The 288358-nt window shown below is 40.8% G+C and overlaps 1 protein-coding gene across 1 annotated transcript; it reads left to right on the top strand.

The window, feature by feature from the left end:
• The first annotated feature begins 137875 nt into the window (after positions 1 to 137875).
• On the top strand, positions 137876 to 267821 carry LOC129133650 (nipped-B-like protein). Its single transcript, XM_054653276.1, has 46 exons — positions 137876 to 137939; positions 139601 to 139766; positions 140855 to 140985; positions 148997 to 149096; positions 150029 to 150180; positions 151253 to 151413; positions 157958 to 158051; positions 180641 to 181273; positions 201899 to 203401; positions 220333 to 220515; positions 223255 to 223452; positions 223599 to 223670; positions 223755 to 223844; positions 225807 to 225910; positions 227422 to 227508; positions 229698 to 229929; positions 230217 to 230368; positions 230718 to 230798; positions 231857 to 231957; positions 234990 to 235128; positions 235333 to 235415; positions 236456 to 236588; positions 238377 to 238520; positions 241977 to 242066; positions 242311 to 242525; positions 242622 to 242724; positions 243488 to 243586; positions 243693 to 243839; positions 245587 to 245721; positions 247140 to 247238; positions 248447 to 248500; positions 248796 to 248904; positions 249444 to 249580; positions 250892 to 251032; positions 251357 to 251450; positions 251558 to 251712; positions 251978 to 252068; positions 255141 to 255314; positions 255851 to 256041; positions 258141 to 258248; positions 262382 to 262582; positions 262901 to 263047; positions 264927 to 265222; positions 265547 to 265721; positions 266368 to 266553; positions 267116 to 267821. The coding sequence occupies exons 1-46, from the start codon at positions 137876 to 137878 to the stop codon at positions 267479 to 267481; spliced, it is 8316 nt and encodes a 2771-aa protein (XP_054509251.1). The 3' UTR covers positions 267482 to 267821.
• The last annotated feature ends 20537 nt before the right edge of the window (positions 267822 to 288358 follow it).

Here is a 288358-nt window from a genome sequence, read left to right as displayed (position 1 = left end):
TGCTACAGCCCTATCAACCACCTGCCTCCAGTTGTCCTTAAAAACTTTTAATTGTACAGGTTGGAACAATATTTCAGCTATATGTTTAATATCAAATGGAGAAAGCAGGTCAATGTTTAACACTCTGATAATTTGCATAACTTGTGAAGAACCAAGCCCATATTTTGCTACCTTATCTTGCAAATCTTGCACGACTTGCCATGCTATGACACCATGCTTGTCGACTTGTCCTGTGTTTGAGGCAGCTTTACACACAGGTAAGGCTTGGACTCCCCCTTGCGATGGAACATTGCCTCCCTGATCCACCTGTGTTCCCTCCTCAGATGCTGGATTAACTACTTGACTGTCCCCTGTGGCCCCTTCCTCCGCATTTATTGCGTTGATGAATCCTCCCCCGGGCATTCCCACCTTCTCTAACAGGTCCCAATACCCATTCTCCAGAGCCCACAATTTAACCAATTCCCAAAAACGGCGAGGATTCGTCGGTCGCACGGTCACCCGACAAAGGGGCAGCATCCAGAGATGATTCTGGGATGGTGTCGCTGCTCGACGGTGCCGGCGTTCCCCTGCCAGGCCATGCTCCCGGTGGGGGCCAGGTTGCCGCTCTTCGTTGCTGTCACTGTCCGGGTCCTGAGGTTGGGGGCAGGCGTGACAGCCTGAGGGAGGTGGACGATTGTTGTATTGCACTGAGTAGTTTATTTAGTCATTATTTTGCACTGGGTGGTTTGTTTTGTATCACATGGTTTGTTCCGTACCCCCCTCCAAGTCCTGTGGTGTTGGTTTCCCCCGGGTTGGTTCCTCCCTTCGCCCCTCCCATCAGTTGTATCCCATTGGCTGTAGTTCCTTACCTCCGCCTCCCCTCCCCCCGGGTTTAAAATCTCCCAGCAGGAGGTACCCGACCTTTTTCCTCTCCTGGACTTGTTCTACATTAAAGCTGTGAGACTTTGGTCCCGAGAAGAAACACTGCCTCTAGTCTTTTGCTGTTGTCCTTGTCAGTGTCGCCGGAGTCTAGAGCTAGCCAAACTGATCCCCCCTGAGGCGGAAAACCGACAGAGGACGGCAGGCAAGCTGGAGGCACCGAAGTGGTGGTGCCGGCTGCAAGCCCCAAGGCAGGGAAGTCAGCAGCAGGCGGCGGGGTGGGGGACCTGGCCATGGCAGGTGGCTCGGGCTGTGGTGATGAAGCTGCAAGAGGCATGATGCCCACTGATCCGGATGCAGCAGAGGGAGAAGGAGGAGGAGGCACAGGCAGTTGCGCCATTTCTGCAGATGTAAGCGGAGGGGCGGAAGAGAACATGGCTCCAGTCACATCATTTGTCGACAGTGAAGGCGCTGCCGCTGCCACTTGTCCTTGCCCTGCGGGGGAGGGGGAGACAGGCAGGGAGAATGAAGTCGGCAGGAACAAAGGTGCACCAACGAGCGCTGGCAATGCAGGGGGGGGTGGTGCATACACTTGCGCTGGCTCTGCAAATGGGAACTGAGGATCCGAAGGGACCACAGCTCCTGCCGCACCACCTGCCTGGAGTGGAACTGCCCCTGCTGCCGGTGGCGGCGGAAAAGAAGGAGGGGCCGGCGGGGGGAAAGGCGCTGGCTATGGTGGAGGCACTCTGGCCGCTGATGGCGGTGAAGGCGGTTGCGCCACTGCCTGCAGTGCAGGGGAAGAAGGAACCGGCGGCAGGGGCAGGGAAGCCGGCTGGCCGTACAAGAGCTGTACCCCGGCCAGTTGCGGTGCAGGGAGGGCTGGAAATGCTGGCTGTGGCAGGGGCACTCCGGCTGCCGCTGGTGGAGCAAGGAAAGCTGGTACCGCGGGGTGGAGCGGAACCAATTGCAGACGGCCTCTTGAGGTGTAGGGGGAGCTGGAATTACCAGCTGTGGCAGGGACACCCCAGCTGCCGCCTGCGGTGCTGGGGGAACCGAAGACAGCGTGAATGGAGGAGGACGCTCTGACAGGTCCAATCAGGACGCAACCAAAGTCGTCGGGGGCGGCGTCACAGGAGAAGGATATTTTGACTTTATATAATCCCGGGGGGAAGGATATTTCGGCGGAACATAGTGCCTGGGTGAGGGGTAGATTCTGCGGGGAATCCCCATGTCTCTTGGGGGTCCGGGCAGAGCCAAGAAAGAGCCGTAAGCCTCCCGCCCGGCCCCCTCTCCCCTTGGAGTCTCTGAGTCCACAGAGAAAGCATCTTCGCTTTCTGAGTTCCCCATCTTCATTTCATTTCCCCTTGGGGTCCAACGTTGCAAAGCTCTTGAAGGGAATCCCCACGCGACTGCTAACTGAGGTGCAGTGTTATCTCCGTTGATGACCTCTTCCCACAGGCAGTTGCCTAGTAGCTGCCAAGTCTCTGGATTAAATATGGTGTCCACGTCTACTGAAAAGTCATGGGACCTTGCCCAAACAAGTAAGGCATGCAGGGAATGATCTGACAGAGGAACCCCCATACACAGCAAAGCGTCCTTCAATGCAGAAAGTTGGTTCCCCATGTTAAAGGAAAGCCTTCCTAGCAACCCACAGGAAGCAGTAATCTACCCCAGGATGTAGACAATTTAGCTATGCTGGGGAAAGCCATTCCACCCTAGCTCTTTGGCCCTGAGCTACTACCTGTGGTCTGGAAAAGACCAGCCGTCTCAAGGAGGGTGTGGGGAAAATCACTGTTACCTCTTTTAAATGGAGGACAGAGGGCATCCAGTCCGGCCTGCGAGGACCAGCAGGGCCACCGCAGCATCTCTGGATGGGGTAGATCCGAAGAGACCTATTCGTCCTGCGGTTTCTGGAGGGGTCACCAGATGTCGACGTTGAGTTAGGAACGGCTGAATAAAGGTGACATTGACTCCATGCTCAGAAGGCATAAACCAAGCTTTATTAGGAACTTCACATATTTTATAGACACGTTCTTTCACCCAGAACCTGATTGGTTCTTAACAATAGCCCTCAAACCATTGGTTAATTAGGAACAATACCTTCTGGGAAAATAACTTTCCATAAACATCACATACAAACATTCCACATGTTCACAAACACCAGTTGCAGAGATTAGGATCAGAATTGTTTTAATTCTTTCTCTGAGCATTCTCACAACTTCCCTAGGACAGTGCCTGGGAAAGTTAACTGTTTCTCTCTCTGACTAAACTGTTGCATCCACATGCCACCACCTACATTAAGGACTGCCCTTGCAGTTCCAAGTGCCTCCTGCAAACTGACATCAGGAAACTGGAGTGGTGAGTTTTGTTTCCCATGGAAAAAGGATGGTGTTTGTGTCCAGGGGCCCTGCGTCCATCCCAGGGGCCTGTGGCCCCTAGTGGGCTGCTGCCTCCTAAAATTCCAAACGGTGCTGGATATCTCCCAGAGGCAACCTGCCACCATCCACACCTCAGGCTGCCCTGGCAGTGCCAAGCACCTCCTGCAAGCTGACATCAGTGTGGAAAATGAGGTTCACTCTTCTGTAAAAATTGAATAGTTTTATAAAGGACAATAGGAGACAAAGACAATAAAGCAAAGATTTACGGCCGGGTGCTTGCCATTCTGCAAAGAGCACACCTGCTTTTTCAGAGACGCCCTTTAAATACCTTTCCTCTTACATCAGCCTATTGAATATTCATAAACAATTATGCATAGTTAAATTTTTCTCCAAACTAGCTTACATGTCATAAGAACTATTTAGCATGGGTCCTCCATGGGTCCATCTTTTTAGAGCACGTGTATTTCTTGGCTGTGGTTTTGGTCCATTCTTGTTATCACCCCCAGTTTGGGCTTTGGTCCATATTTTCTGCAGATGGTGGGTGCTGATAATTGGCATGTCAGTAGCAGGGGTCTCCATCACATGTTTACTGAATGTTATCCCAACCAAGCAGGCATTTTAACACAAGCATGCTATATCAGCCATTTCACTACTATGTCTAAGTTTAGTTAACAAAAGATATAAAATAAAAACTATATCTTTATAGCAAAGTTACTTTAACATTATACATATAGCCTCCATTAATATTTGTGAAAAGCCAATACTATAATATGCATTTATAACAATCTCCCCCTCTTCTTTTTTATAAATCACTTTTCTTGAGCAGTAATTCTTGTTTTCTAACCTGTGTTATTCACTCATTTTTTTCACAAATCAATTTTGCTTCTTCAAAGGGGTCTTTCATATTATTTTGTTTCTTTAGCATCATGATCTTTTGTGCCGTTCCAGATGTAGCCAATTTTGGGTCCATAGGCATTGTTACCACTTGCATGCCTTGGACTATGCTGGTGATTAGTGGAATAAAACAGGGGATCAAGCAAGGAAGAAATATGAAACGAGCTGTAGCACATAAAAGGAAGAAGCGTAGTTTCTTTCACCATTCTATCCCAAATACATTATCCCACCAGCTAGTTTTTAACATTGATTCCCACTTTTGGACCAGTGCATGGGCTATTTTTCTGATATTCTTGGCTATATCCAGGACGGCATCCCCGTTGTCATCTATTTTCAAACAACAATCTGAAGTATTAAATTTTCCACAAACACCCCCTTCTTCAGCTAATAAATAGTCTAAAGCCAACCTATTCTGAAACACTGCATCTCATGTTTGTGTTTGTTGCCTTGATATTAATTCCATTGCCCGAGCAGTTCTGTTTGTTATTATCTCTACAACTGCTTGGAGTCTTATAATACAATTCAGCATATAAATTGGGGTTCGATATCCCCAACTCCCAGCTTGTGCCCAGGTGGCTGGCCCATGTGTTTCCACTATGCATTCAGGGGGCCATTCCTCATCTTCCCATTTTTGAAATCCTCCAATCAATTCTCTTTTCTTTCTTTTTAGATCCTCATATATTGGCACTCCTAATTGATCTCCATCTGGTCCTGGTAAAAGAAAAAATTCTGGCTGTATGATTCCCAGAGTACAACTCCCTTTCCACTGGGAGGGGAGTCTGGGGTATGATCTTTTCCCACATATCCAAAATAAACCATCTGGTGCTTTCCAATAATCATTTTTCTGTTGATTTATATTCTCCCAAAATTTGGATATTTCTGGGATTCCAAAATAAGTATTCTTACCTGTATCATTACATTAGAAAAGTCTGATTTCGTTATTATACTTACAATTTTTTTCTTTTGTTTTTCTCTGAGTCCAATACAGAGTTGGTTCCTCTGGGATCCACCATGTAAGAGTTCCATTAATAACTGTATATCTCTTACAGGGAGTATTTCCTACTTCGCTAAGAAAATTTTTCCAGTGCGCCAGACACATTCTTCTCCTATCACTGCTGAACTAAAAATCCATCTTTCTGGTCGGTTTTCCCCCTTTATATTTGTCCGGTTCCACTTAAAGAGTTCAACCAGGCCTAAGCTACTGCCTTTCCATGGCCATTCCTCTGTCATCAAAGCCACTCCACAGACCCAACAGTTGGTTATGTTAAGTTCCTTACTCATTCTTTCCCTCAATTCCACAAACAAGTTTTTCCCAAATCTCAAGATGTGGAAATCAGAAAAACAGAAACGTCCAGAGACACTGAAGGATTTCATCTGCAGCCTTAGAAGAAGCTTAGGCTGATGTAAAAATACAATACACAGCTGCTTAATAGCAGAAAAATCATAAACTTTTATTTCTATAGTTGCAGGTGAGAATATGCCTTAAGTAAATGAGAAACTAGTGATAAGATGGTGAAGAGTTTATAATGTAAAAGTGTGATTGAATGGAATAAGCTAAGAGTTTAGAAGTTATAATAGAAGCATGTGTGTGCCTGTGAGTTAGAAGCCCATTAAATAAAAGTATCTGCAGTGCAACAGAAGTAAGTCAATAGAAGTAAGCAAAGGTGATAGGTTAGAAAAGCAGAATAAATTCTGTGGCAACTGCCTATTGGTTTAGAAAGTTATATATTGCCTTGTAACAAAGAAAATTGTGACTACTCTTGAGCTCTGGCCGAATGCTTCCTCCTCTAAAATCTCACGGCCTCTGAGGGTGATATTTATCTAAGCAATAAATCATTCTTAGCTTGAAAATAGTCCCATCCCATCATTGCTTGCAGCGGCAATGATATCGAGATATCTATTTCCTCTTCTAATTGCTGTTTATGTTTTGTATACAAATCTTGATGCAGGGTTGATACAGATTTAGATTGCTGTGCTGGCTTTGCATTTTTGTTTACTAATTGTTCTTTTACAAGATCTTGGACTCTACCCCTAAGGACGAATGTGAAACAAACCCATCACTCCCCTTCTGGACATTCAATTCCCAACCTATTGCCATTTGTTCCTAAGTGTTCCACAATCCAGTATTTTTTTCCATTTTGCATACAGGTACTTAATTTGGATGGGTTATAACAGTGACTGTTGACATAGGTGTGTGTAATAAAAGCGGAACCTTGGGTTTTTCCACGTAAAGCATTCGGTAGCATTTGTGACATTATTTTGCTGGTATCCCGAAAGGGAAAAGACAAAAATTGAGCGACAGGAAAAGGAATAACAGAGGTCTGGTATGGCTTATACCCCCACCTCCCATTCCTATGGAGTTGCTACCCATAGCAGGTGTATATGATATTCTTGGTGGCGAGTACAGCGGCCAACCCGGTCTTGCCCTCTATTTCCTCATCACTTCCTTTTTGCTAATTTCCAGGCAAATTATTTTTCTCACTTCTTAACTGTAGTTTCCCAGTGTTCCTCAGGCATCTCCCATCCAACAGGCACTAGTAATTACCATCCACAAAACAAAGTTATTATTTCAGTTGTTCTGAGTTCTACCTGGATAGGGAATAGATTTGGTGCTCGACACTTCATGCAACAAAAGCGTCGATTTTGTGAACTACAGTACCAATTTTTTTCCACAATTTAAACATTTACATTTAACCCAGCTAGTATGTCCAGTATTGGGATGAATCAGACAGAGTATATGGTATGGTACTGATGGAAGTTGTAATTCCTCCTCTTTGTATAAGTCACAGACTAAGGTCAGAATACGAAAGCTCTCTGTCCAAAACAGTCCTGATCCTTCTGTTTGAAGTGGAAGTATTCCTGCCCAAGGGGGGTGTTGGAGGTGTCTCAGGACTTGTCCAGGCAGCACTTGAAACCACTGATATAGACTTGGCCTTATTTGCCAAGTAGGTGTGATTCATTGATACATTCCTTGGATCATTTGGGTCTTCCCAGTTCATTACCATCCTGTCCCTGCTTAAGAGTCAATTTGGTATCACCTGGTTTAGATGTTATAGTCCACTCCTCAGGTTCCTTCACAGGTCCTTTGATTCTGCTGGTGTGGTTCTACCCTCTTTCTCTGGTTCGGATTGCTGCCTCAGTCGTTAGTAGTACCTGAAAAGGACCTTCCCATTGTGGGATTAAAGATTGTTCTTTCCATGTTTTCACTAGTACCCATTTCCCTGGATGGATATTATGGATTTTAAATTCTAAAGGTGTGATTTTAGGGATTATCCCTTTCAACTGCAAATTTTCAAGAGTTTTTGCAATTGTGGTGGCATATTTTTTAACACTTATTTCCCCTACTTCATAAATAGCAGTTTCATGTTGGGTGGTCAGAAAGGGAAATCTGAACATCATCTCATAGGGTGACACTCCCAGGTCTGACCTGGGTTGTTTTCAGACCCTCAAGAGAGCCAAAGGTAAACATTTTACCCTTGACATTTGGGTTTCAATCATTAATTTGGTTAAAGTTCTCTTTAAAGTCTGGTTCATCCTCTCTACCAGTCCCAAACTCTGTGGATGCCATGGGGTATGTAATTCCCATTTTATTCCCAAGGCTTGAGTTACTTGCTGTAAGACTCTTGACATAAAATGTGTTTATCTGTCCGAGTCTATCCTATTACCCATTCCATACCTGTGAATAATTTGTTCCAAAAGGGTTCTACATACCACATTGGCTGTGGCTCTAACAGCAGGAATAGATTCTACCCAATGTTAGATGGTCTATTATTACTTATAAAAATGTGCATCTCTGTACTTGGGGAATTTCAGTAAAGTCAACTTGGATACTTTGGAATGGTCAAAGAGCTAATTCACAGCCTCTAAATGTTGTTTTCCTCATTACCTTTTTATTTACCTTTTGACAAATTATGCACTTCTCAGTTATTTGCTTTGCCAATCCAAAAATTCCAATGCACCCATAATTCTTGAAAAAGTGATCATACAGAGCTTGAGTTGTTGCCTTCTTGTGAAGGCCGCGATGACCTGGTTTCAGAGTCCAGCATGGCGATCTCCTCCTTGGGATCCTTCGGGGCCAATAACGGACGCTAACACCAATGTGGTGGACGGTTAAAGGCGTTTATTGAGGGGTCTCAAGGGTATTTATGGACTAAGGGGTTTCTCTACGTCAGACAGGGGTTTGGCTATACTTTCTAGGGTTAGTATGGAGTGGAAAGTTACTGGCATCCATAGGTTAGGGGGGCTACCTGTTTGGCTACATTCCAAGGGTGATCTTTATCTATGGGGAGGGGGGCAGAAGGATTCCTGTAATTTTCCGTCACAGCCCGAAATCTTCCGAACGCCTGTCCCTTACTACTACATTGAGTACCCCAATGAGTTTTTTGATGCATGTCTTCTAATATTTTCCTAGTAAGTGGCTTATTAAGCAACTGCCTCCCATCGGGAAGTTTCCATTTCCGAGACTGATCTTGCTCTCCCCCTAACCTACTTAGTTCCCTCTCTTCTATGTCACTGAACTTTGGATCTTCCAGTTTTTCCTTATCTGGGGTCAAAATTAACATAACCCTTTTGGTCCCATTTTCTCCTGCATCTCTAGCCTCTTGATCTGCCAAATTATTCCCTCTTCTTTCTGAGGTCATTCCCCTTTGGTGTCCTTTAACATGTACTACAGCTATTTCTTCAGGCAATTTTAATGCCTCTAAAACATCCAAAATGAGTCCCTCATGTATCAGTCCCTTGCATTTTGAGTTTAGTAACCCTCTTTCTTCCCAAATTTTTCCAAAGGTGTGTCCTACTCCGAAAGCATACTTTGAATCGGTATATATAGTTCCTTTCTTGTGTGCCAAATATTCCAATGCTCTTTTTAGAGCATATAATTCACAAGATTGAGCTGACTAATTTGAAGGTAATTTTCCTTTTTCGATGGACTGCATCTTTTGCCCATCAACTGATGCATATCCTGTCATTCTTTTTCCTTGTATGCTTCTGGATGAACAATCAACATCTATTCTTTCCCCTTCTGGGTGGGCCTGTTCTGTTAGATCTTTCTGAACTTTAGTTTGGTATTGGATAAGTTCTAAACAATTATGTGTTAAATTACTTTTTGGTTCCCCATATCAAAATTGTGCTGGATTCAAACCTTTGTTTACCTCTAGTGTCAAGTCATCACTGTCTTTCAAAATAGTTTCATATTTTAATATCCTAGAATCTGTTAACCATTTTTCAGCTTATTGTTTTAACACATTTCGGGCTGCATGGGATGTACACACAATTAGTTAACTTCCAAAAGTAAGTTTATGGCTCTCTTCCACCAAAATAACAGTAGCTGCTATAGCCTGAATAGAAACTGGTCAGCCATGTCTCACTGGATCCAACAATTTTGATAAATAAGCTATTGGTCTTTTTATTCTCTCCCATTCTTGGACTAAAACTCCATGAGCTACTCCGCCTTCCACATTCACATACAGAAGAAAGGGCTTTTCTAGTGAAGGTAGACTCAAAACTGGTATCGAAGCCATCTTTTAACTTCAATTCCTCTAATTTATTGTCACCTTCCCTAGTCCAATTTATATAATCTCCCTCTGTCAATTTTTCATATAAAAATTTTACTGCCTGTGTATAACCTTCTATTCATAATCTACAGTATCCCAATAATCTGAGCAGCCTTCTAAGTTCCTTCTTTGAAGAGGGAGGGGGAAGAAATAAAATACATGCAATCCTCTCAGGATTTAGCTTTCGGCTCTCTTTGCTTATTAAGTGACCAAGATATTTCACTTCTGGTTCTAGAAATTGTAATTTTGCTTTTGATACTCTTAATCCCTTTTTCCCTAGAAAACTCAAAAATTATGTAGTAGCCTCCCTTACTTCAACTTCTCCTGATAGTAAAAGATCATCCACATATTGGATAATTTGTGTTCCAGGAGGACTGGGGAAAGTTTGTAATATTTCTTCTAAAGCTTGTACAAATAGCTTTGGAGACTCAGTAAATCCCTGTGGTAACTTTGTCCATCTTAGTTGCTGTTTTATCCCAGTATTCGGATCTTCCCATTCAAAAGCAAAAATATTTCAGCTTTCCTTTGCTCATGGGCAAGCCCAAAAAGCATCTTTAAGATCCACCACACTAAACCACTGATGCTGGGGTGGGACTTTACTTAAAAGAGTATAGGGATTATGTACCACTGGGTAACGGGACCAAGTTCTCTTGTTAAATTCCCTTAGGTCTTGTACTAATCTATAACTCCAATCAGATTTTTTTACTAGGAGAATAGGAGTATTATGAGGAGACATACAAGGTTCCAATGTCCCATCCTTTATCAATTCTTCTATTACTTGCTTTAAGCCTTCTCTTCCTTCTAAGAATACAGGGTATGGACACACACGTATGGGACATTCTTCTCTCTCAGTCATGACCCTTATGGGGTCAATATTCAGCCACACCCATTTCCTTCCCCAGCCCAAACCTATTTGTTTATCTTTTCCTCATCTTCTTGGCCAAGTTTTAACACTTTAGCTGTCATCTTTTCTTTTTGTATAACCCCTATTCCTAATTGTACCTATAAGTCTCTCCCCAATAAGTTGCTGCCTGCTCCAGGAACTAATAAGACATCTCCTGTGGTAGCAGGCCCCCAGCCAGGTAATAATTAGCATTGACTCCATGATCCAGAAGGCATGAAAGACACTTTATTATTAAAAATCTACAGTTCTTATAGAAACAATGGTGGACCTAAGACCTGATTGGTCTCAAAGTGAAAAACTCTCACACACTATTGGTGGCTATCAGTAACACACTCTAGAGAACCATATCTATAAACAATGGCTGCAGAAAGAGACATAATAATTGTTTGAATTATTTTCCTCATAGTTTCCCACAGCTTCTATACAGCTTCCCAGAATTTTTCTGGGATAGTCTGTGCCTGCTCTCTGTGGCCAGGCAACTACTGCCAGAATCTCCCATCCCTAATCTGGTTTTCCCTTCAATTACTACATTTTTAATGACCGAGATGTTAAACCCCTCTTGTTTTGCTCCTGTTACTGTCACAGTATCATTACTCACATCACATCCCCTTGGAATATTTTCTATACAAATTCTCTCTGCACCAATATAAAATATAAATTCTAATACCTCCTCTTGGGGGCCTACTTTTTAAGATATCAAACTCTCTAGGTGGTATTTATCCCCCAGAAAATAGAGCCCATGACCTCCCTATTCCTCTTTTGGGTGTATCTCTTGGAATATTTTCAGGTTCTTTTTTAGGTGAGGGCATTCCCTCTTATAGTGTCCCTCGTCCCCACGATAGAAACAGGCATTTTTAGTTTGCTCCTGAGATTTTGATTGGGTTGGGGTTCTCTTTCTTCCCTTTTCCCTTGCGGTAACCGTGACTTTAAAAATCCCGCCTGCGCCGCAGTTCCCGCCTGCCAGCCGACAGAGCGGGAGAAATTCGCAGTTTCGCGGCTCGGCGAGCGGGAGCCGCTCTGTCATCAGGGACGTGCCGGATCGGCTGTCAGCTCTGCCAGAGGCAGATAAAAAGGCACGGCACCAACAGACAGGGATGGGAGAGCGTCCCTCCGACCAGGGCCAGTCCAGGTTTTATTCCAGAACGCGGAGTAACACCCAGGGGAAACCGCCGGATCGAAGGGCGGCGGGGGGAGGGAATATACGTGTTATATAGGAGAAACGGGAGGGGGAGAGCTCAGACAGGCAGCGAATGGGAGCCCACCGTGAGCACGGGCTTTTCAGAGAGACAGGACAGGTGGCCAACCGAGAGAGCTCAAAGGTGGGACCCTGGTCCCCCGCCCAATAACCTCATGTATAGCACCGAAGATTCTGGATAAAAGGGGGGCATTTTGGGGGTGACAGAAAGGGCGCGAGTTTCCAAGGTAACTGGTGATTGACAGATAACTGGGAAAGAGGGGGAATTCCAGACAGAACCATTATACAGAAAAAGGGGGTAACAGAACATTCCAGCTTAAACCAGGGGAGCATAATAACACAACACAACATCTCCGCGTTTTTTGTTTAAAAAGAAAAAAACAACAAAAAACTTAAAATGAGATGAACTGAGTCTGTTTAAGGTAGCTTGAGTCCGGGATGGAATCTCCGAATCAGGGGTGGCTGAAAGGTGCAGAAGCCCATTGGTCGTCATCCACAGCTGAGGAGGCCTCCGATCGATCAGATTCCAAAGCTTCTGCTTCGCTGTACGGTCCCGGAGCCACCACCTGGTTTACCTCGAGGGTAGGAACAATCCTACCCAGCAGTCTCTTCATCAGACTCCAATTTATAGAATAAGCAACTAAAACTACAACTAAAATAAAAAAGAACCAACAGAACAGTTTTTAGAATTGACCTCATCCAGGCTGAAAAGCCCCATCCTGAAAAGATGTCCCCCAGCCAGTCTGATGTTTATTGGCTTTGGGCTGAGGGACAATCCAGGTGCCTGAAGGTGGAAAGTGGGACCCGAATGCTGTCACCAGCAGCAGGATGGTAGATGGAGAAAAGGCCATTTGAATGGGTGTCACTGCAACATCAAAGAAAACAGGGTGAAAAGGTGAACTTAAAATTTTGGTTCTGCCCAGAGGGAAACTTAGAGGACATCAAGGTCAAGGGAAAAGGGTTTCCGCCTCCTCCTCCAACAAGCCTCCTCAACCTGTGCCACGCCTCCAACCTTTGGTGCCTTTTTCGGAAGGAAGGGCCTGACCCACTTAGATGGTACCCACTTAAGCCCTGAGGGAGTGGACACACAAGCGTATCCCCTCCCCCAGGTGACCAGGTCGAAAGGCCCTTCTGTTTTCCAGGTCTCTGGGTCCTTAACTAGGACCGGAGGCCTGGGTTTCAGCTGCAGCTGGTTGTGTTGCCCGAGGTGTCGTACTATTGGAGGATTTAAATTCTCAAAGGAACAGTTTAGAAAATTGATGGTAAAAAGTGCTTTTGCGAGATGGACATGGGGAGATTCCACCTTCACAGCCATATGTTGTTGCTCTAAAACCCTCTTAAGGCTCTGGTGGGTCCTCTCCACCACGGCTTGGCCTGTTGGGGAATAGGGGATGCCTGTTTTGTGCTCTATTCCCCATTGCTGCAGGAAACTTTGCAGTTCCCTGGACTTGTATGCTGGGCCGTTGTCAGTTTTGATGACCTTGGGGATGCCCAGGACAGCAAACGCCTGCACAAGATGTTTTTCGGCGTCAGCTGCCTTCTCACCCGTATGGGCAGAGGCATAGACTGCACTGGAGAAAGTGTCCACTGAAACGTGTACGTAACTCAACCGGCCAAAAGAAGGGATATGTGTAACATCCATTTGCCACACCTCGCAGCTAGAAAGACCTCGGGGGTTAGCTCCGGAGCTGAGTGATGGGAGCTGATGGGACTGGCACTGGGGACATGTAGCCACGATCGCCTTGGCCTGTTCGCGTGTGAGCTGGAACTGACGAACCAGACCAGGGGCGTTCTGATGGAACTGCTGGTGGCTGATCTTAGCTTGACCAAACAGATCTGGGAGCGGGGCCATCTGAACGGGAGCAGCCAGGGCATCCGCTCTTCGACTGCCCTCTGCAATGAACCCCGGCAGATCAGTGTGTGACCTGACATGCATCACAAAGAAAGGTTGCTCTCGGTGGGAGATCAGTTTTACCAATTTTGAGAGCAAGGTAAATAGGGGAATGCTGGACACCTCTTGAAGAACTGCTTCTTCAGCTCTGGACACTACACCAGCGATATATGCTGAATAGTTCAGAAAACTGTAGTAAACCCCATAGATTTAGGAAAAGCACCATGGAGAATATGAACAATAGGAATGCTGAAACAGCAAAAGAAAATTCCTGTTTCCCTGTCCTCTGCCCTTAACCTATCTCTGTAACCCTATAAGGCAATGTCATGTTAACCCCATACCCATTGGTCAAGATTGGATCCTTTCCAACCCTATAAAAGAAGCATACTGTACCCCATTAGAGGAGAAAGAAGAGCAGAGACCCTTCACGGACCTCCCCAAATAAAGCCATCTCCGTGGAACAGCCTGCGCCTTCTTCTCCTCTCTCTCCGTCTGCTGCAGCCTCAAGCCCAGGGCACCACTACCTAGCAAGCAAAGCTGAAATCCTAAGAGCTTGCAATCACTATAGAGCTGATAATCACCATGCTTGCTAGATGGTAGCCCTGCGGCCTTGGCATGAGCGAGCTAGCTTTGGGCACCCGGTCCCTACTCAGGGACTGAGCTCCTGAGCCCTATTGCTCTGCTTTATGATAACCCCAATGAGGCTTTATTAGAGAACCTCTCGAAGGCCCTGACGACAGCGTCCAACTCAGCTACTTGTGGAGAACCTTCCACCTTGGCAACATCGGCCTCCCACCGCTGAGTTTGAGGATCCTTCCAAGTCAGTACTGACTTGTGGGATGCTCCAGACGTGTCGGTAAACACAGTCAGTGCCTCCAAAGGGGTTCGGCTCTGAATTCTTTTTAATGATAATGAAAATTCTTGATTAAACAATTTGTGGGCCAGCCGATCAACTGCAATTTGGCCGGTGTAACTGTCCAGCGCAAATTGCAACATTTCATTAATCTCGAGCAGTTTATCAAAGGTTTTCTTTTTGAATTGGCCCGACTCTAATTTGATTGGAATGTGGATGCATTCAAAGTCACACCCCGCCAACTCCCTGATCCGCGATCTTGCTTTTCTGATCAATTCTGCAATCTGCTCTGATGGCCGTGTCATCCTTTTGGACCTGTGGTGGCTGAGGAAAACCCACTCTATGATCAAGAGGCGGTCCTCCGAGCCTTGGTCCTTGCCTTTGATAGAATCGTCCCATTGAAAAATCACCCCATGGAGGTGTGGCAATTTCCCTAAGATGATAAATTTGAACGGCAGACCCGTTTGGTATCTGTGGGCCTGCCTGGCCGAAATGGATTACTGGATTTTTTCCAGTGCTGCCTGAGCCTCTGGAGTAAGGGCCCTAGGAGAACTAAGCTCCTCTCCCCCTTTCAATAAATTGAAAAGAGGGGCTAGGACATCAGTAGGAATGCCCAGCCAAGGCCTTACCCAGTTCAAAGACCCACACAGCTCATGGGCATCTGCCAAGGTCTTGATATTTGTGCGAATAACCAATTTTTGCGGAACAATGGTCCGCTTATTTATCTCCAAACCCAGATACTTCCAGGGTGGCATCCTTTGAATCTTGTCCTGCTGAAGCTCGAACCCTGCAGCAATCAATGCATTGATTGTCAAGTCAAGCACGTGTGTGAGTATATCGTCGGTCGGAGCACAAACGAGGATGTCATCCATATAATGATATATTATTGCATCCTCGGCGGCTCCACGAATGGGGGACAGCAAGGAAGCGACATACCACTGGCAAATCACAGGGCTGTTCTTCATCCCCTGAGGAAGAACACGCCAATGGTAGCACTTGCTTGGGGCCTCACAGTTGATGGCAGGAACCGTGAACGCAAAACGCGGAGCGTCGTCCGGGTAAAGTGGAATATGGAAAAAACAATCTTTGATATCTATAATTGCCAGATTCCAATTTGGAGGGAGCATCGTCGGGGACGGCATCCCTGGTTGGAGGGGACCCATATCTTCAATAATATTATTAATTTGTCGGAGGTCGTGAAGGAGCCGCCACTTATCTTTGTTTGGCTTTTTGATGACAAACACTGGGGAGTTCCACTCTGACATGGTCTCCACCAGGTTGCCTTTAAGTAACTGCTCCTTGACGAGCTCATTGAGCGCCTTCAATTTTTGTTTATTGAGCGGCCACTTCACTACCTGTACTGGTTTGTCCGATTTCCAATTCAGTTTCCAGGTAGAGCGCTCAGCAGCGACCGCTAATTGAACAACTTGAGGAGCCACTGGAAGGTCAATTTAGGCTCCCCACTGGGCAAGGAGGTCCCTCCCCCACAGGGGTTCCGTATAATCCAAAACAAATGGGCGTATAGACGCCAATTGCCCATCTGGCCCCTTAATCTGCACAGTGCTCTTTGATTGTTTGGCCAATTGAAGACCCCCAACACCACGGACATGACCAGCCACGTCCTGCAATTCCCAATGCGCTGGCCATTCCCGAGAAGGAATGATCGTCACATCTGCCCCTGTGTCCAAAAGACCCTTAAGGGGTATTTGGTCTCCTCCCCTCGAGAGTTGACAAGTAATTTTTGGTTTCTCCCGCCCAAGGATCTGAGCCCAGGCCACCGTAGGATGTTTGTCTTGAGGTGGTGTAGAGGGTGGTCCTGGAACCCAGATTAGCTCAGGCACGGGAATGGCCTGAGCAATAATCTGTCCCTTGGGCAGGAAGAGGGGAGGGCGGACACAGTACAGCCCCAGTGAGAATTGCCCTGGGTCTGATGTCAAGAGACCCGGGACAATGTTTACCTCTGATGGTGTGAATTTTGTGTCTCCGACAACTACATACCCACAGTTGATCCGTCCCCAGTTACCTGGGCACTCGGGGCACACAGTCACAAGATGAAAATCGGAGTCCTTCAGATGGAGTGGCTCCGTCAGCTGCAGCCTGAAAGGTTTAATTTTGGAAAAGGTGGTTACAATAGGCATAGGTCAGAGGCATGATAAGCATGACAAGTCTGGTAAGAAAAAGTCACATTTGGTTGAGGTGGCAGGCGGTTTTCCCTTTTTCCCCTCCCTGCATAATGATGTTGAACCCGCCTTATTTATTTCTGCATGCAAGGGGGAACTGAGCTCAGCTCCTAGTTTTTTGGCGGGGGGTTCCCCCGAAGTCCCTGCCCCCTCTTAAACTCATAAAACTGCTTCCGCAGGGGGCAGTCAGGCATCCAATGCCCTAACTGTCCACACAGATGGCAGGGGGAAGTCCTCCTGCGGACCGGCCCCGGGGTACTGGATGGCGGTGGATGGCTCATCTGGGAAGCAGGAGCAGGGTCAACTGGAGTGGCATCCCAGGTATCAGCAGCAGCGACGCGTCTGGGCGGTGGTCGGGCCCTTGGGTAAAGGTCCCCGGAAGCCAAGGAGACTTTGCGGGCGCAGATCTCCAGCATCCGCTGCGGGGTTGGAGGAGGGTCCAGTGGCAGGCTCAAGATAGCATCCCTGCAGGCTGGATTGGCATTGGTGGAGGCCACTTCCTTTAGGAGTTCTTTCCTGGTCTCCTCCCCCTGCACCTGCGATTCAATGGCTTTCCGGAGACGCTCAACAAAAAGAATGAATGGCTCGTCAGCTTGCTGCATAATCTTTGAATAGGGAATTTGGGACACCCCCGATGGCAACCTTAAAAAAGCCCTCTCTGCTGCTCTCCGGCTCTCCCTTAATACTTCAGGCGGGATGATTCTGGCCTGGAACTGCCCGTCAGCAAAAACTCCCTCCCCACACAGGTGTTCGACCGAGATGCTTCCACCATTACGATCATGCCCCGTGGGGGTTCACCCACAAAGAGGGAAGGATCCCCACCACCTCCCTTCTCCATGCCGCCTCCCACATCTCATATTCAGTGGGGTTGAGGAGGCATGAGAAAAGGTTTTGGAGGTCATAGGGAGTGACTTCCGTTCCTGCCAAAGTGGCCCTTAGAATCCCCCAGAAGTATTCACTGTCCCAGGAGAAATCCTTTTGGGCCTTGCAGAGTTCTCTAATTTGGTGGTGGGGAAAGGGAGTCCATTGGGCTTGTGTTCCCCCTGCCCCCTCAGGGTGGTATGAGACCGGAGCCACTGATGGGATGGAAACCGACTCCGGATCCCTTCCCTCCCTCCCCCCGGCTGCCGAAGCGTGGGAACCGGAAGGGGGAGCATGGGAACCGGAATGGGGGAGGGGGAGTGGCTGGAGGACTTGTAGGAGGACTGGGCGGGGGCATCAGATGAAGAAGGTGCCGCCCCAAGGGAAGAGTCGGTGGGCGTGGTTTGCTGGTAGAGAGGGGGAGGAGAAAGGGGAGGTGCTGATGGAGGGGGGGGGAAGGGAAGTTGGGAGGAGTCTGGAGACTGAAAAGGATTGTCGGGAGAAGATGGAAAAAGGGCGGGAAAAGCCATGTGGCGCCCTCCATCTTGTGCTCCACAGGAGCCATCTTGGGAGGTGAGCTGAAAACGAACTTGAGAGGTTTTAACTGGGGATTTGGGAACCGGGAGAAGGAAAAGATCCCCTAAGAGTCTGTCCAGGACTCCTAGGGCGGGGGGATTGGGATTTCTGAGAAGAGCCAGGGGAAAGATGACCACCCTGCGCCCTGCTGGAGCAAGCTGCTCTTCTCAGAATCCCAGTATTAGGACAGGCAGGGGAGGGAAAAGGGCTAGGATCAGGGTTAGAGGGAGAACTGAGTTGCAAACTCGAAGAAGATGACTGTTTTCTCAATTTAGAACCTGATTATAACAATGTTTTAACTTGGGAGGACCAAAAGCTGATTTTTCCCAGTTTTGTCTCTCCATTTTTTACAGACTCGTGTAATTTCTTAGTTATAAGATCCCAAAAACTATAATTATCTAATTGGTCAGTGGAAACTTCAGGAAATTGAGAAAACAGCCACTTTATTAATTTATTTGACTCCTTTTTTGGAATATGAAACCCTCCCCCAACAAGGATATCCCCAACTTGGATAAAGGCTCTCCTTTGAGCTGCTGACTGCTTTGCACCCATTGCAGAGATGTTAAGAGCAGCTCAAATCACCCACCACTTCAGGAAAAGGAAAAAGAAATCAAGAAAAGCTCCCCGCTGGCCCCTGTCTGAAAAGGGAGTGGCTGCGCAGCCGAGGAAAGAAGAAAATTGCCTCTGCCCGCCCAGGGCAACGAGGAATAAGTGTTTAAAGGACAGGGGGGAGAAAAAGACTCACGGAATTCCAGCGAGGGTGAAAAGAAACGTCTGAAGTGGTGTCCTGTCCCGGGATGACTCCGGAGGTGCTTCAGGACTGCCGTCCTGTCCCCGGGGCGTACAGCGTGCTAAAACGCCGCCGAATTCGCCCCCGGGGGGATTTCGCGACCAATTGAGACTGTTTGTCTCGGAACGCGGGTCCCGCAGTTCTCCTCGGCGAGGCACTCACCAGCGCCGCGAGTGCTGAGAGAATACACGCGTGCCTCACGTTGGGCGCCAAAATATGCGGTAACTGTGACTTTAAAAATCCCGCCTGCGCGACGACGGAGCGGGAGGAATTCACGGTTTCGCGGCTCGGCGAGCGGGAGCCGCTCTGTCATCAGGGACGTGCCGGATCGGCTGTCAGCTCTGCCAGAGGCGGATAAAAAGGCACGGCACCAACAGACAGGGATGGGAGAGCGTCCCTCTGACCAGGGCCAGTCCAGGTTTTATTCCAGAACGCGGAGTAACACCCAGGGGAAACCGCCGGATCGAAGGGCGGTGGGGGGAGGGAATATACGTGTTATATAGGAGAAACGGGAGGGGGAGAGCTCAGACAGGCAGCGAATGGGAGCCCACCGTGAGCGCGGGCTTTTCAGAGAGACAGGACGGGTGGCAAACCGAGAGAGCTCAAAGGTGGGACCCCGGTCCCCCGCCCAATAACCTCTTGTATAACACCGAAGATTCTGGATAAAAGGGGGGCATTTTGGGGGTGACAGAAAGGGCGCGAGTTTCCAAGGTAACTGGTGATTGACAGATAACTGGGAAAGAGGGGGAATTCCAGACAGAACCATTATACAGAAAAAGGGGGTAACAGAACATTCCAGCTTAAACCGGGGGAGCATAATAACACAACACAACATTCCCTGTCTCTAAAAACTGAATATTTGGGAGTTGTGAAAAGTGCCTATTATATGGCTCTACGCAGATATTTACCATCTGTATTTCGATGTATTGATTAGTAGTGATGAATATGTATTTTGATGTATTGATTGGTAGGGCTGTATTAACATTTTAATAATAAATGTGGTTTTGCAATTGGAAGGTAACTTTGGTAGTTGAAATAAGAACTATGTTAGTGTTTTTCTAAGAAAGGAATGGGGCACTCGCGCCGGATGGCAGCCACAGAACACCTGAATCTTTCAGGGAAGGGAGTTTGTTGCCTTCTTGTCGGAGGGGGCGAGCTTCTTCCCGCCTTGAGGGCGCTGTTGGGATTGGAAGGAAGAAGTTGAAGATGACCAGACAGAATCCTGTATTTGAATGGAATTTATGCATCATGTACGAAGTGTATGAATATGCAATGGGCCATTGTTCTTAAGGGTTAATCCTTTGTTAGCAGGGGTCCTTTTTCGGGCTCGTGCTGCCCAGAAAAAGGTACCCGGACGTCCGTAACTCTTTGTCTTTATTGTCTCATATTGTCCTAATTCAGTTTGTCCAAATTATTATTACTCTAATTGTATTACTATTTTTATAACCATTTTATTACTATTAAACTTTTAAAATTTTGGAAACAAGTGATTGGCGTTTTTAACAATTTGGTAGCAGAGGATGGTCAACACCTCGCTGCCGGTGCTTTAGGAGAGTCAGAGTGGGGAAGGCGCGCCCTGCCCTATTTGGCAGCCTCGCTCTGTCTCCTCTGAAGTGACCGACAGACGCAGGTTACAATCTGTGGACAAAAGGAAGCAATAAAACAAAGAGAAGGGAAAAAGGCTCCCTACAACCGCGGTAATTGGCCCCCTAAGATTAGTAGTGCCCACGAAGAACCCGGGAAGGAAAAGGGATTGGTAAGTATTTCTCGGGGGGGGCAGGTACGGGGGGGATGAATGTGTGTGAATGAGAGGTGGGCTGGTTGTCCCAGACCTGCCAAGTGAGTGCTGGATTCTCCCATGCTGCGTTTCCGACTTTCTGCGAGGGAAGCAGCCAGTAAAGAGACGAAGCGAGTGGTAAGAGGAGTGAAAGAATCCCCCGGGGTTACTGGGACTGGGTCTCAGGGAGGGGTTGGACCCCTCGGAGGTAGGGAGCAAGGTTTCCTAGCCCAATCCCCTAGGAAACAGGACAGGAGGGGCCCCTAAAACCTGCTGGGTTGAGGGATTTGTATTTCAAGAGCATCCAAGAGCAGGGTTGAGCAGAATTCTGTCAGAGTGAGGATATGCCCGAGAACACTCAGGGTGGGACAACACAGCTGGGTTGAGGGATATCCAATAGCACCGGGACTGGCCAGTAACACCTAAACTTGTAATAGGTGATGTGAAAGTAAAAGGTACCTTATTGTTGTTTTGTTGTGTGTGTGAGGGTGAGTCACACACAAAGTCAGCCTCAACTTCCCGGGCGGGTGGGAAGGGGGAGGCAGTGGAAAGAAGAGTGAGTGACCCGCGCACCAGGCTACTGTTCCCGGGTAGGTGGGAACTTTTGGGCCAAAGAGAGTGAGTGACCTGCAAACCAAGCTAGTGTTCCCCAGGCGTGTGAGTGGGCCATAGCTGAAGAGTGTGAGTGACACGCAGGCAGCCTCAAAGGTGAACGGGCGCCGGAGGCAACCAGAGTCAGGGCCTTTCCAGGAGGCCCGGAGATACTGAGACCTGGTGGCCACCCCAAGGCGAGGAGGGGGCCCACAGGGACCTGTGGTTTTCTGGCGACAGGGATCCACTTTGTGTTTTGAAAGTGTGAAGGAATGTGTGAAAGTGAATGAGAAATAAAAGTGAGTGAATGTAGACGAATGAAAGTATAGGTAACGTGGATTGGGCATTTCAAGCCTTACCATATATCCTTGGAGAGAGGTGTATTGTATTGAAAAGCAGTGTAAGAAAGAAGATTTTTTGGTGTAAGTAGTTGAGAGAAAGTGGTATTTAAGTTGTTGGTAAAAAAAAAAAAAAAGGGTGAAAAACAGCAGCAGGGAATAAATAGAGAGAATATTGAGAAATGAGGCAGAAATCCAGTAAGGTGGATACAGGAAAGAAAAGCAGGAGAAAAAAATCACCAACAGAAATACCCCCAGAGAGCCCTCTGGGAATTATGTTAGCTAACTGGGAAAAAAAACCCTGTACAAGGAAAAAGGACAAAGTAAAGATGATACAATTCTGTATGCTCGAATGGCCAACAAAGGAAATAAGACCTGACCACGTTTATTGGCCTAGATACGGCTCTTTTGAAAAATGGATCTGTCAGGCTTTAAATGAATTTATAAATTCAAAGGAACCGTGTAATTTAGAAGAAAGAGAATATGCCATGTGTTGGACAGGGGATTTTAGGAAAATAAAAATCTTTAAAGTATCAGAAACTCCCGAAGTAAGACAAGAGAAGGAAAAGGGAAAAGAAAAGGGAGGGGAACAAGAGAGGAAAACAGAAAAAGCGTGGGACTCTTTGCAAGCCTTGCCCCCTCCGTTCACGACTGAGGAGCCGGATCCGCCTCCTGGCACGCCGCCTGTTTCAGCTCCGCCGGTCCAGGTTCCGGGTCCCAGTTCGCTGCCGGCTGTAATTCCGTACCCCTCGGGTCCCGTCCCAAGTGCGAGCGCGCTGCCTGCGGCAGCCCCGCCTGCCCCTGCCTACACTTCAGCCTCAGAGGTGACTTTGCCTGCCCCGGTTCTGGCCGCCTGGTCCGCGGCTGCCCTAATGGCCAGACCTGGGGTCCCTTCTGCCCCATGGTCTATGAGCACTGCCCCGATTGTGCCACGGGTCATCATCGTTCTCAGACATCCCATCCTCGACTGTCCCTCCCCCAGCTCCTTCTGCGGCTGCCTTGCCCGTGCCGACTCCACTGGGTGCCGCCGCCGCTGTTTTACCTCTGCCGGGAGCTGCTGACCGAGCTGCCATTAACCACGTGCAGGCTGTCCGCGCTCCCACCTGGTATCCCCCAGAAACGCTCCCACCTCTGGCGGTTCCGGCCGCGGACCACGCCTATGTCCCCCCCTTGGAGGCCCAAGCTTCGGTGGGACACCCCTCCCCCCCCCCCCCCCCAGTCCTCCTCCTTCCCTGAGCTCCGTTCCCTTGGTAACCACAGCTCCGGCTGATCAGAGAAAATCTCTCTTCCTAGAGGAAGCACCATATCGAAACACTAGGAGCTCAGTTAAGAGGCAGCCCTCTCCAGACTCTTCCTCCAACCGCAGGGAGAAGACTATAGAGAAAAAAAGGGGAAAGATTTAGATGAAGGGATTGGTCTATTTCCGCTAAGAGAGGTTCCCATGGGAGGGGGCGGAACGGGGTTTGTGAATGCTCCCCTGACTTCCTCTGAGGTCAGAAATTTTAAGAAAGAGATTAAAGGGATTTTGGAGGATCCCATAGGTACAGCTGAACAATTAGACCAATTCTTAGGACCAAATATTTATACCTGGGAAGAAATGCAATCCATAATGAGAATATTATTTTCTCAGGAAGAGAGACAATTAATCAGGGCAGCTGGAATAAACGCTTGGGAAAAGGATAATCCGCAGGGGCCTCCCGGAGAAGACAAAATGCCAACTGCACCTCCTAAGTGGGGTCAAAATAATGAGGAGGGGAGAAAACACAGGAATGAATATCGTAATTTAATAATCAGGGGAATAAAAGGGGCAGCACCCCGAGGGCAAAATGCTAAAAAGGCTTTTGAGGCACAACAGGAGAAGGAAGAGACTCCAACCGAATGGTTAGACAGACTTAGGAGAAACATGAAACAATATTCTGGGATAGACCCTGAAGACGATATGGGAAAAGCATTGTTAAGAATCAACTTTGTTACTAAGGCTTGGCCAGATATTAGAAAGAAACTAGAAAAAATTGAGGATTGGCATAGTAAGTCATTAGATGATTTATTAAAGGAAGCTCAGAAAGTTTATGTCCGGAGAGATGAAGAAAAGGCTAAACTGAAAGCAAAATTTATGGTAGCCACCATGCGAGAAAACAATTCCCAGAAAAAGCCAAACCGTACAGGAATTAATCCAAGACATGAAGGTGGTGGAGATAGGGGAAGGGAAAGGAATAGAATCCCAACACAAATCAGGTTTCAGGAGCATCCCGGAATTGTCTGTCATTACTGTGGGGGAAAAGGGCATTATAAGAAACATTGTATTAAGCAGGTGCAAGATCTGAAAATCTTTAAAGAAATAGACCCAGAGGAGGAATAGGGATGTCATAGGCTCCATTTTTTAGGGGACAAATACCATCTGGAGTCTGTGATAACTTTAAAAGTAAGTCCCCAAGAAGAAGAGTTGGAATTTGTTGTAGACACAGGGGCAGAAAGAACCTGCCTGTTAGATATTCCAAGAGGATATAGTGTGAGTAAACAAACGGCGAAAGTAACAGGGGCAAAAGGTGAAAGTTTTATAGTTCCAGTCATTAAGGATGTGGTAATTGAAGGGGAAACTAAAATTTGGATGGGTGATGTCTTACTGATCCCAGCAGCAGGTAGCAACTTATTGGGGAGGGACTTACAAGTGCAATTAGGAATAGGGGTTATCCCAGAAGATGGGAAAATGACAGCTAGAGTTTTAAAATTAGACCAAGAGGATGAAGAAAAAATCAATGAGGAAGTTTGGGCTGAGGAAGGAAATAGGGGAGGATTGAATATTGACCCCATAAGGGTTACAATTGAGAGAGAAGATTGTCCTATACGTGTACGCCAGTATCCTATATCTTTAGAAGGGCGGGAAGGTTTGAAGCCAGTAATAGAAGGACTAATAAAAGATGGGACATTTAGAACCTTGTATGTCTCCTCACAATACTCCTATCCTCCCAGTAAAGAAGTCTGACGGGAGTTATAGACTAGTACAAGATCTAAGGGAGGTTAATAAAAGGACCCGGACTCGCTATCCAGTGGTACCAAATCCGTATACTCTTTTAAGTCCCACCCCAGCATCAGTGGTTTAGTGTGGTAGATCTTAAAGATGCATTTTGGGCTTGCCCCTTGGCTGAGGAGAGCCGAGATATTTTTGCCTTTGAGTGGGAGGATCCAAAAACTGGGAGGAAACAACAATTACGATGGACAAAATTACCACAGGGATTTACGGAATCCCCAAACTTATTTGGGCAAGCTTTAGAAACAGTATTACAAGATTTCCCTACTCCTCCTGGAATACAAATTATCCAATATGTGGATGATCTTTTACTATCTGGGGAAGTTGAAGTGAGAGAAGCTACTATACGACTTTTAAATTTTCTTGGGGAAAAAGGATTAAGGGTATCAAAAGGGAAGTTGCAATTTGTGGAACCAGAGGTAAAATATCTTGGACATTTGATCAGTAAGGGCAGTCGGAAACTCAACTCAGAAAGAATAGTAGGGATTTTATCCCTTTCCCTTCCCTCTACAAAGAGGGAAATCAGAAAGCTATTAGGATTACTGGGATACTGTAGATTATGGATTGAGGGATACACACAGGCTGTCAAATTTTTGTATGAGAAATTGACAGAGGGGGATGATATTAAATGGACTAAGGAAGATGATGTTAAATTAGGAGAGCTGAAGTCAAAGCTGGCTTCAATCCCAGCTTTAAGTTTACCCTCACTAGAAAAACCCTTTCATCTATACGTGAATGTAGAAAAGGGGGTAGCTCATGGAGTTCTGGCTCAGGAGTGGGGAGGAGTAGAGAGACCAGTAGCCTATTTGTCAAAAATGTTGGACCCAGTGAGTCATGGCTGGCCAGTATGTCTTCAGGCTGTTGCAGCTACTGCAATCCTAGTAGAAGAAAGTCGTAAGCTTACTTTTGGGGGTAAACTAATTGTGTGCACACCTCATGCAGTTAGGAATGTGTTAAATCAGAAAGCTGAAAAATGGTTGACAGACTCCAAGATGTTAAAATATGAAGCAATCCTAATAGACAGCAATGACCTGACATTAGAAATAAACAGAAGTCTAAATCCAGCTCAATTCCTATATGGGGAACCAACAGATGACCTAATACACAATTGTCTAGAAATTATTGAATACCAAACAAAGGTTAGAGAAGATCTTGAAGAGCAAGCGCTTTTAGAAGGGGAAATAATTTATGTAGATGGGTCTTCCAGATGCCTACAAGGGAAGAGAATGTCAGGGTACGCAGTAATTGATGGGAAGAACATGCAAACTATTGAAAAGGGAAAATTACCTTCAAACTGGTCAGCTCAAACTTGTGAATTATATGCTCTAAAAAGAGCACTGGAATCTTTAGCACACAAAAAAGGAACCATATATACGGATTCAAGGTATGCCTTTGGAGTAGTACATACCTTTGGGAAAATTTGGGAAGAAAGAGGATTACTTAATTCAAGAGGAAAAGGATTGGTACATGAAGGGCTCATTTTAGAGGTTCTAGAGGCACTAAAATTACCTGAAGAGATAGCTATAGTACACATCAAGGGACACCAAAAGGGAGTGACCCCGGAAATAAGAGGGAATAATTTGGCAGATCAAGAAGCTAGGGATGCAGCAGAGAATGGAACTGAAAGAGTTAATATTAACTCCAAATGAGGAAAAATTAGAAATTCCAAAGTTTAGTGAAGCAGAGGAAAGAGATTTAAAAAAAATTGGAGGTGAACAAGATGAATCAGGGAAATGGAAACTCCCTGACGGAAGACAATTACTTAATAAAGTGATTACCAGGAAGATATTAGAGGATATGCATCAGAAAACCCATTGGGGTACCCAGGCCTTGTGTGATCATTTTTTAAGGAATTATGGGTGCATTGGGGTTTTTGGAGTAGCAAAACAAGTAACTGAAAGATGTATAATTTGCCAAAAGATCAATAAAAAGGTAATGAGAAAAACTACATTAGGACGTCGTGAGTTATCTCTTCAACCCTTTCAAGGTATCCAGGTAGATTTCACTGAACTCCCTCAGGTACAAAGATGGAAGTATTTGTTAGTAATGACAGACCATTTAACTCATTGGGTGGAGGCAGTTCCCACTGCCAAAGCTACAGCCAATATGGTAAAGTAAAACCCTCCTGGAACAGATAATCCCCAGATATGGAATGGTTAATAGGATAGATTCAGACAGAGGAACACATTTTACGTCAAAGGTGTTACAAACAATAATTCATGACTTGGGGATAAAATGGGAGTTACATACCCCATAGCATCCACAGAGTTCTGGCCGTGTAGAAAGGATGAACCAGACTTTAAAGAGAACTTTAAGCAAATTGATGATTGAGACCCGAATGTCATGGGTACAATGCTTACCTTTAGCCTTATTAAGGATCCGAACACAACCCAGGTCAGATCTGGGAGTGTCGCCTTATGAAATGATGTTTGGGTTACCTTTTCTAACCACCCAACATGAAAATGCTACCTATGAGGTGGGAGAGATGAGAGTCAGGGGATATGTTAACACAATTGCTAAAACTCTTGAAAATTTACGGCTAAAAGGAATAAACCCTCAAACCACACCGTTAGATTTTAAGATCCATAACGTCCATCAAGGGGAGTGGGTGTTAGTAAAAACATGGAAGGAACAATCTTTAACTCCACAATGGGAAGGTCCTTTTCAGGTATTGCTGACAACTGAGGCTGCGATCCGGACCAAGGAACGAGAGTGGATCCACGCCAGCAGAATCAAAGGACCCGTGGAAGGACCTAAAGAATGGACCATAACATCTGAACCGGGTGATACAAAACTGACTTTTAAACGGGGAATGGGTGGCAATGAACCAGGAAGACCCAAATTATCTAAGAAATATACACAGGATCACATCTAATGGGGAAATAAGACAGAGCTTATACCAGTGGTTTCAAGTACCGTCAGGACAAACTTTGAGACGTCTCCGGTACTCTCCTTGGGGAGGAATACTTCCAGTCCAAACAGGAGGATCAGGACTATATCAAACCGAGAACTCTTGTGTTCAGGCCTTAGCCTGTGATTTATACAAAGAGGAGGAGGAGTTGCAACTCCCACTAGTGTCATCCCAAATACCCTGTTTGATTCACCCACATACCGGGCATGCTAGCTGGGTTAAATATAAATGTTTAAGTTGTGGGAAGAATTAGTATTGTAGTTCACATAATCGACGCTCTCATTGCAGAAAGTGTCAAGTGCCAAGTTGATCTCCTGTCCAGGGAGAACTTGAAGGAACTGAGATAGTAAGTTTGTTGTGTGGATGGGAATTATTAGTGCCTGTTACGTGGGAGATACCTGAGGAACAGTGGGGAACCACAGTGAAGGAGTGTCAAAAGCGATTTGCCTAGAAATTAGCTAAGAGAAAGTGACAAAGAGATAGAGGGCAAGACCAGATTGGCCTCTGTATTCGCCACCAAGAAAATCCAGTACACCTGCTGTGGGTTGCAACCCCATAGGCATGGGAGGTGGGAGTATAAGCCATACTGGACCTCTGTTACTCCTTTTAACATCACTCATTTTTTGTTGTTTCCCTTTCAGGATATCGACAAGACCATGCTATAGGTATTACCGTAAGCTATATATGGAAAGACACCGAAGTTCCTTTTTTATTTCTCACACTCATGTCGACAGTCACTGTTATAACCCATCCAAGTTAGGCAAGTGCATGCACAATGGGAAGAAGTACTGGATTGTAGAGAACTTAGGAACAAGTGGTAACAGAATGGGAAGTCAATGTCCAAAAGGGGAGAAATGGGTTTGCTTCACCTACATGATTGGAAACAAAGCACAAGATTTGGTAAAAGAGCAATTGGTAAGCACGAATGCTAAGCCAGTAAAACCACATAAACCTGTGCCAATCTCAATTGATGATTTGTATACGAAACTTGAGCAGCAATTAGAAAAAGAAATAGATATTTCAAGAGTGGGTAAAAATCAGTTTGTGGAATTGGGGGAAAGAATAAGCAGAGAACTGAATATAACCAATTGTTAGGTCTGTGGAGGGGCTTTAATGTCAGAAGAATGGCCATGGAAAGGCAGCAGCTTAAGCCCAATTGAGCTCCTTAAGTGGAACCAAACAAGTATAAGTGGGGAGGATCGACCGGAGGGGTGGATTTTGAGTTCAATAGTCATAGGCGAGGAATATCTCTGGTGCACTGGGAAAAGGTTCATTCATGAAGTAGGAAAAACTCCCTGCAAAAGATACAAGGTTAGTAACGGAACTTCTGTATGGTGGGTCCCAGAAGAACCAACTATGTACTGGAAAAAAAGAAAGAAAAAGAAAAAGAAAAAGAAAAAGAAAAAGAAAAAGAAAGAAAGAAAGAAAGAAAGAAAGAAAGAAAGAAAGAAAGAAAGAAAGAAAGAAAGAAAGAAAGAAAGAAAGAAAGAAAGAAAGAAAGAAAGAAAGAGAAAGAAAGAAAGAAAGAAAGAAAGAAAGAAAGAAAGAAAGAAAGAAAGAAAGAAAGAAAGAAAGAAAGAAAGAAAGAAAGAAAGAAAGAAAGAAAGAAAGAAAGAAAGAAAGTGAGTTGTAAGTATGATAATAAAATTGGGCTTTTTCAATGCGATGATACAGGAAAAAATCCGTACTCTGGCATCCCAGAAATTTCCAAGTTCTGGGAGGATATAGATCAGCAAAGATTTGATTATTGGAAAGCTCCAGATGGCTTATTTTGGATATGCGGAAAAAGGGCATATCCAAAACTCCCCTCTCAGTAGAAAGGGAGCTGCACTCTGGGGATCATACAGCCAGGATTTTTTCTTTTGCCAGGACCTGATGGGGATCAATTAGGGATACCAGTGTATGAGGATCTAAAGAGGGATAAAAGAGATTTGATTGGAAGATTCCAAAAATGGGGAGATGAGGACTGGCCCCCTGAACGCATATTAGAGACATATGGGCCAGCCACCTGGGCACAGGATGGAAGCTGGGGATATCAGACCCCAATTTATATGTTAAATCGTATTATAAGACTCCAAGCCGCTGTAGAAATAATAACGAACAAAACTGGTCGGGCAGTAGAACTAATATCAAGACAACAAACCCAAACGAGAGCGGCCGTGTATCAGAATACGTTGGCTTTAGACTATCTATTGGCTGAAGAAGGGGGTGTCTGTGGGAAATTTAATACATCAGATTGTTGCTTAAAAATAGATGACAATGGAAATGCTGTCTTGGATATAGTCAACGATATCAGAAAAATCACCCATGTGCCAGTTCAAAAATGGGAATCAATGTTAAACACTAGCTGGTGAGATAATGTGCTAAGAATAGAATGGTGGAAAAAATTAGGCTTCTTCCTGCTGTGCGCTACAGCCGGTCTGATATTTCTTCCTTGTTTGATCCCGTTTCATTCGGCTCATCACCAGTGTGGTCCAAGGCATGCAATTAGTGACCATGCCCATGGACCAAAAGCTGGCTACAACAAAACCAGCACAATGGATTATGGTCTTAAAGAAACAAAACAATTTGGAAGACCCCTTCAGAGAAGCGAGACAGATTTGTAAGGAAAATGAGCGGCTGATGAAGGCTCGAAAGCCGTAAATACTGCTCGAGCCAAATTAATAACCAAAAGAAAGAGGGAGAATTGTGAAAAGTGCCTATTATATGGCTCTACGCAGATATTTACCATCTGTATTTCGATGTATTGATTAGTAGTGATGAATATGTATTTTGATGTATTGATTGGTAGGGCTGTATTAACATTTTAATAATAAATGTGGTTTTGCAATTGGAAGGTAACTTTGGTAGTTGAAATAAGAACTATGTTAGTGTTTTTCTAAGAAAGGAATGGGGCACTCGCACCGGATGGCAGCCACAGAACACCTGAATCTTTCAGGGAAGGGAGTTTGTTGCCTTCTTGTCGGAGGGGGCGAGCTTCTTCCCGCCTTGAGGGCGCTGTTGGGATTGGAAGGAAGAAGTTGAAGATGACCAGACAGAATCCTGTATTTGAATGGAATTTATGCATCATGTACGAAGTGTATGAATATGCAATGGGCCATTGTTCTTAAGGGTTAATCCTTTGTTAGCAGGGGTCCTTTTTCGGGCTCGTGCTGCCCAGAAAAAGGTACCCGGACGTCCGTAACTCTTTGTCTTTATTGTCTCATATTGTCCTAATTCAGTTTGTCCAAATTATTATTACTCTAATTGTATTACTATTTTTATAACCATTTTATTACTATTAAACTTTTAAAATTTTGGAAACAAGTGATTGGCGTTTTTAACAGGAGTGGTACCTGGGGGCTTCAGATTCCTCTGGAAGTTACTCTCTCGTATAGTAGCTATCATAATTTTTGCTTCTGCTTTGTCTTTTTCTTCATCTCTCCATACATAAACCCTTTGAGATTCTTTTAATAAATCATTTAGGGGTTTATCGTGCCAGTCCTCCATTTTTTTCCCAGATTTTTTCTAATATCTGGCCAGGCATGAGTGAAAAAATTAACTCACAATAGGGCTTGCCCTGCTGTGGTTTCAGGGTCTATTCCAGAGTATTGTTTCATATCCTTTTGGAGCCTCTCTAACCACTCACTTGGGGTCTCTTCTTTTCCCTGTTGTCCCTCAAAGACCCTTTTAACATTTTGCCCTTGAGGTGCTGCCTCTTTTATTCCACTGATTATCAGATTACAGTAATCATTCATATGTCCTTGCCCCCCCTCCCCCTTCATTTTGGTTCCAGTTAGGAGATGCTATTGGCATTTTCTGGCCCCCTGGTAGACCTTGTTAATTCTCCCTTTCCCAAATTCTCGTTCCAGAAGCTCTAATCATCTGCCTCTCCTCTTGGAAAAATAATATTTCATTTTTGACTGCATTTCTTCTCGAGTAAAGATGTTGGGACCTAAGAATTTATCTAATTGTTCAGTTGTACCTATGGCATCTTTAATCTCTTTTTTTTTTAATTTCTGACTTCTGAAGAGGTCAGGGGGACATTTACAAATCCTGTCCCCCCTTGGACTCCACCCATTGGTACTTCTCGTTATGGAAATAAACTAACCTATTGATCCCAACCCTTTTGTTCTTCATTCTTTATAACTTTTCCCCCTTGTTTTGGGGAAGTGTCAGGGGAAAGATTATTAAGCTGCTTTTTAACTGAGCTTCTTGTATTTTGGTATGGTGCTCCTCCTTAAAGGAGAAAGTTCTCTTGATCAGCAGGAGCAGTCGTTACCAAGGGAACGGCGGCCAGGGCGGGGATTGATGGGGCTACCAGAGAAAGGGGGTTGGGGACGGCAGTCAGCACAGAGGCTGAGTCCTCCAAAAGCGGGGGGGGGCGGGGGAAGCCAGAGACTGTTGCTGGAACTACCAAAGGGGCAGAGCCTGCCGGCAGAAACCAAACCGGGGCGCGGACAGTTTGCACGATGTCCATGGCGGCCAGAGCAGCAGTGCCCAGCGCGGCTGGTGTCGGCTTGGACGGAACAGCTGGGGTTGGGACGGCTGGAATAGTCACAAAAGAAGCGACCAGGGGTGGGACGGCCGAAGTGGCCAGGGCCGGCGGCAGGCAGGAATGCTGGCGAGGCCGGGGGGGCTGGAAAAACAGGGTCAACCTGAGCCGCTGGAAAAAGCGGCACGGCCAGCGCACACGGGAGTCCTGGCGCAGCCAGAGGGGCTGGAGGAACCATAGCAGTCTGGGTGGCCAAGGCGGCCGGGGCTGGGGTGGATGGAGCGGCCACAAGTGGGGCGGCAGAAGCTGATGCAAGCGGGAATTCTGGCGTGGCTGGGGAGGACGGAGCTGCTCCAAGCGAGGTGGCAGGAGCCGGCGCAGGTGGGAAACTCTGGCGTGGCTGGGGCTGGGGTGGGCGGAAAATCCTGAGCTGCCAGGGGAACTAGCAGGAGCGGGGGAGGCAACATTTCCAGGGGGTCCCAGCCCTTTTCTTCCTTTTTTATTCTTCTTGCTCTGCTTTTTGGGGTTTCTGCTATTTAAAAAAGTTTTATCCCCAGGGGTTCCGTGTCTCCTGTCCAGCACGCAGCGTATTCTCCCTCTTCCGGATTAAATAGTTCTTTAGAATTTAGAAATGTGTTTAAGGCTTGGCAAATCCAACTTTTAAAAGAACCATATCTAGGCCAATAAACGTGGTCGGGTCTTATTTCCTTTTTTGTCCATTCTATCATACAATACTGAATAATTTTTACTTTATCCTTTTTTTCTTGTACAAGGATCAACATCCCAGTTAGCTAACATCATTCCCAGGGGACTATCTTGGGGTATATCTACTGGCACCCTTTTACTCCCTCTTTTCCCTAAGCCCGACTTACTTGTTTTTTGTCCCATTTCTCAGGATTTTATCTATTTGTCCCTGGCCCCTGTTTCCCACTTCCCCAACCACTTGAATATCACCCACTCCCTACAACACAAAAAACCACCTACTCCCTATAACACCGAAAATCCTTTCTCTCAACAACACAAGACACCTCCTTCCAGAAAATAAAGTTAAACCCAAAATCAACAATATACATTACATATACTTTCCTCCATTCACACTCACTCACTTTTATCTCTTTACTATGTCTGTCTCGCTAATTCTCACTCACAGCAGGCCAACACAAAAATAAGGTACCTTTGTTCTCAAATCACTTGTTCCACCCATGGGTATTATAAAATCAAATCTGGATGCTCTTGGGCATATTATCCCTCAATCCAGCAGAATTTTTTAGGGGCCCTCTCCACTTCTTATCCCGCTTTCCCAGTGGATTGTGCCAGGAAAACCCACGGCTCCCTCTCTCCAAGGGATCCTACCCCTTCCCTGAGACCCAGTCCCAGTTACCCCGGGGGATTATCTTACTCCTTTTATCTTTCACTTTGTCTCTTTACTGGCTTTTTTTCTCGCGAAAGAACATCCGCAGTGTGGGAGATGCATCACTCACTTAGCAGGTCTGGGACATCCAGCCTGCCTCTCATTCACACACATTCATCCCCCTTGTTTGCCCCCCCAAAAGAATACTTACCAATCCTCTTTTCTTCTTCAGTTCTTCATGCACAAGAATGTGTGGGGCTACCACAGTTTAGGGAGCCTTTTCCCTTTACTTTGCTTTATGTGACTCCTTTTGTCCACTGGGTGGAAACCTGCAACCATGGATCCACACCAGAAGTAGTGAGCGAGGCCGCCGAACTCGGGTGGGGCGCACCCCCCGGTCTGCATCCCCTGGGGTTTTGGAAGCAAGGTGTTAATCCCGGGTCAGGTCCCCAAATTGTGAAAAACACGTTCACCCTCCTGTGAAAATGTAAAAAATTTAATAAAAGACAATAGGAGACAAAGACAGTAAAGCAAAGATTATGGCAGGGTGCGTCTTGGCATTCAGCCAAGAGCACACCTTCACCTTTGGGGATACCCCTTAAATACCTTTTCCATTACATCAGACTGTTGCATATTCATAGACCCTTATGCATATCCATAAACTAGTTTACATATTCTAGGAACTATTTTACATGGCCCCTCCTTGGGTCCGCCTTTTTAGAGCATGCATGTTTCTTGGCTGTGGTTTTGGTGCCTTCGCTTTATCACTTCCAGGCTTGGGCCTTGGTCCATACTTTCTTCAGCCGGCAGATGCTGATAGTTGGGATATCAACAGCAGGGTACTCATTACATGTTCACTGGATGTTATCTCAATCAAACAGACAGTTAACTCATAACTATATCAGCTACCATTACTAGTATGTCTAAGTTTTTGTTAATAGCAGAAATAAAAGCAAAGCTATATTAACATTATATATATAACATTCATCCTAATATTTGCGAAAAGCCAACAATATAATATGTACTTATAATAGCAAGGAAAGTGAATTTTTATAAATACATATTATGATATTGGCTTTTTGCAAATATTAAAAATGGATTCTATATGTATAATGTTGAAGTAACTTTGCTATAAAGATATAGTTTTTATTTCTGCTATTAATAAACTTAGACATAGTAGGGAACTAGCTGATATAGTTATGCTTATGGTAATTGAACTGCCTGCTTGGTTGGGATAACATCCAATGAACATATGATGAAGACCCCTGCTACTATCAGCACCTAGCGTCTGTAGAAAGTATGGACCAAAGCCCAAACTGGAGGTTATAGTAAGAAAGGACTAAAACCATAGCCAAGAAATGTGCAAGCTCTAAAAAGGCGGACCTGAGGAGGAGCCATGCTAAACAGCTCTTGGAACATGTAAACTAGTTTAAGGAAAAGTTTAAATATGCATAATTGTTAATGAATATGCTGATGTAATAGAAAAAGTATGTAAAGGTTGTCTCCCAAATAGCAGGTGTGCTCTTGGCTGAATGCCAAGCACCCAGCTGATGGCTATTGACGAAAGAGATGTGGACTCCATGGTTTGCACACATGAAGCCATTTATTGATTCACTAAAGCTGAGCTTATATACCTTTTCAGCAGTTACTAAAAATAGCACAACTATAACATTTATGTAACTAGGTAACATTGCTTAATTCAAAGCCTCGTACAGACCAGTGCAGGTATATGTTATCTTATATGAGTTCTGCTGACCCAAGCACATCGTACCAAGCACACTGTTATCTTCTGCATTCCTTCTACGGGGTTCTGCTTTCTCTTGCCAAGACTTGTGGCCTACTAATGCTAACATATCCACTTCTGTCATGAGCTGGACAGTGTTCCCAGCTCAGCTTTCTAGCTGTATTCCTACATCTCCCCCTTTCTTTTCCACCATTAAAATTTTCTTTGTGGATTTATCAGTTTCTGAACACATTGCAATACACATGGCAAGCAGATCATCATAAGCAATAATATGGCTAAAATATAAATTCCTCTTTTAGCTTAATGTTTAAGCCAGCCAATAAGCCCCCAGCCACCAAGTATATGTCCAAGCCAGTCACTATCATCTACTACTCTTAATTTGGTTACTCTATCTCGAAGGGCCTGTATCTTAGCATGAATTGCCAAGGAGTTGTCAGAAAGGTTCATGCAGCATAAACCTTCAAAGTCTATGCAACCATGTCCATGTGCCAAAAGCAAAAATTCTATTGCAGCCCTATTCTGCAGCGTAGTATGTCTCACACTATCAACATCAGTTAATAAGCCTGTTAAAACCGAGCTAGTAGCATTAGTTTGTTTTCCAAGCCAACAGCCAAGGTTATTTAAAGTTTTTATTGCATGTGCCCTGCCTATGGATGGAATAATTGAGGCAAACGCTCAGGCTCCAAGGTTCCAGGATTTGACATTATCATTGCAATCTGGGCTAAACATGTGTGCTACACTTTGCTTGTACCAATCTGTGTAAAGATGGTAAGTCTTCCAGAAAGAGTGAAACATGGTTAGTCACCCAAAAGTGCAAAGGCCTCCTACAGCCCTTCCTGGTATTCCTTTCCAGGCTCTATTTCTACATATCAAGAATATATTGTCTATTAACCCAATAGAAACCATCCCAGGTAAAAGTGACTGAGGCAGGGTATGATTATACCAGGCAGAAGCATTGGCATAAATTCCTGTGCCTGAAACATCAAGGTCGAATCTTTAATCAGCAAAGGTTCCGCTAGTGTGATTTAGAAAGAAACACACAAAAGACTGCGTGGATCCAAAAATGTCTAATTCTTGAGGCGGTAGGGAAAGACTAAAAAAGTTAGAAACTTTATTTACCCCTAATCCTCTGTCATTAGCAAAATACCATCCAGCTGGTCTATTAGCCTTTTTTCGATACTTATCATTGTACCACCACATTGGCTCAATTCAACCTGGGGTGGCACAATCCCTGTGCATTGTCTCATATAAAGCATCGCTATTAGGCAAGTCTGGAAAGGATTACCGGGGGAGGTCATGGATAGGCAAAACGTAGATTCATTCAAAGCTTAAGCTAGCATAAGCCACACATTACATTCTGGGAGGGATGGCATTGTGACCACGTCTCCTTTGTCGAGAAGGAGTCCTACCGGAAGGACCAGCATGAGAAAGCAGATCTGGCTCCCAAAAATACTGATGTGAAAGCCAGCCATGCTCCTTCCTACAAACCAATTTTAAAATTACACAATCACCAAAAGAATAGTGCTAATGATCACACTGTAGGCAATCCTGATGTCAGTATTCTGATTCACAATACCACTTCTTCTGGCACTTATGACACAATGTCCACGCTTGGTGGGAATAGTCTTTGCAAATAAAACAAGGAATAGGGTTATTTTCATATGTAAGTCCAAGCCTCCTTTCACTCTGTCTCTGCTGTTTTCCCTGGAGGAAGACTTGTTCTTCAATTAGAACTTCTACTATTTCTGGAATGAGTCAACTGTGCAGCATGCAAAGTGGTGACAGGTTGATGAGTCCCCTCGGGTCAGGTAGGAGCTGGTTCAGATGGTTGTGAGCTCTCGGTGGATCTGGACACAGTGGTCTGAGAAAGAGAAGCTGGGGTGGAGGGGGGAGGGTGAAAGTGCCAGGGTGATCAGGATCCTCAGGAGAGGTATGCAGGGAGTCTCTGAAGGGTCTGACATTCTTGGCTGGAATCCACCTCAGGCTGTTTTCTGTAGCAATACAAGCAAAACCTCTTCCCCATGTGACAAGGGGCTAAGGTCCCATGATTTTACCTATTTCTGGGTCCTTAATAAGGACTGGGGCTTTCTGTTTGACTTCTAACTAAGAGTTATTGCCAAAATGTCTTACAATTGGAGAGTTAGGATCCATGAGGGAACAATTTAAAATGTTTAAAACATACAATGTCTTCTGTAATCGCTCTGCCGGGGTAGCATTCCCCATTCCCCCCTTCTGTTGCAACAAAAGACGCTTCAGTGAAGCATGGGCCCCTTCAATTATGGCTTGAGCCATTGAGGAATGAGGAATCCCCATTTTGTATGTTACCCCCCAGAGGGCAAAGAAGTTTTCCACCCTCTGGGAAATATACACTGGGCCATTATCAGTTTTGATTTGTGAGGGGATTCCCAGGACTACAAAGGCACTCATGAAGTGACAGTAAACTTCTTTTGCTGATTCTCCTGTATGACAGGATGCAAACAAAGTACCTGAAAAGGTGTCAATATAGGAATGAATGTACTTAAGTCTGCCAAAATAGGGAAAATGAGTCCTGAGTTGACTATATGATGTTTTTATCCCCAATCGTCTTGTTCTGTTTATGCTGAATAATAAATTTTGCACCTTTAAAACTTGTTCCAGAGAGTGAAGGGGGGAGAGAAGAAATGCGCAGTTTTCAGACACTGCACTCACTCCTCCACATTCCTGCTCCTGGACTGTTGTTGTCTGCGGATGGAGAGACAGTGGGACAGAGCTCTCCTTTGCTTTTAGTTAGTTTTAGCTAGTTGAGGCAGAGAAGTTCCCTGGACTGTGGGGTTTTTTCCCTTTTCTGTGGTCCTGTTTAAACCTGCTCTGGACTGAACACCCAGAAGAGCACCAACAGTTCGCACCTGTGGCCGACCGGGCCAGGCCTGGACAGCAGCATTTCCAGCGCTGAAGGGACTGATAAGAGACTGAGTGAGCCGAGCTGCAACCCAGGGAGGGGACTTTTCTGAGTTTGTCATCTCTTTTGGAGCAGCAAGAGGTTTTATTGTTTAATATTGTTTAGGTTTTATTGTTTAATAAACAGTTTTTCCCCACTTTTCTCTAAGGAGGTATTTTCTCCCAAACCGGTTGGGGGGAGGGACCAATTGAATCTGTTTTTCTAGAGGAACTCCTTTGGGGGTTCTCTCCCAAAATTGCCCTGAACCAGGACAATCTGTTTGCCAAATTTGAAGGCTTTCGAGTCCTCTAGGGTTAACACATCCTGCAACAGAGGGGAAGGAGTGTCTTTGACAGTCTGGGCACACAGCCACAATACTAGCAGCTTGGTGTGTGGTCAATTTAAAGGCACAGGTGAGTGCAGCAGCATTCTGGTGAAAAAATGAGTGACTGAGTTTTGCCTGGGCAAAGCAGTCTGGCAGTTGAACAGGTAATGCAAGTAAATCTGCTTGTCAGTTCCCTTCTGCAATAAAACCGGGTAAAGTTGTGTGAGACCTGACATGCATGACAAAGTAGGGGTGCTGCCTCATATCTAAAAGGAAAACAAGTCCCTGTAAACACTGAAACAATTTCTTGTTGAGCAAATCCTTTAGTACAGCAGCTTCAGTTCTTTCCACAAATCCTGCAACGTAAGCAGAATCTGTTATTAAGTCAAGAGGCGTGACAAATTACTGAAAGGCCTGCACAACAGATTCAAAATCAGCAATCTGGGGGGAACCTGAAACAGTAGTGACATCCGAATCCCATCAGCTGAGATCAGTGTTCCACCAAAGCAGTACCGACTTGTGGGTGCATCCAGGTCCATCTGTAAAGACAGTCAAAGCTTGTAATGGGACCTCGCTTCTCTTGGGTCACGTTAGGGGATTAAAGCTGGTTGCCACAAGCTTGTGCTTTGGAGGATGTGTAGAAAGCTGTCCAGAGAAGTCACTGAGTGCCATTTGAAAAACTTCAGATTGCTTCAACAGCCACTGTAAATAGACAGTAGTAATAGGCAAAAAAATCAAACAAAAATCCACACATGCAAGTGTAGTGAGCCTCTGTCTAGCTTTTACAATGAGCAAAGCAAACATCTCATGTTGTGTGGTTACAGTTTTCGACATCTGGTGTGGTAAAAAAAATCCACTCTGATCAGCAAGGGGTTAGGTGCATTAGGATCCCACTGAAATATCAAAGCATGGGGTTGCCTAGCCAGATTCAGAATTATTAAGGAAAAGGGCAACTTGGGGGCCCATCAGGCTGTTTGCTGATTCAAAATAGCATCAGCTACCAGTTGTAGTGCCTGGCAGGCCTCTGGTGTGAGCTGTCAAGGTGACAGGAGATCTGGTTCCCCTTTCAGCAGATCAAACAAAGGGTTCAGGTCAGCATTTGATATTCCTAGCAAGGAACGAACCAAATTAATTGAACCCAAAAGCTTTTGAGCATCATGCAAGGTGTGAGTGCTTGTTTGAATCTGTAAAGGCTGAGGAGAAATACTCTGGGTCCTAATGCACCAGCCCAGGTATTTCCAAGGGGGTTGATGCTGGATTTTTTCAGAAGAAACACAAAGCCCTGCTTGGGTTACAGCAGCAATGACAAGGGCTAAGGCCTCCTCCATGAGTTCCTGCTTCTCTGCTGCAATACGAATGTCATCCATGAAATGATATAATAAGGCAGTAGGCATCTTTTGGCGAATGGGGCTGAGGACCCTCGCAGTAAACCACTGGTAAATAGTGATACTGCATTTCATTCCTTGAGGAAGGACAACCCAGTGTTATCTTTGCAAGGGTGCTTGCATGTTAATGCTTGGAACAGAAAAAGCAAATTTAGGAGCATCATCAGTATTAAATATTAAGCCCCGAATGTTTCGGGGTGTGTCCTGCCTGGCTTCGTCTGGCCTCGCTGCTGGACCAAAGGCGGCAGCTGTGGCGTTTTTCACCCCAGAGAAGCCTTTGGCTGGCTAGTTGCTGCAGCTGGGCGCTCAGAACAAGTCCAGGCAAAATAGGAACTCAGTTTACCTTTGGTGGAAAAGGTTCAGGCAACAGTGAAGAGAGCTTAGATCCAGAGTTTTATTGTAGAATGGTAGATTTCTGAATCTGGCAACAGCTCCAGACAGACAGACCCCTGGCCTCATGGTCTCGTGTTCTTTTAAGCCCCGGGGACAGGGGGAGGGGAGGGACAGGTGAGGGCCAACCAGGTGTGAGCAGGGGAAGGGTCAGGGGATGTGGACGCTAGGACAAACCAATGAGCCCAGGCCTGGGGGGCATCTGCCAATCACATGACACCTTGCTGGAAGGTGCCAGGCAGGAGGACAAAGGGGGAGGGGGAAAGGTTGGCATACCTGAGGGGGATGGGATAGGTGAGACAGGAAATGGCGACACACTGCAACACATCAGGATGCAAAGGAATATAAAAAAAGCAGTTTCTTAAGTGCATAACTGTTAAGTGCCAATCTCAAGGGATCATGGTAGGGGATGGGAGACCAGGATCTAGGGCTCCCATGTCCTCCATGGCATCATTAATTTTGCGGAGGTCTTGGAGCAAGCGCCACTTGCCAGTTTGTTTTTTAACTGCAAACACAGGAGAATTCCAGGGACTGGTAGAGGGGACTATATGCCCCTTCTGAAGTTGTTATTGGACAAGGTCAGTGAGTGCGCATAATTTAGGTAGTGGGAGGGGCCATTGATCCACCGGAGAGGTGTTTCTGTTTTCCAGGTTAATTTCAGGGTATCACGCACCACAATGGCCCCTATTAAAAATCAGACTGAATTTTAAGACCCCATTGAGTATGTACATCTCGCCCCCATAATACCATGGGTACAGGCAGAACAAATGGTTTTACAGAGGCTATGTGACCTTCAGGTCCCATCACCTGAATTAGATGGTGACTTTGGTAACTGCCACTGCTCCTCCCAATCCCAGTGAGAGTTTGGGGTATCTCTGTGAGGGGCCAAGTGGGGGGCCACTTGGCTTGAGAGGTAACAGTGACATCTGCTCCAGTATCTAAAATACCACTGAGTTTCCCCCTGTGATGACAGGGTACATTTGCAAGTGGGACCTTCATCAGAAATCATCTGCGCCCATAATATTTGTGGGGCTCCTGTATAGCCAAATCCTCCCATCCTAGTATTGCATTCTGTTAAAGGGGATGACAAACTGTGTGAAGAAGGAATCGATTACCCAATACGTGTACCTTGAGAGACAGTACAGGGTGGTAAGGGAATCCAAGCCATGATTTTAATTTCCCCAGCAGAGTCTGAGTCTATAACCCCGGGGAGAACAAAAAGACATAAAAGGGTAGTTGAAGACCCCCTCCCCCCCCACCAGCAAAGAACTTTTCTGGGGTCCTGGTGGGCCAAAAATTCCTGTAGGGAGTAAATGAACAGAAGAGTCAAGCAACGTTACTGTGATTGAGGTTGCCAGGTCCAGTCCACCACAGTTGCTGGACGAAGACTTGAGGCGATCCTTCATTCAGTAGTCTCGGTGGCTGTGCTTGCGGAAGTGGCATCTGTGGCGGCAGCTGAGGGGTTGTTGTCGGCTGAGGCATTTGTGTTTGAGAGCGGTGCCAGCTCATGCTGTGGTTCCAGTTTCCCTGGATCGGGCGACCTTCAGAATCATACTTAAAGCGACATTGGTTAGCAAAATTACTACCTTTATGACACTGTGGACATACATCAGGGTTTTTTTGCTTAGCTCCTTTCTGAGCAAAGCAGTCTTTTTAAGGTGGCCAGGCTTGCCACAGCTGTAACAAAGTGCTGAAGTTCCAGAGGCACCTTTGACGGCCGCAAAAGCTGCAGCCATAGCTTCATATTGATGGTGTATTGTCCCAACGCAGTTGAACACTTCAACCATTTCAGTAAGAGTTGGTTCTTGGTTAGGCAGGGACTTAAAGAGCTTTTTACAGTCTATGTTTGTATTTTCAACAGCAAGCTTTAAAAGCAACATTTCACAAGTGTCTGCATTATCTATTTGATGTTCGAGTGCTTGCTTAAATCAGTCAATAAACTCAATGTAGGGCTCCCGAGGCCCCTAGACAATGGTTGTGAATGCTTTCTGAGGTGTTTTTGAATTGAGGACCTTAAGAAAGGTGTTGTATTGCACTAAATAGTTATTTAGTTATTTGCACTGGGTGTTTGGTAATTTGCACTGTTTACATGATTTGTATCCTATCACCACATGGTCTTCCCCTTTCCCCCCCTCTAAGTGCCAGTCTTGGTGGTCTCTTCCTGGTTTACCCCTCCCCTCGCCCCCTCCTCACTTGTATCCCATTGGCTGTGGTCCTCTTCCTCCGCCCTCCCATTTCCCCGGGTTTAAAAGTCTCCCACCTTGAGGCATCGCTCTCTTTTTCTTCACCTGGGGGGTCACCTGGATGATCTGGTGTCTCCTATCAAGGAAATAAATTTAGGACTTTTGTCCCCACGTGGAGAAGAGTGCTTCTCGTCTTTTGCCTTTTGTCCTATGTAAGATCATGTAGACTGGGGTTCATAGCTAGCTGGATTGGACCCGAACAGTCCGCCATGCATGGATTCTTACAGAAAGGCTTGGCGAGCTGCATCCCGGGCTCCATCAAGGTCTTCCCTTGGGCAGTCTCACACCTGGGCAGCAGGATCTGTGTACGGTCCTGTTCCCATAAGCTGCCTGATTGTGAGGGCTGCCAGGGTCTCATTAGCCTGACCCAAATAAGTTATAAGAAGTCTTTGCAGACCCTTCTCCCACAAGCCATATTGAATGGGAGATAGCAGCAGCTGAGAGAGAGTTTTTAAATTGTGCGGGGTCATTGTGTGAGCAGCAAACACAGAATCTAGCATGTTTGTAAAATACAGTGAGCCGATACCATGCTCTGTAACTGCCCATTGGAGCTCTTTCATTTCTGGGAAAGACAGCTGTTACCAATGAGCAGTCTGTTTTCGGGTTCCCAAATATATTACTGGTGCCACAATTCTTTCAGCAATGTCAAACTCTCCCTCCCTAATGCTTGTTGTTTTAAGCATACCCAGTTGTCATGAGGGTCAGGGGGATAGAAATCAGGTTCTTAGTCAGGATCAATGTATCCGGGGTCAAAGGGATCCTCCTCAGGACTCTTCTGTTTGCTTTCCTCACTGTTTTCTGGACCCCAGCCAGCAGCGAAAGCCCCTACAGAGTGTGAGGGGCCCCCCTCCCTTCCCCTCGTAAGAGATGATGTGGAGGCTGAAGGTCGCGTTCACCGTGGTGTGGGAGATGGAGATACAGTCTCTTCAGAATGTATGGAATTCTGAGACTCTGCTGTGAAGGAGGGGCAAAAAACTTTAGCAGCAGTCTCTTCAGATTTTAAAGAGCATTGAGCTTCTTCCGTAGAGGAAGAGTAGGCATTCCTTGCAGCCTGGGAGTTTTCTTGAGCCTTTAAGGTCTCAAAAATCACTCACCAGGAAGGCATCATTTCTGCAGCTGCTTTACTTCCCTCGGTGACAGAATCCCATAGCTTAATTCCCACTTTGTCCCACAGATCTGTTGTAAAGACCATGGATTTGGTGATTCCTGGGATCTCAGCAGCTGCCCATTGTAACAGGAATTTTAAGTCATGTGAGGTTACAGTTTTGCCATGCTGTCACAACAGCTTAGACATCAGTTCAAAAACATCTCTTTCCTGGGCAGATATTCCCTGACCCATTGTCCCCTGCAGCAGCTAACCTCCTATATCCCGGAGGGGGTACCTCACCTCCTTTATCCTGAAGGGGTTCATTACTGGTCAGCTCTCCTGCTTCCTCTTAGCAGCATTTAGTTCTGCAGGGCTCGTCGTCAGTCACTCGGCTAGGTGATTTCTGCTTCCTCACAACGATGGCACCATTTGACAGCGATTGATGAAAGAGACGTGGACTCCATGGCTTGCACACATGAAGCCATTTATCAATTAGCAAAGCTGAGCTTATATACCTTTTCAGCAGTTACTAAAAATAGCACAACTATAACATTTATGTAACCGAAGCACAGACAGAATGACTCTCCAACTAGTTAAAGTTGAAAAGAAGGGTATTTATTATAGTGCCGGATGCATGTAGAATATTTTCCAAAGACATGCATGAGGAGTTGGAGACTCCTGCTCTCTATTTATACAGAAAAGGTTTTACATATTCACGTGGTTTCTAAGGACGCATAATACATAATCATTACCTGCCTGCTTTGTATTATAAGCAGCTGAATATCCATTATGGCTGCGCAATTTTCCTCTTTAATTGGGTCGGTGGGCTTCTGGGGAGGAAGTAAGATGTCTTCCTCATGGTAAACTCTTCACCCATGTCAAGTTGGCAGGGCTCCTTGACTTGCTGGTCACAGTCCAAACCTCGTCTCATTCTTAGAAGTCAGTAGTATTTATTGCTCCTGCACTCTTACAATACTTCATATATCACCTGTCATTCCCACCCTTGTTTCAGTTATCCCCACCTGGCATCGATTGATTTTCTTGTTAAGCTCTAATCACAGTATATGATCTTTGCTAACTACATTTTTAACTTAACCCCTTGACTCATAACTAGGTAACATTGCTTAATTCAAAGCCTCGTACAGAGTAGCGCAAGTATGTGTTATCTTATATGAGTTCTGCTTACCAAGCACATTGTACCAAGCATGCTGCTAACTTCTGCATTCCTTCTTCAGGGTTCTGCTTTCTCTTGCCAAGGCTTGTGGCCTACTAATGCTAACATATCCACTTCTGTCATGAGCTGGACAGTGCTCCCAGCTTGGCTTTCTAGCTGTATTCCTACACTCAGCTGTTAAACTTTGCCTTATTATCTTTGTATCCTATTGTCCTTTATTAAAATTTTAAATTTTACCAGGAGAGTGAACCTTGTTTTTCACAATTGGGAGCTTTGTCCGGGATGTAACACCTTGCCTGCGAGACTCCAGGAGATCCCGAGCAGGGAAGGCGTGCCCCATTGAGTTTGGTGGCCCGCTCCATTTCTTCTGGCAGGAATAGGCGGTTGCAGGTTGACACCCCATGGACAAGAAAGAGACAAATAAAGCAAAGGAAAGGGAAAAGGTTCCCAAAGAAACCGCAGTAGCTAGCCCCACAATTCTTGTGCACAAGGACCCGGAGAAGAAAGAGGATTCTAAGTATTTTTCTGGGGAGGCGGACACGGGGGATGAAAGGTGTGTGTGAGATGTGGGCTGGCTATTCTGGACCTATGAAGTGATAGTAGGGCCTTCGAGGGCTGCGATTCCATTTTTCATGAGAAACACAGCCAGTGAGGAGACGAAGCAAGAGATAAAAGGAGTGAGAAATTCCCCTGGGGTAACTGGGACTGGCCTTCAGGAAGGGGTTGGACCCCCTGGAGGAAGGGAGCCAAGGGTTTCTGAGCACAATCCACTAGGAAATGGGACAAAAGTGAGGGCCCCCTAAAAGTTCTCAGATTGAGGGATTGGAACACACAAGAGGCTACGGGAAGTGTGGGATACAATACCCAAGAGCCTCTGGGGTTTGCCAACAGCATGTGAGATTTTACAATGCCTGTGGGTGGATATTAACAAGTGACTTGAAAGTAAAGGTACCTTATTATTGTGTTGTCCTGTTGTGAGTGAGAATGAGTGAGACAGACATATTAAAGAAATAAAAGTGAGTATGAATGAATGAAAGTATACATAATACAGATTGTTGATTTGAAGTTTAACTTTATTTTCTGGAGGGACGTGGATTGTATTATATTATTGGAGAGGAAAGATTTTCTGTGCTGTGAAGGGTGGGTCGTGTTCAAGCTGTCAGAGGAGTGGGTTAGAGCAGGGGAAAAGAGGCCAGGGATGAACAGGTAAAATCCTGGGGAAATGGGACAAAGAACCAGTAAGTCGCATTCAAGGAAAAAAGGGAGTAAAAAGGTGCCAGCAGATATAACCCAAGAGAGTCCCCTGGGAATTAAGTTAGCTAACTGGTTCCTTGTACAAAGGAAAAGGATAAAGTAAAGATGATTCAGTATTATATGATAGAATGGACAAAAAAGGAAATAAGACCCAACCACATCTATTGGCCTAGGTACGGGTCTTTTGAAGCTTGGATTTGCCAGGCTTTAAATATATTTGTAAATTCAAAAGAACCATTTGATCTGGAAGAAAAAGAATATGCCTCTTGTTGGACAGGAGACAAAGAATCCCTGGGGGTAAAAGTTTTTAAGATATCAGAAACCCCAGAGACAGAGAAAGCTGAGGAAAAGAAAGAAAAGGGCTGGGACCCCCTGGAAATATTGCTTCCCCTGCCTATGCCAGGAGTTCCAGCTCCCCCGCCCATACCAGGAACTCCAGCTCCCCCACCTGTGCCAGGAGCTCCATCTCCCCCGCCCATACTGGGTGCCCCCTCTCCTGCCCCTGACATGGTCTTGCTTCTACTGCATGACCCTACCTCTCTCCGCTTGGCAGTTCCGGCTTCACTGCCGACTTCCACCCTTTCCTCCATCCCCTTGGTGATTCCAGCTCCCACTGTCCAAGTGAACCCCCTTCCTAGTGGAGGGGCACCATACCAAAATACTAGGAGCTCAGATAAATACCAAAAGCAGCTCGATAATCCCTCCCCTACCACTACTCCAAAACAGGGGAAAAGGGTTATAAAGATTGAAGAACAAAAAGGTTGGGATCAAGAAGTTTGTATATTCCCATTACAAGAAGTACCTATGGGAGGGATTCAGGTGGGGAGAGGAATTGTAAATTCTCCTTTGACCTCTTCAGAAGTCAGAAATTTAAAAAAAGAGATTAAAGGTTTATTGGAAGATGCCATAGGTACAGCTGAACAATTAGATAAATTCTTAGGTCCCAACATTTTTACTTGGGAAGAAATTCAGACAGTAATGAAAATATTATTTTCCCAAGAGGAGAGGCAGATGATTAGAACTGCTAGAATGAGAAGTTGGCAAAGAGAGCATCAACAAGGTCCACCGAGGACCAGAAAATGCCAGTAGCATCTCCTAACTGGAACCAAAATGAAGAGGCAGGGCAAGAACATATGAATGATTATCGTAATCTGATAATCAGAGGAATAAAAGAGGCAGCACCCCAAGGGCAAAACGTCAGAAAACTTTCGGGGGACAGCAAGGAAAGGAAGAAACTCCAACTGAGTGGTTAGAGAGGCTCCAAAAGAATATGAAACAATACTCTGGAATAAACCCTGAGACCATAGCAGGGCAAGCCCTATTGTGAGTTAATTTTTTCACTCATACCTGGCCAGATATTAGAAAAAATCTGGGAAAAAAATGGAGGACTGGCACGATAAACCCCTAAATGATTTATTAAAAGAATCTCAAAGGGTTTATGTATGGAGAGATGAAGAAAAAGACAAAGCAGAAGCAAAAATTATGATAGCCACTATACGAGAGAGTAACTTCCAGAGGAATCTGAAGCCCCCAGGTACCACTCCCAAATATTCAGTTTTTAGAGACAGGGAAAAGGGAAGAAAGAGAACCCCAGCCCAATCAAAATCTCAGGAGCAAACTAAAAATGCCTGTTTCTATCGTGGGGACGAGGGACACTATAAGAGGGAATGCCCTCACCTAAAAAAGAACCTGAAAATATTCCAAGAGATACACCCAAAAGAGGAATAGGAAGGTCATGGGCTCTATTTTCTGGGGGATAAATACCACCTAGAGAGTTTGATATCTTAAAAAGTAGGCCCCCAAGAGGAGGTATTAGAATTTATATTTTATATTGGTGCAGAGAGAATTTGTATAGAAAATATTCCAAGGGGATGTGATGTGAGTAATTGTCGAAATTCAGGACATCCCTCTGGCTGTCCTGGACTGCCAAGACCCCTGCCAGGGAGCTCAGAGACCCTGGCACAGAGCCCTAGACGCCTGTGGTTTTGATTATGACCCATGGAGCAAATTACCAACCTTATATGAAGATCTGCAATCCACGACAGTTTAAGTAGAATGATAGTGAATTTATCATGGGGTGAAAAATAGATTTTTGGGGTTTTTAGAATGGGGGTTCAGGGGGCAAGATGGAGGGATCTGGGCATGTCCTGCCTTTCTCCTTCTTGACCTCCATCTTCTGCTGTGATGTTGGCACTTTGAGATTGGTTTAGAGTAGAAGCTCACTGTCTAACATAGGTGATAGGTATTGGAAAGTAATTGTAAATATTGTACACGTAGTTTTTGGTATAAAAAGATAACACCGCCTCTGAGGCGGGGAGAGTACCTCTGACTGTCTTGCTGAGTGGACCTCGGCCGGACAGGAGAAAAAATTTTATAGATAAGATACAATAAAGAACCTTGAGACTGAGAACTGAAGAGCTCTGACTCCTTCTTCAAGCACTGGGCTGGGAAAAGAGACTTTCTAACGTATCTTGCGGTCATTCTGACCAGCTAGAGATCCCGAGAAGTAATGACACTGTGAAGGTAACAGAAGCAAAAGGAGAAGAGTTTAAATTTCCTATCATTAAAAATGTAGTAATTGAAGGGGAAACCAGAATAGGGATGGAAGATATCTTATTAGTTCTTGGAGCAGGCAGCAACTTATTGGGGAGAGACATACAGGTACAATTAGGAATAGGGGTTATACAAAAAGAAAAGATGGCAGTTAAAGTGTTAAAACTCGGCCAAGAAGATGAGGAAAAGATAAACAAATAGGTTTGGGCTGGGGAAGGAAATGGGTGTGGCTGAATATTGACCCCATAAGGGTCATGACTGAGAGAGAAGAATGTCCCATACATGTGTGTCCATACCCTGTATTCTTAGAAGGAAGAGAAGGCTTAAAGCAGGTAATAGAAGAATTGATAAAGGATGGGACATTGGAACCTTGTATGTCTCCTCATAATACTCCTATTCTCCCAGTAAAAAAATCTGATTGGAGTTATAGATTAGTACAAGACCTAAGGGAATTTAACAAGAGAACTTGGTCCCGTTACCCAGTGGTACATAATCCCTATACTCTTTTAAGTAAAGTCCCACCCCAGCATCAGTGGTTTAGTGTGGTGGATCTTAAAGATGCTTTTTGGGCTTGCCCATGAGCAAAGGAAAGCTGAAATATTTTTGCTTTTGAATGGGAAGATCCGAATACTGGGATAAAACAGCAACTAAGATGGACAAAGTTACCACAGGGATTTATGGAATCTCCAAACCTATTTGTACAAGCTTTAGAAGAAATATTACAAACTTTCCCCAGTCTTCCTGTGTAGGAATGTTCCCCCTGTTGACAGAGTAACCAAATTATCCTTTGTCTCCTTAAAAAGGAAAAAGGCCCAGAAGTTTCTCTCCTCAATTTGGTAAAAAGACACCTCATAAGACCTTTGGGACTTCACCTCAAACCTAGGGCTGCCCAATTGGACTGAAGCCAAAAGGTCCCACCTAGGTAATTCACTAGAAAAAGAAGAGAACAAAGGAAATAATTGCTTTTGTGGGGTGTTTTTAGCAGGAGCAAGAACCTCTTGCCCCTGGCTCGGTTTTTCTCTAAGAGTTCTGATATTTTGCCTTTTAGTAAAACTTTCTGTTTCCAACACTACCTCAGAAGCCATCCCGCTAATTTTATGCCTTTTGAGATAGCTGGGCTATCTCAGGTGTTATAGGTTATCTGAGAGCTCATAACATCTGGCTCAAGGAGAAAACCCATCCCTCCTGGAATACAAATTACCCAGTACGTGGATGATTTTTTATTATCGGGGAAGCTGAAGTAAAAGAGGCTACTATACAACTTTTGAATTTTCTTGGGGAAAAAGGATTAAGAGTATCAGAAAGGAAACTACAATTTGTGGAATCAGAAGTAAAATATCTTGGTCACTTAATAAGCAAAGAGAGCCGAAAGCTAAATCCTGAGAGGATTGCAGGGATTTATCTCTTCCTCCACCCTCTTCAAAGAAGGAACTTAGAAGGCTGCTCGGATTATTGAGATATTGTAGACTTTGGATAGAAGGGTATACACAGGCAGTAAAATTTTTATATGAAAAATTGACAGAGGGAGACGATATAAATTGGACCAGGGAAGATCATAAGAAATTAGAAGAATTGATGTTGAAACTAGCCTCAGTACCAGCTTTGAGCTCAATCTTGTGAATTAAATGTGCTAAAAAGAGCACTGGAATATTTGGCACACAAGAAAGGAACTATATATACCGATTCAAAGTATGCTTTCGGAGTAGGACACACCTTTGGAAAAATTTGGGAAGAAAGAGGGTTACTAAACTCAAAATGCAAGGGACTGATACATGAGGGACTCATTTTGGATGTTTTAGAGGCATTAAAATTGCCTGAAGAAATAGCTGTAGTACATGTTAAAGGACACCAAAGGGGAATGACCTCAGAAAGAAGAGGGAATAATTTGGCAGATCAAGAGGCTAGAGATGCAGGAGAAAATGGGACCAAAAGGGTTATGTTAATTTTGACCCCAGATAAGGAAAAACTGGAAGATCCAAAGTTCAGTGACATAGAAGAGAGGGAACTAAGTAGGTTAGGGGGAGAGCAAGATCAGTCTCGGAAATGGAAACTTCCCGATGGGAGGCAGTTGCTTAATAAGCCACTTACTAGGAAAATATTAGAAGACATGCATCAAAAAACTCATTGGGGTACTCAAGCTCTGTATGATCACTTTTTCAAGAATTATGGGTGCATTGGAATTTTTGGATTGGCAAAGCAAATAACTGAGAAGTGCATAATTTGTCAAAAGGTAAATAAAAAGGTAATGAGGAAAACAACATTTAGAGGCTGTGAATTAGCTCTTTGACCATTCCAAAGTATCCAAGTTGACTTTACTGAAATTCCCCAAGTACAGAGATGCACATTTTTATAAGTAATAATAGACCATCTAACATTGGGTAGAATCTATTCCTGCTGTTAGAGCCACAGCCAATGTGGTATGTAGAACCCTTTTGGAACAAATTATTCACAGGTATGGAATGGGTAATAGGATAGACTCGGACAGATAAACACATTTTATGTCAAGAGTCTTACAGCAAGTAACTCAAGCCTTGGGAATAAAATGGGAATTACATACCCCATGGCATCCACAGAGTTTGGGACTGGTAGAGAGGATGAACCAGACTTTAAAGAGAACTTTAACCAAATTAATGATTGAAACCCAAATGTCAAGGGTAAAATGTTTACCTTTGGCTCTCTTGAGGGTCTGAAAACAACCCAGGTCAGACCTGGGAGTGTCACCCTATGAGATGATGTTCAGATTTCCCTTTCTGACCACCCAACATGAAACTGCTATTTATGAAGTAGGGGAAATAAGTGTTAAAAAATATGCCACCACAATTGCAAAAACTCTTGAAAATTTGCAGTTGAAAGGGATAATCCCTAAAATCACACCTTTAGAATTTAAAATCCATAATATCCATCCAGGGAAATGGGTACTAGTGAAAACATGGAAAGAACAATCTTTAATCCCACAATGGGAAGGTCCTTTTCAGGTACTACTAACGACTGAGGCAGCAATCCGAACCAGAGAAAGAGGGTAGAACCACACCAGCAGAATCAAAGGACCTGTGAAGGAACCTGAGGAGTGGACTATAACATCTAAACCAGGTGATACCAAATTGACTCTTAAGCAGGGACAGGATGGTAATGAACTGGGAAGACCCAAATGATCCAAGGAATGTATCAATGAATCACACCTACTTGGCAAATAAGGCCAAGTCTATATCAGTGGTTTCAAGTGCTGCCTGGACAAGTCCTGAGACACCTCCAACACCCCCCTTGGGCAGGAATACTTCCACTTCAAACAGAAGGATCAGGACTGTTTTGGACAGAGAGCTTTCGTATTCTGACCTTAGTCTGTGACTTATACAAAGAGGAGGAATTACAACTTCCATCAGTACCATACCATATACTCTGTCTGATTCATCCCAATACTGGACATACTAGCTGGGTTAAATGTAAATGTTTAAATTGTGGAAAAAAATTGGTACTGTAGTTCACAAAATCGACGCTTTTGTTGCATGAAGTGTCAAGCACCAAATCTATTCCCTATCCAGGTAGAACTCAGAACAACTGAAATAATAACTTTGTTTTGTGGATGGTAATTACTAGTGCCTGTTGGATGGGAGATGCCTGAGGAACACTGGGAAACTACAGTTAAGAAGTGAGAAAAATAATTTGCCTGGAAATTAGCAAAAAGGAAGTGATGAGGAAATAGAGGGCAAGACCGGGTTGGCCGCTGTACTCGCCACCAAGAATATCATATACACCTGCTATGGGTAGCAACTCCATAGGAATGGGAGGTGGGGGTATAAGCCATACCAGACCTCTGTTATTCCTTTTCCTGTCGCTCAATTTTTGTCTTTTCCCTTTCGGGATACCAGCAAAATAATGTCACAAATGCTACCGAATGCTTTACGTGGAAAAACCCAAGGTTCCGCTTTTATTACACACACCTATGTCAACAGTCACTGTTATAACCCATCCAAATTAAGTACTTGTATGCAAAATGGGAAAAAATACTGGATTGTGGAAAACTTAGGAACAAATGGTAACAGGTTTGGGAGAGATGGGTTTGTTTCACTTTTGCTACTGGGAGTCAAGTCCAATATTTGGTTAAAGAACACCTGGTAAGCAGAAAGGTAAATCCAGTACAGCAATCAAAATCTGTGCCAATTTCACTTCAAGATTTATATCAAAAACTTGATCAGCAATTAGAAAAGGATATCTTGAGACTGGGGAAAAATCTCTTTGTGGAATCAAGGGAAAGAATAAGTAAGGAACGTAACATAACCAACTGTTGGGTTTTTGTGGGAGTTTTGGTGTCAGAGGAATGGCCATGGAAAGGCAGTAGCCTCGACCCAGTTGAACTCCTTAGTGGAACCAGACAAATACAAGGGGGGAAAACCAACCAGAAAGATGGATTTTAAGCTCAACAGTGATAGGAGAAGAGTGTCTCTGGCGCACTGGGAAAAATTGTCATAATGAAGTAGGAAATACTACCTGTAAGAGATATAAAGTTAGCAATGGAACTTTTATATGGTGGATCCCAGAGGAACCAACTCAGTATTGGACTCGAGGAGAAATGAAAAAGAGAAATTGTAAATATAATAACAAAATTGGACTTTTTCAATGTAATGATACAGGCAAAAATCCTTATTCTGGGATCCCAGAAATATCCAAATTTTGGGAAAATATAAATCAACAAAAAAATTATCATTGGAAAGCACCAGATGGCTTATTTTAGATATGTGGAAAGAGAGCATACCCAAGACTCCCCTCCAGTTGGAAAGGGAGTTGCACTTTAGGAATTATACAACCAGGATTCATTCTTCTACCAGGACCAAGTGAAGATAAATTAGTAGTACCAGTTTATGAGGATCTAAAAATAAATAAAAGGGACTTGATTGGGGGATCCCAAAAATGGGGAAATGAGGAATGGACCCTGAATGCATAGTGGAAACATATGGGCCAGTCACCTGGGCACAAGATGAGAGTTGGGGATATCGGACCCCAATTGATATGTTGAATCGTATTATATGACTCCAAGCAGTTGTAGAGATAATAACAAACAGTACTGGTTTGTCGTTGCAGGTCCCCAGCTGGGTAATAATTATAATTTACTCCATGATTCACAGAAGGCTGATCTATCTCTTTATTATATATTATCATTATTAAGAAACCCATTGCTTTTTGTAGACAGTTACGATACACCTGGACCTAATTGGTCCTCCAATCCAAACACCATCACCATTGGCTAATTAAGAAACCACCCTTTGGTAAACAAATCTCCATAACACATTCCACATGTTCACAATAACAGGTGCAGCAAGCTAAGATAATAATTGTTTCTCATTCTTTTCTCTGATCTTCTCACAGACTTTTCCTCAGGACACTGCCTGGGAAAATTGTTTCTCTCTGAGGCCAGAGAGCTGCTGCCACATCTCACCCTTTTGTGTTTAAAGAGGAAGTCGGCATTTGTAGTCCTCTGCAGGGCCTTTTGCAGGAAGGAGAACAAACACAGCTCGAGGGTTCCCTTAGCAATTTGCTGGTTGTCAATCAGAACCTCAATCAGATGCTGACTTAGAATGGTCAGGGAGATTCTCTACCTGTAGAATATCAATCTCTATCATATCATTGAGACAGGGTTTACAGTATAAGAAAACCAAATAACAATGTCTCTTTGGTGAATACGATAAATGATCATTGTTTTAAAGTCCAAACAGCTGAATTTCAGGAGAAGGTCCATTAGCTGGAGATGTTGATCTTTGACATCCCTGAATGTCCTTCTTGGTTCTGAAACAGAGAACAGCTGAATCCTGAAAGAGAGAACAGCTGAAGAAGGTTAATAGGGACATCATACTATGATGATGACAAAGCTTTGCTGACAAATTGCTTCTATATGTTTCCAGAAACAGGTGTGTCTTGGTTATGAGCATGAGGAAATGTCAGAGGAAAGCCAATGCATGCAATGAAGAAGAAATTGGCAACAAGTAGGAATCAATCAATAATGCATGTGACATTATATAATTATCAGGCACTATAGCACTGATTGCCATCCCAGAGTCTGCAACAGCTGATAAATCTCAAACCAGCAGAGAATTGGAATCATGTCCAGATCATGGTTTTCCAAACTCCCTTTGAAAGTAGGCTCAACTGTCATATATATGATCAGATTGCCAAGCCAAAATGACTTGAATCCTTTGGATGCAGAAAACATCTGGGTTGATTGTCAGTCATCCCATCCAGGTAACGTCAGGGCCTGGCCACAGCCCAAGCTCTAATTGGAGGGTTTGCAGGATTACCTTTTCTGTGTAAAACTTATCAAATTCGGAGGTACTGAGAAAATTGCTGGAATGCCATGGCCACAGCCTTCAATTCAACCAATTGGGCCGAGCCTGACTCATGGCCTTCCAGTACTTTGAGCTGTCAGTGAAGATGGTAGCTCTTTCCCTTTTTTTTTTTCTTTCTTTCCCCCCCCCCAGAAAGCCAGCAGCAGCGGCGGCGGGCCCAGGGACCCAGCCCCGGTGGGCGGGGCGGGGGACCCGGCCCCGGCGGGTGGGCCGAGGGACCCACCGCCGCCAAGCCCAGATTCATTTGGCTTGTTCCCTTCCCCCAGCTTTTCACTGGTATCATTTGGGGCCCCTGGGACAGCCCGTGCCCGTTCCAGGACAAGCAATTCACTCCCGCCTTCTCCTTCACCGCCTGCCCCCACCAAGCAGCCCATGTTTCGGCCATCCCCCTGGCTTTCTGCCCTTCCCCTGCCCCTCCCGGGCATGGACCAAGCCACAGCCTCTTGGGACCCTGCTCCTCCCGCCCCGCGAATAAGAGCGGAACACACAGGGTGCTCCAAGGCATGGCAGGAACCCCACAGAGCAAGGGGGGCCCCATCCCAGGGGAATGTTGATCTTCAGATTTCGCAGCGCGGTCGGGCCGGCCCCCAGCTGCGAGGGCACGCCCCCACTGAAGGACAGGGTGTTGGTGTTCGCTGCTGTCCCTGTCCATGTTCCTTGGTAACTTGAAGGGAGCAGCGGGAGGCGGGCTGGGGATCTTCTCCAGCACCACAGCTCGCGTCCCGGATGGGAGCCGGGCCGGCTGGAAGCGGCGGAGCCGGCAGGGGGGGCATCTCCGGCCGGCACTGCGGAAGCCGCTGCCAATGAACCAGCTGCGGGGCAGAGGGAGGATACCCAGCAGTGGGGCGGAGGAGCTCCTGGCTCCCCCCGCTCCATCCGCCTGAAGTGGGGCCGATCCACACGCCGCATGGGGGGAAGGAGGAGGAGGCAATTGTCCTGTTTGCACTGGTGAAGACAAAGGGGCAGGAGCGACCGCGGCTCCAGTTGGGGTATCTGCTGACAGTGGAAGTGGAGCCGCTGAAGGCGTCGGTCCTTCCTGCGCGTGCACCAGGAAGCCGGGAGAGAGCTGCTCTGGGTGCTCTGTGGGCGATGCGTCCCCGCAGCCGCGGTGCGAGGGGGGAAGGAACCAGCAGTGCCTGTCCGTAAACGGATCATTCCCCGGCTGGCCGCGGCGGAGAGGGGAGTGGGGGGGCATGCAAGGCCAACCGGCTTGTGGAACAGGGAATGCCGGCCCCGGCCATCAGGGCAGTGCCAACTGTGGCACTCGCCAACACTGCCAACTCGCCAGCTGATATGTGCCACCTGCGTGGGAGGAGGCGCTCCTCCAAGTTCGATTGGGATGTGCCTACTGGGCACATCGCTTTCCCTTGGGGTCCAGCCCCTTACTGCTTTGTAAAGGATCCCCCAAATCGGTAGTAGTGAAGGCACACTCACATCTCCCCTCGTGAGTGCCTCACACAGACAAAAACCCGGTGAGGCCCAGGCCCGCGGATCCAGTGAGGTTTGCACATCCACGGGGAAACCATGAATTTTGGCCAAACTTAAAAGCCTGTAAAGAGCGTATTCTGACACAGGAAGTCCCTTATGACAAATCATGTGTCCCCACACTGTAAGGGTTACATGTTCTGGCATAGAAAGTTGGATGCCCATTTTGCAGGCACCTTTTCCAAACCGCAAGCCCACCCCAGATTGCAGGCAGTATTATGTTGGGAAAACTGTTCCCCACCCCAGCTCCTAGGCTATGAGGGCAAAAACGTGGTCCCGAGGGACAGATCTTCTCCAGGAAGACACGGGGAAAGGTCACGTTACCTTTCTGGGGAAACAGAAAGCCCTGCGCGGGGCTCCAGGGCCCTAACAAGGGTCCAACAGAGTCCTGGTGGATTCCCAGCAAGGTCCCAAGGCGTCTCCACCCATCCTGTGAGTCCATGAAGAGGTGATCAATGTAACACAAGGCGTGGTCACCAATTGTTGTCACAGGTGCCCAGCCAGGTAATAATTAGCAGTGACTCTATGATTCACAGAAGGCTGATCTATCTCTTTATTATATATTATCATTATTAAGAAACCCATTGCTTTTTGTAGACAGTTACGATACACCTGGACCTAATTGGTCCTCCAATCCAAACACCATCACCATTGGCTAATTAAGAAACCACCCTTTGGTAAACAAATCTCCATAACACATTCCACATGTTCACAATAACAGGTGCAGCAAGCTAAGATAATAATTGTTTCTCATTCTTTTCTCTGATCTTCTCACAGACTTTTCCTCAGGACACTGCCTGGGAAAATTGTTTCTCTCTGAGGCCAGAGAGCTGCTGCCACAGAGGTTGGGCAATGAAATTAATATCAAGGCAACAAACACAAACATGAGATGCAGTGTATCAGAATAGGTTGGCCTTAGAGTATTTATTAGCTGAAGAAGGGGGTGTTTGTGGAAAATTTAATACATCAGATTGTTGATTGAAAATAGATGACAATGGAGATGCTGTCCTAGATCAATGATATCAGAATGATATCAGAAAAATAGCCCATGTATCAGTCCAAAATTGGGAATCAATGCTAAAAACTAGCTGGTGGGATAACGTATTGGGAATAGAATGGTGGAAGAAACTAGGCTTTTTCCTTTTATGTGCTCCAGCTGGTTTGATATTTCTTCCTTGCCTGATCCCCTGCTTTATTTGGCTAATCACCAGCATAGTCCAGGGCATGCAAGTGGTAACAATGCCTATAGACCCAAAATTGACTACATCTGGGACTGCACAAAAGATTATGGTGTTAAAGAAACAAAATTATATGGAAGACCCGTAGGAAGAAGCAAAAATGATTTATGAAAAAAAAATAAGCAAATAATGGAGGATGGAAAACAAGAAATATTGCTCAAGCCAAATGATTTATAAAAAGGGAAGAAGAGGGATTGTTATAAATACATATTATATTGTTGGCCTTTTGCAAATATTAGGATGAATGGTATATGTATAATGTTAAAAATACTTTGCTTTTATTTCTGCTATTAACAAAAACTTAGACATACTAGTAATGGTAGCTGATATAGTTATGAGTTAACTGTCTGGTCGGGATAACATCTAGCGAACATGTAATGTGGACCCTGCTATTGATATGCCAACTATCAGCATCTGCTGTCTGAAGACATTGTGGACCAAGGCCCAAGCCTGGAAGGGATAAAGACAAGGAGCCAAAACCACAGCCAAGAAACATGCATGCTTTCAAATGGCAGACCCAAGGAGGGGCCATGTAAAATAGTTCCTAGAATATGTAAACTAGTTTATGGATATGCATAAAGATCTATGAATATGCAACAGTCTGATGTACTGGAAAAGGTATTTAAGGGGTATCCCCAAAGGTGAAGGTGTGCTCTTCGCTGAGTGCCAAGACGCACCTGGCCATAATCTTTGCTTTACTGTCTTTGTCTTCTATTGTCCTTTATTAAACTTTTTACATTTTCACAGGAGAGTGAACGTGTTTCTCACACTTGATTTCAGCCTTTGTGCCAGAAAACTGAAGGTCCTTTTGATCACACTTTGAGGCAAACTTTGATAAATCTATTTCCTTCTGCTTCACCACTGTTAAGATGCCTTTTTCTGCAGCCCCTTTTACTATTTCATCACCAAAACGCTTCTTTAATTCATGAGTTGTTTTCCCGTTTTGCTGAGCTTTACAATGCATAAAAGCTGCTTCTCTATGTTCTCTACATTCCCAAATACTCTGTAGCAGTGCATGGGTCTGTTCAATGTGTTCAATTACATTAACTTGACTAGTTGCCAGTCCTCTTTCCTTCCAGATGACTTTGCTAAGTTCTAGATCTTTCATTGATGTAATCATTTCAGCTTTTAGTGATGATACATTTGATGGCAAGGCCTTTTCCCTGGTTACCTGCTTCATGATTGTCACTGCATACCCTGTCATCTGTTTGCCATCTCACATGAAGCTGCTCTTGTCTGTATACAGTTCCCAGTCTGGCACATTCTTCAGGTCTGGTCAGCTGGAATAGGCTTCTTCCATGGTCTGCAAACAGTCATACTCAGATAGATTATCAGTTAGTGTTGGGAACAGAGACATACCAGGACTGGCAGCAAACATTTTCAAAATAACATTACCTTGTGTCAGTAACATTTGCATTGGGTGCATGTCGTTGATGTTCGCACAATAAACTTACAGTCAGTTGGATGCAACTGTTGGATGCAGCAATTCTCAGTTGCTGACTTCTCCAGTTCTCCAGATCCTTTGCTACCTTATTTCTGAATATAGTTGGCTTGTTCCTTAAACCCTCAGGAAGGACTGTCTTGGTGAGCTGGCTCTTTTTCCCTCTTTCAGGATTCTTCCACATAATAGCAAAGAGTCCTTGGCCTTTCTTATTCACAGGGATGCAGGAGAAGGTATTTTTAAAATATAATTCAGTAAACCATCCTAAATTATTACTCCCCTCCTTTTGCCAAATTTCAATATCCTTCTTAGGAGAGTTTGGCAAATAGAGAAATTGATAAATCACCCAGCATTTTTCTAATTCATATTTTAAAGGTTGAAAGAAAGGTCTCATTTCTCTTACCCCTCTGGCACTAATAGCTCTTACAGTATCTTGGCTCAGTTTCCATTCTAAGGTATTTGTTGAAACAGAATTCTGTTTACTTATAGCCTGTTTCAAGGGAGCCTGAAAAACAGCTTCTTGTTCTTTGGACCCAGTGTTTTCCTTTTGAGTGCCTAGCAGTACAAAGAGGGCTCATTGCCTGCCGCACGACCCAGGGACACCACCTCACCCACACTTGGCCCATGTCACTGCTCACAGTGGTTCCCAGGTCTCTCCAAAACAAAAGTTGTTACTGTGGAAACTGCAAGAGAGTTGTTCCTGCCTACAGACCTACAGAGGTGACGTCAGTTTTCTTGAGTGACTCAACTCCACCTTCCACGGCAGCAGAAGTGGCACTGTCCACAAAAGACCCGTCCCCACCCTTGTGGTATTCACATGCCCTCTGAACAGAGAAAAGCTGTGAGAGAAGCAAAGAATGATCAAAACAATTCTCCTGTGTTTGTGCCCATGTGGAATGAGTTCTGGAGTTTGTTTACCCAAGGTGATTGTTTGATTGGATTTTGGTGATGGTGTTTTGGATTCATTGACCAATTGGATCCACGTGCGTGTGTCAGGACTCTCGGGCAGAGAGTCACAGGTTTGCTAGTTAGTAGTAAGTATGATATAGTATAGTATAGTATCTCTCTTTAATATAGTTGTTATGTAATATAGTATTGTTTTAATAAAGCGAGTGTTCAGCATTCTAAAGCCTTGCAGTCAGATGCCAATCATTCCCTAGATTCGAGAGCCTGGATTACTATACACCCTCAGGACCCGCATTCCTGGCCCCCTCTGGGCTGGTGTGCGCTGCACAGCGACTGCAGCCCTCCCCCCGCTGGAGCAGGGGCAAAGCAGTACGGCTGCTTCCCAGGACCGCTCCCCCGCCCCATCTCCCGGCCATTAACAGGGCAATGGTTGGAGTAACTCTGGCCCCTTTCAGTGCGGCTGGTCCCCCCCTTCTGTCACGGGGGGGGGCGTGACCGCTCCGCTCACGGAGATGTCCCGGGAGTCCAGGAGCCGCCCTTGCCCTAAAATTCTGGAAAAAAAATTTCCACAGATGGAACATAAGAAGTGGGGGCCTCTCCCCCGCCTCCTGCCGTGAAGAGGGCCAGGCCGCCCTGGCCGCTGCATGCCCAGGTGTCCCCAGGCAAACTCCCCATTCAAAACCTGTGAGTGTTAAACACGAAATAAACCTTCACATTGTAATTTACTTTTCTCCACTGATGAACAATCTCAGCCGATGGCAAACATACACAGATGCACGCCCTGCCTCCCCCCTAGCTGATCCAGGGTAGGCTGGAAAAGCGGCAACAGGAAAAACTTTGAGAAACTACTCCAAAAGCAAATTCCCCCACCACCGCTCCGGGTTTTCCTGGGATTGCTAGCAATTACCGACCTTAAACAGACACAAGACACAACAGACACAAACTGCATACTACACAACGAAAAGAGCTACCTTTATATTACCTCCTGCGGGATCTTGGAACCATGGTGTCGCAACCTCCAGCCATGGCATGGAATTCTTAAGATTGCCAGCAGAAAAGAATTCCTTGCAAGATGTTTCTAATCTGGAGGAAGGGTAGCAGGTTCCCTTGTCCCGTCTGGGTGTGCCAGAATAACTGTTGCCTTTTACTCAACCTGGAAATGAAACTCAAGATAATTTTAGTAAGGAGCTAATATGAGTGGATCTTTATTTGAAGGCCTTCAGAGGCAGTTATGGAAAGATGTTCACAAAAGCCCACCCCCACAGGGGTGAGTACATTTTTTTAGGTTTTAGAAAATTAGCATAATTTATAAAAAGCACCAATTAGGAGCACAAGTGGTGAAGCAATTCCCTGCCAGGTCAAGCCCCTTCTCTGGAGCCCTCCCTTCAGCACTAGATATACTTTGTCTATGAAAATGTATCTCGAAGGGTTGTTCTCGGCCTTGGTTTCCAGGAAGAACCAAGATAGGATAGGGGCCCTGTACCCCTCGGGGCTTGGAGCTCTGGAATATGTTTTGTCTTTCTGCCTAAGGAAAGGCCATGGAAAATTACTGGGAAAACTAGCCACTAATCCAATAGGCTACAGAGCTACAAATATATGTGCAAAGAATACAGGGAACATATAAAAGAAAAAAGGCAAAACGCAAACGACATCACCCAGGTGGCCAAGGAGGTTGGCAACATCCTGGATTGTATCAGAAATAGTGTGGCCAGCAGGACCAGGGAAGTGATTGTCGCCCTGTACTCAGTGCTGGTGAGGCCACACCTCAAATACTATGTTCACTTTTGGTCCCCTCACTATGATGGTGAACAACTGGACTGTGTGCTCATAGACTCCTGACTTTAACCTGATAAGCCTAGAGAGGGCACTGAGAGGAGGAGGGATTTGGCTACAGAGAGCAGAAGCCAGCCAATCCCTGATGAGAACATAAGCAGGTAGCCAGTGAGCTGGGTGGTAACCAATTCATAGCCAATCAGGTTCAAATGTGGACTCTTGAATAGCCTATATAAGAGCTGTGCATGCCATTAAAGCTCTCTCTGACGCATGATCTTCGATGTTGTGTCGTGTCTCCATCTCCCCTGACCACAACATTTGGTAAGCCTTGACATGATGGTGATAACTAAGCCACAAGAAAAGAAAGAAGACAGAGCACCAGAGAGGGACAGCCAAGAACTGTGAGGGAAAATAGAGCCAGAGCTGCAAAAGAAAAGTGGCCAGATTTGTGAGAGGAAAACAGCCTGGAAAGCTGTGAAAAACGCCAATCACTTGTTTTAAAAATTTTAAAAGTTTAATAGTAAATAAATAGCTATAAAATTAGTAATAAAAATTAGAGCGATAAGTATTTGGACAATCAGAGTTAGGACAATAAAGGACAACAAAAAGCAAAGAATTATGGACGTCCGGATGCTTCCTGGGCACTAAGCCCACAAAAGCATGGCTTGCTAACAAAGGATTAACCCTTGAAAGCAATAACCTGTTGCATATTCATATATCTCATACATGATTCAAAAGGTCTTTTCAAACAACGGGTGTTTTCTGCTTAACTTCAGCTTCTCCCCTCATCTTGTAAACCAATCTTCTCTGGTTCCTCTGAGTCTGGGCCTTCCCGATAAGGAGGCAATAATTCTTTTCTTGGAATCCTGTTGTATTTCCATCCAGAGAGGATAATGAGAAGAATTTCTTGGTTATCTTTTCCATTTCTTGGGTCAGTTACAAGAAAGTATCTTACATCACATAGTTTCTATTTTATATTATGCTATAGCCTAAAAACTATATTTATCACACTACTTAAAAGAGATTGATACAACATAACACATATAGTATTAATTTTAATATTTGCAAAGAGCCAATCATACAATATGCATTTTTCACAAGAGCTGTGTGAGGAAGGTAGCTGGAGAGCTGCCAACAGCCAAGGAGCTGTGATCATCCAGACGAGGTCATAAAAAGGGTAAGCCACTGCTGGGGACATGGATGGTCTAATTTCAACAGAAGACAAAGTTATAGTGAATATTTGGACTCCGATCTTAAGTAAAAGAGGGGTTGAGCATGATGAAGAGGCTGTAGAGACTTTACTACTGCTTTGCAAGAGCCAAGGTGTAGAAATCATCACAGATGCCACCTTTAGTGTTAAAATCTTGGGAACAAGTCAGCCAATTGATTTTTGACTCTGCCTCTACAGGTGACAGAATTGCTAACAGTGTTTTAACCACCTAGAGGATATTGATGGACATGTTAAACTTCATAAAAGTCCAGAGAAACACAAAAGCGGCTGCAAAGACGCCTGTGCCGGTCGATCAAAATGGCAGAGAGCACATGGCGCAAACGTGTGAAAAACCCAAAGATAGCAGATGCCACATGCTGAGAGCGCCACTTGCCCAAGATGGTAGATGCCACGTGGCATAGAGACTTTTGCCCAAGATGGCAAACGCCACGTGGCATTGGAGATGCCCGCTCAAGATGGCGGAGCCTGTGCACCACGGGTAAAGCCCACCGAAACATCTTGAGATGACAAAGCGCAGGGGGCAGCCCGCGGGGGAAGAGATGCCTCATCGGGCACGCGGGAGGAGCAGCTAGAGGGGGAGTGGCCGTTATTCAAGCTCCCTAGCACTGCAGTGCTGGCGCACTATAGGAATGTGCCCCCTGTTGACGGAGTGACAAAACTATCCTTTGTCCCCTCAAAAAGGAAAGAAGCCCAGAAGTTTCTCTCCTCGATTAGGTGAAAAAGACACCTCATAGGCCTAGGGGACTTCACCTCAAACTTAAGGATAGCTAATTGGACAGAAGCCAAAAAGTCCCACCTGGGCAATTTACTAGAAAAAGAAGAGAACAACGAAACTAATTGCTTTTGTGAGGTGTTTTACCAGGAGCAAGAACCTCTTGCACCTGGCTCGGTTTTTCTCTGTTTGTTATTTTGCCTTTTATTAAACCTTTTTGTTTCCAACACTGCAACAGAAGCCATCCTGCTGATTTTATACCTCCAAAGGTAGCTGAGCTATCTTGGGGGAGAAACAGACCTCCAAGAGCTTATGAGACCTGGCTCGAGGAGGCTACTAGTACTCGTGGCACCCGGACAGGCGATTTCTCATATTGAGAGACGCAGTCTGGGAATATTTTGATTGCCCTCAATCAAAATTAGGAAATTTTTTTCCTTGGTCTTGCGTTTTTGGGGAGCAGGCCTGCAGCTGGGTTTTTTGGGAGCACTTAAAACTCAGATTGTAAGAGCCAAAATGAGGGATGCGGGACTCCAGGCGGCTCTCCAAAATGCAGTTTATTCCATCCAAGAGGTTACAGCAGTCCAGGGTCGTGGGCGACAGAGCCTGTGCATACAGCTGTCAGCTCCAGCTGCAGGCAGGCCTGGAGACCCTTTGGTTTTGGTTACAATGCATTATATACTTTTCTTTGCTTAGCATCTTAATACAGTAGAACCAATCTATACCTTAACTTTTATCTATAGCCTATCATAACTACTATAATTACCATATTCATGTTACTATTCTCCAATCACTAAAAGTTAGTACATTACAGTTTAAGCTAGAAGTTGTTTTTCAGTTTTCTTGCAGTGGAAAATTCTGAGACCTTTTTTCTACTTGCAACATCGGCAGGCTTGTTTGCCTGTGCTATCTTCCTGCTTGGTAAAAACATCTTGTTTGAGGTGGGCTTATCCTTTGCTCTAAGCCATAAAAACCCCTTCTAACATACCCTTTGCCTCCTTGGTTAGCCAGTAAGACTGGCTCAGCAATTCTTTTCTTCTATATCAAAACTTGCTTCCATCTCTATTCCTTCATCAGACTCTACATTTAAAAATCTTTCTTCTTTCTGCTAAGCATACATATCTGTGAGACTTTCTTGTCAGACTTTCATCCTTCCCAACAACAGATAAGGAGGATCAGAGATCGAGAGGGGATCCCAGATCAAAGCCTCACAGCTGGTGGAAGGAGGCTGGAAACCGGGGACGGGACTGGAGCACGCACTGAGAATTCCTACAAGGAACCTGCTGTTTGGCTGAGCCAAGACACTGTTGCATTTCCAGACCTGGGGAGAATTTACCAAGGACGACAATTCATCTGAAAACCACCCTTTGATGATTAAGAAATAGGAAACCGGTTGTCTTTAGCTGAGCAGGATCTTTATTTTTGTTTCAACTATAAGCTAGAAATCCAAGATATAAAGTTTGAGAAGAAACAGCTTAAAAAACTCATCAGATGGGTTTTCACAGAATTCCCAACCCTAGATATGTCTGAAAGACTCACTCCACACTTTTGGGACATGGTTGGACTGAAATTATATTATATGGAAAAGAATAAAAGGTCCAGCTTAAAGCTGCGTTCAATATTCAGGACAGTATTAAAATTTGTAACCTTGGAAAGTGAAAAGTAACCAAGAAACAGCCACAAAAAAACCCACATAGCAGAGAGAGGGCAGACTGCAGCAGGAGGGGAGAAGAGACAGAAGCTCCGGGGGATCCCGAATCATTTCCCGAACCGATCCGAAAGGCAGAAACCCCAGGGGAGCAGGAGGGAGGCGGCCAGGTCAGCCGTTTTCTGCCCCGCACCGCCCCCCCACCTTCGGAGAGGGAGCAGACTCGTCCCGGCCAGGCTTGTCTGAAAACCACTCCTCCAAGATCACCTGCCCCAAAGATTTCCCCTCGGTTTCCTCTCAAAAGTAGCCTGCGACCCACAAAATCGGTGAATTTTGGCAGTAAAATCGAAAAAAGCCAAGCAGACTCTATGCTCTGTGAGAAGGCGGGGGGGGGCGACACGTGACAGACGCCATTATGCCCAGAGGGACAGCTTTGCCCTCCGTGGGCGTGTTCCACCATCCTCCTCGGGCTCCCAGAATTCCCTCTCCGATTCGTCATTAACCTTCTGCCCATCAGACGAGGGATACACCTCTTTTGTGGGCCGACCCCGGTCGGTCTCCCTGCCCCTGCTCCCCGCCCACTCCCCGGGACGACACGCCCCCTCCTTGCTGAGCGTGGGAACCGGATATAGTACCCCGGAAGTGACCCCATCCAAAATGGCGGCGCCCATATCGGCAGAACAGCCGCATCAAAACAAAAGTTATTACTACACCCCCCAATGTAGTCCCCCAAAAATCTGAGGAAGAGTTTCATACACAAGGAGGCACAGATACCTGGCAGAGGATAAGAAAGGATGCAGTTCAGGAAGGAGAGTGGGAAATTGCATCGAAGCTGAAACTGTTTCCTGTAAGATATACTGCAGGGGCTGTGCCCCGACCACAATGGCAACAGACAAACTTTGCAGAACTAAAAGAGATATGCAAAGCATCCTGTTTGTATGGGAGGGAATCTGCATATTTCAGAGGTCTGTTACAAGCCACCTTTGCAGCAAATGTGTTTAAACTCATGATTTTAAACAGCTGTGTACATCTTTGCTTTCTCCAACAGAGTATTCTCTGTGGGAACTGGCATGGAAACGATTATTAAATGACCTTTTAAGAGGTTATGCAGGAAATCCAGCTACTGCAAATATAACTCTAGATCAGCTCTCAGGAGAAGGAGCTCACACAGACCCACAGGGACAAGCCAGGGTACTCGATAGACAAATCCTCCAGGATGTCAAAGAAGCTACAAAGACTGCCCTGTTACAGGTGCCAGATGGGAAAAACACAGAACTAGATTTGACAGAAATTAAACAAGGGATGGATGAGCCATACATTAAGGTTTTGGACCGTTTAAAAATGGCACTGGATAAGCAAATACCTATAGACCATGCCAGACAAGAGTTATTAAAATGGCTTGTGTAATATATGTTGGTAAATAATTCATGCTATAAAAGAATGTATTTTATAAAGATTGTGAAATCCAAACGAGTCTCTGACCACAAGCAGCCTGAGAGGCAGATGTCTGTTCGAATTCTGAGATTCCTGGAGGCGGCAGGAGAACAATCGACAGTTAACTTATGAATAGACGTACCCAGCGCGATGATCACCGCTATCCCAAGTCATCAGAAGACGCCTAAGAGCAATCATTGCCCTGTTGATAACATCAATCAAGATAGCCAAAGTCACCAGAAAGATACATGTGAATACTCGACTTCCCCAGACTCGGACTCGATCAACACCAGCTATCGACCAGGAAACAGTGATTGTCCAGCTCTGCACAGTGAAAGAACCAGCTATGAATATGCAGAGTTACAAAAGAAACTGGGACTCCTCTGCCTCGGGCATAATAAACGGTATAAAACAACCCTGTAAGAAGTGGCTCTCGTGAATGGGGAAGGGTCCGATGTGATAGAGGTCAGATCTAGGTTCACCCAGCGCTGAACCTAGGCTTGACGCTGTCTCTTTGGCTGTGGTGGTTTTGAGGACCATATTTTGGTCATGGAAAAAGATAAATAAAATCTTTTCACATTTTCAATAATTTGGCTTTTTGCTTGATCATTTATAACAGCTTGCAATATCTAATTCAAATCCAAGCTGCAAAAAAGTATTACATGCATTGCCACAAGACCCTGAGCCCACCCTAACACAGCTAGTGGATACTTGCAATCACCTGGGTACCCCTGAACATGCAGCAGCCATGCAGGCAGAGGTGCTAGCTAATGCCATCACAACAGCTCAGGAAAACACCCTAAAGCAGCAGGAAAAACCTGTAGAAATTCAGACACAAACCCTAGCAGAGGCTCTAACAGCATATAAAAGGGCAATTGAAAACCAAGATTCCAAGAGACACGTGCTATTCCTGTGGTCAAAGAGGGCATTTTAAAAGGGAATGTCCAAGAATGCAATGGAGGCCATCTCCAAGAAACAGTGGATGCAGAGGTCTCTGTCAAAATACCGACAGTTTTCACCCAGCACAGGGTTGTCCATGCCATCTGCCAGGAAATGTGCAGCTGAGCATGGCTCAGTGGCATGCAATGACACAAGAACCACTGTACCACGGGCCAGAGACCACCACAGGCCACCAAGTTCAGAACTGCAGCAAATTGTTGCAGGACTACCAAGCACAATGTCCCCAGGTACCTGACTGGAGCTGTCTACAGCCCAGCCAGTTATGCTAACAAATGCCATTGCTCACACAGTATCCACAGGACAGCTGGGACATGAACCACAACCACATCAGTTCTTAATAGTGGGAGTGAACAGATCTCGTGCAGAAGGTTTCTATATCATTCCAACTGTGTTATCTGTCACTTGTTCACAGGAAATTAGTGTTAGCTTTATGTCCAGACCCTCCATGCTTTTTACCCAAAGGACTAACCATAGCACAAGCTTTTCTCCTACTAGAGTCATGGAGCAATACACCTGTCATCGCTTGGACCAGGCACATCAGCCGCAGGAGGCCTCAACTCACCTGTGCCCTGAAGCACCTTGGGAAAACCATCACCCTCGTTGGCCTGATAGATACCGGAGCTGACGTCACTCTGATATCAAAATCGAAATGGCCACAGGACTGGACCATTGTACCCACGCTGGATCAACTGGCAGGTATTGGTGGTCACTGTGAAAGCTTTCGTAGCTTGCACTCAGTCACATTTGAGGGACCTGAAGGTCGTGTTGCCACCACAAGACAATTCATAGTAGGAGCTGATATAGTTCTTTGGGGAAGAGACATTCTCTCTCAGTGGGGTCTGAGACAAAGAATGTTGATGGACATAACACACTAAAACTCACATGGACATCTAATACACCCGTCTGGGTGAGCCAATGGCCCTTACCAGAAGAGAAACTTGCTGCATTAGAGCAGTTGGTACAGGAACAGTTTAACAAAGGTCACCTAACTCCAACTACCAGCCCCTGGAACACTCCAGTTTTTGTAATCAAAAAGCCAAACAGTGGGAAATGGAGGTTATTGCAGGATCTCAGAAAAGTTAACAAAGTGATTCAAGAAATGGGTTCTTTACAACCAGATTTACCTTCTCCTGTTATAATTCCAAAGGATTGGAAGTTAACTGTTATTGATTTAAAAGACTGTTTTTTCAATATTCCTTTGCATCTAGATGATGCACCAAGATTTGCCTTTTCCATCCCATCCATAAATCAGAAGGCTCCATTAAAAAGATATCATTGGCTTACTCTCCCACAAGGCATGTGGAATTCCCCCAGTATATGCCAGTGGTATGTAGCAAAAGTACTTTCCTCAGTTCATGCACAATACCCAAATTCCCTCATCTTGCATTATATGGACGATATTTTAGTAGCAGCAAAGGACCAAGTATCAATGCAGGAGACAACAGATCAGGTAATCTCAGCAGTGGAGAAAGCAGGACTCACAGCAGCGAAGGAAAAAATACAGACACTTCCTCCCTGGAAATATTTAGGATACAAGATCACAGAACAAACTGTAACTCCGCAACCAGTTAAGGACAAATCCAAAGACACTGATTGAAGTGCAGCAGCTAGGAGGGACTCTGAACTGGCTTCGTCCACTGCTAGGCATTTCCAATCCAGATTTAGCCCCTCTGGCAGATCTTTTGAAGGGAGACACAGCTTTAAACTCACCATGAGAATTCAACAAAGAAGCCCAAAATGCTTTTGATAAAGTGATGGGAGCCATCTAGTCATGCCAGGCTCATCGGTATAATCCTAACTTGTCTTTTTTGTTTGCAGTTTTAGGAGAGAATCCACAGCTTCACAGTCTAATATTCCAGTGGGATCTAGAGAAGAAGGATCATCTGATAATCTTAGAGTGGGTTTTTCTATCTCGTCAGCTGGGTAAAACTATAACGACTTGCCCTGAAATTATTTCGCAATTGATTATCAAGGCTAGATCCCGAATGTTTTCCCTTGCAGGAAAAGATTTTGCAGAAATCTTTCTGCCTGTCACATCCATCTGTTTGGAATGGGTAATTCAAAATTCAGAGGTCATGCAATTTGCCCTAGAAAATTTTACAGGAAAAATTTCAGTCAATTGTCCCAAACATAAGCTATTAAGTTCATCTTTAAAATTAATTCATAAGCCCTTAAGAAGTCATGCACCCCTAGATGCAATCACATTTTTACAGATGGTTCTGGGAAGTCAAAAAAATCTGTGATTGCTTGGCAAAATCCAGAAACCAAAAAATGGGAATCAGATGTTGAGGAAGTAGTTGATTCTGCACAGATTACAGAGTTATACAGCAGTCATATAGGTATTTTCAAAATTCACATTTCCTTTTAATTTAGTAACGGATTCCATTTATGTTGCAGGTGTAGTGGAGAGAGCAGAAGGGTCTCTGTTAAAAGAGGTTTTCAATGACCAGCTATACAGTTTACTCAAAAAATTCATCTTCCATTTGATAGGAACCTTACTTCATAATGCACATTCGTTCACATTCTTCTCTTCCAGGTTTCTTAGCAGAAGGCAACGCCATGGCTGATTTGTTAGCCATGCCAATACAGAATACACTTCCTAATGTTATTGAACAAGCCAGAATGAGCCATGCTTTCTATCATTAAAATGCACCTGCTCTAGTAAGAATGTTTAACATCTCTCAGAATCAGGCAAAAGCAATTGTTCAGTCATGTCCAGATTGCCAAAACTTGGCCATACCAGCAATAGCAACAGGAGTTAACCCTCGAGGCTTAAATAGCCTACAGATATGGCAAACTGACATAACTCAATATCCGTCATTTGCACGGTTCAAACATATACATGTATCAATGGACACATTCTCAGAGGCAATTTTTGCTTCTGCACATCAAGGATAAAAAAGTAGAGATGTAATTAAACATTTCTTACAAGCATTTGCATCCCTAGGTATTCCTCAAGAAGTCAAAACGGACAATGGACCAGCGTATGTTTCTAACAAACTGCAAGAGTTTTTCAAAATCTGGCGTATCAAACATACCACATGTCCCAGCCTCCTGCTGAGAGCAGGTTTGCCCCCAGCAGGCAGCATGGGACGGATAGCTCAGTCCTTTGGGGACAGACTGTCTGAGTACCCAAGCCCTCTTAGCCGCAGGCAACCTTAGCAAGCTTAAGGGATATCAGCTCTTTTTAGTGATTATCAGCTCTTTTGGGTTCAGCTCTTTTGCTTGCTAAGGCACTGTTGCAGGCCGACCGAAAGGAAGATGCGAGAGGAGAAGGCAGCTCTGGAGTTCCACAGCGATGATGGCTTTATTGGGGTCTGTGAAGGGTTCCAGAGATGGCTCTTCTAACCAGAATGGGCTAAACCAGCCCATTATATAGGGTATAGGGGGATCCAAAATTCTCCAATAGCAGGGGTTAAGGGAAAGTGACCTATGGGGTTACAGAGAGATAAGCAGGGGACCAAAAGGCGGAAGAGAGGGGCTTTTTGCTATTTCACCGTGACATGGCATTTCCTATCTTTAAGCCTCTTCCCTCCACGGAGCCCTAGCAGGCCTGGAGCCTGCTACAACCACAGGTATTCCACATTCTTCCACAGGCCAATCTACTGTAGAAAGAACACACAGGTCACTGAAAATGATCCTTGAAAGACAAAAGGGAGGGACAGAAGTGCTTTCTATGATAGAGAGGCTGATTAAAGCTGTATATGTTTTTAATTTCCTAAATAATTATTTTATGGAGCAGGTACCACCAATTTTCAGACATTTCAGCAATACCAGTCAAGCAAAGCTCAAGGAAAGGCCACCAGTCCTCATCAAGAATCCAGAGACAGGGCAGATTTCAGGACTCTATCCACTTGTGACTTAGGGGCGCGGGTTTGCGTGCATTTCGAGAAATGCAGGTCTTCAATGGGTCCCTGCAAAGAATGTCAAGTCATGGGTACAGCTGATCCGAGAGCAGAAGACACCAGAAGAAGAATGCACAAAAAACTGAGCAACAGTTGGAAGCAGAGACTGTTTTCTAAGTTTGCACTAGTTAAAATTGCTTAAAAGAGAGTTTTGCACTGAAAAAGTTCTGTAAGTTATTGTTATTGTGTCAAAGAGTTGTTAACCTACCTCTATGTTCAAATCATATATAGCCAGAAATTTGAGGCTTGCCTGGGAAAACACTTCACCAAAGTTAAGATAGAAGATTAGAACCAAATTTAAAAATTATTGGCATAACTACAAATTGTCAGCAAGGGTGAGACTTTTTCAGTTCATGTTCCTTTCTCCTCTTTCTTTTTAGATGTGTAGAAAGGGCGAGATATAGGAATGAGGAATGTGCCCCCTGTTGACGGAGTGACAAAACTATCCTTTATCCCCTCAAAAAGGAAAGAAGCCCAGAAGTTTCTCTCCTCGATTAGGTGAAAAAGACACCTCATAGGCCTAGGGGACTTCACCTCAAACTTAAGGATAGCTAATTGGACAGAAGCCAAAAAGTCCCGCCTGGGCAATTTACTAGAAAAAGAAGAGAACAAAGAAACGAATTGCTTTTGTGAGGTGTTTTACCAGGAGCAAGAACCTCTTGCACCTGGCTCGGTTTTTCTCTGTTTGTTATTTTGCCTTTTATTAAACCTTTTTGTTTCCAACACTGCAACAGAAGCCATCCTGCTGATTTTATGCCTCCAAAGGTAGCTGAGCTATCTTGGGTGAGAAATAGACCTCCAAGAGCTTATGAAACCTGGCTCGAGGAGGCTACTATTACTGTGCACCACACTATCGGGGCCAGAGCCCCCCCCCCCACCGTGGGCGCCGGATGAGTCTGCACAGTGGCTGCCAAGCCGCCAGCTTTAGAAGCACCTGCATGGACTCCCACCACCACACCTGCCGGAACCCGGAAGAGTGCTGGAACCTGGAAGTCGAGCGGCTCCTGAACCCGGAAGCGCCAGCAGCACGCTGCCGGAGTCTGCTGCTGCACCCCACCATGCCTGCAGCCAAGGCTTGAACAGCCTGAGGGAGCCATATCGCTGATGGATATGGGACCCCCACAGAGGGAACCTAAGCTACTGCCCTTCTGCCGACCCCCAAGAGGAAGCCTCCACCGCACTGCCGGTACTGGCTCCATCCCCGCTCCTATTGGATACAATCCCCGCACACGATCCGGTTAGCTTCTAGAAAGAGGTAAAACAGATGGTGTTTGCAAGTGAATATAGAGGGGGCCGACCAAATTTCTGTGTTCGTGCATTCACTATCATCGGAGGACTGGCAACAAGGGGGCGGGACAATTGCAGCATTCCCGGTCCTGCAAGGTAGTGGGACTGCACCTTATAGACATATCCCTTTTAATTGGCAAGTCCTCTCTGAGCTACGCCAATTGGCTACTAAACATGGACTGGGGTCTTCTGCAGTTGCAAATATGCTTCGGTTGTTAACTGCCAGTGAATTAACTCCTTTTGACATGAAGCAAATCGCTAAATTATTCTGTACTCCAGTGCAATATATGATTCTTGTATTGTTTTGTGGAGATAGCCAAAAACTCCACAACTTTGTGAAAGTTGTAAAGCCGGTATGTTTATTATTACAGCGCCCGACTCATGTGGAGATTACTCTCCTTAAAAGACATGCGTACCTCTGGGAACTTCAGGTCCCTTTTATCCCCCTCTCAGATACATATGCATACAGTTTCACAATAGGTTCATACATATTCATTTTTACGAATTTCGCGTGACATTTGCCGCTAGTTCTTCTTTATCAGAAAGAATTTTTAGGTCAGGTTGACCTGCTCTCACAGCAGTCTCTCTGTCTCTCTTTATCACCCTCTGTCTTCCCTCCGCCCTCCCGCCCCCCCCCCCCCCCCCTTATCTCTGTCCTTCATTGAATCTCTGAGCCTAGGCCTTGCAGTCAGGCTACAGACTACAGGCTTCAAACCACAGACTTAACTCAAAGATGTACATTTCACCTAAATCAAAATGGATTTCTACTCTGTCTCAGTATCCACCTGGAGACATTATGTGAAGGAGCAGGGACTGTGAAACTCAGAGCTTTCACAGCAAGACCCATGCTTTGGGGCAGAGATTTCTCAACTCATGGGACTGCCCCCCATTGAAGGTCCACAAATGCAAACACCTTTAAATCCCTCAATATTAGCTCAGGCAAGAGACTTAAGAACGTGAGCCCTGATGAAAATTGCAAACATATCTGTTCCAACCCAAAGGTATTCAAGCATAAAACAAGGCCCCAAGGAATTATATATGCAATTCATAGAACCTTTACAAGACACTATAGAAAAGCAAATAGCGAACATCGATGCAAAGAATCAATTAATATTAAAATTGGCATGAGACAATGCAAACGAGGATTGCAGAAAAGCTATAGATTACCCAAAGAAAATCCATCCTTAGAGGAAATGATTAGTGCATGTGTTAAGGTTGGAACTGAATCATACAGCATGGACTTGTTAGCCAATTCTCTTGCAGTTGCTGTAAAAGTGTCACGCCAATCCTACAGAAAGGGGCAACAAGGCTACATGAAAACAAGTTGTCTCCGCAAGTCCAACTTGTTGGAGTCATACAAAAACTAAGGGACTGGGCCTATAGTAGCAAACTGTCACCGATGTGGAAGATGTGGTCATTTTGCCAAAGACTGTAGATCTAAATTCTATATTAATGGGCAATCTCTCAGCAAGCAGGGAACCTGGAACCTGACCCCAGCCTGAGCCTATGTGACCAGCTCACAGGGAGAACAAGAGGCTCAGCTGGAATGGATGTTTCCACAGACAATGCAATAATTATAGAGTCATTAAAAGTGCATAAAGTGCCTCTCAAGGCCTGTGGGCCTATAGGAAAAGGACTGAGTGCACTGTTGTTAGGAAGATCAAGTGCAACATTACAAGGCATTTTTGTTCATCCAGGTGTTATAGATGCTGACTACATGGGACAGATTTGTGCCATGGTGTCAACACCTACACCTCCTGTGACTATCCCAGCTAAAACTCGCATTGCCCAACTCATTCCTTTTAAGTCTTGTGTTCCTAAAACAGATTCAAAGCTGCCAAGAGACGGAGGTTTCAGATCGACAGGAGACCCTCAAGGGACTTATCTTTGCATTGAAAATTCAAATGAAGTAGAAAAAGTTTCATTAACCTTTATTAATCTAGATTCTAAAAACAAAACCCCCAAACTTCTACTAGCACTTATTTAGATGACTAATTTTTCATGAAACTGCATTCTTAAGGAAAACTCGGATGACATTTACATCAAAATACATAGCCTGTACAGCTCTACTTAACATGCTCCTAGACTGGACAGTCAACTTGAGTACTTCAGATTACATGGAAACATCTAAGTTTTCACATTATAAGTAATATGCTAAGCTCTTCACAGACAATCATAATCACAGCACATTTACGTAGTCTAAATGAAGTTTCTGAAACTAGGTGTCCCAGTTTAGGGCAAATTTGGGAGAAAACCTCCAAAAGGGGGCCCCTCCAGAAAGCAAACCCACACAGCCCCTCCTCCCAACTGGCTCGGGAAGGATTCCTCAGAGAGAAGTGGAAAGATCCTGTTTATTTAACAGGCACAGCACCCCCCAGCACACAAAATGAACAATATCAGATGACACCACTCTTTCACCGCTCTGAAAAGATGACAAATTCAGAAAGTCTCTCTTGGGGGTGGTTGCTTTGTTATCAGTCCCTCCGGCACTGGGGATAGCTGCTGCAGGCCACAAGGTGCAAACTCTCGGTGTTTCCCAGGTCCCAGTCCAGAGCAGGTTCGAGTAGGTCCAAAAAAAGGGAAAGGAGAAACAGTCCAGGAAAAAATTGGACTGCTTAGCTACTAACTAATGAGTAGAAGCAAAAAGCGAGAGCAAAGCAGGGGCAAAGCAGAAGCCAAGAGCAAGAGCAAAGCGAGAAGCAAAGCAAAAAGCAAAAGCAGCACTATGTACTGCCCCATCTCTGTGTCCCACCAGCCGTGGGGGAGCAGCTGATAAGAAACCAAAACAAGACTTCCACTCTTCAGAGCCAGTCTTGAAGGCACAGAACATAATATCCAGCATAAACAGAACACACGAATGGGGATACAAGCATCATAACATCACCCAAGGACAGACCTGATGGTAGATAAGGCCAGATACGAGAGGTGAAAGAAGCAATGGGGGTGTTATAGATACATACAATAATATTGGCTTTTCACAAATATTAAAATGGATTCTATATGTGTGATGTGAAAGTAATTTTGTTATAAAGATATAGTTTTTATTTCTGTTGTTAATTAAGCTTAGTGAAATAGCTGATATAAGTATGCTTGTGTTAAAATGCCTGCTTGGATGGTATAACATTCAATGAACATATGAAGAGGACACCTGCTACAGATATGCCAACTATCAGCACTCACCATTTGAAGACAATGTGGGCCAGGGTCAAAACTGAAGATGATGATAAAAAAGGACTAAAACCACAACCAAGGAATACGCATGCTCTAAAAAGATGGATCCAAGGAGGAGATATGCTAAACAGTTCTTGGAACATGTAAACTGTCAAAATTCAGGACATCCCTCTGGCTGTCCTGGACTGCCAAGACCCCTGCCAAGGGGCTCAGAGACCCTGGCACAGAGCCCTAGACGCCTGTGGTTTTGATTATGACCCATGGAGCAAATTACCAACCTTATATGAAGATCAACAAGGCACGACAGTTTAAGTAGAATGACAGTGAATTTATCATGGGGTGAAAAATAGATTTTTGGGGTTTTTAGAATGGGGGTTCAGGGGACAAGATGGAGGGATCTGGGCATGTCCTGCCTTTCTCCTTCTTCTTCTTGACCTCCATCTTCTGCTGTGATGTTGGCACTTTTAGATTGGTTTAGAGTAGAAGCTCACTGTCTAACATAGGTGATAGGTATTGGAAAGTAATTGTAAATATTGTACACATAGTTTTTGGTATAAAAAGATAACACCGCCCTGGGGGCAGGCAGAGTGCCTCTGACTGTCTTGCTGAGCGGACCTCGGCCGGACAGGAGAAAGAATTTTATAGATAAGAATTAATAAACAACCTTGAGACCAAGAATTGAAGAGTTCTGACTCTTTCTTCAATGGCCGGGCTGGGAAAAGAGACTTTCTAACGTATCTTGGGGTCACTCTGACCAGCAGAAATCCCGAGAGTAAACTAGTTAGGGGGAAAAGTTTACTATGCATAAGGGTCTATGAATATGCCACAGGCTGATGTAAGGGAAAAGGTATTTCAGTGGTATCCCCGAAGATAACAGGGTGGTCTTGGCTGAGTTCCAAGATTCACCCAGCCATAATAACCTTTGCTCTATGGTCCTTGTCTCCTATTGTCCTTTATTAAACTTTTTGCATTTTCACGGGAGAGTGAACATGTTTTTCACAGGGGGAACCATAAATTCCATACGAATTCCACTAATTGACACAAACTTACTCACTCAGGACTGTGCTAAATCTCTGGATTTAGAAAAGAACAGAGACACAGGGAAAAAAGAAAACAGGGCGGGGGGAAATTACATTAGAAGGGGGTTTTAGGTAGTAGGCATTTTGGGAAGTCTGTACCTCTCAAGTACCTCAGCCAATGTGGAAAGAGAGAGGGACATGCGGCTGGGAAATTAGGTTTAAAAGGAGGCTGCATCATCTAAAAATTTGAGAGATCCCAGGAGAAATGCCCCATGGCTGCTCCCTTTATTTGAATAAAGTTACAGGACTCCTCTGTCTCCTTTTTGGACATAAACCTCTGGAGTTAGTTCATTAGTTTTCCTGACACCCCGTGTCCTCCCAGACCCCTGCGGCTTCTGCCACAGCTCCGGAGTTTTTGCTACACTTTGTTTGCGTACCTCTGGTGTTCCAGCCTGCTGCTCCCGGATCCCTGCTACACTCCATTCAGCTTCCTGAGAGACTCTGACACCGGCTGCTTCTTGTGAATTTGCAGAGGAAGCCCCTTTTTTATCTCTTCCCACCAGCTGAGCCGCCAGTACCCCGTGGAGGCTAAACTCGCACCACAGCGCCCCCTGCAGCCACGGGGAATCCTCGCACCTGCCCTGCCTGCTTGGGAGCCAACAGCGCCCCTGCCACCTGTAACCATAACTACACAAAAGGGGAAAGTGCTTGACAGCCGAGAGAAGGCTGTTATTGGGACTTTTTTGTTTGATTGTTGTTGCTGCCATTGTTGTTGTTTGTCTTGTTATATATATATATATAATCTTAGTAAAGAACTGTATTTCTTTTCTCAATCTTTGCCTGAAAGCCACGTAATTTCAAAGTTATAGTAATTTGGAGACAAGGGAGTAATATTTTCCATTCCAAGGGAAGTTCCCACCTTCCTTGGCAGGCACTTGTCTTTCAAACCAAGACAGTATCTTTTCTGCATTTGTTTCTATGGCATGTTATTTCTTTTTTTCTCACACATGCCTATCCTCAAAATATTCAATAATATGCATGACACATACATGTGCCTTTGTTTTGGGTGGTGACATGTATTCATGTTCTCATGAAGGCTGTTCTTGTTCCAGAAAGTTTAACTATTTATAGTGATTTTAAATAACATTGTCTATGATAACTAGCTGTAATATGTTTTCTCTAACAACAAAATTATGGATAACAGGCAATCCTAATACACTGAACTCTGTATGGAAAACATACTAGCAAAAGCACAGGTATACATGTTACAGCTTCTTTAGAAGAGTCACTACATGATCATTCATGAGTACTTGCACTGTATTGAAATATTTACTGGGAATACAATAAAGGAAGTTGGCAAGACTATAAAATGTTCAATAGTAACTAATCTATAAATTAACATAAATTAAAAAAGCTGTGCACACTAGTGGTTTTTTATTATAGTCAAGATTTGTAAACAATTTCCATATACCTATCCAAAACCTTTAAGAAAATTGCTCAGGTTTATTCTATTATTTCTCAAAATATAAACCTCTTAGGGCAAGGTTTTCTATGCTGTTCTTGTCTTCAAAGGGTAATTATGTTTAGGGAATCTGAGGGAAGTCATGTAGGATTTTAAGAGTGGGAGGACAAGTAGAGAAATTTAAACATCAAAACCTAGAATTTAAATACATCATCATAGAGAAAAGGTTAATTTTCATTAATAGATCATTTTGACTTGATTTTTAAGTTATGGCATTATGAGCAAAAAGCAGGTGCGGTTTCCCCAGGGATGAGGCACAACACTCATCAACTGAAATAATTGGCTTTATTGAAAGCGCAGCATTACCATGGTGGGAGTCCTGGGACACCAATTCTAATCAAATGGGGACCTAATAGAGTGGAGCCCTGCTAGGAAGTGAAGCTCAAAGGAAATCACAGGGGTGGATAATAAAACTTGCACTGATTAATATATCATATATATGAAATGTCTTGTTTTGCTCATTAGCGAACTCTGATGTAATGCAGATACTGCTGTCTGAATTCCAAGATCCTCAGCTGACTGCCAGATTGGCACCCATACAGGGATATATGCAATTGTGGAGGGGTGGGAAGTGAACGATCTTGGGTTACCATGACGACAAGATAGGATGTGCTCAGGACTCTTACATACTCAGGCAGGGGAGGTGAACTGTCCTGAGCTACCATAACAAATCTCACACCCCACATATGGCTATTTGAAAATTTCATGTTAAGCATTCCTAAAAGGTGTATTCTTGACTCAATCTTTTTTTTTTTTTTTACACTATAACTGAGTTGCATCACCCAGGCAGAGACATTTATCTGTACTTAATTGCACTGTAAAACCATGGGCAGCTTCTCTGAGTCTATAATTCAATTTTATGGACACGTTATTGTCCCCATCAAAAATTAAAAAAAAAAGGCTTTGTGCATCAGAATACATGCTATTGCAAGTCTCTAAGAAATGAAATCACAACAAGTTAATACTGGTTTCTGGCTCACTAATGGAGCATCCAAACATTTTCTGAAGTGCTGACAAAGTAGATAGACTGATGTTTGTCCCTATGACCACACTGAGAAGCAAGTTGTAAATATGTGTCCAGGTAGAAAATATAAATTTTTTTAAAAAGTTATAAGAGGAGTACTTAGCATTTAGAAAACATCCACTGATGTATTTATCCTTATTCCTTTTCCATTTCCATTTTATAATCAATAAATTACATTTCATTACAAATTTAGGTCAACAGCCATAATTTAAAGTTACTTGTGTTTATTTCATTTTATTGCACATGAATTTTCTGTTCTCACTGTACTGTCTTTTCATGAGAGCCACAGGATGTCTGAGGGCTATCTGCTGCAGGTTAGAAGGCTAGTTTAGCCACTATAGAGGACTTTCTAAAATGCTTTCACATGAAAAATATCTAACTTGATAGCCAAATTCCAATCAACTTTCTTTTGTCAGGTTTCTGGATTTAAAAAAAAAAGTGACTAATTGATTTAATAAAGAAATAATTTGAAATATGAATGTGATTCATCTCTAGATAGGTGTTTTGGTTTTGCACGGCCTGGTTTTCAGTAGCCGGGGGTCCACAGAAGTGGCTTTCTGTGAGAAGCTGCTAGAAGCTTCCAACATGTCTGGCAGAGCAAATCCCTGATGGCTCTGAAGATGGACATGCTGCTGGCCAAAGCTGGGCCAATGAGAGAGGTTGGTAATGCCTCTATTATGACATATTTAAAAAGAAAATCAAAACAAAGGGGGCACAGTTTTTTTCTTCCAGTCAGAGAAGAGGAAGAGGTGAGGACATGTGAGGGAAACAACATGGCAACACCAAGGCCAGTGAAGAAGGAGGGGAAGGAGGTGCTCCAGGCACTGGAGCCAAGATTCCTCTGCAGGCCATGGTGAAGACCATGGGGAAGCAGCTGTCCCCCTGCAGCCCATGAGGATCCACAGGGGATGCAGAAATCCACCTGCAGCCCGGGGGGAAGGTGCTCATGCAGGAGCAGGTGGATGCCTGGAGGAGGCTGTGATCCAGTGGGAGACCCAGTGGAGAGAGGGGGACTCTACTTCCAGGCTGGAGCAGCCTGTCCTTGGAGAACTGCACCCCATGGAAGAGTGACTCACATCGCAGCAGTTTTGGGAGGACTGCTGCTCGTGAGAGTGGAAGTTTATGGAGAACTGTCTCCCATGGGAAGGGACCCCATGGTGTAGCAGGGGAAGGACTCCTCTCCCTGAACAGCAGAAGATCTCAAGTGACAAACTGACCAAACCCCCACACCCTGTCTGCCTGCGCTGTCAGTGGGTGAGAGGGAGGGAGGGAGGGAGGGAGGGAAGGAAAGGCTGGGGGGAAAAAAGGTGTTTTAAGGGCTTATTTTACTTCTCATTATCCTCCTCTGATTCTGTTAGTAATAAATTCACTTTGTACCTTTAAGCTGAGCCTGTTTTGCCCTTGGAGTGCTTTCTCCGGGTTCTTATCTCAACTCATGAACCCTTGGGTAATTTTTTTTTCCTCTCCTCTGCCCAGCTATGGCAGGGGAGGGTGAGCAAGCAGCTTTCATGGGTGCCTGGCATTTGGCTGGTGTCCAACTGCAACAGCAGGGGACCACAGTTTCCTCTTACTTACCTTCCTTTTGGCTAATTGCTCCAAGAAGTCTGTATTAGGTGTATTTGTAAAATGCAATGCAAATGTTTTGTGGTGGTTTAATTCACAGACAAATGGAAATAATTTGTCTACAAATTGTGTATTAAAATGTTTAAACAGACCTTGACACAGGCTAAAAGCATGCCAGCTAGCACTTTCTCAAACAATTTCTGGGCACAGCTTGGGAGTGTGAGTCAGGAACCATTCCCAATAGGCAGTAGATGCATGTGTTTATCCTGTTTTGAAGAATAAAATGCTTCAAGAATAAAGGCATAAAACATTGTGTGACTACCAGCCACAGTGCCAGAGAACAGTCCTGGGCATGGACTGCTTATATGTGGCCACTGAATCTTTTAGCTGAGATGGTTGACATTTAAGTATCAGAAGAATGGAAAAGTTATGGGTTTTTTTCAAAGAAGCTGTTTTAAAAGGATTAAGCCCAAGAAGCTCTTTTTAACGTACAAGATTTTGATAATTCTCTCTCAGTCTTAAATCTTCTTTTTACTGGCAAACCCATTAAAAAGGGAGTGGCAAGGCATTTTAAGTACGATATGATGTTTTCAGATTTCTTTAATCCATAGAAGTGTGGCTTTCATCAGCTTGTGCTGAATACAAAAGTCCATTAGGCCATTTTTAAATTTCTGTCCTTTGCCAGAAGAAGAATGTCCAAATTAACTTTCTGGCCTATGAAGCTGTATCAATTTACCTTTACACCTTAAAAGGTGAAAAATAAAAATGCCCAAATGCTTTTATATTAATCTCCTAAATTAATCCATAGTGGTCCTCCCAGCTCTTGTATGAAATTGCACGGCATTTGTTATGTAACTGACATACAGATCTATATCTCTATTATAAAACATGACAGTAAGTTGCTTCCCCAGTGTCTGTCCAAAACAAGACTTTTGAGAGGATAAAGTCATATGAGGCTCAGATTAAATACAAAAATAATCGTGGGAAGTTCAGGAAGTTATAGCAGGAATAGTACCTGCTTCCTTTTTGGAGTTCACCAATAGCAAACCTAGACAGAAGAGCCTAAGGAGCATCTTTAGCCAGATTTCAAATTTCTTTCAATGATAATATATAACTCATTATTTATCTTCCCTACAAAAACAACTGTTATTAGGTCTGTTCTTACAGCCCTAATATAGCAATACTGGGACAATCTACTTGTCTGGCAGAGTAATCGTAATCTATCACTGTTTTGTTTTCCTGTTATATAATGTATGTCATTGTTATATATATTTTATAGCCTAAATTAAATACTTCAAATTACCTATATTTTAAATTTACTCAGAATCCCTAGTACCTTGCATAATCAAAAACTGACTGTAACATTCAAATGAAAATACTAGAGCTTTGTCTTCTATCATTTTTCTTCCAGAGAACTGTTTTTTACAAGTATACATTTTAAAAGATATAGCTGCCATAGAATTCATATCCCTTTTTCATACAAACAGAAGCACATTTTTACATAGTAGAGATAATGCAAGTTTATCACTTAGAAAAAATGAATTAAATAGTATAATTTCTTTCCATATTAAATTCTTGTTGGTAAAATATGCTAAATAATTAGAATAAGAAAAATCTCCACAAACCTCCATCTTGCTTACCAGGAAAGAAAACAAATCCATAGTCACCATCAAGTTGTAAACTGAGAGCAAGTACCTATACAAATATTTTACTCCTTAATCTTCAGGCTTCCTCAGCTTTTTTTTTTTTTTTTTTTTTTTTTACCTGTACCACTGAAGGTTTCATCTGATACTTAGGTTGCTTACTTTTAATGATGACTATTCCCCAGTGAATTAATTACATGGTGCTATTTTTTTTTTCCTTTGAACTAAAGCCAATGCAGAGAACATAACTTTCATTTTGTTATACAGCATTCATCATTACATTCTTTCTATTCACTGGTATAGTTCAGCCTTAACACCAGATTCCCAATCAATTGGATACTTAAATTTAGGATTATAGTTATATGCTGCATTACTATATTACATTCAGATAAGAAGTTGATTTCCTTTCAATTAATTTGAAAAAATATACCATCATGATCTTAATTTTAAAAAATATTTTACTGACACATCACTTTTATTTTAAAATTCTGCACGGAAGTACATACTACTTATAAATTACTAACAGGCAAATAAAACAGTGTTTGTGCATCCCATTAACAAAATTACAGGTACCTGTATATTATACCAGTCCTTATGAAAGAAGCAACCTCTAAGAAAACATGGTGTCAGGTGCGAAGAATTTGCACTTTACTTCTTAAAAGTGAATTACAGTAATACCTACTGGAACAAAACATACTAAGTATTTAATTTCCCTTAATGGAAAAAAATCCCAATTTGCTCATGTGTGTTACAACACTAACTTCTAAAACAACTAATAAATTAGTTGTTTTCTTGTGCAGGTAATAATATAATACTCAGACAAAATAGTAATTTCTACAAATTCTTTTAGTTGAACAAGACTTTAAGAGTAGTAAATGGTCCAGTGAGGCTTTCATTGGGAAAAAAGTAGTCAAATCTGTTATGTTTTACCATGATGTTTGTACTGGATAAAGCATATTTTATATTGTCCTGGGTTGCAAGATGGGGGTGGGGGTGTGTATTCTATTATCATCTGTTAAGAGGTGGGGCAGTTACCTTTTGTTAATTGGGCAGTTTTCTTTATCTCTTCCACAAACAATCCTCCCTCTGGGGATATATCTTCTGTTAATAGGCCATTGAGGGTCACTGTATGACTGATAAAATTACATCATCCCATTGTGAGATGCTCTGCCCTGGGGGAGGAGCCAAGCATTTCTTCCTGGATATAAGTTGAGATTTGGAACATCACAGCAGCTTTTTCCCACTGGATTCTCAGAAGAAGACCAGGCCCATCTACACCACCACTAGACCTTCAGAGGAAAACTACAGCCTTCTATAGGATCACTGCTTCAACAGAACCACATTTGTTACTCCAGGAGGACTGTAGCCAGCATTTCAATTGGACTGCTACCAACACCCTGACCAACAGGGTGTGAGGTCATATTCTGACTCTGTCAGTGTTGTTTTGTATTATTGCATTTTTAAAAAAAAAATTTTCTTCCCTAATAAAGAACTGTTATTCCTGCTCCCATATCTTTGCCTGAGCAACCCTTGATTTCAAAATTATAAGAATTCAGAGGGAGGGGGTTTACATTTTCCATTTTAGAGGAGGCTTCTGCCTTCCTTAGCAGAGACCTGTCTTTTCAAACCAAGACAAACTTAGAAGACAACCTAGCATTTGAAAAATCAAAATTTCAGGATTTACACTTTATTTACACACTAAATCATCAATTAAGAAAAAAAAAGTTATATAAATAAGTTACTAAAATCACCTATAGACTCCATCAACATGAATTAGTAACAATCAGTTAGAAGCAGAATAAGTAGTATCCCTAGGCCAACTTTGTCATTTTAGAATCCCATTTTCCTTTAAATTCATAAGTATATATGTCCACATACATATGGGTATGTGAACCCTAAAAAGGTAGTTTATTAAACTTCAGTTTGTTACCGAAAAATTATAAATATTTTCCCCCTTGACTTACAGAGTTGCACTGTATTTAATTAAGCACAAAGACTTAGAAACATACTTATTTTACTACATTAATTATCATTATTGCAAATGGATAGCTTGAAATTGTGAATGAATAAACATTTACAGGATTTGGACCTTTTGTATTAACTTGGAACAGAAGTATATAATACATTTCTTTCAGAGCCTAGTTTACTCTGTCTTCATTTAACTTAAATGACTATGTACCCGTTAGATATCTCCAGTACTGAAATACTGCATACTCTAGTACCATCTTAATTTCTGTACTTTCAAACAAAATCACATACACTTGTAAAACAAATTTTGATTCATCCAACATTATAGATTTAATAGCTCTTTAAGCTTGAGGGAAGCATTTTAAATCTGTATTAAAGACAGTGTTATTCAGGAAATCCTAAGACTTGAAAAGATTTAAGCGCATTGGTACAAGATATTATCCCTTTGTACAAATAATATCCATCCAGCACTGAAAGAGTGTGTTTATATGCCACAGGATATTTAAAGCTAGCTGTGTTCAACTGTATGGCTGAATCCTGAAGTCCACAGACAAGGACAGCTTCCTCTAAAAATCAAAGGACTTTTGTCCAAGTACTGATGAGCAAAACGTGTAGGAAAAGACATAGTTAATTCATCAGATAGAAATGCTATTAAGCTGTTCTGTGATTGTTCACAGTTTTATCTGTACAGAGAAAAAACAGAAAAACTTTCAGACTAGGACATTCTCTTTCACCAAACACTCCTTCATAATCCACAATTAAAATATTTCCAGTAAGTCTAGTGATGGCAGAGAGCATCAGCCTCCAGCAAAGGGCCCTTCATCCAAACATCAGCATTTCCCCCCGTGCTCGTCCTAAAAGGTTGTTTTTCAAAGCCACTCCACTTCGGTATGTCCACTTATAAATTCCTCACCCCGACAACGCTTTCAGCATCGGGTGTTTCAGTTCCTGCGATGCGGCCTATTTACACCCACACAGATGAACACGAGCGGTAACAGTAACTCCAGGAAGCGTCTCAGATCTGACACACCTCATCCACGGGGGCAGGGAGGTAAAGGAGGACGGGACTGACACCTTTGTGAGGTCATTCTAAGACGTCTTTTTAAGCCCGCCTCCTAGGAGGTGTTATTTTGCAGTCCTCCTTCCTATCATCCTTAAGGAAGGCAAAAATAAAACTCAAAACGTGTTCTTTTCAACGGTCAATTAATCACAAATCACTAGCTGCTTTCCTTTTAGCGCGGGCTTAAGCATAAACTCCGGTCTTCTTCACCAGAAGGGGAGAGAAGAAAGAAACTGAGGCAGTAGTTGAAGGGGTGGGGAAGGGGAGAGAGTCACGCAGCGGAGACTCAATTGTGCCCGCTACTGCTAGGCGAGGCAAGGCGGAGGAAATCACTCCAGCTGTAGCAGAGCTACGAAGGGAGCGGCAGGGAGCAGCGCAGTAACGGCGGCGGAAGCGACGCTAGTTGAGTAAGAAAGAGGAAGTTGTTGGTGTTTGGCGCCGGTGGAGGGAGTAATTCCTGAAGCTGCGCTTCCGGTCGGCATTTTGTTCTGAGAGGGAGCGAGAGACACACATAGGGGATCCTTTCCTTTTCTTTCCTCCTCTCCTCCTCTTCTTCTTCCTCTTCCCGTCCCTCCCCCTCCCCCACCCCCCCGGTACCGACTCACGGCCTACTCCGCTCAGGCCGTTCCCTCCTCCATTCTCCTGCACTCGCATGTACAGAGGGAGCAGCGGCCCCTTGGAAGCTGCCCTGCCCTCCCCTCCCCCACCCCTACCCGGTGGCTTGGAATGTGTCTCGGAACCGGTTTGGTTCGGCCCGTGTTGATGTTGTGAAGCAGGCTCGGGGGAAAAGGGATTTGTCTTGGCCGCTCACCCCCTGGCTCTACATGTTCGCTGCACTGAGGAGGAGACGGAAGAGGAGACAGCCCCCCTCCCGGCCCGGATTATTGTTGTTATATTATCTCCCATCCTCCTCCTGCTCCGCGGTGGCGGTGGCCGCGGCCTAGCAGCGGCAACAGCTCCTCTGAGGAGGGAGGGGGCGGATTTCTCTCCCCCTCTCTCGGATTCTCGTCGGATTCGGACGCCGATTTGCTCAGGTAATCCCCATTCATCTCCCCTTCCTCTCTCTGCCTTCTCTAGCAGCGGGCCGGGCCTTCCGGCCCAGCACTGCCGGGAGCAAAGGGGATTACCTGCTATCTGGGATAGAGGGGAGTAAGTGGTGACTGGAGGTGTTTATTTACCAGCCCCCCTTCCTGCTCGGTCGGGTCTGGGGGAGGAGATTAGTTCTTTCCGGGCTTCCGCGAGGCCCAGGCCCGGCGGAGGGCGCAGGCCCGTCGGCCAGCGCATTCACTCCAGTTCGGGGATTAGAAAGACGAAGCGGTTTCTCAGTAACAGGCCTCAATCTGGAGAGGAGCAGGAGGAGGAAACAATACAATTACCCGCAAATGTGCACTGATCCTTTGCCATATTTACAACTTCTGAAGTCGGGGGCGAAGTAATTGGAGGAGTAGGGAAAGAGAGAATGTAAATACCCAAGAACAAAAATACCAGCTCTCTTCGCTATTACCTTCTCTTTTTAACCAACTCTGTTCCGAACATTTAAAACTTCGAAAGCACGTGGATTTATAATGTAGAGGTTTCATTTCTACATAATATAGCAATTGATTAGTGTGTTAATCACTGACTATAGCATAAAGCTAGCGCTTGTGACATGATTGACACAACACGGATGCCCGCAGACCTAGAAAATACAGGTAGACAAGCATATTGTGTCTGGTACTCCACACAATCTCCATGTGCATATGCTGTATACATTACAGGAATATGTATTAAATGCAGATGAAATACTATTTTATACTCTTAACAAACAGAAAATGGGAGAGGGGTTATGTGTAGAGTGCTATGTTTATGACGTTTCAGGGGTCACGGTGAAGATGAGATCTTAGCCTAAGTATTTGAGAATCAATAGTAAATTAAGTGAAAAGTGAAGAACGTTTAAAAAGTGTCATCATTTCTTATCAGGCCATATTCCTTTGGCATCCTGAGGTTATTATTGGCTGTTTGTGTTCGTGATGTTTAAGTATGTAATTAGTTGTCATTTTAGCAGGTCAAATGTGTTTTGTAAATGACGATTGATTAAATGTCAGCTCTTTATTCATAAATGGTAGCTAATTTAGAGTAAGGTAAATCTTGGACTTACTGTGTGGTAGAGTTCAGAGTGTTATTAAAAGTTGAGGTAGATTTAAAATAAACACCCTGTGAACTAATAGAAATATTCATACAGAAATTACATAATTGAGGGAAATTTTAAGATACCAAGTTTCATACAGAAAAGAATTTTGTAAATGGCAAACAAGTATCGACATTACAGAATTTGTCTACTTTTCAGTAATTTTTTAATTGTTTAGACAGATCTTGTAATAATAAGTGGTAATGAATTTCTGGTATATTGTGTTTAGAGTCTTATAAACTCTGCTATTGTGTCTTTGAGTACCCATATACTTGTTTAAAAGGGTGAAGTCAATATAGCTGTCATGTAGAAGGTGCGTTTTTAATGCTGTAAATTCATGTAGTACTCAGTAGTGTGTCCGTGATTTGTATTGGTCAGAGAGCAGTTTGAATTTTAAAAAGCCTGAAGATCCTGCTGATCCCCAATTCCTCCCTCCCTCCCTTTGTGCTGCCTGGTCCTGTTGAACACTGTTTGCAACAGGGCCTCAGGCCTATGTGTGTGGAGGGGAACCATTTACACTTTGAAAAAGCAGCTTTTTAATTTTAAACTTTGTTAATTGCAGAGGGAGCCATTAGTTGTGTCTAACTGCCTCTGTCACTGTGTGTAGTAGCATTGCTGTTTTCTTTTGGTCCGTGGTATGCATAGAGGCCGAGTGTAACTGCTTTACAGGACAGAAAGTAGTTTTAGTTCTTGGGTAGTTTCATCATCAAGAAGGGACATGAGCTCATTTGTTTCTTTTGTCCACCCTTCATTTTAATAAAAATGGGTTAGCTAAGCCATTGTTTGAACTTTTCTGACTTATTTAAGGAGGTTTGCTTTAAATATATGTAAGAGCAGGAAATAAGCTACTGTAGTTATTGTAGTTCCTGTCAAGTTTATCTTGCCTGGGTTGTGTTTATGATGTGCTCTTTTTTTCTTAAATCAGAAAGCATGCACTTTTCTGGTATGAAAAATAGGTGTATTTATAGAAGGAAACTTAAGATGATGCCTATTTGTAATGAGGTTTTTTTGTTTGTTTTATTTGTTCTGAGTCATGTGTGGTTAATCCTGAATTAGTTGCACCATCACAGTTGTAATTTTTTTGGTCATAAAAATATATTTAGCATGCAGAAATACTTAATGTGGAAATGTTTATAACATGACTTATTTTTTGTCTAGATAGTATTTTTAGCACATTTAAAGAGTGTGTGTATGCGAAGCACGAACCATCACTTTCATACTCCTTTTGCCCTAGTGTTAGGAGTTTATGGTCTACTCTTTTATCACAAAAGTGAACTGATTAAGGAGGATGTAGTTATTTTATTTATGTTATGGAAATACGAAATTAATTATTCTCGAGGTGTTAGTTGTAGCAATTATTTCAATTGAAAGAGGAAAATATTTTCTTCTTGTTATTTTTATTTTAGGCTTTTGACTACCGTGTACAGTTTGAATGTTTGTTGTGTACAGATTTTATTTCTTTACTTCTTTAAAACTTTCTTTTAAAGCTGTTTTTATACTTCTTTTTTAAAATAATTTTTTAACATTTTGATTTCGGAGAAACAGAACAGCATTAGAGAAGCAAAATTATACCCCTAAATAACTAAAAAAGTAAACATTGAAAAACTTTTTTTCATATTAAACTCTCTAAGTTGGGAGAAATTATAGAAAAAAATTGTAGTGCTTTTAGTATGTGTATCAGTTGGTTCTAAGTGTTTTTCCAATTGGAGATCTCAAAATTCTTTAAATGGTTAGATATTTTCTTTTTCAGATTATTTCTCTGTCTTGATTTGAAGCACTTTATTTCCTTAAGGCGTGTGTATGCGTAGACAGGAAATGCATTTTCCAGGAGCACTTAATGCTGGGCTGCAGTCAGGGACTCTGATAAGGGAACAGCAGACTAAAATTGCAGAAACAAACTTAATCCAGCTCTCTTCCCCGTACACTGGGCTTTTAACTACATTACTGTATTTCCCCCTTACCCTTCTGGTTCCAGTTCAGTGCTTCATACAGTGCATGGGAAATCATAGCTGACTGGTATACTGTTATAACCCACTTGATATATTTGTTTTTCTTCATAATTGTGCAGCCTACTGCTTTACCTGCTGTATGCCATCCAAATAGTTAATGAATACTGAAGTGTTTCAATCTATGAATTTGTAGGAATGATCTCAAAATACATATCTACTTTACAAACATTGGAGGGGTTTTTTTGCACATCTGTTAAATATTTTCATTTTACAGATGGAAGACTGAAACTGAGTCAAATAGCAAGTTAACACAAGATTTATAAACAATTTTCAATTTGATATGCTTTATTCTTGAGATTTGTAGAGTTACTTTACAGCACTTAGGAAGTTCATAGCACTGTTTTCTTTGACTTAGTGGTTGTGAATGCCCTGCATTTCAACATATCAAGCTCATTGTTTCTCGTGGTGAATTCCTAAGAAATAGAGAATGGAGTTTTGCCAATGGCCTTAAAACATCTATTCAGTTTCAGCTGTCTTGATCATGCCAAGAGCTGGACAAGAATAAATTTTCTGTCCTGAAAAATTAAAAAAGAAATCATCTTCCATATTGTGAAGAAACCAAAATCTCTTAAAGTTTATCAGTAAGAACAGAGACAAGAACTAGATAGTGACCCAAATCTCACAAGTAATTAAAATGGTGTGTCTGCAATATTGAAAGCAATTAATTTCCAGCAGGAACTAGCAACCCTGGAGAGAATCCTAAGCATTGGTTATTGGCTGTAAGGAAAAGAACTCTGCCTCTTAAACAAATAATTGTTGTAGTTGGTGTAAACTGGTTGAATGGAAACCTCTGCAGCCTGGTGGTCAGACCGTTTAATTCTGATGTCAATTTGTTGTCCAGCTGTTGTATGGCTCTGTTAGAAAAGCAAGACTGTTCACAGGTATAGTAAGCATGTTCCTAACCAAAACATTGCTTTTGGGACATAGGAAATTCAGGTTCAAATGTCTAATCTGTATCAGACAGAGAAGTTGTTGAGCTTTTCTTCTACCATCTTTTTATGTTCTAAGCATGTGCTCCAGGCATGACCCAGAGCCTGTGGGTATATTATGGAACAGGTAGGATTTGAAATTATTTTTTTCCTTGTGATAGAAAATTAGTTTTTTTAAGAAGAGTTATTTTTTTACAAATTGTCAGTTTCCAGCAAAAGTTCTCTTGGATAGAAAATTTGTTAAAATTTATTTGATCTATTAACCATTTTATTCAATTTCCTTAGTAAAAAAAATCTAATGTCCCAAAGAAAGCATCTCCTTTTTTGTGTAACTCTGATTTGTTTAATGATATATATGTTCTGCTATATATGAGGCAGGGATCCTGTGAATAACAAAAACAATATATGACTATTGAATAAATGACTATTATAATGCACAAGGGACTGAATTGTAGGTGTAAGTAACCATAATTTTCACATTTCTTAATACTTGAGTGCTTGGTTTTATAGTTCTGATTTTTTTTCTATCTTTTTAAAAATAATGTAATTTATCAAGTTTCTTGAATGTAAACACATCTGTGATAAGGGTTGCACTGTCTCTCATGTTTGAGCTAACAATCTCTCCTCTGTGTTGACTAGGCACTCAGAGGAGTGGTAATGAGTTTTTAAAATTCTATTTTCAGATCTTAGGTTTTGATAGAGACTGTTCCACTGTCTTGTACGTTATTTTCCATTTAATTATGCTGCTTCCTCTTTTTCTCTAGAAATGCTTTCTGGATATTAATGATAGGGGGTGTTGTGCTTTAAGCCCAGCTGGAAACTAAGCCCCACGAAGCTGCTCCCCTCCCTTCACTCCTTTGGGTGAGAGAGATAAAAGGCAGAAATTCTGAGTTAAGTACAATTTACTGGAAACAGCAATGAAATAAGAAAAATGAACCGTGACAGCATCAATATTAATAACAAAAGTATACAAAAAGAGGGTGATTTACATCCAAAAAATGCTCACCAAGCCTGAGCTGACCCAGCATGGCACGCCCCTGAGACAAAGAACAAAATTGCCCCCAGACCTTCTGCATGCATGTTTTTCCCCCAAGTCTGAAACAATGATAAACAATGGCTGACAAACCCTCTGGTTAGGACCAGCGTTACCCCACCGCTCCATTCACTGCTTGCTTCCCTTGGAAAAGGAAGAGAAGGGCTACAGACCTGCTGCGCCACCTTTTTCTTTCCCTGAAGTCACGCCCCCTTCTTGGAAGTAAGAATCCTTTACTTCTGCCCCCTAGCAATGATGTGCATGGTATAAAATAACAACCTAGACACGCCCACATGGCTCAAGGCTTCCCCAGTCCTTGGCCAAAACTAGGACAGGGGAAAATTTAGAGATCCCTCATTGAATGCTGCATACAGTAACTACCTTTGCACGTGTAGAAAAAATAAGCTGAAACATGCTTTTTGCAGTCTATATAAGCTGGGAAAATTTTGATAAGACTAATAAGACTGTGGTGAGAACTCATGGACAGTGCCTTGTGCAGATCTAAAATCAGTTTGATTTTTAATTTTTTTTCCTGAAGAGAAAATTAAAAATCTGCCTGATGATTTGTCTGTTAAACTCCTAGTTCAAACTGAGACTGTTGGGTTTTTTTTTGTTTGTTTGTTTGGGTTTTTTTTAACTACAGTACATGCTAGGTGTGGTTTTGATTCTTTTTAATAAAAGGAAATGATTCTTTTTTTTTTCTACTACTACTCCCAGTGATGATTTGTTATTCCTGGCAGGTTGCTTAAAAACTGTTATTGAGGCATAATCTGTAATATAGAAAAACTTCAGTATATCTTATGAAAATTTCACAGTTATAAGCAATTCCTAGCAATCTGTTCTATTATGCTAAACTTTCATAGCATCATAGAATCATAGAATGGTTTGGGTTGGAAGGGACCTTCAGGACCATCTCATCCCAATCCCTCTGCCAGGGGCAGGGACACCTTCCACTAGACCAGGTTGCTCCAAGCCCCATCCAACCTGGCCTTGAACACTTCCAGGGATGGGGCAGCCACAGCTTCTCTGGGCAACCTGTGCCAGTGTATCGCCACTCCAATAACGAAGAATTTCTTCCCAATATCCCATCTAAAACTCTTTCAGTTTGAAACCATTCCCCCTTGACCTGTCACTCCATCCCCTTGTAAATAGTCCCTCTCCAGCTTTCTTGCAGGCTCCCTTCAGGTACCGGAAGGTGCTCTAAGGTCTCCCCAGAGCCTTCTCTTCTCCAGGCTGAACAGCCTTAGCTCTCTCAGCCTGTCTTAATAGGAGATGTGCTCCAGCCCTCTGAGCATCTTCATGGCCCTCCTCTGGAGTCACTCCAACAGGTCTAGGCCCTTATGTTTGGGGCGCCAGACTGGAAGCAGTATTCCAGGTGCAGTCTTATGAGTGGAGTAGAGGGGCAAAATCATGGTATCATTTAGGTTAGAAAAGACCTCTAAGATCATCAAGTCCAACCATTAACCCATGTCATGGTTTGACACTGGCACAATGCCAGTGCCTCCATGAGAATACCCTCTCCCTGGTTTCTGCTGTGAGATGTGACCAGGAATAAGCAAAGCAGGCCCCCACTTAGAAATAAAAAAAAAAAATTATTAACTAAACTACAAGGGAAAGGGAAAAAAAGAAACACACAAGGAAAATGAAAACTTCACAAATACATCTCCTCCTCCTCCCCACCAAATTTCCAATACATCCATCCCTCAGATCACCAACTCTCAGTCCATCACCACCCTTTAGATAATCAATTCTCAGTTAATCAAGGAGTGAGGAGTCCCCCTTGTGCCATAGGCTTCCCCAGGAAACACAGTTGAGACCTCTTGTGTTTCCTGTCACATGTGGCACCACCCGGAGATCATTTGCCATCGTGACATCTTCATTCCGTGCCCAATGCTCTCACCACTGCCCATGGACCAGAGCTGCTTCTAGGGTTTTCCTTTCAAGGGTGCTTTGTCCAGTTCCAAAAAAAGAGCACAGTCTCTCACTTTCGGGACACCTGTCCCCCCCAAATTCACCCCCTGGGGCCGAGGGGTCTCAAGAACAGAGATCTTCTCCTCCACTGAAGATCGAGGGCACCAACCACCACCCTCCTCATCTGTTGTCTCTGTTCATGCACTCCCATAACATCACTGCACTCCCTTGGCTCCGAGCCATTGCCTCCCCCCTAAATGCAGTCTCTGTGTCACAGGAAAAAAATGGTTCTGTCCATGGCTATACAAGAAAAGTCCAGCCAAAGGCCACTCCATCACCTCCTCCCACCTAAGATTCTTCTCTCGTGGCCCATTTCCTCTTATCTCTTCTCTATCTCTCTTCTCATTCAGCTCCAGGAGGATCAGCATTTGTAAGGTTTCCATCATCCAAGAAAAGGGTTAAAAATCTCAGTCTCTCAGTCTCTGCCTGTCCAGAACTCCCACGGCTGCCCTGCCAGGCACCTTCTCGCCGCACCCCCCCCACCCCTTCTTCTTCTCAGCCGGCTGCTATCAAATTTCAAGGTGGCACAGGCACCGGCTCGCTCTCTCTCTCCTGGAGGGGATGGCTGCCCGATGTCTCTTGGTGCTCCTCCACCCTTCCATCCCCAGGGCCCAGGCCTACCTCACACCGCCGCTTGGCTTCCCCTCCCCCACCCAGCCGCAGCAGCTGGGCGGGGGAGACGTCTGACCTGTTTCCCCGCCGGAACCCAAGAGAGCCTCCCAGGGGGAGAGCCCTGCTTTTAACCCCGTGTTCTCAGAGGCGAATCAAATGTCCCAATGGCCACATTAGGTGCCAATATTAAAATCTGAGCACTCATTGGCCTGACCACAGCATCCCAGAAAACATATTTCCTGTCAAACCACCACACCCATCACTGCCAGGTCCACCACTAAACCATATCCTCAAGATCCACATCTCCATGGCTTTTAAATGCCTCCAGGGATGGTGACTCTACCACTGCCCTGGGGAGACTTTTCCAGGGCTTGACAACACTTTCTGTGAAGAAATTTTTCCACATATCCAATCTAAACCTTCCCTAGACCAACTTGAGGCCATTTCCTCTTGTCCTATTGCTTGTTCCCTGGGAGAAGAGCCTGACCCCCACCTGGCTCCACCCTCCTTTCAGGGAGTTGTAGAGAGTAAGAAGGTCCCCCCTGAGCATCCTCTTCTCCAGGCTAAACACCCCCATCTCCCTCAGCCACTTCTTGTGCTCCAGACCCAGCTCCATTGCCCTTCTCTGGACTCGCTCCAGCACTACAATGTCTTTCTTGCAGTAAGGGGCCCAGAACTGGACACAGCATTCGAGGTGTGACCTCACCAGTGCTGAGTACAGAGGGACAATCACTGCCCTGGTCCTGCTGGTTACACCATTTCTGATCCAAGCCAGGATGCCATTGGCCTTCTTGCCCACCTAGGCACACACTGGCTCATGTTCAGCTGCTGTTGCTCAGCACCCCCAGGTCCTTTTCCTGTGGGCAGCTTTCCAGCCACTATTTCCCAAGCCTGTAGTGTTGCAGGGGGTTGTGTGACTCAAATGCAGGACCTGGCACTTGGCTTTGTTGAACCTCATACAATTGGCCTTGTCCCATGGCTCCAGCCTGTCCAGATCCCTCTGCAGAGCCTTCCTGCCCTCCAGCAGATCCACACATGGGGATTATGCTTTCCCTTTTCCCGGCAGTGGGAACTTCACTGTATAGCCATGACTTCTCAAATATTACGGATAGTGACTTAGCCACTTTCTCTGCCAGTTCCTTCAGGACCCTTGGATATATCTCATCAGGTCCCACGGACTTGTGCACCTTCAGGTTCCTTAGATGTTCTCAAACCCGATCTTCTCCTACAGTGGGTGGTTCTTCAGTCTCCTAGTCCCTGCCTTTACCTTTTGCAACTCAGGCAGTGTGGCTGAAGCACTTGCTGGTGCAAACTGAGGCAAAAAAGTCATTGAGTACCTCAGCCTTTTACATATTCTGGGTAAGCAGGTCTCCTGTTTCCTTCTGGAAAGGGCCCATATTTCTGTAGTCTTCCTTTTATCACCAATGTACCTTTAGAAGCTTTTCTTATTGCCCTTGATGTCCTTGGCCAGGTTTAATTCTCTTAGGGCTTTGGCTCTCCTAACCTGATCCCTGGATGCTCAATCTCTCTGTCTTCCTCCCAGGCTACTTGTCCCTGTTTCCACCCTCTGTCGGCTTCCTTTTTGTGTTTGAGTTTGTCCAGGAGCTCCTTGTTCATCCATGCTGGTGTCTTCTGGCATTTTTGCCTGACATCCTCTTTATTGGGATGCATCACTCCAGAGCTTGGAAGAGGTGATCCTTGAATAACAGCCAGCTTTCATGAGCCTCTTGTCCCTTCAGAGCTTTATCCCATGGACCTCTATGAAGGAGCTCCCTGAAGAGACCAAAGTCTGCTTTCCTGAAATCCAGGGCAGTGAGCTTGTTGTGTGTCCTCCTTGCTGCCCTAAGGATCTTGAACCCTACCATTGAGCTTCACATTCCCCACCAGCCCCTCCTTGTTGTCGAGAGCAAGGTCCAGCATAGCACCTGTCCTTGTTGGCTCCTCTGTCGCTTGGAGGAGGAAGTTGTCATCAACACATTCCTGGAACCTCCTGGATTGCCTGTGCCCTGTTGTGTTGTCCCTCCAGCAGATGTTGGGGTGGTTGAAGTCTCCCATGAGCACCAGTGCTTGTGAATATGAAGCTGCTCCTATCTGTCTGTAGAGGGCCCCATTGGCTCAATCTTTCTGGTCAGGTGGCCTGTAGCAGACCCTCACTATAAAATCATCTGTCCCTGTCCTCCTTTCAATCCTGACCCATAAGCTCTCGGTCAGCTCCTCATCCATCTTTGGGCAGAGCTCCGTACATTCTAGGTGGTCATTGACATAGAGGGCAACACTGCCTCCTTGTCTTCCCTGTCCGTCCTTCCTGATACAGGCTAAAGAGCCTGTATCCTTCCATTCCAGCACTCCAGTCATAGGAGTCATCCCACCATGTTTTCATGATGCCAGTAAGATCATAGGTGTGTGCACGTCTCTCATTCTTCCTGTTTATTCCCCATGCTGCATGTGTTTGCATAGCGGCATTTAAGTTGGGCCCCTGATGAAGCTGGCTTACTGGCTGGAGTGCCTGGAATTCCTTGGTGTTGTCCTTCAGCTGCTCTCCTGCTGACATGAGATCCGTCTCCAGGCTCTGGGCATTTCTTGCTGGCATTAAACCGTTATGAGTGGGATGGCATGTTGTCCCATACCTTATCACTGTTAAACCTGATGTCCCCTTCCCCCATCACATCTAGTTTAAAGTTCTATCAATAAGCCCTGCTAGGTCCTGGCCAACAATCCTCTTCCCCCTTTGAGAGGTGAATTCCACCTTATGCCAGCAAGCCCAGTGCCATGTAGGCCACCCTACTGACAAAGAAACCAAAATTTTGTTGGTGACACCAGCCATGGAGCCATGTATTAATAGACAGGGTCTGTCTGTTTCTTCCAGCGTCTCTGTCTGCAGCTGGAAGGATATAGGAGAAAATTACCTATGTTGCACAATCCGTCACCAACCATCCCAGGGCCTTAAAGTCTCTTTTGATCACCCTCGGACTATGTGTTGCTACTTTATTGCCACCAACGTGAAGGACCAGTAATGGGTAGTAATCTATGGGCCAAACCAGGCTAGGAACTTTCCTGGTGACATCCTTCAACAATCAGAACCTCACACCTGTTGTCCAGAGGAATCTGGGAGGGTGAGGTGGGCAGGAAGGGCTTTCACTTGTTTCCCCAAGGAAGGACTTGCCTCTATTAACCCCTTTTGATCTACTGCCTTCAGCCTGGCAAGGGGAAGATACAGGACCCTCTTGATCTGGTTTATTTTCTGGTGGTTGTTCCTGGCTCAGGGAGGCCAGAGCATGGTTCCACCAGTCAAACTCCTTCTCAGTCTCTGATACTTAACCTTTTTCTACCTCCTCTCTCAGCTCCACCACCAGGCTGAACAGATCGCTCACCTTATCACACCTCACCCAGCTGTTGTCTCTACTGCTGTCCAATGACAGTGCCAGTCTCTGGCTCTCCCTGCAGCCTGAGACTTGGACGGCTGCATGTTTGTTTTTGTCTGTGTTGGGACATCCTTTCTGGCAACTGCAGAGGGCATGAGTCCCCACTGAGTGGTTACCATACCCAGGCTCCTCCTGAGACGGTGTTTGAACACCACTTGAGCTCTGGAGCTAGTAGGGGGACTGAGCCCTTCCTGCGCGTCCTGCCGTGCAAACTGCTGTGCCCCGCCCTGTTTGCCCACCTTGTTCGCAGCACTCCCTGGAGCCGTCTGAATATGCCGAAGTTGTGGCTCCTGCTGTCGCCGCTTACTGTGCCTTCTGACTTCCTCAAGTCTATCCTTATCTGTTGATGCAGTGTTATTTTTCAGCATGATAAATACCAAATGAATACAATTAATAACAATCTTGTCAAATTTACTTAAATGTTTTTGACAAGGGAGAATCAAATGTCTCCTTTATTTGAAGAGCAGCTGTGAAAAACAGTAAATGTTCTATTGTTGCAACTTATTAAGTATTTATTTAGGAGATAAATCAAGAGTAAGATGTCAATAAGATCTCGAAATAGTTTTGAGTTGCCTCTAATATTTGTAGAAACAAAAATGCAGCCTGTATTTCCAGTGAGTGGTAGTCATTGCCTTAAAAAATTAATAGCAAACAGTTTCTGCTGTACAGTATACTGAGATTATGTAAATTATTGTCTAAAGAGACAGTAATTAGAAGTGTGTGTGTGGAGGGGACATCACAAGAATAGGAATCTCTGGTTGAAGGCAAGTGAAGTGAAAGATCTTCATAGGGTGTAGCCAGGTCTTCAGTACTGGTGATTGAGTGTGGTATCTAATCTGAAGAGGGGAAATTGAGTAGTGAAAAGATCTTGGGAATCAGGATGAGACAAAACAGGGCTTCCCAAAATTGTGGATTTAATTGGCATAATATGGAGTTATTGCTGATGGTCAAGAAAAAGGGTAAGATAAATCCATTTCATACCCTGCTCTCTACATACAGAAGTTATAGGACTTTCGCAGAACATACTAGGGAGAGAAAATAAGCATAGTAGTCTATGCAAAGAAGTCATCAGTAATGGCACACCTTTTATATGAATTGAAGCTTTGCTAGAAGTATCCATTCTCTTTTTCATTTACAGGTCAGTACATTGCTTAATAATTCTTAATATATATGGTAGAAATTTGAGCTTCAGAATAAAGCTACTTTCTTGTTAAGTGGTATATCTTGAATAAAGCACATGAGGACTTGTATTTCAATTAGCTTTTGATTGTTGTTCGAAGTAGTGACCTATGATGACCTAAAACAGAATGACTAATAATAATCTGTCACTGCTTTTTGAAGATCAGTATTCCTCAGTGGATGAATGGGATTGGAGAAATGTTTGCATTGTTTAACAAGAGGAGGCTGGCCCTATTGGTCTAGGCAAGAAGCTCTTATTTTTTTTCCTACCAGTACTCCTTTTTAAGCCAAAAATTGTAGCTTAGTTATAAATGAGACATGTTTAAAAGCTTCTCTGTTTTTCAAAGTTTTTTCTGGGCTAACAGTTATGGGGAGCTGGTTTAATTTGAGGAACAAAAAATGTCATGTGATTAATTGAAGACTTGTAGGTACACAGTTTGTGGTAATTGGGAATGGGGCTGTGGGCGAGCCTCATCCCTAATGGGCTACAACTGTGAAAAGCAGGTGACAGTATTGAAAGCAATGAGACATGGAGTGCTGAGGTGTACTGACCAATCACAAAAGGGAACAGAAGGCACACAGGTGCATTGCATGAACATGAGTGGTATAAAAGGTTGGGCTTGAAGCCTTTTGAGGTGGTGTTGTGTTGGGGTTTTCTGTAATTGTATGATGATGCTATGTGTAGTGTGGCCATCTTAACTGTGGTGCAACAAAGAATGTTCTCTTTTAAAAGTTTCCCTAGATGTACTCAAAGTCTGAAATGGGTGCATGTAGGGATAGAAATGCATGTGTTGAAAAAAAAGAGTGAAGATAAAGCAGGAAATGATGAAAAATACTCGAAGACAATTAGTGGGTTTTAGATAGCAGTGAGTGGGGGAGGTTGGAATGAGTTTACCTGAAATTTAATAAGAACCCCCAAAGAACAAATTTGAAAATGAACTGTCAGAATGAAAGTTAAGGAGGCTGTGTATGTTTTGATTATATATAGATATATATCTGGTTACTTAAAAATGTGTGGCTAATGCCTATGCACTGAATGTTAAGTCTTCATCGCTGGACTTTATTAAGAATCTTTTTGATATTTCTTTTTTCTGTAGTCAGTGTGCTTTCATTGACTGCTTTCTAATAGTTGATATTCTGAACCTGCTGGTACAATTTTTATGTGGTCTTTTTTGGTGGTGTGTTTTTTGTTTCATCTTCTCTGAAATGATCCCTTATCTACCTGTAGCAGACTGCTAAAATTCCTAGGAAATGCACTGCAACTATCTGAATTGCATCTTGATTTAGACATGATGTGCTTCCTGCCAATCTCACTTTGACTTTTTATGAACGCAGATATATATGTACAAATACATATTAAATTTTGGGCATTTCTCGCTGGCATTAAACTGTTATGAGTGAGATGGATTGAAGTTCCCCTCAATGTAGTTTAGTTTTAAAAGTGCCCCTATAGGAATAGCATCAGATATCAGCGATTAGATTTGCTGTACAGCACTCTAGAGGTTTTATTATGACATTCACCTTAATAGAAAGAATTCCTTTTAATTTCATGTACATGGTTATGACATAATATATTCTGTAAATCAAATTGTGAACGGGTTCATTAGTGAGGTTGTTTGTCAAATAATGCTTTTAAATCATACTTCTGCAAATGTATTCCCTTCAGTGGGTTAAAATAGGTATAATTACTTGAAACTGATCAATATCACCATTTGCTTCCTGAAATATGTTAGAATTTCAGCTGGACTTTCAATACGTTTGTCCCTAAATCTTAGGGTAATAAAATATGATAAAATATTTATTCACTGAAATCTATTATGAATTGGTGCACACAAGACTATTTAAGAAGCTTCTTTTTTCTTTTAATAATATGTAATAATTTTGTGGAATAGTTTTACCCTGTAAAGACCAATAATAGTTTTAATGATTGTCTCATAGTTGCTTAACATTGTTCTTGTGGTTAATTATGATAAAACCCAAATTGTTGTTAAACATTTTATGAATCTTTGTGAGTTAAAGATGGTTTTATTTTTGGGGAGTGGGGTGTGTTTTGGCCCAGAGTGCTCATTGCAAAGATGTAGTGGTAGTCTTCCACTTCTGATTTGTTTTCAGTAACTTTCTGCATTCTGGACACAGTTTAACAAATTCAGTGCTCACGTAGCTTACATATTCCTCAGCGGTATGTTAATGTAGATGTTAATTAGCTTCAGATAATGTGAGAGAATTTTTATAATTACCTGTGTGAAAGGCATATAGATACTTTTCCACTGAAAAGGATAGAACTATGTTTGAAAATTTGCCTTAATATCTTTTAGAAATAAGAATCACCTACTCAGCAGCCAGTGGCTTAGAAGATGTGGAAAAGGATGTTTGCTGTCAGTAAACATTGGGAATAATTAGCATTGGGAGGGGCTTGAGTTCTTTGTAACATGAGCCTGGAAAACAAATGTAAATGAATATTTATATCCAAGACAAATTTATACTAACAGCAGTACTCTATATAGTACTAAACTGCTATTTCACATTATCTAATATTATCATGTGTGCCAAAGCATGCAGTCATGTCAAATGTATGGTCTGTGAAGGCCACTTGTGGTTTTACAAGCTTTAATTTATGGTTGTCCATGGCAACTGTTAAAGACAGAAAAAAGGGTGATGACTTGAGAATTGTCCCTGGATCATGTCCTGTGAGTTTAATGTGAAGAGTTTAATTTTTTTGGGAAAGATAAACAGCCTGTTCTCCCAAGAACACATCTTTTCCTTGATGTTCTCATCTCAGTTGTGTGTTTTATCACAGAGGTTGGTGGTAAGGTAAGATATTACACTACTGGAAAACAGGAAAGGAACTCAATAGCTTGAAAGCCTGGGTGAATAGCTAGCAAAAGATAGTATCCCTACCTATGTAGGTGCCTCAGTGTCAAATGAAAAAAGATGGGGAACTGAGAACTAGCTACTCTTTATTTGTACTTGAGTGTATATGTTAATCTTGATGCAAGTTTAAGGTAGTTGAGGCTTGATCCATTTCAGCCATTTCTGGTTTCTGTTTAAATGGCATGGGAATGAAACTTGAAGAGTATTATGCTTCATTTTTAATGCTTCTGTATTGCCAGAAGTTCCCCTTAAATGTGTAGTCTCTGGGGCTCCTTTGTACTGAAGTAATTTCCAGTTTGGAAAAAAAGAAAATTGATTCTATACTTCTACAATAGCAAAGCTGCAGAGAACTGAGAGTCTTTTCCAAAAGTAGCCTGTGACTTGTGAAATTATGTTAATGTTTCACACTAGGAAGATTGAGCTACCTCTCTAAAATATGGGTGTATATCACTTGCATCCCAGGGAAGACTGCAAAGATCAACTTTAGTTTTCCCTTGCAGGTGATGCTCTACATATATATATAGAAACACTGTGTTCCATATCTTACTTTGTACACACTTATTTTCATTTGTCAGTGAGTGATGGTAGGCAAACAACTATAACTGTATTTTTCTCGTAACAGAATGACCTGAAATACATAAAATTTATTTTGGGATATTTAAAAATGTTTAATTTTTAAGTAATTAAAAGATATAGTGTTGATAATCCCATTTCAGTGGGGTTTTTATGTTTTTTTAAACATATGTAAAACTCTGTGACATTTAAAATGTAATTTATCTACATTTTAAAATCCATCCCCTTGCTAGAAAAAAATGGATACTTCATTGCAAATTGTTGCAGTTGAACAAATTATGAAAATAAAGTGCTCAACATGCAATTGTGTAAATTCCATTAAAATTTAAAAAATAAGCATTACTGTGTAATCTAGTCTTCAGTTTATTTGATTTATCTGCATGGTCAATTGTGGCTGTCCATGTATCTGTAGCATATGGCCTACAGTTCACATTTGCCTTGGCAACAGCTGGGATAATAGTGCTGTCTGAATACTGTAGTAGTAAGCTTTGTATTAAAGCCTCAGAGAAATTGAAGGGTATAATTAGCCTTTTCTTTCACAGTAGTGAGCTTTAGATCCTTAAGAAAAGAAGATAGTAGTCATTTAGAGTCAAATGCCTGGAGAATAAAGTACATAGAAGGTAAGCAGAACATCTGTAGGTTGGATACAGAGATGGAAGGATTTAGTGTGGATTGTTGTGGTGTGATCCTGCGAGGACTAACTTTATGGAGCAGTTCTTGGGCCTTCTCCAAATGCCCATAACATAGCTTGGCAGTTCAGTCAGTAACTTGGAACTGTGTGGCCTAAGACTTGTTTCTTTTTTATTTTAACATATCAGTTTAGAATTGAGATGTATTTATAGGATGCATGTGGGTTTTTATTAATAAAATTATATCTGCAACTCATACAAATAAAGAAAATTCACAAATATGGGAATGCAGTTTTAGTCACTAATTGATGGCCAACTTTCTCTTACTGGAAGGTGTTACTTACTCTTATAAATCATGAAAAAATATTTGTCATATATTAATGAATAGCAAAGTAGTAGAAATACATTTATCCTCTCAGATTTTACCAGTCACTTATTCAAGGAAGTAATTTTAAGACAACTTTTTTCTTTTACTATGTAGTTTGTTGCCATATTTTTTTTGTCAACGTCATTATCTCCTTGCTTTTGTGAGAGCTTATATATTTGATATAATTTCGATATGCTTTCTTAAAAAGACATATGAACACTTCAGCAATTGAAGTTAGAAACAGGTTTAACTAAGATGTTCTTACAATGAGATTTATATTTCTGCATTTCTTTGGTGTTATTTTTAATATTCTACTTAAATAAATATTTTTTTTATCCTTTTTCATTAGTAAAGTCTTACTCATCTCTTCCTCTCCCTCCTCAATTTTGAAATCGGCAGTTTAATCATTAACTCACATAAGGCAATGAAGAAGCCACATCATGAGAGACCTCTCTGGTGGGGGGGGGAGGGGGGAAATTAAATTCTTGTTCTGTTTTACTTTGGAGCATTGACAGAAGAGATTGGTTGGGTGGAATATAAATCAGGCTGTCTTTCTCTGGTTTGTGTGTTATTACAGATTAGCAAACGAGAGTTTTGCAAGTGTGTGACATGAACAAGATGGAAAGACTTTAGTCCCTTTCTTACCTTGCAAAATATGAACAGACATATTTCAGCTTAGGTGAGGTGGGCAAGTTTGTGGGAGAAAACTTGATTTCTGAGGAGGCATGTTTGATGATTTGCAATAATTACAGTTTGTTTTACAGTATTGCATTTTAAAAATTAAAAATATTTAAAAATATTTAGGAATACTGAATTTCAAAGTCTGTTATTAAAATAGGTCTTGAGAAATGCTTTAGCTGATTGGCAGATATTAACAATTATGATGCTCAGAGGGCTGGAGCACATCTCCTATTAAGACAGGCTGAGAGTTGGGGCTGTTCAGCCTGGAGACAGCTCCAAGGAGACCTTAGAGCACCTTCCAGTGCCTGAGGGGGGGGCTGAAAAGAAAGCTGTAAAGGGACTCTTTGCAAGGGCATGGAGTGGCAAGACAACGGAGAATGGTTTTATAATGAAAGAGTAGAAGTTTTGATTAGATATTAGGAAGAAATCCTTGGCTGTGAGGGTGCTGAGGCCCTGGCACAGGTTGCCCAGAGAAGCTGTGGCTGCCCCATCCCTGGAAGTGTTCAAGGCCAGGTTGGATGGGGCTTGGAGCAACCTGGTCTAGTGGAATGTGTCCCTGCCCCTGGCAGAGGGATTGGGATGAGATGGTCCTGAAGGTCCCTTCCAACCTAAACCATTCTATGATGCTATGAAAGTTTAGTATAATAGAACAAATAGTATAGTTCTGCAACTATCTTTTTGTTTCACTACATCTCTTATTTCCTTGGATTTTGGGGAAGTATGGAGCTGGATTTGTTTAGTCTCAAGAAAAGGAGGCTCAGGGGGGACTTCATTGCTCTCTACGACTCTCTGACAGGAGGTTTTAGTGAGGTGGGGCCAGTATCTTCTGCCAAGCCTATGATGAGAGGACCAGAGGAAGTGACCTTAAGCTGAGACAGGGAAGATTCATATTAGATATCAGAACAATGTTTTCCCTGTTTGGGTGTTCGGGCATTGAAATAGGTGGCCCAGAGAGGTGGTGGAGTCACCATCCCTGGAGGTGTTTTAGAGGTGTCTGGATCTGGTGCTGGGTGATGTGGTTTAGTGGTTACAGTGGTAATGCTGGGTAGGCAGTTGGACTTTGATGATCTTACACGTCTCTTCCAACCTTGATATTTCTTTGATTCTATTCTATCATTAGCATTTATGAATATGTTGTCTTGTTTGCTTATTTGTGTTTACTTATAGCAATACTTTAAATAGTGTGAACCTTCTCTCTGTAGGATATTTTGTATGTTTTTCAATGATATTCTGCTCCACAGCAAAATAAAAACAACGCATGGCCTCTCTGATGAAATTTCCTGAAAAGTTATGTCAGAAAAAGTATTTAGATTGACATTTGAAAACATAGTGATATTGATGGAAGAAAATGCCTTCTAATTTAAGGTATAGCACACTTTGATTTTAACTAGTGTTTCATTTTAGAAATATTTTAATGGTGTAAAGCTGAAATGCCTTATTTCTGTTATTTTGAAATAAAGTCTGTTTAAATGGAAACATTTTCTAAGCTATGTCCACTTTGACAATTGACAGTTTTCAGTGAAACTTTCTAATTAAAAAAATTCTCATTCAGTTTAATGAACATCTATCTGACGGTCAGGATCTACATACATCCTTTCTCTCTAGCCATTAATGGTGAGGGAAGTGGAATTTTCACCAGTGTCTTTCCCTTGTACTTTATTTATAAGGGCCTTATATGCTGTAATGTAATTTGAATAATGTTCTTAAATTTTTGTCTATCAAATGATTTTTCTTTTGTACATATATAAGATAGTAGCCATTAGATCTCTTACAGATCTTGTATGTGCTTCTTGTCTTACATGTTATTTTATAGCTCCTATCAGAGTCTCCTTCAGAGAGCCTTAGACAGCTTTGATCTCACGGATTATTTTAAATTTTGGTAAATAAGCAGGTATACTAAGAAGATGGCTACGACTTGTGGAGGAGGTTCAGTCATCTTGTGTCTAATGTGGATTTTTTTGGATATCTCTTTAGCAAACAGAAATTCTCTGTTTATCAGATGTGAATTTAGAAAATGCAGGACAGAGGGTTAAGATGCTAATAGTTCATTTTGTCACCTCTCATCCATAACCCTATCCATTGTGCTTCTTTTGTTAGGTTTGTATGATGGCAGTGGTCACATGATTGTACAGCTTCCTATCTTCAAGACTGCTACCCCTAAATTTCCGTAAGCTTAAAAAAATACTATATGTACAGTGATTATATCAAGGCCAGCTAGGGAAATTATGGCAGTCAGCACAGTATAGCTTTATAGCTGAATTTTCTAATTTCTTGTATTGTAAAATTGGCAGTTAAGTTATAAAATTTTGTCAGCATAATACTTGGAGAGTATAAAACCCATTAATATAAGCTTTTGTGGATGCCATGTCATGGCAATTAAGCACCTCAACTGCTTTTCTCCCCCCTTCAGTGTGATGGGGGAGAATTGGAAGGATAAAAGTAGGGAGGGGGAGCCCCAAAACCAGAGAGGAAAGTAAAACCCAAGGAAAACAAGTGATGCAAATGGAAACAATTGCTTGCCACCAACTGACTGATGCCCAGCCAGTCTCTGAGTAGCAGCCCTGCAACAGCCTCCCCCCTACTTTTATTGCTGAGCATGATGTCCCATGGTCTGGAATATCCCTTTGGTCAGTTGGGGGTCACCTGTACTGGCTGTGTCCCTTCCCAACCTCCTACACACCCCCAGCACCCTCCCCAGTGTGGCTGTATGAGGACCAGAAAAGGTCTTGGCTCTGTGCAAGCTCAGAAATAACAAAAATCATCTCTGTATTATCAACTCTGTGTTTAGCACAAACCCAAACACAGACCCACAGCAGTGACTATGAAGAAATCAAAGTTGATCCCAGCTAAACCCAGTACATGATTTCTCTCTTTTCAGAGTATAGGTTCATATTAGGAGTGACCATGCTTAGTCATCCTAATTTTTTGAATACTTACTTTGTTTAGTCAGTTTGTTTACTGAAACAATAATGCTTTCTCCACAACAGGTAGAGCATAAGTTTTGAAATTTATTAGAATTGTATAGATGTAGTTTATTCAACACTGTTGAATTGTAGTGAGAAATAGTTGATAAAAAGGGCCACAAGCTTCTGACTCTCTAGAACTGGAAAAGTAAGGAAAACGTTTTTCTTTGATTAATAAAACCTGTCTATCAAGTTTTATTTATTTTTTGTGGTAAGAACCCTCCTTAACACTGCAGTTTAATTTTTATCTATGAAAAGGACAGTCTTTAAAAAGTAGGTTAAAAATATGTGATAGTGCTGCTGTACATAATCATGATGCATTGACTGAAGAGCCCATTCTGGATTATATATTTCTCCCTTCCCTTGTTTCATGTTTGAAGGGGAAAATGTAGAGATATATGCTTGTTTATTTTAAATCATGTTGCCAAATAGATTGTCAAATGCAAGAGTTTAACTGATAAAAACACTGGTGGAATCTGAAACCCTCTAATAATTTTCTAGTTTTACAATGTTTCTTCTCTTAAACCTCATTTTGATATTGCTCATCCAGCCACACCTGTAATTACAGCTTTAATTTGCCTAAACTAAAATAGTTGTTAATTTAGGTACTGTTACCGGGGAGGTGTTACTGGCCAGAAATTTTCTTGATAGACTTCATAGCATTAATCCTGCTTCTGTTGAGTGTGTCTATATATTACTAAATGACCTGACAAATGTATAATTTGATAAATTAGGCCAAAAAACCCCACCACTGGCAGGCAGGTGAGCTGACTTAAACAAAAAATGTCCCTTCTAATTCCTAAAAAATAGTCTTTCAGAATATTTTATTATTTTAGTATTATGTTAGTTGCCTTTCAGTCTATTTTCTAAAACAGTGGACGACATATATTGGTGTGCTGGAAATAAATAACTTTTTTTTTTTCTCATGAGGGTTCCTCTATCCAACTGACTGTATTAAACCACTGAGGCAGATAGTACAAGACCAGAATTTCATATTAACAGCAATCTACATAATCTACATAACTGTTCTCTGTACTTCAAGTTACCTGTGCAGTATACCTTCTTAGCTTTTGAAGTTCCTAGCTCAAAGAGCAAGTGGTTAAAACATGGTAGGATGGTGTAAAAGGTAGTGGTATTATAAAAGAAAACAACTCAGAGCCTTGCAACTTTGAAAGTTTCCAGCACCTACCAGCAGAGAGCATTCTGTACCCTTTATCTATCTAGTCAGGTATCATACACATCTTGTGCCTTATGACTCTTGAAATTGGATGAATGATATCAAATTGTAAAGAAATGCCTTTTCCCATCTACTGGTCCAGAGATATCAGTCACAATGTGGCAGAAATCCTGACAATTGGATAACATTTTTTTTTCCTGTTAACCAAGAGTTAACTTAAAAAAAATGAACAAAAAACCCCCAGTGAATTGCAATACACTGTTTTTTTTGGTGAAATGGCATACAATATGATATTTTTAAAGAATGTTTTCTTACAGTCTGTTGGTTAAGCTTTGCTTTAACTATATTTTTTTGGATTTAACTTTCAATTTGCCATTTACTTAGTAGGTTTCACTGAATTCCTGTGTAAGGTCATACCTTAGACAAATTAAACCTTGATCTCCAAAACTGTTGGTGGTACTTGATCTAGGCAGTTTCAAAGAATATCTCACTTTGTACAACCAAAGACTGACTTACCATTTGTTTATAATTTCTCAGAAGCACCAGGTGCTGGAACATGCTGGCTGAAACTGATAAAAGCAAGGAAATTTTTTCTTAGCTGACCTAAAACACAAGCATTATAACAATTAGTTTAAAAACATTAGGTAAATGCTTCTGGGTTAGAAGGGTGTTTTGTGTTGTGCATTACCTAACATGTAGGATTTATTCCTAACTGAACTCCGTTACTAGTAGGATTTTATCTGATTGTAAGTAGTATAAAAACTGACACAGCCTATGATTAAATAGTGGACTAATGCAGTTTTGTAAAGCAGTTATTATTCTGAAATTAAAAGTGCCATATGTGCCTGGGTAAGTTTGAGGTATCTTTTAGTCCTACTCAGGCAAAAGCCTGTTTCTTCTTACTATTCATGCCAACTGAAAGATTAGCATTGTTTTGAATGTCATGCTGCAAACAGTAATGGAGAAACTATGTGACTGAAAGTATCGGTCTTTCTTTCTTTTAATAAGTTACTGAACAGGAAGGTCCTTTAAATAATCAAGTTTTTGCTCTGTTATGTCCATAACTTATATTTTTAAGTATTTCATGCAGTATTTTTTTCTCCTTACATGACCTGTAATGAATGTAAGGTGAGAATTATGCATTCTATAAATTCATTCTTGTAGCTCTATCCATGCTTGTCAGTCTTGTACTGAAGTGCTTTTGCTATTCATAATGTAAACATATTTTAGGTGGTGACTGCAAGAGATGTTTAATAGAATCATAGAGTCATTAAGATTGGAAAAGATCTTAAACATCATGGAGTCCAACCATCAACCTAAAACTGCCAGGTCCACCACTAAACCATGTCTCTAAGCACCACATCTACATGTTCTTGAACACTTGCAGTGCCCTTTCCACCACTGCCCTGGGGAGACTTTTCCAGGGCTTGACAACACTTTCTGTGAAGAAATTTTTCCACATATCCAATCTAAACCTTCCCTAGACCAACTTGAGGCCATTTCTTCTTGTCCTATTGCTTGTTCCCTGGGAGAAGAGCCTGACCCCCACCTGGCTCCACCCTCCTTTCAGGGAGTTGTAGAGAGTAAGAAGGTCCCCCCTGAGCACCCTCTTCTCCAGGCTAAACACCCCCATCTCCCTCAGCCACTTCTTGTGCTCCAGACCCAGCTCCATTGCCCTTCTCTGGACTCGCTCCAGCACCACAATGTCTTTCTTGCAGTGAGGGGCCCAGAACTGGACACAGCATTCGAGGTGTGGCCTCACCAGTGCTGAGTACAGAGGAACAATCACTGCCCTGGTCCTGCTGGTCACACCATTTCTGATCCAAGCCAGGATGCCATTGGCCTTCTTGCCCACCTAGGCACACACTGGCTCATGTTCAGCTGCTGTTGCTCAGCACCCCCAGGTCCTTTTCCTGTGGGCAGCTTTCCAGCCACTATTTCCCAAGCCTGTAGTGTTGCAGGGGGTTGTGTGACTCAAATGTGGGACCTGGCACTTGGCCTTGTTGAACCTCATACAATTGGCCTTGTCCCATGGCTCCAGCCTGTCCAGATCCCTCTGCAGAGCCTTCCTGCCCTCCAGCAGATCAACACTCCACCCCAACTTGGTGCCCTCTGTAAACTTGCTGAGGTTGCACTTGATCCCCTTGTCCAGGCCATCAATGAAGATATTAAAAAGGGCTGGCCCCCATACTGAGCTTTGGGGAACTCCACTGGTGACTGGTTGCCAACTGGATGTAGCTCCATCCTCCACCACTCTCTGGGCCTGACCATCCAGACAGTTCCTAGCCCAGTGAAGAGAGCACCTGTCCAACCCATGGGCTGCCAGCTTTTCCAGGAAAATTCTATGGGAGACAGCATCAAAGACTTTACTGAAGTGCAGGTAGTCACACACACAGCCTTTCCCTCACACACTAGTTGGGTCACCTGGTCATAAAAGGAGATCAGGTTGGTCAATCAGGACCTGCCTTTCCTAAACCCCTGCTGGCTGGGCCTGATCCCCTGGTTGTCCTCTGTCCTGCACATGCCACGTGATCACACTCAAAATGATCCTTCCCAGGTACTGAGGTCAGGCTGACAGGCCTGTAGCTCCCCGGATCCTCCTTCCAGCCCTTCTTGTTCATGGCTGTCACATTGGCACCTCCAGTCACCTGGGACCTCCTCAGTTGGCCAGGACTGCTGGTAAATGATGGACAGTGTCTTGGTGACCTCTTCTGCCAGCTCCCTTAGTACCCTTGGCTGGATCCTATCCAACCCCATAGACGTGAGGGGGTCTAAGTAGCATACCAAGCCTTTTCCTCATCATTTGTCACTGTTTACCTCCACATCAAATACAGGATGGAGATTCTCCTTGGCCCTCCTTTTGTTGCTGATGTATTTGTAGAACCACTTTTTGTTGTCTTTTACAGCCGTAGGCAGATGAAGTTCTAGCTGGGCTTTGGCTCTTTGAATTTTCTCCCTGCATGACCTCACAACATCCTTGTAGTCCTACTGAGCTGCCTGCCTCTTTTTCCAGAGGTGATGCACTCTTGTTCTCTCTGAGTTCTATTCAAAGCTCTCTGTTCAGCCAGGCCAGTCTTCCCTGCTGGCTTGTCTTTCGGCACATGGGGGCAGCCTGCTCCTTTCAGATTTCTTTTTTAAAGCACATCCAGCTTTCCTGGAGCCCTCTGCCCTTCAGGACTGCCTCCCAAGTGACTCTCTCAACCAGGCTCCCAAACAGGCCAGTCTGCACTCTGCAAGTCCAAAGTGGCAGTTCTGCTGATTCCCCTGCTTACTTCTCTGAGAACAGAAAATTATCATTTCATTATCACTGTGCCCAAGATGGCCTCCAATTATCACATCCCACACCAGCCCCTCTCTGTTCACAAACAGCAGGTCCAGTGGGGCAGAATCATATGGTAATTTTTATTTTAGTGGTGTGGACTGCCTGCTGTCATTTAAGGCAGGGTGTAATCATTTAATTTTGATTGCTCTATCATTTATTAAATGTGAGATCACTTAGCTATTTAGGTGGAGTGGCAATTCTAGGTACAAATGATTTAATTGAAATAGTTTTTTCTTACTTCTGCTACTAGCGTAGCTTACAGTTTTGATGATTTTAGACAGAGAATGCGGGTAAAAATGCTTTTAAGAAAAAATATATGAATATAACCAGAGAACCTAGACACATTAGATTTTCTGTTACAAATGTGTAATAATTTATTGCATATTTCTTTGGCTTTTCCTGTCATTGTTTGGTTCCCCCCTTGTGGTATTCACATGCCCTCTGAACAGAGAGAAGCTGTGTGACAAGCAGAGAAGGAAAACAATTCTTATCTCGCTTGCTTTGCCTGTGTTGTGCTAAAGTAGAATGCAATATGGAGATTGTTTACCCAAAGTGAGGATGTTTTGTTCTCTTGGCCTATCAGGGCCAAGAAGTGTGTGTGTGTCGGATTGTCACGGGATAGTCACGAGAGAATCAGAGATGAGTGCAGTTCTGTGCAGTTGTGAGCAAGAGTGAGTGCATGGCAGATGCAGTTTAGATACAATGTATATATTATAGTATAATAAAGTAATTAATTAGCCTTCTGATGATGGAGTCAGATGCATCAATCTCTCTCCCCTTTGTCAGAGTCACCTTTGATGTACAATACCCCCTGTCCTGGGTTGACTATATGATGCATTTATCCCCAATCGTCTGTTCTGTTTATGCTGAACAATAAGTTTTTCACCTTTAACACTTATTCCAGAGAGTGAAGGGGGGAGAGAAGAAATGCACAGTTTGTTTTCAGACACTGCACTCACTCCTCCACATTCCTGCTCCTGGACTGTTGTTGTCTGCGGATGGACAGACAGCGGGACAGAGCTCTCCTTTGCTTTTAGTTAGTTTAGCTAGCTGAGGCAGAGAAGTTCCCTAGACTGTGTTTTTTTCCCTTTTCTGTGGTCCTGTTTAAACCTGCTCTGGACTGAACACCCAGAAGAGCACCGGCAGCTTGCACCTGTGGCCCACCGGGCCAGGCCTAGGCTGCAGCATTTCCAGTACCGGAGGGACTGATAAGAGACTGAGTGAGCTGAGCTGCAACCCAGGGAGGGGACTTTTCTGAGTTTGTCATCTCTTTTGGAGCAGCAAGAGGTTTTATTGTTTAATAAACAGTTTTTTCCACTATTCTCCAAGGAGGTATTTTCTCTTGGTTGGGGGAGGGGCCAATTGAATCTGCTTTTCTAGAAGAGCCCCTCTGGGGGTTCTCTCCCAAATTTGCCCTGAACCAGGACACCCCCTTTTACTATCCTTATTGACGTGGCAATGTCATGTCTTCTACAGCTTTTTTTAGTTATAAGAATTAGAAGGTTTTTTCATATTTCTGTATTGCAACATTCAGATTGCTATGTTATGTTCAAAAATTATCCCTTTGTAATTGTGTGGAAAAAATTAGCAAAACCAAACCACATCAGAAATGATAGAATTTTTAAATGCTTGTTCTTTGGAAATTTGATCATACATTTAATTTTGTAAAGGTAATTTAAAAAAAGATGGAAAGGAAAAAGAGGTTTAAGGATGCTGTCGTTGTATGAACCTTATTCCTTGTTCACAGAATTCAAGCATTTTGCTAAAAGCTGGAAACAACTACTGCAGTTTAATGGACAAGTGTTTCTCCCTGTCTACATTTTATATTGATTGAGCATCTTTGTCTATTACCTTCTAAAACCCAGACAACTCTCTATTCCCTGACAGGCCAGTGAACAATCTGCAAGACCCATAAATATTTCTGAGAAGTACTGCTGCTGAAGCCTGGCCCTCTTCATAGAAGTGCTACTTATTTTCTAGTATTTACTAATGATGTTATTCATGAGTCATAAATAATCTTGGGTCATTAAGCTTTTTGAAGAGGATTACCTGACAGTGTAGGAGGCATTGCCCAAGTATTCCTCAAGTTTCACCCAGAGGCCCTTACTGCTTTGAAGGCATGTATGCATAATTTGAATTAGGAGGTCAGGATGTTCACTAAATAGAATTCAAGTTAGAGAAGAGCTTGCCCTTAATATCTGAAATAGGAGCCTGTACAAAATGATCCATTTTCATTGGACAGTGAGGATTCAATTGGAAGTATGTTGTGTATTCATGAGTGCTGTCTACACAGTGTTAGATAATGGGTTAACCATCTACATATATACAGATATTTTAGAGGTCAGGTAGTGAGGTTGGTTTTTTTTTTCCAGTCAGTGTATTCAGTAGACCAAAACTTTCAATGAACTGGTATGGTTTTGATGGCAAGTGAAACATCAGCTGGAGTTTGGTTCTCCACAGACCAAAGGGGGTGTTTTGTATACAGTATAAAAATAGAAATATTAGTAACTTGTTTAAGTCTTAGATGTTTTTTTTTTCCTGCAGTAGTACCAGGGAAAAAAGCCAGAGCTTGCCAGTGTTATGCTACTGTATTGCAGAAGGTGTAAGGTAAGGTTTTGTGGACTGCACAACAATGTGTTAGAAATTCTTAAGTCAGTTTGATTAGTGGATGTTATATTAACTATATATCTTTATTTTAAAGTGGATATTATATATGGTTTTATTTAAAATTATGGTTTTATTTAAAATTCAGCTTATTTTATATTGTTGTTGCATGTGATTTTTGGCATATTGATGCTTGTCGTTATAAAATTATCCTGCTAGAGGTATGAGTATCCCTAGGATTGGGCTATAATAGCTGAAGGCTTTTGTCACTCTTGCGCCGTGGTTGGGGCAGGAACAGGCGAGAGGCAGTGTCATGGTTTGACACTGGCACAATGCCAGTGCCCCCATGAAGATACCCTCTCCCTGGTAGCTGCTGTGAGATGTGACCAGGAATAAGCAAAGCAGGCTCCTACTTAGGAAAGAAAAGAAAACAGAACTTTATTAACTACTCTACAACTACAAATAAAAAGGAACACACACACAGGGAAAATGAAAACCTCACAAATGCATTTCCTCCTCCCCCCACCAAATTTCCAACACAATACATCTATTCCTCAAATCACCAACTCTCGGTCCAGCACCACCTTTTAGACAATCAATCCTCAGTTCATCAAGAGGAGAGGAGTCCTTCTTGTACCATGGGCTTCCCCTGGAAACACAGTCGAAGCCTCGTGTGTTTCTGCGTCACTCGTGGCACTGCCCGGAGTACATCTGCCGTCGTGACCTCTTCCTTTTCATGTCCAGTGCTCTCACCACTGAACATGGACCAGAGCTGCTTCTAGGGTTGTCTTTTTTAAGGATGCTCTGTCCCGATCCAAAAAAGGCACAGTCTCTCCTTTGGGACACCTGTCCCCCCCATATTTTTTCACCCCCTGGGGCCGAGGGGCACCAACACTGAACCCTCTTGGTTCTGTGGCCATTGCCTCCCCCTAGAATGCAGTCTCTGTATCACAAGGAACATGGTTCTGTCCATGGCTATACAAAAAGAGTCCAGCAAAAGCCACTCCATCATCTCTTCCCACTAGGATTCTTCTCTACTCTTCTACTATCTCTCGCTCGCCCAGACCTCTCTCACACTTGCACATTCCTTCCTCATCTTCCACTCTATCTTCTAGGAGAGGTAAATGATCTGTAAAGTTCTCATTCTCCAAAAAGGGGTTAAAAGCTCCTACAAGCGGCCGCCTGAACCCCCCCTTCTTCTCCTTCCCAGCCGTGCTGCCGGCACAGGCCCATGTTTATCAAGTCTCAAGGTTACAGTCCCAGGCACCGGCTCTCTCTCTCTCTCTCTCTGTGTCTCTCAGGGGGATGCTGCCCGATGGCTCCCGGTGTCTCTCTCTCTTCCACCCTTCCACCCCCGGGGTCAGGCCTACCTCTCCCGGCCACATGGCTTTCCCCTCCCCCTGCCCAGCCAGCAGCTGGGCCGGGGGAGAGACCCGAACTCTTTCCCGCCGGAAACCCAAAAGGACCCTCCCAGGGGAGAGCTCTGCTTTTAACCCTGTGTTCTCAGAGGCGTGTCCAGGTCCTAAATGGCCAGGTTAAATGCCAATATTAAAGCCTGAATATCCATTGGCCCAAAACACAGCATCCCAAAAAACACATTTCCTGTCAAACCACCACAGGCAGGATCGTAGAAAAGGCAAAGAAGGCTTTATTCAAAAGAACCGTGTGGTTTTTATAGAGTGGTACGATAGATTCTATTCTATTGGCTAACTAACAGAAGCATCTTTCTCATGCACTGTCCTTGAGAGGAACAGAAAAATAAAGTAGAAAAACACCACCTGCAAATTGTTTATAGTCAACAAGTTATCACATCTTTCCAGCTCCCTAAAACTTCTCACAAGCCGCTGTGAGAAACACTTGCCGTTTCTCTCTCTGTCCCATGGCATCCACAGGCTTTTGTCTGGTACATGGGACCAGTAGGGTTTTTAACAGTGGACTGAAAATTTGGATGTGAGTGTTTGAACTGACCAATTTTCCCATGTAGACCAACTCTTGATAAGATGGTAGCAACAGGTGAAACAAAAAAAAAATCTACTTTAGATCACCAAATAGTCTCTATAGTACTTGGAGATGAGATGCCTTTCATAAGTGAATAATTTTCATCGTTGACTATCAAGTTCCCGTGATTTTTCCCTGTCTTTTTTTTTCCCTTCTTTTTTTTCTTTGTAGCTATTTGCCCATGTATATCTGAAGTCAGGTATACATCTCAAGTTTAAATTATTACTGTATAATATATAAGAATTTGGAAATACTAGCAGGCTAGACAGTAGAGTTTAGCACATCTGTGCTCTCAAAGGTTTCATCACTTTGTCACCACTGTTTCTACTAATACTTATGTTGAGTAAACCAGAGTGTAGCCCTCTTGTCCTGAGAGAGCAGAAGGAGCAGGATCAATCCTAGTTTTTTCTTGATCTTTGCATGAAGCAGTGGGGGCAGTATAGAAAGAAACCTGGCCAATGAATAGAACTGAGAGAAAGGAAAACAGTAAGACAGAATATGTGAATTTGAGGAAAGTTTTTTGCAAAATACTATTTTTGAACAGTTGGCACTAGCAACAGTAGTAGGAAAGGAGGCATATTTGTTCTTGCTTTAGCAGTTGCAAATGAACAGGAAGCAGCAAAGGGAGATAAAGAAATGATTGGTGCTTTTTCCTGTTTCTCAATCCAACCCTTACTTGCATGAGAAATTTAATATATAGATTTCTTTTGAGTGCCCCCTTTCATAATAAGATTAGGCCATCTCCTTCTAACCCTTCTATTTATTTACTATATTATCCTTTCTCATTAAAATGAATAACAAATCAGAGTGGTGTGAAAACCATAGGTTTCAGTGTCAGTAAGCCACTCAAACAGTTCAGCTGTTACTTCAAATTTTTCCTGTGCTTTATGTCAGCACCTGTAGTGCTATTACTTTCACTCAGCATCTCTGACTCTCAGGTTGTCTTGCATTTGTTTTTTATATTACTTTCTGTTTGCTCTTCCTATTTCCTGATTAATTAATTTAGAGAAAGTCTTGGGACTAACTTTTGTCAACTGATCACACAACTTTTGCTCCCACTTTTCTGTTTATGTACACAATATATTAGAAAATTTCAATGAATTTATGTTGTGAATGGCCTAAATTAAAATAACAGTGAAGTGATTCAGATTCCCGTGTCTCTTATGAAATCCAAACTTACAATATGAAATACATATTTCAGGGCCAGTGCTCTTTAATGTTTTTATAAATTATCTGGATGCAGGAGTTGAATGTATGTCAGGCTTTCCATTGATACTAAACTAGGAGGAGATGTTCACTCCCTTGAGGGTAGAGAGGCCTTACAGAGCAATCTAGATAGTCTAGAGGGCTGGGCAACCACCAACCATATGAAGTTTAACAAGGGCAAGTGCTGTATTCTGCACCTGGGATGGGGCAACCCTGGGTGTATGGACAGACTGGGTAACAAGAGGCTGGAGAGCAGCACCATGAAAAAGGACCTGGGAGTTCTGGTCGATGACAAGTTGAATATGAGTCAGTAGTGTTCCCTGGCAGCCAGGAGGGCCAACCATGTCCTGGGGTGCATCAGGCACAGCATTACCAGCAGGTCAAGGGAGGGGATTGTCCCACTCTGCTCTGCATTAAGGTGGCCTCACCTCAAGTCCTGGGGGCAGTTCTGGGTGCCACAATATAAAAAAGATATAAAGCCATTAGAGAGCATTTAAAGGAGGGAGACCAAGATGGTGAAGGGCCTTGAGGGCAAGGTTTACAAGTCACAGCTGAGGTCACTTGGTTTGTTCAGCCTGGAAGAGACTGAGGGGAGGCCTCATCCAGTCCACAACTTCCTCGAGAGGGGCAGCATAAAGTAAATGAAATGGAAAGCTTGCTGATGTATAAAGCAGATGTTTTCTAGCGCTAAACTTCCATTGTCAATGTGTGATAGCATAATAGTTTTGAATATTGACAGAGGTATATTTTTACTTGTACTGTTTTTCAGTTGCAAAACTTCAGGAAGTCACATACAGTTACCTTAGCTTACCTGATGCACAGTAGCCTGAAGAGCAGCCCTAAGCTAGAATATTGACAATATATGGATAGAAAAAATCTTGATGACCACAGTTCTTGTACCAAGCTAAATTAAAACTCATTCAGCAATTCATCAGGAAAATAATAAAATCAATTCCTGAATTTAGCAGTTCTCAAAAATAATGAGAGAGTAGCTCATTACTTCAGCTGTGTAACTGCCTTTTAAACCGAAAGTTGCATAACCTTTCAGCCTCAGGAAAGATGGGATAATTTGTGGATACATGAAGTAGGTAAGTATAGTTATGTTTACAAGTTTATATAAGTAGGGTATACAAGTTGTACCTTTTATATATGACAATCAACAAGTGTTCCATGCTTTTCAAAGAGAATATTGTTCACAAGAGATTTCAGGGTGGAGGACTGTCCTGATTTTCTGCCAGGACTGAGTTAGTTTTTCACAGTAGCTGTGAGGGGGCAAAGCCTGGAGCTATGTAGGCATGTCTAGGTTGTTATTCTATACCACTCAGATCATCACTGGGGGGCAGAAGTAAGGAATTCTTACTTTCAAGAAGGATGTGTGGCTGGTGCTTGGGAGAAAAAGTATGGGTGCAGAGGGTCTCTGCCATTTTGTTTATTGTCTTGGGGCCCACTTCACGGGTTTGGGCTGGGTGAGAATTTTTGGATGTAAATCACCCTCTTTTTGTATACTTTTGTTATTAATATTGTTTCTGTTACAGTTTGTTTCTTATCTCATTTCTTTTTCCAGTAAATTGTTCTTATCTCAACCCATAATTTCTGCCTTCTGTCTTTCTCACTGGAGGGGCAGGGGGATGAGTGGCTTGTAGTTTTGGAGTGCCATTCCTAAACCCCAACAAGGATGCAAAGGACTTGTGGTAGATCTTGGAAATGTACTTTGTATACAGAAGACAGAACAAAGCTTTTGGCTGTTAGTGTGAAGGGGGCTAATCACAGAGGGAACTGACTTTATTGATGGCATGGAGGAGGTGGAATGTGGCATGTTGTGAGACAGCGTGTAAGTGATATGTAGCATCAAGTGGGGAAAAAGCTATGCCAAGTCTTAAAGCTGTAAGGTAGTAGGGTAGAAATGGAAGTTGGTTGAAGGGAAAATATGAAAAAATGGACTCAAAATGCCGAGAAGACAATTAGTAACAATGAAGTATGCTGTAGCCTGTGAGGACAAAAATGGTCTGAAACCAGAATATAAATGACGTGATCCATTAAAAAAAAAAAAAAAAGGGATGCTGACAAACTGGAGGGACTGTGACAGAGGGACACCAAGATGGTTAGGGGGCTGGAGCATGAAATGTAGAGGAAGAATTGGAAGTAGCTGGGTTTATTTACCCTGGTGAAAAAAAAGCTAAGAGGGCTTGAAATGTTGCCTTTAACTAGCTAATGAGTGTTTATACAGAGGATGAAGACAAGCTGTCTGAGGTGCATAACAAAAGAAGCTACAGTTGCCATGTGCAGTAAGGGAAATACTGATTGGATTTAAAGGGAAATAAAGTCTCAGTGAATTTCCATCATTGGAGATATTCAGAAATACAGAATTTTCCATTGGCATTTATTGCAGATCTTCAAAGAAATGTTATAGTTGTGCATCGGTTTTCTTAGTGTGTATTAAAGAAGTGTCGAGGTGTTTTAATTGTTTTTCAAAGCCAAAAAAGAGGCAAAAATGGTGTGATGTCAAGTTTTGTGCAAAATCAGCTACTTAATCAACAGGTATATTTCTTGCCAATTTTGTTTTATAAAGGTTAGGAATCACCTGAGAATGTTCAAAGACAGAAGGACAAGATTAAAAGTTGAAAAAGACTCCTGAATTGAATAGATTTTGGTCCAGTGTTTAGTCACTAAGTTTTCAGCCTGGTTAAGATCCAACCTAATTAAAAGCCTTTAAAATGTAAGTAATTTAAGTACACAGTTGCTTTTAGAAAAGGATAATGATACTACCAGCTAACAAATGACAGTCAAGAATTTGAAAAAAACTCAAGTTACTACTTCCTCTCTATCACTATTTTGTTAACAAAGATGTGTGTTGCAACCTAAAATGCTTTCCATTTGACAGAGCTGACCTACCAAACCCTTTTAATAGCTCTTGCTCTTCTATACATTTTTGAATACAATGGACTGTATCTAATATCAGCTGCTGCTTGAAACATTGAAAAGGCTGTGCTCACCAAAAAGAGTATAATTATAGATATACTTTTTGTTGCAATGGAAGTTGCATGAGGAATATGTAGTACAGATGGGAAATAATAAATGTATGAACTGCTGAAGTAGCTTGGGGTTTTCCCTTTATGTTTGAATTTCTCAGTTAAACTTAGTATCATGACTGCTTGAAAGCAAAGTTATGATTTTACAGTTTAATTCTATGTTCACTTCTGCAGAACAAAAATAATTCAGTAGCTCTCAGTAGTGTCAGAATCTTTGATGTTGAAAGGCTCATAAAGAAGATACTTATTGTTTAAAAAGCTGTAAAGCAGCAGTAATAAATTTCCTGAATAACTGGATTCTCTTTGATAGTTTTAGCTGCTTTCTTTTGCAGAACTGGTGAACATAACTGCAAAATGAATGTGTATTTTATATAGCTTAAGTTTTTGAAACATACCAATTTTTGGTTTAGATTTTGCTACCTTATCAGTTAAACTTGATCTGGTACCCCTTTTTTAATGAGAAGGATCTAGTAGTATCTTATTTTGAAACCAGGTGCAAGATTTCTTTCCATTTGCTTAAATTTAATCCCCATGTTTTAAGGCAACAACTGAGCTGTCTCAACAGTAAGGCTCCTAAAACAGATTCTGTTTTCCATTAGTTCTCTAATGAAATAGCAGGAAATACACTTTCCCATAGAACAGCGAGGTTTTTTTTTTTTTTTTTTTTTTTTTGTATAGCTTCAATGATTCACTGGGCAGTTACCTTGAAAATCAGTAATTTTGAGATTTGCCTTTTCCTCTTTGCCTGAAATAATGTACACTTGCTGATCATCATAACACTTTGTAAATACAATTTCGTTTTCCGCAAATTTTTGAGACAGGTTGTGTTGCCTTAATGAATAGGATTTTCTTGATGCATAACTGATTTGTGTATGAAGGATGTGATATGGCCTCATTTTAGAGTTCTTAGTGCTAAGGCACCTGAATTAAATATTTGAGAGGCTATTTTAAAGTGGAGAACATTGTTTATAAGTGTTTTAAAATTTTTATAGAAAATAAAATTAAAAACAAAAAGCTTCCTGTGCTTACAAGAAGGAAATGGCTTTAACAGAAAAAGATGCTAATGCTGTTCATTTTTTTTGGGAAACTGTTCTAATGAATTTTCACCCTTTGTGATTCCAAGGTAGCAAGAAAAGTAAACATTTCCTGCTAGACATTCATGTAGTATAGGTCAGGGAAGCTGCATACTACCCATAGGTATCTGCTCTCTGCACATGACTTAGTCTGGTTTGGTTTTGTTTGTTGTTTGCTTGTGTCAATTCCTCACCCCCTCAGGGAAGGGTTATTACAGGTACAAAGCACAATTATGCTTTATGTTAGTCTACCCTTGTAGAAACTGGGTGCACTACTGTGTTAGGGGACATCTTTCCTTGAATCCACAGACCTCATTTTTTGTATGCTTCCACCACCTTTATTGTGGCTTCTCTTGCCATTTACTGTGGTGTTACTGCCACTACTAGCACATAGGCAGCAGAGGCATCAGTGTCATTGTTATCAAATAGAACAGCAGAGGCCAAATCAGTGTGACAGTAGCCACAGAGGAAGAAGCTGGTTGCTCTATTTTTTTTTTTCTAAAGGTTGCTTTATATTCAAAAGCAACTCTCACTTGGTCCAGTACAGTACTTTTCACTAAAATTTCTTTTCTTACAGTAGCTGTAGTGATTTAAGCAGCTACTATTGGAATAGCTTTAGGAAAAAAACATTATATAATACTGGTTTAGAAGTTATGCTAAATAATTTTTATCTCAAGCTTTTTAATTTTTCATTTGCTTTGTCAGCATTATTCAGTCTGTTGGCTGATCACTTTTTGAACTAAATATTAATTTCACTAGTACTCTGAATTTTATTTTTTGCGTTTCTGGGATTTCTGTATCTCTCTTTTCAAACTTAATTTTTTGTAGCCAGTATTGTAGGTGAAACTATTCTGTATATGCCATAAACTTTCTGGTTTTATAAATCCTGATGTGTTTAATGGGATTTTATCAGTAATAATGAGTCTTCTTGATTTCTGATAATACACCTCCCCCCCCCCCCCCCCCCCCCCCTCCCTGCCTCCCCCCACATGCTGCCCTCCTTTTTGGTTGTTCAAGTTAGCTTCATATCAGGTTTCCTGCATTACTATTTTAACCTTAGGCAGCTGCATTGGTGATTGATTACTGCTCACTTCCAATACTGACTTTTTCTGAGATTGAATTAGTGTTAAAATGCTTTATATTGTGATTGTGTATGCTTTTTTTTTCTGTGTAACTTAAGTGTTAGACTATGTTTTGGCAACCTTATCTCCTTCCTTATTATTTTTAAAAGTATTTTTATAAGTGTTTAATTCAGGAAACTTGTAGCAAAGTACTGTCATTGTATGAAACTGTAGCTCTGGTATAGAAACCAGAAATTTGCCCTCTTGTACCTAAATCTGTCTGATGCACTCAATCATGGCATCCTATTTGAATGAGAATGAGAGGAAAATAATTCATTCTCTTTCTGCCTCTCTCATTCTTTAAGCGTGGGGGTTTTAAATTTTTTTAAGGACAGTTTATGAACTGATAACTAGCAGAGCTTCATGTAATAACTAATAAGAGTAGTAGTTTATTCCAAAATGTGGAAGCTTAAAACTGGTTGAGGCAAGGCTTCTTAAATTTACAATAGCATGTTTTATGTTTTAAAAGAAGAGTTCACTGCTTACCTAAATTATAAAGTAGCTAATAAATTAGTTGTACTGGTTTACTTTGTGCAGCTGCAGAAATCAACTTTGAGCATAATGCTGTGGTTATATCAGTACAATGCTATTCAACATATAAGAAATTAAAACAATTTTTTAAAGTAGTTTCATCCAAACTAAAGATTTCATAATATAAACTACATAAAACAGAACTGTCTTTAACATGTTCTATTTAATACAATGTTTTATAAAAAGAAAGCTATAGAGGCTTGATATTTTAGCAGTTCTTTAAAATTTAATTTTAACCCATCTAATTTTATCTTTTTTTTTTCCTCAGAAATATATTAGGTTAGTTATCTAAGGTAGCCAAGGTCAACTCACTACAAAGTTACTTTTTAAATCTAAAGATAGAAGTTAAAGAATACTCTGGAGTATGGGGAATGAAACTCTGAAATATAAATACTAAATTTCTGAATTGTGAGGTGTTACTTATCTTTCCATTACTACTGAGCCTGTGTATTACTGCACATAAACAGATCTTTCCCTTTATTTTGTTTTCCAGTGTTCTCGTGAATGTACATAGCTAAGCCATGGAAGGACTGGTATTTTTGTTGAGGGGACAAAAATGTATTTCAACCAAGAGGAAAGAGAAAGGGGAGAAAATAAGATATTAAAATAACCCTTGTAGGTCAAGATAAGGTAGTTTACTAAAGCAACAGCAAAGGTCCTGTGTGCAAGCAAAGGGAAAAAAGTACAAAATATTTTATTTTCTACTTCCCATCAGTGAGTGATGTTCAGCCACTTCCCAGGAAGCAGGGCTTCAGCACGCATAGTGGTTGCTCCAGAAGGCAAACATTGGGGAATAACGAATGCCCTCCCTTATTCCTTCCCTTAGCTTTTCTGAGCTGGGGGGGATGTTGGAGAGACAGCCGTGATGCTGTGCCAGTGCTGCTCAGCAGCAGCCAAAACACTGGTGTGTTCTCAGCAGATTTCTAGTTACCAATGCAAAGCTGAAATCCGGTTTAGCCAGACCCAATACGCTTTATCTCAACCCATGAGTTTTACCTTTTTTCAGATTCTCTCCCCCATCCCACTGGAGAAGGGGGAGTAAGGGTATGGCTTCATGGTGCTTAGCTGGGTTAAACCACAATGCACTTTAAAAAACCACAACCAATGAACAACATTTAAAATTTAACATTTCAGTTGGAATTTTCTTTGGAATATTAATTTGCAGTAAATGAGAATATCTATAATTGACAACAAAAAGGGAAGAAGATAACATACAGAAGTAGTGCTTTAAATGTGTAGTTATTACCTGTAGCATAAACTTTTTCAATATTACTGTCCTTGCTATCTTGGTTTCACTTTTTAAAAATTTTATATTATGTTATGATGATAGTTTTTAATACATTATTTTCAATATCTGCTGCCCTTTCACTGTTTCTCTTTCTCAAAGGGGTTCTTTGTATCACTTCCTTTGTGCACTGTAGTTTCCTCCTCCCTGGAATGTCTTTTACAATATCTGTTTTTCCTTATAAAGCAGCAAGAGTATATGTATACACTGAATATGCAAGTCTATCTTTGCATATATGTAAATTGGGTTTCTACTTCTCTCTTTGAACTGCAACAATGATGCATTGTTTAAAAGCTTTTCAATGCAACAGTTTTTTGATTTCCTTAATTCAGCTAATATTAAGGTGTCTGCCAAGGAAGGCAGAAACCTCCCTTCGAATGGAAAATATGACTCCCTTGTCTCCAAATTACTATAACTTTGAAATTACGGGGCTTTCAGGCAAAGATATGGGAGAAGGAATAAAAGTTCTTTACTAGAATGTATAACAAGAGAAACATCAACAACGGCAGCAACAATAAACAAAAAAAAGTCCCAGTAACAGCCTTCTCGGCTGTCAAGCACTTCCCCGTTGGTGTAGTTATGGTCACAGCCGGCAGGGGCACTGTTGACTCCCGGTGGGGTAGGGCAGGTGTGATGATTTCTCCGCAGCTGCAGGGGGCGCTGTGGCGCGAACTCAGCCGCCTCTCCGCATGGTTAATGGCAGATCAGCTGGTGGGAAAGAGAGAGAAGGGGCTTTCCTTTGCAAACTCACAGGAAGCAGCCGGTCTAAGTGCCATTCGGGAAGCTGAATGGACTGCAGCAGGAAACCTTGGAGCAGCAGGGTGGAATAGCAGAGGCGAGCACACCCGGGGTCGCAAACAAAGTGTAGCAAAGACTCAGAAGCCACGGGGTGTCCGGGCGGGCACAGCGTGTTGGGTTAAAGTATAGCAAAAAGCCTTGAAACAGGCAGAAAACAGGGGGGCTGGGTGGGGGATTGCACCCTTGGATAGCTCACCGGCGATGGCTGGTCCCGGGGTCGGGCCAGCCCGGTGGGGAGGGCTCCCGGCGTAGCACGCACTGCCTCTGGGCTCCCAAGCAAGCAGAGGAGCAGAGAAGCAAGCTGGCAAGCCCCAATCACAGTGCCGAAGGAAAAGAAAAAAAAAAACAACAAAAACCATGCAAAAAGCACAGTGCAACAGGATACCCAGTCAGAGGCACCGTGCCGCGTGGCTGGGGAGACCGGAAGGAAGGAAGGAAGCAGCAGCCCCTGGCCCCCAACCCTCGAAGGATTCCGGGTTGCCTCTTACCCATCACAATACTCCCGGAGCCGGGGAAGGAGGGGGGGAGCGGCAGTGACCATTCCGGACACAAAACAAAAACAAACAAACGGATATGGGATTAAAACTGTCCCCAAAACAGATTTATTTTTTCAGTCTAGTGATAGAAATGCTGCACTACTACTGGTAGCAGCTACTGCACAAAGTTGATAATACAAAAGTTTCTAAATATTGATAAATGACTCGTTAGAGTTGGGAATGAAAAACCAAAACACAACAAAACTTGTTTGACTTGTCTGACTTGTCAAGCCCTTAATTGTTGCATGATAATTTGATATTTTGTGTGAAGTAACATGTCTTGAGCTGTCAATTTTCTTCCCTAACTGCTCGATATTTTGAGCATTCTTACTTGGTAACCTTCTTTGCCCTAGCCATAGCAACCACATCCCCTCCTGACTTTTTTTTTTGTTAGCTAAACAAACCAGCCCCTTCTACTCTCCTCTTGGAAAACTTAGTCTTTCCCTGACCATCCTAGCTAGCTGTCTGCACTTGTTCCACTCTTGGATCTGGATCTTGCCAGTTCATGTTTCTTATGTATCTGTGGAGAAGGTATCTAATTTAAGTGTCTACTTTTGGAGGGATTTTTTTCCCCCATTTAATAACTGTATAATTACTGTAGCAGTAATACCAGGAAAGAACTTGCATTATTAGTGACTGTCTCTGATGTTTAGAGCTTTCCAAGGTGAACAGGAAGGGAAAGTAAACAACCCCCCCCCCCCCCTTGTCTTTGTGTTACATATGGGATTTCCAATAATACTGAATAGTTATGTGACCTTAATCAGTTTTGATGCAGTTTAAGTTAGGAGAGGAGAGCTCATCGGACATGGTCTCTTGTATATACAACTTATGTGTGAAAGGTGTTCTTTAACTTCTTACCTTTAAATGAAAACTTAAATTCTAAAAGTGTTGTTAGCTCTTGTGGGTTTGCTATTGCAGACTCATTGTGGTAAAAGTTAGGTCCCTTTTTTTTTCTTTAAGAATTGCTTATTTATGGAACTAAGAAACAACTGAAATTCTTTGTGTATTGGTATTCATTTCAGGTAAAGAAGCTTCAGTATCAAGTAGCATTTGAAACTGCTCTGTGTGTTTGAAGGCTGTTTTCTCCTGGATTAAAAAAAACCTAAACACAGCAACCCACACAGCATAGATGTATCTGCAGCAGTTTCCTTAACTAGATTTCTGCATCTGTAATGTATTATATTTTTAACAAGCAAATGTAATTTAGTGGTGGGAATGAGCCTGTGGCAGGTTCAGCAAAGGAAGTTAACTCAGTGTTGGGTGGCAGTTTTTTGTGTATTGGTTGTGTTGTCCCTTGTCACACCACACCGCCCCCACTCCCACCCAAAATAATTTGGTTGTGTGTAGATAGGGAAACACTGAAAAGTTAACTTCACTGGTTCATGAAACTTTGTGCAGGAAAAATATTATTTCTTTGTTTTGCTTGGAATCTGTACATATGTATTAGCAGTGGTATTATATATTGTCATTGGTGTGACATAAGAAAGAATGAGATAAAGATTATTAAGGAAATGCCAGTGATATTTTGGTTTATATGTATTGTATATGTAATTTGTAAAACTGTTGACTTGTAAAGTAAGTATAAACAAATCACTATTTCAGAATCTTAATAAACAATATAAATGCTGACAGAAGAAGTCTTACTATTTCATAAGTTAACACAGGAGCCTGTCTATTATAGGTAAATGTACCTAGAGAAAGTTCCTTTAATTTATTTTGTCTTCAGAAGATGTCATGCTCAATTTTTTCATTTCATTAGTATAACAATAGTGGATTATAATGTATGGTATTTGTAAATTTTTGTTGTTTTGGAAATACAGTTCAAATTATTGTGATGATCTTTTTGGGGGAGGGGGGTTGGTGGTGGTTATATTTTTTTTGTTCTTTTGTTTGTTTTAAATAGTGTGGACTTCCTTACAATTGGGATCTTTATAGTGAGTAAAAACTAGATGAACAAATTCCTTTTCAGTAGTTGAATATAAACTATGCTGTTTTATAGGAAATAAACTAGTTCAGTGGTGACTAAACCTTTTCTTTCTGTGGAGAGGGTGAAACAGTACCTGCTAATAGTTTGACCAGAGTGTGTTTATGATAAGACCCAGATATTGGGCTTATCCCCGAGCGATGCAGGCCAATCCGGATAACTCAGTCCCTCTTGGAGACAGAGTGCCTGAATACCCAGTCAGCTCGTAGCCGCTGGCCACCCTTAGCAAGCTTAGTGATTTTAGCTCTTTAGTGATTCTCAGCTCTCTTAGGATTTCAGCTCGAGCTTGCTTGCTAGGGCGCCTTTGGCTGGGGCAGAAGCAGACGGAGAGAGAGAGGAGAAGGAGAGGTCCTGGTGGTTCCACAGCGATGGTTTATTGAGTGGTCTGTGAAGGGTCCAGCGACAGCTCTTCTTCTGTCGAATGGGCTAAAACAGCCCCTTTTTATAGGGTATAAAGGGATCCAAACTTGTCCAATAGTAAGGGTTAGGGAAAAGTGGCCTATGGGGTTACAGAGATAAGCTATAGGGCGAGAGGCAGAAGACAGGAGCTTATTTTGCTGTCTCATCATGACTCAGCAGTTCCTACTGTTAAGTCTCTATCATCCATGGAGCTCTCACAAGCTCCATGGAGTCTGCTACATGTTTAATATTAAGGAGATATTTTCAGATAAATTTTGAAATACTACTATTTTTTAAATTGTCCTGGTTTCAGCTGGAACAGAGTTTATTTCTTTTCAGTAGCTGGTACAGCACTGTGGTTTGGATTTAGTACAGAATAATGCTGATAACACACTGATGTTTTGGTTGTTGCTGAGCATTGCTTACCCTGAGTCAAGGGCTTTTCAGTGTCTCAGGCTCTGCCAGGGAGGAGCTGCACAAGAAGCTGGGAGGGAGCACAGCCAGGACAGCTGACCTGAACTGGCCAAAGGGATATTCCATACCATAGAACGTTGTGCCCAGTATATAAACTGGGGAAGTTGGCCGGAAGAGGCTGATCACTGCTCGGGAACAGGCTGGGCATTAGTCAGTGTGTTAGCGTTCAAAAACACATAATCACATAAGCAATTATATGCGGTGCTTTTTGTTTAAGAGCTTTGGGAATCAGGGTAGTTTCCACCCAAATCTGATTCCGACCATACATTCGAGGTGAACGTGTTTTATACTCTATCATTACATAACTTTCATGTTAATTATTAAACTTATATTGTTCTATTGTATACACAGATTTCAGCTAAACATAGCTCCCTTTAAATTTCCAACATAGTTTCTCACGATTCTTCTTATGGTTATAGAATAATTATATTTAATTACTAAACAATCACCACATCTAACAATTATATCTTTTATCATACTGCTTACGCAGGTGTAGTGATCTGAGAAAACACAAAGCCCAATATTTTCAAAGACTATTTTTAACATTTTCCAGGGCTCCACTATCATTCTCCCCATTTGAAAGCATTTTCACTTCACTATAGGTGTAAATGTTTTCACTTGATACAGTTCCTTTATTCCTCAATTTATACTTGGCGTTCTTCAAATCCAGGGTTGATGTGGATGCTATCACGAACTGGAGAACCAGTAGATGGTGGGCATGGATCTCGTGTCAGTGCCTTAATTATTTTCTGGTTCCAGGACGTTTTCTTCTGTATCTCTCCCTTTAAGATGCTGTAAACTAACCAAATTGCTAAGAATACAATTAGTAAGATTATCACACTCTCAATGATAGATTTAATCCATGAACTCACATTCCACCCTAACCCTTTAAAGATTTTTTTCCTAACCAGCTTGTAGTCAAGTCAAGTCCTTTTGCTCTTCTTGTGCTTCATGCTCTATTTGTTTCAACTGATTGATGTCATATTCTACATCTGCAGTTACATTTGGGATATGAACGCAGCAATGATCAACTTGTCCCTTTAAAAATCCACATACTCCATGCTCTTTCAGGAGTAACAAGTGTAAGGCTAATCGATTTTGTAAAGTCATTTTTGTGGTGGCTTGTAATTGTACCTTTAATTCTTTAAATCCTTCCCGGGTGACTCTTGCCAGTCTATCTACCTGACCTGTAAGTTTGTACAGCATCTCCCTACTCTGATAGTTTGCTATAGGACCAAGTAATGACTCTAGGGCCCACCCAAATTTCACTCCACTAGAGGGTTCTTGCCAAGTGTCATCTGGATGTTCATTGTCTAGAACTTCCTGTCTTGCTCTTATCTGCAGAAGTTCATGTTTTCCGTTAAATGGGGACTTTTTCCAAATTGGACATAAGGTTGGAAGGCCTAAAGTAATTTCCTTTACTTTCCCGTCTACAGGCAGATGTGTTGTCCAGGTGCTATCGCTTCTTGCCCATAGAAATTGTCCTGGACTTCAGACTGTACTCCTGGTACATCCTACAACTACTTTATAATTCACTCTGCCTTATGTTTGATCCCTCTGCAAGCACAACCAATTTGTAGGGCTATTGCCAGGGGTGGCATCTGTTTTATCTCTGCATCATCAGAAGTGCAGTCATAAGTTTTATTACATGCCCACCAACTTACTTTGTCTGCCCTCATTCTGCTACTAGTGGCAGTGTTCGTTATTGCTGGATCTGTTTCATTCTCGGGGCCTTCCCACTTAATACACCAAGGGGTGTTTGCCATATATTGGAATCTTTGAAGTATACTCACAGACCACGCACTGTCCCAAGGCTCTATCTGATCTTTCCGATCCTTGGCCTCACACTTCCATACCAGAGTGGTTTCTGTAACATTTTCTATAATCCTGTTATAGTGTGGTAAATAGCATTGCCATTGTGTGATGCCTCCTGATTCTCCCATAGGGGTTCCTAGTATGCCATCACTTAGAAGACAGTCTTTCTGGCCCATGGGTCTCATCCATGTTCCTATTTTCTCCCAAGTTTCCTTGATTACTTGCCTCGATTCGGGTACCTGTTTACATGTAATTGTTTTGTTCTTTTGTATTTCAGGTAGTTTTGATGTTATGATCCCCCAATTTACTGGGTCTCCTGATGCCTTTGGTATTGGCAGACAGGCAGTTATTCTGCTGGTGTTTTGCATTCTGGCTAAGTCTTTGACTAATCCAATCATTACATTCTCAGCCTGAACTGCATTAGAAACCTTTATCACCTGTGTTTCTGTTTGTACCTCCCTCTTCATTCTAGAATGAAGAGTAGTTAGTTGATCATTTTGCATTCCACATCCCAAAGACATTAATGACCATAACATTAGCACAATTACTGATAGCATTCTCAAAGTGATTAAACATATCTTATCTGCAGCCTTGTTGGTTCCACAGTTTACACAGTCCATAATCCAGGATGGATTTTCTTCACTCGGGTGTAATGAATCCAGGGGTCCACGCCGGCTACTTTGATTGCTGTAAAAGTGGTCAGTAGTACCTGATGGGGTCCACTCCACTTTTCTTTTAGCGGTTCTTTGTTCCAGTTCTTGATGTACACCTCGTCTCCTGGATGTATGTTATGAACTGGGTTCTCGAGAGTCAGTGGTCTATTCCACACGAGGATGCTCCGGAGCCGAGCTAAAGTTTTTCCGAGAGACAGAACATAATTATACACTTCCTGCTTTCCTGTGATGTGTACATTAGGGTTAGGCTCAGGAGATTCATATGGTTTCCCATACAATATCTCATAAGGACTGACTGACATCCCACTCCTAGGCTTTATCCGAATCCTCAACAGTGCTATTGGCAAAGCCTGGGGCCACTGCAATTTGGCTTCTTGGCATATTTTACTGATTTGCCTTTTTAGTGTCTGATTCATCCTCTCTACCTGTCCACTCGACTGGGGTCTCCATGGTGTGTGGAGGTCCCAGGTTATCCCCAGCAATCTACTTACCTCTCTTACTACTGTAGCTATGAAATGGGGCCCCCTATCTGATGATACCCCTAGGGGTACCCCGAACCTGGGAATAATCTCCTGTAGTAACCACTTAACTGTTTCCTTTGCTTGGTTCGTGCGACAGGGAAGGGCTTCTGGCCACCCAGAGAATGTGTCAACCCCCACCAAAAGGTAATTGTATTCGCGAGTTCTTGGCAGTTCTACAAAATCTACCTGCCAATAGTCTCCTGGCTCTATTCCTATCCAAATTCTTCCTAGCTGTGCTTGTCGCCTAGCCACTGGGTTGTTTTTCAAGCAGATATCACATTTTGACATTACTGATTTTGCCATTGTTAACATCCGTACTGAAATTAAACTTTGCTTTAGCAATTTTACCAATGCCTTTGCTCCCCAGTGACATTCGTTATGTTTAATTTGTAGAACTTCTCTCATTATCAAGGGGGGGTACCACTATTTGTCCTTGTGCAGTCACATACCATCCTTCTGAATTCTTTTGTGCATTTAGCAAACGTGCCAGTCTCTCATCTTCTACTGAACATTTTGGTTTTGGAGGCAAATTGAATTGGGATACATTAAGCTTTAAAGGTATCAATGCCATAGTTGTTTGCACCCTTCGAGCAACCTGTCAGGCTGCCCAGTCTGCCTTTTGATTTCCCTCACAGATTTTGGAGTTTCCCGATTGGTGTGCTTTACAGTGTATAATTGCCACTTGTTCAGGTTTTTGTACTGCTTTTATCAATTGCAGGACTGCATCCTGATGTTTAATGCGCGTACCTCGAGAAGATAGTATGCCTCTTTCTTTCCACAGTGCTCCGTGTACATGCACCACTCCAAAAGCATATTTTGAGTCAGTCCAGATATTTACCTTTTTCCCTTCACTTAATTCTAGTGCCCTGGTTAAAGCAACCAGTTCTGCCTTCTGGGCAGATGTATTTGGTGGTAATGCCTTTGCTTCCACTACTGTACTGACTGCTGTTACTGCATATCCGGCGTATCTGGTTCCGTTTTCCACGAAGCTGCTCCCATCTGTAAATAGCTCCCACTCTGTCTGTTCTAGTGGGACATCTTTCAGGTCTTCTCTTGCTGAATAGGTGTACTCTATTACCTCTACAAAGTCATGCTCTAATGGGCCTTCTCCAGTTGTGGTACTTAGGAACAAAGCTGGATTCAAAAGGTTAGTTGTTTTTAATGTGACATCATCCTGCTCAGTCAGAACTACCTGGAATTTCATCATCCTGCTTGGGGATAGCCAATGGCCCCCCTTCTGTTCTAAGACAGTGGTTACCATGTGTGGTACATAGACATCTATGTGCCTTCCCATAGTAAGCTTCCTGGCTTCTTGTATCAGCATCACAGTGGCTGCAACTGCCCGAAGACATGGAGGCCACCTGGCACTTATGTTGTCAAGTTGTTTGGAAAAGTAGCCCACCGGCCTTTTCCAGCTTCCCAGACGTTGGGTCAGGACTCCTAGTGCTAGGCGCAGCCTTTCATGTACAAACAGCTGAAAATCTTTAGACAGATCAGGTAACCCTAATGCTGGAGCAGTTGTCAGTGCTTCCTTTAATTTTAGGAAGGCTTCTTTCTGTGGCTTGCTCCAGGTGAATGGCTGCGTCTTCTGAGCTTCATACAGGGGCTTTGCAATCAGTCCATAGTCCATGATCCACAGGCGACACCATCCTGCCATCCCGAGGAAGACTCACAGCTCATGTAAATTCTGGGGCTCTGGAATAGCACAAATAGCTTGGATACGGTTAGTACCTAGTTTTTGTTGCCCTTGTGAAATTTCATATCCCAGGCAGATCACAGTCTGTTGGGCAATTTGTGCCTTTCCTCTGGATACTTTGTAACCTCCCATTCCCAGTGAATTTAAAATCTCAATGGTTACCTTTATACAGGTTCCTTTTCTTCTGTAGCTATCTGTATATCATCAACATACTGCAACAATAGGTATTGGTCTCTTGGTACTTGCCCATTTTCGGTCCAGATCTCCAGCTCCTTTGCCAGTTGGTTTCCGAATAGGGTCGGCGAGTTCGTATATCGTGTCCAGGTGAGCTGGGTCTTTCTCCCATTCCCTGGGTTTTCCCACTCACAGGCAAACAGTTTCCTACTTTCTTTGTCAAGGGGGAGGCAGAAAAAGGCATCTTTTAAATCAATTACAGTAAACCACTTATATTTCTCTTTTACGGATGTTAGCAATGTGTAAGGATTTGTTACCACTGGATAAATGTCCTTTGTTATTTTATTTATTGCTCTCAAATCCTGCACTAATCTATATTCACCATTTGGCTTCTTTACTGGAAATATTGGTGTATTAAATTCTGATTCACATTCTTCTAAAATTCGGTATTTCAAGAATTTATCAATAATCTTTACTATTCCTTGCCGTGCTTCTGGTTTTATGGGATACTGTTTGACTTGTACAGCCCTCGCCCCTTCCTTTAATTCTACATGCACTGGTTGTGCCAATTTAGATTTCCCTGGTATATCTGTCTCCCATACAGAGGGAATCACTGCATCTTCTACCTCCCTAGGGATAGAGGGAACAGGTTTTTCTTTGATCATTAATATCTGTCCCGTCTTTGATTCAGGTATTTTCATTATAAGCTCTCCATTTTCAAAGGTTATTACCGCATCAAGTTTTGCTAGCAAATCTCTCCCTAAAAGCGGAATTGGACACTCAGGTACGTATAGGAATTCGTGTGTTATAACTTTGTTCCCAAAACACAAATCTAGGGGTTGCAAGAATGGCCGTTTTTTCCTCTTTCCCTGTAGCGCCAACTACTGTTGTTTTCTTGTCCCCAATTTGTCCTTGCAAATCATTCAATACCGAGTAAGTAGCTCCTGTATCTATTAGAAATTTGACCTCTTTATGTCCTAATTGTATATTTATAACAGGTTCCTTAACTTCTTCTACCGGCTCTATGTCTAGTCAGCTGGTATACTCCCCCAAAACCATCCCCTTGGTAACCTGCTGGAACTGATTGTCCTGGTGAAACTGGTTGTTCAAGTCTGGACATTGTCTCTTCCAGTGCTCCTCCCACTTGCAATATGCGCATTGATTTAGGTTTAACCCCTGCATAACTGGTCTCCTACCTCGACCATTCCTGTTACTTCCCCTGAAATTTGGGTTCCCTTTTCCTTGTATTACTGCCAAAAGATTCTGCTGCTGCCTTTTACTAGCTTCTCTTTTGCGATTGTTATATACCTTCCAGGCTACCTCAAGTAGCTTATCCAAATTCCTTAGTTCTTCCCCTTCTAATTTTTGCAATTTTCTACGAATATCATCCCGTGACTGGCCCAAGAATATGAGAGCGAGCTGAACCTTTGCTTGTTCTGTGTCCATTTGGAGATCTGTATATTTTCTTGCTACCTCCTTAAGCTTCTCCAAAAACACAGTGGGAGATTCCTTCCTTTCCTGTCGAACTTCATATAGTTTAGACCAATTTATAGTTTTGGGCACAGCATTCTGAACTCCTATTTGGATCCACTCTTGATATTTCCGTAGTCTCCCCATATCGCAAAATAAATTAGGGTCCCAATTTGGATCCTCAATTGGGAAATTCTCATCTAAATTCCCTGTTACGAGTCCATTTCTGATGTCCTCTCTTACCCTTTCTTTGGCTGCCTTAAGTACCATCTCTTTCTCAGTAGAATCCATCAGAGTATCTAATATTACTTGTATGTCATCCCAGTCAGGATTTTGAGTTTTTATAACCATTTTTTACTACTCATGCCATTTTATCAGGATTTTCTCTATAAGTTCCGGCTGATTGTTTCCAAATAACTAAATCTGCAGGAGAGAAAGGCACTTTTATAAATGCTGGCCCTTCCACTCCTACACTTTGTCGCAAGGGGGCAATTACATTCCGTTTTTGTCTGCCTATGTCTTTTCTATCCATAACTGGGGCAAGGTTAGACTGACTCCTGGTTCTGTGGGCTACCGGGGTCGTTGATTCTCTCTCTCTCCTTTCTACCACAGTTAGGTTTTGCTCATCTTCCGAGGAAGAGGGATCAGGTGACGATGGGAGAGGAGGATAAAGAGGGAAAGGTGTACTGGACGAGACAGGTTCAGGACTAGGTGGGGTGTCGAGCAGGCAGTGGGATAGGGACAGATAGAACAGGTGGGATAGGGTTAGGTTCTCTTGTTCCTATTGGAGCTACCTGTAAATCAATATCTGTATAATTTTCCCTACTCAGGCTTTCTTTCAACGCCAAGTGTTCTAAACAACGTTCCTCACAAACCTCACACTTATTGCTTGCAGATGTTTTAACCATCATTAATCCACATTCATCCTGCCATTCTGGCTTTCCCCGTAAATAGAAAAACAAATCAACATACGGAACCTCATCCCATTTTCCTTCTTGTTTACAAAACGACATTAATTGCGAAATAGTGTTATATTGCAAAGTACCATATTTTGGCCATTTTTCACCATTCTCCAAGGCATATTCTGGCCACCATGTATTACAATAATCAATCAACTTAGCTTTACGTAATTCTTCCCCAAAATTACCTTGTTTCCAATGTGCTAATAAGCACCCCAAAGGAGAACTTTGCGGGATAGAGGTGTTGCCGCACAAAATCCCTTTCAGTTTCTCCATTCCAAATATACCACAAATTACCGAACCTGCAACGCTTTCGCGATTGTCTTATGGAACGGCGCCTAGGCTTGTACCAGCAGGAATTCCTTTAGCCCAACCAAGCATAGCTTTCTCTGTGTCTTATTGGCAGGCACCCAAACCAAAGTAAAAAGCACCTTACCTTTCTCCCGGGGACGTTGTGAGCGGCAGAAGCAGTCGCGGCCGATCGAGCTCCCCGAGAATCCCTCGGTGCCGGCTGGAGCGTGGTCGAGTTGCAAAACTCGCTTCAGCAACACCTGCAGGGTCCCATCTGGGGTCGCCAAAATGTTAGCGTTCAAAAACACATAATCACATAAGCAATTATATGCGGTGCTTTTTGTTTAAGAGCTTTGGGAATCAGGGTAGTTTCCACCCAAATCTGATTCCGACCATACATTCGAGGTGAACGTGTTTTATACTCTATCATTACATAACTTTCATGTTAATTATTAAACTTATATTGTTCTATTGTATACACAGATTTCAGCTAAACATAGCTCCCTTTAAATTTCCAACATAGTTTCTCACGATTCTTCTTATGGTTATATAATAATTATATTTAATTACTAAACAATCACCACATCTAACAATTATATCTTTTATCATACTGCTTACGCAGGTGTAGTGATCTGAGAAAACACAAAGCCCAATATTTTCAAAGACTATTTTTAACATTTTCCAGGGCTCCACTATCAAGTGGGTTGTGAGCAATTGTATTGCATGTCACTTGTTTGTCTTGGGTTTTATTCCTCTCTCTTTTTTATCTCCCTTTTCATTAGCAGCAGTAGTAGTATATTTTACTTTATTTAAAATATTAAACTGTTCTTATCCCATGGGTTTTTGCCTTTTTCTGATTCTCTTCCCCATCCCACCTAGGGTGGGTGAGTGGTGGCAATGAGGAGCTGAATGGCACTTAACTGCTGGTTGGGGTTAAACCACGACAAAAATATACTAAGATTTTTTATTTGTCACTTTGCTTACTGTTTGACATTTGCACCTGTAAATTATTCTTTTTGTTTTTGCTAACTTCTTATATGAAAAATATCTCCTCCAAAACTGGGAAGTTAATATAGTAGCTAATTGCTTAAAGTGATTATGGATTAAGTGCTGTCCACTGCATTATGAGCCAAAAAAAGTTTTGTTGCCAATTTTTGCATTGGTATCATATAACCTGAGCAAATTGTCTTTTGATTGCCTTATGTTGCATCTTTTTTGGTGATGGACTCTACTTCTGAAACCCAGAAACTTGCCTTTTGATTGCTTAATGCTATTTGCTATTTAAATTCTACATTGTTCCACCCACTTTTGACAAAATTTGCTTTGCTTACTATGCATTTGAGATTATAGTCTTTCATTTATGTTATTGAATTTAAAATTATTTTAAGGAAACTGAGTTTTAATTTGGTTTTGTGGTTTTTTTTTGTGTTTTGGTTTGGTTTTTTTGCTTTTTTAGTGCTTGGGAGATGGGAAGTAATGATAGCTGGCACCTGAACTAAAATATCTGTGTAGTCGCTACCATCCCAGAACTTCAGGATGAATGGGGATATGCCTCATGTTCCCATCACTACTCTTGCAGGGATTGCTAGTCTTACAGACCGTAAGTACTCTTTTTTTTTTTGTCTTTACTATGTTCCCTTCTACCTCTTCACTTAATATATCCGCATTTTAAAAGTACTAAGAATAGTTTTATTTTTAAAGTTCTTAAAAGTAAATCTGTTCAAAATCAGATTTGGTATTAAAACATTTCTTGTCCTTGCTAGAATTTTAAAAATATATTCAAACAAAATATGCTAATTGAAACATGTAGGTTAAAAAAAACACCTTTAAGTAAACCCAAAACAAAAAAATATATAGGAATTCTTTGTTTGGAATATCATTCAGTAACATATCTGGGAACCCCACAAATAAAGAAAAACATATAAATTATTAAATACTTCTCTAAAACATACATATCGTCATCTTCACTGGAGAGAGAGAGATATGATTAGACTGATGTTCAGATAGAGAGCTGTGGAATGTTCTGAATATACTTGAAACCTAATTCCTTAGTTTTGGACAAAGTACAAAAAAGTTGCTCTAATTAACAAGGGCAAAGAGTGGCTGCTAGAATGGAAGAAAGCAGCTGAACCTATGAGCCTTGTTTCTTGGCTGTGAGTAGATGAGGTGTGTGTACTGTCTTTAAATATGTCAGGAAGACAAAATGCAAGGAAAGAAAAAGAACTATTTAAATTAAAAGCTGATGCTGGCACAAAACCAAATGGTTATAATCTGACCAAAAATAAATTTCTAGTGGAAACTTAGAGGAGATTTATCATTACTATAATGAAGTCCTACAACAGCCATTTCAATATGAGAAATTGGGACAAAGATGCATATTTTTTTATAAAGTGTAAGCAAGAGTTTATAGCTCAGTTGTCTGTGTGAGGATAACTGGACTCAGTGATCCAAGTGCTTATTCTGAGCTCTTGTTTTATTATTATGCTGTTGAAATTTGAAGACTTTTCAAGAGACACTGAAAGTATATACCCAGCAATTGAAATAAATTGCCTATAGTAAAAAAAAGCAAAAGTATTCAATGGGGGGGAAAAAACACTTTATGTCTTTCTGATATTCTGAATTATTAAACTGGAAGATGCTGCTTATGTATTTATATGTGTATATATGTACCATTATGTGTGTATAATAATGGTCCATCAGGATGCAAATCATAAGTTTCTGGGCTATGGACAGTTTTCCAGCTCTAATTATTTGCAGGTATGGTTCTCAAGTCAAAATACTTAACTATTAGAAGTCACTGGCCAGACTTCTGGTGCAAGTTTCTTAAAACAGTGATTACCTTTGGTGGGATTAGCCCTTGTGTTAGGTGTGTTTGCTTCTTTCTCTGTCATATTTCTCTGATGTTCAGAAAGTCAGGGGTGCATGAAAGAGAAAGGCATGTCACTGCTTCACCTTATTTCTCTCTGTGTAAAAAGAAGGTACTGGAATTGACAAGTCCTGTTGCCCTAAAGACATGGAGGACTTGATGAGTATAGGCAGTAGAGTAGGCTCAATTAACTAGCTGAATTGATACTGTTTTAATAAATGTTTTGCTGATCTTGCTAATTTTTCCAAGTTTCAAGGCACATTCAAGGTAATTAATGCAAGTAATGTAGTTGTCAGATTTTCTTTCATAATCACATGAGGGAGTAAGAAGGTGTCCATCTTTGTATGCTTGTGTTTCATGAAAATTCTGAACTCCTTTCTATTTTCTGATAACAGTTTTGAACCAGCTGCCTCTTCCATCACCTTTACCTGCTACCACAACAAAAAGCCTGCTTTTCAATGGACGGATAGCTGAAGAGGTGAACTGCCTTTTGGCTTGCAGGGATGAAAACTTGGTTTCACAGCTCATCCACAGTCTCAATCAGGTGTCAACAGATCACATGTATGTATTTTGAGCTTCAGCTATATCAGATCACCATCCTTATTACTTTAAACTGAACTGAATTGAGAAGGGTGTTAGTATCTGAAAATTAGAAGGTGCAGGTTTTTTATTAGGCTAACCTAGCAGATTACTGCAGTATAAGAATCAATTGTTTCCGTTGGAATGCTAGTAATTATCTGACAGCCCTTATGCATAACTATTTTTTTTAATAGGTATGCTGCTTGTTCTATTCTTGCTAGTTAGGAGTGCAAACTTTGTGGTATCAATTGTGCAAAAGTCATTTGTGTTCCACTTTCATTAGTTATGTGCACTGACAAATTTTATACCCAGTATTACACAAAAAGATACTTTTTTGAGACACCCATGCAAGATCTATGTCAGTTCTGATTAGATATTGAACTTAAAATATTTAAGAATTGAACCAGCAAGTATTGTGGCTTTTTCATTTTTCACTTATGCTCTTTAAATTGTCTTATGTGTACAGCCTTTTTTCCTACATGTTCCAATCGGTTATTTTGATCAAATGAAAGTAGCTCTTCAAAGTCATCAATGCAAAGAAAAAGTGAAAATATGGATGCATTTACAGAAAATTTTTTGAAGGTTCAAAGGGAATCCTGTGATGTCAATTTCCCCTTCTAAAATAAAAGATTTTCAAAATGTTGGGCTGCAATGTAAATGTCATGCATTTATGCTTATTTTCACTTCTACAGTAGTACTTTCTGGATGTTATGACAAAGCATTCTTTTATGGAGAAGATCACAATACAGAAATGGACATGAGAAGCGTTATAATAGTCTGAAACTGACAGCCATGTATATACAAGTGCTTATTAGCAGAAAATAATTTTGAAGACTAGTAGGAATGCTTTTTCTACCATTCCTTTAGCATGAGAGGAAAAAAGTAGATTTAGAGAACAGTGGTCCAGTGCAGATTTGGTGGGGTTTTTTTTCTGTATTTTAACAGTAAAATGCTGTCGTTTGGTTTGGTTTTGATTGGTTGTGGTTGTTTGAGTTTTTTTACTTGACTCATGGTTTCTTATAATTTGGAAATGCATTTGCCTCTTTATTTGCTTACTTCCACAATTCCAGAGAATTGAAAGATAACCTCGGCAGTGATGATCCAGAGGGAGATATACCAGTCTTGCTGCAGGCTGTCCTGGCAAGGAATCCTAATGTTTTCAGGGAGAAAAGCATGCAAAACAGATATGGGGTGCAAAGCGGTAAGGATTTTTGATTGATGATTGATCGATTTTTATGTTGTTCTATAAGTTTAGGGGGCTAATACTAACCACAAATATGTAGGGAGCACAACTGTGATATTTATGCCTTATCTTGTATTTGATAATGATAAAAATCTATGTGTCATGACATCTTCTAAGAGTGATTGTATTAGAATAAGCACAGAAATATACTCTACTAGGTGTTTTTGTAAAAAATAATGTTGAATTTCTCTACTAAGTTTAATTTCTAGGATGAGTGATTGGGTTTTATTTTTAAGTAATTTTATTTGAATTTCTTTATAGGTAGGTTTATTTATTTGTTTTAGTAAATTGAAGTTGGGAAAAAAGGCCTTGCTCTGTATTGAAAACCTGTACAATTAAACTATATCGCTGTAGTGGTAGTTTTTGATAGTCCTGAGGTAAAGAATAAGGTTGAATGAACGATATGTAACACCTCCTCCTTGCCATTCCTCTTCTCAGCAATTTGTCATGCCCTACAGATTTTACAGTTTTGATAACTAATTCTTTTCTGAGGTTTAGTGAGATATACTGCTGGATAGCAAAGATAGAAAAGGGGAGAGACCAAGCACAGGATTTATCGGACAGATTCTACTTGTAGATCTGGAGACTTCTTCATTTGCACCTGAAATATATTCTTAAATACTTAACTATGAAATGAGTAGGGGGGTTTTCAGAGTTTGCACAATGTGAGGATAAATCTTCGCTAGCATTGTAGAAATATAAATAGAAGTGTTACTGGAGTCCACAGGGAACAGAAAGTGTTAGGGCATTTTTGGAGGGGGAAAAAAATAAAATTAGATTATTAAGTTCATTCACCTAGGCTAATGAGTAAAAAGCAATACAACATTTGAAAAGAAGTTGCTAAGGACAGAACACATAATGTTCCTTGAAAGAATGCAAAAATTTCCATGAATGAAAATGTGGAAGGCAGTGCTAAATATTTAGTAGGTCATTGATACATATATACTGAAATTTAAACTATGAAAAGAGTCTCCAGGTTCTGGGTTTGGAGGTAGCTGTTGCAGAGTATAATTTTTCCAGTTGCTGGAAGAGTTGTGACTGTCCTGACAGTTTTTGCATAGTGGTTCCACAAAAAACATATACTTGTCTTGGTTTTGGTTTGGATAGAGTTCATTTTTTTTCTTAATAGCTGGTACAATGGTGTGATTTTTTTGATCTAGTATGAGAATAATGTTGATAACACACATTTTTCCACCAGTTTTGTAGAGTAAAATAATTATTTACCAGTGCAAAAGGGAGGCATTATTTATGAAATTATTTGTTCCAGCAGAGGCTTTTGAAAGAAAGAAGATAAAGCAAGTTAGTTTCTTTCTAATTTTTGCTAATTCTGTGCTTCAGAGGGGGAAACACTTTTGCTGCTTGATTCGATAGATTAAGAATAATCCTTATTGAAATAAAACCACCTATCTTTAGTTAATGTGTTTTTGCCTATGCTTGAAGGGAGGTACTAGTAGAGAATTAAAAAACAATTAAACATAAAACTTAAAAGAATAGTTGATGCTATTTTAATAAAGTTAACCAAGTGCTTTCAGAGAACCAAAAGAGATCAGACTTTAAATCTTCCTTGAATATTTAATTTTATTTTACATAATTCTGAATACTTGTACCAGTGAAAACATTGAAATGTAAGTGTAAAATTGGAAACATTGAAAGAAAAGGGGAAGAGGAGAAAAGTATAGCTGTACACAAAGTTTTTTGAGAGGAAGAAGGCTCTGTAATGAATGTTTGGAAAAGCTAGGTGAAGTGCCATATTTTTTTTTTAATTTATTCATTTCTATGCCATACTCTTACCTGGAAATAGGAGGATCTTTAAGCTAGATGTTGGCAAATGGTGGCAGTCATGTTAGCTGTTAGTACATCCCATTCAGATCTCCTAGGCCAAAGGAGGGTATCATAATGTGTTCTGGCAGCAAAGGTTGGGCTTTCTTCTGCTTTCTGAACATATTTTGTAATCTCTGTGAAGTCATGATTTGTAGAACACTTGAGAGTTTGGTAGAGATCTTATGTAATGCATTTTGCCAACCATAAGAATGAAATTTATGTTCTTTTCTAGTATTTCAAATTCATCTTTTCTGTTTTCCTTACTGTCTTCTTTCTGAATATTGTCCTTTTGCCTTCTGTTGAGTCCAGCATGTGGTGAAGTCAGTGCTGGGTACTGTGATCCAGTATTTGTAATGCCCAGAACTGAGAAGGAAAGAAGGCACTGGGACCCTGTGTCAATTTACTCTGCCTGGGGGGGCCTCTACACCATGATCCCTTCAGCATCAGTTCCAGCATTTGTATGGACAAACTGAATTAAAATTCATTTCTTTCAGCCTTCTTTTCTAATGCAAGATCAGAAAGATCACCTGGCTAAAGAATTACATTAAATGTGGCATAAAATTCTTGGTTCAGTACAATTTGTCAGGAAAAAAAGGCCTCTTCAGAAACCTAAATATTATGTGTTGAACACACGTGAATATAAGGTAAAGCACAAACAGAATTCTGTGCTGATGTTTTTTCCAGTCATATTGATTTGTAGCTCAACACTAAGTTTAGAGCAAGAATTGTTTTTAGTTATGATTAACAAATAGTGCAAGAAAGATGTATTATCTGAATACTTGTTTTGTATCCTGGATGCACCACCCTCCCCCCCCCCCCAAATTGCTGGCATATTTTGTTTCAGGTAAAGTAGCAGCAGTGTTCAAACCTTTATTCCATGTATTTTGATAATAGCCAGCCCCATTGTTGAAACAGGGTTCATACAGATAAGATTTTAATTAGAGTTTTCAGACTCTTTTCTATTACTAGGTTGTCTGAACGGACTGCATCACATCACTGTGCAGCATCAGTACAAGGACACCAAGTTAATTTTATTTTAGACCTTTTTAATCAAATGACAGACAAAGTTCTGGGTGCTATCATAATTATTTATTTAAAATTAGGCTATTATTTAATTTCAGTTTTCATAATATTTTTTTCTCTTCTCAACACTGGCTTTGTCTTTCAGCAGATATCTGTTAGAAGATCAGCTAAAATACCATATTGCAATAGGTTAGTCTTCATAGCATAGCTTAGGATGTAGAAAGGACTTAAAATTCACTTTAAACTATTTACTTGTGCATTTTTGAGGATTAAAATCTTATGCATCTTACCCTAAGCATCAGTTGCTTTGATTTTTTTTTCATCTATAGAAGAATTAAAATGCATATTTTAATGCATAAAAGGGAAAAACTTTGTAGACATATGCTTTCAATAAGAGTGTATATTTAACTTAAAAATTGCCTGTTGGTGAGCAATCCTTGCTTAAGCATGCGTGGTGCTGTAATACAGTTTAATCATACAAGACCTTTTCTGTGATCTGGAGCTGTGTTTTTGTATTCTTTGGCAGTAGGAATGCTAAAATGGATGTACGCATATCCCTTTTTTCTGAGCCAAAAGAATTACATTCAAGACTGGGAATATATGTTAAGAATACAAAGCTGGCCAATGCCCCCAAGCGCTGTGCAGCCTTTCAGAAGGACCGCAACAGGTTGGAGAGTTGGGAGAGAAGAACTGTCTGAAATTCAACAAAAGCAAATGCAGGGTTCTGCACCTGGGGAAGAACAACCTCAGGCACCAGTACAGGCTAGGGGTGACCTGAGGCTCCTGATGGACAAGTGTGTGCCCTTTTGACAAAGAAGGCCAATGGAATCCTGGGATGCATTAGAAAGATCATTGGCAGCAGGTCAGGGAGGTGATCCTACCCCTCTCCACACCTGCAATGCTGTGTCCAGTTCTGAGCTCCTCAGGACAGGAGAGACATGGAGTTCCTGGAGTGGGTCCAGCAGAGGCTGTGAGGATGATTAAGGGACTGGAGCACCTCTCTTATGAGGAAAGGCAGAGGGAGTTGGGGCTGTTCAGCCTCAAGAGGAGTCATCTGTCAGGGGACCTTATCAATGTCTGTCAGTGTCTGCAGGGAAGGGTCAGAGAATGGACCAGGCTCAGCTCAGTGGGGCCCAGCAATGGGACAAGAGGAACGGGCAGGAACTGATGCCCAGGAGGTTCCACCTGAACTTGAGGAAGAACTCTGTGCAGTAACCGAGCACTGGAACAGATTGCCCAGAAAGGGTGTGGAGTCCCCCTCGCTGGAGATATTCCAGACCCATCTGGACACAATCTTGTGCCATGTGTTTTGGGATGACTCTGAGCAGGGAGGTGGGACCACATTACCCACTGTGATCCCTTCCAACTTGACCCATATCCCGTGATTGTGTGAATGTTATTACTAGGATGATGTTTTCTCAAAACTGAGCATTACCAACAATCAAAATTAAAGTTGCATTTAAAAGAAATTCTTAAGTATTTTAAGGTATGGAGATACACAGTGGAGCCATAAATCTGCTGCTTAGTGATATGAACAACAGTGTAAAAAATGTACAAGAAGATATTTTAGTGTTAATGACCACAGACTAATTTCAACTCCCTTTTAGACTAAATGTTTGGGCTTATTTTTACTACTTCCTCATTACATCATTATTAGACAGACTTGTTATCTGTCTGAAAACTTTAGAGACACTGTTGTGGTAGGGGATTTTTTTGTTTGGTTGGTTGTCGTTGTTGCTTGGGGGGTTTTAGTGGGGCAAGGGGAGGGGGATGGACACTGAGGACTTAAGGTGTTTTGTTTGGTTGGTTTTTTTTGAAGTTATTTAGATTGTCTCCCCTAACAGAGATAAAGAGGTGAGAACTGCCTGTCTCAGAATAAGTTTTAGGTTTTTTAAATGGCATTAAAATGTATTACTTTTTATATTTTCTGTCATACTTTTTTAAACCAAAAGCATGTTTTAAATTTACAGAGGAGAAAAGAGATATATTTTTCAAGTATTTTAAAAGTGCAATCTTTGTTTTAAGCATAAAATGAAATTTCTGCATAGTTCATGCTCATACTGGCACTTTCTGTATGTGAATGTTAAGGATTATTAGTTTGACTAACTACTACCTAGCTGTGGTGAGAGTGGCTGTGAGAGGTGAGTGGGCAGTGAGCATGCCAGATGCTGCCTCCAGCACCTCGGGAGTTTCCTCCTCACTTGCCTCTGTGCAAGGCAACCAGTGTTCATTTAATCACATTTTGCAGGAATTGAGGAATCCACTTCTGCTACTCTGGGCAATGAAATGTCCTCTGTACTAAAGTATGGAGGTCTCTTTATTTATTTATTTATTTATTTTCCAGCACAATATGAGAATTTCACTCCTGCTCTGGGCTAGTTTATCTGGGCTAATATACTTGGAATGCAGCACTTCATACCTACCAGGAGGTAGTAATGGCTTAATTCCTGGGGGATTATTCCATCACTTCTTTGTTGGGGAGAGGGGAAGAGAAAAGAGGATGACAAGGAGGATTTCTGAAACTAGCTTTGCTTGTATGCATATTGCAGTAATTGAAATCAGTGATAGTAATACAAAGATTGATGACTCCCAAACACTCTGGATTAGTCAGTCGTCTATCTAAACTTAGGTTTAAATATTTGCATTGCTGATGTGCTTTTACCCATGGCTTTGGATCACTTGCTGTGGCTTCCCAAGCTGCAGCGTTGTCCTGGTTTGGAATCGGAGGAAACTCAGGGAAGTGATGTAAAGCTTTTTGTGTAACTGACAGTCTGTTGAACCACTGAGAAGCTGGACACGCCTCTGTGAAACACGCATGTTAGAGACGAAAAAACCCGGGAACTCTCTCATTTTCTTTCCGGTCGGCGAGAAGGTGGCGGCCCCGACCGCCCCGTCTTGGCCGGGCGGTCCTGCCGCGGGCCGGGCCCCTTCTCCTCTTCCCCGGGCCCCCCCCCCCCCCCCCCCCCCCCCATCGCATCGGCTCCGATCGGGTCGGGCCGGGCCCCAGCAGCGGCCGGGCAGGAAGACGGGGGAGGCTGCCGAGCCCGGGCCGGAGCAGGGCTGGCCGTGGCTGTGAAGATCTTATGATCAAATCCCCTTCCCCCAGCGCGGCTGAGACCTGAGACCCCTGCAGCCTGTGCAGAAAAGCAAAGACCAACCATGAGGCCGATCCTGACACAGCCCAGCCGCAGCTCTCTCCACAAGTTACCGGTGGGTCAGGTAGGCCCTAGACGGGATGTTAACCCTTTCAGTGCTTCAAGCCTCCCTCGAGTGAGAGAAAGGAACAAGATGCAAGCATGAAGACATCGAGGTCAGTGAGGAAGAAGTTAAGTCCCAGATGGGAGGGAGGAGGAGATGCCTTGTGTTTGGAACTGAAATCCTCTTGTAAGCTATGGAGAAAGGACTCTTTTTCCTTGTAACGCATGAAACTATGGGGAGATGCAAGTGTTCAAACTGATATCGAGCAAAGGCCTCCATGCTAAGATAAGCAGATGTTGAAATGGCTGTGATCCCATGAGAAGTTTGAACAGAGGAAGAGAGAAGAGTAGTCCTGTGCTTCCAGGAGAAGAAGAAGATTCCCAGGGATGAAGATGATTTTAGAAATAGACAATAAGGAGAACTTTTGCCTTTGAACAGCTCATCTTTAAAACAATACCCCATAAGTAGATGTGGCCCATCGACAAGCTGTGGGAAGGCTTGTGGAAATGGGAAGGACTTCATGATGGCAGGGTTCCCTGGGCGGCTGCTGTTCATGACAAATTGAGAGCCACCAGAGAACTGTTTCCTTTCCTCTTGAGGAGAAGTCTCTATAACCTTAACAAGAGGGACTTCTCTCCTTCAGTGAACTGAAGAAAGACTATTTTAGAGGTGGTAAACTGACTGGAAATCTTGGGTGTGGTTTCTTTACATTGTCTGTAGGAAAGAAAAGGTTGTGTGGGGAAGAGAAGTGTTCTGAAGGGTTTGTTTTGATTCTTACTACTTTTTTCCTTCTAGTTACTTTTAATAAAATTTTCTTTATACCCTCTTAAAGTTTTGAGCCTGCTTTGCCTTTCTCCTAATCCTATCTCACAGCAGGAAGTGAGTGTATTGGTGACTGGCCAGCACCAAACCTACCACATTCTTTAGTGCATTGGCTGGGAAAATTTCAAATTGGGGAAATCTTAAATTGGCGAACATAAACCACAACACGAAATTGGTCTTTCTGCCCGGTTTTGAACTGAAACCACCACAAGTGTGTATGTGAATTCTGATGCTGTTTTAGCTGCAAGACATTAAATTCTATCATTAAAATCACCTGCTTAAAAGTCATATAAGTTCTTGTGTACCTGTACCATTTCAACTTCCAGTGTTATGTGGTGGTTAGAAATTCTTTATATCTGTATGGAAGAGAGAAAACAAAAAAGATTCATTTAAATTCTCCCTAATAAAGATGCAAGTTAGTTCCAGGCCCATTCGTACTTGTGGCTTGCCATCTAGTACAACTCCTGAATTTTCAAAGCATGGCTGTGGCAATCTACAGGCTGTTGGAGACTACAGATGGGATACTGGTGGTTCTTTTCAACTGAAAATATTTCAGCACCTTCTTTGATAACATTCCTTTTAAGTGTGGTGGAGGTGGAATAGAAAGCTGTTGTCCCTGGCTAGAAAGGAACCACTAGGGCATTAGGGGAGCAGGGAGAATATCTTGCACCACTCAGCCTGAGGTGATTGTTTGTTGTAATTGATCTAAAAATGGGAGATAAGTTTTCTGTGCTCTTTTGAGTTGTTGTGAAGTTTCCAAATCTTATTGGCACATTGAGTACTCCACACACAAGCCTGGGGTGTGGAGTATGTGGCCTGTTATAAAATGTTACTATTTACTAGCTAAGGACCAGAGGGGGGGAACTGCCGTTGATATTTATTATTGATTTAATACTCCTTTAGGGAACATTCTTTTTATGTCATGGTGTAAATGGACATCTTACATGAAATCAATCTTTTAAAAATGTTTTCTAACAGTTGTAGATAGAAGATATCAATGTTTGTAAAGTTTGTAATCTCTTTGTATATAATAATTTCTGAAATGAGAGACTTCATTGATTAAAAAGGAAATGCATGTAAAGTAATGCTGCTATCTTCTTAATAGGGATGATGATGTCGCAGTTTAATATTTCTCAGAACTCCATGAGAGGTAGTCCTGCATCTTCTAATTATCAACAAACCACTATCTCACATAGCCCTTCCAGGTAACATTCTCTTTTAAATGGGGTGGGATGGGCAGCAAACTGCAAATTCTATCTACAGTGACAGTCAATTCTTTTTGCAAGTATGTGAATGGAAGGTGATCAGTGTCAGGATATATTTTGCATTTGTCTGACAGCAGGGTGAGTTTCTTCAGCTGGAAAAGCAACGTGGTTTTGCTAGTGAGTAATGTTTGTATTCTGATTAGTCAGAATTCCCTGCTGTCCCTCCCTCACATAATTTTGGCAAACTTTCTTTCCCTGCATCCTGACACCCTACAGCTATTTTCTACCTGTGGCAGGAGAACAGGAGAGAAGAGGCTATGTGTTCCAGCATGTATAACATTACCAGTGTGACAGAAGGGTGGAAAAGAAGGCTTGTAAAAACATGGAATACTGTTGTAACAGTTATACAAAAGGCTGCTCAGAGGAGGATAGGCCCAGTAATTTGGCCAGTCTTCCATCAGCTTTCTCATCAACTTTCGGGTTCTTTTTCAAACTTTGAGTGTCAGCAAGTAGCATGTACCTATAGAATCATTTAGGTTGGAAAAGACCTCTAAGATCATCAAGTCCAACCGTTAACTTAACACTGTCAGGTCCACTACTAAACCGTGTCCCTAAGTGACACATGTACACACATTTTAAATACCTCCAGGTTGGTGACTTAATCACTTCACTGGGCAGTGTGTGCCAGTGCTTGACAAACCTTTTGCTAAAGAAATTTTTCCTGAAAAATAATCTAAACCTCCCCTAGAATAACTTGAGGCCATTTCCTCTTGCTCTGTTGCTTGCTACCTCCTTTCAACAATAAAGTGTCCCCTGAGCCTTCTTTTCTCCAGACTAAACACCCCCAGCTCCCTTTGTCTTCTAAAAGAAATAAGAAATTTGTATAAATTTCCTTTTCCAACTTTTTCAAATTTTTTCATTTTATTTTTTAGCCGGTTTGTGCCACCACAAACAAGCTCTGGTAACAGATTTTTGGCACAACAGAACAGTCCAGTGCCTAGTCCATATGCTCCTCAAAGTCCTGCAGGATACATGCCATATTCACATCCTCCAAGTTACACACCACATCCTCAGATGCAGCAAGGTAAGTCTTTGATATTTATTTTATTCTCCTATCTTATGTCAGCTTTACCTTCATGTGTGTGTTTCACAGCTCTCTAATTTCTTTCAAGGAGTCACATGCTTAATGCAAATCTTGGAGTTGGTAGAGAATTTTTTGGGTATGCTTAAGCTTTGCTTTCCTGACTGTACAGTGGTAGTATTTATTTTATTTCAAAAAATCCCAGAAGGATCATCGAGTCGAACTCTTAAGTGAATGGCCCATATAGGGATTGAACCAGTGACCTTGGTGTTAATGCTTCTCCTCTATGTACACTGATTTTGCATATTTGTCACAAATACATGAAAATAGAAAAATTTAAAAAACCCTAAAACTTTTTATTTGTTAGCTATGGCAATTGTTTATCTGTACTGGTGAAAACATATTTTTTGCCAGTGTAATGTAAATTTTCCTGCCAGCTTATTTACCGTACCAAACCTTTGCAGTGTAGGCTAGGCTAAGTTGGCTAGAATTATACTCAAGGTATGCAGTAACTGGCAAAGATGACCTTCAGAATTAATGGATTTGTTTTTCCCTTTTCTTAAAACAATCTTGAACAACATGAACGCTATTAAGTATCTAGGCATTATCCTTTCTTGGAAGTAGAATTCTTGTTAGATTCTTTTAAATCATCTGTTCCTAAAGTTTAGCAGTGTGCTTAGAATTTATATAGGTGTTCTGTATGTAATGTTATGTGTCTCATGAATACCTTGGAAGTTATTAAAGGTAGAGAATGCATATTATATAGAGGAAAATAAAGTTTTCTATAACCTATGAGTATGATGCTCTCTGTAATTAGAATAGATGTGGAGTGAAGCTTGGCTAATCTGTACATGGAATTTAGGTTTAAGTCTCTTGAAAATTTAAAACTTAGATACTAATTTTATTCAAGGTATTTGTGGAAAAAGGATTCAGTGAAGAAAGTTGGGATTCTTGTTACAATCCTAGACCTCCTGCATCCAACACATTAATATTATGGCCTTTTCTGTGAGATTTTTTAGAGTTAATGATTGTGTGACTATATTGATATAATTATTTTTATTTTTCTGTATTTCAGCTTCAGTATCTAGTCCCATTGTCACAGCTGGGATGAGAAATCTCCATGAAAATAAAGTTTCAAGTCAATTGTCTGGAAATTCAGCTAATCATCATGCTGATAATTCTAGACATGGCTCAAATGAAGACTATCTACAGATCGTGCACAGGATAAGTAGTGATGTATGTTACCTAGATCAGTTTATGATGATGAAACAAATATTTACTGTGATAAACCAAGTATGTGTTTAGCTGCCTTAAAAGTCAGATATTTTATGAGGATGCTGTTGATGAATAAAACCACTGACAATATATTTCGGTTTCAGATGTGTGCACTCAAATGTGCAACTTTAATGTGCAAGTTTTAAGATTTTTCTAGATCTCTGTCCTTTGGAACAGTTTGTGACATTGATTCTGATGAAAGTATGAAAAGTAAAAAATCTTACTCATGTGAGGTTATTATAAAGAGATGGTAGAGTCTCTCTGCAATTATTGTATCGATATATTGATGTAAACAATACTAGATTCTAAATAGGTTTATAGTTAACATGTCTTTCTGAAGATTCCCCTGTCAATTAGATGAGACAATTGCATAACCTATTCAGTAATATAGTAGTGTTGTCAAAGGCAAAAATTGCTTTTAACATTTTTTCTTACAGATCTATTATGTGCTTTCATGGCCTGGTTTATTTATAATATGTTTTCCTAGTGACTTGATTTCACGTGGGAGAAATTCTTGCTCAAGTATTGAATATAAGTGAAAAAGAACAGCAACTTTCTCCCATGGTGTTTTCAACTTCTTCACTTTCTTAATGAGCATCTCATCCTGTGGATGAAGCATGTTTTGACTCTTCTTTCCAAGTTTGGCACACAGTCTCTTAACACCTCTTAAGGAGACAGCACTTAAGTTTCATTTTTATTTTTTGCTTTTAGCTCTTTGAACTATGCGGTCTTAGTGATGCCTACAACAGTTACAAAACTTGATCAAAACCTGGTGACAAGCGGGCCTTTTTTTGACCTTTTTTAAAAAGATATATTTAATTTACGTTATGAAAACTAGGGGCAACTCTTGTCTTCCTAAATTAGCTTGTGGAAGCAAAAAACTGTTGTATTCAACAAGTGTATTGCTAACACCAGGCTACCTAAATTCCTTACAGGGATTAGTACACTGGGACTCTAAGACAGTTATTAGTTTTATTAGTCTTCTCTTTTTAAATGAAAGAATTATGCTGATGAAAAATATTAGCTAAGAAGTGATATCTTCAACAAGAGAGTTTTGTAATGAAGGAATCTATCATAATACACAATCTCATCAGGTATTTTTCTCAGTCTCTGTTTCAGCAATGCAAATTCTTCAAAATAAGAAGCAGTTCTTGACATTAAATGAACATATATTTCCCAACTACTACCTCTAGTAGGCCACCCGCAACCTGTGCTGGTACTTGGGGTTATTCCTCCCCAGGTGCAGGACCCTACACTTGCCCTTGTTGAACCTCATTAGGCTTCTCTCCACCCACTTCTCCAGCCTATCAAGGTCCCTGTGAATGGCAGCACAGCCTTCAGGTGTATCAGCCACTCTTCCTAGTTTTGTATCATCAGCACATGCAACTGAAGTGCATCTACAACAATGCATGCAGCATGGGCAACAAACAGGAGGGACTGGAAGCCATGGTGCAGCAGGGAAACTATGATATAGTTGCAGTCATGGAGACATGGTGGAATGACTTGCATGACTGAAAGGCTGCAATGGATGGGTATAAATTCTTTATAAGGGATCAGCAAGGAAGGAGAGGCTTTAGATACCTCTCGTATGTTAGAGAATGTTCTGATTGTCTAGAACTTGATGATGGTACTGGAAGGGTTGAGTGTTTATGGGTAAGAATTACGGAGAAGGCCAGCAGAGCAAATCTCCTGATGGGAATCTCCTATAGACCACCCAGCCAAGATGAAGAAGAAGACAAAATGTTCTATGAGTAGCTGGGAGAACTCTCGCGATCACTGGCCCTTGTTCTCATGGGGGACTTCAACTTACCAGATCTGTTCTGGAAATAGAGCACAGCAGAGGAAACAGTCCAGGAGGTACCTGGAGTGTGTGGAAGAACTGACACAGCTGGTGAGTGAGCCAATCAGGAAGACTGCCCCACTGGACCTGCTGTTTGTGAACAGAGAGGGGCTGGTGTGGGATGTGATAATTGGAGGCCATCTTGGGCACAGTGATAATGAAATGATAATTTTCTGTTCTCAGAGAAGTAAGCAGGGGAATCAGCAGAACTGCCACTTTGGACTTGCAGAGTGCAGACTGGCCTGTTTGGGAGCCTGGTTGAGAGAGTCACTTGGGAGGCAGTCCTGAAGGGCAGAGGGCTCCAGGAAAGCTGGATGTGCTTTAAAAAAGAAATCTGAAAGGAGCAGGCTGCCCCCATGTGCCGAAAGACAAGCCAGCAGGGAAGACTGGCCTGGCTGAACAGAGAGCTTTGAATAGAACTCAGAGAGAACAAGAGTGCATCACCTCTGGAAAAAGAGGCAGGCAGCTCAGTAGGACTACAAGGATGTTGTGAGGTCATGCAGGGAGAAAATTCAAAGAGCCAAAGCCCAGCTAGAACTTCATCTGCCTACGGCTGTAAAAGACAACAAAAAGTGGTTCTACAAATACATCAGCAACAAAAGGAGGGCCAAGGAGAATCTCCATCCTGTATTTGATGTGGAGGTAAACAGTGACAAATGATGAGGAAAAGGCTTGGTATGCTACTTAGACCCCCTCACGTCTATGGGGTTGGATAGGATCCAGCCAAGGGTACTAAGGGAGCTGGCAGAAGAGGTCACCAAGACACTGTCCATCATTTACCAGCAGTCCTGGCCAACTGAGGAGGTCCCAGGTGACTGGAGGTGCCAATGTGACAGCCATGAACAAGAAGGGCTGGAAGGAGGATCCGGGGAGCTACAGGCCTGTCAGCCTGACCTCAGTACCTGGGAAGGTTATGGAATAGATCATTTTGAGTGTGATCACGTGGCATGTGCAGGACAGAGGACAACCAGGGGATCAGGCCCAGCCAGCAGGGGTTTAGGAAAGGCAGGTCCTGATTGACCAACCTGATCTCCTTTTATGACCAGGTGACCCAACTAGTGTGTGAGGGAAAGGCTGTGTGTGTGACTACCTGCACTTCAGTAAAGTCTTTGATGCTGTCTCCCATAGAATTTTCCTGGAAAAGCTGGCAGCCCATGGGTTGGACAGGTGCTCTCTTCACTGGGCTAGGAACTGTCTGGATGGTCAGGCCCAGAGAGTGGTGGAGGATGGAGCTACATCCAGTTGGCAACCAGTCACCAGTGGAGTTCCCCAAAGCTCAGTATGGGGGCCAGCCCTTTTTAATATCTTCATTGATGGCCTGGACAAGGGGATCAAGTGCAACCTCAGCAAGTTTACAGAGGGCACCAAGTTGGGGTGGAGTGTTGATCTGCTGGAGGGCAGGAAGGCTCTGCAGAGGGATCTGGACAGGCTGGAGCCATGGGACAAGGCCAATTGTATGAGGTTCAACAAGGCCAAGTGCCAGGTCCCACATTTGAGTCACACAACCCCCTGCAACACTACAGGCTTGGGAAATAGTGGCTGGAAAGCTGCCCACAGGAAAAGGACCTGGGGGTGCTGAGCAACAGCAGCTGAACATGAGCCAGTGTGTGCCTAGGTGGGCAAGAAGGCCAATGGCATCCTGGCTTGGATCAGAAATGGTGTGACCAGCAGGACCAGGGCAGTGATTGTTCCTCTGTACTCAGCACTGGTGAGGCCACACCTCGAATGCTGTGTCCAGTTCTGGGCCCCTCACTGCAAGAAAGACATTGTGGTGCTGGAGCAAGTCCAGAGAAGGGCAATGGAGCTGGGGAGGGGTCTGGAGCACCAGGAGTAGCTGAGGGGGCTCATCCTGGAGAACAGGAGGCTCAGGGGTAGCCTTCTCACTCTCTACAACTCCCTGAAAGGAAGGTGGAGCCAGGTGGGAGTTGTGTTCTTCTGGGGAACAAGAGACAGGACAAGAGGAAATGGCCTCAAGTTGATCCAGGGGAGGTTTAGATTGGATATTAGGGAAAATTTCTTCATGGAAACGGTTGTCAAACATTGGAACAGACTGCCCAGGGTATTGGTTGAGTGACCATCCTTGGAATTGTTCAAAAAATGTGTGGATGTGGCACTTGGGGACATGGTTTAATGGTCAACATAATGGTGGTGCTGTGTTATTGGTTGGACTTGATAATCTTAAAAATATTTTCCAACCTTAACAATTCTATGAAACTCATTCAAAACTGACCGACTATGAAAACATAAAGCATACCATCATTGTTCAGTTTAATAGGTAAAAGACCGAGGGTAAAAAGTAAGTGTACCTTTAAAAACTGATTTTAGTAGCTGTCCCGCAGAAAACAGTTTGAACTAGTTGAAGTAATTCAAGTTTTGCATTTATATATGAACAATCACGTTAATCATAAATTTGCATCTTTTTTAAAAACAGTATTAACATTGGCAGAGATAGTTATGAACAACGATTATTATATCATAAAATCTAAAACTTTATCTTTTTTCTTAGCTTTGGGATTTTGTTCTTTAGAAGTTATTAATGTCTACAGGATATTGTGGGTTTGTAATATTCAATTCTACTAAATCAGCAAGCATATACTTGAAGGCTCACTGTGCATATACTCAAGTAAAGGACCATATTTGAGAAACCAGAGAATCATAGAATGGTTTGGGTTGGAAGGGACCTGAAACACCATCTAGTTCCAACCCCCTGCTGTAGACAGGGATACCTTCCACTGGACCAGGTTGTTTCAAGCCCCATCCAGCCTGGCCTTGAACACTTCCAGGGATTTGGCAGACACAGCTTCTCTGGACAACTTGTCCCAGGGCCTCACCACACTTACAGGGAAGACTTCCTTCCTAACATCTAATCTAGATCTACCCTCTTTCAGCTTTAAGCCCTTGCTCTTTGTCCTATTGCTACACTCCCTGATAAAGAGTCCTCCTCTGGCTTTGTTGCAGGCTCCCTTCAGCTATTGGAAGGCTGCTCTAAGGTCTCCCTGGAGCTTTCTCTTCTCCAGGCTGAAGAGTCCTAATTCTCTCAGCCTTTCCTCATAGCAGAGGTGTTCCTGCCCTCTAATCATCTTGGTGGCCTCTTCTGGACTTGCTTCAGCAGGTCCATGTCCTTCCTGTGCTGGGGACTCCAGAGCTGGAGGCAGTACTGCAGGTGGGGTCTCACCAGAGCAGAGGGATAGAATCACTTCTCTTGACCTGCTGGGTTACACTGCTTTTGATGCAGCACAGACTGCAGTTGGCTTTCTGGGCTGTAAGTGCATGTGAGAACATGCCCAGAATATAAGTTTGTGCTTACATTTCACCATTCGATCAAGTTCTTATCTAGGAAACAGTAAATGAGGACTTCTACACTAGCTGACAAATTTTCAGGAATGGCATGTGTGTACCTGAAAGATCATCTACCTAGTTAGTTCAATTAATTTAATAAAAGACGTCTTTACCTTTGTCCTTGGCAGTCCATGGGTAGAGGACCTCTCCTGTTCTAATAAAAAATATATCTATGAAAGTTACTAAGCTTTTGTTCCCCCCAGTATTTTGGTGGATTTGAGATTTATTATAATTCAATGATAATTAATGTTTGAAAAAATAATCTCCTTACTTTCAGTGTATTAAATAAACAAGTAACTGTTACATCAGCAAATTAATTCATTTTGACTTGCAATAAAAAGCATGTAAGTTTAAGGTATAGTTGTTTTTATTGCATTGAATCAGGATATTAGATTTCTTTACACATGAGTCTTTCTCACCAGGCAACAAGTCTTTCTGCAAGCAGTTAGAAAAATAAGTGTAATTAATAGCACATCATGAGGTTTAGATTCATTTTGCTGTGGGAGGGGAAAAAATCTAATAGAATTGTTTTGTAAATGCCTATTTGTGATGAAATTGATGAAATATGGTTTCTGATGAATTTATACTCTTTGCCTTGTAAGCACTTTCAGTCCATAAATATCAAACTATTTTCTTTATTTCTTTATTCTTAAGCAGTGTGAACTATGCCTTCACAAGGCATAACATGCAGTGGCTGATCTACTGCTATGCATGTGGAAATTGGCTGATTTACCATTGTCAGAGGGAGTGTGTAGTTGACATCCATCTATTTCAGTTGCCACAATGGGTGTGCTACAGATTTTGTTCAGTCCTGATGTGTTGGAGGGTATGAATACAAAGTTTTGGTTTGCTTAACTGTAAAAGTAAGATGGCATTCTAGTTAACTTTAAGGGTAGGCTAATTTAAATAATGCTGAATTTGTTTAAAAAAGAGAAAAATCTACTTATTATACTCAATTTCTTTCAGTTGGTATTGTAGAGAGTTCATCTTTCTGTTTTTCAGCTCTTTACTATATGTAACAAAAAACTTCTAAATGAAATCTTAATGTCAACCAAAGTGCTTATGTAGCTAGGAGATATACATGGATTTATTTTTGTTTGCATGTTCTGGTTCTAAATTCTTAAGGCTGATTTTTTTTTTTAATTTCGCCTATATAGTAGTCTAATAGCAGTCCAAATGACAAAGTTTTTTATATAAATAAATATTTTTCTAATATTTTTGTATGCTTTTTCATCCAGTCCATTTTACCAGTATATGTACTAATTTTGGTCTTTATTTTATGAAGTGTTCATGATTTTTTATTTTTTTTTATCATGGTCACTTTAGGATGGCGATCCTTCAGTAAGGAATGCTGCATCTTTTTCCTTGAGGTCACCACAGTCAGTCTGCTCTCCATCTGGAAGTGATGGAACCCTTAAAGGTAATCTAGAAATCATATATATTAATGTATTTTTTTCCCAGTTTTAAAACACAGAGTTTAAAGTTAGTTCTCCTAACTTCTGTATTCCAATAGTGCTAAAGAGTATGTCATTAATTTTTCGATACAAAATTATTTTGAGCCCTGATTCAGAAGAAATTTCTGAAGGTTCAAAAATTGACTAATCGTACTTCAAAACAAAACTCAAATTCGTGAAGGACAGAATAATTTAAAATCCTTTCCAATATGAGGATTAAATTCTTTAAAGGAATAGTTTCAGTTGCTCTACATAAGAAATTATTTCAAGGCAGCATTACAAGTATTGAACTCTTAACCAGCTTAAAAGTGTTTTAGCATGTAATGCTTGTCTTGATTGCCATCATCAAATTTTATGAACATGAAATTAAAAGTAGTTCAATGAACACAATATATATAGCATAAATGAAGCCTGAAAACCTTAGCTGTGGACAAGGAATAGGATAAACTGTCAGTCAGCTGAGAAAATAATTCTTTATGCTAAAATATGTAATGCATACTGCTGCTTTTAATATTCTCCCTAAGAAGCAATGACTGAGATAGATGAGACTAGTAAGGTAGGGGTTTGGGCATATTCTTGTTAATTTAAGTATTCAGTGCTTATGTATTTACATGGCAATAGTAAAAAGAAGAAATATTGTTTTCTTCTCTTTAATCCTGAAACAAAATTAAATCTTTATAGGTGGTCAGAATAGGTGGAGAGGGAGAAGAGGAGATGGGGGCGATTCCAGAGAAGGCGAGGGTATTGGGGTTGTGCAGCCTGAATAACAAGTCTTTGAGGGTGGATGTAGATGATGATGATGACAGGGACACACAGATGGGATGACACACAATGAACAGGCAGACCTTAGAGCAGTTTCCTCATACCTATGAGATTATCAGGAAGACTTGAGTCAGGCTTTCCACAGTGTTGTGGAGCAAGGATGAGACACCGTGGACTTAGATTGAAATGGGAGGTTCTGACTAGATATAAGGAAAACCTTTTTCACTATCAGGACAGTTGAGCATTAGAAAAGCCCAGAGAATCTGTGCATTTTTCATTCTTGGTTGTTTTCAAGACCTGGCTGGATTAGCCCTGCATAACATGGTGTCATGGCTTAGGAGGGATACTTCCCAATTCAGTACCCCCACCAAGACTCTCCCAAACTATGTGCCCTTCTGTTGCTCTCCCATTTTCCCCTCCCCCTCCTGCCGTGGTGGGTGGGGGGCCAGAGAGGAGAATTGGAGATACAGAGGGCAAAGATCATGGGTTGAGATAAGAACAATTTACTGGAAACAGCAATGAGATAGGAAAAGTAACAGTGAGAGCAACAATACTAATGACAAAGAGTACAAGAAAGGAAATTATTCACATGGAAACCTCCCTAAAATAGCGGATGGCTGGATGGCTTCCTCTGCCCCACTTACTCCGCTGGAAGGAGCCCCTTCTCCCCAGAAGACACTCTCTTTCCCCTTGCCCCCAGCAATGATGTTAGGTAGTATAGAATAACTTCTGGGTCCTTGCTATGCCCCCTCACAACTACTGCAAAAATTAACCCTGTCCTGGTCAGAACCAGGACACATGGTCTTGCTCATCCTGCTTTGATCACAAGGATCAACTAAAGGCCTCCTGAGGTTCCTTCTTAACTGAATTATTCTATGATTCTGTTACTGCTAAATGATCACTGTGGTTCATCTTCTGCAGGCATATGCTGTGGTAAATAGTGACAGAAGAAATGTGGCTCAAATGCAAGTGAGAAGTAATTGTATAGCATGCCTGCATCAGTATTTTAGGAGGTTTTGTGCTAAAGGACTTGTTGTGAGACTTATGTAAATGGAAGAGACTAAATGTGGTTGTTTTTCTTTAACTCTGTACACAAAATTGATGTTTGAGCTTATCAGTTTAACAACATTGTGAATCTAAGCTCCCGGAGTCTCTGTGGCTGAGATGACCCCGAGGTGTTAGAATGTCTCTTTTTCCCAGTGTCGCAATCAAAGAAGGAGTCAGGATTCCTCGGCTGTGATTTTCAAGGTTGTTTATTTTCTCTTATCTATAACATTTTTTTCTGACCTGCTGAGGTCTGTCTAGCAGGTCGGTCCGTGGCACACTGACTGTCCCATAGGCAGTGTTAGTTTTTTATACTAAGAACTACATGTACTTTATTTACAATAATTTTCGAATACCTATCACCTATGTTAGACAGTCCGTCTCTACTCTAAACCAATCCAAAAGTGCCACCATCACACAGAAGATGGAGGCTATGAAGAAGAAAGAGGAAAGACAAGGCACGTCCAAATCCCTCCATCTTGGCTTCTGAACTCCCATTCTAAAAACCCCAAAATTCTACTTTTCTATCTTGTGACAAACTAGCTATCATTCTACTTAAACTCTCGTGGCTTGTAAATCTTCACATAAAGTTGATAATTTTCTCCATGGGTTAAAATCAAAAGCACAGGTGTCTTTGGCTTCGTGCCAAGGTCTCTGAGCTCCTTGCCAGGGGCTCAAGCCATCCAAGGCAGCCAGAGGAATGTCCTGGGTTCTGACATAAGCTACTTGCACTCAAATATATGATTACCATTGTCACCTAAAACTGGGAAATTAACGTTCCAAACATTTTTTTTTATGTTAGGAAGCAAAAATTGCTTAATCAGCAGCACTGGATGCATGGGGAATTCTCCTCAAAGCATGCATGCCCAGTAACCTAACAGACCAGGTTATATTCCTGAAACTAATATATATTCATCATATGTCTATTACATTTTCGTCACATTTCCTGAATACATGCATACATGCTTGTTATTTCCACAAACATATTTGTATATGAGTAGAGGTCTTTTGAGGGTCTTTGGTGGTCATTTGGGAACATCCCATTCCTTTAAATTCCCTTTTATGTTCCCGAATTATCTGATGAATCTTTCCTCCTTGAGAGTATCTCAAATATGTGGTCAGGTCACAATACACTTCCCTTATCATTCTTTACTTGAGTACTCTCTCTCTGTTCTCAAAACTAAGACATCTGCTAGTACATATTAATCACTGATATAAGTAAACAAGGAAGCATTAGCTGGCATAAGACTTATTAGTCACAGATGTAGGGAGTTAACACAAGGGCACAGTAATCTCTGGCATTTGTACTAAGCACTGTATGGTACAAAACTAAGCATTAACCACTAATATAGGGATCATATAGTATTGTGCTAAATTTAAAAGAATTTTCCGACATCTTCCCTCACTGCTGCATAGACTTTTTCTTAAAGAAATATAACTTGTTTGGTAACCACTCAGCCAGAAGAATATTTGAATTATTTTTCTGGTTAAAGTTGCTGCTGTTTCAATTGGTTGTCTTGGAACTTGTTTTGAAGGTATACTTTTCATGAATTTTTCTGAAAACAACTGATTGTACAATTCAGATTGTAACATTTCAGCATTCGAGAGGCTGAAAAAGTGGAAGAGGAGCTTTTTGATTCACCTGTATGCTAGCTTTACTTTTCTCATTGATAAAGCACACAACTGAAAAACTGTTACTAATTTTGACTTCTTCAAGAAATTAATAAACCCTGATTGAGAGAACCAGTTCTTGATGCTGCAAGAATCTTGCCAGATGTTTACTTCCTCTAATCTTGCATTTTAGAAATGCATTAAAGATATATAGATAATTAGTGCTATTTAGAATATGTGATCCCTGACAGTGAGTTTTTTTGCCTATAATTTGGAGTAAAAGTGATTGGCTATGCTGATAAATTTTCCAGTGACAAACAGCAAGTATCTACACTGAGCTTTTTGTTGCTACTATCATTTGTCCTTGAAAGTTTGGTTGACAAAATCCAAACTTTGATAAAGAAAGTTAGCAAAATAATTAATTGTTTGCTTTGGAGGACAAAAAGAATGGCACTAGATACCAGTCCAGAGAAAAAACACAGGAAGGATGTTATATCTAATCTTTCTTATATGACATAGAAATGGGAGACAATTACTGAAGGTATGTTTGCAGACTGCATTTCTGTACTTCTGAGATGGAAGTAGCAAGGACTTCTGGAGACTTGGAGACTGTGATTGTACAGCTCTGAATTACTTCAAGACTGGTGTGTAATGATGAATGATTACAGTCTCTTTAGGAGAGATAGGAAGGGCAGGTAGTGTTGGGGGGTATGGCACTATGTAATGGAGGGACTGGAATGTGTGGAGTTTACAGTTGGCCATGGCATGGTTGAGATCCTCTGGGTAAGAATCAAGGAGCAAACAAATAATGAGGATGTCATTGTGAAAATCTTTTATAGACCTTCTAGCCAGGACCATGACACCGATGAATTATTCTTTGAGGAACACCTCTAAATCAACCACCCTTGTCCTTATGGGGAATTTGAACTTTCCAGTTGTTAACTGGGAATATCACACAGCTGGTACAAACAGGTCCAAAAGATTGCTAAAACACATGGATGACAACTTCATGGAACAGATCCTAAGGGAGCCGACTTGGAAAGATGCCCTCCTTGACCTGCTGCTGGTCAACACAGGATCTCATGAGCAAAGTGGTGATTGGCAGCCATCATGGCCACAGTGACCATGAAGAGATCGAGTTTAAAATCTCTTGACAGGAGGAAAAGTGCCAGCAAAACCTCAACTCTGGACATGAGGAGAGCAGACTTCAGGCTGCTGAGGGAACTAGTGAGTAAGGTCCCCTGGGAAAAAACTTCTGAAGATGCTGGGGTCCATCAGTGCTGGTCATTTTTTAAACATCACCTCCTAAGGGCACAGGAGAAGGAAATTGCCCAATGTTGGAAGTCAAGCAGGTGAGGCAGAAGGCCAGGCATGGCTGAACAGTGATCTCCTATTAGAAATAAAGCTATAAAGGAAGGTGTGTGCCCAGTGGAAGCAAGGTCAGGTGGTATGGGAAGAATACAGAGATGCTGCTCGCCACTGTAAGGAGAAAATTTGTGTGGCCAAAGCTCAGCTGGAGCTGCCAAAACTGTGGGGGACAATAAACAGTTTTATAAATACATTAATAGCAAAAGGCAGTGAAGAAATAACATTGGCCCATTACAGGATGAGGATGGTCACCTCACAAACAGGGACATGGATGAGACAGAGATGTTTAATGCATTCTTTGCCTCCATCTTTGGCTCCTTAAAGAGCTGCTGATGTCACCATGAGGTCTCTCTCAATGATTTTTGAATGATCTTGGGAATCTGGAGAGGCCTCAGCTGACTGAAAGCTGGCAAATATCCCAATTTTAAAGAAGGGCAAGAAGGATGATCCTGGAAACTACAGGCCTGTCTGGCTCACTTGAGTGACTGGTAGAATTATGGAGAGGAAGAGTAAAGTTGGGACAATGAACTTTAGGAAAGCAAACTTCCAGCTCTTCTAGGAGTCAGTCAATAGGAACCCCATGGAAACTGCCCTCGGACAAGGAAGCAGGATAGAGCTGGCAGATGTTGAAGGAAGCCTTCCATAGAGCACAAGAGCCAGTGATCCCCAGGAGCAAGAAATTGGGCAAGGAAGGCAAGAGATAGGCATGTCTGAGTAGAGACCTGCTGGTCAAACTAAAGGGTAAGAAGGAAATGCACAGGCAATAGAAACAAGGATAGGTATCCTGGGAAGAGTATAGGGATGCAGTCCAGTTGTGTAGGGATGGGGTCAAGAAGGCCAAGGCAAAGCTGGAACTGAACCTGGTAAGAGATGCAAAGAATAACAGGAAGGACTTCTACTGGTCTGTCAGCAGTCAAAAAAGGTGTTACCCCCCTGATAAACAGTGCTGGGAAACTGTTAAGAATGGACAAGGAGAAGGCTGAGGTACTCTACATTTTTTTTGCCTCAGTCTTCAATGCCAACCTCTCTTCCCACACCTGTCAAATGGATGGACAGCAGGATGGGGACTGGGGGAGAAAAGTCCCTTCCACTTTAGGATCAGGCTCATGACCATCTAAGGAACCTGAATGTAGATAAGTCTATGGGACCCGATGAAATGCATCCCAGAGTCCTGAGGGAATTGACTGATGTAGTTGCCAAGCCACTCTCCATGATATTTGAAAAGGCATGGCAGTCAGGTGAAGTCCCAGGTGACTGGAAAAAGAGAAATATTGTCCCCATCTTTAAAAAGGGTAGAAAGGAGGACCCTGGGAACCACCGCCCTGTCAGCTTCACCCCTGTGCCTGGGAAGATCATGAAACAGACTCTCCGGGAAGCTCTGCTAAGGCACATGGAGGATGGGGAGGTGATTTGGGACAGCCTGCACAACTTCACCAAGGGCAAGTCCTGCCTTACCAACCCAGTGGCCTCCTCTGATGGAATGACTCCATCAGTGGACAAGGGAAGGGCTACAGATGTCCTTTCTGTGGAGTTCTGTAAAGCCTTTGATATGGAGCCTCACAACATCTTTCTCTCTAAATTGGAGACAGATGGATTTGATGGGTGGACTCTTCAGGGGAGAAGGAATTGGTTGGATGGTCACATCCAGAGGATTGTAGTCAACAGCTCTGAGGCTCAATGGACATCAGTGACCAGTGGTGTCCCTCAGGGGTCTATATTGGGACCAGTGTTATCTTCATTAATGACACAAAGGGATCAAGGGCACCCTCAGCAGGTTTGCAGATGACACCAAACTGAGTGGTGCAGGTGACTCACCTAAAGGACAGGGCCATCCAGAGTGATCTGGACAAGCTCGAGAAGTGGCCCACTGGAATCTCATGAGGTTTAACAAGACCAAGTGCTGGTGCTGCACCTTGGTCAGGGCAATCCCCAGGATCAATCCAGGCTGGGGGATGAACAGATGAAGAATCACAGAATCACTAGGTTGGAAGACACCTTTAAGATCATTGAGTCCAACCCATGCCCTAACACCTCAACTAAACCATGGCACTGAGTGCCACATCCAATCTTTTTTAAAACTCATCCAGGGATGGTGACTACACCACCTCCCTGGGCAGACAATTCTAGTACTTTATCACTTCCAGTAAAAAACTTTTTCCTGGCATCCAACCTATATTTCCCTTGGTGCAGCTTAAGACTCTGTCCTCTTGTTCTGTCAGTTGCTGCCTGGAGAAAGAGATCAACCCCCACCTGACTACAACCATCTTTCAGGAAGTTGTAGAGAGTGAAGAGCAGCCCTGGGGAGAGAGACTTGGGGGTGCTGGTTGGTGAGAGGCTGGACATGCCCCGTCCATGTGCGCTGGCACCCAGAAACCCCCTGTGTGCTGGGCTGTACCCAAAGAGGAGTGGCCAGCGGGTCGAGGGAGGTGATTCTGTCCCTCTACTTTGCTCTGGTGAGACCCAACCTGCAGTGCTACCTCCAGCTCTGGGGTCCCCAGCATAGGAAGGACATGGACCTGTTGGAGCAAGTCCAGAAGAGGCCACCAAGATGATTAGAGGGCAGGAACACCTCTGCTATGAAGAAAGGCTGAGAGAATTAGGACTGTTGGATGGGGCCCTGAATAACCTGATCTAGTGGAAGGTGTCCCAAAAAGATATGATGTTGTAAAGACTAGATGTCCATGAGCAAGGCCAACAAAGGGAACCTGCACCAGCAGTGCATGGTAGTTACCGTAAAAGGAAATGTTGAGTGATCATAGTGGGTGACTCTCTGTTATGGGGCACTGAGGCCCCTATCTACCAGCCTGATAGAGCTAGGAGTGGTATGCTATCTACTGGGGGCTGATATCCATGATGTTGCCAAGAGTGCCCCAGCTTTTCAAGAGTACAGACTACTACCCGCTATTACTTTTTCATGTGGGTACGAATGATGCTGCAAGCCAAAAAGTAGGTAGGATCAAGGAAGACTATAAAGCCTTGGCAAGGCAGGTGAAAAACATCTGTGCCCAAGTCATCTTCTCATCTATCCTACTGGTCAGAGAAATGGGGATCGCCAGAAGCAGACACATAGTGCAGATCAGTCTGGCTCTGTGGCTGGTGCCATCAAGAAGGTTTTGGCTTTTATGACAGTGGGTTGTGCTTTGATGATTGCAGCCTGTTAGGGAGGGATGGGATCCACCTGTCTTAAAAGAGCAAGAGAAGTTTTGGCAGCAGGTTGGCCAATTTGGTGAGATGGGCTTTAAACCAAAGGACTCGGGGATAGGGTCCAAAGTGGCAATACTCATGCCTTTACTTCCTCCTGGGGAGTAGGTCATACCAGTCATTGCAGTGAATGATGTTCTTTGACTGCCCCTCAAGGTAAAGATCAAAGGAAAAACCACATCAAGAGTGGTTATGGTTATGGTGAATCCTCTTATACCCCTTCTAGGGAACCTGCATGCTTGATTGCCTCTCTGAAGTGTCTGTATACAAACACATGCAGCATAGGTAATAAACAGGAAGAACTGGGAATCTGTGTGCAGTTGCAGGGCCATGATCTCATTGCAATGACAGAGGCATGATGGGATAGTTCACATGACTGGAATGTTGTTGTGGATGGTTATGTACTTTTTAGAAAGGACAGGTCAGAGAAGCGAGGTGGTGGAATTGATCTTTATGTGAGAGAGCAACTGGAATGTATTGAGTTCTACCCAGCGACAGATGAACGAGGTGAGAGTTTATGGGTGAGAATTAAGGGACAGGCTGATATAGGTGACATTGTTGCAGGTGTTTACTACAGACCACCTGATCAGGAGGAGGAAGTTGATGAAGCTTTCTATGGGCAACTGGAAATAGCCTCGCAGTCACAGGCCCTGGTTCTCCCAGGGAACTTAAACCACCCTGATATTTGTTGGAGAGTCAACATGGCCCAGCACACACAGTCCAGGAAGTTTCTGCAGATCATTGATGATAACTTTTTGATGCAAGTGGTGGAGAAGCCAATAAGGAAAGGTGTGTTGCTGGACCTTGTACTTACAAACCAGGAGGGACTGGTTGAAGACATGAAGGTTGGGGGCAGCCTTGGCTTTAGTGACCATGAGATGGTAGAACTCAGGATTCTGCGTGAGGGAAGAAAAACAGCAGAACTAGAACCTTAAACTTTAGGAGAGCCAACGTCAGCCTCTTCAGAGACCTGCTTAGAGGAATCCCATGGGATGGGGCTCTAGAAGAAGGGAGTTCAAGAGAGCTGGTCAGTATTTAAGCACTACTTCCTCCAAGCTGAAGACCAATGTATCCAAATGAGCAAGAAATCAGGGAAAGGGGGCAGATATGCATGGATGAGCAGGGAGCTTCTAGCAAATCTCAAACGCAAGAAAGAAATTTATGGGATGTGGAAAAAGGGACAGGCCATGTGGGAAGACTATGGGAATGTTGTCAGGGTATGCAGGGATATGACAAGCAAAGCCAAGGCCCATTTGGAATTGAGTCTGGCAAAGGACATCAAGGATAAAAAGAAGAGCTTCTACAAGTATACCAGCAGCAAAAGGAAGATTAGGGAAAATGTGGAGCTTCTGCTGAATCCAATGGGTGTCCTGGTAATGGAAGATACAGAGAAGGCGGAATTACTGAATGTCTTCTTTGCCTCGGTCTTCACTGCTGAGGATGACTCTCAGGAGTCGCAGACCTCAGAGGTAAGAGAGGAAGACCAGAGAAAGAAAACTTCCCCTGGTCGTAGAGGGTTGTGTTAGAGATTGGCTAAACAGACTCAACACCCATAAATCCATGAGCCCATGATGTACCTATGGGTGATGAGGGAGCTGGCAGATGTTGTTACTGTTGTTACTCTCTGGTTCTCCATCATCTTTGAAAAAGTTGTGGAGAATGAGAGAGATGCCCAATGATTGGAGGAATCCAATGTTACTCCCATCTTCAAAAAGGGCAAGAAGGGGGACCCAAGAAACTACGAGCCAGTCAGCCTCCCTCCACTCCCTGGAAAGGTGATTGAACAGGTCATTCTGGAGGTCATCAACAAGTCTGTAGAAGAAAAGGAGGTCATAATGAGTAATTAGCATGGATTCACCAAGCGGAAATCATGCTTGACCAATTTGATAGCCTTCTGTGATGGCATGGCAGGATGAGTCAATGAGGGGAGAGCAGTGGGTGTTGTCTACCTCGACTTCATCAAGGCTTTTGACACTATCTCCCATAACATCCTTGTAGGTAAGCTCAGGAAATGTGGGTTGGATGAATGGATAGTGTAGTGGTTTGACCTTGGCTGGGCACCAGGTACCCATCAAACTGTTCTATCACTCCCCAGTGGGACAGGGGCAAGGAAATAAGATGGAGAACAACTCGTAGGTTGAGATAAGACAGTTTACTAAAGCAAAAAAAGGAAAAGCAAAAGTTTGTGTGTGCATAAGCAAAGGGGAAAAGTTAATTTCTACTTCCTATCAGTGTGTGATGTTCAGACACTTCCCAGGAAGCAGGGCTTCAGCACACATAGTGGTTGCTCCAGAAGCCAAACGTAGAATAAAGAATGCCGCCGCCCCCCCCCCCCCCCCCCCCCATTCTGCTTCCCTCCCTTAACCTTTATATCTGAGCTGGTGTCACATGGTATGGAATATCCCTTTGGTTAATTTGGGTCAGCTGGCCTGGTTGTGTCCCCTCTCAGGATCTTGCTCACTCCCAGCCCCTTGATGGCGGAGGGGAATGTTGAGAGACAGCACTGATGCTGTGCCAGTGCTGCTCAGCAGCAGCCAAAACACTGGTGTGTTCTCAACACCTTTCCAGCTTCCAATGCAAAGCACAGCACTGTGAGGGCTGCTAAGAGAAAATGAACTCTATCTCAGTCAGACCCAATACAGACAGTGAGGTGGATCAAGAACTGGCTGACTGGCAGAGCTCAGAGGGTCATGATCAGCATGGCAGAATCCAGTTGGAGGCATGTAGTCAATGGTGTTCCCCAGGGATCAGTACTGGGTCCAGTCTTATCCAACTTGTTTATCAGTGACCTGGGCAATGGGATAGAACGTACCCTCAGCAAGTTTGCTGTTGATACAAAACTGGAGGGAGTGGCTGATACACCTGAAGGTTGTGCTGCTATTCAGTGGGGCCTTGATAGGCTGGAGAGTTGGGCAGAGAGAAGCCTAATGAGGTTCAACAAGGGCAAAGTGTAGGGTTCTGTACCTGGGGAGGAATAACCTCAAGTACCAGCACAGGTTGGGGGCTGATCTACCAGAGAGCAGCTCTGTAGAGAAGGACCTGGGAGTCTTGGTGGATGACAAGTTGAATATGAGCTGGCAGTGCAACTTGGGGCCAGGACGGCCAATGGTATCGTGGGGTGCATCAGGAAGAGTGTGGCTAGCAGCTCTGGGAGGTGATCCTCCCCTTCTACTTGGCCCTAGTGAGGCCACATCTAGAGTGCTTGTGTCCAGTTCTGGGCTCCTCAGTACAAAAAAGACAAGGAGCTCCTGAAGAGAGTCCAGTGGAGAGTTACAAAGATGATGAGGGATCTGGAGCATCTCTGATGAGGAGAGACTTCAGGAGCTAGGCCTGGTTAGTCTGGAGAAGAGAAGACTGAGAGGGGATCTCATTATTGCATATAAATATCTCAAAGGTAGGCATTAAGAGGATTGTGCCAGACTCTTTTCAGTGGTGCCCAGTGACAGGATGGGGAGCAATGGCCATAAACTAAAACACAAGAAGTTCCACCTCAACATGTGGAAGAACTGTCCATTGAGAGTGGCAGAGCACTGGAACAGGCTGCCTGGGGAGGTCGTGGAGTCTCCCTCTCTGGAGACATTCCAAACCCACCTGGATGTGTTCCTGAGTCACCTGCTCCAGGTGACCCTGCCTTGGCAGGGGAGGTTGGACTAGATGATCTCCAGAGGTCCCTCCTAACCCTAATGATGCTGTGATTCTGTGAAAAACCCTGGGGGCAAGACTGATGAGGAGTAGCTGAGGTCACTTGGTTTGTTTATTGTGGAGGAGACTGAGGGGAGACCTCATTGCAGTCTACAGCTTCCTTCTGAGAAGAAGAGGAAGGAGCAGCTCTGATCTCTTCTCTTTGGTGACCAGTGACAGGACCTGAGGGAATGGCTGTGGCTGTGTCAGGAGGGTTAAGCTGGATATTAGGAAAAGCTTCTTCACATGGAGGGTGGTTGGGCACTGGACCAGGCTCCCCAGGGCAGTGGTCACAGCCCCAAAGCTGCCAGAGCTCAAGGAGTGTTTGGACAATGCTCTCAGGCACAGGGTGGGATTGTTGGGGTGTCCTGTGCAGGACCAGGAGTTGGACTCAATGATCCTTGTGGGTCCCTTCCAGCTCAGGACATTTTATGAATGAGAGCTGTCTGATTAACAGAATCTGAAGGAGGAAGAAGTTTTGTTTGCAACTCAGGCAATTATTTGAGAGATGACAGAAGGTATATTTTTTCTTTTGGTTGGTTATTTACTTACTCAACAGAGTAAAATTTCCCTGCTACAGATTTTTTTCCCCTCACTTCTGTTCCAGTAAAGGTACCAGAGCAGCTGAAGTTTTATCCAAAAGCTCTCGGCTGGACTTTATCCCTTCTTTGTTATGTAATTGTTATATTTTTAGCTATGCAAACACAATAGTTGCTCTGTTTTCTTGCTATCATCTCCTTTCATAAAAAAATAGTTCTATAAATTCCTCTACAAGAAGTCAACATGTATTTTACTTCTGTTGAGCTCATAAGATATTCTGTGGTCTCTATTACCCTAGATCGATTACTTATCAAAATCCTTTATTCATTTGCTCTACTTTCCAAATACTCTGGAATATTGGATTTTTTTTTAACCTAAGACAACTTCTAAAGATCTATATAGAGAAAAGTCTTCCACAATATTTTTAGTCCATTGCTTTCCAAAGAGAAGAATTCATATATTTACCATCCTGTTTCCATATAGTTCTAGAAAAACATCTGTAAGAAATAGTAACCCTTATGAAATTATGTGATTTTTTACTCTTTTCCAGAAAGAAGTTTCATTTCTTCCATAAATTATAAATGGGTATTTTATTATTTTCTGAACAATTTGGAAAGATTGCTTTTGTTTTCTTAGATATTTATAAGACCTCTCCATGGAGATTTCTCTACACTTGGTCCTTGCATGTATAGTGGTTGGCAAGAAGAATTAGCAGTCTTCTCAAATCTGTAGTACAGACTTCAGTGCTCTCAGAGGTACTTGTTAAGAAAAATTATCATCTCACTCTCTGTCATTCAGAACAAAGGTGGAAGAAATTTATTCAAAGATATTTTCTGACAGGGCCAAAATAAGCATTCATTCTTGTTTCTTTCTTCAAGTCTTAACATTTTTTATGCAAGGATGCTTCTGAATGCAACAGTTTTAAGCTGGAACAGCCAAAGCTGAGGTTTTTCATGAGGCACTTAAAACTGGAGAAACTGGTGGGACCCTTCCCTGAAAAATACTCAAAGAGTGTGTGGAAAGTAAATATAATATATCCTGAAAAACCTCACAAATGTATGTTCTTTGTCTCATATGCTATCTCTTTAAGTTTAAATTTCAAGTTATGCTCTCTGAAAATGAATGTCAATATAGTCTGTTGATCAAAATAAGTGATAGTTTCTTTATATCTAGTATAAAAGTTGAGAAGATTTCCAGAGAAAGATTTTGTGATTTTCGAAAATATGGCAGTAAAGGGCTTGGGGGCTTCCCATCTTTTTAATCTCATGTTGGATGAGATGTACCAGTATCACTCTGAATAACTTCCATCTCTTTTTTTTTTGTTAAAATGTCAGTAATGGAGTTTCCTTACTCTTGCCATGAAACCTGTTCAAATTCTTGGTGCTGCAAAGGTTTTCCTCTAATACTTAGCCTGAATCATTTTTGTTGCAGTTAGGCATGATACTTCTTGACTTCTTTCCAATGGGAAAGGACAAACAACATAGATTTTTTTTTATTTTTAGCAATCATTTACATATCAAATAATGTTATTGTGTCATGCAACTATCTAATCTTCTACAGACTGAACAGCACCATTTCTTTCTATCATCTTTGTATAAGTTATAATTTCTGAGCTTTTGTTTTTGATGTGTTTTATCTGAATTCTAATTGGTCTGCATTTGTCTTAATGTTGTACCACCCTAAGTCATAGATACAACTCTATTTAAAGACTTAGAAGGATGAGTAGTCAGAAAAGTACTGTAGATGACATTGTATACTACTGTCATATGAATATAGCTGCTCCTTTGGTGATAATTTAGATTCATGTTGCAAGCTGTTATAAACCTATTGCTGTCTTTCTGTAGAGCTTACCTTTCTTCTCATGTTGTTACAATTGCTCTTTCTCAGATAAATAAAATTTGTGCTGCTTCTTACAGAATTTCTTTTGTTTAAAAAGATTATTCCACTTAGTCAAGAAAAGTGTTTGATTCTGTTTTTAAAAGCAGTTGTGGGCCTCAAACCCTCAACACCAAAAGCTCATTATGATCTTTAGATTAATAAAATAATTATGTTACATGAAAAGTTGGTAATGACAAATACTTTATGGTATTATTCTTAAGGCAGTGCTCTGGAAAGCTGCTTTTGTTCACCTCTGTTCTGTACATCTATTTTTACCAAGAACAACTGATATTTTGAAAGTTTTATGATAGGGTATACTGTAGTCTTGCAGTATTTTTGTCTAGAGCATACTTCTACAGCTTGTTAGTGAAATTGTTATGAGAAGCTATATAGAAAGTCATTAAAAAGTTGAGTCATGACACTCAGTTTGTAGTCCACAAGACATTGCTCTATGGAATAAAATTGTTTTGATTTGGTGGTGCTTATTCTTAACAAATTCACTTTGCAATGCTGCCTCTTTATTATCTCAATCCATATAGAGAAATTGTTTTTCTAGTATGTACTGAAATCATACAGACAATATGTAATACTGTGGGCAGCACTTTACCATCCTTTTGAAGGAACTGTATTTCACTTTTTGAATCTGCTGTGGAGTCACAAATTCTGAATGTTATTATTATCAGTTCTGAGACTGATTTAGCCAGGGTTCCAGGGTAAATTTGTCTGATCTCATTTTCATGAAAACAGTTTATGTGAAGGTGGTAAATAGGATTGTATTAAATTAAAAATAAATAAAAAAAAAAACAACATGGACACATTGTAGCTTGAAGTCTCTTAAAATATTTAGCAGTAGTGTGTGTATGTTTCTTAGGATCTGTCATCACCTCCATTTTATCAAACACACCAACCATCCATGAGTGCAATATGGATATTCTAGTCTTTTTCTTTGCCAGCTTCTGACTCCAAAAAAATATTTAATAGAATCATAGAATGGTTTGGGTTGGAAGGGACCTGAAACACCATCTAGTTCCAACCCCCTGTCATGGGCAGGGACACCTTCCACTAGACCAAGTTGTTTCAAGCCCCATCCAGCCTGGCCTTGAACACTTCCAGGGATTTGGCAGACACAGCTTCTCTGGACAACTTGTCCCAGGGCCTCACCACACTTACAGGGAAGACTTCCTTCCTAACATCTAATCTAGATCTACCCTCTTTCAGCTTTAAGCCCTTGCTCTTTGTCCTATTGCTACACTCCCTGATAAAGAGTCCTCCTCTGGCTTTGTTGCAGGCTCCCTTCAGCTATTGGAAGGCTGCTCTAAGGTCTCCCTGGAGCTTTCTCTTCTCCAGGCTGAAGAGTCCTAATTCTCTCAGCCTTTCCTCATAGCAGAGGTGTTCCTGCCCTCTAATCATCTTGGTGGCCTCTTCTGGACTTGCTTCAGCAGGTCCATGTCCTTCCTGTGCTGGGGACTCCAGAGCTGGAGGCAGTACTGCAGGTGGGGTCTCACCAGAGCAGAGTAGAGGGATAGAATCACCTACCTTGACCCGCTGACCACTCCTCTTTGGATGCAGCCCAGGACAGGGTTGGCTTTCTGGGCTGTAAGTGCACATTACCAGCTCATGTTGAGCTTCTTGTCAACCACTACCCCCAAGTCTCTCCCCAGGGCCGCTCTCAACCCATTCTCTGCCCAGCCTGTACTTGTGCTTGGGATTGCCCGGACCCAGGTGCTGGACCTTGCACTTGGCCTTGTTGACCTTGATAAGGTTCCTACAAGCCCACCTCTCAACCCTCTCCTGGTCCCTCTGAATGGCATTCCTTCCCTCCAGTGTGTCAACTGAACCACACAGCTCCATGACATCAGTGAACTTGCTGAAGGTGCCCTTGATCCCACTGTCCATGTCACCAGAAAAGATGTTTAACAGTGCTGGTCCCAATACCAACCCCTGAGGAAGTTCACTTGTCACCAGTCTCCACTTAGATATTCAGCCGTTGACCACAACTCTTTGAGTGTGACCATCCAGCCAGTTCTTTATGCACTGAGTGGTCCATCTGTCAAATCTATGTCTGCAGTTTAGAGAAAAGGATGTTGTGTGGGACAGTGTCAAATGCTTTGCAGAATTCCAGGTAGATGGCATCAGTCACCCTGCCCTCATCCACCACTGCTGTAGCCCTGTCATAGAAGGTTACCAAATTGGTCAGGTATGATTCACCCTTAGTGAAGCCATGTTGGCTGTCACCAGTCACCTCCTTATTTTCCATTGCCTTAGCATAGTTTCCAGGAGGATCTGCTCCATGATCTTGTCAATCCCATTTAAACCTCTTTCAGTTTGAAACCATTCCCCCTTGACCTGTCACTCCATCCCCTTGTAAATAGTCCCTCTCCAGCTTTCTTGCAGGCTCCCTTCAGGTACCGGAAGGTGCTCTAAGGTCTCCCCAGAGCCTTCTCTTCTCCAGGCTGAACAGCCTTAGCTCTCTCAGCCTGTCTTAATAGGAGATGTGCTCCAGCCCTCTGAGCATCTTCATGGCCCTCCTCTGGAGTCACTCCAACAGGTCTAGGTCCTTATGTTTGGGGCGCCAGACTGGAAGCAGTATTCCAGGTGCAGTCTTATGAGTGGAGTAGAGGGGCAAAATCATGGTATCATTTAGGTTAGAAAAGACCTCTAAGATCATCAAGTCCAACCATTAACCCATCACTGCCAGGTCCACCACTAAACCATATCCTCAAGATCCACATCTCCATGGCTTTTAAATGCCTCCAGGGATGGTGACTCTACCACTGCCCTGGGGAGACTTTTCCAGGGCTTGACAACACTTTCTGTGAAGAAATTTTTCCACATATCCAATCTAAACCTTCCCTAGACCAACTTGAGGCCATTTCCTCTTGTCCTATTGCTTGTTCCCTGGGAGAAGAGCCTGACCCCCACCTGGCTCCACCCTCCTTTCAGGGAGTTGTAGAGAGTAAGAAGGTCCCCCCTGAGCATCCTCTTCTCCAGGCTAAACACCCCCATCTCCCTCAGCCACTTCTTGTGCTCCAGACCCAGCTCCATTGCCCTTCTCTGGACTCGCTCCAGCACTACAATGTCTTTCTTGCAGTAAGGGGCCCAGAACTGGACACAGCATTCGAGGTGTGACCTCACCAGTGCTGAGTACAGAGGGACAATCACTGCCCTGGTCCTGCTGGTCACACCATTTCTGATCCAAGCCAGGATGCCATTGGCCTTCTTGCCCACCTAGGCACACACTGGCTCATGTTCAGCTGCTGTTGCTCAGCACCCCCAGGTCCTTTTCCTGTGGGCAGCTTTCCAGCCACTATTTCCCAAGCCTGTAGTGTTGCAGGGGGTTGTGTGACTCAAATGCAGGACCTGGCACTTGGCTTTGTTGAACCTCATACAATTGGCCTTGTCCCATGGCTCCAGCCTGTCCAGATCCCTCTGCAGAGCCTTCCTGCCCTCCAGCAGATCCACACATGGGGATTATGCTTTCCCTTTTCCCGGCAGTGGGAACTTCACTGTATAGTCATGACTTCTCAAATATTACGGATAGTGACTTAGCCACTTTCTCTGCCAGTTCCTTCAGGACCCTTGGATATATCTCATCAGGTCCCACGGACTTGTGCACCTTCAGGTTCCTTAGATGTTCTCAAACCCGATCTTCTCCTACAGTGGGTGGTTCTTCAGTCTCCTAGTCCCTGCCTTTACCTTTTGCAACTCAGGCAGTGTGGCTGAAGCACTTGCTGGTGCAAACTGAGGCAAAAAAGTCATTGAGTACCTCAGCCTTTTACATATTCTGGGTAAGCAGGTCTCCTGTTTCCTTCTGGAAAGGGCCCATATTTCTGTAGTCTTCCTTTTATCACCAATGTACCTTTAGAAGCTTTTCTTATTGCCCTTGATGTCCTTGGCCAGGTTTAATTCTCTTAGGGCTTTGGCTCTCCTAACCTGATCCCTGGATGCTCAATCTCTCTGTCTTCCTCCCAGGCTACTTGTCCCTGTTTCCACCCTCTGTCGGCTTCCTTTTTGTGTTTGAGTTTGTCCAGGAGCTCCTTGTTCATCCATGCTGGTGTCTTCTGGCATTTTTGCCTGACATCCTCTTTATTGGGATGCATCACTCCAGAGCTTGGAAGAGGTGATCCTTGAATAACAGCCAGCTTTCATGAGCCTCTTGTCCCTTCAGAGCTTTATCCCATGGACCTCTATGAAGGAGCTCCCTGAAGAGACCAAAGTCTGCTTTCCTGAAATCCAGGGCAGTGAGCTTGTTGTGTGTCCTCCTTGCTGCCCTAAGGATCTTGAACCCTACCATTGAGCTTCACATTCCCCACCAGCCCCTCCTTGTTGTCGAGAGCAAGGTCCAGCATAGCACCTGTCCTTGTTGGCTCCTCTGTCGCTTGGAGGAGGAAGTTGTCATCAACACATTCCTGGAACCTCCTGGATTGCCTGTGCCCTGTTGTGTTGTCCCTCCAGCAGATGTTGGGGTGGTTGAAGTCTCCCATGAGCACCAGTGCTTGTGAATATGAAGCTGCTCCTATCTGTCTGTAGAGGGCCCCATTGGCTCAATCTTTCTGGTCAGGTGGCCTGTAGCAGACCCTCACTATAAAATCATCTGTCCCTGTCCTCCTTTCAATCCTGACCCATAAGCTCTCGGTCAGCTCCTCATCCATCTTTGGGCAGAGCTCCGTACATTCTAGGTGGTCATTGACATAGAGGGCAACACTGCCTCCTTGTCTTCCCTGTCCGTCCTTCCTGATACAGGCTAAAGAGCCTGTATCCTTCCATTCCAGCACTCCAGTCATAGGAGTCATCCCACCATGTTTTCATGATGCCAGTAAGATCATAGGTGTGTGCACGTCTCTCATTCTTCCTGTTTATTCCCCATGCTGCATGTGTTTGCATAGCGGCATTTAAGTTGGGCCCCTGATGAAGCTGGCTTACTGGCTGGAGTGCCTGGAATTCCTTGGTGTTGTCCTTCAGCTGCTCTCCTGCTGACATGAGATCCGTCTCCAGGCTCTGGGCATTTCTTGCTGGCATTAAACCGTTATGAGTGGGATGGCATGTTGTCCCATACCTTATCACTGTTAAACCTGATGTCCCCTTCCCCCATCACATCTAGTTTAAAGTTCTATCAATAAGCCCTGCTAGGTCCTGGCCAACAATCCTCTTCCCCCTTTGAGAGGTGAATTCCACCTTATGCCAGCAAGCCCAGTGCCATGTAGGCCACCCTACTGACAAAGAAACCAAAATTTTGTTGGTGACACCAGCCATGGAGCCATGTATTAATAGACAGGGTCTGTCTGTTTCTTCCAGCGTCTCTGTCTGCAGCTGGAAGGATATAGGAGAAAATTACCTATGTTGCACAATCCGTCACCAACCATCCCAGGGCCTTAAAGTCTCTTTTGATCACCCTCGGACTATGTGTTGCTACTTTATTGCCACCAACGTGAAGGACCAGTAATGGGTAGTAATCTATGGGCCAAACCAGGCTAGGAACTTTCCTGGTGACATCCTTCAACAATCAGAACCTCACACCTGTTGTCCAGAGGAATCTGGGAGGGTGAGGTGGGCAGGAAGGGCTTTCACTTGTTTCCCCAAGGAAGGACTTGCCTCTATTAACCCCTTTTGATCTACTGCCTTCAGCCTGGCAAGGGGAAGATACAGGACCCTCTTGATCTGGTTTATTTTCTGGTGGTTGTTCCTGGCTCAGGGAGGCCAGAGCATGGTTCCACCAGTCAAACTCCTTCTCAGTCTCTGATACTTAACCTTTTTCTACCTCCTCTCTCAGCTCCACCACCAGGCTGAACAGATCGCTCACCTTATCACACCTCACCCAGCTGTTGTCTCTACTGCTGTCCAATGACAGTGCCAGTCTCTGGCTCTCCCTGCAGCCTGAGACTTGGACGGCTGCATGTTTGTTTTTGTCTGTGTTGGGACATCCTTTCTGGCAACTGCAGAGGGCATGAGTCCCCACTGAGTGGTTACCATACCCAGGCTCCTCCTGAGACGGTGTTTGAACACCACTTGAGCTCTGGAGCTAGTAGGGGGACTGAGCCCTTCCTGCGCGTCCTGCCGTGCAAACTGCTGTGCCCCGCCCTGTTTGCCCACCTTGTTCGCAGCACTCCCTGGAGCCGTCTGAATATGCCGAAGTTGTGGCTCCTGCTGTCGCCGCTTACTGTGCCTTCTGACTTCCTCAAGTCTATCCTTATCTGTTGATGCAGTGTTATTTTTCAGCATGATAAATACCAAATGAATACAATTAATAACAATCTTGTCAAATTTACTTAAATGTTTTTGACAAGGGAGAATCAAATGTCTCCTTTATTTGAAGAGCAGCTGTGAAAAACAGTAAATGTTCTATTGTTGCAACTTATTAAGTATTTATTTAGGAGATAAATCAAGAGTAAGATGTCAATAAGATCTCGAAATAGTTTTGAGTTGCCTCTAATATTTGTAGAAACAAAAATGCAGCCTGTATTTCCAGTGAGTGGTAGTCATTGCCTTAAAAAATTAATAGCAAACAGTTTCTGCTGTACAGTATACTGAGATTATGTAAATTATTGTCTAAAGAGACAGTAATTAGAAGTGTGTGTGTGGAGGGGACATCACAAGAATAGGAATCTCTGGTTGAAGGCAAGTGAAGTGAAAGATCTTCATAGGGTGTAGCCAGGTCTTCAGTACTGGTGATTGAGTGTGGTATCTAATCTGAAGAGGGGAAATTGAGTAGTGAAAAGATCTTGGGAATCAGGATGAGACAAAACAGGGCTTCCCAAAATTGTGGATTTAATTGGCATAATATGGAGTTATTGCTGATGGTCAAGAAAAAGGGTAAGATAAATCCATTTCATACCCTGCTCTCTACATACAGAAGTTATAGGACTTTCGCAGAACATACTAGGGAGAGAAAATAAGCATAGTAGTCTATGCAAAGAAGTCATCAGTAATGGCACACCTTTTATATGAATTGAAGCTTTGCTAGAAGTATCCATTCTCTTTTTCATTTACAGGTCAGTACATTGCTTAATAATTCTTAATATATATGGTAGAAATTTGAGCTTCAGAATAAAGCTACTTTCTTGTTAAGTGGTATATCTTGAATAAAGCACATGAGGACTTGTATTTCAATTAGCTTTTGATTGTTGTTCGAAGTAGTGACCTATGATGACCTAAAACAGAATGACTAATAATAATCTGTCACTGCTTTTTGAAGATCAGTATTCCTCAGTGGATGAATGGGATTGGAGAAATGTTTGCATTGTTTAACAAGAGGAGGCTGGCCCTATTGGTCTAGGCAAGAAGCTCTTATTTTTTTTCCTACCAGTACTCCTTTTTAAGCCAAAAATTGTAGCTTAGTTATAAATGAGACATGTTTAAAAGCTTCTCTGTTTTTCAAAGTTTTTTCTGGGCTAACAGTTATGGGGAGCTGGTTTAATTTGAGGAACAAAAAATGTCATGTGATTAATTGAAGACTTGTAGGTACACAGTTTGTGGTAATTGGGAATGGGGCTGTGGGCGAGCCTCATCCCTAATGGGCTACAACTGTGAAAAGCAGGTGACAGTATTGAAAGCAATGAGACATGGAGTGCTGAGGTGTACTGACCAATCACAAAAGGGAACAGAAGGCACACAGGTGCATTGCATGAACATGAGTGGTATAAAAGGTTGGGCTTGAAGCCTTTTGAGGTGGTGTTGTGTTGGGGTTTTCTGTAATTGTATGATGATGCTATGTGTAGTGTGGCCATCTTAACTGTGGTGCAACAAAGAATGTTCTCTTTTAAAAGTTTCCCTAGATGTACTCAAAGTCTGAAATGGGTGCATGTAGGGATAGAAATGCATGTGTTGAAAAAAAAGAGTGAAGATAAAGCAGGAAATGATGAAAAATACTCGAAGACAATTAGTGGGTTTTAGATAGCAGTGAGTGGGGGAGGTTGGAATGAGTTTACCTGAAATTTAATAAGAACCCCCAAAGAACAAATTTGAAAATGAACTGTCAGAATGAAAGTTAAGGAGGCTGTGTATGTTTTGATTATATATAGATATATATCTGGTTACTTAAAAATGTGTGGCTAATGCCTATGCACTGAATGTTAAGTCTTCATCGCTGGACTTTATTAAGAATCTTTTTGATATTTCTTTTTTCTGTAGTCAGTGTGCTTTCATTGACTGCTTTCTAATAGTTGATATTCTGAACCTGCTGGTACAATTTTTATGTGGTCTTTTTTGGTGGTGTGTTTTTTGTTTCATCTTCTCTGAAATGATCCCTTATCTACCTGTAGCAGACTGCTAAAATTCCTAGGAAATGCACTGCAACTATCTGAATTGCATCTTGATTTAGACATGATGTGCTTCCTGCCAATCTCACTTTGACTTTTTATGAACACAGATATATGTACAAATACATATTAAATTTATGTAGGTTATATTTAGTGTGTTTTTATATAAACATGGAACAACATAACTGTTCAGTTTTTCTGAATTATTATTCTAGGATCAAGACAACCTTTAATCCAACAATCTCAACCTCCACCTTATTCATCACCTAGAGATGTTCCCCCAGACATATTGTTAGATTCTCCAGAAAGAAAGCAAAAGAAACAAAAGAAAATGAAGTTAGGCAAGGATGAAAAAGAACAGACTGAAAAAGCTGCAATGTATGATATCATTAGCTCTCCTTCCAAGGACTCCACTAAGCTTACATTAAGACTGTCTCGTGTAAGATCTTCGGATATGGACCAGCAGGATGATATGCTTTCTGGTTTGGAAAACAGCAGTGTTTCAGAGGGTGATATTCCTTTTAATGTGCAGTACCCAGGACAGACTTCTAAAACACCCGTTACTCCACAGGATGTTAACCGCCCACTAAACGCTGCTCAGTGTTTGCTGCAGCATGAACAGACAGCTTTCCTTCAGGCACAACAAGTGCCTGTTTTGCAACAGAACACTTCAGTTGCTGCAAAACAGCCTCAAACTCCTGTGGTACAGACACAGCAACAGGTTTCGCAACAAGGAGCTATAACGTCATATGATGAAGTAGAATTGGATGCATTGGCTGAAATTGAGCGGATAGAACGTGAATCAGCTATTGAAAGGGAGCGATTTTCAAAAGAAGTGCAAGATAAAGGTAAAAGGATTGTGTGTGTGTATATACTATATATTATAAAATATATATATCCCTATAGACCCCATATATAAACTTTCCTGTCATTGTCACATAGTACAATTCTGTTTACTCAGTGTAGGTGGGTCTATGACATTCATCACCATTCCCCTTAAAGCAATGAATTGTAATCTCTCATATATACATTTTTTAAATATTTAGCGTTCTTTATTTGGGATCTTAATGGATGGAAAGGGAAGGTCTTGTGTTTCAGCATTCTTTTTAAGCTACCCTTATTTTGAACCATGAGACTGAGTGAAGTACAATTGATGTTGTTTATAGTTTCTAAAATCTTATCAGTACCATAATTTAAAATTTGTAATAAGTTTTGGTGGTTAAAGTATTAACTAGTTAAGAAAAGTAACTAATTTAAGAAAATACAGGGAAGCCCTTTTATGCCATTTCTATTCATATCCCAATTTGAACCTTATGAGAAGGAGGTGTTAGACTAAAATCATATCTATTCTTTTAAAGGCACTGTAATGATTGGGTAATATATACTACTGTATTGTTTCCAATGTTTGTTCAACTGGATATTCATTATTATGTAGGCTTTCCAAGTTTTAGAGATCTACCATATATTGATATGGTCTCTAGCACAGAACCAGATAAGCCTGTGAAATGTTTGCTCTTCACTTCAGTAGCTGTACTGGTTGTCTTAACTGATTACATTCAATCTATCAATCTATCCTCTTTTATTTTTTTTTTTCCTACTTTTTCTTTTTTTGTTGTTGTTGTTGTTAGCTGGTTTGAAGGTCTTAGCCTTCAGAAATATCAAAAGTGGATGCAAACCCACATGTAAATCTTGAAGATGTGATTTTTAAAGTAGATAGTGACAGGTTAGCATAAGTATTTTTTAGAAGCTTCCTCTGCATTCTGGTTAACTACTTCTTAAAAAATTCTTTTATAGTATAATGCTAATTTGTTAGATACGCCAAATAAAAATTTGCAGAGTGGAAAACAGCATAAATTCTGATTCTAGAAGTTCATAGGTAAAAATGGTCTATTTTGGATGTACTTGCATGGAGGCAACTTAATTTACACATGGTTTGGATGGTTAACCATCAGAGAATGAACAAGTTTTCTCCCTATTCAAAGATTTTTTTTTTCTGTTTTTAAAGATGCCTGAAGATAGAGAGTGTTTGTTGTGTTCGTGTGTGTGTGTAAATGTTCTTGTTGCAGTTCCTTAAAAGGATTAACTTTTTAGGTATTTCTCATTTGATAACTAAATCAAGTCTTGTTAGAAAACATTGTGAATATACAAAGAAAATGGGTGCTCACCTTAAAAGAAATCTCTACTACCTTTAATTTTGCCTAAATGAAATGATGAAGTTGGTTACTGTGCTTATATTTCTACTAATTTTAAGTTTATCTATGGAGAGTTTGTTGTTTGTCTTCTACTACTTAAAAAGCTACTTTTATATCTCCATACTTTGAGTAGATTCTCTAGCACATTTTAGCGAAGAAGCATCTCAAAAAATACACTGTATTTTTGATGATGCACGGCAATCTTCAAACAGAGTGAGACTAAAACACTCTTTCTGTTTTGTTCTGGCTTTCAGGAGATATTGAGCATGAATTGTGAAGTTTGTAAACTGTAATTACATAGCCATGGGCAGACTGATGTGTTTCTTTTGGGAAAAGAAGTGATTTTTATAGACTGTGATCTCACCCTTTCACCACTCTTCAATATCCATCTTACCAATTAAGGATTCTAGCCTTATGCTTTCCTTCCACCTATATCCTCTGGCAAGTCTCAGTTCTTCTTGAGTTCCTGCAATTGCTGTGAATCAGGTGCAAGAGTTGTTGCCTTATATTGGGACAAATGACCACCATTTATTCACTGGTAGTAAGTTGCCCCTATGCCAGACAGCAGTTCTTTTCACTTTAGCTGCTGAGGTTTCAGCCGTGAATTAATAATACTGAGTAAAAGGATTTTCAGCAGTCTTGAGACAGATTTCCTGAAAAATTCTTACCTTGGAGAAATATGATTCTTATTTTTGGTAACACTTTTGCCATTGCTTGTAAGTTTGGACTATGTCTACAAGTTCATATGCTCAGGGATTGTTCTAGTTATAGTAACTTGGTTTGGTGTGACTGCAGAAAGAAGCTTACTCTATTCTTCCTATGGGAATATGTTAGAAAAATATCCAGTAACTCCTAAATATGCCATTCATTTTTGTCAAGTTACTTACTGTATTTATGCAAGAGCCCTGAATTTGTGCATTTTAGTACATCTACTGTAACTTCAGATCACATTATGTCAAGAAAAGAGCATGCTTGTAGCATGCACTCAGTCTTATTAGAACAGGAATGTATAGTGCTAGCTGATGATGTACATAGCAAGTGTCCCTCTAAAGATCTTACTCTAGGTGCTAGCACATGGTAAAATCTGCATGAAAGCATATGCTTTTGAAAGCATTGCTGCTTTTGTAATTGAGGCATGGAAATACATATTACAGTCACACTACACTTTCTGTGTAGGCATGTGTTGTTGTCTTCCATAAATTACTTTGAGTAGAATTGTACTCACAAGTTTTGATAGAAGATTAGTGATCTCTTGTGTCATTGTTTTTAGAATTGTAGAACCATAGAATATCCTGAGTTGGCAGGGACCCACAAGGATCATTGAGTCCAAATCCTGGCCCCGCACAAGACACCCCAATGATCCCACCATGTGCCTGAGAGCATTGTCCAAGGGCTTCTTGAACTCTGTCAGTCTTGGCACCATCACCACTTCCCTGGGGAGCCTGTTCCAGTGCCCGACCACCCTCTGTGTGAAGAAGCTTTTCCTAATATCCAACCTAAACCTTCCCTGATACACCTTCAGCTGTTCCCTCAGGTTCTGTCACTGGTCACCAGAGGTCAGTGCCTGTCCCTCCTCTTCCCCTTGTGAGGAAGTTGTAGACAGTGATGAGGTCTGACCTCAGTCTCCTCTTCTCCAGCCTGAACAAGCCAAGTGACCGTAGCTGCTCCTCGTATGGCTGACATGAAATCTCTACAGTACTATGCTTCATCAGAGGTTTTCAGATGCTTCTTTTTTAACAGTAAGACTTTGCATGGATATGACATGTTCTTTCTGAGGTTGGGAACCATTAGTGTGGTGGAACTGTTTATTCCAGAGGAGAGGCAGAGATATTTTTTTGGGAGGTTCTTGCTAAAATTTATACAGCTATTACACTTGCCTAAGGCAATGCTAAGGTTTTGGGATTTTTTTTTAATGTTGAGATGCCTTTATAATGTTTGGTAGAGGTGGGAAATGGAGATTGCAGTCCTTTGGAAATTATAGTACTTTCTGTAATAAATTCCTGATTCTAGCAAAACTTAAAATATTTAGCTCCCGCCAAAGTCTCTCAAAGTAGAGATGCAGTCCCCTTAGGTGAAACTAATACAGCGCTTTTCAAAAGTGCTGACTTATTTGAAAAGCAGTGTATTTTTCTGGAACCTTATTGTTATTATGCCTTTAGTTTCTGAAAAAGGAATTCTTAGTGCAAAAATCACTAATGCAAAATCTCTCAGATTTGATCTAATGTCTATCAGATGTGCATAAGGAGAGATTTTAGAATATAGACCTTTTGCCTCCATATCTGAGTGCTTTTCAGAACTCTGTTTTTATTTTATCCTTTTGATCTATTTGGATTTTGGATTAAGTGGATTATATGGTCTTTTCATCATTATAGAGGGGTGTAAAATTTGAAAATTTGGTTTTGTCCTTGTCCTCTGTGTGGAAGGACAAGAATCCATCTCTTCCTGCTTTTTCCATCAAGGAAGTATCTCTGTATTGATTAATCTTGGAAGTAATTTGTCTGTGTCTGTTAATTAAAGGAATGATTGAAGAGTTTGGAGATCAAGGCTCTGAAAGTTACAGTCTAATGCATCTGTTATGTTTAATAACTTCAGAACAAATGAGTCCATGAAACATGATAAGACTCATGTTTTCAATCCCCATTGCCTCCCCTCTCAGTGGCCTCTATACCCTCATCAGATACAAGCTGTTAATCAATGCTAGGTCTTCTTTTTTGAAAGGATGTGTAATATCACAGATAGATCCTTCTATTGTTTATCAAGACTCAGATCGAGTTTTAAAAAAGCAATTCAGAAGGATTAATACAGAAAGGGATTATCTTTTTCCACAAGTCGACAAGAAGTAAACCATCTTCTGCCTAGGTACATGAGGATACTGTTGAGGAATACCACTACTGCTGATGGCTCAGTGTGCAGCTGCAGTGGGAGATGCAGATTGTGCTCTGGGTGGTGGGAAATGACCGGAACCCAAGCTGTAAACTGGTGCTGACCCTTTACCTAACAAAGGGTATGAGGACCTGCAGAGCCAGCCGGGTGACCAGCCACTCAGAGACTCAGCAGGAGCAGATGACTCAGCAGGAAGACCCCAGACTATTGAGGCACAGACTGCGAGGGTACCAAAGTCCAGGGATTCTTTTGTTGGGGTCCCTTCCCAGAGGCTCCAGCTTGAGCTGTTATGATATCACTGCAACATGATTCAATTACTCAAAGGAACCAGGTGTCTGGGACTCTGCTGTGGGAAGCCTGAGGCCGGGCCAGTGAGGGAAACTTGTCTGACTGAGTGTGTTGTGGTAAGGAGTCAAACAGGGCACCCATTGGTTGACTGGAGTTTCCTGCTATGGAGAGACTTCAGTCCCAGCAGTGACAGTCTCTAGTGGTGTGAGAGTGGCTCCTGAATGGTCAGACAGTAAAGTTATCTTAACAATACCTTTCTAAAGAAATTATAAATAATGAAGCTTCATGCATACTTTCTTCTAATCACTGTCAGTAGTCACATTTTTGTTTACAGTAAAGTAATTCAAAACTAGTCAGTCACTTTAAGTCTAAACCATTCCCAGAACATTACATTAAGATTTAGATCTATTACTTAATTAATTACCTTAGGTTCAAGGTTTCTTCCTCAAGATCTTTCATGCTTTTCTAAAACTCCCAAATACTGTGAATCAAAAATATTTAAGATACTGATGTTAAAAGGAGCTCTGAGTCTTCTAGAAAGAGGAAAAGGGAAGATAATATTGAAAATTACTTGAAAAAACAGAAAGCAACCCATCTCTTTTTCAGAGACTTTTTCAAATCGTTTTAGTTTTTTATTTGGATTTGCTAAATTTTAATTTGAGCTCTTCCATACATGGTATTGTGTGTTCATTGTTAGATTTTAGGCTACTTCAAAGACCCTTTATAATATGTAGCTATCTTAACAGATTAAGAAGTTCTACTTTTACTTGTAAAAGGCACTGTTTTCTGGTGTTTGCAAGAAAAATCATGAAATCATTCCTCACTTACTGTTCAATTGTGAGGCTAATATATATTTTTTAAACTTAAAAGGATTAGAAGCATTTTTTAAATGAGACAAGCTTATTAATTTCTTTGGCATTTTTCTGCCTCTATATTTTACCTTTGAGGATCCATTTTACCTACTTTGGGATCTTACTGTAGATTCTTTGAATTAGGCAGAAGTGAAGCTGTAATAATTTTATTTCCAATAATTGGATCACTTGGGGGGCATTTGGATGCCTGCTGTGGGCCCTTCTTTTTTTAGTTCATTCCAAGCCCATAGCAGCAGACACACCCATCTCAAGAGTGTGAATCTGCCGGAGCAAAACTCAAAACTACATTATAGGTAAGTAAACGTTTTCACTTTTTCTCTTACCTTTAAAGTTCTTATTCAGCTCCTTTCCCTTTCTCCCCATTACCCATCTCCCCGCAAAAGTCCCACAAAAAAGAGATAAAAGAACACTATCAAGAATTAAGTTTGTTTACATTTAGTTTTATGTACCAAATGAATGAAATGACAGAATGTGTAATTATAGCCAGTATATTACCATTCATTTTCAAAAATATGTTATAGGGAGGTTATTTACTTTAACATAGAGATATGAGTGTAGTCATTTGTATAGTCATCTTGCTAAAGATTACATTTAATACCAGAACATGAAATGAGACAGTGTAAAATACAAATTATGTCTCTGTGTAGTAGGATGGTGTGACAATTGGATACCATGTATTTTTTGTATACAAACTTTCATTAGGTCTGCATTTTATAGTGTTATGTAATAGATGAAACTGGCACCCAATGTAGCTTTCCCAATAAAAAGCAGATTTGCAAAATCCAGCTCCTATAGATGAAAGACTTTTTTTGTTTTATGTTCAGATGTGTTTTAAGAAAAGTAAAGGGAAGCAGTTTCTCTTTTATCTAGAGAAATTGCAATGAAGTATTGCAGTGATTCCAACTATCTAGGGAAAGTTGCTTTCTTTTATATTTTTTGAGAATGTAATTCTGAAAAGCATGTTTTTTTGAAAAGAGAAGGTGTATTTTAATGGTGTTTACTTTCCTTTGGTGCTCTTGTGTAACATGAAAGCGAATTCCCACATTTATCCAGGTTGTGCTTTAAGTAGGGTAGTGCAAAAACCTGCTCTTGTAAGGAGGTGTAGAAAATAACTAAAAGTCAGCTTAGTAAGAAGTGTATTTTATTTTTATTTATAGCATGAACTAAGAAAATAATTAAGCAAAATATACATGTAGCGTATGCCCTTGATTGTACCTGTTAAATGGATGGGAGGATTTATAATATTACTTACCCAGTAATGACTTTATTTTGTTCTGGGACAGTCACTTCTCTATAATGGATTTAAATTTTGATAAGCTTTGTTAATTTTACGTACTGTTCTTTATTAACAGTTTAACCCCAGCATTTTTGTAGCTTATAGTCACTAAGTTCACTCTAACATCAACCTAAGATGATGACACAGGCTTTTTTTATTATTATCCTATATAAATGTTGCTGGATCTAGTTAAGTGAAAATACTTTTGAATGCAAGGTATGATGTCAGAATAAAATCAACATCTGGAAGGGAGATTAAAATTGTTCACCAATAACTTTTAAAGTAATTTCCTTATTTCAAAAGTTTGTTGTTCCTACAAATGAATTTGAATCTGATTGGAAATGTTAATCTGTATGTGATACATGAAATAATTAGTCTTTATTAAGTCTACTGTTAGCGTGTTGCCTTTTTCTTGTAAAGTTAGATGCTGCATTATGTATTTCAAAAGTATTCACACTTCAGGTTTTTCTCAGATTATTTTAACAATTGAGTTTACAAAACTATAATTCTTCACAAAACAATCAAATGGATAAAACACTGAATTTGTTTCAGAAAAATCTCTCTCACTGATAAATTGATATCATATTGTTTATAAAAACAATTCAGGAAGGTTAAATTACAGCCTCCAGTCTTTAAACAAGTGGAGATGCTTGATTATAATTTGCTGTAGTTCAATTCTTGTTATTATCTAGTGTAATATTTCTTTTGTATTAATATCATTGACAGGGAATAATGATTTACCAAACATTCTTAAGCAGAAAAATTCATAAGATCATATTTTATCCTCTAGTTATGCTGATTGCATTATTGTCATACTCAAGAAAACAAACAGAACTTTACTAAAATGAAGATTATGAATTGTGCTACACCCTAAGGCATGTCAGAGATTCCTGTAGTACTTTTAGAGGTTTTGTTTTTGGTTTAGTTTGTGGTTGGTTTTATTTCCTGAATGAGTTTGGACACCCCTCTTGATGGACTTTGTATTTTGCATAGTGACCAGAAGTTTGATAAAGTCCCTTGACAGATTGCTAAAAATTATCAGCAGTTTCTGTTCAGATTCTTGGAAATCCCTTCCTCTGAACTGCAGCAGCTAGAAGCCGTCTGGTCTCTACTTTGGAGCCTTTGTAATTATGCTTGTTCTATAAAGCTTCCTATACCAGGTTCATGACTTTACTTTCTTAGTTTCTTCTGTAAGGGAGCAAGCAGTGAGACTAAAATTTTTGACTTATGTTTGCTGAGTCTCTCCTTCGAAGGGGAGTGTGTTAGTCTGAAAACAAACTAGTGGGAGACTCTTAAGTCAGAACTATAATAGGAAAATTAAAATAAAGGCAGAAAACACTGGCTTAAATTGTCAGAGTCAGGATACAACCTTACACTCTTTTGGTCCAGGTGGTGGTAGCAGTCAGATTAAATGGTGGCTGCAGTCCTGTTGAAGTGATAGATGTGGTTCTGTTGAAGCAGTGATCCTGTAGAAGGGTCTGGTCTCCCTCTGAAGGTCCAGTGGTGGTTCTGTAGCTCTTGTGTTCTGGGAATCCAGTAGGTAAGGCTGCCTGTGGTGTTCCAAAACCTCAGATTATATCCAGGTAGGAATCCTTGGTTCCTCCCCCTGGGCAGTGCTTCTCACAATGGGATGATGTAATTTTGAGTCATGCAGTGAGACTTGATGGCTCATTAGCAGAAGATATGCCCTGGAAGGACTTATCAGGGATGAGTCATGGAAGAGATAAGAACACTGCCCCACCTGCTTTTAACAGCTTATGAAAATGGTGATAATATACATACTTTTGGTTGCATCTTACACTGTAACCTAAGACATTATCCACCCCTTATTCTATTACCATCTACATCATACCCGAATCAATACCCTCTTTAAACTCAACTTAGATATCTATACACAATAAAACTTTACACACAGCTCTTGCTTAATATTAGGTCTCCTTGTGATACACAGCAGGTTTCCCCATCTTTCTGTATTACCCACCAAGTGTAACCAGGTCCTTGAACAAAAACAATAAAACAATCCCATGGATGGGTTTGCCTTTGCCTGAGGTGGGACTAATCTAACTAGTCATTTTTAAAATACTTCTTATGTGTACCACAGGGACTTTATCTCCATCCACTGTGTGCAATGGTTCAGACTGGGCAGGACCAGCTGGATTGATGGAGCCTCGTTTGTTGACTATCCAGGTGGCTCTTGCTAAATTCACTTCCCAGTTTTTGAAGGTCCCCCTGCCAAGTGCCTTTAGGGTGGTTTTTAGTAGTCCGTTGCACCATTCAACTTTCCCAGCAGCTGGTGCATGATGAGGGATATGATATGTCCATTCAATACCATGTTCTCTGGCCTAGGTGTTTATAAGGTTGTTCTTGAAATGGGTCTCATTGTCCAACTTGATTCTCTCAGGGGTGCCATGTCTCTACCAGGCTTATTTTTCCAGACTGAAGATGGTGTTCTGGGCAGTAGTGTGAGGCACAGGGTAGGTCTCCAACCATCCTGTGGTGGCTTCCACTATGGTCAGCACATAGCACTTGCATTGGCGTGTCTGGGGAAGGGTGATGTAGTCAATTTGCCATGCTTCTCCATACCTATACTTTGACTATTGCCCACCGTACCACAGAGGCTTCTCCTGCTTGGCCTGTTTGACTGCAGCACATGTCTCACAGCTGTGGATGACCTGTGAGATACTGTCAATAGTTAAGTCCACCCATCAGTCATGAGCCCATGGGTATGTTTCGTCTCTCCCCTGATGACCAGAGGCATTGTGGGCCCAATGAGCTAGAAATAATTCTCCCTTGTGCTGCCAGTCCAGATGCACCTGTGATATCTTCATCTTGGCAGCTCGATCCACTTGCTCATGGTTACAATGCTCTTCATTAGCTTGACTCTTGGGTAGGTGTGCATCTATGTGTCGAACCTTCACAGTCGGCCTCTCTACCCAGGTGGCGATGTCCTGCCAAATCTCAGCGGCCCAAATGGGTTTCCCGCTGCATTGCCTGTTGGCCTTTCTCCAATGATCCAGCCATCCCCACAGAGCATTAGCTACCATCCACGAGTCGGTGTAGAGATAGAGCCTCAGCCACTTCTCATTCAGTAATATCCAAAGCCAGCTGGACGGCTTTAAGCTCTGTGACCTGATTCGATCCACCTTGTCCCTCGGTAGCTTGTGCAACTCGTCATGTGGGGCTCCATACAGCAGCTTTCCATTTCCAGTTTGTCCCTACAATTCGGCAAGAACCATCAGTGAAGAGGGCATATCATCTCACTCTCCGGTAGCTCATTAAGTGGTGGGGCTTCCTTGGCATGTGTCACTTGTTCCTCCTCTTCAGAAGATAATTCAAAAGTCTCACCTTTGGGCCAGTTTGTTATTATTTCCAGAATCACAGGGCGATTAAGATGTCCTATCTAGGCTTGCCATGTGATCAGTGCAATCCACTTGCTTCATGTGGTGTTGGTGGCAGGAACCTTTCCTTTGAACATCTGACCCAGCACTGGTAGTCGGGATGCCAGAAGCAGCTGCGCTTTGGTGACAATTACTTTTGAGGCAGCTCAAACCCCTTCATAAGCTGCAAGAATCTCTTTCTGGGTTGGGGTATAGCTGGCCTCAGATCCTTTGTATCCCCAACTCCAGAACCTAGGCAATCATCCTCGAGTCTCTCCAGGTCCCTTCTGTCAGAGGCTCCAGGAAGGACCATTCTCCCCGGCTGCAGTGTAGAGCACATTCTTCACATCCTGCCCCATTCTGACTGGCCCAAGGGCTACTGCATGGGCAATCTCCTGCTTAATTTGTTTGAATGCTGTCGTTGTTCAGGGCCCCACTGGAAATCAGTTCTCTTTTGTGTCATTGTCTCGGTTTAGAGACAAATTCTAGGAGAATGCTCTAAAATGAGTGTTTTTCTCTAAAGAAAGAGGGCTTCAATAACTCCCTTTTCTTCTGCCAGTGAGAGAAATGGATACCAGGGAATGAAAGCGAAAAAAAAAGGAAAAACTGTTTATTAACAAAGCAAGATACCCACAAAGCACAGGAAAAAAAGAAAATTGAACCTTACACTCCACCCCCAACTTGCTGCGTGGCTGAGAGACAAAGATGGTGGCTGCCCATCTTTGTCTCTTTGAGGGGAGGAGAACAGAGTTGACGCAGCAGCTGGGAACCTGTTGGATTTCTGGCGTGGGTCTTCTCACAGTTGGTGAAGTTGGTGGAGTTGAATGTCCCTTCTTTCGCTGGCTCAGTCTTTCCGGGGTTTGGACCAGCCAGAGTGGCCCCACAGGCTCCCTGGGCTGGAGAGAAAAAAAAGAAGAACAAAAAAAAAAAAACCTGCCAAAAAAATTTGCTGGTGAAAAGCTTCCAGGCCAGGGGAAGGAAAAAAAAAACCCAAAAAACCCAGAAGCTTCCCCCACCACCTGGGTCCATCTTAAAGCTACAGCAGTTGTTTTCTGGGTGTAAGGCAGACAGAGAATAAAGTGTCATCATAAAATCACCCCAAGACAGTCACGAGTTAAAGAGGGTTTACAATTGTGCTGTACTCCGAGATATGTATCCTCCGAAAGCTCGTGGCTCCTAGAAAAGTCTGAGTTTTTTTCTTGTTGGTAGGTGGGGACACAGTGGTGATTTTTTTTATTACCTGTGTTAGGATCTGGCATTGTTCATCTTGCCACATGACTCCTAGAAACTGAATTTCTTGAGCAGGTCCCTTAACCTTACTTTGCTTAATGGCAAAACCAGCTTTCAGCACGATTTGGATAATCTTCTCTCCTTTCTTGAAGACTTCCCCTGCTGTGCTCCCCCACACAATGATGTCATCAATATGCTATAGATGTTCGGGAGCCTCGCCCTTTTCCAGTGCAGTCTGGATCAGTCCATGGCAGATGGTGGGACTGTGCTTCCACCCCTGGGGCAGTGGGTTCCAGGTGTACTGCACGCCCCTCCATGTGAAAGCAAACTGGGCTCTGCACTCTACTGTCAAAGGAATGGGGAAAAATGCATTGGCAATATCAATGGTCGCATATCACTTGGCTGTCTTAGACTCCAGCTCGTACTGAAGTTCCAGCATGTCTGTCACAGCAGCACTTAATGGTGGTGTGACTTCATTCAGATCATGGTAATCTACCATCAGTCTCCATTCTCTATTGGATTTACACCCTGGCCGTGTAGGGCTGTTAAAGGGTGAATGAGCCTTGCTGACCACCCCTTGGATCTCCAGTTCATGAATCATCTTATGGATGGGAATCAGAGTCTCTGTCAGTGCAGTATTGCTGACAGTGCACTGTTGCTGTGGTGATTGGTACCTGTTACACTTTCAGCGATCCCACAGCAGAGATTATCTGAGAGACCAGGCAGGATATTCAGTAGTCTGATTTCTTCTGTCTCTAGAGCAGCTATCTCAAAAGCCCAACGATTTCCTTTTGGGTCTTTGAAATACCCACTCCTGAGAGAGTCTATGCTGGGGATGCATGGGGCCTCTGGGCCAGTCGTGATGGGGTGTTTCTGCCACTTGTTCCCAGTTAAACTCACTTCAGCTTCCAGTACTGTCAGCTGCTGGGATCCTCCTGTCACCCAGAAATAGAAATGGATCCTGCTCCCACATTACCTTGATTGTATCGGGGTACATTGAGCGCCAGTGTCAACCAAAGCCCTATATCTTTGTGGGTCAGACATGACAGGTCATCAGATCCACACAGTCCAAAAGATATGATTGTACCTTTCCTCTACCTGGCTAGAGGCAGGGCCCCTCTAATCCTGGTCATGGTACATGTTGCTCTCCTCCTGTAAATATTTTCCTGATGTCCCTTCAAGAGACTAGGTCATATTAGTGTTCCTATACCGTCTGGAGTTCTCTCCATGCAAGACTGGAGCAGCATTGACGCTAGGTGAGCTTCTTGTGATAGATGTTTCTCTTTTCAATTTATGTACTCAGGCTACTAAAGAGGAGGTGGGTTGTCGGCAATGGAGAGAGACGAGGAAGACTGATTCGGTGATCAGAATCCGATTTTATTGTGGGATACAAACGCTTATGTACTATTTCAGGGAGACTAGTAGTGTGTACTACAATGATTAGGCTAAAATCACATACACAAACTTATGCATATAACAACACCTCTGGCTTGCAGAGTTTAATGGGATTTTCTTTTTCCAGTAAACCCATTCGATTTAATCTTCTTGCAATCTAGGTCTAATTTTCAAAGTTCAGTTTGCTTTTGCCAAGGTATCCTGTTATCAAATCTCTTATGTTAACCAGGTCCAAAGTTCATCATCTCTCTTGTGTCCCCCAACATTCCAACAGTAGGTTTTCTATCCCACTTCCTCATGTCTTCTCCATGCTCCTGAAGGAAAAAACAGACGTTACCTCGTAAAGTGTATCCTCTCTCCTTTGGCTGGGGGACATCTGCTCCTAATGGTAGAGACTCTTGTTGGTTCTGATGAGATCTGGTAAATTCCTTCCTTATGTTTGTTTCTCAGTTTCTGATGGCCCTCTTCAATCAAGCTCCAAACTTGCTCAGCCAGCTTTGTTTCCATGGACGAGACATGGGTGCATAACAGGCAGTAACAGTGTCCTCATAAATTCTCTGTTCGTTGACCAACGCGCCCACCTTGTCCTCTCCATCCCTCCATTCCAGCATCGCTAGGTAACAGAACTATATCTCTGGTCCAAGCTGCACGAATCTCAACTACATTTGTGATGTGCACTGGACACCATCTGGGCTCTTGGGGAATCTCTCATCTTCCAAAAAAATTATCTCCAGCACAGCCAATTCACTTAGGCATTGGATACCTTGTTCCATTGTGTTCAATTTTCTTTGGTGCACCTGGAGGTCTTCTTTACAAAGGTATATGTCCCTTACACTTGCTAGCAGTTGCTGCCAGAAGCTGAGAGTGGCCTGGGTTCTCCAAATCCCCTGGTCATTGACCACGTCCCAGGACAGGGATCCCAGTTACCTGGCCTAACTTCCATCCAGAATGGTGTCATTACCTGCAGTGTCCCACATGTGGAGCAGCCAGGTCAGGATGGACTCATTTGCCAGGCAGATAAACTCCGTCCACAGGTCACACAGCTCACCCAGGGAAAGAGAGCAAGTGATGATTTCCAGCTCTGTCTCCTCTGTTGGGTGCAAAGGTCCAGTCGCTTCTTCATCAGTCACTATGCGGACTGATTTACTCTTTGATTTCTTTTTGTGAATGGGGACAACTGCTACCGGCTTGGGCTGTCCTTCTGGCTTAGTGATGGTTCACATAGACATGGTGCTTATTGCTTTGCTTCTTTTCTCCTCCTCTTCCTGAACATGTACCATACCAAGCACTGTCCTGACACCAAGCATGGTGTACACAGTGCAGGCCATAAAGAGAAGACAAAGCAAAACTAACACCAAGATTATGCCATCCTTGATATCCAGAAGGAACTCAATATTTTCAAAGAGTGCTGTGTCTGTCCTGAAAGGCTGGAAGAAACCATTCTCTACTCTTCCCCCTTGGGGATCAGTGTGATTGTTGAGGAGGCCCCAGACATAGCAGCCCAGACTAGGACAGGCAAACAAAATTGAGTATATATTCTGAATGATGTTCATTGCCTTGAAGGTTATCATGCAGTAGACATAATAAACCAATAAAGCAATTTTCTTACCATTCCCTGGTCTCAAATGGAGCGTCATGGCTGGCAAATAGTACCCCATGTGTGGGAAAATGTAGAGAGCAAGGTACAATACCCATGTAAACATGTTGAGCATCATGGTGATAAGGTTTCTGTTAATACAAAATTGTAATTCTGACTTCTCTCTGGACTGCCACACATTGGGCGCCAAAATATATGTTAGCTTGAAAACAAACCAGTGGGAGACCCTAAGTCAGAACTATAATTTAATAGGAAAATTAAGATAAAAGCAGAAAACACTGGCTTAAACTGTCAGTCAGGATACAACCTGACACCCTTTTAGTCAGGGTGGTGGTAGCAGTCAGATTAAATGGTGGCTGCAGTCCTGTTGAAGTGATAGATGTGGTTCTGTTGAAGCAGTGATCCTGTAGAAGGGTCTGGTCTCCCTCTGAAGGTCCAGTGGTGGTTCTGTAGCTCTTGTGTTCTGGGAATCCAGTAGGTAAGGCTGCCTGTGGTGTTCCAAAACCTCAGATTATATCCAGGTAGGAATCCTTGGTTCCTTCCCCTGCGTGGAAGATGATCTGAGAGCTGGAGAGCCAAGGGGTGGTCAGCAAAACCCACTCCCCCTTCAACAGTCCCATTTGGCCTGTGCATAAATCTGAAGGAGAATGGAAATTGACTGTGGACTATCGTGCCTTGAATGAAGTGACTCCACCACTGAGCACTGCTGTGCCAGACATGTTGGAGCTCCAGTGTGAGCTGGAGTCCAAGGCAGTGAAGTGGTACACCACTATTGACATTGCCAAAGCATTTTTCTCCATTCCTCTGGCAGCAGAGTGCAAGCCCCAGTAAATATAGATTTGTTATTTAGGCATATGGTTATGTGTTATTTGTTGAAAATTCCTAGTCTTGACTGTTAGCTTAAATAAGATAAGCTCATAATTGGCCTCTGGATGACTTGTCTTTGATGTTCATTGGAAATGGAAGGTTTGACAATAAGTAATAACTGCTTAGGACTGGTATATTTGGGATAAATTTATTCACTACTGAGTTAAATAATGTAAATAAGTGGTATTTTAAATGAGTGGAGGCATATCCCAATAATCTCTGAAGAGTGTTAGAGCTTTAAAATATTACACTCTTAGTTGTTATGCAAAAATTTTTACTGGAGTCATCAAAATTGTTCACACAGAATGCAGCTTTAGAGGATCAATCTTTGTGGTTCTGAAGAAGAGTACATTCACATTTATCCATCTTGCATATGAAGTCTCTAACTGAATTTCTTACAAGGTGTAAATGGGGAAGTGGTAATTTATATGTTGTGTCTTCAAGATAAATCAGAAATCTCTGGATTTTAAAGTTTACCAAACAATATTAATAGAACAGAGTGTTTCCATTCTGCTAAAACAAAGCTCAGCAACCATGTATGTGGTTCTTATTTAGGCTTGTTATCTTTTCACAAGTATTTACACAAGACCCATTTCCATCTGCTAGGACATGCAGTTCTAGAGATTTTTAGGCTATCATCCTATTATACTAATTTGTTGAAAAAGTTTAATCTGAGACTTAAGACATTCATCATGTTTGCAAGAAAGCAGTAACATCAAAGACTTCAGCACTAGTGGTATTCTGGCTGCTGCTTTGGAAAGATTTCAGATTAAATGGAAGAATGCAGATACTTCTTTAATACAGCTCCCCTCATCCAGCTACTGTCCCTAATACTTGCTCAGCTTCCAAGTATATCTATTTTCAGCATGGATATGCTGCAAATCACAATTGACTTGCAGTTTCATCAGAAATATATTCAAAGGTATCTGTGGTTATTCCAGTGCAATGTGTTTTTGCACAGAGGTTCTGCAGTAATTAATTTCTAAATCTGAAAGTACTCATTGTTTTGACATGCAGATATTTCCAAAGATGAAGGCCACAACCTGTCTCCAGGAATACTGTTCATAACAGGACAGGTGAGACACAACTGCTTGGAAATCCATTTCAAACTTGTGGTTCCTGTAATATTTTGTTTCTTGCACCACAGTGACCCATTTAATTTGACAGAACATCTCTGCTATTTTTTAGAATTAGATAGTTTATCATCTTGCTCTGAGTACCAAGGTACTGCTTTTTGGTGAGCATGTTGCAATGTAAAGAGAATGTCCATGCAAATTTGCCAAGACAAACCAATGCACACATAGGAGAACAACTGGGATCAGACTGTACTCTGAACAGTCATAAATTTGTTTAAGTAATTGAACAAAATGTAGATACATTTTTGATGTATCTGTGTTCTTGGGAGGCAAGGAAGGGGAAGGAGTGAATAATATTTTTAAAAAGAAAAGAATCTGAGAACAACAAACTTGGATACCTGATCTATAATATAGTCAGAAAGCTCTTCTGTGGCTTACTACATATTCCTTCTATTACAAAAATTGCTGTAAAGAGTGAAGCAAAAAGATCCTGATCACACTTAATTGGTCTCAAGAGCATGAGAGCCTACCTGTTCAGAACTGTGGCAAGCTCTGAACCTCGGTCTGCAGGATTTGAAAGAAAAATGTTAGTCTGATATTTTTGCAAACTCCTGGATCCTGATAATAAATTCTGTCATCTACGGAATGAAGCTTGGATACTGACGTCTTGAAGATTATGAACAATATTTGAATGGATATTGTAAAGTTCCTAAGTTCATCTGTTCATTAAGACCCTATGGGGTCTTGGGACTCATGCCTTAACAAGACAGATTTATGCAAACTTGCATATGCTTGATTGTTAAAGAGAAGACTTGAATACATCTGTTTTCAGAGGTTAATTACTCTCCTCACTTCTCTGATACTCTATTGATTATTCTCATATAGTTCAAAGTGAGTTCAGAATTTGTTAAAGCCCAATGGTGTTTTTCACCCTTCATATTTCTGCAGCTATGATGGCAAACAAAAAAGTATTTGTGCCCATTCAGTGGAGTTTTTCCATTATGCTCAGTGAAGACAGTGGTACTATGTACTCATCCTACCTTTAATGTACTAGTTCAACGTGATATTTTCATAGAATATCCTGAGCTGGAAGGGACCCACAAGAATCATCAAGTCCAACTCCTGGCCCTGCACAGGACACCCTAGCAATCCCACTCATTTCCTGAGAGCGTTGTCCAAATGCTTCTTGAGTTCTGGCAGCCTTGGGGCTGTGACCACTTCCCTGGGGAGCCTGTTCAGTGCCTGACCACCCTCTGTGTGAAGAACCTTTTCCTGATATCCAACCTAAACCTCCCCATACACAGTTCCAGCTGTTCCCTTGGGTCCTGTCATTGGTCACCAGAGAGAAGAGCTCAGCGCCTGCATCTCTGCTGCCCCTTGGGAGGAAGCTGCAGACCCTGGTGAGGTTTTTCCTCGATCTCTTCTTCTTCAGGCTGAACGAGCCAAGTGACCTCAGATGTTCCTCATATGGCTTCCCCTCAGGCCCTTCACCATCCTTGTGCCCTCCTTTGGACACTCTCCAATAGTGTAATGTCTTCCTTATACTGTGGTGCCCAAAACTGCCCCCAGTAGTCAAGGTGAGGCCACACCAGTGTAGAGCAGGGTGGGACAATCCCCTCCCTCGACTGGCTCGTGGTGCTGTGCCTGATGTACTCAAGGACATGGTTGGCCCTCCTGGCTGCCAGGGCACTGCTGATTCATGTTCAACTGGCCATCAACCAGGACCCTCAGGTCCGTTCCTGCAGCTGCTCTCCAGGCCTCTCATTCCCCACTCTGTCTGTACATCTGGGGTTGTCCCATCCCAGGTGCAGAATCCAGTGCTTGCCCTTGTTGATCTTCATATGGTTGATGATTGCCCAGCCCCTTCATTTGTCTGGGTCTCTCTGCAGGGCCTCTCTGCCTTCAAGGGAGTCAATAAGTCCTCCTAGTTTTGTATTGTCTGCAAACTTGCTTCTTTTTATATACTTGGGTCAGCTTTTTTGTCCTAGGTCCAGAACTCTCGTAGAGTTCAAGAGAGAAAATTGGTCATACTTGAATTGTTTTGGTTGTTTAATCTTAGAGCCCTCAGCATAAAGACTGAAAGGTGAGTTGTTGATCTAGCTACACCAGTTTAAGGCATCAGATCTCCTTACCATTTGCCTTGCTTCTATAGTAGGGGTAGCAGAAGAAAACCTTTGCTTGGTTCTTAGCTGGCTTGTTCAGTCTGGTTAGGTTAATGCAAACCATCTTCAGTAGTGCTGTAATCTGATGCACTAGACAATGAAACACACTTGTAGAAATGTGAATGTGTGTTCCCTTCTGCTACAGGTGATAACCGCAGTTAAAGGGACAGGGATAACTGGTAACAGTAATGTCTTAAAAGCTAAATCCACCATCAGAGCTTTACAGGACTTTTTCAGTATGACTGACATTTCTGTATTAAAATGAAAAAGCTGACTGACTTTTTCATAAGAACACAAGTTTCTCAATTTATGTTTCAAAATTTCAACAGTTTTAATTGAGAAATAAGATAGTGATATGTGTGTGTATGTATGTATGTATATTAATATATGTGTGTTTTAAAAAAAAATAATCAAATTTGAAATCTCAGTTTGGAAGCTTCTACTTCATGGTCATTCCTAAAACCTGCTATGAAGTTCAGTGAGGTCAAAGCCCTCTTGGTCACAGGGAGAAAAATATTTTTTGTCATTGTATGAAGGTTTCAAAAAACCCCCACATTTGTTTTAATAAGTAGTGTAAGGAAGTTAATCTATATAAGCTCTCATATGAATCCAGCAGTTTTTGTTGTTGTTGGACAGAAAAAGAAAAAACCGCCATGCTAAAAGGCTGCACTTTCAATTAATCAAATTTATTTTGGTTCACATGTCTATCATAAAGTTGGCAAGTGTTCCTACTTTGAAAAGCTCCTTATTTGCAGTTGACCAGTTTCTGTGTGGAGTTTATTGTACTTGTCTTTATTGTCTTTCAGACATTAAATGTTATACATAATTTTGGAGTTTTAGGAAGTTAGATTTGAGAATTAAAATGACAGAAAAAAAACGCAAAACTGTTCACATCGCTGGAGTTGACTATATTACTACTTGTTACTGTGTTGTAATGTTAATTTTGGAGATGATCTTTAAAAATTTTAATTCTTCTGAATCAGAATCTTCTACAAGTATAGAGAAAATTAGAAGTCATAGTTATGATTCTGGTTTACAATTTGAGAGGTTGGGGGTATTTTTGTTAAGAGTTTAATTCCTTCCTTGATTGCATCCTCCTTACTTTTCCCCTGCTCCCAAAAGGAGAGCTGGCTCATTGCATCTGGTGAAAAGGCACCATAAATCTAAGCACAAAATAAGTTATTTTTCTTATATTCTATTTGTGGTCTAGACATTCTGATAGAATTTTCAACCTGTGTTTGGTCATTACTTAGACTTAAAATTATATTCTCTGATTACAGAGAAAATATTTTATTGACAAACTACAAAATGAGAATATAAGCCTTAGTGCAGGTAGGGCTTTTGAGTTTCATGGTAGAAATTAATTTAAGTTTAGAGTATCATGTTGGTAATATAAATAGGTTGTATTTTAAATGAATAGATATTTTCATGTGCTTCTCATTTCTATGAATTCTACCAAATTACAGGAGAGGGTACTTGGCTCACTTTCTATTTTTCTGTATTCTACTTTTAATGCTTTTTTTTTAATGTACACTGAAAGGATTATTGTAGAATCAAGTTCTTGACACTATATAAAATTATTGCTGAATTTTTTATTTCATCCATGAAAAGCATTATGGTTGCAAGGGGAAAATACTGAAGCTTTTAAGTGTGTAGTGGCCCCTCCACTTATTCATATGTGCTATGGTATAGACTCCAGCTCTTGGTATACTCCTTGTTTCAAAGAGAAACATGGAGTGTTGGACTTATTTTCATAATTTTTGTTCATTGTTCATGTGTTCCCTGGCTACAATATATGCAAAGCTCAACTGAATCAAGTAGGGAGAAGCTCTGTCTCCTAATCATTGCAGATCTTTGCATAGTTCATGTGTAATGAACCAGGCATAATCTGCAAAGGAGAATCTTTTATAGTAGCATTCCTCAAAACTTGCTTCAACTGTTAATGATATTATTTGGCCATTATTGCAGCTTCTTTATTAGATGGTTCTCTTGGGAATTGTATGGGAACTGATTTCATATGTTTTGAAGATGTTTTTTAATGATTAATTGGCACATGTGGTAGATTGATAACAAACACATTAAAAAGTATTAGGGAAGTTCTATTCTTGCTTTTGAATTCAATGGGGTTTGTTGTTTGTATGCACATACATGTGGAGGAGGATTAATTGGTGGGGGTGGAGGGGGAATGGACATTTTTGCTTGGACATTTGCCTCTTTCTAATATATAGCATCTGTGATTTTTCTCTTTTAATTTGTAGATAAGCCTCTGAAGAAGCGAAAACAAGAAAATAAACCACAGGAGGTTGGAGGTGCTACTGGAGGAAATAGAGCAGCTTCTCAGGAGACAGGTTCTGCAGGAAATGGGGCAAGGCCAGCGCTGATGGTTAGTATTGATCTGCAGCAAGCAGGAAGAGCAGATTCTCAGGCAACAGTAACTCAAGATTTGGACATCATCAAAAAAGCTGAAGAAATTAAGCAGTATAATGATGTGTTTGTGTGTGTTCCCCAAGAAGACACTGTTGGAGTTCTTAAATTTAAATCTGAAAACCATCCTGAGATTTTTAGGAAAATGTCAGACTTTGGGGGTCAAAAGACAGATATCCAGCAAAATGAAAACAGACAAATGGAATTTCAGCAAAATGTGAGCAGGCAGTTGGAAAGTAAACAGAATGAGAAGAAACAGGTAGAAGCTAAACATGAAAGCAAGCATGAAAGCAGACAAATGGATGTGAAACAAAATGAGAACAGACAAACAGAATCAAAACAAAACCAGAGCAGGCAAATGGAGATGAAACAAAATGAGGGAAAACAAAATAATGGCAAACAGGAAATAAGGCAGAGGCCTGAAACACCGAAACAGAAGAATGAAGGCAGGCCTGAAATGCCAAAACATAGACATGATAACAGAAGGGACTCAAGTAAACCATTATCAGATAAGAAAATAGAAATATCTAGGCATAAAATAGATGTGAAATCTGATCCTTCAAGGATAAAATCTGAAAGTAGACCCGATCCAACAAAACTGAGGCCTGATGGGCGCTCAGTTTCTGATACACCAAGGCGTGACCATGATAGCCTCAAACAAAGATCAGAGGACAGGGAGGAGTCAGAGAGATACAGAGGAGATCCATCCAAGATCAGAAGACCTGAATATTTGAGATCCTCAAACAAAAATGAACATGATTCTAAACATGGTATTAAATCTGATGGTTCAAAACCTGAGAAATTTGCAAGGAAACATAGACATGAGTCTGGTGAATCAAGGGAAAGGTTTTCTTCTGGGGATCAGAAATCAAGACCTGACAGCCCTCGCATTAAACAAGAGGGTAGAGGAGATTCTAATAAATCAAGACCTGATAAACCTGGCTTTAAATCACAGAACAGCAAGGATGAACAAAGGACAGATGGTAACAAGAGTAAAGTAAATAGTAATAAAGCACATGCTGACAGTAAAGCAGAGTTCCCCAGTTATTTGTTGGGGGCAAGATCTGGCGCATTGAAACATTTTGTCATTCCAAAAATCAAGCGTGATAAAGATGTCAATGTCACTCAGGAATCAAGGAAAACTGAATTTAAAGGTGAACAGGACAAAGTAGAGAAGATTGGGCTAGTTGAAGATCTAAATAAAGGAGCTAAGCCTATAGTTGTCCTTCAAAAACTTTCACTGGATGATGTGCAGAAATTTATTAAGGATAGAGAAGATAAATCAAGGGGCTCTTGTTTTAAACCTAGCAAGAACAAGTCATCCAAATCTAATAAAGGTAAGTTGTCTTTTTTAATGTTAATTGCATTATATCTTGTATACGCCCATTCTTTTTGATTTGCTACTCCTATGGTTAGAAATTAAACACAAATGTTTGATAGCTTATACTCTTGCTTATTTGGTGATTTTGGGAAACAAAGTGAAATTTGTCTATGGGATTGTGGTTATTGGAAATCTTGTTACAGTATAACTAAAATGATTTGTTTATTCCAATGCAAGTTCCTAATGTGGGAACACTTAAATAGTCTTAAAATGTATTTCAGTTACATGAGTTTAATCTGGTAATTTATCTAGTTAAATATAACTATGATATTAATTATTAGGTGTGTCTGTATAAGGGAATGGTACTACTGTAACTAAATTGTTGTAGCTGAAGTGTTGTGAAATACTATGTATGCAAGCCCTAAGATTCCTTTATGTTTTTATTTGGAAATGAAATGTGTTTTTTCTAAGGGATATTTTTACATTATGAGATAAGAAGGCGGTTACAAAGCCCCATCTGCCTCTTATACTATAAATACAGCTCTGTTGGGAAGCCTCCATACTTTAGGCTGTGTGACAATAAGATTGTTAAAAAGTTCTATTTTTAGGAGAATTCAGATAGTGTTGTCTCTTATGGTCCAGTGTATGCAGAAGGAGGAAAGAAATGTAAACAGTAGACTGGCATTATCAAATTAGTCATATAAACAGGAATTTATTCATAACAGATCGTAGGTTTGATATTTGATTGTCTCTTCTGCAGATTTAACACTTTTTTATTCTTGGTGCTATAATTTTAGTTTCTTTGGTTTCAGACTGAAGTAGATAATTTCACATTGTGAAATCAATCTTACTAACTGGTCAGGGTTCTTTTTTATTGTTTAGCATTTAGAGCATTTAGATTTCTTATGTAGTTATGTTTATAGAGCTGTCATGTCTCAAAAATAGGCAGATAAAGTGTCAGAGGAGAGGATTTTAACTGTATACAGGATTATTTATGAATGCAGTTCCGGGTATATCATTGCTCATTAATTTGAGAATAAAATGTTTTCTTACAACATTTATCTGATAAGAACTGATTTAGAAATCTTTGTGAATGTATAGCTAAGTTTATGTGCATGCGTATTGAGTTGATATCTGTATGATGAATTTATTTTGCTATATCTGGTCTCTACTAACTTGATTGTATTGACCCTTAAAGACTTAACAATTCAGCATGAATATTGCTTATTTGTAAAATCTTAGCCTTCTTGTTAAATATTTTCTCTTTATCCTGGAAATATGAACATTTCCACTATCCCTTTTTGATATTCAGAACAGGCAAAGTTTGCAGTTCTAAGAATAATAGGTATCTAGAGTCAGACAGAAAAATGTGACATCCTTGCTGTCAGCTTAGTCTAAAGATTTCAGATGAAAGTTTTATGTTCATTATAAGGCATATGGAAAACTTTCTGATGGAGTTCAGCTCCTAAGGATAGACTTTGAAATCACACAATTCTATGTGCAGAAAGCTGGTAAATTTAGAGCCCTCAGAGCTATATGCAGTTTATGTATCCTTTCTAAAATGTTTCTGAAGCAGGCTTTTTTGTAGTCTGTATTGTATGTGGTTATTTATATAGTATATTTTAGTAATGCGTAAAGGTTTTATTGACTCTAATCCAGTTGGCATGACTCTACTAGCAGTGTCACACATGAGCAATGCATTCATTTTAAATTCAGGTTTATAGCTTTTCTGCAGTGTTTTTGTGTTTTATGAAGTCATATATTTCTTACATATTTTGAAATAACTTGGGACATAGTTTCCAGGGGAAAAAAAAGTTTGAATCTGATATCAGTCTCTTTGCTATTGTATCTAGAATAAGATTCTTACAATTATACTAGAAATAAGTTTCATGGAAAGGATAATTATGTGTCTCTTACAAATCAAGTTTTGAGTGTTCATCCATGCAGATCTTGGAGAAAGTGTCTGAACTTCAGATTTTTCATGTGCATTTTTAGTTTAACTTTTTTTTTGCCCAACTTCCTGGTAGCCTACTTTCTAGGATATAATTAAGCGAATTCCAGTGTTCATAATTTAGGGTTCATAATTCATAAATATATCTCTTAATAAGCCAAGGTCTATTTGTCAGTAACTGATATAGAAAATATTCATGTAATTTCCACAATGTCCTCATTCCAATTGAGAAATAGCATCCAGTTTTACTCCATGCCATTTTTACTTATAACTGTTTTACTACTCTAGAAGATGTAATTTTCATAAACATTCTTTATTTAGTTCATCATATATTTCTTAATAGTTTTTAGCAAATCTTTTCTAGGATTGCCTTTTTGCATCATTATTCCATTTCTTCTAGCATCCCTCCTATTCCATGTAGCTTAGTATATTTTACTTTATCTTTCCTTCTTTCACCTCCATGTATTTCTTGTCCTTTGTTTCTCCTTTCTCATCCTTCCCCAAGAAAATGTGTTCTCCTGGATTTGTCACATACAACATCATTGCTGTGATTTATCTGAAATCCAGTTTAAGATTAGTTCAGGTAGTTAAAAAAACATTTAGATAGTTATTCTGTCTTAAGGGACTAATGCCCATTGATTATAAAACTCAGTAAAATCAACTTATTTTAAGCTAGAATTAATGCTACATATACTGAAAGTCTATATAACTTCTTACATTTTTTCAGTACACTTTAAATTTTAAAATCATCCTGTTATTGTGCACATGGATAAGCCTTGCATTCTACTGTAAAAAAAACCAAGTAGCATTTTAAGCAAATTTTATATACAGGTTTCAAAGTTCGTTAGGCTATTATATGACTGGGAAAACTGTAGTATGTGATTGTTAAGACTGAACCATCCCAACAGTCCCTTTTGGCATTTGCAAAAAAGAAGCAACATTTTTTACTCTCTCCTGATCTTTGAACATTTTTCTCAAAGATGCACTCTAGCTCAGAGGAAATTTATAGAAGTTTTTTTACAGTACTTTTTTTAAGGGGTCTTATGCTAAACTTTTATGGCCTGTTTTTTGCAGGTCAGAATGAATTGTAGCACTTTTTTTTTTATTCCGGTTTTAACATCTATGAATGCCTTTTATCCTGGTTTTAATGTAAATGTATGTTGTTGAGGAACGCATTAAACTTCTCCCTTCAAGTTTGTGCCTGCAATGAAGAGGTCATGTTTGCTATGCTTTCATTTCAGAGCTTTAACAAATACCTTGTCTGCTGCTTATAGCTATACTGATCAACTATCTTGAGATTAAACATGTTACTGGTTTTACAGTTCATAAGATAATTTAGGTTAGAAAAGGCCTCTAAGATCATCAAGTCCAACCACTAACCCATCACTGCCAGGTCCACCACTAAACCATGTCCTCAAGATCTATATCTACATGTCTTAAATGCCTCCAGGGATGGTGACTCTACCACTGCCCTGGGCAGCCTTTTCCAGTGCTTGATAACACTTTCTGTGAAGAAATTTTTCCAAATATCCAATCTAAACCTTCCCTAGACCAACTTGAGGCCATTTCCTCTTGTCCTATTGCTTGTTCCCTGGGAGAAGAGCCTGACCCCCACCTGGCTCCACCCTCCTTTCAGGGAGTTGTAGAGAGTAAGAAGGTCCCCCCTGAGCATCCTCTTCTCCAGGCTAAACACCCCCATCTCCCTCAGCCACTTCTTGTGCTCCAGACCCAGCTCCATTGCCCTTCTCTGGACTCGCTCCAGCACCACAATGTCTTTCTTGCAGTGAGGGGCCCAGAACTGGACACAGCATTCGAGGTGTGACCTCACCAGTGCTGAGTACAGAGGGACAATCACTGCCCTGGTCCTGCTGGTCACACCATTTCTGATCCAAGCCAGGATGCCATTGGCCTTCTTGCTCACCTAGGCACACACTGGCTCATGTTCAGCTGCTGTTGCTCAGCACCCCCAGGTCCTTTTCCTGTGGGCAGCTTTCCAGCCACTATTTCCCAAGCCTGTAGTGTTGCAGGGGGTTGTGTGACTCAAATGCGGGACCTGGCACTTGGCCTTGTTGAACCTCATACAATTGGCCTTGTCCCATTGCTCCAGCCTGTCCAGATCCCTCTGCAGAGCCTTCCTGCCCTCCAGCAGATCAACACTCCACCCCAACTTGGTGCCCTCTGTAAACTTGCTGAGGTTGCACTTGATCCCCTTGTCCAGGCCATCAATGAAGATATTAAAAAGGGCTGGCCCCCATACTGAGCTTTGGGGAACTCCACTGGTGACTGGTTGCCAACTGGATGTAGCTCCATTCTCCACCACTCTCTGGGCCTGACTATCCAGACAGTTCCTAGCCCAGTGAAGAGAGCACCTGTCCAACCCATGGGCTACCAGGTTTTCCAGGAAAATGCTGTGGGAGACAGCATCAAGGCTTTACTAAGGTCTGGGTAGACACATCCACAGAGAATGAGAGAAAAATTTAATTGTGGTAAGGAGATGTCTGAGTTGGCTTATAATATATTTAAAGGATTAGCTTTCTAAAATAAGCACTACATATGTAATTGTATATTTTAGTTCTAGGACAAATGAGTGTGTTTTTAAGAATTGTGCAGAAACACCTTTTGATTCTTCAAATATTACCTGAAAAGGCTTCATTATTTTAAAAAAAATGTTATAATTTCACTGCAGAATATAATGCTGAATGCTACTTGTTCTTTATGTAGATTGTTATTCTAGGATTTAATTATCATTACAGTGCAGAACTTTAAACACAGGTTTTCATTGATCACTACAAGTCTCTGTGCTCTCTGCTGCTATAATCTGAAATATGAGTGAAGATTTGCCATTTCTTCAAAGGTCCTCTTCATATTTTTACAAGTGCAGGTAAAAAATTTACTGCTGCCTAATCATCTTTGTGTCACAGGGTTGAAACAATGCTTTTAGATATTTCTGTGCTCTATGCTTGTGTGTTTGGGGCTTTTTTTAAATTCCAGATTACTTTTTCAGAGCCTATAATAACTATAATTTGTAGTCAGTGGCAGGCTGTAGCAGTGCAAAGTTCCATGGCATTTGTGTAAAGTGATGGTCCATCTTTGAGTTCTAGTACTGCTGAAAAGTCTCACTTGTGAAGCAGAGTAACCAGTTAGGCTTCATCTGTTAGGTAGGAGTGACCAGAAAGGCTCAGTGAGCAAACTTCTGATGCTTCTTACAGTCCTCTGGACAGCACAGCTGAGCTACTCACCAATACTTTTTGGTGCAGCTGAAAACTAGACAAAAAAGGAGTGTAAATAAATTTTAAACATTTGCTTAAATCCTTCATGTATAGGACTTCTACAAAGACAAAATTGACAAAACTTTGAGAAAAATATATTATGAATATTAACTCATCAAGAAAACTTGAGTTCAACTCAAATTTATTTCCGCAATAAGTATCTCTTGATGCTGAAAGAGGCATACTGTTGTACTTACTGAAATCAGTGGGGCAAGCAGCTGTGCTGCTAGGAAATAACTGGAATAAAACCATATTTCCTGGAACTCAGATTGCTTAATACAGATTGTCCTTTTCTAAAGATAACCATTGGGAATGTCTGAATTCCACAAATCTGAAATTTGGAATCACTCTTATAGTTCCTGGTAGCAACTGAATTTGCATTTGGGAGGGCCAGAGGAATAACTCACTGGGCATCTTGCATGTGTATATACTACCACATGGATCAAGCATGTTAAAACTTTCTCTGAAGTCCTCTAGTAAATTATGCCACATTTCAGAGAAGTAAAGGATATATTTAGTGGTTTACAGCTGAAGTCTTTAAAGCTTCCCTTTAAATTTAACGGAATTTGTAGAATAAACATCACTTTCATGAGAATTATACCATTTTCCTGATTTTCCTCTTTTCTGAGGAATTGGTGACTACCTCTTTTCAACTTAACAGTCTAGAAGAGAAGCTGGCTGTTCCTTGTGACATTAGAACTATTTAAAGATATGTTGGGTTTTCAAAGGATCCATTTTAATGTACTCTATGTTCACTTAGCTTTATTCTTTTTTTTCTCCTTTCTAGAATGAAAAATATTCAAGGTGTAAATATATATATGTGTGTGTGTGTGTGTGTGTGTGTAAATAACATCAGTTAAATCCAATAGTCTGGGAAGATCTTGGTTTTCTAGCATGGATTGTTCCCACTTGCAGGGATTTTTTTAAGTATGGTGCATCTCTTCTATTCCAAAAAGTGTGCTGGGATGTGTGAGCATTGTACATACTCTCTGGGACCTTTGGCTTTGATGTCAGTTTTTCAGAAGTAGATGTTGGATAAATGTCCTGGGTTGATAAGGAAGTGAGTTTTTCTGGAAGTTGTAGTCAAACCAATCAGTGGTCAGATTTGAATATTGGCACCTGGTGTGGCCACTGGAGACATGGATACGCTTCTGAGAACACAGGGGGTTAAAAGCAGAGAACTCCCAGGGGAACTCTCTCTTGGTTCTGGTCAGTGAAAGAGGTCAGACCTTCCCCTGCCCAGCTGCGGGCTGGGTGGGGGAGGGGAAGCCATGTGGCCTGGGCTGAGGTAGGCTGGAGCCCCTGCAGGACGGAGGGGTGGAGAAACACTGAGAGGCATCGGCCAGGTGCCCCCAGGAGAGAGAGAGTGGGAGAGAGCCTGTGCCTGTGCTTGTGCTGCCTTGAAATTTGAAAATTTGATACCATGTGCTGGCAGCATCTGCCGAGAAGGAGAAGGGGGGGGGGTGCAGCGAGAAGGTGCCCAGCTGCCGTGGGAGTCCTGGGCAAGCAGAGCCCGAGATTTTAACCCTTTTCTTGGACAATGAAATCTTTGCGGAACATTAACCCTCCTAGAAGAGAGACAGACATGAAATAGAAGGAAATGAGCAAGTGTGGTAAAGGTCTGAGCAAGTGAAGGATGTCAGAAGAAGATGGGAAAGAATCTTAGGTGGGAGGAGATGATGGAGTGGCCTTTGGCTGGACTTTTTCTTGTATAGCCATAGACTGAACCAGTTTTTCCTGTAACACAGAGACTGCATTTAGGGGGCCTCAATGGCTTGAGCCAAGAGAGTGACCTGCTGCGGTGACTGTCAGTGCAGGAGAGAAGTGAACAGAGAAAGATGAGAAGGGTGTGGTGGTGCCCTCTGGCTTCAGGGAAGATCTCTGTTCTCGAGACCCTTGGCCCCAGGGGAAGTGAAAATGGGGGGAACCTTTGTCCCAAAAGTGAGAAATCATTGTTTTTCTTGGTACTTGGCAAAGCATCCTTAAAAGGGAACCCTATAAGCAGTTTTGGTCCATGAACAGTGGTGAGAGCACTGTACATGGAAGGAGGATGTCACGATGGCAGATTTTCTCCGGGTGGTGCCATGTGTGACGTGGAAACATGAGAGGTTTCAACTGTGTTTCTTGGGGAAGACTATGGTACAAGAGAGGCTCCTCCCTCCCTTGATGAACTGAGAATTGATTATCTGAGGGGTGGTGATGAACTGAGGATTGATTATTTCAGGGATGGTAACTTGATTGAGAATCTAAGGTTTTGTCTCACTGTGCTGCTGCTGTGTTGGAAATTGCGTGGGGGGAGGAGGAATGTTTTGGAAGGTTTTCAATTTTAATTGTGTGTTCCTGTTATTATAGTTGTAGGTTAATAAAGTTTTTTTCTTTATTTCTAAGCTTGAGCCTGCTCTGCTCTGTTTCTGGTCGCATCTCACAGCACTCATTTGAGAAAATTATATTTTCATGGGTGCACTAGCATTGCGCCAGCGTCAAACCATGACAATAAGCTACTATTGGTAGATGTTGGATAAACTGATATCAGGTAGACAGAAGGAATTCAGCAGTTGCACACCAGAGTCCTTTCTTGTGTTGATCTGTTACCAGTACAATAGGAGACATTTTCAGCACACTGCTTTGCCTGGAAGTTGCTTGAATTATTTCCTACATTTGTCTTTGCCACTAAGGTAAATATTTTGATTCTTGCTCTCACAGTTCTTAAGTCTTCTCTTGATACTAAGAGTGAAATTTACTTCCTGCACATCTACTTCTTAGCAGCTTGACCAAACTTGACCAAACATAATAATTTCATTGTTCTTTGGTTCATCTGAAATATTTTGTTTTGTTTGCAGATTTAGGAGTGCATTGTTTACTAGTTCACTTTTGAAAAATTATTTTGGTACATGTAAGTGATAGAAATTTATTGCTTAATTTGTCAGAGCAATTTATTGAAAGTCTGAAACTGCCTTTGGTTTATGCGTAAGGATGATTGATCAGGTTCCTCTTATTTTTGGGAAAAGCTGAAGCTATTTTGCATAATTTAGTTTTGCAGCAATGCACTGCAATATGTAAAAATGTGGGCCAGCAATTTGTTTGATATTACAATATGAAGTGTTGACTTGTTCATGTGCATAAGTAAGTATCTAAATATGGATGTTATTTCTTGGCATATGTGCCGGGATATGTGATCAGAATTTTTTGTTTGAATTTTCTTCTAGACAAAGGGTAAATTTGGCAAAATACAAATAAGGGAAACCCCCACATTTGCTTCTGGTAAATGAACTTTTCTGTTGCTCGACATTTTCAACCATTTTAAGTGGCTGTTTCTGTGTAGGAAAATTTAAACTATTTACTTTAATCTATTTACTTGAAATTTGCAATTTATTTTTGCTTCATGGTAATATTACCAATTAACAGAAAAGAAAAAGATGAGACCTTTTTTGTTCTTCAAATTACCAAATTGTTGTTTGCATCAAATAAACGTTACTTAAATATGCTTATTGTTTAATTATCTTTTGAGTATATCCTGTAGTATTTTATATTAAAAGCTAAAATATCAGCAATTTTTTCTTCTTGCTGTTAATGTAATTAAGTTACTTTGAAGAAATAAAACAAGAGTACCTTCATATGATATTTTCAGTGATAAAGTATGAGAATCTTTCCATGATAGAGCAAGGTAAAAGCAGATGATGTGCCTATAGTCACAAAATGGATATAAATAATGAAATTTGTTTCGCTTGTTCTCTGCAAAGATCTTGGTTGTATTATACTGATTATATAGGAGTTTGATGAGAAGAAAAATTAAGGTTTGATTTGACTATATTTAATGAAGATCTTTTTTCTTGGGTGAGGCCCCATGGCTCAGTTTTTAAATTAATCAGAATACACGGTTGGGAAAATGCATGTTATAAATTTCAGATTACAAACACTAATAGCAGATTCATAAAAGTGAGGTTCTTTGTGCAGCACTGCATTTATTTAAATTGTTGATCTTGCTCCATTTTATTCTGAGTACTGCTATATTGAAATAGGAGTCTCCTCGAGCCAGGTTTCATAAGCTCTTGGAGATCTATTTCACACCCAAGATAGCTCAGCTACCTTAGAAGGCATAAAATCAGCAGGATGGCTTCTGTGGCAGTGTCGGAAACAAAAAGGTTTTAATAAAAGGCAAAATAACAAACTCTTTACAGAGAAAAACTGATCCAGGTGCAAGAGGCCCTCCTGCCCCTGGTAAAACACCTCACAAAAGCGATTAGTTTCTTTGTTCTCTTCTTTTTCTAGTGAATTGCTTAGGCAGGACTTTTTGGCTCCTGTCCAATTAGCTATCCTTAAGTTTGAGGTGAAGTCCCCTAGGCCTATGAGATGCCTTTTCACTTAATTGAGGAGAGCAACTTCTGAGCTTATTTCCTTTTTAAGGGGATAAAGGACAGTTTTGTCACTCTGTCAACAGGGGGCACATTCCTATACTATATTTTTTGTGAAGTATCTTGCAAAACTACTCTAGCCTTCTTTTATCAATTTTTGTAAAGATGAGAAGCCAAGGAATATCAATAAAGAATAAAATAACTTGTGGCTATAGTCGCTGCAGAAATCAGCTTGAGGAAATCATTGATATCGCTGTAAAGTGAGTTCTCATGTTTCTTGGCATCTTTGGAGAATATGTATTGGGTATATTCCTTGATCTTTGGATCCTTCAGGGTGCTCTTTGGAAATCTCTTCCCACTGTCAAAATTTTCTTTCTTCTAAGAGTACTTTGTGCAATTGAAAAATCCTTTTTGAATCTGTTCTGCTTAGCCATGGGTAATGATAACATCTACTACATCATAGAATTATTCCATTTCTGTGTCCAGATTCTTCTCTGACCCACCAACCTGACTGTGTCCCATTTCTTAAAGTCAGAGCTAATGACTGGAATATAACCAGAGAGCTTGAACCTCTCCTCTTGCTTATCTCGAGGCTTAGAGCTTTCCCTTTGTGTCAGTATTGGGGTAGATGAGGAAAAATTATTTTGAAAGATGTGTTCAAGCAGGTTCTATGAAATCATACAGGACATACTTCCAAACAGTACTTCTCTCCCTCCTGCCAGGGGATGCTCCTGCCGTACTTTCCACACCTTCCACAAACCTTAAGGCAGAGAATGGGAAAGAGAAAAGTCAATGCATGACTACTCAGATTATTTTCATCAGTATTCATCTTGATGGTGTGTTTTAGCTGATGATATGGTATTGAGATAAAAGTGTAACTTTTGTCTTATGAGCAGATGTACTTTCCTCATGCCTTAAATTCCTTTTTGATAAAAGGATAGTGTTTTCTCTGTGTTTCCCCTTCTGTTCTTAAAACTCTCCAGGGCATATAATTATTTGGAGTAGTGTGATGCTGGTCAGCAGGGGACTCTGATCACCACGGAGTGAGATGTAAAGACGTACTGGAGCATTTTAAGGGAGAGCACAATGGAAATGATGAAATTAAATTTTCACACTAAGGGATAGCTGAAAATTTTCAGCTTTAACTTGTAAGCTATTCATCAATCACAGGTAGTCATGTGGCCCTTTGCACTGTACTGCCTGCATGCTATACTGTAACAGTACTGAACTAGTTTTAAAGAGTGTTTATTTTCCAAACATCTATATAAAGCAGGGAAATACTTTTATCCCCTCTTTTTGTTTTAGTTCTTAATATAAAATAGAACCTTATCTGCACAAGTGGTTGTAATAGAATTAAGCTGTGAGTCTGTGCTCTTGTAGTTACAATGATACAGCTATCCAAGAACAAGAAGGTGGCACTCTTGTTATATAGTTAGAGTATATTTTATTCGATTTAGCAGAGTTTAAAGGTTTGTTGAGCTAATCCAGAAAGAAACTACTTTCCTTCCTGTATATATGTCTGACATGGGACATTTTATCAGTGTAGTTATAACGATGACCCAAAATGACTTGAAAGAGTTAGAGAGTAACCTAGTCATACATAAGGGAGGTAGACCTAAAACCACTGGAACATCCTCTATCAAATGCTCGGAGAAGGCATGCAAGGTGAGTTTGGTATCTGGGAAGAACAGCAAGACTGGATATACTAGACATTGGCAAAATAAGAAGAGTCCAGTAAGCATTTAATATTTTCTGTGACTAAAAAGGAGTGAGGGGAGGGCAAAACTGAGCTGTAATATGTAAGTTTTTATTTTTAATGTCAAAATGAAGATGTGTGGCAATTCATTAATGTTGAAGTTCCAGAATGTAGGGAGTGGCTAAACTTAAATTTCTAAACACTGAGAAATACAAAATTAAGATTCATATCCACACCCCAAACAAGTGTCATTGTTCCTTCTTAAACCCTTGTGTGTTCCTTTCTATAATGTCTTGATATGTGGAAAATTTTGCACTTATTTCAAAGTAATCATATAAGCAAACTGATATGGATTGTTTCCACTGTACTAACCCTGTCTTATGGAAGTAGCAAATCAGAGTTTAGGTTTATAAATATTTTCAAATATTGATGATTTGTCAATTAATTGGAAATTACAGCAAAATGTAAACCATACATCTGCTTTCCATAGTTTGAAAAGCAAAATAAATAATTACTGAGAAGATTTGGTTTTGATTTTATGGCAGGAACAGCCTCTCTGATCCTGGAAAGCTGACCTAAGCAGCAGCAAGCATCATCCCCTTTTCCATAGCTGCTTGTTTGAAGTTACCATATCAAGTCAGGTGAAACTAATATGAACACACTAATTGTTATGTCAAAATATAGTTGTGCTTTCCATACTGAATGGATCTAATAAATGTCCAAAATAATAGGGTTTTTTTGGTCGTTTTTTAGGTTCAACCTCTCTTGAAGGCATTCTGGTGATGGGTGCATCTGCCTGAATCAGGGAGATGTATTTGACTTCAAGGCAAAGCTATTTTGGATCATTCTAAAGATTAGATTTGCATAAATATTAGCTAGAGACTGTTGTACAAACTTGAAACCATCCATCAAGTTATGAACAAAAAGCAGTGCTGAATTCGAATTACAGCCTTGCCTTGCCATTGCTTTTCTAAGCCATACATGAAGAAGGGTGTTCTGGTTTGAAAGCAAAACCAGTGAGAGACTCCAAGTCAGAAATACCATTTATTAGGAAAAAGGAAAACCAAAATACATGCAATAATACAAAGGAAAAACCACTGACAAAGTCAGAATACAACCTGACACCCTGTTGGTCAGGGTGTTGGTAGCAGTCCAGTTGGATTGGTGGCTGCTGTCCTCCTGGAGTGGCAGATGTGGTTCTGTTGGAGCAGGGATCCTGTAGAAAGGGTGTAGTCTTCCTCTGAAGATCCAGGGGAAAAGACAGCCATTCCTCTGGGAATCCAGTGGAAAGACTGACTGTTCTGTCCCAAATCCCAGATTATATCCAGGTGGGGATGCTTAGCTCCTCCCCCCTGGGCAAAGCATCTCACAATGGGCTGATATCATTCTATGAGTCACGGGTGAGTCCTTGATTGCCCATTAAACAGAAATGGCTCCCTGAGGGAGTTATCTCTGAGTCATGTGGCAAGACATTGATGGGCCCATTAAGAGGAGATAAGGAAAAACAATGCCCCTCCTGATTTCAGCAGCTCTTGAGGATGGGAATAGAATACATCTTTATATTGTAACCTAGGACAAAGGGAAATACTATATCCACTAGACATTTATAGAACTCTTTTCACTGTACATGGCAAAAACCCTTTGAAAAGCTTCCCAGATTAAAACATAATATGGGACGAGGTTTACAGACCTCATTTTTAGTTGAGTTTCTCTGGCTGGTTTTTAGCTGTATTATATTTTGTCAAGGATTGCTTGGTGAGCAACAAGCATCTTGATGGTTAGTGGATATTCACTAACAGCTGAAGATTCTAGAATATCTTCTCTAAGAAATCTTTTTATAATTGCAATAAAATAAAACCAAGCATATGTTCTTCCTTCAGCAAGCAACTAGTAAGTCATGAACAGCATTACATAGGTTTAGAAAAGCACTGAAGAAGTGGTTGTTGATATATGTGGTTCGTCAATATGAACTGTTCTTACAGCTACTCTGATTCATCCTTGAGTTTCGCTAATGTGGAGTTTATCAGCATTGTGATTCCTTACAGTGGAACAAAGATTTGGTTGTGATGGCGTTCTTTGTGGGTTTTGTTTGTTTATTTTAATAGTAGCAGCAGCTTTGAGAGTATACTGAAATGATGTCTGAAGAACGCTGATGCGTATAGTCCATTTCAGGCATACCATATATGCTGATCGTGCGCATTGCAAAAATTTGAGTTGTTCTGTTGACAAGGAAAGTTTTTCAGAAAGTAGAGTAACAGGAAAGTAGGTACCAGCTCTTCACAAACTTATTAAACAAATTGAAAAACTTAAGTTGATCATACATGTTTTTGTAGATGCCTTCAAATGGTTTTGTGTTCTATTGTCTTTCAAATGTTTTTGAACAATATCCTGTAAACTGAAAAGACATTAGTATGGGGTTTATAACCTAATGTTTGTTGCCATGTGACTGGATTCTTATGGTGAACTGGATACCTTAAGTATTTCTCTATTACTCTTTACAAATAGTACATTTATTATAAAATATGGAGCTATAAAAATGGAATTTAGTAAGATGTTTCTAGTGAAGATTGGGTTGCCCTGACTCAAAATAACATAATTAATAAAGTAAAATATTTTTAAAATCTTGACTGAAGTTTCACAGTATATAGTATCCCTGAAATTCTTCAGAAAGGACAGGGAGTCCTTTTCCATGTATATCAGAATTATTCATACATGTGCAGTCATGCTCAACTCCTGTGTACTGCATGAGTAAAACACTTTTTAGATTTGGTTATTTACAATCCTCAGCAGCTAAGGAAACAGCATTCAGCAGACTCATTCCAGGGAGCAATGTGACAAAAACACTTTATAGATCGATTATTGAGGTCTTTGCAATAATTTATTGTTCTCTTTTCTGCTATTCCCTTCTTTATTCCAAAAAGCTTTTCATATTCCCTAATAAAAGAAAAAGGGGGAAGCTTATATTGTCATCTGAAATATCTGTAACCGGAGAAAGTACAGTTTAAGCATTAGTTTAAATTATATTGGAGAACATAGAATACTTAGAACTTTGGAAAAGGAAATAAAGTTATTTTTCCAAATATTTACAGTACTTGCATTTTTATTTTTCATTTATGTACTTGCATTTTTATTTTTCATTTATGTATAATTAACACTGTGGTAATTGACTTATTTTTTAAGATTGAGTAGTGTTCTACCTCCAGAACAAAATCAATAAGGAAAGCAAGAATAGATATTCCTTGGAGGTATGAAAGTAGTAGCTTGTGATTTTTTACTTCTTGTTTTGGTGAGTGGGTTTTTTGGGTTTTCTTACTTTAAATATATCATTTTTTAGTCTTACCGATATGTTCTTTGTGCACAGTATAAGGAAAATAAGAATAAGTTCTGTTCTAACAGTTCCTCAAAATGTTCACAATCTTAAAATTACATCATTAAACATTCAGGCATAGTTTTAAAACTGAATTTGATATTGGATTGAATTAGAATTTGGTTATGGAACTCTTGCCAAGATCGGTATACAATCCATTACTGATTTGTTTCCTTTTCTTATTTCCTTTCCAAGCAATCTGTCTTACTAATTATTCTGGGTTTAAATTTACTTTTCATTGTAGACTAGGAGAGACTTAAAGATATATTTGTAGAAAAATACTCCTGCTAGTGTAAGTGCATCTAGCCCATCAAGCATTTAAGCATCTGTACGAATCATAACGCAAATTTCGTTCCTTTCCTTGCAGCTGGTTTTTGCAGTATATTTCGCCAGATTTCCTATAGGCTTTATGCTCTTATGTATTGTCCCCCTGATTTCAATGAAATTACCGACAGTGCGTGGAGAACCCGTGTTAAAATAACCCAGGATCTGAGGCCCTCTAGCAATTTCACCTGTAGAAATTGTCTTGAACATGTATGTGCAAATTTTCCTCTAGTCTGAAGCTGAATATATGCTCTGTTCAGACATTGCATAGGCATGCAAAGAGTATTAGTGTAGGGATACCACTGCTCAGACATGGCTATGCAGTATCCAGATTAGACCTGGCTGGCATCCAGTCAGCTGCCGATGCGCACAGAGGAACTGATCTGTCCATGCTGTCTTATTTCTGACAACCTTCAATCTAGTGCCCAATCCACGAAGACTAATAATTTCAAAGCGCCATAGTAAACAACACCGTGAAATGTTTTCTAGCATTTTTAAAAGCAATATTATGGATTTTAGAACTTTGTCAGGTGGTGACTATCATAGGATGGAAATTAAAAGCAAATAAATGAGTGACTACAGCATGGGGGAAGCAGGAACAACTTTTGCTATCGTCAAATAACTTTTCCTACCTCAGTTTGAAAACTCCAATATTTTAAGTTAAATCCTTTTTAAAATGCACTTAAATGGGATGACTTGATGAATATACCTGAGAATTGTAGAAAAATAATGTTCTGATCATTAGTTTCATTGTAGAGATATGTGAAACCAGTAATATATGAGACTTTAAAAACATTTTATTACTGGAAACTATTTTCTCTTATTCAGGCTCTTCTAATTCCAGTTCAAGTTGTTTAAAGTGGGGGAGGAACTAAACTTGGATTAGAAGATGGAATATTTGTCTAAAATTTGAAATAAATTCTAGAAAGTTATGTTAGTGATATAGTTAATGTAATTAAAAAGTGAATTATCATCCAGAAGATGATTTCTTGGAGAATTTGTGTGTATATAGCAATTGGCAGGTGATTTTCTCTCTATTTCTTGGGAAGGAGAGAGAGGCACTTATGACAAAGGCATTTGTTCTGTTGTTGGAAAAAGGTTAACAGTTTAGTCCAATAATCTTGAAATCTGTGCAATAGGTTCTTTGATAAATAAAGATATAAAACAAACCCCCAATAAATACTTTTGAATTAATTTGGTTTCCTTGTGTCACTTGTAAAATATTTTGACTGTAAATTCCTTTATAGTGACCATATGGGCCTAATCATAGTTTCAAAATGTGCTGAGAATCATGTGATGATATCTAAGTATTTACCTCTGTGGAAAAGAAAACTGATGTGTTTCAGCTTGCTGTTTTTCTATATTAAATGAAAATATTTCAATTATGTTTTGTAACAAAATCAAGCAAAAATTTGGGTTGCATTATAAAACTACTAATAAGAGGTAAGAAAAAAAAAATCTGAAGCAGAGATTGAAATGTCAATGATTTTGTCTGTATTTAGGGATAAGACCCCACAGATTCTGCCACAGATTGTCAATAACTGCTGGAAATAGGAAGATTACACTCTTGTGTGCACTAAACAATTTGAATGAGAATAAACAGGACTGTTAATTAGGCATAATGAATCCTTAAATTACATGCACTGTTATAAAACCTGCTGAATTCAGAGAATGAACCAAAATAAGACTAAATTTTGTGGAAATAGAGCAAGAATGTCTTTTTACAAAGGAAATTCACCAATTTAAATTTGTTTATATGCCTAACAAAATATTTTATTGAAGGAGATGTGTATGCAATATATTGTGTTAATTTCTACTTGCAGTGTGAACAATAAATGCAACTGTCAAATACATACAAGTAAGTATATGTCATTGCGCTAATATTTATTAGAGGATATACTTTAAGCAGTTCCTGAGAAAGGACTGTAGTGTTGAGCCTTTATTATTATCTTCAGGTTCACATTTGTTCTTCTTCTCTTCACTAATAGGTAGCATAGATCAGTCAGTGTTAAAGGAATTACCTCCTGATCTCCTGGCAGAAATTGAATCCACCATGCCACTTTGTGAACGTGTGAAAATGAACAAGCGCAAACGTAGCACAGTTAATGAGAAACCAAAATATGCTGAAATCAGTTCTGATGAAGACAATGACAGTGAAGAAGCTTTTGAATGTAAGTAGTACATATAAGCCCCAGTGGCTGTTGAAATTCTTATATGTGGAGTAAAGTAACTTATGGAAAACTTTCACAGTAATTATATGCTTTAAGGGATTCTAGGTTCATTACATCCACTCAAGAGATCTGGTCATCTTTCTAAACAATTCATTGAGGACATCTGGGTTAAAAATAAATTATAATATTTCTCAAAGGATACTGTAAAACTGAATTCAGGTAAAACAAGACAAAATGATCAAGAGAATGAAAGATCTGTGTGATGGTGTTCACAGGGGTTTTCGGATGAGGGAAGAGATGAGAATCTTGACTCCATGTTTCAGAAGGCTTGATTTATTATTTTATTATATATATTACAATTAAACTATACTAAAAGAATAGAAGAAAAGGTTTCATCAGAAGGCTAGCTAAGCTAAGAATAGAAAGGAACGAATGATAACAAGGGCAGCTGTCTCGGACTCTCTCCGAGCCAGCTGTGCTGTGATTGGCCATTAATTACAAACAAGCACATGAGACCAATCACAGATCCACCTGTTGCATTCCACAGCAGCAGATAATCATTGTTTACATTTTGTTCCTGAGGCCTCTCAGCTTCTCAGGAGGAAAAATCCTAAGGAAAGGATTTTTCATGAAAAGATGTCTGCGACAGATCTGTGACAAGTACACCGAATAGATTTGTAGTGTTACAAATATGTATTTCAGAATTCTCTTGGTTGTCCAAAATTGAACTTTAAAAATATGGAATAGTTATTGTTATAGAAGATAAATTTCTTTGAGTATCTCATGAAGAAAGGGCATTTCATTAAATTAAATTATGAGAATTAAAAATTGATTAAATCGCATTCAATGAGTGATAACTGTGTTATTGCATAAATGTTTGGCAAAGTTTAGAAGGAAATTGGATGTTTATATTCTGAGTAGCCTTTATGTATAAAAATTAATAGTAACTCTTTAATATTATTAGTACTTACATTTTAGTCATTTTTATCTGCTTCAAAATAAACTTTGTTGAGCAATAACTGATTGTGATTAGCTGTTCCCATGTTCATATTATTTGCCTTGCAGAGTCAGCACAACTGTAACATGTTCTATTTTGTTGTGCGGCATTGATAAACTGATCAGTTTAAATTTCTGCTGGAAAGCAATATTGGAAGTTACTTTTCTCATGGAGATATAGCTGGGGTCAGAATTTGTCCTACAGAGCATAAATTGATACTGATGATTTGTAAACTGCAGAGATAGATTTAATCTACCTCCACAAAATACTCCCTCATGGGGGAAAAGAATCAGTTGAAATGTGTAAAGTCTTTTCCCATAAACCCACTACTTTTCTTCTCCAGTATGCTCACTTCAGTTATCCCAGACAGCTCTTTGTTTCTTCAGTTGCAATTAACTCTCAAACGTTTTAAAATTCAGTGTTAGTAGCTCAGGCCTTGTGAACACGACTGTACTGTCTCCAGAAGCAAGTCTGATCCATAAGCAGAACACCTCAAAAACATGAACTAAGTTATTACCTTTAACACTTGAACCACCTCTGCGCAGAAGTTTTCAAAAGTGGAAGCCCTCTAGGGTGCAGTGCAGAGCATTAGTATCACCTCTTACTCAATATTGGTTTCCTTAGTTCTGAGCCTGGGCTGACTATTGACTATATCCTGGTATGTTTCCTGTTCTTCTCAATAAACTGGGGTTGTGGAAAGAACTTGTCAATTCTGTTCCAGTTCTGTCTGAATGCTTGGAGCCATTTTGCTCAGAAACGACCCACTGTACAGTCATACCTCTCTAAACTTCAGGAGGCTTTGGTAGAGACACAGAGATGTCAGGGCTGCTATATGCAAGTTCACATGAATAATAAACTCTTCTAGTGTAGAATGTAATGTTTTGGAGCCATTTTGATCTTCATAGCAAAGTCTGCATTAGACATCTCCTTGCTTTCCTGTTACCTTTGATAATGGAGAGTTGGCTGATTTCATGGATGAAATTACCTCCTTTCTCCATATCCTTTTTCTATTACATCTTAGCACTCTTTGCCCTTCAGGACTATATTTGAAAACAAAGAAATCTCCATTCTCCTCTACACACACACTTTATTTCCACCAAGTTTCTGGTTTTGTATAGAACATTTGTCCCAATCTTTCAACATTCAATTGTGCGAGGCTTTTTGGTCCTAACTGAAAACTGATTTTAATAACCTTCTGTGGTATATACTTGCTGCATGGCCCAGGATTGTGACTGCAGCTTTCTCCTTTACACTGAATCTCCTGCAATATATATCAAGACAAAATTTTAGTTGTCTTGGCAGAACAGAATATCTTTAAGTAACTAGGTTACCAAGTCTCATTGGAACTCACTGTGTTAGATGGGCAAAGCAATCACTGAATTGGAACATGGACACCAGATAATAGAATTTAGACAACCTTAGTGTTCTGTTATGAAAGGATGCAACTTATTTTGATTTATTCTACTTTCCTTTGTGTAAAATGACAAATTCCCTGTAAATTTTTATTTTTAAATGTTTGCTCATCTTTCCCAGTTTTAGGTACTTTTTTCATGTAATTCAAAATTGTTAGAATTGTAGAAATTGTTAGAATAATGCCATACCAGATTTTTATACGATAGTTTTAGAGTGTTTGCTTGTTTTACAGAACATCTATATGATAGTATTTAACTTGCAAATGTATAATTTTTAGCTATTAAAAGTAGAATTTTTGTCCTTATAATGAAAATGCATTTTATTTCTAGCTTCTCGTAAAAGACATAAAAAGGATAGAGATGAAGCTTGGGAGTATGAAGAACATGATAGAAGAAGTTCTGGTGACCATAGGAGAAGTGGTTATTGTCATGAAGGAAGGAGGACTTCTGGTAGTGGCCGTTATCGTAATCGCAGTCCCAATGACTCTGAGATGGATGATTATTCTCCTCTTCCTAGCCTCAGTGAGGGTAACTGATGGTTTTAAACAAATAATTTCTTCCATAATACTAGTGCATTTTAAAGGATATGTTAAACATTTCAAAATAAACATCTTTACATGTAATATTGAATATAAGCATAAAAAGTGTAAACAATCCTTTATTCTCTTAATTAGTAGCTAGAAAAATGAAGAAAAAAGAAAAACAAAAGAAGAGGAAAGCTTATGAACCTAAACTAACACCTGAAGGTAATTTTAGAATATTTATTTTCTATAGTTTGTATTTTATGGTTTGTATATAAAATAATTATATATATATTTCTTTTTCACCAGAAATGATGGATTCTTCTACTTTCAAAAGATTTGCTGCTTCAATAGAGAATATTTTGGAAAATTTAGAAGACATGGATTTTACAGCATTTGGTAATATGCCAAAAATTTTCAAAATGCTTAATTAAAAACACAAGAAAGTAATTTGCATCTCCGTATTTTCAAATTTCCTTCTTTGTGATTTAATAGCCTGTGAAACACCCTGTGGTATACCACATTTATATGGCTTCTACCTTTAGTGGAGGCCTTTACCTTTCCAATTTCATTTGCTACTACAGGAAAAATATCCTTCCTCCCTGCAGAATCCAAAAGGGACATAAATCACAATGAGACAAATAATAGTCTCTTGGAGTGGAAAGGATACCTCTTTGGGACATCATTAGGGTATCTTCTGTCAATTGTATCTTTGTAAAGAATGCTAATGTAAGATGGCTGGATGCCAGGCACCCACCAAATCCTCTCTCTCACTCCCCTCCACAGCTGGACAGGGGAGAGAAAATTCACAAAGGGTTCATGGGTTGAGATAAGGACCTAGAGAGATCCCACATCAAATACCATCACAGGCAAAACAGGCTTGAATTAGAGGTATTAATTGAATTTATTGCTAACAAAATCAGAGCAGAATAATGGGAAGTAAAATAAGACCTTAAAAACACCTTCCCCCCACTTTCTCAGATCTGCCTCCTCCCTCCCAGCGGCACAGGGAAACAGGAATGGGGTTTATGGTCAGTTCATCGCCCATTGTTCCTGACACTTCTCAGGGACAGGAGTTGGAGTCCTTCCCCTGCTCCAGCATGGGGTCCCTCCCATGGGAAACAGTTCTCCATGAACTTTTCCTACATGGGTCCTTCCCAAAGGCTACAGTTCTCCACAAACTGCTGCAACATGGATCACTCTTACATGGGGTTGGTTTCAGGCACAGCCTGCTCCAGTGTGGGTCCCTCACAGTCACAAGTCCTACCAGGAAACCTGCTCCAGTGTGGGCTCCTCTCCCCACGTGTCCGCAGGTCCCTGCCAGGACCCTGCTCTAGCACAGGCATCTCACGGAGTCACAGCCTCCTCTCAGGCATCCCCCTGCTCCAGCATGGGCTCCTACACAGGCTGCAGGTGGATCTCTGCATCCCTGTGGCCCTCCCTGGGCTGCAAGGGCACAGCTGCCTCACCATGGTCTTCCACCATGGGCTGCAGGGGAATCTCAGCTCTGGCACCTGGTGCACTTCCTGTCCCTCCTTCTGCACTGACCTTGGTGTCTGCAGAGTTGTTCCTCTCACATATTCTCACCCCACTCTCCTCTCACCCCAATTACATCTGCACAATAACTTTTTTTTGTTCTTAACTACATTATCCCTGCGGCATCACTGCCATCTCTGATTGACCCAGCCTTGGCCAGTGGCAAGTCCATTCTGGAGCCAGCTGGCATTGGCTCTGTTAGACATGGGGGAAGCTTCCAGCAGCTTCTCACAGAAGCCACCCCTGTAGTCCCCCCGCTACCAAAACCTGGACATACACACCAAATACACCGGTAATTTCTGAGGCACATAATTTTGCATCTGTTGTGGCCTTTGGCCTGACAGAGATTGATTCTTCAATTCAGCAGCAGAGTGCTTATTCTCTTATGGATGGGGCACTGAATCACTATGCTCCTTACCCATTTCAGTAGAAACTAAGCCAATTTAGCATAAGTGTCATATGAAGTAGCTCAGGTTGACCAACATGACTTTATTTTGAAATGGATAACAGATCATTTGTTAATTTTTTTATAACTAGAACAAAGGGAGCAACTTAATAAGCAAATCACTACAGCTATGGTGTCTACAACCTTGGATTAAAAATATTTTTAATCTATGACTTTCAGTCATATTTAACAAGTAGTCATTTTAACACCACCAAAAGTTGTCATCATCACTCTTCATTAGATGGAACTATGATATGCTAGCTATTTGGAAAATGAGTCCATTTTCTTCAGTTGGCTTTTTCATATTGACTCTAAAGTACTGGTTTCCTTGAAGTCTTATTAGAAATGAGATTGATAATTTTTAATTAATTTCTTTTAAGGTGACGATGATGAGATTCCACAAGAACTGCTACTGGGAAAGCATCAGCTTAGTGAGTTGGGGAGTGAATCTGCAAAAATCAAGGCAATGGGCATTATGGACAAGGTACATCTTCATAGTATTTAACTCTTTTTGAACATCATTAAATTTCGTTAAACATACAAAAAATTGTGCCCCCTCTAATATTCCACCCTCTTCAGGTGTATCTGTGACAAATCCTGTGAACAGTTGTGCTTCTGCTGAAGTGCTTAAAAAGTTCCCACATCTTAACTGTTACTGTCTCTGAAGCCAAGACTTAAATGGTCCCCTGTGTTAGGGCTGACTCAGAGCGCTATATGCCAATAGGTAACACATGCCTGAGCAGTAAAATCTAATAATTAATCTACTTTCACAAAAGCACATAATTTGCTCCTTACAGCTACTGTTGAGCAACCACAGTAAAAAAGAACCTGCTGGCAAAGCCAAAAAATCCACCCTTGCTGATATATGCCATTAGTGCAATGTAAATATCTGATGTCCATCCAGCATCACACTGAGTTGCCCACTCCCTTCCTCTCTCCTAAGAGTCCTTTCAAACTTTAAAGATTTAATGCTTAAGCTGATAATAAGATTAATTTTTTGTAGACTGCATATTGTGATTTCTTTTCCATACTCTTCCCACCTTCTGTTCAAGTGAACTTTCTGTTGGCAAAAACTGTTGGTATCGCACCTTTAGAAACAGTATTCTTGCTTTCCTTATCTTCCTAGAACTATTGGCTCTGGGCAGTCTTGTATTAAATTCTTACTTTACCTCCTCATTACCATTTTTTATGTTTATGAAGTGTCTGTGAAGCCACTTATACAAGTCACGCTAAAGGGTTTTCTTTAGTCTGAGATTTAGATGTTCTTCATGGCTCTTTCTTTGTTCTCTCTACCTTCCTTTGTAGCATGATATTAGCCTGAGTGTTTCTGTTTCCTGATAGTTCTCACCCTTAACCTCTGTTACCTGTTTTATTCATATACATACTTACATTTATGCATAAAATTAGAATTTTGTTGCTTCTAAAGGTGAGCACCAATAGTATCCGAATGAATGAAACTAATTCTCCTGGAGTTTAGCGTATTCTACAGATTATTTAATTGCAATTCTGTAGAACATCAGCAAGTGAATTTGAGTTACTTTTTTCAACATGCTAATTTTTAAAATGAACCATTATTGAGAATATGTCTCCTTTTTATTAGAACTCAAGTATCAGGGAATTTTATTTCTGCTTGTCCATAGAACTTGGATTTTGTCTTCATAAAGATCTATATAGTCAGCTAGAATTTGGGATTGATACTCAGATTTGGTAAATTTCTGTTTCTAGAAGCAAATGCAAAAGCATACAACTATACAACAATAATTACAGTTATGCAATTTAAAATACATTTCTATGTATTTTTCTGGTTGAAAATAAAGTTTGATTGCAATCTCAGAACATATTTTCACTAGTTTAATTCTATTATCAGCATTCTAAATCATGCTGTGTCAGAAACCTGACAAATCAAGATCCAATACTTAGATTGGACTTTTTTTCCACAATTTGGAAGCCTTTATGTTCCTACAGTTGCTTGATGTGTTTTGTTTCTTGTTTTAGCTCTCAACAGATAAAACAGTAAAAGTCTTGAATATTTTGGAGAAGAATATTCAAGATGGATCAAAGCTTTCCACATTATTTAACCATGTGAGTTTTCAAATTACATTGTTTCACACCATTGTGTAGAATAGGGTTTTCTTCACTTGAGTCCTATATAGTGATAGTTTCAAATACTGCATGTGTCTAAAATGAATTCCTGATTTAATATGCATGTGCTTAAAAGATTGACAAATTTAAGATTTGAAGAAAAATTATAGTTTATATTATTTCAGTATGTTTTACTATAGTAAACATGTATTCAGAGAAATTAGGTTATCTTTGGACCTAATTTTAAATATTGTAGTTTCATCCTGAAATATTCATGGTAACTGGTGTAACTTGCACTACTGAGTAATTTTTTTCTACTTTTCTATGTCTCCATAAAACATTCCTACCACAGTGGAAGAAATATAACAGCCTGTGCTTTTATACAGGCAAGAAAGATTATTTTTCCCTGTACCAGAGAAGTTATTAAAAATTTCACTTGGTTTCGCTATTAATAACATTATTACAGTATTTCAGTAGTGCTGTGTGGTCATAATTAACCTCATGTATGTTTTATGACTTGTGCAAACACAGAAATACAGAGATTCCATACCCTGTGCTAAATCTAAATCACAGTATCTGCTGAGTTGGAAGGGACCCCCAAGGATCATTGAGTCCTTATATGGTCATATTTGATAAGACATGTTTTAAACCCATTGATATAGATGAGTTGGTCTCTGGAGAAAATTGTATTCTCATGAGTTTTGTGTGACTTAACAGTCTTTTTGTGTAAGAATTCTCTCTAGTGGCAAAAATTAGACTGATCAAAGCAGCAACTGGTATGTATAAGCCACTGAAGAAAACACTAGATGAATGAGTTTAGATTTTGATTAAGGTACATAATTCTCAAATAGAGAATGTGGCAGTCTTCCTTCATAGTGCTTCCCAATGACACACAGAAAGCTTCTTTGTGATTTACCAGAAGAACACAGTGAGATATTGAAGACCTGTAACTTAGGGTTTGTCTTGGTTTGAAAGACAGGTGTCTGCTAAGGAAGGCAGGAGCCTCCCTTGGAATGGAAAATGTAAACCCCCTCCCTCCAAATTAATTATAATTAAGGGGCTCTCAAGCAAATATATGGGAATATAAATAACAGTTCTTTACTAGTATGTATAATAAAACAAACAAACAACAACAACTACAGCATTAACAACAAACAGAGCCAGAAACCCAGTAACAGCCTTCTCGGCCGCAGGCACTTTCCCCTTTGGTGTAGTGATGGTCACAGCTGGCAGGGGCGCTGGTGGCTCCCAGTGGGCAGGGCAGGTGCGATGATCCCCATGCGGCTGCAGGGGGCGCTGTGGCGCGAGCTCGGGGACCATGTGGTGGCTTGACCGAGATGGGAAGGGATGGAAGAGAGGCTTTGCTTCTCAAACCCCTGGGACAGTCGATGCCAGTGCCCCAGCAGGACTCTCAGAAGCAGCAAGCTGGGCCAGCAGAATGTCTCAGCAGGCAGGGGGTGCAGGGCTACAGTGCAGCGAAAGCTCAGAACAGTGCCGAAGAAGCAGCGGGGGCGGGGCAGCGGCAGCCTGGCTCCCAGCAGGGCAGGGAGAGGCAAGCTCAGGATCCCGGGCACCCAAGCAGATGGTAATAGGTCCCTCTTTTAGTGAGGTAGGTGTTAATATGGTCCCAGTTCAGTGGCTGCTCTCACAAGCAGAGGCTCACATCACAGCAGAAGAAGCAGCTCCAGGCTGGGCTCCGGCAGCAGCAGTGAATTCCCTTCCCCAAGCAGCAGCTCCGACTGTCCTCCTCCAAAGCCGAGAGAGAGAAAGCGCTAGCAGCTGCCCCAGCCCTGTCTTTCACCTGCCCAATTCTTGTGGTATCTCTACCCCTCTGAGAGAAACTCCCAGATAAGAGAACTGCAACCAGATCCCCTCCTCCCCTGAACTTGGCCACTTCTTTTGTTTTTCTTAAGTACCCAGGTGTTAGTGTTTCCTAGCAACTTATGGGAAAAAATTCTATACTAAAAAGGAACAAAAGGAAAGAAACCTAACCCCCAACAGGGTTACAAACCTTTTACTAATAAAACAAACATTTGTTGATTTCTAAACCAAACTATTTTTGTATCATATAGGTAATACTGCATTTTGTATGTGTTTATGTAAGTATATTAAAATAATGTTACATTTTACTTGGTAAGGAAAAAAATTAACTTCTTGTTTACAGTCTTGTTTTCTATCTCCTGTTACAGAACAATGACACTGAAGATGAGGAGAGATTATGGAGAGATCTTATTATGGAGAGAGTGACAAAATCTGCTGATGCTTGTCTTACTGCTATCAATATTATGACATCACCAAATATGCCTAAAGCTGTATATATTGAAGATGTAATTGAAAGAGTTATTCAATACACAAAATTTCATTTGCAAAACACTCTCTATCCTCAGTATGATCCTGTGTATAGAGTGGATCCTCATGGTGGTTAGTATGCTAAATGTTTTGCATTTTGTTGTCATATGCATATCTTGAGGTGCAGGTATTCAGGAACAGTTTTAAGAATCTCGGATCCAGAATTCAAAGCAATTATGAAAATATTAAATTCTTGCTTTCCAGCTGATTTTACTAAATAGTTTTTCTTTTGTAAAAAATTTCATTTATAAAGCTGTAGTCATGGACTTGTTTTGGAGACATTTTTTGAGGAAGATTATCATCTTTCTAATATCTGATGTGAAATACTGAAAAGATTAAAGATATTTTTTATTTTCTAGGTGGTGTTTTAAGTTCAAAAGCAAAACGTGCCAAGTGTTCCACCCACAAGCAAAGAGTTATAGTGATGTTATATAACAAAGTTTGTGACATTGTCAGCAGTTTGTCAGAGTTGCTAGAGATACAGCTTCTCACTGATACAACTATTCTTCAAGTAAGTTTTATTAGAAAAATTTTTGTCTGAGAATTTTTTTCTTTTTCCAGAGACTGTAAAGTGTAACTGTCTCAATGACATGAAATCAGTACAAACTTTTGAATTATTAACAGTAGTGACTAGTTTGTTCTGTAGTAATGTTCACATCTTAAATAGCTTTTATTGTACACTTAAGAAAAGTTGAATCTGATTGTATTAAAATATCCTTTAATAACTTTATTTGTAAACCATATGAATGAATACATGTTGTTGAATACCTTACCTGATGAATGAATAATCTACTTGTGAAAATGCATAAATATCAGTTTAATAGACAAATATACTTACAATAACTTCTTTCTGTTCATAGATATCATCTATGGGAATAACACCTTTCTTTGTAGAAAATGTCAGTGAACTACAGCTATGTGCCATCAAATTAGTGACTGCAGTAAGTAATTTTTAATTTGCAGTAGTTTCATGTTCTTCTGAGAGTTATTAGGGCATTTATATCGGCTATATTTTTGCTGGTAGAGAATTGGAGCTTAGAACTAATTTTATTCTTGCATGTTTTTACAGTTTGGTATCAAAATCTACGAACAATATTTAAGCTACTTGAGCTCCTCCCATTTGCAGAGTACTCTATAGGAAGAAATAGCTTACATAAGCCAAGGAATTTACTTAATTTTGGTTATGCTGTTTAAAGTGTAAACACAAACCCCTTCCTCATCTTAAGAAATCTTAACAGTGTGATTTTTCTTACCTCCTTTGTTAAGATTAGTTTATGCAATGGTATAAGCCATAGAACTAGTAAGATACTTCTATATAATATATAATAGAACTATATAATAGAACAAGTTATTTTCCTCAGAAGAGGTGGCTATGTGAAAAATTCATGGGGCAGATAGAATATTTTTTCAGGAAAACTGCAGTGCCACACAGATGTGTTTGTTCAAGTGAAAGTTTTTCATCTTTGTAAGGATTATGTACTCCAGTATTTATAAAAGTAATTCTTCCTGAACAAAAGGAGAGGCAAACTCTACCATCCTGACTCCATAAATTGAATTAATATGTCATGTCAGGCAAACATCAAAGCTTAGTTTTCTCACATGTGCTCTAAAACTATACATGTGTTCTCATTTAATGTATGTTACCACAGACTTTTGCTCTATACTGGAGTCTGATACCTTAGCCTTACACTGTTTGACTTTCAGTGTATTGTAGTATTGGCAACAAAATTTAAAACACATATTTTTAAGAGCTATTACACATTTATGCTATTTGAAGATTAAAAAAGCTATATTTGAAAAGGGTTTTATGTATTTTATAAAGAAATGCTTGCTTTGAAAAAACAAAGCAATGCATTTAAAGCAAGGTATGCATTAAATATAATTTATTTAAATGTCATGTAAAGAGTATTTTTCTATATATAATTTTTAAATCTATTTAACAAGTGATATTTTATGTAACAAAAAATAGTTTTTTAACAATTCTGTTACTGTTAAATAGGTGTTCTCCAGGTATGAAAAACATAGACAGCTAATACTAGAAGAAATTTTCACTTCCCTCGCAAGACTACCAACCAGCAAGAGGAGTTTGAGAAATTTCAGGTAAATTCTGACATAGATTGATAATTTGTAGACAGCAACATTTACAGTTTTTTAGATGTAGGATTTTAGGCTTCAGTGTTAACTTGTTCTTTAAAAATCTGTGACTCCATGAGCTATGTTTTGTTAGAGGTTGATATTTCAAGACCTCTACAGTGAGAGCAGAATTGTCTGACAAATGTATTTTGTAATAATCACTTTCTTATGCCATCATATTTATGCTTGCTTCCAAAATGTCTTGGTTTGAAAGACATGTGTCTGCCATGGAGGGTGGGAACCTCCCTTGGAATGGAAAATATTACTCCCTTCTCTCCAAATTATTATAACTTTGAAATTAAGGGGCTTTCAGGCAAAGATATAGGAAAAGGAATAACAGTTCTTTACTAGTGTGTATATGTATAACAAGGCAAACAAACAACAGCAATGGTAGCAACAGCAAACAAGAACAGAAAACCCAATAAACTGTCTCTTCCCTGCTCTTTAAATAATTTCCCCTTTGGTGTAGTATTGGTCACAGCCGACAGGGGCGCTGGTGACTCCCAGTGGGCAGGGCAGGTGCGATGATTGCCCCGCGGCTGCAGGGGGCGCTGTGGTGCGAGCTTGGCGACCACATGGGTAATGGCAGCTTGACCAAGACGGGAAGGGATGGGAAAGGGGCTTGCTTTACAAACCCCTAGGAGCAGTCAATCCCGGTGCCCCAGCAGGACTCTTGGAAGGAGCAAGTTGGCATGGCAGGAACGAGCAAAATCCCGGGTTGGTAGATGAGATGGATCAGAAGCTCTGCAGCTGTAGCTGGGAACACGGGTCGTCTTGGCAGGCAGGGGATGCTGGGGCTACATACAGTGTAGCAAAAACCTGGAGCAGTGGCAAAGATATGGCAGGGAGCTGGGCAGCAACAGCCCCGCTCCTGAGCACAGCAGGCTCTCTTGGGGGGAAAAGGGGCTCGATGGTGAGGGGTCCTTTGGTGAAGTAGAGTGTTAATGAGGTCCCAGTGCAACGGCCACTCTTATGAGCAAAGCTCCACTCACAGTAGAAGAAACGCAGCAGGAGATGGAGCCCCGCAGTGGTGACAAATTCTCCTCACAGCAACAGCAGCCTCTCTTCCTGCCCCCCCCCCAATGCCGAGAGCACAAGAGAGCTAGGGGCTGCACCCAACCCCTTTTCCCCAGCCCGATTCCATACTCACAGCATCTCTGCCCTTCCCAGAGAAACCCCCAGGTAAAAAGAGAGAGTAACCAGCTGCACCCCTCCCCTGATCTGTGGCCACTTCTTTTGTCTCTCTTAAGTACATGGTCGTTATTGTCTCCTAGCAACACATTTGGGGAAAAATTATTTTCGAGAAAGAAAGGAAAGGATACTAAACCCCAACATAAACTAATTGCAATATCTTATCTTTCTCACTAAGTATGTAAATGACTGTAATGTTATTATGAATTCAAAAGTTTTTTCTTGGAAAATGCTTTGGTTCTGTTTATATGGATTTTATACAATGTCATTGCTAAAGCATAATAGGAAAATTCTGTCTGAATTTCTTTGAGGACATGCTCAGAGCACTCTTTCCATGAAATCAATCTAATACTCCTTTGATTGAGTCTCATTTAGAAACTGCTCAGTTAGCTTTAACTGTCTTTTAAGTGCTTCAGCTGGATTTCAGTGCATCTTCTGAATAATAGTATAGTTTCAGGTTAAATTAGAGAAAGAACCTGACCTGGGATGGATTTTAATTAAAATTGGGGTTGGATGCTCCAATTTATTCTAAAACATTTGGTTTGACTATTGATTTTGTTCCTTGCTTCCATACATCTTTTCCTTGGAGACAGACAAGTTGTCAATGAAATAGGTTGTCTGACCCAGGGTGGATGAACAGGAAATATCCAGGAAAATTAAATTCATGGAAACTTTGAAGCTGAATTCAGCAATTCTAATGTTAACATGAGTGCTTATTCCTAGTATTTCCTATTGTTTTGTTTATAGGCATTAGAGAGATCTAGTAAATAGGAAAGTGTTAGGCATAGGAGCATAAATGGTAGATACCCTCTTTGAATTGGGACTTTTACTATAAGGAAGTTACTGTCTCAAGGCAATGACTGCGCTGCTTATCTTTAGAGTCCTAGCTCTAACTTGTTGAAGGACATTCCCTGTCTGAGGCTATAGTCATAAAGGGTGCAGCTTACCGAAAATTTTATAGGAAAATATTCTCTCTGTACAAGTAGTTAGAGATAATTTTATAAAGATAATAATTGCAATCTGTTTTGTGTCCAGTTATTATTTTGATAATTTAGGGAAAATTATGTCAGAGATTATCACCTTTTCATATTGTTAAAGGCAACACTAAGTGGTGTTGATGTACATATGGGTAGTAAACACCACACTATTTATCAGGTTAAATCACTTGGAAAGGGAGAAATGTGAGGTAGAGTGTATTAATGCTGGTCATACTAACTTAAAAGACAGTCTTGCATGCTGAAGTTTATTGTCTGTTGCACTACCTGAGATTACCATAGGTGTAACTCTTGTAGAAGCCAGTCCAGGTCATGGTCACTAATTTCTCATTTAAAATTCCTGCACATTTCAGATACATTGAATAATATATAAGTACTAAATTATTATTACAAAGTTGGTCTATTTTTTTAATGTTGTGTTGGAAATGGATATGGCATTATACAGAATCAGCCTATTAGTAAGTGCCTTTGCATGGATGTGTTTGATTTATTAAATATTTCTGAAGATTTTTCTGCTGCTGAACTTCACAGACACTGATGTCCCATCTGTGAGCTGTTTCAGTTCATCTCTTTGGACTGAGAATAATGCTTACCATTTTAGTTAGACCAAATCTTTCACTGCATAAGAGAGCAGATGACAAGATAAATGTGTATAACACAGATTCCTAGCTTTCATTATTATTTAGGAAAGATGTTATTTAGGACAAAAAAAAATCTGGGTTTTTTTTTGTTTGTTTGTTTTGGTTTGGGTTTTTTTTTGTTTTGGTTTGGTTTTTTTGTTTAGTTTTAGTGCTAATGCTGTCTTATTAACAGATTAAACAGCAGTGACACTGATGGAGAGCCTATGTATATTCAGATGGTAACAGCACTAGTTCTACAGCTTATTCAGTGTGTGGTGCATTTGCCATCAACAGAAAAAGATTCTAATTCAGAGGAGGAATCAAACAAAAAAGTAAGTTTTTTTTTAAAGAGCCATAATTCTTTTTTTTGCTACAGGAATGACTTTGTAGGTATAATATTTTATAATGGTGCTCTAGTAATCAAGCCTTTTAATTTTATGTCAGCTCTAATTATTTGATGAATGAGAAAGGCTGGTCTGGAAATTATATTTCTGTGCATGCTAAAATATTAGAAAAATACATCTTGTTATTTTTAGGTGGATCAAGATGTGCTTATGACTAACTCATATGAAACAGCCATGAGAACAGCACAAAACTTCCTTTCTATTTTCCTTAAGAAGTAAGTACTGTTGCATTCTTTAGTGTATTGATGAAACCAACTCCAAATAAAATGTCACACCTTAAGACAAACCAAACCACTTTGCAATCCTAAATGACTACTAATAAAGTTACTTATAACAATATATTTTATAGATCTCTGAGAGAGCTACCTGTCTGGAAAAAAAAATCTAGGGAACAGTCTGCAGGGTTTAAGAACACATTTAAGAATTTATATGATAATTTATATAGGACCCTTTTATCAGGGATCTTTTACTCATTTGTAACATGGAAGAGAAGGCTGAGTAAATATTTAAGTGATGAAACCAGATTATTTCAGTCATCAAAAGGACCAAAATATAAAAACCCTAAAATTACTTTCATTTAGGTAAAGTTAGGAATGTCAATAGCTCAGCAGGGAAAAAAACCAAACCTGAATAACCAAAGGATTTGTAAGAAGAAGTCCTGAGGTTTTTTATCATGTTGATTTCTGTTGTTAAGCCAAAACTCTGTTTATGAGCTATCTAGCCATTTCTCTGCATACTTCTGTTATAATTAAAGTTAGGGATGTCACATATAGGTGAAACACTATCACATATGTTATCTTTTGATTTTTTAACATTCTGATTTTAACCTTTCTGGAACATAATACTGAGATGCCTTATCACTGTGAGTTAAGTGAGACCAGGTTTAAGGACACAACACCTTCTAAATACCCCACTCTAGCTTGAGCTTTGGAATTTTACCTACTTTGTTTATCCAAGTTAATGCAGACTTTGCTTCAAAACAATAAATAAAAAACCTTAGTAACAAAATTCTACTACCTTGGATTAACTGCTTTACTGCTTTACTTGCAGTGCAACTTGGAGTGATAAATGTTTGAACTATTTGTCTGTAAATGGAAAAAAACAATTTTTCTGCTAATATTTTGGATTTTTTTTTTTTTTAGAATTGCATAAAACTGGTTTTCTGGCTAAAAATAGAATTAGTTCTCTTTGCATCAAAAGAAAAGTTTAAATGGCTCTTAAATTCACTTGCAAACATGCATTTTGATTTAAACAGATGTGGCAGTAAACAAGGGGAAGAAGATTACAGACCACTGTTTGAGAACTTTATTCAAGATCTTCTTTCCACAGTCAATAAACCAGAATGGCCAGCTGCAGAGTTGCTACTTAGCTTATTAGGAAGGCTATTGGTAAGGGATACTTGTTCTTAACTATTATATTAATTTATTTCTTATTACAATGAAATGTGTTTATTTCAGCTCAAACTACTGCAGGAGTGTTTTCTGATTGTTGACACATGCATGCAGCATGTAAGGAAAATCTTACATGTATCACTATTACGTAATGCATAGAAAATAAAATTTAGGTCAGAAGATCATTGATATGGAACTTAGTAAAGGTCATATGTATACAGTTTCTCATTAATGTCCTCTTCTAATACTCCATGACATTTTCCACATTAAAAAATGCCATTCTATAGCATCTAATAAGTTTAGATATTCATAGAACCGTAGAATATGCTGAGCTGGAAGGGACCCACAAGGATTATTGAGTCCAACTCCTGGTCCTGCACAGGACACCCCAACAATCCCACCCTGTTCCTGAGAGCATTGTCCAAACATTCCTTAAGCTCTGGCAGCCTTGGGGCTGTGACCACTGCCTTGGGGAGCCTGTTCAGTGCCTGACCACCCTCTGAGGGCGGAACCTTTTCCTGATATCTAACCTCAACCTCCCTGACACAGCTCCAGCCATTCCCTCAGGTCCTGTCACTGGCCACCAGAGAAGAGATCAGTGTCTTCCCCTCCACTGCCCCTCACAAGGAAGTTGTAGACCACAACGAGGTCTGACCTCAGTCTCCTCTTCTCCAGGCTGAAGAGACCAAATGCCCTCAGCCACTCCTTGTATGGCTTCCCCTCTAAACCCTTCACCATCTTCCTTACCCTCCTTTGGATGCTATCCAATAGTTTCATTTATATTCATTGGGAATAAAGTCAGACTAATACCTGTAATTATTCATAGAATCATAGAATAGTTTGGGTTGGAAGAGACTTCAAAGCTCATCTCATTCCACAAGCAGGGACACCTTTCACTAGACCAGATTGCTCCAAGCCCTGTCCAACCTGGCCTTGAACACTTCCAGGTATGGGGCAGCCACAGCTTCTCTGGGCAACCTGTGCCAGTGCCTCACCACTCTCACAGGGAAAAATTTCTTCTCAATATCCCATCTAACCCTACCCTCTGGCAGTGGGAAGCCATTCCCCCTTGTCCTATCACTCCATGCCCTTGCAAATATTCCCTCTCCAGCTTTCTTACAGGCCCTCTTCAGGAACTGGAAGGTTCTCTAAGGTTTATGGACATTCAGGTTCCTCAGGTGGTCATGAGCCTGATCTTCACTTAAAATGGGAGGGACTTTGCTCTCCCAGTCCCATACTTCTCTGGACTATTCCTTTAGCACAGAACCTGAAAACAATTAAGTAGTTTGGTCTTCAAGTGGTACATTTACTTACAGATTGTGACATTTTACAGAATGTGAATATTTTTGTAGTAATGTTTTTTGAGAGTTGTTCTTCAGTATTAAAATGCAATTAATACAGTACTTTGAGCTTTTTATTTGGAAAATATTTTATGGTCATGTTCCTGGTAAAATGCAGCTTTCTTTATACTTGTGTGAATAATGAGGAAGATGTCTTATGGTGCTATACTATTGCAAAGGATATCTGCTTTACTAGATGTCTAGTTTATTTTAGTTTTTTAAAAATATATATTTTTATAACAGGCGTATTTGTAAGGCAAAAGACTCAATAAAGGAAAAAAACATTCTAAAGTAAGGACTGTATCTGTGATGTAATAGTAAATTACATAACTTTAAGCAGCATGGAAATTAGGTGGACTTTTTAATGAGGTCAAACTGTCTTGTAAGAAGAATCTCAATTGCAAAAATAAATAATTTTTATAACAGCTTATTCTGCTTTTCTTAGGTTCACCAGTTCAGTAACAAATCTACAGAAATGGCATTAAGAGTTGCATCGCTTGACTATCTTGGAACTGTAGCTGCAAGACTCAGGAAAGATGCAGTCACTAGCAAAATGGATCAAGGTTCTATAGCCAGAATACTCAAACAGGTGTGTGAAAGATCCCATGCCAGTTGGATTGAGATGTATCTATTTAAAAGCCTAAACATTTTAAAGATGTGCGAAAAACTGGAATTATGGGGACTGAGTTTTCATCGTTGTTCAGATTTCTGAATCAAATATACTCAATTTATTAGTATCACATTTGTTAATTCATGTCTTTCTCACACCATCTTCCTAGTGATCATTTAAAATTGTTAATTAAAATGGTAAAACCAATTTTCTGGTGAGGATATAGATGAAATAATGGAGTGACAGTTGGATTATATCTTAAGAGGCCTTAAAATATATTTGTGTGTGTATGCATGCATGTGCATGCATGTGTGTGCATTTGCTATTGCAAAATGGTAATTGAGCTTATGGCACTCATATAGAGACTTTTGAGAGTTAAACTGATAGGCCTATAAGGTTAGTTTTTATGTGATAGAACTGATATTGGTTGTGTGTGTAGGGAAGTTGTTATTTTTGTGGGGGTTTTTTTACTAGAATTGCATATATCTTTCATTGGAGAATGCATATTTGCATTTCTGTTAATGCTCCTTATCAAAATGTTTCCAAATCTGCAAGATTGCCAGATATTAACAAAGCAGTATGTGCATTTGGGCTCTCTGTAGTACATTAAGAAAATCTTGGGCCTTATGGGTATTTTTAAAAATGTGAACTTTTACATTTCTTATGGATGCAATACTTTTCTGTCTGAACTATTAATTGTTCTCAGCATGATGAGATCTAAAGTTGAGTAGTCATATCAAGGTGGTTTCCCTGAAAAGACTCCAGATCTACTATATGTATTTTATGGTGACTGTTACAGACTTGTTTTGAAGGTAAAACTCGTGCAATTTACAGGCATTCAGATAAAGTATCAAAATTCATCTACTCCTTCATGAGGCTGATACTTCCCATGACTTTTGTCAGTTGGAATATTTGACTATGTATAGTGTCAAATCTTTATGTTCATGGCTTATTATAATTTATACTTCTATGTGCTAAGGGGGTGTAATTGTCCGTTTGCAAGTGATTTTGACAATTGTACATTAGACTTTATAGGGAAATACTTTAGAAGAATCCTTTTCTCTTTCCTTATCTCCAGAAGTTATATAATAATATTGAAAGATATTCTAAAAAGATACATACATGAGTGGTGACCTGAATTTTTCTATTTGTTTTGAGTTTTTTACAGGATCAGGCAGAAACTAGGCATTGGCATCCACAGAAAATAAAATAGCTGTGGGCAATTGAGCACTAAAAGCTTTTTTCAGTTACTCAGGAAGCTTAACATAAATGATGGCATTGTGAAAAGTGTATATTATACAGTACATTCACTCAGGCTAGACTGTGTTGTTTATAAGTGATTTGTAACATACGAACAAATTACTTGAAAATGTGCACAACACCTAAGCTTCACTTTGTTGCCCAAATGGCAAGAAAATAAAATCCATTGGTAGACATTCAGCTCTAATCATTAGAAATATCTTAAATTATTCTTTTCATTCAGAAATGAACTTATATCTCTACAGATTTTTCTTTCCTGCTGACTTGAGTATTTAGACTGTTGGATATTTCCTTCTACCCTCTGATATATTACCAGGATAATTTCCAATGATCGATGAGTGCTTATAACTCTGTCTGTTGTGGTTTGGATTCATGAATTGTATAATTAGATTTAAGAGAAAATCTGTTCTGTTTTGACATTTTTAAACAGATTTTTTTTCATAGAAATCTGTCATAGATTGTCAAGTTGATTTGAACACTTGTGCATGCTTTTCATTAATTTATCTCTTGATATGCTGATCTTCTGGACTTGTACCTTTTTCCACTTGCTGTTGTTTGCAAGCTATATTATGTGCTACATTTGTGACAAGATTCTCAATCTATGCTGTTCATACAGAAGTTGATGGTTCTAAGTTACAGGTTTTATTGCTGAAGAAGAAAAGTGTTTTGTAGCTGAAGAAGTTTAAGCCAGAAATAATCCTTCTACTTTTATTATCAGTACTGAATATGATTTGTTGTGGGCTTCACAATTTCTTTCTGTTTGTTCTGGGTTTTTTACTTTTTAAAATAGTTAGGCAATTAAGGTTCATCAAGCAACTTTTTCAGCCTTTTTATCCACAGAATTTAACATTGGTTGAAGGCCAGACTTTCAAATCACAATTTGCACGTCATAGGGCGCCAAATATAAATTAATAAACCTACATTAGTATTATGTCTACTGTAGACATCTTTTGAATTCTTGAACTGATTAATTTGAGGGGAAAAAAAACCCTTTTTTCTGCTGTAGCATCAACAATTGCATCAACAATTGCAAGGACCTGCACATTTCAGTATAATACTAAGGAAAAAAGAATGTTTTATGGTTTTGGGTTTATGCTGTCTTGTAGGTGTTGAGAAAGTTAGTTTCTGATTCATTAACAAGTTAATTGATACTGATTTGATCTCTAACCCCTATATGGGGAAAAGTACATTGTCTGATGGTCATATACAAAATCATTGTTCAATTTACTTAGGCTAGAATTATTTAAGAGATCAGGATATACATATTTCCTATAAAATAGCCTCTTGTAAAAAATATTCTGGTTTTAACATTCATACATTTTAGATATTTACAAATCTGATGCATAGTTCTCATAATAATATTTCATATGTAATCCTTTTTGTGCATCTTAAAAGTGCTTTGCAGGAAAATTAATAGTACCCTATTCTGTAGATACACTTTATGCACTAAGTGGAATTTTTATAAAATGTATGTTTGTTCTCAAGGTTTTTGACCTGATAGAAACTTAATTGAGTCTCAGAGAGTATGATTCTTTAGTGCTAGAGTTCACGGGTGTTTGGGAATAACCTCTGTAAATTCTTTGCTTAATGAATTGAGCATACTTGCTGCGCTTTCTCTGTATCGATGCTTTAAACCTGAAAACATTTATACCAAATATTTTGCAGAGGGATAAGTTATTTTTATTTCTTTGACACTTCCCATATGTTTTTACTGTTGTCTGTGTTTCATATTTATGTTCATTTGACTTTTTTGCCTTTTATCCCTTGTTCACCTGTAAAGTCATTGTTTCAGTGTTTAAAATTGTTGAGAGCGCTAATGATACCTTTTATAGGTTAAATCTTTTTTCAGTCTACTATGTGTGATTCCAGCCCTTTGTTTTTCCTTGAGAATAGAGGGTCTTCACACAAGATCATAAAATGAAAATTAATCAAATCAGTCAGTCTGTTTTAAACCAAGTCTTATTCCGCTGTTAATCTTTTTTGACTTTGGAGCTGCAGTCTAATTTGGTTTCATCTCTATAAAGTTTAGAAGTAATTGATTAAAAAATTGTTAGTTGTATTGATAATTGCAGAACATTAATTTCAGTGTATTTTATATGTGGACATACAGATTTTCAGGTGATAATTACCACTGTGCAATATTCTATTTTAAAACTATCTTTCTATTTCTGATAGGTTTCAGGAGGAGAAGATGAAATTCAACAGCTGCAAAAGGCTTTGCTAGATTATCTGGATGAGAACACAGAAACTGATGCTTCATTAGTGGTAAATTTCAGCTTTCTGATGTCAAATTTATATAAAAATAATTTTAGTAACATGCACTGAATAAAACTATTTTTGGTCATACATATTAGAGATTTGATTAAATTGTCACCCTAACGTATAATGTTGATTGTGTTTTCTGAAATATGGTTGTTGCATTAAACTCACTTAATCTCATATATCCGTTAATTTCACTCTTCTACATCTGTTGTTTTTGGTTTTTGTGTATCCTGCTGTATTTCTCCAGTTTTCTCGGAAGTTTTATATAGCTCAGTGGTTCCGGGATACAACTATGGAGACAGAGAAAGCAATTAAATCTCAGAAGGATGAGGACTCATCTGAAGGAACTCATCATGCAAAAGATGTTGAGACCACGGGGCAGATCATGCATAGAGCGGAAAGTCGCAAAACATTTCTTCGCAGCATCATTAAAACTGCTCCATCTCAGTTCAGTACATTAAAGTACGTTTGAGCACCAGTGCTTTATTAACCACGCGTTTGACATTTTTAATCATTTTTGATAAACGTATCCTAATCAAAACTTTGAATTTGTTGCAGGATGAATTCTGATACTGTGGACTATGAAGATGCATGTTTGATTGTTCGCTACTTGGCCTCTATGAGGCCATTTGCCCAGAGCTTTGATATTTATTTGACACAGGTAAACTGTGCTGGAAGTCTTAGTACAGTGAAATGCAGTTGGTTTCTGATTCCAAACACTTTAGTGGTAGTATACCGTATCTGTTCATTGTTGAGCATGGGTATTTAACAGGCCACAATAACACCATGTGCTTTCTGTATTAATGACATAAGTGCTTATATTTCTTTTTCTTGCATACATTTTATATGTCATATTGTACATGCATTATTTTATTTGTTAATGGATGTAGATGGCAAAATCAATATCTTAGATGTACACAGTAAAAAATAATTACAGAATGTTGAAATCTCTTACAGTTTCTGCCAGATGCATGCTCATCTGGTGATATTAACTCATTAAACTTATCTTAATTTGAAAATACAAGCCAGCTTAGCTACTTGCTTGCAGTGCATGTTACTGTCACTTTGGAAGCTGTTGTTTAACCAGTGTGGTTTTTTTCCTTTTTCTGGGAGAAGAGCACTAACATGTTGTCATGGCAACATGTTTGGACTCCGGTACTGGTTTGGTTTAGCTTAGTTTAGGTTCTGTTACTTATAGTGATCTGCATATAGAGCCATTCTTAAAATGATAGTGCCCAAATCCACCTCTTCTATTGAAAGAACCATGATGAAAGGCACAAGTGAATGGCAAAAGCAGAGTTTAAAATGAAGGGAATTCTTATTTTAGTTACTTCATTTGCATGTTATTCTGCTGCACTGTTGCCTGTTATACAGTTTGCTACCTTCCCAAAGCAAATGAATCTTTGTTTTTGTTCTTTTATTAGATTCTACGTGTACTTGGTGAAAATGCAATTGCTGTTCGAACAAAAGCCATGAAGTGTCTGTCTGAGGTTGTTGCTGTAGACCCCAGTATTCTAGCCAGGGTAAAAAAATCTGAAATATCCATCACGTATATGCATTCTTCTGTCACACTTAAAAGAAATCTTTAATTCTTATTTTGGATTTGTCTTTTATTTGTTCATTTTTTAGCTGGATATGCAACGAGGAGTTCATGGGCGGCTAATGGATAACTCCACTAGTGTAAGAGAGGCAGCTGTGGAGCTTCTTGGCCGATTTGTGCTCTGTCGTCCTCAGCTAGCTGAGCAGTATTATGATATGCTGATTGAAAGAATATTGGTACGGTGACTTATTTATGATGTGTCATTGGAAAATTTGTTTTCAACTGAGTTTAGATGGTTAATAATATGGAATGATGATTCCAAGAGTATGTTATATGTATGTCATTATTTTAATGGGGAGCATCATGATTTAAGACCAACCTTCTAAAATGCATTGCTTGTTTTCAGTGAGGCTTTGTTACATTGTTGTGGTTTCACCCCAGCCAGCAGCCAAGCCCCATGCAACCACTCGCTCACAACCCCACCATCAGGACTGGGGAGAGAATCAGAGGAGTAAAAGCCAGAAAACTCCTGGGTTGAGAGAATGTCAGTTTAACAAGGAAAACAAAAGCCACACACACAAGCAAAGCAAAACAAGAAATTCATTGAGCCCTTCCCAAGGGCAGGCAGGTATTCAGCCACCTCCAGGAGAGCAGGGCCCTATCCTGTGGGACGGTGACTTGGGAAGATGAACATCATCACTCCAAATGTCCCCCCTTCCTCCTTCTTCCCCCCACTTTACATACTAAGCATGATGTCATATGGTCTGGAATACTCCTTGGGTCAGTTGGGGTCACCTGTCCAGGCTGTGTCCCCTCCCAACCTCCCATGCACCCCCAGCTCCCTCCCCAGTGTTCAAGGAGCAGAAAAAGGCCTTGGCTTTGTGCAAGCTCAGCAATAACAAAAACATCTCTGTTTTATCAACTCTGTGTTCAACACAAACCCCAACACAGCCCAATGCCAGCCTCTGGGAAGGAAATTAACTCTACCCCAGCCAGAACCAGCTTATACATCAATAAGTAAATATATATAGAAAGTTGTACTGCAACAGAATCAGAATTATATTCCTTTTCGTTCCTTTATTGAGGCACAGATTAAATGAAATGAGGAATTTTGCCACATCTCTGAAGTCTCAGATATGGGTTATTGAGGGCAGTTCAGAAGTGTGGGTGATAAAAAGAGTCTATAACAATGTAATTTAAAGTTGTCATTTGTTACCCAAAAGAAAATAAAAGATAAAACTACTTTGTTTTTTTATGCCATGTTTTAGTGCTTTAAAAGGCTTTTTATTAGATTTTTTGTATAAAAAGTGGGTTTTGCCTGGATGATCCAATAAATACAGTGTTAATTTAAGATAACGCTTTTAGCATTCATGTTAGGCTTTTAGTCAAATACTACTCATTTGCTATAGTTACACGATAAAACTTGTTTGTAAGGTGTTTTGGAAATGTCCATATGAGGATGCATAAAGGCACTCATCCTGGCATTTAGATTAAACATATTTTGTATTACGTAATATGAAATGAAGCTACTCATTCTTCTCCTTAGATGAAGCCTAGGAAATTGGAAAATATTTGCTGCACATATCATCCATAAGCTTTATTCAAAGGATTTTGAAGTATTACAGTCCAGACTTACAAAGGATCATAGGTGTTCATAAACAGTAGCTAAAGCATCAGCGCATCTAGCTTGTAAGATCTTGAATTAAGAAGTGGCATTATACATTTGCAATATCGTGAGTTCCTAATTGGGATGGTATAAATGGAGGAAGTGTTTCAATGTTTTGGGGACTCAGCCCAAACCTTTAGAATTGTTGCAAATAAAGTTATGCTGATCTTTCGTATGAATATACTCCAGAATATTTTAGCTGCGTTTTCTGAATGCATTTTTCTGGTCAGATTGTGTGATCTTCAAGTATAATTTATATAATACATTAATATTATGTCTGATTTCTTTTCAAGAGCATAATGTTTTTCTCCTCACAGGATACTGGTATCAGTGTCAGAAAAAGAGTCATAAAGATACTTAGGGATATCTGCATTGAACAACCAACATTTCCCAAAATTACTGAGATGTGTGTAAAAATGATTCGGAGAGTCAATGATGAAGAAGGCATTAAGGTAGAATGAAACATATCCTTCAGGATTTAAATTATCATAATTGGTTTCCATATTTTGACGCAAAAGTAATAAAAAAAGTATTTCATTGCTCCTTTGTAATTTTTTATTTCTTTTATTTATTTTTAATTTTTAAGAGCAAATAGCTTTCTACATTGCTGTCTGACTTGGTTTTCTTTTCTTTTTTCTATTTTCATCAAGTTCTTGCTGACAATCAAAGGATTTTAAAAAGTTGTTATCTAGAGTTTGGGGTTTTTTCTCTTTGCAAGTATTGTCTCTGATACTTCTCTTTTCTAACAAGTAAAATTAGTATATAAAATTCCTTTCTGAAAACAAAAGAAACTTTAAGTCAAAATTAAGTACTTGGTGTTATTATTTGCCAGATTTATAAATCCTGTGTATAAAAAATATAAAGTATTCATCTGTGAAAATTTTGCATTAATTCTGAATGTTTAATGAATCAGTTATTCCCCCTAAAATGTTACTTATGTCATCATATTCTTATCTTTGTGTGACATATATGCAGAAGGGTAAAAACCTAAGATTATGTGTTGAATCATAAACCTGACACTGATGTTTTTTGTTTGATTTGGCAAAAATAATATTTAAATTGTTGGGTAATTAAGAATACACCTGTAATAATTTTGTATCACACTTTCAGTGGGATTTGAAGTCTGGAACTTTAAAGCTGCAACATATAATTTTACCACTTGAGATATGTTAATGCCAAGTGGCTTTCAGGGCAGACTGTTAATCAAGAAGTAGATGAACAGCTGTATCTAAGGTGCTGCTAGGAAAGGAGGATGACCTTTCCCTTGCCTTTCCAACAACCTCATAAAGATGAGGCAGTATCTGCAATGTGTTTTTTTAAGTCTCCATGGATGAGGAATGCTTCCTACAAGCGTATGCTTTATATGTAATTTGGGAATAGTTCACTTTCATTCTATTCCATCTTCTCCTCTATACAAAAACATTGTAAGGGAATCAACTTCCTATGTTTGGGTAGAGAGACTTGACTTCTCTCTCTTCTTTGCCTTCTCACAGCTGTTCTGAAAATGCCAATCTACAATTGCTGCTAATTCTGCTGTAGAAATTATAGTCTTGTGTTCAGTTGTCAGTTTCTCAGGCCTACTATGCTTTCCTGAGGAATGCAGATTAGTGCAGGAAAATGGTAACTATTTCCTGTAGCATCACTTTCCCAGTGATCATTTTAGTGAAGCTTGCTTAGAGACCAGTATAACTGCTGTAATAGTAATCTGGGTCTATCTCAGATAATGTTCTCTACAACAGTATCACATAGGTTGAATAATTCCTTACAGAATTGCACATATTGTAAAAAAAATTATTGTACAGATGTATTAGTAATAATACCTATGTGCCAAGATAAAATTATTTATTTCTGCTATTTTTTTTTCCTTCAGAAATTAGTAAATGAGACATTCCAGAAGCTCTGGTTCACTCCAACTCTACATCATGACAAAGAAGCAATGACTAGGAAAATACTAAACATCACTGATGTGGTATGTTAAACAAATTTTAATTAGGTTGCATGTAAAATTTCATTATATTTTTAGTATCTTTGGAATATTGTCTTAAGTATTTTATAAATACACAAGTAATTTAATTATCAGATTAATTTCTTTATATCTCTCCTGACATTGAATACATGCTAGAATTATTAATCTGATGGAACAGGCTATAAGAAACTTTAAATGCTCACTAATCTGCTGGCAGTGATAACTGAGACCACATTATATTCAGGTTGTGGAAAATACTTGTTCAGTTAAAACACCACAAGTTTCTGTTATGGTTAGCATTTTCCAGGAAATGCTAGTAGCAGCATATAATAAAGCCTAACTAAGAAGTTGTCTCTTAAAAGAAAAATTTCCGCAATTGATAACATTTCTTTTGAAAGGTTATCAAGCTGTTTCAACAAATGCAAGGTCATGTTCTCACCCAAGGTAAACTAGTATCTGCATAATGTTATCTACTTTTTAGGAGCAGCAAATTAAATTGTATGTCTCAAAAATCTGTTTCAAATAAAATGCTTTTACATTTGTAGTGAAAACATATTGGTAAAGCCACTGTACTGAAAAAGTATTTTAATAGCAATTATACCAAGATGTAAATATCAAATAAAAGTATTCTCCTCATGACTTAAAAATATTAGTTTAAACTGCTTTTTAACATTTTTACTAAATTCTAGTGTATTGTGCATTTTTCCAGAATGACCAGTCAGTTTATTTGACTTCAATTTAATTCTCAGTTCTCCTGCCAATTCTTTTTTGGAGCATCTCTGAGCTGTTCCTGACACATGATACCAGTGAAGGCTTAGTTTTTTTATATAAAAATATGTACATGCATATATATATATATATATAGACACACACACACACGTTCATTTTTAATACGTCAGACTTGTATTTGTGCTTTAATCTGTACAAAATGTTGTTCTATGAACCCAAAATTTGGTTGTCATTAGAGGTAGCAATCTCCAGTAAAATGTGTAGGCCTTGTGTTGTATGGGATGCAAATTCTGAGATCACTTAAATGGTGAGAACTCTTTTTCAAATGCAGGAAAAAGTTTCTGGTCTCCAAAGATATCATACTGAATATTTATGAAAATATATCTGTGCATGTCTACTGATCTTTTAAGATGGCATCTGTATTGAAATTATTTTTATTCAGATGCTTTTTTTAACCAGTTTATTCTCAAAACTACTTTTAGGTTGCAGCTTGTAGAGATACAGGCTATGATTGGTTTGAACAGCTTCTTCAAAATGTAAGTAATGAATTTTGAATGTATGGCACAATCATTGTAAGAATTTTAAAATTTCTTTTGGTACTAAAACATATTGAAGGGAGACTGCACGACCAGTCCTTTACAGTAAACAAATTCAATCCATGCCCTTTAAACATCTGACCTTTCTTTAATTCTCCATTGGTGTAACTCTTATGGAGAAGTTAAATGGTTTTGTAGTGCAAAATCCTTGTGGATCTGTAGTAATTGTTATAAAACCAGTACATATCCAATGTAAATGAATGCACCCTGAATACTAAATAATTTTCTGCTATAGCTGTTGAAGTCAGAAGAAGATGCCTCATATAAACCTGTGAAGAAAGCCTGTACTCAACTTGTTGACAATTTGGTTGAGCACATTCTTAAATATGAGGAATCCTTGTCAGGTAATAGTGTTTACAACCTAGTAGCTTCTTTGAATTTTATGATGCTGTAACAGTGGTGGTTCAAATGACTATTGTGTAAAGTTACTGTTACAGAATTCCTATTACAAAACTGATGGTAATGAGTTATTGCATTTATTTTGATTGTGAACCTTTGAGCACTGTGTAATAATAAAGCTTCCCTAATTTTCTCTAGCTAATCACAATAACAGAGCTAATTTTAAAATAACTTGTTCAAACTTTTTTTTTTTATTTGTATTAATACGTTCTACTGTTGTAATAGGAATCATTGGCTAGGCCAGTGTTCTGTGTACAGTAATTAGGTTAAAAACTAGTGATATCTTTGAAGCATCTTTGCTTATTTTATATATGTTGTGATCACATACAAATGTTAGCACATTATGTTCTCATCTCTAATCTAATAAGAATATTCTGTATTGATCTTGAAAGATATATTATGAAAGAGATATTCATATGATGTTTTGGCTATATGTTTTTCATTGCTCAAACATTGCTTTGTGTATTTTCTAATTTTTTTGCAGATTCTGACAACAAAAGTGTGAATTCTGGTCGCTTGGTTGCTTGCATAACCACTTTGTTCTTATTCAGCAAAATCAGGCCCCAGCTAATGGTCAAACATGCCATGACCATGCAGCCATACCTGACCACTAAATGTAGTGTAAGTAGAGAAAATTAGAAAGTCAGTCTTTTCTTTTTCCCAGATAATTAAGCATGGAAATTAATGGCTATCTTGTATGCTTGATGAAATTGAAGGTAGGAAAAGAGAAATAAAAATTATGTTTCTATGATTCATGATCATATCTTTTAAAGATATTAGGTCCTTTTATGATCTCTATAGCTTCCAAGATGCTGTTCCTCACCCTCTGCCTTCACATTTTACACTCAAATGAAACTGAAACCTGTGCCTCTTTCCCTTAAAGACTAAAACACAGTTTTCCACCTGTTATGAAATAATTTCTTTAAATTGTTTTATTTTATAGTCACAGTCTTAAAAGTAGTTAAGATTTAATAAATGAATCTTAAGACTAAAGGTATGGTTCCATAAGATAGAGTGATCTAACATATAGCATAAATATTAGAAGGAATATGTCCTGCTCTATCCTCTTCAGCAGTTCACCTCTCTCTACCCTAGCTCTGGTGTTTTTGTATTTCTCTGTAAGACAGTTTAGCTCACAGAAATGATAGAGAGCTACAGTGCTGAATCCCCCCAGTCTGGGAAAATGGCCCCCTCCTCTGAAACACTGCACTGCTTTCTGCCATTTTGATTAGCACAGTTGGCTCAGTGAAAGTTGTGATGACCCCATCATCTGGCAGGAGCAGAGCAGGATCGTGCAGCCATGGCTCAGGGAAGAGCTTGACTGAGTGGGGGACAGCAATCCATTACCTTAGGTCAGCTGCCCAGGGAAGAGCAGGCCTGAGAATGCTTGTTATCAGCTTAGCTTGCAGGTATAGCCTAGAATTTTACAGTTTCAGCCCTAGAGCATTCTCTGGGCATATCTACAACAGCCGTAGAGCTGCTTCTGATCAAACAGTATAGGAAAAGGTTATTTCATTATTTACTTGCTGCCAATACCTGTTGCCAGGTGTTGTGCATTCTCTACTGTGCATGTGTCAGGAAGGGTTCCTAAATTTGTGTTAGGACTCAAAAGAATTTTCATGACCAAAAGTTTTCAGGTCTGTCTCAGCCTTGATGACAGGTGAATTCTGCTTCTACCAATTTTTTTTTTTTATAAAAGTTCTGTAGAAAACGAGAACTTGCTTTCAAAATAATATGTAACTTAAAAGCAGATGTAAACTATATATTATTTTAAATCTTTACCAAATAACTTGCACAAGATACATAATTGTATCATACTATTATGTAATTGTATTATATTAATATATATTATATATGTATTGCATAATACATATTAATACTTAGAGGTAACACAGCCAGAAATGTTAAATGCTATAAATGCTGTTGTTTCAGACCCAGAATGATTTCATGGTGATCTGCAATGTTGCAAAAATCTTAGAACTTGTAGTGCCACTAATGGAACACCCAAGTGAGACATTTCTTGCCACTATTGAGGAAGACCTCATGAAACTCATCATCAAATATGGCATGACAGTAAGCTTTTAATTGCTACTATTTGGTTAATTCCATTTCACATTGTGAAATACATAATTTCGGTTTAAAGAAAGTCTCTTCATTATGAAGATAACTTTTGAGCCATGAAAAATCAATGTTCTTGGTTTACTTGTGTTTGTATGTGTTGTTGCTATATTTTAACAATTATAAGTTTCGGCATGTTTTCAGAGCAGTCTAGGAGATGGACATTACATCTGTTAGATAGTTACTTTTAGTTCTACATACCTTTTCCCTGCATAACATCACAAAAGTCTCAGGTTTAAATTCTAAATATATAATTCATTTGTTCTTTCTTGCACCTAGGTTGTTCAGCATTGTGTGAGCTGTCTTGGGGCTGTTGTGAACAAGGTCACTCAGAACTATAAATTTGTGTGGGCCTGTTTTAATAGATACTATGGTAAGTAAAATCACATGTACATGTCACGCTTCAGTTTCACCTACAAGTCTTATTTTAGGGATACACCATGATTAAATACTGTGATCAAAACTTTTATCTTGCTGTAGGTGCACTTTCAAAATTAAAAAGTCAACACCAAGAAGACCCCAACAGTACAATACTTACTGCCAATAAACCAGCACTCCTTAGATCACTTTTCACTGTTGGAGCACTGTGTCGGCATTTTGATTTTGATCAGGAAGATTTTAAGGGCAACAGTAAGGTAAAATAACTTGTATTTATTCTCCGCGTCTTGTGCATATTTAATGCTCCACTTCAGTTTGAAAACACAGTATTCCTAGGCCCTCAAAGCTATGCATTTCTTCATAATACATATGATATAATTTTTTGGGTTGTAAATACATGGTTTTGCAAAGACAATGCAGTAAGATTGTGTTTCTCCATTTTGATATATATGCTTTTTATAAGAGATTAAAAATATCTGTTTCATCTTCTAATAGCTATTATTTGTGTTTTAATTTCCTCAGGTTAACATTAAGGATAAAGTACTTGAACTACTGATGTATTTTACAAAGCATTCAGATGAAGAAGTACAGACAAAAGCCATTATTGGTCTTGGTAAGAAATATTAATAGTTTTTATTATTCTGCTCTAGTAGAAATCCATGCATTTATTTGTGTAGTGGCAGGGAAGTTTGTTTAAAATCAAAGTTCACCACATGTTTTATTTGAAACTTGGATATAGAAATGTAGTCAAAGGGATACTTGGAAGTTGCATACTTCTGCAGCAGAGTGGATGCTTTTGACAGTGAATACCTTTTTGATGTATGACCAAGTCTTAAAAAGCATCAAGTTTCCAAAATAAATGGAGATGAGGTTTTTTTCCCCACATACAAATATTTTGTAACTCCAAATATTGTTTTTCAGTCCTCAAGGTATGGTTAAAGAATAACTAGAAAAAATGATGGAAAAACTTTGAGAATTTTAAGTGTAGGGGCAGAAATTCCACAGAAATTGAGGGAACTCTGGTAGTTTATACCAACTGAGAGATGCTCTGTGAAATTTCATGAGGCATTGAGATTATGCCATAGTCTAAATATTACAGCTTATTTTGGGTCTTTGGCAGTATTTCAATTTTAAATAGATTCTTTGTCTGAAGGCATTAGTATAGTATCTCAGTGACTTGCAGTAATGCATGAACTGCCATTGAGTGATTTGTATCATGTTCACCCTCTGCTCAAGGACCAAAACTGTACACGTAAGAGCATCTTGTTTGGACAGATAGGCCTTGGTTTCTGGAAGAGTTCAGTTCATGGTTATGGCTTAGTCTAAAGAAAGTTGTCTCCTATGTGTGTGAGCTTGCATTGCGTGGTTTAACTGTGTATAAGAATTTTCCTCCTTATGCTGCTGTTTAGGTGGCTTTTTAGATATCCTGGTACAGGTTAGGCTAGGGAGGACTGAGAATAAGGACTGAGACTGAATCTTGATTTGATATTCTGTGAGGAAACCATTGCAGACAGCTGAGTGGGATTAATGGCTTTAAGTTGCCTCTGTTACAGGAACAGTGCTATGGTGCTAACAACTAGCTGGAGGTTTTTCTAAGCATTGTATCAAGATGCATAACGCTTACTGTAGTCCATTCTAATTTAATTGTTCTATACAAAATATTGCACATGGGATAGGGGCTGCCTTCCTAACCGTAGACATGATTGCTTTACTCATGGAGGCTGAGTGTTGTATTCATCAGAAATGTTCCTGAATTAGACTGAACTGTGATCAGTTTGGGGAAGAGGAGAAAACAGGAATGACTATCAGTAGGCATTCTTCAGATTTTTTTATTCTTTTTTTCTCTGCCTGTAAACATGTCAGTCTTTATCTTAATTAAACCTCAGACAACTGTTTTCAGTGATATATTAGTCTAATCTAAGTACTGGTTCCACTTTGAAGGTAGCTGCTTGGATGTACAGAGATGTAGTAGGCAGTGCAAAGCTCTGTTTTACAGGCTGGTAATATTGAGTCAAGTTGTCAAATACATTCAACATTTATGTGCAGCAATAAGGTGAAAATTACTAACAAGCTAATCCAAAATTTATACACACTGAAGGCATCAAATGAAGAGTGTGTACTTTCCTTTTGGTAATTATTAGTGTGTCCTTACAGTAAGGACACTCAACAGTTTTAACCTTTCCTTTGGGATGTGTCACTGCTGTTGAGAGATTGAGTTTAACTATAAGCATTATGGTTATGCTTCTCTTCCAAATGTGTACTTGCAAGGCAGATTGAGGATAAAAAATTTTGTTAGTATCTAACAGGTAATGTCTTACTCAGCCAAGTTCAGTGCTTAACCTTAACAGAGTGAAAACAAAGGTATGAAGAGAAGTGGTGTGAGAGCAGCCCCAAGATGTGAAGTCAGTCCTTAAATGAACACAGCAGTTGCCTTTTTTCATCCCCTATGACAAATTCTTATGCCAAGAAAAATTTCTTCCCTGCTTACAGGGGATGGAAAAATAATAATTTCCCTAAGAGTACTGGTGGTTTTAGATTCTTTTAAGTGAATGAAAGAAAGAGAGTTATGGATTGTTACACATACATGCAAGTGCTTTCCATTTTCAAAATTAAGCTTAAAAAATGGGTTGGACTTTCTCAGAGGTGGTCAAGTTATAAACATCCATATATACCTGTATAGAGTGGACAATTATACTACCTACTTCAAAGAGGAGCATCATTCCTTTTTCTTTCACCTCTTTCCTTTTCCTGTTTTGAAATTGAAATGAGATCTTAAATGCACTTAGGTCTTGCCCTAGACTTAGTCTTTACCTACCTACACTGTCTTTTTTGTGTGCACAGAGCCAGTTTTAAAAACCTGACTCAGTCTTCCCTTTGTTACGCCCACTTTTATACATTGCTTTCACATAATTTTATTTGCTTTCATTTTTTCCCCCATTCTTCTTTTATGTTTATGTTTTCTGTGTGTTCATTCAGAATCTTAGTTTCCTATGGTCGTGAAAAATACATTTAATGTTTGCTTTTCTCACAGTCTTAAAAAAATTATTCAAATAGTTAATATAGTTTAAATTGGGAAGTTATGTTCCCATTACTGTTTTTTTATGATACTATGTAAGAATCTGTTGCCAGCACTCCTAAATCTACATATGTGATCTAAAATTATATATACTATTACTTATTTAGATCAAACTGTTTATGAAATAAATACTTCCCTGACTAAGAATAACCAGTTCTTTGTCAAGGGTAAGGCTGCAGCTAAAAGCAGTTCTATAGTGTGTATCTTCTAACAGATGTAGTCTTGAGAATGCTTCAGGTAATTTTCAAGACATGACCTTAATAGGTATATGAATAATAACAGTGAGAGGTCTAAATTTTATTTTATTGTGTTTGCTATATTTTTTCTTTTAAGATTTTATTGTTTAAATATCCAGACCTATATAACTCTTATTTCAATTGCCCTGGGTCGGGACCCCATCTTTATCTATCAGACAGATAATAGAACTCCTTATAATAGAACTCCTTATAAACTTAGAATGGTGTCCATATGAAAAAGCAATATTGTTTGTTAGCACCACACTTGGGAGGAGATAAATTTCATACTTCTGTTTTGAAGAAAGACTTAAGAAGCAGAAATACAATTTCTAGTTAATAACATGGAATATTTCCTCTTTTCTTCCACCCTTAGGATTTGCATTTATACAACACCCAAGTTTAATGTTTGAACAGGAAGTGAAGACCCTGTACAACAGCATTCTTTCGGACAAGAACTGTTCAGTAAACTTAAAAATCCAGGTGTTGAAAAACCTTCAGACCTACTTGCAGGAGGAGGATACACGTATGCAGCAGGCAGACAGAGACTGTAAGTGCTGAGTTCTTCTGTGCTGAGGCAGGGAAAATCTAACTTTCTTGCATACAATTACTATATACATGAACTGAGTAATTTAACATTGTTATCTAATTAGTAATATTGTACACAAGATATCTTAGAATAATTTTCAGAAATTCATTATGTGTATAGGTATATTGAGACATGTAGCTTATTATTTACTTTCAGGATGTATAAATCCTGAAAGCAATCCAAAATGCATAATTGCTGTAATGATGGTATTAATACTTTTTATCAAAATATTCTCTAAGGTTATTAGCAGATACAAAATAAAAAATTGTAAAAAATAAAACCTTTATCAAGGAACGAGACTTTAAATTTGTGTGACTTTATTTTTTTTAAATATATTTGCTATCAGACTGCTTTATATTTCATGAGATCATAAACCCATTCTAAGATGGCTGGAATGTCTTTGTATTATGAAGCTTAAAGATAAGTATGCATCAAATAATAGCAAAGTAATTTATTATACTGTGGTGAGTGTGCTATTGCTTTCATCTTTTTTACAGGGAAAAAAGTAGCAAAGCAGGAAGATCTGAAAGAAATGGGTGATATTTCCTCAGGGATGAGTAGTTCCATCATGCAGCTATATCTTAAACAGGTCCTTGAGGCTTTCTTTCATACCCAGTCCAGTGTACGCCACTTTGCTCTAAATGTCATTGCACTGACATTAAACCAGGGTCTCATCCATCCTGTTCAGGTATGGTAACCTTTTATGATGTGGGGTGTTTTTTTCTCATCTTCAGGTTTCAGAGCTTTTTACGCTTGCTAGATACATTTTTAGTTTTTCTCTTGCAGCTATGTTACAGTAATCTCTTATTGTAGCAAGGGGCCTTTACAGAAAGCATATTTTGAAATTTAGATTCCAAATGCTGTATCTTCTTGTCTTTGGATCAAGATCTAAAAGCCCAGCCAGTGCCTAAAGTGCACATGCAAATGTACATTGGAGCATATTTCTGTTATGAATTGCATGTATATGCCAAGCTCTTTTCTTTAATTCTTTATCCTGAAAACTGACAGCTTGTCTCCACTTTAATTCCCATGTCCTCCAAACATTATGGAATTCCAGAGTCAATGTCAGAACTTCAATTATCATCACCATTATTCTTTGCTTACATAATATTTTTGTAATTATTTGTTTATAACACAACCATTGTGCATGTTCAGTCATAACTGGTGGTGTGTGGTTTGGGTTTTTTAAATGGCATTTTTTGTAGTGTAAATTGACTTTAGAGTTTGAGAGAACTGGAAATACTACCTGAAACTTCACACAACTTCTGTCACTTATAATGCCTCCAAGCCTCAATCAATAAGAGTGACCAGTGGTGTCCCTCAGGGGTCTATATTGGGACCAGTGTTATTTAACATCTTCATTAATGACACATACAAAAGGATTGACAGTACCCTCAGCAGGTTTGCAGATGACATGAAGCTGAGTAGTGGAGGTGACACACCTGAAAGACAGGGCCATCCAGAGTGATCTGGACAAGCTCGAGAAGTGGCCCACTGGAATCTCATGAGGTTTAACAAGACCAAGTGCTGGTGCTGCACCTTGGTCGGGCAATCCCCAGGATCAATCCAGGCTGAGGGATGAACAGATCAAGAGCAGCCTTGGGGAGAGAGACTTGGGGGTGCTGGTTGGTGAGAGGCTGGACATGCCCCGTCCATGTGCGCTAGCACCCAGAAACCCCCTGTGGGCTGGACTGATCCCACAGTGTGGGGAGCAGAGAAGGAGTGGATTCTGCCCCTCTTCTCTGGTGAGACCCCACCTGCAGTGCTGCCTCCAGCTCTGTGGTCCCCAGCAGAGAAAGGACATAGACCTGTTGGAGCAAGTCCAGAGGAGGCACCAAGATGATCAGAGGAATTGAGCACCTCTGCTATGAGGAAAGGCTGAGAGAATTGGGATTGTTCAGCCTGGAGAAGCGAAGCTTTGGGGTGACCTAACTGTGAACTTCCAGGACCTGAAGGGAGCCAACAAGAAAGATGGAGAGGGACTTTTTACAAGAGCATATAGTAAAAGGATGAGGGGGAATTGCTTCAAACTGACAGGGAGTAGGATTAGATTAGATATTAGGAAGAAATTCTTCCCTATGAGGATGGTGAGGCCCTGGAACAGGTTGCCCAGAGAAGCTGTGGCTGCCCCATCCCTGGAAATGTTCAAGGCCAGGTTGGATGGGACTTGGAACAACCTGGTCTAGTGGAAGGTGTACCTGCCCATGGCAGAGGGTTGGAACTAGATGACCTTTAAGGTCCTTTCCAACCCAAACTATTCTATGATTCTGTGATAACACTGGTCTGTGGATGCCATAGGACAGAGAGAGAGAAATGGCAAGTGTTTCTCACAGCGGCTTGTGAGAAGTTTTAGGGAATTAGAAAGATGTGATAACTCGTTGAGCATAAACAATTTGCAGGTGGTGTTTTTCTACTTTATTTTCTGTTCCTCTCAAGGACAGTGTGTGAGAAAAATGTTTCTGTTAGTTAGCCAATAGAATAGAACCTATTGTACCACTCTATAAAAACTGCGCAGTTCTTTTGAATAAAGCCTTCTTTTCCTTTTTTACGATCCTGCCTCTCGCCTGTTCCTGCCTCGACATCGGCGCAAGAGCGACACTGGTCTTTTGTGTATTTTGTACTAATTGCTTGAAAAAAGTAGTCGGATAGTAAGTTGCATAAAGCTTCCTATTCTAGTTTCTGCAGTAGTCAGAATATAACATAAACAATACTGTAATAAAAGAGCAAAGAGTGAGAAAGACAAGATACAATGACTCTAAATAATAATTTCATTTGGTTTTTTTCAAGTGTGTGCCGTACTTAATTGCTATGGGCACAGATCCAGAGCCCTCTATGCGAAACAAAGCTGACCAGCAATTGGTGGAAATAGACAAAAAGTATGCTGGGTTCATTCATGTAAGTAATTCTTATTTATCATTTTACAAAATACTGTTACATTCTCTGGTGACTCAACACTTGGATAGGCCTCAGCTGCAGAAAAATAATATAAATGACAAACAATAACAATAACTATAAGCAGTTGTAAAGAAGATCCCAACTCTTTCCGCTGTTTGGAGATTTCTGTTTGTAGAAATAGAAAGGATATAATAAATTGAAGCATCTCTTCCAGTCTAAAAATTCCTTTAATTTATAATCCACAGTAGTGTTTTCCTCACCGAGTAGTATGTTAAGAGCATTTATTTGATAAGAGGTAAGGACAGCTGTTTCATAATGTTTAGCAATGATTTTCCTGTATTAAGAGAGAGCACTTTGTAAAAGTAGAGGTCAGTATATATGTATTAGAACTTTAAGACATCAATGCTTTACAAATTGTAATCTAAGCAGAAGGAACATAGGAAGATTTTAAGAACTGAGGGATCTTGGTGAAAGGAAAATCTGAGGGCTAAGTGAAGACTTGTGGAGTTGTGGCATGATGACCATAGTTCTGCTAAAGATCTGAAATTGAGTTGCAGCACCCTTTCCTTATTTCAGAAGGCCTCAGTCTTAGTTCAGTGTGTGTACTACATTGTGGGACTTTATAAATCTAATTGCATTCCACTGAAATTTGAGCATTGCACTGTTCATGGCATCCAAAGAGATACTTAACTGAAGTCAGACCTCATCACAGTCTACAACTCCCTCATGAGGGGAAGAAGAGGGGCAGACACTGATCTCTTGGTGACCAGTGACAGGACTTGAGAGAACAGCTGGAACTGTGTCAGGGGGCGTTTAGGTTGGATATCAGGAAAAGGTCCTTTACCCAGAGGCTGCTCGGGCACTGGAACAGGCTCCACTGGGAACTGGTCACAGCATCAAGCCTGACAGAGTTCAAGAAGCGTTTGGACAACACACTTGGCACATGGTGTGATTCTTGGGGATGGTGCCTGTGCATGGCCAGGAGTTGGACTTGATGATCCTTGTGAGTCCCTTCCAACTCACCATATTCTGTGATTCTGTGAATGAAGTGGTGATTGGTGGCCATCTTGGCCACAGTGACCACTGAGCAATCAAATTTAAAATCTCTGTTGCCAGGAGGGAAAGTGCCAGCAAAACCTCAACTCCAGTCATGAGGAAAGCAAACTTCAGGCTGCTCAGGGAAATATCAAGTAAGATCCCCTGGGAAAATACTTTTGCAGGTGCTGGGTCCATCAGTGCTGGTCACTTTTTAAACATCTCCTCCTAAGAGCACAGGAGCAGACAATTCCCAGATATCAGAAGTCAGGCAGGCAAGGCAGAGGGCCAGCTTGGCTGAACAGGAATCTTCTCTTGGAAATAATGCAAAAAAGGAAGGTGTGTGTCCAGTGGAAGCAAAGTCAGGTGGTATGGGAAGAATATAGAGATGCTGTTCACAACTGTAGGGAGAAAATCTGTGTAGCCAAAGCTCAACTGGAGTTGGAGCTGGACAGTTGTGCTGGTTCTGGCTGGGGTAGAGTTAATTTCCTTCCCAGAGGCTGGCATTGGGCTGTGTTGGGGTTTGTGTTGAACACAGAGTTGATAAAACAGAGATGTTTTGTTATTGCTGAGCTTGCACAAAGCCAAGGCCTTTTTCTGCTCCTTGAACACTGGGGAGGGAGCTGGGGGTGCATGGGAGGTTGGGAGGGGACACAGCCTGGACAGGTGACCCCAACTGACTCAAGGAGTATTCCAGACCATATGACATCATGCTTAGTATGTAAAGTGGGGGGAAGAAGGAGGAAGGGGGGACATTTGGAGTGATGATGTTAATCTTTCCAAGTCACCGTCCCACAGGATAGGGCCCTGCTCTCCTGGAGGTGGCTGAATACCTGCCTGCCCTTGGGAAGGGCTCAATGAATTTCTTGTTTTGCTTTGCTTGTGTGTGTGGCTTTTGTTTTCCTTGTTAAACTGACATTCTCTCAACCCAGGAGTTTTCTGGCTTTTACTCTTCTGATTGTCCTTCCCATTCCACCAGGGGGGTTGAGCAAGCAACTGCGTGGTACTTAGTTTCCAGCTGGGCTTAAACCACGATCGTGGGGGACAATAAAAAGAGCCTTTTTAATATGTCAGTAGTAAATGGCAGTGCAAAAATGACATCAGCCCATTCCATGATGAGAATAGCCACCTCACAAACAGGGATATGGACGAGACAGAGATGTTTAATGCTTTCTTTGCCTCTGTTTTCAACACCAGTGACAGACCAAGGGGGTCCCAGTGCCCTGAGCTGGAGGACCATGACTGTGAGAATGATCAACTCCCAGTCAACCCTGAAAATGTGTGGGTTCTGCTGTTCCAGCTGGATCCCTATAAGTCTATGGGGAATGATGGGATTCATCCCAGGCTACTCAGAGCTGCTGATGTAATTACAAAACCTCTCTCAATGATTTGTGAATGGTCTTGGGAATCCGAAGAGGTCCCAGCTGACTGGAAGCTGGGGAATGTTGTCTCGATTTTCAAGAAGGGCAAGAAGGAGGCCTCCAGTCTCACTTGTCAGTCTTGCTTCAGTGCCTTGTAGAGTTATGGAGGAGATTATTCTGGGAGGTATTGAAAAACACCTGAAAGACAATGCAGTCATCAGTCACAGCCAGCACAGCTTCATGAGGGGAAAGTCCTGCTTATCAAACCTGATTTTTTTTTATGACAAGGTAACCCACCTGGTTGATCAAGGGAAGCCAGTTGATCTTTCTGGATTTCAGTAAAGCTTTTGATACTGTCTCTCCCAGGATCCTTCTGGACAAAATGTCCAGCCCCCAGCTGGATAAACACCATGCGGTGGGTGAGCAACTGGCTCACGGGTGGGGCACAAAGGGTTATAGTGAATGGGATGACATCAGACTGGCGGCCTGTCACTAGTGGGGTTCCACAGGGCTCTATCCTTGGCCCTGTGCTCTTCAACATCTTCATTAATGACCTGGACGCAGGACTGGAAAAGATACTGAGTAAGATCGCAGACAATACAAAACTGGGAGGAACTGTTGACTCCACTAAAGGCAGGGAGGCCCTGCAGAAAGACCTCAACCAATTAGAGGACTGGGCAGTCACCAACCATATTACGTTTAACAAGGGCAAGTGCCAGATTCTTCTCCTGGGATGGGGCAACCGTAGATGTACATACCTGAGTGTCCTGGTCGATGACAAGTTGAATATGAGTCAGCGGTGCCCTGGCAGCCAGGAGGGCCAACTGTGTCCTGGGGTGCATCAGGCACAGCATCACCAGCAGGTCAAGGGAGGGGATTGTCCCGCTCTGCTCTGCATTGGGGCAGCCTCATCTTAAGTCCTAGGGGCAGTTTTGGTCACCACAATATTAGGATATAAAGCTATTAGAGACCATCCAAAGGAGGGCACAAGGATGGTGAAGGGCCTTGAGGGGAAGCCATATGAGGAGCAGCTGAGGGCACTTGGTCTGTTCAGCTGGAGGAGACTGAGGGGAGACCTCTTTGCAGTCTACAACTTCCTCATTAAGGGAAGAGGAGGGGCAAACACTGATCTCCTCTGTGGTGACCAGTGACAGGTCCTAAGGGAACAGCTGGAGCTGTGTTGGGAGAGGGTTAAGTTGGATAGTAGGAAAAGGTTCTTCACCCAGAGGGTAGTCAGGAACTGAACAGGCTCCCCAGAGCAGTGGTCATGGCCCCAACACTACCAGAGCCCAAGAACTGTTTGGACAAACTCTCAGGCACAATGTGGGATTGTTGGGGTGTCCTGTGCAGGGCTGGGAGGTGGACTTGATGATCCTTGTGAGTCTCTTCCAATTCAGGATATTCTATGAATCTATGGTTCTTGAAAATTGTTGAAATTTGAGTACCTGGCTGTAGTTGGTAAACAGATCATCTGTATGTTTTTAACATAGAAGCAGTTCACAGTACATTTTGATCTCTACCACAAATTCTGTTTAAATCTGTATGCTTTCTCAAAAGGCAGTAGTGCACCTCAGTGTGTGTTTAAAAGTTAAACTTCAGATGAGGAACCACTTAAAGGGAAAAAAGATTAAAAAATAGCTAGAAGTTTCTGTTTTCAGGCATTTGTTTAATTTCCACTTTCAGTGTTACTGCTTGAAAGCAATGATTTAAATAAAAATAAGTACTTTTTCATTTCAGATGAAAGCAGTGGCTGGTATGAAGATGTCTTACCAGGTACAACAGGCAATCAATACCTGCCCACAGGATCCTGTGAGAGGTTTTAGACATGATGAATCATCCAATGCATTGTGTTCACACCTATACTCCATGATTCGAGGGAACCGTCAACACAGACGAGCATTTCTAATTTCCTTACTCAACCTCTTTGATGATACTGCAGTAAGCACCATATTTCCTTCACTTATAAAGAAAAAAAATATACCATTGCAAGCTTAAATTCTCTTTTTGTAATATATTTTTATTACATAATTACTGATAGCTTTATTTCCCTAAGGTACTTTGTTTTGCTTTATAATATAAGGTATTTACCTAATAGAATGCATTACTTACTTTTGCATCGTTCAGTATCTTTCTCTACTCAGTTTTAGGTTGTTAAGGAATAATGTATCTTTAGGTATGACTAAATTTTGCATGAATATATATGTTTAATAAGATATTCGTATGTATATTTATATGTACCTTTTTTTTAACTTCCAGAAAACAGAGGTGAATATGCTCTTGTACATAGCAGACAATCTAGCCTGTTTTCCTTATCAAACACAGGAAGAGCCACTGTTTATAATGCATCATATAGACATTACACTTTCAGTTTCTGGTAGCAATCTACTACAGTCATTTAAAGAGGTATGTGCATTTATATTTTAGTATATTTATTATGGTGGCAGCATAAGCGTCTATATAATTTGGTCAATTTTTCAGTGAATACAGTACCATTATTGTGATATGGACCAGTATTGTTAGTTTGTAACTGGTAGTTAAAAAACAACCCTTTCTGTTCTGACCTGTATCTGGTAGACACTAGTTAAAAACTTTCCTTATATTGCTGCTTATGTTATTAAAAATGAATGATAAATTTTGAGATATTAATATGAAATCTATATAATTACCTAATATTTCTGAATTAATTGGAATTAATAATACTTGCATGCATAATTTTAATAACAAAATCCCATTTTCTTTTTCTTTTGTTGTCAAGTAGCTGATGGCAGTGCCATGTGTGTCGCCTAGGAGAATTTAAATACATTATTTATTTCAAGAAAAGAGTGTGCAATATGTCTTTTCTTAAGGTAGCATATAAGAACCCAAATAATGGTATAGTATCTGTTGCTATGGCAATACACAATCCTGTAAGAAAAAGGCCTTTGTTTCTTGTGCTGTGTCCAGTTTTGGGCTCCTCAAGACAGGAGAGACATGGAGTTCCTGGAGTGGGTCCAGCAAAGGCTGTGAGGATGATTAAGGGACTGGAGCACCTCTCTTATGAGGAAAGGCAGAGGGAGTTGGGGCTGTTCAGCCTCAAGAGGAGTCACCTGTCAGGGGACCTTATCAGCGTCTGTCAGTGTCTGCAGGAAAGGGTCAGAGAATGGACCAGGCTCAGCTCAGTGGGGCCCAGCAATGGGACAAGAGGAACGGGCAGGAACTGATGCCCAGGAGGTTCCACCTGAACTTGAGGAAGAACTCCTCTGTGCAGTAACTGAGCACTGGAACAGATTGCCCAGAAAGGGTGTGGAGTCTCCCTCGCTGGAGATATTCCAGACCCATCTGGACACAATCTTGTGCTGTGTTCTCTGGGATGACCCTACTGGAACAGGGAGGTGGAACCAGATGACCCACTGTGGTCCCTTCCAACCTGACCCATTCTGTGATTCTTAAAGACTTCAGTGTCTTCATTTCCTGGACAACTTTAACAGTAGAAGGTCCAAACTGTCAGAAAACAAACCCATTTCTAGAATTTCCAATCTGACTAGTAATTACAAGTCAGAGTTGATACCTGGAAGGAACACTGCTTTGAATTCTCACCCTACCAAAGTAAATTTTTAATTTGCTTGAAAAAGCACATTCTTTAGATGGGGAACCAGAATGTAGAGGATGAAATCCTGCTTGGGATATTTCAAGTTCTGTTATGAAAAAGCATACTATGTGCAGTAATAATGCAGGTATGAAATTCTGTAGCTCTACAAGTAATGGAACTGGCTATTAATAATACTGTATATGCTGATTTGAGGGGCTCTCTGGTCAGCAGTGTAATTAGTGTCATAGGATTTTAACAGAGACAAGGATTAAAACCAGCTTGGACTAGTTTGCACCAATGTACATATGGAAATATATGTAACATGCAAAAATTCTGTTCAGGTGAAAAAAAAAGAGATTTTCTTCCTGATTTATTGTATTTGGCTTTTACTTCATTTTACTGTCTCTGATAACAAACTTGAGCAGTCTTTTTAAGAATAACATGCCAATGGAGTACTTCTTGCTTCAGTTCTTTCTGTAACCACCTTGTAAAAAAAGTGGACTTTGGATCAATTTTTCAGGGACCTTGAATTCAGCTTTTTTTTGGTCATAAATTATTTTAATCTTTGAATATAAAGTTGTGAAAATCAAGTTATGAATTAATAATATTGTTCAGGGAATTTTTCCTAATTTAAGTCAATAATGATTTTTTAGAAATGTACATGATGCTACTTACCCTAATTTTGGAATGTGTGTTTACTTCTCTGTCTCACAGTCTATGGTGAAAGACAAAAAAAAGGAAAGAAAGCCTTCATCAGATGAGGAGACTGAGAGTGACAGTAACAGTGGTAGTGAGAGCAAAAGTGAGGAGGAAGCTTCTAAGCCTCGGAGGTTACGGAAACGAGTAAACTCTGATTCAGATTCTGATGAAGAAAATGATATAAATGCCGTGATGAAATGTTTACCAGAAAATTCAGCTCCTTTAATTGAATTTGCAAATGTCTCCCAAGGCATATTATTACTTTTGATGCTGAAACAGCATTTAAAGAACCTCTGTGGATTCTCTGATAGGTAAGAATATTTAGACAATAGGCCATCTTATTATCTAGTGAGTTCTTTGTAAGGATTAAGTTTGGAAGAAGTTGGAGGGAGGTGTTTAGTTGATTGTTAATAATTGCAGTAGATTTGTATAAGAGAAAACCATAAATAGAATCGGTTGAATGTAATGAAACTGGCTTAGAAAAAGTAATGATTTCATTTCTTACCAGGATGTGTATTATATACAGAATGGTTAAAATATAACTACTTATATTGAATATTTTTAAAAGCTTTTCCTTGAAATTGTTTTGGACTTTGCTTAAAAGCTCTTTCTTCTCTTTTGTTCTCTTTAAACAGTAAAATTCAGAAATATTCTCCATCTGAATCTGCAAAAGTGTATGATAAAGCTATAAACAGGAAGACAGGAGTACATTTCCATCCAAAACAAACTCTGGATTTTCTGCGGAGTGATATGGCTAATTCTAAGATTACTGAAGAAGTGAAGAGGAGTATAGTAAAACAGTACTTAGATGTAAGTAAAGTTGCTTTGCAGAAAATCTGATATCCTTTCAAACTAGGTAACACAGTGTAAACTTGAAAGTAGATGCTGATGTATTGGAAGAAGATTTCAAAATGTTAAGTTTCTGGTAATCATTTGTGATGGGTATATGATAACTCACAATTTCCTTTCAGGATGTTTAGCAGTATTACCTTTCAAATTATTCTAATAAATTTAAACACAATAAAAAGTAATTTCAACTGAAGGATATTTATCTTTGCAGAGTATTTTCTAATTTTTGGTGTCCATCGTGTATCACTCTACCATATAACTTGTTCACTTTATCCCTGACTGTTTCTGTCATTGGAACAGAGACTAGATCTAGTGTATTTACCCTTTTTTTTCCTTTTCTCTTTTCCAATTCTTTAAAATATTAACTAGAGAAAACTTGCAGTTTTGGAAACACAGGAAGAAAGCTTTTACATATCTACTAGAAAATGAAAGTAAAATGTTTGTAGAACAAAACACAAGCTGTTAAAGTTTGAAGTTTTCTGCCATTTGTTTTACACTGTTTCTTTAACTTTTAATTTTTTTTTTAATTTAATGTAGTGTGATATGAATGTCCATTTTTAAAGTTTGAATGTAAACTGATCTGGTTTTTTGGGGGTTTATTTAATAGTTCAAGCTCCTTATGGAACATTTGGATCCTGATGAAGAGGAAGAAGATGGAGAGGTGTCAGCTAGCACAAATGCTCGGAACAAAGCAATTACCTCACTTCTTGGAGGAGGCAGCCCTAAAAACAATGCAGCTGAGACAGAGGATGATGAAAGTGATGGGGAGGATAGAGGAGGAGGCACTTCAGGGGTGAGGCGGAGGAGGAGTCAACGTATTTCACAGCGTATTACGTAAAATTATTTTTATGTGATTATAAATGTCAGTCTATTATATTAAATGTACACCAAGTAATGTAATCGACATGAAAGAAAGCATTTTGTAGATAGAGATTCTCTACTTAACCATTTATACAAGTTTTGTAGAAAGTTTAACAGAAAAGACAATAAAAAAAATACAAACTAGAAAATGAGATTTATCCCATATAAAAATTTATTAATTTTCTTTTGGAATGTACTGTGTGTTATCCTTTTTATTGTTGCCAAGTTTTTATGTAGCTTTATGATTCGTGTGTATATATAATTTTATATATCAATAAGAGGTAAAGACACGGGTACAAATTAAGAGTATGTGGTTTTACAAGGATATGTTAACCCCTTGGCGCTGGCGGTCACGGTGCGTCTCATTGCCGGCAATGGAATGTGTGCCGGGGAATCCCAACTCCCGGCGTCAAGGGATTAAAAGCAATAAAAGCAATAATTTCACTAAAGTTCTTTTGTGTAACACTTGGTCTTTTTTCCCCCCAATGTTTTAGTCATTGAGAAGGTCAAAACGAAATTCAGACTCTACAGAGTTGGCAGCACAGATGAATGAAAGTGTTGATGTCATGGATGTCATCGCTATTTGCTGTCCAAAGTACAAAGACCGACCACAAATTGCAAGAGTAGTACAGAAAACCAGCAATGGCTTCAGTGTTCAGTGGATGGCAGGCTCCTACAGTGGCTCCTGGACTGAGGCTAAGCGCCGTGATGGCCGCAAACTGGTGCCTTGGGTAGACACTATTAAAGAGTCAGACATTATTTACAAAAAAATTGCTCTAACGAGTGCTAATAAGCTGACTAATAAAGTTGTTCAAAATTTACGATCGCTGTATGCTGCCAAGGATGGAACTTCCAGCTAATGAATTTGTACACACAGCCAAATTTACAGGAATTGAAATAACAGAAAAACTTGAGATATCAACTTTCTGGAAAAAAAAAAAAAAATCAGTTAAATGAAGAGTAAGAATGGAATCTGGGATGCAAGAAAAAAGAAGGAAATATTTGGTAAACATTTATGTGGGAGCTTCCTTCGCTGTTGTGCAGCAGAAACTTCTCAGTTCATTTTTACTCCCACTGTATTATAGTTTAAAAAATTGTTTATACCTTGAAAAAAACCTTTCTGTTAAAAAAAATAAACAAGTGAATGTTGGAAATTAGTCTGTTAATGTTCTTAATAAAGTGTTCTTGGAGTTTAACCTAGCAGCGGATGGCTTTCTTTAGTGTAGCCCAGTTTCCAGGGAAGCATTGTTTTTACAGGCTGTAAAGTGGCAGAATCTCCCAGATATATAATTTTTTCTGTTGAAAAAAAAAAAAAACCGCATGCAGTATCTATGACCTATCTGCAGGAGAAGTTTTTGTAAATGTAGATTTTGATGTATTAGGTCACCCTGAAATAATACAAGAAAAGGGATCCCCAGCAAATCTGGTGGAATGAATACTGCAATAAATTTTTTTACTTCTCTTTGTTACTTGTCTGTTTCCATTTGAATTTCTTATTGTAAAGATCTGTTTAAATCCATTTATATTATTTTGCAGTCTTTTATGTAAAATTTACTATACTAGTGGTTTTCAAAACAAGACAAATATTGTTTATACAGTTTTATAGGCTTTCTGAATAATTTATATCTTTTTATTTTTATCCCTTGAAGGGTGTAAACACAAGTTAACTCCAGGGGTTTATTGTATCCTGCAGTATTTAGTATTAACTATATGATTTAGCACTGTGCCAAACACATTTTCAAGAGTACATTTTGATACAAAAAGAAAATATAGTTTATTCCTTGTATGCTTCAATTTCTTTATAATGTTGTCTAAATGGTAATTTATGATAGTTTAAATTTGGGGAAAGCTGAATGACTATTTTGCTTGGGCTAACTGGCCATGTACACATTTCTCTGGGTTAATATAGAGAGGCTTGTGTCAAGAGGAGGTAGCTACCAGTATCTGAGGAGTGAATGGGTATGAGTCTGGGCAATTATGCTACATTCCTTCACAAATGAAATTTTTAAAAAATGTTTGTATATTAGCCTATTTTTTTTACTAATTGAAACATGTTTTCACATTTTGTAAATTGAAAAAGTACTATTGAAAGCTTTCAGAAGCATTTGACTACGTTGCCACAAGCCTTTCAAAAGCAGTTTGCCTTTCCAGAGAGTAACAAAACCAGCAGATTTGCAAACAAAAAAATCTAAAACAACTGAACTTTTTAGGGACATATAAACCCTGCTGTGTTTTCAAATATGTTTATCTAAAGCAGTTGTTCCTTATTAAGTAAATCTTTCTCTTATGTTTATTTTCTTTTATGAATTTAATATGTGGTAGGAGGCTGTTTTTATTAAACTAGCTTGCGGAATTCTAATACATTATTCGATTTGTGAGGAATAGTATCAGTATTCCAAAATATTCTCATGTACAGAAAAAGCATTAAACCGAATTGATTAATAACTCCTCAGAATCTAGTTAGTAATTGTTCCCATGGGAAATGCCTTTTGACTGTTTCACCACTGGAATTTTTCTAAACAGAAATCTTTTCACACCTTTTTGTTTTCACAGTTAATGGTGTTTTCTTCACCGTGCAAAAAGCCACATCTTATGCTAAAATGGGTGTTGTTAAAGTAGGGAGAAGCAGAAAAAGCAGAAGTCACCCCTGCAGTTCTGGAAGCAGGACATTTTTGTACCAAACAATGAAATACTGTATTTCTCAGGGCTAGGAGTGGCTTTTATAGTGGGAGTTTCATACTTTGAGAATATGTCACATGATATGTCACATTACTAGTAGAAAGAGTTAAAAATACTTCACAAGGAAACTACTGAATGATTAAGAAAAAAGAATTTCAAACAGATGCAGTCTAAAATGAAGTTGTCACTAGTCTGTTAGACATTTCTGATGCTATTTATATTACAGAAACTTATTTTTAATAGGTAATACAGATGTTTCCTTGTTCATAAACACTTTGTTTCCTGGTCATGTGACTTTCCCAATAGCAAAGAGTGGCTTTTTATTTCAAATTGTTTCATATTTATTAGAATAAAAATATCAGAAATAAATTCTAATTAAACAATAGAAACCTGAAGTCTAAAGCTGTCTTAGTTGAGAGGATGTGGACAATTACTATATTGTGTAATATGTCAAAGGGCATACATGCTCCTTGATACTATCTGTTAGCTATACTAAATAATATAAACTTATAAAATTAATTCTAGACTATTGAATAAGATTTTCACTAGTTAAGAGTTGAATTTTCCCCTTCTGTACTACCCAGAGTAATATCTTTGTTTTGCCTGTCACAAGCATTCAGATTACTTACGGTGGGAAAAAAAGGTAGCAGAGTTCATTTTTGGGAAATAAATTCCTGTTAGCTATGTATAACATGGGCTGATTATTTTCAGAGATTTGAAATAGAAAGCCCAAGGCTGCAGCTGTAATCTATGCAGTGCGCTCAGTCTCTGAGTAGCAGTCATGGGTTTTACCAACAGGAACCATATTATTGACAACAGCACGTACCAAGATTAGGGGTTTTTTAACATAAAAAAAAAAGTTTTTTAAAAAATGCTGCATTGCAGTAATTGACACAACAACATTTTATCCCTTTGTGTTTACATAGCCTTATAGTATTTTTTTCACTGTATGGTTATAGATTTTTACATACATAACTATATTATTGGGGTTTTTTGTCTTTGAGTACAAGTTCTGTACATGAAAACTTGTTGCAATAGCTTACCTAACAAAGGGATATTTTCAAGCTTTTAGAATTAACGCTAACCATATTGTACTCTTTAAGAAAAGACAGACAATTCCACAATCCAAATAAATAATAATTATTATCTCAAATCTTCCACTTCAGTACTGTAAAATTGCAGAATAATTATTTTCATTATCTGCAGCTATTAAAAAAATCACAATTGTTTATGACAAAACTAATTACAAATAAGTATTTTTCTAAATGATTCAGTATGCCCTTCTGTATTTTTTTAAGTTCTCTATTGCTTATATTAATGGCTCCCAACATGTATAAAGGTAGGTGTGGACAATATTTTGCAGAAATATTTTAGTAAGGTGTGGCCATTAAAAAGCTCTTTAAAATTTAAATCAAACTGGAGCCTTTGTTTTGCTGTTGTGTCACCAGTGAGGGTATTGTCACTGTGAAATAATTGGATTGTGCTAAACGTTAGCTCTAACACAAAGTACCTTTTAAGACTGAAATAGTTCTTAAATGTATTTGTGGCTCATGACAAAAAAAAAAAATTGTGATCGGGTCTGACTCATCTGGTGTTAGTGAAACAGCATGTTCTGCCTAAATGCAGGTGTTAATGCTCTAGGGTAATGAATGGATCAGTTCAATTGATCCTTACTGTAAAGATAAAATATTTTAACTCTGAGTCACAGACAGATATTAATGGAGTTGAACTCAAAGACTTTTGTTATGTGCCCAGCACTCTGAAGTCTCATGTGATAGAAATAGCAAGAACCCAAGGCACAAATTTTCTTCCAGTCACTGAAGAGCCTCACTGTCATGGTTTAACAAAGCCCCAAATGGATGCTCACTCACTTTCCCTTGGGTGTAATGGGGAGAAAATCAGAAGGGTAAAAGTGAGAAAACTCTTGGGTTGAGAGAATGTCAGTTTTACAAGGAAAGCAAAAGCACACAAGCAAAGCAAAACAAGAAATTCATTGAGCCCTTCCCAAGGGCAGGCAGGTGTTCAGCCACCTCCAGGAGAGCAGGGCCCCATCCTGTGGAACAGTGACTTGGGAAGATGAACACCATCACTCCAAATGTCCCCCCCTTTCTCCTTCTTCCCCCATTATCTAAACTAAGCATGATGTCACATAGTCTAGAATATCCTTTTGGTTAGTTGGGGTCACCTGTTCAGGCTGTGTCCCCTCCCAACCTCCCATGTACTTGTCTCCTCCCCAATTTGGCTGTACAAGGAGCAGAAAAGGCCTTGGATCTGTGTAAGTGCTGTTCAGCAATAATGAAAACATCCCTGAATTATCAACATGACAAATCCAAAAACGGAATGGCATGTCTTTATCAGTATTTCAGTGACTATTTTAAAAAATTCTTTTGACTTCAAAAGAGCTTTTCTCCATAACTATACTTAGTGAAGCTGTGCTGAAAGGCTCATATTTTTGTTTTGAAAAAAAGGTATTCTAGTTCCTAAAAGCTAGAACAGTGATTTAACTGATATCCACCTCCCCACAGGATTGACTATTAAACAGAATCCTACTTCTGTGTTTGTAAGGTAGCCTGTCTTTTGGAAGCTGTAGCTATGAGTGCTAAACCATTTCACATGGCTTTAACTGCCAGGTTTGGATGTAAACCCCCTTGCATTTTTTTGTCAGTTTATTTTCAAAGCACTTCCTTCTTACCCTTCCTCCAAAATATCTCCTGCATTTTTTTTACCTTTTCCTTATTTGCAGTACTCTACCCAATTACAGAAGACTACAAAATTTGTTGGAAATAACCCATATCTGTCACTACAGTTAGTTTTAAGAAACCATACAGGGAATCATCTGTTTCTTATTTTGACTTCACATAAGTACAGAAGTACAGACTAAAGAATTATCCATTATTTGGACAACAGACTTCTCTCTCTCTTTTACTTGTTTACTTCTCTTGTAAGGGTTTCTGCTACTACAGAAATAATACAGAACCTGAATTGCACTTGAATGGCTATAAGCCAGAAATACATATGTAGAGAAGAAATTTAATGGATATGTGCTTCCTGCTTAGACTAAATGTGGTCTTTGAGCACAGGCAAAGAAAGTGCAATTCCTTGAGAAAATGAATTTGTTTCATATTCATGAGAATTTTTTTATTCTGTAGAGTTCTATGTGGAGATGGATTTTCAAATTCAACGTTGGCCTTGAGCATCTCCCATCTGATGCATCCCTGCAATTCTGAACAGTACCACTTAATCTACATAGAAAACAACAGGTCAGATTCGAGTAATACTAAATTCTCCGTGTTTTGGATGACTCATCTGTTCTTTTTATTTGCTGTCTGTTATGAATGGAGAGGGGAGAGTTTGGACAAGTCCCTGCCTCTGCCTATGCCTCTGGCAGTAGACAGTAGCTTTACTGAGGCATCCAGCACCCCAAAACCACTCTTGCTCATAAGTTCTTAATAATGACTGATCAGGCCTACTACAACATGAATTATTTATTGAATAGGCCAAGGAAAACAGACATAAGACTTAGACAGATTTACTACACAAGATAACACGAAAAGAACTTCTAGTAAAGATACAGTGCACAATTATAGAGGTACCTTATATTACAACTAGTAAAGAAATAGTATAGGTTAGGAGTCAATGTCACTTATCAATGAATGATAGTGGTATACAGAGAATCTCCTAATTTCTCTCAATTCCCTGGGGAAGTAACTTGATGTGACTGTCCTTGTCATCGAGAACTTTCTAACACTCAGAGTGTGTAGAAGAGATTTCTGATTTCATTAAAATCATAGTGGTCTTTTATAGTTGCAAAAGTGCTTGTGTTCTGCAGTCACTAATTTTAGTTTTTCCTTTCTCACCATTCAAGTTAGGATGTGTATTGCTGGCTAAGGAGGTTCTCAGTGGAGATAATTCATCACATGACAAACTATTCTGGTCTGATTTTAGCTTATTTGTGGTGGGGGACATAAGGTTTTGCTGTATCAGGGGGTGAAAGGTCCTGCCACACTGTCCAAAACTACTGGTTGGAAATAAAAATGCACATAGGAATATTTACACATTTTATAAAATTCTTTGTTCCAACCAGCTTGGTAGTAGGTCAGAAAACTCAAAATTTTAACCAAAAAGATGTTTTAGAACTCATCACCATTTGTGATTATTTGACATGAGAAATGCAGCCCACTAATCAGTTAAATTTTTTAAAATTTAATGAAGGACAATAGGGGACAAAATCAATAAAGCAAAAGTCACAGCACTGGGTGCATAGCTGTAGCCAGAGGCACACCGGCTAACCATAGCAACCCTTCTTATAGACCCTTTCTATTGCATCGGTCAAATACATATTCATAAGGATTATGCATATTCAAACATTTATTTGAACTCGTTTACATGTTCCAGGAACTCTTTAGCGTGGCCCCTACTCTGATCTGCCATTTATAGAGCATGTGCAGTAATCTTGGATGAGGTTTTGAGGGTCGTGTGTCACCCCCCCACAATGGCCCCCTGTTCCATGGTTTTAGCAGGCAACAGTCATTGATAGTTGAAGTGTCAGTAGCAGGGGTCCTCATCACACCCATTCCTCAAATATTATCTGGCCACACAGATGGTTTAGCTATTTCAGTCATTGCAAGTTAACCACAAGTACTCTAAATCAACATCAGCTACTCTACAAATGTGTCTGAGTTATTTTAATTATTGCCAGTTAGCCACAAAAATCAAAGCATTAGTTATTATTTCACAACTATAGCTACTTCTGCAAAAGTTAACATTATATTATAATGCACAGCACATAGCATCCACTTTAATATTTGTGAAAGCCAAAACTACATGTTTATCATATTTGATTAAACTTGTGCCCAGTTGTCAGAGATTTCTGGAAAGGCAGAAATTTATTCCTTAAATAATTTATTCATTAAATAATTTACTCCTCAAAAAATTCTGTCTGCCATGTTCTCAAGGTATCAGTTCTGAAAAATGCCAATCACTTGTTTTAAACTTTTAAAAGTTTAATAGTAATAAAATGGTTATAAAAATAGTAATACAAATTAGAGCAATAAGAATTTGGACAATCAGAGTTAGGACAATAAAGGACAATAAAAAAGCAAAGAATTACAAATGTTTGTGTGCTTTCCTCAAAAAAGCATGTCTGCTAACAAAGGATTAACCCTTAAAAGCAATAGCCTGTTGCATATTCATATTGCTCATACATTATACAAACATTCTTTTCAAACAAAGGGCATTTTCTGGTTATTGTCAACTTCTTCCCCTTCATCTTGTAAATCATGGTTTGGCTCCATGGAGTCTGAAAGGAGGTAGAAGAAGCCTGGTTCTTCCCAATAAGGAGGCAATAATTCTTCTCTTTGAGTTTTAGTGTCTTGTTGCTGTTATCTCTGCGTGAAGAATTTCTTGATTATCTTTTCCATTCCTTGAGCTAGTTAAAAAAGTATCTTACATGGCAGTTTCTATTTTAATATTATGTTGTAGCCTAAAACTATATTTAACACACTACTTAAAAGGATTAATACAGCATAACTTTGGAACATAACACATCTAATATTCATTTTAGTATTTGCGAAAAGCCAATCATATAATTTGCATTTTTCACATTAATGGTATTTTAAAACCAAAACACCACAAGGAAAGGGGGAGATTATGTTCTTGTCTTAATTTTAGAAAATTTTATGAGGCAGAAACTCTGAAATAAGTTACCTCCCCTTAGTTTTCAGCCTCTCTACCAATAAGGAGAGACAAATGTGAAAATATATAAGTGAAAAAATAACAGTTTACTAAAATAAAATAGCAATAACCAATATATACAAAGGTTCTGAGTCACGTGCCTCCCCCTAGAAACAAAGAAAACAAGATGGCAGCCACCCAGGCAGCCCATGTGGCCCAGAGGACAAAAGACAAGATGGCAGAAAGTCCCATCTCTGGACCACATGTCCGAGAGAGAGAACAAAGGAAACAACATGGCAAGCGATGCTCTGTGTTTAAAGCAAACAAGCACCCTCCCCACCACAAACAAACAAAACAGCAGGGAGCAGGGGAAAAACAAAACCTGGGAAAAACTATTTTTGTCCAAAATGAGTCAATGCTGCTGGGGTGCTGGCACAGGCTCCCATGTAGTTGCTTGTCAGGCTTTCTCTCTGCGGTGCACCGGTGAAAAAGTGGTGGACTGACCCACCCTCCCCACCCCCTTGGCAAATGGCAGGTGGCAGCAGTGAAGGCACTGCGAAATTCTCTAGAGCCCAGAGAAAACAAGAGGGCTCCGTGTCTCCTTTGCCTGTTTTTAAAGGGACCCTGCACCTCTCCCCTTTTGAGTAAAATACAGAGGTTTTGCTTCCAACTCCAAGTCTTAAAGAGACAGTAAAAAACTTGCATGGGTTGATGTAGAGAAGATATGAAATACACAGTTTGCTGTCACCCTTAGCCTATCTCATATCCTATAATCAGGAGAGTTCTGAACTAGAAAGCAAATTTCCTTTGAAGGTATTGCTCTACTTGAGAGACTCAGGATTCCTTTAATTCCCTTCATATTGAAATGTTGCTGGCTATGGTAAATTTGGGGGATTGAGCACTAGGAGTCAGGGAAACTGAGCAAGAACACAGAGACCCAGCAGGACCCAGCAGTTCTTGCGCATGGGGCTGACATGGTGATGGTGTTACCAGAGCAACTGTAGGAGGTAGATTTAAACAGTTCCAGGGAACAGGGTGGGCAAACAGGGCAGGGTAGCACAGTTTGCTCACAGGAAGGGCCAACCAACCATCCATATTAGAACCACTGCCAGCAAAAAAGCATGAAAGGTGTTAGGAATTGGAGAGTCCTGTGGTGGTGCATCCTCCCCTCCCCCGGTTACAACCCACAGCCATGAAGACAAAAGTAACCCGGATTCTTATTAATGGATCCCTTGGGGCAGATTAGAGTGAAACGACACTGAATGATCAGTGTTTGCAAATATATATATATTTAGGGTTTATTTTAGAACAATTTGATTGCAATGGAAAGTTGGTATGGAGCTATTTTAGTTATTATTATCTATAGTAATATAGCAATACATGAAAGCATAAAAGTAACACTTAATGTATAAGGAAAGGAAAGTGAAGGGAAGAAAGGATAAGATTAGAAAAGATCTCACCACCCATGGACCTTGTGACGAGACTTGGTAGTTGCAATCACAAAGAGGCTACCAAGCCTGATAAAACCAGAAGACAAGGATATTGCGAAATACCAAAAGGAACTTCATGTCTCTTGGAAAGAAGTTGAAGGGATCAGTAGCATAGGTCATGTTCTTTATTCTCCCAGTTAGAGGCTGTGACCTAAGAAGGAGATGAATAGATCAGGTGAATGACTAGGTACCCAGCAGGTGCCATGCTCAGGAATTTGGGTTCTATGATCTGGGACATGCCCTGTGTATTTTAAGATGTCTTTTCACATAATTTGACATTTCTTTAGTAGTCCCTTAGTTTAGTAATCTCAGGCAAAGCTCTGACACAGACTTCTGAAGATTTATAAAGGCAGAGAATGACTAGTAAGTGCCACTTTATTACTCTCTGAGTCCCTTAATAATCAAGATACCATATTAGAGAACAATGATTTTTCAAAGTGGTATCTTAAGCTTTTGCTTTTTCCTGTTCCTTTTAAAATTACTTTGGTTCCTTGGGGGTTTTTTTTGGTTGGTGATGGGTATTGTTTTCAGTGACTCTTTTTGTTGTTGTGGGTTTTCTTAGTTTAGGTTTGTTTGGTTTTTTGTTAATTTCCTGGAAAAGTTTTTGTTTCCTGGAAGACGTTTGTTTTATTTGGATTTTTTAAGCTTTCTGACTGAAGCTCCCAAAGAAACCAAAGATGAAAGCATATATTAAGATGCCAAATGTGTGGAATAGAGTACAAAATATAGAAAAAATGTTTAAGACATAAAAAATATACCTAAATTCAAGTTTCTGAGCCTGTGTATATGATTAAACCAAATAAAATAATCTTATGCTTAAAGCTGTGAAATTTCAGTCTCTTGGAGTCAGATGGAAATGTCTCACTACTAAACTGTTAAAGGAAATTTAGGTTTCTTCATGTCACTGAAAACCAGGAAATAAACTCTCCAAAGAATTTGTTATGTTAGAAAGCCAACATTACTTTATTCAGCATGCTGGATGCATGGGGAATCACTCCACCAAAATGCACGTCCAGTAACCTAACAGACCAGGTTTTATTCATGAAACTAACACTACATTTCTATTACATTTTCAGCACATTTCCCAAATACATGCATATATGCTCATTATTTTTGTGGACTTATTTGGATATGAGTAGAGGTCTTTTGAGGGTCTTTGGTGGTCATTTGGGAACATCCCATTCCCCAGATTTCCCTTTTATATTTCCAGATCTTCTAATGAATCTTCTCTCCTTGAGAGTATCTCAAATATGTGGTCAGGTCACAATGCACTTCTCTTATTCTTTACTCCAGCACTCTCTCTTTGTTCTCAAAACTAAGACATCTACTAGTACATATTAATCACTGATATAAGTAAACAAGGAAGCATTAGCTGGCACAAGACATTAGTCACAGATGTAGGGAGTTTACAGAAAGCCACAGTAATCTCTGGCATTTCTACTAAGCACTGTATGGTACAAAACTAAGCATTAACCACTAAAATAGGGATCGTATAGTATTGTGCTAAAGTTAAAAGAATTTTCCGACATCTTCCCCCACTGCTGCATAGACTACTTCTTAAAGAAATCTAAATTGTTTGGTAACAAGGTGAGACTCCAAAAGAGAGTTACTGTCTTAGGAATATAAAAATTGCTGTAGCTCATGCCACTTGAACCATTCTAAAAATTCAATCATTATTTTAAAACACTTTTTCTCCATTTTTCTATTAGGGTTTTCTAACTGAGTATGCATGAGATTCTATAGATTCTCTTTTTCACATTTACTTCCTCTATTTCCATATGTATTTTCTTAACTTACTGATACTGCCATCTTTCTGCAACTGATCAGTTTGCACATAAGCCAAATATATTGTGAGACTATTTTGGTTAACAAGGAGACATATAAATCAGAAGCTCTGTCATGAAAATAAGACTGTGTGCTAATGTAGCAGGATACACTGCTTAGAATGGGGGTAAAACAACTTGAACAAGACCCTGTTTGCAAAGCTATCAGTGATGAATGAAGAAGGGGGTGTAACTGAAAACTTGTAGAGAAACCCCCAGACACCAGTTTGGGTATACAGAGAGCAAGCATTCTTTATTGACAGCACTGGGTTCACAAGGGACAACTCCAGCTAATGTGAATGTCAGAGACAAACCTGTATCTTTTTATCTTACATATGCATTAATATTCATTATATTTCCCAGAAATCTATTACATATGTATGCTGATATTTGTATTTGTCCTGCCTTTTGACACCACCTACTTGGTTTCAGTTATAGGTGATCTTGAGGGTGTTTGGGTGTATTCTGTGACCATGGCCAGTCACACAGTGGTCACCTGTATACTGCCCTTTAGATGAACTCCTTGGTGCTCATGCACATTTATAAGGAGAACATGGAGTTTTCCAAACTCAAGCCAATTTGTTTTTTCAACTTTATGATCAGTATATCCTGCATTTTTTGGCTGTACAGGCTATGGTCCAGACCAACTTGTTCTAACTATCCTTTTGTTCTTGTGTTCTGTTACAGATCAACACTCTGATTTTATCTTCCTATTCACTTAAATCCTCCCATATAAATTCTCCCCTTTAAGACTTGGATAATTTACCAAGTCTTATTCTATTGAATATCTATACTTAAGGGCAACACATGCATTCAAGAACAAGCTTAAACATTGTACTGTAATAGAAAAAGCAGACATTTGCACATATTCCAACAAATAGATACTTTACTATTTCAAATCGGGAAGCCAGGAAGTGACCTTTTTCCAGATTTCTTCAAGTTCCAATGAAGTGTCATCCTTTTGAATTTCATGCAAAATTTTAGTCTGCTCCCAAATGTGCTGTCAGTAGAAACTCTTAACTGACTGGTCAATAGAAACACAACAGCTTGAATTAACTACTGCACATACTCCGCCTTGTGAAGCTAATATGTTTAAAGTGATTCAAAGGAATCTACTCCACAGTAAGATACTGTAAAGCGCACCTTACCGAGGGGAGCATGCGGCATGCAGGGGGTTGACACCACACCTCCATGTGCATGTGTGCCATACTCATCTTACAGAGGTTATTTATACATTTATGTACTAGTTTGAAAGCAAACCAGTGAGAGATTCCAAGTCAGAACTACAATTTAATAGGAAAATTAAAATAAAGGCAGAAAGCACTGGCTTAAACTGACAGTCAGGATACAACCTGACACCCTTTTGGTCAGGGTGGTGGTAGCAGTCCGATTAAATGGTGGCTGCAGTACTGTTAAAATGGTAGATGTGGTGATCCTGTAGAAGGGTCTGGTCTTCCTCTGAAGGTCCGGTGGTGGTTCTGTAGCTCTTGTGTTCTGGGAATCCAGTAGAAAAGGCTGCTCTGGTGTTCCAAAACCTCAGACTATATCCAGGTAGGAATTCTTGGTTCCTCCCCCTGGGCAGAGCATTTCACAATGGGATGATGTAATTTATGAGTCATGCAGTGAGGCCTTGATGGGCCATTTAGCAGAGATAGTCTCCAGAGGAAATTATCAGGGATGAGTCATAAAGAGGATGGAGAACACTGCCTAACTTATCTTAACAGATTATATGGATGGTTATAGAATATATACCTTTTGGTTACATCTTACATTTTAACCTAAGAGAGTTTACAAGTTTGACATCTGCCCTGTTTGTTCATTTATCTAAAAGTTACAGTCTTAAGGGGTTGGGATCTTACATAACTTGTGGTTTTATTATCTTAGGGTTACAAACACGGCACTCTATTGTTATCTAATACATTCATCACACACCTATTTTGCTAATACATACCTAATTTTATATTTACACACTATGTTGCTATATGAGTTATACTTACTCTATAACTGGGCATTAATTATGTTCCTATTCTTTTATTACATTTTTCTATCCTTTGTGACAGTTCTTCTATTTGTCATAAAAATGGCAGTTAGTATGCATCTTCCTTTGTCGTGGTTTGAGAGGAAGTGAGTTTTTTTGGGATGCTGTGGTCAAACCAAGAGGTGCTTGGATTTGAATATTGGCACCTGGTGTGGCCACTGGAGATATGGAGACGCCTCTGAAAACACAGGGGGTTAAAAGCAGAGCACTCCCAGGAAAATTTCCTCTTGGGTTCTGGTGGGGAAACAGGTCAGACCTCCCCTGCCCAGCTGCCAGCTGGGCAGGGGAGGGGAAGCCATGCAGCCGGGTGAGGTAGGCCTGGCCCCTGAGGATGGAAGGGTGGAGGACCACCAAGAGGCATCAGGCAGCTACCCCCCCCCCCCCCCCCCCTTCATGAGAGAGAGAGAGCCAACCAGCCTGTGCCTGTGCCACCTTGAAATTTGATAGCAGCTGGCCGAGAAGGAGAAGGGGGGGGGGAGGGGTGCGACAAGAAGGTGCCCAGACAAGAAGGTGCCCAGCAGGGCAGCCATGGGAGTTCTGGACAGACAGAGACTGAGACTTTTAACCCTTTTCTTGGATGATGGAAACCTTACAAATGCTGATCCTCCTGGAGCTGAATGAGAAGAGAGATAGAGATGAGATAAGAGGAAATGGGCCACGAGAGAAGAATCTTAGGTGGGAGGAGGTGATGGAGTGGCCTTTGGCTGGACTTTTCTTGTATAGCCATGGACAGAACCATTTTTTCCTGTGACACGGAGACTGCATTTAGGGGGGAGGCAATGGCTTGGAGCCAAGGGAGTGCAGTGATGTTATGGGAGTGCATGAACAGAGACAACAGATGAGGAGGGTGGTGGTTGGTGCCCTCGATCTTCAGTGGAGGAGAAGATCTCTGTTCTTGAGACCCCTCGGCCCCAGGGGGTGAAATTTGGGGGGGACAGGTGTCCCGAAAGTGAGAGACTGTGCTCTTATTGGAACTGGACAAAGCACCCTTGAAAAGGAAACCCTAGAAGCAGCTCTGGTCCATGCGCAGTGGTGAGAGCACTGGGCATGGAAGGAAGATGTCACAATGGCAAAGGATCTCCGGGCGGTGCCATGTGTGACAGGAAACACAAGAGGTCTCAACTGTGTTTCCAGGGAGGCCTATGGCACAAGAGGGACTCCTCTCCTCTTGATGAACTGAGAATTGATTATCTGAAGGGTGGTGATGGACTGAGAGTTGGTGATCTGAGGGATAGATGTATTGGAAATTTGGTGGGGGAGGAGGAAATGTTTTTGGAAGGTTTTCATTCTTTCTGTGTGTTTGTTTTTACATATAGTTGTAGGGTTAATAAAGTTTTCTCTTCTTTGTTTCTAAGTAGGAGCCTGTTTTGCTCTATTCCTGGTCACATCTCACAGCAGACACCAGGGAGAATGTATTTTCATGGGGGCACTGGCATTGCGTCAGCATCAAACCATGACATCCTTCTTATTGTTTAGCCCACAGGGGCTAAGCCCTTGTCCGGCAGAAAAGCAGTTAGCCAAACCCATTAGCTTGCATTCCTTTCCCTTATCATCTTAGTCCACTCAGGTTTATTATTTTCCAAGAGTAGCTAGCGTTAGCCATAGCATCTACTATTTGCTTATCATCGTAGCCCCTGCTGGGGCTAGGCTTCCTGTCTTGCAAAAGCGGTTGCAGTTGAGCACAGCAGCCAACACCCAACTTTTATTAATCTATACTTTATACTAAGGCACTTGTGTTAAAGAAGTCCTGTGTTTCATATATTAAGAGTCCTGTGTTTCAAAAGCAATCCTATTTAGAGTTGCAATTCTGCCTTTTTCTGAAATTTCCTCTTGTAATGCTTGTATGGCATCAGTGGTGTTATTACTAATTGATTCCATTACAGTTGATACATTTACTAAAGCCTTTTGTATCTTAGATACCCCTAACCATGGAATGAACCATCCTACAAAGAAATGAAAGGTTGTTGGCCTCTCATCCAAAGGATTGGTAGATCTTTCTATCTGATGTACATAGCTTCTGACCCACCCCTTCTTCTCATCTAGTGAGTATGTTGTCAATTTCGGAACTATTGCTCCTAAAGTAGATGATTCATGCTATCATGGGGGTAAAGCTTTTCTAGCAGTGTCCCGACAAAGCCAGTACCATCCCAACCCTGTAGGGGCCTCCCAATATTTTCCTTCAATGTCCGGGATCTAATCTAAACCTTATACCTGAGTTTTCCTAGTACAAAATGGGTCATTTCCTACTAATATTTCAAGGCGGTCCTTTTGAGACTTTATTTTCTCAGCTGTTACACATTTTGCATAGGTAGTATTAAGCATCTTTACCTTCCAGATGGTAAGATCGGTCTCCTTCCAATCAGTAAACTTTGGTTGTTGAAATAGTGTGTCCCAGTTTTGTTTTGGTATGGGAACTCCAAACAATTCTACTCTCCACTTTATATCATTTGGAAAATGTGAACATACTCTGAAATTTGTCCGATTTAATGCTTTGTGTTCTGTATAATTTGGAAATGCTTATTTCCATTCCATTCTACCTCTAGAGAATGCCACTTCTCTTGTTTTAGAGTTAGATTTACATAATCTTGTCTTTGTGGGATTTTATAATTTGTATTCCTCCCATTACATTTTAAAAGTAGCCCCATAAAGGTAGCTCTATCCCAGTCATAAACAAGAATACATGAAAGCTCGGTGTTGGGAATAAAATTAAATTCCTTTTTTAATTCCTGCATAAATTAATGTCAAATCCAGGGTTCAGTATCATGGTTGGCAATTCCCAATATTTCAATCATCCTACTCAACAACAAAAAGTAAAACCATGTCCTTTTGGCTATTGTGCGGTCTCAATTTCAATTTTTAAAAGGAGATCACTTCCTTTTACTGAATTCTCAGTTGTTTTGCGAATTGTTCTGAAGACTATTTCTACTGATCTGTTAAATAACTATATTCTGTTGTCCATTTCCCTTCATACATTTCTAATAGGCAGCAAAGGTATCCAAGAAATAGGGCTTGCATCATTACTATTTTGTTTACTAAATCTGTAACACCCATACCCCAAACTGCTTGATAATATGCAAACAACAAATACAACAAACACTGAGCATAAATGCAATCTAGATCAATAAATGAAATAGAAAAGCTATGTGTACAATTAACTGGCACTTAGCTATTTTTAATTTTGTAGGCTCTTGTTGAGTACAAGCCCATTCAAGAGTGGAGGTCTTTAATAAAGAGTAATGAATCCACAGTCTCTTCTCGCCAATCTTAAGTGCAGCGTAAGTGGTTAGCAATACCTGTAAGGGTTCTTTCCACTGTTGGGCCAAAGGCTCCGAGTCCCATGTTTTAATAAGTACCCAATCTCCTGGTTGGATAGAGTGCATCAAAGTGTCCAGTTTCAGCGGTCTGGAGGTTACCATGTATTTTTTGTAATGCCTGTAGAACATGGCCTAAAGAGATCAAATACTTGTTTATTTCCACATTTCCTTGTGTATGCGAAGTACCTGGAATTACAGGGGCTGGAAACAGCCTTCCATAAAACAATTCATATAGATTCAGGTTATCTTTGGATCTTGGCTGTATGTGAATTCTTAATAATGGTAATGATTGAACCAAAGTTAAAGAAGTTTCTTGACATATTTTGCTCGTTTGCCTCTTTTAGGATTGATTCATTCTTTGTACTTTCCCACTGGACTGTGGAGGAGTATGTTAGATACCAGGTTAAACCCAGGACCTGACTTGCTTTATAATTTCAGCTATAAAATGGAAGCCTCCATCTGAGGACATTCCCAAAGGTATTCCAAATCTAGGTATAATTTCTTTGAGCAACATCTTTGTGACTTCTCTGTCTTTGTTGGCATGACGGGGGCATGCTTCTGGCCACCCAGAAAATGTGTCAACCAGTACTAAAAGGTATCTGTAACCAATTTTTCATAGTAATTCAGAAAAATCAATTTGCCAATAGTCACTAGGTGTATTACCTTGTTGTAAAGTCCCCAATAAAGGTTTTCTGGCATTGTTAGGATTGTTCTTCTGGCAGACTAAACATTTGCTCACTATTGATTTGGCAATTCCTGTCATTACCACACTAACCAATGTTTTCTGCATATTTTTTACCTAACTCTATTCCCCAACATTCTTTCATGTTCTCTTTCAATAATTTCTTTCATTATACTGGTGGAACTACTATTTGCCCACTAGGGGTTGCCCTCCACACTCCTGCTTCTTGAGTGGCTTTAACCAATTCAATAAACTGTTTATCTGCAGAACTGTAGTGAGGTTTGGAGCCAGGGAGTGTTATGAACTGGTTTAACACAGAAGACCAAAGGAAACTAAGCCTCTGTGAATAAAAGGGATCTAACCCAGAAAGTTTTGAAATATGCACAGAAAGCATGATTAGTGTAGTGTAGTGGTTTTGGTTTGCTAATTTGAGATTTCACCAATTTTGAGATTTCCCAGCCAATGCACCAATGCACTCACTTCCTGCTGTGAGATAGGATTAGGAGAAAGGCAAAGCAGGCTTAAAACTTTAAAAGGGTATAAAGAAAATTTTATTAACAGTAACTAAAAAAAAGAGTAATAAGAATCAGAACAAAACCTTCAGAACACTTCTCCTTCCCCCACAACCTTTTCTTTCCCACTGACAATGTAAAGAAACAAAACCTAAAATTTCAGTCAGTTTACCACCTCTAGGATAGTTTTTTCTTCAGTTCACTTAGGGAGAGAAGTCCCTCTTGTTAATGTCATAGAGACTTCTCCATGAGGAAAAAACAGTTCTATCATGGCTTTCAATTTGTCATGAATAGCAGCCGCCCAGGGAAACATGGAATTGTGAAGTCCCTCCCATTTTCCACAAGCTTTTCTCACAGCTGTGTTTATGGGCCATGTCAACTTATGGGGTACTGTTTTAAAGATGAGCTGTTCAAAGGCTCATCATAATGTTCTCATTATCTATCTCTAAAATCATCTTCATCTCTGGGAACAGAGGTCTTCTCTTCCTGGGGGCACAGGACCACTCTTCTCTGTTCAAACTCCTCATAGGATCACAGCTACTTTAACATCTGCTTACTTTGGCATGGAGGCCTTTGCTCAATATCAAATTGAACCCTTCATCTCCCCATGGCTTTCATGTGTTACAGGGAAACAGTCTTTCTCCATAGCTATTACAAGAGGATTTCAGCCCCAAGATTAAGGTATGTCCTCATCCCTCCCATCTGGGACTTGACTTCTTCACTGACCTCAGTGTCTTCATATTGCTCCTTTACATGCTTGCATCTTGTTCCTTTCTCTCACTCGAGGGAGGATTGAAGCACTGAAAGAGTTAACATTTCGCCCAGGGCCTGCAGATGGTCACTCAGTGCTTACGCCGGGAACTGCAGCTGGGGCTGTGTCAGGATCAGCTGCATGACTGGTCTTTGGTTTTTCCTGCGTTCAATTCCAGCTGCAGGGCCACTCTGCATGGGTCGTAGGGCTGCCTCTGGCCTGGGCCGCATGATCTCACGTGGCGGCCGCGCTGGGGGGAGGAGACCTGGCGGCAAGATGTTAGCAGCCGCGGCCCAGCCCTGCTTCGGCCAGGGTTCTGCAGCCTCCCCCGCCTTCCTGCCTGGCAACTGCTGGGGCCCGGCCCAGCCGGGACGGGGCTTGGTGAGCCCCCTCGACCCGCGGAGAGGGGCCCGCAGCAGAGCCTGCCCGGCCCGGCCCAGCTGAAACAGGGGCCGGCCGGCCTTGTTACCTATTCCCAGGCCAGAAGGAAAAAAAGTTCCCAGGTTTCTTTCGTCTTTAACATGTGTTTTTCATAGAGGCGTGTCCAACTTTCCAGTGGTTAGAAGCTTTGCATCACTTCCCTAAATGTCTCCCATGCAAAACCATGAAAAAACCAAATGAGGTTAGATGTTGTTTCCAAAAGAGATTATATATTTTTTCTAATAGTAAAAGATACAAACAGAAAGAAAAAAGGAAGAAAGAGAGAAAGAAATAGAAAAAGAGGTGGGGGGGGGGGGGGGGGGGAGAGGGTGACACAGAGAGAGTGACAGGGGTTAGGTAGAAGAAACATATCACCCTTCTGAGGATCCACCACACCTCGTGCCTTCCCTCCATCTGGTCTTCTTGGTGGTGAGGGTCCCTCGCTGCCCCACCACTGAAAAGTATAGAATCCAATGGATTAATATATGTTTGGGCCAGGTGCCTCCCCTGGGGAGGGCAAGTTTGACACTGTCCCTTGCAACATTGGATCTGTTGCATCATGTTGCAGTGCTCTGGTGCAGGGTCTGGGGACCCCTTTGGGGGAGGGGATTTGATGTGCCCTGACACTACCTCTGCTGTCCTTCACATGGATGTGACTTTTCTATAGGTGAAGGGGCCCCTTCAGCTGGGCTGGTCTGCACAGCAGAGGATGGGTGTTCACTGCCTCGGAGGAGAGGATTTTTCACTACACACCCAAAACCTCTCCTCCGCCCACCCTCTGCTGTGAGGGTCTGTGCAAGTCTGGCAGCTTATAGCCCCGGGGCTGTGGTCTTCACCCTGAAGATGCTAAGACTGATGCCTCTTGTGAAAAACGCTAATCACTTGTTTTTAAAATTTTAAAAGTTTAATTGTAATAAAATGGTTATAAAAATAGTAATACAATTAGAGTAATAATAATTTGGACCATTTGAATTAGGACAATATGAAACAATAGAAACAACGAGTTTCGGACGTCCGGGTACCTTTTTCTGGGCATCGCAAGCCCGAAAAAGGACACCCGTTAACAAAGGATTAACCCTTAAAAACAGTAGCCTGTTGTATATTCATATACCTCATACATGATGCATAAATTCCATTCAAATACAGGATTCTGTCTGGTCATCATCAGCTTCTTCCTCTGAATCCTAACAGCACCTTCAAGGTGGAAAGAATTTAGTTTCTTCTGTTAAGAGGGCAATAAATTCTTTTTCTCTGAAAGATTTAGGTGTCCTGTGGCTGCTATCTCGCTGTGAATCCTTTCTTTAAAAAAAGTATCCTACATAACATAGTTTCTATTTTAACATTTCTTATAACCTAAAACTATATTTAACACACTACTTAAGAGAATTAATACAGCATTACTTTCTAACACAACACATATAATATTCATTTTAATATTTGCAAAAAGCCAATAATAAAATGCGCATTTTTCACAATCCCCACTCTTATTCTTTGTAAATCATTTGGCTTGAGCAATATTTCTTGTCTGCTTGCATCTTCTGGACTATGCTGGCAAAATAAAACAGGGGATTACACAAAGAAGAAATATCAAAACAGTTGTAACACATAAAATGAAAAAAATTTAATTTCTTCTAATACTTTACCCCACCCTCTAGGTTTTAATATTGTCTTCTAATTTTTGGAGTGGTACCTGGGTTATTATATGTATATATTTTTTTCTTTGATTTCTTTTGCTTTTTCTATAATGACTTTTCTGTGGTCATCGATTTTCAACAATCTGATATATTAAACTTTCCACAAACACCCCCTTCTTCAGCCAATAAATAGTCCAAAGCCAACTCATTCTGATATGCTACAGGTTTTGTTTGGCTTTGCTGACTTGATATTAACTCTAATGCCTGAGTGGCTTTATTTGTTATCATTTCTATAACTGCTTGGAGTCTTGTAATACGACTCAACATATAATTTGGGGTCAATACACAGTTAAATTGCTGTGCTGGTTTTACCTTTTTGTTTACTATTATTTGGTTTTTTTATCGAATCTTGAATGGTATCTTTAAGAATAAATGTAAAACAAATCTATCTCTCTCCTTTTGGACATTCAATTTTAAATCTATGACCACTTTTTCTTAAGTTTCTTGTAATCTAATAATTTACTCCGTTTTGCCTACAGGTTCTTAATTTGGATGGGTTATAACAGTGGCTGTTGACATAGGTGTGTGTAATAAAAGAGGAACTTTGGTTTCTTTCTATGTGATGCTTTCCATAGCATTTGTGACATGATCTTGCTGATATCCCGAAAGGGAAAAGACAACATATGAGTGCCAGAAACAGGAATAACAGAGGTCCAGTATG

The sequence above is a fragment of the Agelaius phoeniceus genome, chromosome W, assembly GCF_051311805.1.
Source record: "Agelaius phoeniceus isolate bAgePho1 chromosome W, bAgePho1.hap1, whole genome shotgun sequence".
Lineage (NCBI taxonomy): Eukaryota > Metazoa > Chordata > Aves > Passeriformes > Icteridae > Agelaius > Agelaius phoeniceus.
Note: the sequence above shows the minus strand (reverse complement) of the source record. Positions and strands in the feature narration are given on the sequence as shown.

Excerpts from the sequence above, each read along its gene's own strand:
- LOC129133650 (XM_054653276.1), top strand. The coding sequence starts at position 137,876 with ATGAATGGGGATATGCCTCATGTTCCCATCACTACTCTTGCAGGGATT. Across the intron at positions 242,067-242,310 it reads AAACTGATGCTTCATTAGTG|TTTTCTCGGAAGTTTTATAT; the intron begins GTAAATTTCAGC and ends GTATTTCTCCAG. Across the intron at positions 266,554-267,115 it reads GAGGAGGAGGCACTTCAGGG|TCATTGAGAAGGTCAAAACG; the intron begins GTGAGGCGGAGG and ends CCAATGTTTTAG.